The following is a 284436-nucleotide window of genomic DNA, read 5'->3' as shown; positions in this document are numbered from 1 at the left end:
AGAGTGCACCCCACACTCTGCTGTCTTCACGAGTGTCCCCACTTGTGAGCCCTGCGGGGACATGATGTGCAAACTCACCGCGTCAGGATTTCTGACATCACAGCAGGAGCTCAGAACAGCCACACACGAGCAGACACACGGTAACTACGAGGGTCCTGCCCGTCCCCCGGTCTCCAAGGCAGAGACTTTGGAGCTTGGCCAATGCTGCTTGTGAACTACGGCCGTCTTGAGTCTGTGACCACTCCCCATCCTGCTTTCCTCTGGCTGCAGGAAAGCAAAAGCAAAGAAAAATGGAGAGTGGAACCGAAATTAACGTTTTCTCTTTGTGTCAGAACGGCGGACTGCTTGATCTCTAGACAGCATGCTTGCGTGTCCGTTTAACCTTCGCCACAGCCTTTGTATGAAGTGGATTGGCAAATGAACTATTTTTTCATTTATCTGTTTGTTTCCATTGTAGCCTGGGCTGGCCTTGAGCTGGCTATACAGCTAAGATGACCGTCAGGTTCTGATCTCTCCTTTCCTCTATCTCCCAGGTGCTCACCGCCGTGCCCAGGTCACGGGGTCGGAACCCAGGGCTTCACGCTTGCTAGCCAGCACAGCACCTACCGACCGAGTTACAGCCCAAGGCTGACAGGTGAACTTTGGACAGAAGAGTCTGCTTAGCATGACCAGATGTAGGGTAGCGTTTGCATCCAGGAAGATTTTCTGGTCTTTCTGACCCTTCACCTTGAAGACCTAAGATTGTCCCAGATCCCGGCTGCTCTGCAAGGTTTTTATGGGTCAGGCAGCCGCGCCACTCCATCTGAAGTTATATTCAGATGATTATAATTAGTGTCCGCCCTCACAAGCAGAGGCTGCTGCTGCTGGGTGAGCCGTGAGGGTCGTAAAGATATTTCTTGTAACTTCAATCAAAGCCGATGGCTCTCTGCACAAACATTTGGATGAGGAGGCGTTCTGTGCTCTGGGCCTCCAGAGGCAGCCAGCTTTCGATTGCAAAGACATTCCCAGAGGGCAGAAAGTTGTGGCATCAGTTGTGCCCAGGACAGGGGGTGCTGGTGGAAGGTTCCAGTCAACACAGTGAGTGTGTGAAAGCCCCCCCCCTCTCTGCTTCCCTGTGGGGGACTTTTCCTCACCTTTAAAGCACCTTTGTCTCAGATGGAGTTACACATTGTGTCTGAGGAGTTACTTAAAGAACAGAGAGATTTAATAAAGCCACTGAGCAGTCAGGCACTGTGGTGCACACCTGTGAGCCCAGCACTCAGGAGGCTGAGGCAGGAGGGTTGCTGGGAGGGTCAGTCCACCTAGGCTACATAGTGAGACCCTGTCTTAATAAATAAAATGCAGGCACTATGTATGGTGGAACACTCCTATATTCCCAGCATTTGGGAAATGGAAGCAGGAAAATCAGGAATTCAAAGTCATCCTTGGCTACATAGTGAGTTTGAGGCCGGCTTGATCTACGTAAGGCCCTGTGTCAAATAAATAAGTTATAATATAATATAAGTCAACCAAGTAATCCATTGGCAACACAAACCCTGTCACTCTTGGCTTTATTCATTGTCACTAAGGTTCTCTGGCCTCCCACTGCTCCCATAACAGAACCACAGGAGTTTATGAAGCCAGCACTTCCCCCATAAACAACCAAGAGGAGATTCTCCTTCTTGGCTTCAGTGCCTTGCTACCTATGTCTAAAATCTCTAGCCCAAACTGGACGTGGTTGTATATGCCTTGGAGGCCAAGGCAAGGAGACCTCAAATTAAAGGCCAGTCTGGAATATTCAAAAAGACCCAATAAAAACCAAAGCCAAAACCTCTCGAGCCATATCACACTTGCAGAGATTTCAAAGCTCAGAGCAGGGCCCTTGCCAGCCTTTCTCCCTCTCATTCGTCTTTCAGTTTTAGGTCACGGTCATGACTCCTACCAGGACAGCTTCCCCTCAGCCGACCTTACCGAAAGTGCTGTTGTTATCTCTGGGAGCCACGAGGAGAAGTGTGGGGTTAAGCTGGGTCTCACAGGCCCATGGAGGTCATTGCCCTGGAAGCCAGCCTGTTTGTCCTGTGCTGAGGGTCATAACTGGTGTCCTGCTCTGACTTGGCCTTCTGATGTGTGATGGGTATCCCACTTGTGAACTTGCCCTGTGGGGACTTCAGAAAGTAGCAGAGGGGGTCCTTCACTGCTGAGGAGGATGCTGTGTAAACAAACATTTGTTTGTCATCCCAAGTCTTCTTGGAAATCGTTCTTCAAAGGCAGTAGATTAGCATGAGCCAAGGTTCTCAGAGAAAGCTCTGCCAGGCACAGCAGAGTCACAGGCAGGGATGATCCCCTAATTAGTTAGGCACTGTGAGATAATCTCACCAGGCTGGTGAGATGGCTCAGTGGATGAAGGCGCCTGCCACCAAGACTGACAACCCGAGTTTGATTCGCTCCCCAGGGGCTGCCCCCATATGAGTAACGTTGCATGAGCTTGTCCCCTCCATATAGACACCGACCATACAAATGTCTGCGGGAGATGTGTGGCTCCAGAGAAGCTGAATTTCAAACACGAACGTGTCACATAAATTTGAGGAAACAGGAGAAAGTTAAGGTGTCATGAGCTTGGTCTTTGTAGGTAAAATGGCTTTCCTGGCTTTGTATGCTCAGTGCTACAAAAGTGCCTCCTGAAAAGGCATCACCCCCATGGAGACATTTCCTCGGGGAAGTGAAGGAGGAGCTGTAGAATTTTCCTGAGACATTGCTCTGTCTGAAGGGGTTCTTGATTTTGGTAGACTCCAAACTGCCAGGCCAGTCCTTCGTCGTCTTCTCTCCTGTGGATGACAGAGGCACGAACACAAACACGCCTGTCTTTGTTTCATCACCATTGTCCGGGCTTTGTCATTTTGGGTTCTCCTTTTAGACATTCAGAAGCAGTCAGTTCTCTCCTCTGTTCTTTCCACCTCCTAGATGGTGGTCCCTGGGGAGCTGCAGGGTCGGGGCCCCTGTGCCCCTCTGCTCACATTGTCATCCGCGGATCAACCCATAGCCTTGGTTTATGTGTGCTCCTATTTAAAGACATATTTTGTATGTATGTATCCAGGGCTGGTCTTGAACTCATGATGTAGCCCAGAATGACTTTGAATTTCTGATCATCCTGTTTCTGCCTCCCAAATGCTGGCATCACAGGCCAGCAACACCACGCCCGGCTTTTAACATTGTTGATTCATTGGCCTTGAACTCAGCAGCCAGCAATGCTGAAGTTTATCTTTGCCTTTTCACCCTGAAGGACACTAGCCAGCAGCCCAAAGCTGCGCTTCCAGATGCAAGGCTGCAGAAAATAACAGATGTAGAATCTGAACAGTGTGGGGTGGGGTGGTTGATGAGGAATAACTAACAGGTCACCCTTGTCCTTGTGCCCGGCCATACTCTACCAGGGCACAAGGGCTCTCTTTTTCAGCCTTCTCTTCTAGATCCTTCCTGGGCCTGTCTTCCTGAGCTGGTATGTTCTTAGTGGAAGCCTCTCCCTCCCCACTGCTAGTATCTAGTCCTCTCCACGGCCAGTATTTGTGAGTCAAGAAGAGCTGGATACAGTAAATGCAGTCCTAATAAAGAAGTCCTAGGTTGGGCAGTGGTGGTGCACGCCTTTAGTCCCAGCACTCGGAAGCCAGAAGCAGGAGGATCTTTGTGAGTTCCAGGCCAGCCAGGTCTACAGAGTGAAGTCCAGGACAGGCTCCAAAACTATACAGAGAAATCCTGTCTCAGAAAACAAACAAACAACAACAAAAGTCCTAGCTGGTGTGGAGCTTGTAGTTTATAAGGAACCCTTCATTTTAAGAGAACTACCGCAGGACAGGGAGGGCCCTCAGTAATAAATTTACTCCTCACATCTTGTTGTAGGAGGGACTCACTAGTTTGAGAATTTGGAATTTTCTTCCTAGGCCTGTGGTTATAAACTGGGCCCTGGAGTTTGATGTCAGTGGCCTCAGAGCCCACTCTCCCTGGACATTTCAAGATAATACCTTGATGTCTAAGGAGAAGCTGAGACACCTCAATGTCCCAGGAGAGGTAACGAGTCTGGCCCAGGTACTCAGGTAGGTGAGGCTCTGGAGCTGAACTTCCAGCGTGTCCCTGGCCTCAGAGCACAGCGTCTAGAAACTGTGTGAATGGGAGAGTCATCCCATGACATTCTTCCTACGTGGCCAGGATTCTGTAGCATGGTTATCCAGTCTGAAAAGAGAGTTCTAACCAGACCCTGCCCAGAAAAAGCTGCTTCCCCTCTGGGCTTCCGTGGCTGTCTGCAAGCTCTGAAAATCTTCACATTAGCCTAAAGCCCGGCTAGAGAATAGAGCTCTGCTCATACGTATCTCCTTAAAAAAGTCACAGATATTCAAACATCAAAGAGAAAGGCTGACTGGAGCAGTTCCCCCACCCCACCCTGCTGCCTGCCTCATGGAAATGAACTGAACAGCAGGAAGCAGGAGTGAGAGGAAACCGGGTGAGGGTTGGCTGCACATTCTCCCTTCCCCCAAGCCCTGTGGGTCTGACAGCCGTGACTTCTGGGCTCCCTCTGCCTCCCTCCCCAGGGAGACACAGCCGAGCAAGGATGGAAACTGTCGTAGGAAGCCAGAAGAAGCTTGCCTCTTCTTATTTAATGTTCATTTTAGTCTGTTTTTGACACCTGTTTCCCCCAATTGCAGAAGGTGTTAAGCTCATCATGAAGATACCCGACCTCCTGAGAGGGTTAGTAACAATAGATAACGTAACTTTCTGTGTGTGTGTGTGTGTGTGTATGTGTGTGGTGTATCTGTTTCATATGCACCGGTACTCTCAGAGGCCCTGAGGGAGCACCAGAGTTCCTAGAGGGATGCTTGTGAGCTGCCCAACACAGATCTGGAAACAGGACTCACTTTGTATTATTCACTTTGTATATTCACTTTGTATGGGTGAGTATGTGTGAGCATACATGCCACAGCATGTGTGTGGAGGTCAGAGGACAATTTGTGGGAGTTGGTTCTCTTCTCCCATCATGTGGATGCAGGAAATTGGATTCAAGTCATCAGGCAAGTGCCTTAATTGGCTGAGCCATCTTGCTGGCCCTGGGTAGGGTTTTTGTTGTTGGTTTTAGTCTTTTTAAGGCATGGTTTTGCCATGTGATCCAGGGTGACCTCAAGCTCATGTATAGCCCAGGCTGGACTCACTTTCAGTCTCCCTGCTTCCCTGAGTGTTGCGGGGTCAGGCATGTGCTCCATGCTCAGCCAGGGTGAGTGTGTGCGGCCAGTTTCTCTTAACCAAATCTACTGTAGGTTATTTTGTTCCAGTTATCATAGTCAAAGCTGGAGTTGCGCCAAAAGAAGGCGCAGCGGGGTTCCTGCAGGAAAATGTGTGGAAGCTTCTGGAGAGGGGGCTGGGTGGAGAAATAGCGAGTGAGAGTTGTGGGCCTTCGTGAAGAGAGCAAGGGGAGTCCTGAAGCACGTCTTAGCCACAGCTGCACACACAGTCTTGGAGGGCTCTGGGGCAGCAGTGGCGGACCGCTGAGCCCCGGGTGATTCTGCCCACATGAGCCGCCTCCACCCAGAAGTCTCTGTTCTGAAGCTCCCTGTTCACTGGCAAATATTCCGTCTCTCAGCATCCTGGTCCAGGGGCTCCTGGTACCCTCACTAGGTCCCCCTCCTTTGGCAGGTGGCATTCCCCACAGACCTCTTCAGTGTCGTCATTCTCGTAATTCTGTCTCAAAGTCCCCTCCCTGAGAATGGAGATTTATTGTGTTGTATCTTATTTTGAGAAAGAGCAAAATATATAGTTCAGACTAGCTTTTAGCTTGCCCCGGCATCCCAAGTGCTGGGATTCTAGACAAGAGACACAGCAACTAGAGGTGACATTTCTTCTTTCTTTCTTTTCTTTTCTTTTCTTTTCTTTTTTTTTTTTTTTTCGAGACTCGATTTCTCTGTATAACATTTGGAGCCTGTCCTGGAACTCACTCTGTAGACCAAGCTGGCCTTGAACTCACAGAGATCCACCTGCCTCTGCCTCTCAAGTGTTGGGATTAAAGGTGTGTGCCACACCTAGAGGTGACATTTCTTTGTTGCATGGGAATCAAGATTCACTAGACCCAGTACATGATAAAGGAGGTTTATTTGCAGAGATTACACTTACACAAGAGGCAGGTGGCTGTCACAGGTTCCAGCTCCAAGGATCCTCCCAGACCAGCATTGAGAGCTCGTGCATCCCAAAGCCAGCCTAAATCCTCCCCTCCTGTACACAACTGTGACCACGCCCAAACAGGCAAGGTCAGTGCCACAGGTGCTGAGTTAGATCTCTCTCTACATTTCTTTCTTTCTTTTAAAAGATGTATTTATTTATTATCTATACAGTGTTCTGCCTGCAAGTTTGCCTGAAGGCCAGAAGAGGGCACCAGGTCTCATTACAGATGGTTGTGAGCCACATATGGTTGCTGGGAATTGAACTCAGGACCTCAGGAAGAGCAGCCAGTGCCCTTAACCTCAAAGCCATTTCTCTAGCCCCCGAGGTGACATTTCTTATCCATCTGTCATATATCTGTGTGTACTCGACGGTTTTGTGTGTCAACTTGACACCAGCTAGAGTCATTAGAGGAAGGAGTCTCAGCTGAGGAAATGCCTCCAGAGATCCAGCTCTAAGGCATTTTCTCATTTAGTGATCAACGGGGGAGGGCCCAGCCCATGATGGGTGGTGCTATCCCTGGGTTGCTGGTCCTGGGTTCTATAAGAAAGCAGGCTGAGCAAGCCATGGGAGGCCAGCAAGCTGCTTCCCTTCATGGCCTGTGCATCAGTTCCTGACTCTGGGATCCTGCCCTGTTTGAGTTCCTGTCCTGCCTTTCTTTGATGCGGAAGTGTAAGCCAAATTAACCCTTTCCTCTCCAGCTTGCCTTTGGGCCGTGTATTTTCCCACAGCAATAGAAACCCTAAGACACTGCGTATGTATCTACTGTCTATCTGTCATCTATTAAGTTTGTTAATTATTACTGTGATCAAATACCTGGCAGGAGACAGCGTAATGGGGATGGGGCTTATTTTGGCTTACAGTTTAGGAAAATACGGTCCATCATGATGAAACTGTGGCAGGACTATGAGGCTGCTGGTTGCGTTGCATCTTTATTTGGGAACCAGCAAGAGATGAGTGGTACTTAGCTTGGTTGTTTTTATCCAGCACTTAGCCCGTAGGACAGTGCTACCTACACACAGGATGGGCCTTCCTCCTTCAGCTAAACCTTTCTGGAAGTACCCTCAGAGACCCCCAGGTGATGGACACTCGCCCATCACTCAGATGTGTGTTTCCATGGTGATGCTAAGCCTCATGGTGTTGACAATGAAGAGAGATAGTTACCGCACTGTCTACCCATCTGTCTGTGGATCCAGACAGTAGGTGTGTGGACAGGACTGGGTCTTAGAAACAGGAGCAGTCGCAGCACGAGGCAAACAAGAAGGAAAGAGGGGAGACCACATGGTATTGGCTGTGTGACTTCTCCAGGGAAATCAAAATAACCCATGTCTATTCACCCAAGATAAAGAGGACACCCACAGACCAAGGCAAGATTGTGGTGGTATTTATTTATGACTTATTAAAGCTTGCCTGAAGGTTCAGAAAGCAAAGTCAGACACAAGCCATAGAAGCCAGGCACACACCTCTAATCCTAGGACTTGGGATTAAGAGGTAGACAGATCTCTGCTAGTTCAAGGCAACACTGACTACATGAAATAGATCCAGTGCTAAGAGAAACAGCTCACACAAAGATGATCTCAGCACTTGGTATCACATGCCTTTAATCTCAGCACTATCGAGGCGTAAAAGACAGGAACAGGGTCTTCAGTAGGCTCAGACTCCGGATTCTCCAGCCACTCTGGGGAGAGGCAGCAGTCTGAGGCTTGGTGGAGAGCTTGTGGACCAGCCCTATCAGCAGGAGCTAGAGGTGGCAGCCAGTGGCCAACTGCTTTTCTTTCCTGATCTTCAGCTTGAAGCTTGAACCCCAATATCAGCCTCTGGGTCTTTTATTTATCATGCTACACAGGATTCCATCCAAGGGTGACTTGGTGAACCAGTGAGCTCGTTCATGTTACTTCAGGAGCATGGGTAATTCTTGGGCAGCTGTACCACCATGAAGTCCTATACTCCACATGTGCAGCTCACATAAAACTGAACCTTGAAGAGGCAAACCAAAAACAATTGCCTGTCTTTTACATAACCACAGGGAGAATCTCATGAGGGCCTTCAAGCCTCTTCTCCCTCTGTGAAGGAAAGTTAAGAGGACCCATCTCTTGAAGGTCTCGTTTGCTTACAGCTGCTTCGATCCAAGAGGACAATAGTTGTGTCCAGCCTTGAAGAAATAGTTACACTAGAGGGACAATATTATAATAGTGTGAACTTTTAAAACTCCAGTCATAGCAGACAACACCAGTCAGAGGAACAGGTGAGTGACCTGCCAGCCAGCTGAACTGCCCCACTCCCTGGATCAGGTCCCAAAGACCCAACCCACTGCCCCCCCTGTCCCACCCCATCCCCTCCACTGCTGAGACCCCAACTCAGGTGGACTTCTGCTGCCCAGGAGGAGGTCACACCAGTCAGAAGAACAGATAGGTGACCTCAGGCAGAGACTCCTTGCTGGACCACAGACCACCCCTGCTTCCAGAACCAGAGACAGGCATCCCACCAGTGGATCCTCCACTCACTCAGAGCTCCCTATCCCCCACCCCTTCCTCATTACCCCACAACTTGAACAGAGACCTCCTGCTGTACCAAAGCCCAAGTTTACCATCAGAAGTCCAGCCCCCTATTTGGACAGAGACTTTCTACTTGAACAGAGGTCACACCAGTCACTAGGAATCCAGGCCACAAAGACCTGAAGACCAAAGAGGAAACAGAAACCAAGGAACAAAACACCCATACAACAAAGACAAACTCAGAAATCATCACCTAGACTTACAATCACCCCAAGCCCAGATTCGTGAACACCAGTGTAAGAACACAATCAACCACAGCCAGGGCAATATGGCACCATGGGAGCCCAGCAGTCCTACTACAGCAAGACTATTCCAGCACAGCTGAAGCACAAGAAAATGACTTAAAAACCAGCTTTATGAAAATGATAGAGGTCCTTAAAGAGGAAATGAAAGAAAAAATCCCTTATAGAAATGGAGGAATAGAGAAAGAAAATATTTGGAGTATATCAATAAATCCCTTAAAGAGTGACAAGAAAGAAAGCCAAGAAGGGAAAAAAAAACAGATAAAGGAAATGAACATTCATTTCTTAAAAATGGAAATAGACGCAATAAAGAAAACACAAGCCAAGGAATTCTGGAAGTGGAAAAATCTAGAAAAGTGGCAGGAACTACAGACACAACCGTCACTAACAGACTACAAGAGATGGAAGAGAAAAATCTCAGATGCTGATGATGCAAAAGAGGAAATAGATTCATGGGTCAAAGAAAACATTAAATCTAAAAAAATTCCTGATGCAAAGCATCCGGGAAATTTGGGACACCATGAGAAGACCAAACCTAAGAATAGTAGGAATAGAAAAGGGAGAAGAATCCCAGATCAAAGACCCAGAAAATATTTTCAACAAAATCATAGAAGAAAACCTTCCTACCCTAAAGAAGGATGTGCCTACAAAGATACAGGAAGCTTACAGAACACCAAATAGATTGGAACAGAAAAGAATGTTCCCTCAGACATAATAATCAAAGCACAAAACACACAGAACAACAACAACAAAAAACATTATTAAGAGCTGCAAGGGAAAAATCTCAAGTGTCATATAAAGGCAGACCTATCAGAGTCAACAGACACTCTAAAATTCAGAAAGGCCCAAAGAGACAGATGTGCTGCAGACTCTAAGAGACCGTGGATGCCCAGACTATTATATTCAGTGAAACTTTCAATGACCATAGATGGAGAAAACAATATATTTCAATCAAATTTAAACAATATATATCCACAAATCCAGCCCTATAGAAGGTACTAAAAGGAAAATCTCAACCCAAGGAGGTTACCTACACCCATGAAAACATAGTTAATAAATAATCTCACACCAGCAAAACCCAAAGAAGGGAAACACACACACACACACACACACACACACACACACACACACACACACACTACCACCACCAAAATAACAGGAATTAACAATCATTGGTTTTTGATATATCAATGGACTCAATTCCCCACTAAAAAGACAAGGGCTAACAGAATGGATGTGAAAACAGGATCCATCCTTCTGCTGCATACAAGAAACACATCTAAATATCAAAGGTAGACATTACCTCAGAGTAAAAGATTTTCCCAAGTGAATGGACCAAAGAAGCAAGCTAGTGTAACTATGCTAATATCTAACAAAATAGACTTCAAACCAAAATAAATTAAAAGAGATGAAGAAATCATCTCATGCTCATCAAAGGTAGAATCCACCAAAATGATGTTTCATTTTTTGACATTCATGCCCCAAATGCAAAGGCACCCACATTTGTAGAAGAAACATTACTAAAGCGTAAACTATACATCAAACCTCACACAGTAACGGGAGACTTCGTTACCCCACTTTCACCAGTGGACAGTTCATCCAGACAAAAACTAAATGGGTGGTGGGGGCGGGGAGTGCAGTAATTTAACTAGCTGTACATTCATCCAATTATTTTTTTAATCTCCAAGTTTGTGTTTCTCCAGGGTAACCCTGAGGTCATATTAAGACCTTGTCGCGTGGCCTTAGAGATGCTGATATGTGCTGTCACTAGAGTTCCCTGGTATATCAAAAAATAACTAACACAAAAGAAAATAAAAGGAGTCTCAGGGGGCTTGTCAGGGAAAACTGACCTCTGTGCCCAGGCATCTCTGCTGCCTTTTCCAGCAGCTTCCTCTTCTAGACCCCTGAGTCCTGTAGCTTGCCACGGTTAGACGTGCCTTGTACAGAAACCTCTCATCTACACCATGGTAACTTGGTTGTCTCCTGACGGGGGAGGTCCTTCTGTGTATGTGTTTGTCTTATTGGTTGATAAATAAAGCACTGTTGGCCAATAGGGAAGCAAGTTAGGCAGGACTAGGAGAGAAGGAGGATTCTGGGAAATGTAGCAAAGAGGAGAGTCACCATGTGATCCCAGGAAGAGAGGACGCATAAGGCTGGAGTCCTGGGTAAGATAAGTCCTTATAAAAACATATAGATTAGTAGTTATGGTTGATAATTAAGACTGAGCTAACAAATAAGAAATCCTAGTCATTAGCCAGCAGCATCGTAACTAATATAAGACTCTGTGTGTTATTTGGGGGCCCTAAAGCGGAGGTAGAACCCAGGCGGCTGGCGGAAAGAGTTATCGTTACAGTCTCCCTGTCCCCTGCCTTTCTGAAACCTGGACTGTTGTAGCTCTCCCGTTTCACTCTTGTTGCTTCACTGTTATAGGTCTTCAGTGTGTGTGTTCTTACTTTTCCTTCTCCTAGAGCATACTAGATACTTACTATCTTTGTATATAGTTTTGTATCAAGCCTGAATCTCGTTCTTTAGACTAAAAGGGAAATTGTAGTGAGAGATCCACTCACCCTCACCTGTGGCGCTGACCATGCCTGTTTGGGCATAGTCACAGGTGTGTAAGGGAGCGTGTGGTATTTGGTCTGAGGTCCGGGACAGGGTCTCTCTCTCTTGGCTCCGGCTGGGTCACAGAGAGCAGCCTGGATGTGGGTCCTTGGAGCTGCAGCTTGCAGGTCTCCTGTTTCTTATATAAGTGACTTCTCCCTGAATAAACTTAACCTACATTTAACCAAGTCCCGTGTATCTAATCTGTGCTTCTACAGACTGTAGAAAAAAGTCTTAAAAATTTCAACCACCCTAAATAGCCCCCCACTATGTGTGTGTGTGTTGGGGTGTGTGAATGTGTGTGTGGATCACTGAGAGGGGGCTACGGGAGAATGTTGGGGTGTCCTGCTTTACCACTTTCTGTCTTGTTCCTCTGAGACAGAGTTGTTCACTGAACCTAGAATGAGGCTGGTGAGCAGGAAGCCCCAGTGACCTTCCTAGCTCTGCCCCTCACAGTATTGGCTACTGGTATGCAAAACTATGGATAGGTTTTCACTCGGGTGCTGGGATTTGAACTCAGATCCTCATTCTTGCACAGCAAGCACTCTTACCAACCAAGCCATCCCCCACGGCCACTTTTTACAATTTTTATTTTTATTTCATTGCGCTGTTGTTTTGCCTGCATGTATGTCTGTGTGAGGGTATTGGGTCCCCTGGAACTAGATTTGCAGACAGCTGTGAGCTGCCATGTGGGTGCTGGGAATTGAACTTGGGTCCTCTGAAAGAGTAGTCAGTGCTCTTAACAGCTGAGCCACTGCCCTATCCCACAGTAGTCGCTTTTAATCTTGGAAGAACATAACCCTAACCCTAACCCTAACCCTAATTCTTAAGTAATTGTGTCCCCATGACTTTCATTCCTGTTTAAGTTAAAGGGATAACTGACTTACAAATGAGTAAAAGGCACCAAAATTGTACCAAAAAAAAAAAAAGCTAAAACTAAAACTAAAATCAACAACAATAAAACCCCCCCCAAAACCCTATCATCTCTTCATCAAACCCCGCCTAAGTTTCAGCTTCTGACCTTGGCGTATCCTCCGTATTCTTCATTTACTTGTCAGTTATTTGACTTGAGTCCCATTTACTGTGGGAAAATCTTCACAAGCATTAGCAAAGCCACCGATCCCACGCAGCTTACCGTCCCCCTACACTCCTGCAGTGTCTGGTAGGCCATCCATCTCATTAGGCAACACTAGCATGTTAGTCCTGTCTTTCTAAGTGGTGGGCAGAGCTGGTCTTGGCATCGAATTGTTACCTGCCTTACTTAGCACTCTGTCCTTAAATCCAAGAAGCTCATTAGTATCCGAAAACAGAGATGAGGAGACGATTGCCACTAACTAAGGGAATTCAACCGAGATTTCATTCCTAAATACGTGATGGGGTGGGCACTATTTGCCCTGATTTTTCTCCTATGTGCTAGAAATTTCTACAGCTCTGACGCTGACATAACTCTTCTTAGAGTTGATTGTATAAAGGAACTTCCACATCTTGGCTCTCTCCTAACATTCAGGATGGGACTTCTCCCCCATTTTCTGAACCCAGTCTCCTTAAGAACGGTAAGTGACCTTGTTTACTAATGGGATGAAAGCAGGGGCTTCCCAGATGTGTCGGGAGAATCCATTCTTCCTGGTGGTCAGGCTGTCACTTCTCAGTGCCGGCAGTGGTCCACGATCCATCCATGTACATCTTGTAGGATGCCAGAGCAGACTTTCTAATGTCGAGACCTCATTATTAAAGCACCAGGATCCCCTAAACCAGGGTCTGTCTAAAGGAGTCCTTGTGTGTGGAAAGGACATGGGAAATGAAGAGGGTAAATGCTCATGTTTTGAACCGAGGAAGGCTGCAAAGGCGTTGTTTGGTAGTGGTGAGCCCTGTCAGCTGGCCTTGATCAGTGCCATAGCTTAGCAGTGGATCACACGGGGAGCCAGCAGGACAGAAGACAGCTGCTGGGGCTCACGTGTTTTGGAGTCAACAAGAAATGCCAAGAAGTTTTGCTGAGTAACAGTGAGAAACTGGGTGTGGTGGCTCATGCCTACAATCTCAATGCTTGAGAGCTTGAGGCAGGAGGATTGCCATGAGTTCAAGGTCACTCTGAGCTATAAAGTTTTCTTGCCCAGAAAAACAGAACAAAAACAAGGAAATTATGTGTGCTGGGTGTTAGGTCCTTCCGTGGGTATTCGGCTTCCCGTAAAAGATGGCTGGAAGTGACAGAGGGAGTTGTAAACTTGGCACTGAAGTCCCGGGAAAGGGAAGTGTGTCGTTCAAGAATGTAGTTAGAGGAAGTGTGGGCTTCGGGGGACAGGAGGGGACAGAACCGTGGCTTGCAACCATGGCTTGCAAGGTCAACCGTTCTGTTGAGTGGAGAGAGCTGTAGCTCAGCTCTCCCGGTGGCAGGTTTGAGCGCCTGTGAGGAAGTCAGAGGCTCCATGGTAAAGGACAGTGGGAGCTGACACTGGGGTTGAAAGGGGAGGGGGGCGGGGGAGCTGAGGTTAGAGCACATCCCAGGTCTCTGTGTGTGAGGCCAGTTGATGGATGAGGAGAGGGCTCTAGCCCTAGAAGAGAAACCACGAGGCTAAGAGGCAAGCTGGTCAGAGACAGGCCTGGACACTGCTGTCTTCCTTCTCAGGAGAGGGAGTTAAGAGCTTCGCATGCTGGGTTCCAAGTAGAATGTCAGAGGGAACAGGCCCAACTGCAAACCTTCCTGCCCTGGATGTGGCCACACTGCTAGGCCCCTGTGCCTCAGGTGCTAGGGAACACAGGCTCTATCGAACAGCCCAGGGAAACAAGCGCTGCCTCCCGGGACTCTGAGGTACAAATGATGGCAAGATTAGGAAGGACAAGAGTATGGGTCACTCCATGCTCTGTTTCATAGCTGTGCTGCCTCATCAAAGCCCTGATTATTCAAATCATGCTTGGCAAATTTCTGAGATCCCAAATTATCCATCGAAAGGGCTCTGAAGAGGGTAATTAGGGTTGGGGGGGTGGCTATCGAATAATCCCTCACAAGTCAACTGTCTTCTAATGTTGTCGATCAGTTCCTTTCATTGAAACACTTTTTTTTTTTTCAAAGTGATAATTCTAAATTTTTGGTGGTAGATGGAGAAAGGAAGAAGGGCTGGAGGTCAACAGTAAAAACAAAGAATGGGGTACAGGGAAGAGAGGGAGCGCTTTTAATGAGAATGAGTGCTTCCAAACTTTCCCGTGCACAGGAACCACCTGGCCTTGTTGAAATGAAGACACTGATCCGGTGGAGCTGGGGAGGGCAGAGATTCTGTGTGTTCAGCAAGCACCGGGCTCATGAGCCTCTGTCACAGACCATGCTTAGAGTGGTGTGCTTCTTCCCGCTGGACGGAGACGTACAAGTTAGCTTTAGAAAGTGGGCTGCCTCGGAGGTCAGCAGGCCGTTTTCAAACCTAGGAAAGCAGAGTGGGCATCAGGTTCATGTTCACAGACATCTGTGAAGCTGTGAAACCAAAAGCTGAAGTCTCGCTTATATCATATCTTAGCAATGGAACTTTGGGCAAATCGTGGGCCATTGCTGACTCTGAATCCCTTGATTTAAAAAGTAGAAATGGTTAGGACCTGCCTTGTGTACTGCCCGCAGGGTAAAGATATAATGAAATCATGTAACAAATGTGCCCAGGTAACCAAAGCGCCTCCAGTGTGTAACCAATGCTATTATCGCTTCCACTGTGCTATGTGAAGTTGAGGAAACCTCCCCTTTCTGTGTGTGTGCACACCTGGGTGTGCAGATGTGTGTTTGCCACCCACTCTAGTTCTTTAAAATCAATCAATTAATATTTATGCACGTGACCATTTTCCCTGGTGTGCACGTAGAAGTCAAAGGACAAGTAGGAATCAGTTCTCTCCTTCAAGCGTTTGGGTTCTGGGGATGAACTCCGGTCATCAGGCTGGGCAGCAGGTGCCTTCACCCGCTGAGCCCTCTTGATGGCCGTGGTGGTTTGAAAGAAAATGGCCCACAAAGGGAGGGGCACTATTAGGAGGCATAGTTTTGTTGGAGTAGGTGTGGCTTTGGTGGAGGAAGTGTGTCACTGTGGAGGCGGGATTTGAGGTCTCATATATGCTCAAGCCACGCCCAGTAACACTTCCTGTTGCCTACAAGCCAAGATTTTGGACACTGGGCTACTTCACCAGCACCATGTCTGCCTGCAGGCCACCATGTTTCACACCGTGTGATAATGGACTAAACCTCTGAACTGTGAGCCACCCCAATTAAATGTTTTCCTTTTGTAAGAGTTGCGGTGGTCATGGTGTCTCTTCACAGCGATTGAAACCCTAACTGAGACAATGGTTCCCACTTTATTCTTTTTGAGACTGAGTTTCTCACTGATCTGGAGGTCTGGATTCAGTAGGCTGGGTTGAATGGCCAGCAAGACCCAGAGATCTGCCTGTCTCTGTGCTAACAGAACCATCTCCACATCACCTCCTTACAGCTTTTCACAGGTGTTTCTGTCACCCTCCTCTGCCTGTTTGTTTTGTGGATCATTGGTTGTTTTGAGACAAGGTCTCATGCTGTAGCCCCAGCTGGCCTGGAACTCACTATGTAGCCTGAGCTGGCCTCAAACTGATGGTCATCCCCCTGTCACAGCCTCCCAAGTGTTGGGAGTCTGGATACAAACCACGGGTACCTTCTTTCCACTTCTTCTCAGGCACCCTCCCCTTCCATGAGATTCTTTGCTCTCCAGTGAGCTCACCTGGCTGGAGGTAAGAGCTGGGCTCACACACACAGCTGCCAGCTTGGCAGTGTGGGAAACAGGCCACATTCTCCAAGGAAGAATTAGCTACAGGTGAGGAGACACTGCTGATCCCATTGACAGCCCTCCTGCTATTGTCCTTGCAGTGCTGAAGTAATGGCTGTCACACCTGAGATGTCCCTGCAGATGAGGACAGCTGTGAAGGGACAACAAGTGACTGGGAAGAACAATGACCTTCTCCAAAGTGTCAGTGTGGCTGAAGATGTGGAGTAAGTCAGGGACCTAGAGACTTCCTGGGGCCAGCAGGAGGCAGATAATGAGATATTTCAAGTTCAGGGTCATCTAATTTTAACTATCAACCGAAGTAGCCTTATGAGGCGTCCATGCTGCCTCTGGCCAGAATGAGGCCTCATCAGGCAGAACGGGCAAGCCTTGGATTTCCATTTGGGAAACTGGTTGTTTCATGTTCATTACTTCACGGCTCCCTTATCCATAGCTGCTAAAGATATAGCCGTTTGGAATGCATAGTTACAGCACCTTGGTTACATAATCGTGCATCCATCAGTGATGGAATTGGGTCCTTAAACAGGCCAAAGGGCACCTCCTGTTGCTGTTGGTTTAAGATAGTGTCTCACTGTGCAGCCCTGGCTGATCTGGAACTCCTTAAGTAGGCCAGGCTGGCCTTGGATTCAGAGAGGTCGGCTTGCTTCTGCCCCCCAAGTGCAGGGATTAAGGATAATTCGCATAAGTGTATAGATGCCATGTGTGTATGTGTGAGTATTTGTTACTCTTCTCTCACTGACAAAGCACAGTTTATAGAAGGAGGAGTTTGCTGGGCTCACGGTTCCAGAAGGTGAATCCATGGTGGTGCAGCTCAGGCAGCAGGTGATAGATGTGCCTTGAACCAAAAGCACAAAGCAGAGAGAGCAAACTGGAAATGGCCAGAGTATTGAACTCTCAAAGCTCACCTCCAGCCTCATACTCCTCCAACACTCCTAAATCTTCCAGACAGCACCATCAATTAGGACCATGTAGCCAAATGTCTGAGACTATGGGGACATCTCATTCAACCCACCAGAGCAGCCTAGGTGTGAAGTGTCCCCAGCCCATTTCTGGGCTCAGGGTCCACAGACATGGAATGACTTACTAAAGACATACATTGTAAGGTGGCTGTGATTCAGTTTTTAAAAATGAGTATATGTGTCACATATATGCAGTTGGTAAAATAATAACAGCTTAGTAGGAGATGGGCAGAGGGCTCTAAGACTGTTGTAACACAGGAGAGAAGAGGACTGGGCTGTGAACATACAGACACAGGAACTCCCTGTCCCTGTGCTCGCATGTACACACAGCACACAGACACGGGAATTGCCTGTCACTGTGCTGGCACACACACACACACACCAGATAAAAATTGTTATGCTTCCCCAACATAGTCACGTATGTGGAGCAGGCCTTATGTACTAGTATGACTTCAGAAAGATTATTACAAAGGGAATTCAAAGTTCAGACTTAAAGTATATAAATATGCCCATATTTATACAGACCTATAGAAGCTTGCATGCTTGGCATGCTTTCTGTGGAAGAATAAAGAGTAAAGAACAAAGGACAGTGTGGATGGACTAAATATTTAGAGCTGTCATGGTTTAAATGTGGCTTCTTGTGACGGTGCTGTCTTGGGGGACTGTGGGGCCTTTGTGAGGCCCAGCGGGAGGAAGTAGGCCACTGGAGAGTGAGCTTTGGAGATGGGAGCTGGGTCCTTTTCTCTCTGGGTGATCTGTGCTTCCTGGCTGCTGACTGGATGAGAGCAGGCATCTGATCTGTGCTTCCTGGCTGCTGACTGGATGAGAGCAGGCATCCTTAAGCTACCCCTCCCTATGCCTTCTTCACCACCGTGGGCGGTTCCCTCACTGCTCAGTTCCAGGAGCTGGCCATGGCTATGAGAAAGGTAACCCCTGTGTCTTAGTTTCTTTTCCGGTTGCTGCAGTTAAATAACAGCGACAATAAAAGCAATCCCTGACAGAAAGGGTTTTTTCTTGGCTCACAATTCAAGGCACAGTTGGTCTTGCCGGGTAAATCAAGGCACTGGAAGACTGAAGCAGCTGGTCCCATTGCACCCCTACCACAAGAGACAGAGAGCCGTGAATTCACACATCTGTTCAGTTCCTTTTCTCTGTTTATATAATTCCAGAATCCCAGCCAGGGGAGGGTGCCGCCCGCAATGGGAGGGTCTTTGCGTCCCAACCCATTGAGTCAAGATAGTGCTACTCAGTCGCGCCCACCTCCGTGTTTAGACTCTGATTTTTGATTCTGTCATGTTGACGGTACTGTCACATAGTACAAGAGGCCACCACAGACCTGGTCCTCTTTGACTAATCACTCTGTAGAACCTGAGTTTTTGAGGCTCTACTCTTTGCTGTTTGTTTATTGTTTATCTCTCCCACACTTTTATATGTGTAAATACGAATAGCAGCAATTTGGAATCTCATTGTTAAGAAATTTATGGATTCGGCCAGGTGTTGGTGGCGCACGCCTTTAAACCCAGCACTCAGGAGGCAGAGGCAGGCGGATCTCTGTGAGTTCGAGACCAGCCTGGTCTACAAGAGCGAGTTGCAGGGCAGCCTCCAAAACCACAGAGAAACCCTGTCTTGAAAAAAAATATGGATTCAGCCAACAAATATTTATGCAGTTCTTCTATTTCTCTTTTGCAAAAGTCAGTAGAGGGTAGCACGTGTCCCTGGGGCTGGGGGTTGTCTCTCAGGTCTCCGTTAACAGAGGACCAACCTAAACTCCTATGGTACAGTAACACCTGTGTTTGCTTTGTGTCCTTTGCATTTGCTAAGGGAAATTGTCAAAATGGAGCAAACCTCGGACAGACCAGATGAAAAAGATGAATTTCCTGAAAACCCGCAGACGGATTCCCTTCACAAGGTGGACTCTGAAGAATGGGTAAGCAAAGCTGGGCCTGATGAAGTGTGCTTGTAATCCCAGCCTGTGGAGGGGAAGATGGGAGAATCAGGAGGCGCTCAAAGTCAGCCTTGGGTGTAACGGACCCCAAACGCAAGCAGACAAAAAGCCAAAGGAGGTAGAGAGACGCAAATATCATAGCAGGCAGAGAAATAACCTCACCTGCGCCTCAAAGGAGGAAGAAAATGCCCAGGGCTTTCCCTTGTAGGTGGAGCACTGAGACTGAGAGGCGGGCCTGGCACTGTTTCCCACACTGCTGTCTACACCCGGGGGTCTTCCCAGCTTCCCGACACCCCGTCTGTGTGTGTTCTGTGCTGTCTTTGTCTGTGAGGATCAGTTACAACTGGCATAGGTTACCTTAGAGCAGATGTTACATGTAAAATCATCCCCTGCTTGTAGAAAGGCTTCCAACAGAATGTGTTCATCCAACCTCGATTTCATCTCCAGGGGGACCCCCCTCCTCTCCCTGGTGGTGCCAACCCCCTATCCCCCTGCCCCCCGCTTGCCCTGGCTGGCGCTGCAGTTTCTGTCACCATCTCCCTGCACTGTTCCCACTGCTATGCCTTCTCCTCTGTCTCACATTAGGGTCTTCTTGCTGGGTTTGGGAGCTGCCCAGATTATCTACGATGATCTGATTGCAAGCTCTTATAACTCAACGACAAAGTCTACACAGGCTTTTGTCCAAACAAAGCGGCATGAACCGTGCTGGGACATGGGCAGATGTTCTTGGTGCCAGCTGTCAGTCTCCTGTGTTACATGAACTTGGTCGAGCCACCTGCTCTCAGGCTGAGAGCATTTCCAACCTGCCCGAGTCCCCTCAAGTCTACTTGAGGATGCAGACTCCGCTTTCTGACGGGTTAGCGCTGAGGCGTGCTCCTGTGGCCTCGGCTGGGGTTTATGCAGGTGTCTTGGTAAGGAACGCCCTCCTGCCCACCCCATGCTTTTCAGTTTAAGATTTGTCTTATTGAGGCACAGGAGTTTTGCTTAAAATCTCCCCAAAGAACTATTTTACAGTAGAGTTAAAAAAAAAAAAACCTCACGGGTGTTCTGACATAAATTATTGTCATTTTTTGGTAATTTTTTGCATGTATATACAGTTGAAATGCCAGAGAATGACTTTAATATAAAAAAAAAAAGCAAAAAGAAAAAAGGAGAGACAGGAGAAACAAGAAGGAAGGAATTTTATTTACTAAATACAATAGAGTAAGGCTCTTTCTCTCAAACCCTAACCCTGAAATAAATAAGGAGAGAACACAGAAGCACAATGACCAGCCATGCTCCTCCAGCCACACCTTAAAACAGTCAACAGCCACGGCATTCACTTTATCTCTGCATGTATAAATAGCTGCAATTTGCTGAGCCATTTAAAAGTAGGACAAACACAACAGTTTGTCCCTGTTGCCTTCAGAAAGCCTCTCTAAAAATAAAGATTGTTTCCTACGTATCCAAAATACTGTCATCACATCTAGAGAAATTAGCAGTTTAGCACATAAAGGAGTCTAAGCTTCTCATCTCAGTATTCCAGTTTTCCTCAACTATGCCTCAAATGTTTTTAGAGCTAGTCATTTTTAAAGATTCATTTGTGTAATTTTTTTGTCTTGTTTTTCGAGACAGGGTTTCTCTATAGCTTTGGAGGCTGTCCTGGAACTCGCTCTGTAGACCAGGGTGGCCTTGAACTCACAGAGATCCACCTCCTCTGCCTCCTTCGTGCTGGGATTAAAGGCGTGCGCCACCGCCCGGCTCATTTGTGTATTTTGAGTGTGTAAGTTTTCCCTACATGTGTGTCTGTGTGCCATGTGCATCCCCAGTGCCCTCAGGGGCCAGAAAAGGGTGTCAGATTCCCCAGAACTAGAGTCACGGCGGGGGGGGGGGGGGGGGCGAGGGTGTTGTGAGCTGAGAACTGAACTTGTATCCTAGAGCTGTATTTTTTTTTTAAACTATCATTGGAACAAGATCTATGCCATGCGCTTAGTTTTCACAGCTCAGTATATTGTCTTACTATGAGACTTGTACTTTGCTTTTTTGTGAATTGAGGCCCCACCATTTGTTTTGTTGTGTTGTGGTCTTGTTATGTAGCCCAGGCTGGCCCAGAACTCATTGTGTGCCCTAGGCTGGTCCAGAACTCACTGTGTAAGCCAGACGGGCCTCATACTCATGGAAGTGTGTCCTACCCCACTGTGGGTCCTGGAGGTACAGATGTGCACCCTGGTCTGTCTGGTGTTGAGTTTTTGAAGAGACCAGAAGAGCCGAGTGTCCTTTGACTCAAGTTTTGGAGTTCATGGTTGGCTGCATTTCTCCTGTTCACCCAGTCCTTCCTGGGAGGCTAGTACTGGAAAGCCTGCCCCCAATCTGCTGCAAGCCAAACAGAGGCCTTGTTTCCTTCCCTCATCCACGCACTAGAAGGCCGGGCCTCAGACAGGCTGTGTCAGGTAGGGCTGGAGGAGCCAGGATCTCTCTCAATTACCCATTTGTTCCACCATCGTTTTATGCAGGACAGGTTGGAGCAGGACTCTAAGCACAGCCAGGACCCACCGATCAATCAGGATGAGCAAGAAGCAACTCTTGTTTGTGCAGACCCTCGAGTGTCACTGTCACAGTTTTCAGAGACGAGCACCCTTGCACCGTAAGCTCTGACATGACCCCATGGAGAGCACTGGGTAATATGGGGTAGACGAGCAAGCTTAGTAAGGAATTCAGAGAAATCCTGTTGAACCACACAGCATCCACGTGTGTGGGGACTGGCTGACCCTGCCCAGCAAGGCTGAAGAGTTAGGCAGCCCTGGCCTGAAGATGCTGACACAGCCATCAGGTCTTCTGAGTATCCTTGGATTTGGAGCTTAGAACTGACAGGCATCTCAAAAAGTCTCAGATAACTGCTTATATATGAAATTCACCCTGATCATTACTAAAAGCCTGCCATTAAGCCCTTGAGTGCTGCCTCCTGTTGTACGCCTCTCCTCCCCTGGCCGCTATCCTGACCCAATAGCTAACATTCATTACATAGAGGGAGATTTCAAATATATCTGTTTTTAGGGCTGGGGCAATAGATCAGTGATAGGGTACTTGCTTAGCATGTGTGAGGCCCTGGGGTCAACCCCTAGCGTTGAGAAAAATATAAATCACTCTTTTAAAAAATAGAAACGTTTCAGAAAAAGTATGTGTGTGAATGTTTTGCCTGTGTCATGTATGTATGTACACTGCACACGTGCCTGAGCCTGGGGAGCTCAGAAGAAGGTTCGGATCCTCCACACCTGGAGTTTCGGATGGTTTATGAACCACCATACGGTGCTTCGAGTCAAACCTAGCTTCTGTGCAAGAGCAAGGAGTGCTTGCAACCAATTGAGCCAATTCTCCAGCCCCACATAACACTTTCAAAGGCTGGGCATGGAGCTCCCAGGTAGAGTGCTTGCTTTGCGCAAGGCCCGGAGTTGGACTCTCAGAAACACGCATGCCTATTTTGCAACATTATTTGCTTTACCCAGGCTTTTAAAGACCTGGGTTTACACAGATACATAAAATAAATGGCCACCGTGGCCCATCTCCATGGCAGGAAACACATGTAGAGATCAACTTGTCTGTCCAAGGAAGAGCGTGCAGAGCTGTGTGAGATGTTTGCATTGATCGGGACCCTGTTTCCTCAGGCCCCCCGAGGGCTCGGCCCTCAAGCTGAGATACTGGGATGCAAAGATGGGTCTACAAATGAAGGAACTTGGAGCCGACCACGACAACTGGTTGGAGAGGATCAACAACATTATACAAAGGATAAACAACACAGAGAGTACAGTGAAGAGGTAAAGGCTGGATATTGGGACGGGAAGGAAAGTGGTGGGATGTCTCATGGCTTCGAGGCTCACAAAACCATCTCTCATTCATCAGTGTGGCCTCAAGACAAGAAGCGCAGCCCAGGGTTGCAAGTCCACATCCCAGGCTCACATCCCAGGCTCACATCCCAGGCTCACATCCCAGGTCTCTCAGTCTCTCAGTGGTTTCTCCCACACACTTTTTATTTAAAACTGAGTTATTTATCAAAGGGGTGCACACAGCATGCTCTCATTTTTACCTATGTGTGTACGTGCATGTGGGCACACACATGTATATATACGTATGTGTGTACATGCATGCAAGCACAGATGTCCAGGGGATCAGAGGTATCAGATCCCGGAGCTTGAGTTACAGGCGTCTGTGAGCCGCCATGTGGATGCTGAGAAACCAAGTTGTCCTTCTGCAGAAACAGCATGTCCTTAACTGCTGAGCCATCTTTCCCATGCCACCCCGAAGGGTCTCTTGTTGCCCAGGCTAACCTCAAATTCTCTGTGTATCTGAGCATAATTATGAACTCCTAATAACCCCTGCCTCTACTTACTTCCCCATTATGGAATGTGCTACCACAGCCTGTATTCTGCTGGGATTTGAACCCAGGTCTTGAAGAATGCTAGGCAAGCACCCCATTAACTGAGCTACACCTGCCTTAGAGAGCCTGAGTCCTGAAGGCCCACTTGTTGGGCGAATTAATCGACCTTTTTAAGGGCTTGCCTTTCCTCATGTATAAAAAGTTACTAATGGTGCCCTCATCACTGGCTCCATTGAGAGGGTTCAAGTGTGAGGCTGGTACACAGCCACTGGTTAACAAACAGAAGCTCTTATTGGGAATGAGTGTCTGAATGAAGCCTTGAATTTCCAGACCATGTTCCAACCTCTTTCCTAGAACAAGGGTACGGAGCTCCTAGCTGTTTCCTCTTTACTGTCGCAAAGCTGTCTGTCCATTCACACCCCATCCAGGTGGGCCTTACTGTCCTCCAAAGCGTTAAAAGGGAACCCAAGTCCCACACACTATGTATTTTCTCTTTTAAAGTATAATTATATTACACGACAATTATGTTTTTTATAATGTGAGGTCCTGTGAGTTTCACAAAAGCTTATAGTTATAATACTGACATGATGGGGGAAGTACTTCTGTGTATGTTTATCTTATTGATTGTTTAATAAAGTTCTGTTTGGCCAATGAAACAGCAGGTTAGACAGGACTAGGAGTCAAAGAGAAGTGGTGATCCAGGCAGGAAGTGACATAGCAAGGGGACTCATATTTCAAGAAGGAGAAACAGGAAGCATCCCCTTATCCCCCTCTGCACCTCCTCCAGCGGCGGGATGTGAGCCACCAGCAAGGAGGGACGCCAATAAGGCTTCCGATAAGATAAGTCTTATAAAATACATAGATTTATGATAATTAAGACTGAGCTAGCAGATGGGAATCCTAGTCATTGGCCAAGCAGCTTTGTACCTAATATGTCTCTGTATTATTTTGTCCATCCACGCGGCGGGCAGAACTTGGACAGCTGGCGGAGACCACCCATGTGGTGGTAGGGCTCGGGCGGCTTTGGCGGAAAGATTGATCGTAACAGAATGGTGTCAGAGATCGGGATGACCCCATGCCCCAAGGTTCCCAGAGAAAGAGGAAACCTGCGGCCACAGCCTGCCATGTCAGGCCGCATACCTTGACCCATCACAAAATCCATTATTCTCTTCTTTCCTTGCATTTGTTTTAAGACTGTGTCTTATATAGCCCAGGCTAGCCTGACACGCTTGATCCCCCTTGCCTCCATCTCTTGAGTAGGGTTTGGTGTGTACCACCAAGCCCAACTTGCTACTGAGTTGAAGATTCTTGATACAGTCTGGATAAAAACCCAGATTCCCAGTATTTGGATTTTTGAAACGTCACTGTCCGGGCTGTGGCCACAGCGCAGTGCCTCTCCTGCACGAGTCCCTAGGTCCAGTCCCTTGCACCTTCCCTTCCCACACTTTTAACAGCACCTCTCAAGGAGCTGAGGCGCGTCTCCTTACTGTGCCCTTCTATGTAGAGTAACAACAATGTTTCACTTTTGAAAGACGGGACACCTCTCCCATGTCGGATGACTGTTTTCTCAATCCATAGGACTTAGTCCATTTCTTCATCTGTTTGTAGCCTGTTGACTGAGGTGATATCCCTGGAAAACCAGTCTGAAAGTTTGGAGGACCCTGACGAGGAAGCAAACATTGAGGTAAGCCGGGTTCCGACTTCTGCCTCCACCTCCCTCCTCGGGTGCCAAACAGATCTTAGCCAGAGGGAGATGCACCTCCATCACAGGGGAGCTCTGGCCACTCTGCTAAGCCCCTTCCTCCAGGGGATACTGCTTCCCTTGTTAGACACTAGGAATCCTGGACTCTGCCTTGTATTCCTCCTCGTAGGCGGCTGGCTGTCTTGACACCCTCGTGAGGATACCTGCCTGTCTGACTCTCAGAATCCCAGCCCTGCTAGTTCAGAGGAAACATGTAGGAAATGGGAATCTATTAACCGTGTCCTGAGAAATTAAGGACTAAGCTGACTGTGCGGCCTCTGATGCCCTCTTGACATGTTCTTGTGTTATTTCCAAACCTCCAAAGTCTCTTATTTCTTTATCTCTACGTGTTCTTAGAGATTCTTTTCAGAGAAAAGGTTATTTTTTTAATTTTTTGATGTTTGTTTTTAATTTTTATTGTATTTGTGCATTGTATGTTTGTGTATGTGTGTGCATGATATGTGTACACATGCGTGTATATAATCATGCATGTGTGCATGTGTGAGTGTGGATGTGCATACGTGGAGGTCAATGACAACTTGCCAGGTTTTCTCTTTCTACCTTGTGGGGCCCAGGGCTGTAAGTAGGTTGGTGGCAAATGCTCTTAGCTCCTAAGCCATCTCGTTTGGTCTGATTTTAAGATGTTTTTGTTTTGCTTTGAGGCGAGGATCTTCTTTTAAACATGGGTTAGTCTGGCGCTCATTATGTAGACTATTGTGTAGGTGGAGTTTTCCTGTCCTGACTTCTGCCTCCAAAATAAACACACAGAGACTCAATATTAATTATAAGTGCTTGGCTGATAGCTCAGGCTTGTTGCTAGCTCACTCGTCCATTTTAAATTAACCCATTTCTATTCATCTACCATCCCCCACATGGCGTTACCTCTCTTGCAACTGGCACCTCCTGTCTGGCTCTTTCCTCTCCATGTCTGGCTGGCAACTTCTCGGACTGTGCCCTTCTTCTTCCCAGTCTCCTTAGTCTGGTTCTCTCGCCTAACCTAATCCTGTCCAGCTATTGGCCAGTCAGCTTCTTTATTGAACCAATCTCAGGGACATGCACAGTGTAAAGGCACACTCCACACTAACCTTGTTAGTTTGTGCTGACCTGGAGCTCTCAGCAAGACAGCTGCTCCCCAGTGCTGTGTTGACAGTGGTGAGTCACCACACCCAGGGAGATTTGTAATTTAAGGGGGTGGGGGACTTGAGATCATTGGAAAGGAGAAGGCGTGGCACACATGTATGAAACTGTGCTGGATCTACGCATTCTGTGTGCCCGCTGAGAGCGAAGCATACCAAATGCCACACATGAGCGTAAGTCCCAGAAGCCGGTCAAATGCCCACCGGTCGATAGACAGATAAGATAAGCCATATCTTGTGGGCACAAGGGAATGCCATCCTGAAATAAAAAGGAACAAACTCTTGACTCTCCCAACAGCATGAGTGAACTAAGACACAGCAGGCTCTTTGAAAGACACCAGCTCAGATTGTTACAGACTTTACGGTCCATTTATGTAACAAAAAGGCAAAACCATGGGGACAGGAGATAGACAGGCAGTTGCTGGAGCTGAAGGGGGAAGGGAGGGAGCAGTTAAGAAATGACCCTGTAAGTCTGCTGTCCCAGCACCTGGGAGACAGAAGCAGAGGATCGGGAGTTCAAGCTCACCCCCCTGATAGTTCAACTCCTTATTAAACCACGTCACTCAGGGGCTGGTAATGAACTAAAGCAGTACAATACAAGGGTGAATCTGTATCCCAAATGTGACCACGTGCTGCTGAAGGTTGCTGGCTGCTCAGGGTGGCCAGTGCTGCTGTTACTTATACTGGACCAGCCCAATGCCTAGCTCAGGGGTCACCTGTATAGGATGTGGCCAATCACACCTTTTAAAAAAAGTTTTGTGTGTATATGTCTGCCTGTCTGTCTGTGTGTTCCATGCATGCAGTGCTCACAGAGGCCCTCAGAGGGCAAGGGGTCTCCCGGAACAGCAGTCACAGGCAGTTGTGAGCCACCATGTAGGTGCCGGGAATCAAGAGCAGCCAGTGTTTTAACCACTGGGCCATCACTCTTCACCGCCACTTGTATCTTAGAGGCGTGATTCGACGCTGTCTTTTATAAACCAGCCTTTATGAGGGGAAACAGCTGTGAAATCTGGTTTTCTGACCATGTGTTTCTCCTGAAAACTTTCCTCCTTCAATTCCATATGTCATTCCTTCTAACTTGTGTTGTTCATCCTTGTGTTATAGGAGAAGATCACAGAAATCCGAAAGCAATTAAAAGAAATGAACATAAAATTGGCCCAGGTAATGAGACGCTTTTTTAGACCAGGAGGCACACAGAGGCAGGCAGATCTCTGTGAGCTCCAGGCCACCCACCCTGGTCTACAGAGTGAGTTTCAGGACAGCCAGGGCTATGTAAAGAGGCCTTGTCTCAAACAAACAAACAAAGAAGAACTGCGGTCCTTCAAAGATAAGCACCATGAGCACATGTGTGTTTATCTTCTTCTGACATCACATTTATTTACACACCGAGTACTGTTGCCACGAGATACATGCTTGTGTGTGTGTTTATATTCTGACATCACATTTATTTATACACCGAGTACTGTCATCACCAGATGCACACTTGTGTGTGTGTGTTTATATTCTGACATCACATTTATTTACACACCGAGTACTGTCGCCACCAGATAACATGCTTGTGTGTGTGTTTATATTCTGACATCACATTTATTTATACACCGAGTACTGTCATCACCAGATGCACACTTGTGTGTGTGTTTATATTCTGACATCACATTTATTTACACACCGAGTACTGTCGCCACCAGATACACACTTGTGTGTGAGTGTGTGTTTATCTTCTGACATCACACTTATTTACACACTGAGTACTGTCATCACCAGAAACACACTTGTGTGTGAGTGTATGTTTATATTCTGACATCACATTTATTTACACACCGAGTACTGTCATCACCAGATGCACACTTGTGTGTGTTTATATTCTGACATCACATTTATTTACACACCGAGTACTGTCATCACCAGATGCACACTTGTGTGTGTGTTTATATTCTGACATCACATTTATTTACACACCGAGTACTGTCATCACCAGATGCACACTTGTGTGTGTGTTTATCTTCTTCTGACATCACCTTTATTTGCACACTGATCACTGTCATCCTCAGATGACATCACACTTGTCTGCGGCTAGCTTTTCACAGGTCACTTTTCTTCAGGATTCTCTGTGCCAGTGAGATGTCATCTTCCTTCACTGCTGTACAACCTGAGTCTGATGTTTGAGTTTATGGGCTTTATTTTCTTGGACTGTTGGGATTTTGAACATGAGTGTAACCCAATAAATAAAAGGCCCAGAGGCTGATATTGGGGTTCAAGTAGCTGAAGATCAAAAAAGCAAAGCAGCCAAGCCACTAGCTCTCACCTCTAGCTCAGACTGAAAGGAGATCCTGGCTCCACCAAACCTCAGACTACAATCCCAGACCACTATGCTCTCCTCAGCGTGGCTGGAGAATCCTGATACTGACCACCGAAGACCCTGCTGGGATTAAAGGCATGAGCTCTGTTATTCTTTTAGACTGATTCAGTCTCGTGTAGCCCTGGGTGGCCTTGATCTCAGAGAGATCCATCTGCCTTTGTCTGAGTCCTGGGATTAAAGGTGTGTGCCACCACTGCCTGATCTCTGTAGCTTGAGGCTGACTTTGCTTTCTGAATCTTCAGGCAAGCTTCAATAAATCATAAATATCACCACACATGAGTGTTTACCATGAGAAACTGAGCCTCAAGAAACCAATCCTGGGGCTAGAACACTGGGGCTCAGTGACAGGCACAGATAGGGCCCAGCGTTCAATCATCTGCTCCTCGTAAACCAGGCCTGGTGGCACAAATGTGTGTGTAATCCCAGTGTTTGGAAGGCAAAGGCAAGAAGATTTGGATTCAAGTTCATGCTTGGCTGCACAGCAAATTGGAGGCCAGCCTGGAATATGTGAGACTCTGTCTGAAAAAATTAAGAAAGAACAGACGAAAAACCTCCACCTGCTCCTGTGAGCATTCCTTTAAGAATCAAGACAAGACTACGCATTCTCTTCCAGATGACCTGAGAGGGGGTCTCTCGGCAAGTCAACTCCTGCTGAACCAGAGCCTGGATATTCAAGCTGATCTTACATCTGTACTTTAGAAATGTTTACCTGTTTGAAAAAATACGTTCTTATTTTCTCAGAAGCCTGCTCTTTCACCAGCTTCTACCTTGGTGCAAGATTTTTGTTTTTAATATTAAGTATGGATGCTTTTGGCAGCATGTATGTCTGTGTACCGCACACATGCAGTGACCATGGAGGCCAGAAGAGGACGTTGGGTTTCCTGGAACTGGAGTTACAGACGGTTGTGAGCCGCCATGTGGGTGCTGAGAACTGAACACGGGTCCTCTGGAAGAGCAGCCAGTGCCCTTACTTGCTGAGCTGTCTCTCCAGCATTAGAAGATTTTTAAAAATTATTTATTCTTGTTTTATGTACATTGGTGCTTTGCCTACACGTATGTCTGTGTGAGGGTGTCAGATCTTAAGAGTTACAGATAGTTGTGAGCCGCCATGTGGGTGCTGGGAATTGAACCTAGGTCCTCTGGAAGAGCAGCCAGTGCTTTTAACCTCTAAGCCATCTCTCCAGCCCATAGAAGATTTTTAAGGGGCATCAAAGGTGTAACAAACAGAAAGAATGGCTTATTAGAGGCTGTTGTATAAACTTACACGTGTGTGTGTGTGTGTGTGTGTGTGTGTGTGTGTGTGTACGCTGTGCATGAGTGTGTGCATACATGTTTGCATGGACACAGGTGTGTGTGCTGGTGCCAGTGTGTTTATGCATGTACTTGAGGTCTGAAGTAGGTATCAGGCATTTTTCTCAATTGTTCTCCGCTTTATTTTGAGGCAGGGTCTCTCGCTGATCCAGAATGCTCTAGTTCTGGCCAGTCTAGCTAACCAGTCTGCTCTGAGATGCTCCTGTGTCTGCCTCTCAGGCCGCCCCCAGGCCTGTCCAGCTCCCACGAGGGTTCCTCACACTTGCAAGGCAGATGCTTCATCAACTGAGCCAACTTCTCACCCCAAAGTTATGTATTCATTTATTTTTGTTTTTGCTTTTTTTTTGAAACAGTCTCACTACCTAGCCATGGCTGGCCTTGAACTTACCGAGATTTGCCTGCCTCTGCCTCTGTGTGCTGGGATTAAAGGCGGGCGCCACCATGCTGGGGAATTTATACTTACAAAGGACTAAAAACAACCCACACTGACCTTGGCTATTCTTCTTACAATATACAGTTCACACCCTGGTCAGTGCGTGGGCTGTTTGCCTCATGTTTGTTCCACCACCATTTTCATTCATTGGCTTTTGTGGTGTTGAGCACGGAGCACAGGGCCCTGTCTGTGGTAGACAAGCACTCTGCCGCAGTGCTTGTTCCCTCAGACCCAGGGAACTATGTCACTGAGTAAACGTCGCTGTCTCAGAACAGCCACTCTGCACATGGTACAAAAGCGAGAGGTTTTAACATATAAACCAGAAAGACGCCCTTGTCAGTGTACTCAGACCCGTTGACATCTTTCTAGGTCGATGCCTGCAACGAAGCCCGTGAATTAAAGGAGAAACTCATTGAACGGATAGAGGTGAGATGCCCCAAGTCTACCTCTCCAAGCAGGTCAGTCGGGCTCCTGCTAAGCCTGGCGGCTATTTCCCAGGAAGCCAACCTACACCTCATTCTGGTCTCTGGCTGGTCACAGGTCTTCTTTTCCATCCCTCAGGCTTCTTTCTGCCTTGGGCCGAAAGAAGCCTGACGGTTTCTGGAGTCTCTCTCTACGCCTCTGCTTCTCCTCTCTTAGTCACCCGGAGCTTTCCTCCGTGTCCATGTGCTCTGCATTGCACAAGGCTCAGTGCAAATGACACCTCTTCCCCAGACCTCCCCTGTCTCTCTCATCCAGAGAATGAGTTCATCTTTGAGTTCCTTCCCCGACACCTTAGACGTGGGGGGAAGCATGACATGTGGCTGAAACAGTGGACAGATGGGCTACTACCGTCCTACTCAGAGGTGCTGGCTCCTCAGCGTCACTGGGTACTTGGTCCACACCCCACCAAGCTCGGCCCCACTCCTTAGCGTGCCTCTCGCTCTCATGCATGTGGACGGTTGGCTGTGTGTTACTTGTTGCACAGCCTTACACGAGCACCTGTAGTTGGCAGTGGATTCCTATCTATTCTGTGACCTGGAGGAGGGCCTGGTGGGCATCACTCTGTATGTGTGGCGTGGGTGGCCACACTGAGACAGATTCAGTACAGGGGTGTCGTTTCAATAGTTAAAGGTTTCTCCTGTCTTCCCCCACTCTGCATGGGTCCACTGACTCTGCCCTTGCCATTGGCCACCTGAGTTGTCACAGAGGGATAAACATCCTCCTTTGCCTACAATGCAACAATGAGAATTTTTTAAATTTTTTTAAATTTATTTTAAAGATTTGATTTATTTATTATGTATACAGTCTTCTGCCTGCATGCCAGCAGAGGGCACCAGATCTCATTCCAGGTGGTTGTGAGCCACCATGTGGTTGCTGGGAATCGAACTCAGAACCTCTAGAAGAGCAGTCAGTGCTCTTAACCGCTGAGCCATCTCTCCAGCCCTCTTTAAGAAAAGAGAGTTGATTGCTTTTAAATTTTCTTCCCAGAGCTTTTACAAGGAAATGAACGTACTGAACGCTAAGCTGGAGATATACAACACTCAAGAAAGAGAGACAGACTCCCACAGCTCTGAAGACTTGGACACTGAGCAAATAGAGTCACCGCTCCCTGAGGCTTCTCCAACCCCTCCAGGGTCACACTCTCCTCTCTACAGTGCAGTGTGGTGAGTAAGAACAAAGGGGCTGCGTGGGCCGGGCAAACTTATCCAACGCCATCAGGAATGGTGGCCTGACCTTTAACCCCAGCACTCCAGGGGCAGAGGCAGGTGGATCTCTGAGTTCTAGGCCAGACTGGTCTACAGAGTGAGACCATGTGCATGCATGAGGGCGTGTGTGAGGGCATGTGTATGTGCCTGCATACGTGTGTGTGTGTGTGTGTGTGTGTGTGTGTGTGTGTCCGCATGCATGCGTGTCTACTCAACATAAGAACTATTTTAAGACTCACTGCATATCTTTAAGTGTTGAGTAAAATGTTAGGGTTGCCTTTCAGTGAGCTCCTGTGCAGTTAGGGGGACACTCTGGAGCTGTGGGCTTAGGGTTTTATACCTCACTATCAATTATATTTTTATTGACTTACCACACAAAAGAAAAAAAAAAAACTACGATGGAATTGAAACTAGAAAAACCATTAACTATGTGTCCTCTTTCATGACTCATGTCTTTTACCTGCAGTTAGTCCTTTCCTTGTCACCCAATGTTACCCCCTTCCAGGGTCCTTTCTAAATGCTGTACGGTACCCACATTTGCAGATGTTTACATATAAATATGTATCCATTACAGACTGGGGTCTGCAGATGAGAGAAAAATATTCTTTTTCTTTCTTGCTTGCTTAACCCTGCTTAACAGTGTCTATTCCCAGTCCGTCTACTTTCCTGCGAAGTTCACAGTTGCACTTATCGTCACAGCTGAAAAGCGTTCTATGGTGTGCACACATCGAGTTTTCATTACCCCTCTGTCTGTTGATGGACATCTAGGTTGGTTCCATTTCCTTGATACTGTAAATAGTGTAGCAATAAGCACAGAAATTCGAGCCAGGCCTTGGTGGCTCACGCCTTTAATCCCAGCACTCGGGAGGCAGAGCCAGACGGATCTCTGTGAGTTTGAGGCCAGCCTGGTCTCCAGGGTGAGATCCAGGACAGGCTCCAAAACAATACAGAGAAACCCTGTCTCGAAAAAAAACAATAAATAAATATTACCGATATAGTTTGACTCGCTTGATGGAAAATTAACACATATTTAAAAATTATCAAAACCAGTGACTCTCTAGTATCAAACAAAGAAATGGGGCTCCAACTATGTCTAGAAAGGGTACAAGAACAAAAAGAGTGAAAGCGACCCAAGGAGCAGACTGAGGTCACAGGTCAGACAGGGTGGAGCTGTGGGGATGGAGGGTCCACGCCCTCCCTCCACGAGGCTCCTTTCCGGGTCTAAACACACGTGTCTTCTCTGCTGCAGGAAACACGCGCTGAAGCTCTTCTTCATGTTCTATGTGGTCACCATCACTGGTCTGTCGTGTTACATACTGTTCGTGGACGCCACGTTTCTCTTCGAACGGGTGCTGCCCAGCGTGCTGGGGCACCGCACCATGTGGGAGCTGCGGGAGATGGTGGCGCCTTTCCTGAACTTGGAAGCAGAGGACTTGTTGCCATCCTAAACCTCCAAAAGTTACCGATACCCGACTCTCTTCCTCGCCAGTAAATTTTACATGTTCCTATATTGCAACAGTTAGCTTGTTTTTCTTTTTTAAGATACCATTCAGCGTTTTTATAAAGGACATTGTTATTATATAAAATTTTTAGTTCACCACAGAAAAAAGTGAAAAGGATTTCACTAGTTAAACGCAGGACCTTGCTCTGTAGGGGAGGCTAGTCTCGAACTCACGATCCCATGCCACAGCCCTGCCCCCCACCCCAGTGCTGGGACCTGGGATGTGTGCGAGCTCTCACAATGACTGCTTTAATTCCTTCCAGGCCCAGCTTTTCTCCCTCCTCCCATCCTGAGCACCTTGGGATAATCATGTATTAGCTCCCGTTGCTCCTACTGTCCCTGTTTTGACTTCTGAGGTCTTAAAGAAGGAAGAATTCCTCTCTTCTGAGGAATGGGGCTCAAGGGCAGTAGCAGGCATTTCTTGATTTTTCTGTGTTCATTTTTCTGACAGTCTTTGAGAGAACCGTCTTTCCCTAGCAAAGACAGACTCAAGGGCCCCTTCTGACACACGTGTGCCTTCCCATGAGTAAGAGGCAGCACAAACCAGCACACACACTCATGAGCATAATCAAGAACGTAGACATACATGCTTGCACGCAGGCATGCTCAAACACACATACACATGTACACACATGTGGACACACACATGCACACACGAGGTGCCAGTGTGTTATGTCAGGTGTTCTCTGAGAATTTTAAGAGAATTTATGTAAAAAATGGAGTTGTTTGGAATTTTAGCAAGTCCGTTCTATTTTTCTGCTTAAACTAGCCAGGTCTTGTTCTGTTGCTTACAATCAAAAGAATTCTGAGTGCTGTGGGGAAGTTTGATGTTTTATCCCTAATCATAGGTAATGTGGAACTACATTGGTTTTTTTTTTTTTTTTTTTTCCAGACGAGGTTCCTCTCTGTCCTGGAACTCACTCTGTAGACCAGGCTGACCTCAAATTTACAGATGTCCTCCTGCCTCTCCCTCCTGAGTGCTGGAATTACAGGTGTGTGTCACCACCGCCCGACTATGTTTGTTTTAAATGTGAGAAGTAGTTCTAACTAAGCTTGCAAGACTGGTAGAATTGTAAGTGGAGTAGGTCGGCCGTGGAGGGTGAGACACTGGTCAGAGTGGCTGCGGCTGGTAGAGTGCTGCTGGCTTTTGTCTTTAGCACTGTGTGAAGCCAGGTGTGGTGCTGTGTCTGTAAGCCCAGCACTTAGGAGGTGGACAGGAGGACCAGAAGATCAAAATCATTCTCAACTTCATACAAAGTCAGAAGCCAGCCTGGGACCCTACCTCAAAAAGCAAATGACCCATTTGGTGGTCTGGGTGGACTAAAGAGGCAATGTTGAGAACGAAAAGGAAGTAGACACGGTGGGACAGACTCTACGGTGTTTGGTTGTGTAATAGACGGAGAGGAGTGGGCAGAGAGGGCTGTGGCAGGCGGTCCCAGCCCTTATGCCTGAATTGAACCATGGGTGTTTTTATGACAGAAGAGGAAATCACCCTAGAAAAAAAGGAACACAGCTGAAGTTTGGAAGTTGTTTCTCCATTTGTTTGTTTGTTTGAGGTTATTTGTTTGTTGTTGTATTTTGAAACAGGATCTCACTATGCAGCCCTGGCTAGCCTTGACATGTAGATCAGGCTGGCATCAAACTTGTGGTAATCTTCCTGCCTCTAATCTCCTGCCTAGGGATTACAGATGTGCACTGCCATGCTTGGTTTATGTCTTTGAGATGACTTGCATTCCCATCAGTAAATTTTTTATTTCACATTCCAGCAATCACTGGATCATAGAGATGTTCCAAACTGACCTACTGTTCTTTGCATTCATGGTGTCACCATTGAAACACAGTAGGTACACATGGATCCCTGCTGCAAAATCTAGTCTGTTTCTACTCACATAGATTGACAGTATTCACACAGCCTTGGAAAACTCCAAATGTTACCATGAACAGTGTGTGTGTGTGTGTGTGTGTGTGTGTGTGTGTGAGAGAGAGAGAGAGAGAGAGAGAGTGAGAGAGAGAGAGAGAGAGTATGTATTCAAGTGTATGTACATATGAGTGTATGTGTATGTATGTACACTTTGTGTGTGTGTGTGTGTGTGTGTATGCAAGTGTGTGTATATGTGAGTGTATGAGTGTGTTTGTATGCGAGAGTGTTTGTATGTGTGCAAGTATGTATGTTTGTGTACATGTGAGTGTGTGTAAGTGTGCATAAGGGTTAATGTGAGTGTGTTTGTGAGTGTGCACACCTGTGAGCATGCGCATCCCCAGAAAACATGTGAAAGTCAGAGGATGACTTTTTGGGAGTTGTTTCTCTTCCTCTTTGCTGATGCAGTATCTCTCATTGTTTCTGGGCTATGTTACTGAAAGCTAGCTGTAGCTGGCCAGCAAGCCTCTGGCCACTCCCCTGTCTCTGCGCCTATCTTGATGAAAGAGTGCTCCTCTCATTCAGTGTTTGTGGGTTCTGGAGATCAAACTCAGGTATCAGGCATGTAGTGTGGCAGCTGCTTTTACCCGCCCCCCAACTGTCTTAAAGTCCCAAATATCACTTTTATGCTGGTATCCTATAGCCATGAGACCTTATTGGTTGTTGGAAATGTACCCGGTTTGTGACTAGTGCTGGAAATATAGCTACCAACAGAATTCCAGATAGAAGCGTTTGATTACACACTTGTTTAGCTCTGCCACCAAAAGCCCTGATCCTGCCAAGTCTCTCTCTTAACAGATTCCCCAGACAACTCTTATGATCCAGGACTTAAATTGCTAGCATGCTGTTACAGACAAAAGCTAACTGGATTACAGATTAGTCAGGAAGCACACAAAGGAGGTGACTAACATTTTAGGGGTGGCGGGGAGGGTCTGGCGGGAATAAGAGGGAATTCCTAGGACACACACCAAGAGCCAAGACCTCTGTGAACACTGAACACTCACAGGCTTTTGTGATGTATTTTTTTTTAAAGTCATGGATAAAAACTTGTTGACAAATAAAGGGCCTGTCTGTAGACACAGACTGTAGACACAGAACTTGATGTACGTATTTTATAATTCTCAGGCTAGTTCTTACTACTAGATACGATACCAGATGCTTCACTTGTAAACCCTAAAGGAAGTTTTGAGGTTAAGCGTCTCGCAGTCTTGTGATAATCATACAGCATCACACAGCACCAATGACAAAGTACTGTTTTAGGAAGATTGTCTTAAAGAATAAGTTAGTATTTCAGTAACTTCTATGACCGGATTTTCTTGGGATTTTGACAAATCTGAAAATGTTTGTCCCCGGCAGACCATCCTTGAAATGCAAGTGGTATTCTTTATTTTCAGTTTGTCTGGACAGCTGGTCACGAGGACGTTCAGTTGTGTGGAGGGATGGGAACTGAAGTGTGTTAACATTAGGGTGACTGGGGGTGTGGGGCAGGGCAGCTGGCTGGTCTTGGCTGGTTGGGTCAGGTAGTGCCATGGTCTGCTGAGCCCAGCACTGTTCTACACTGTTAGCTAAGAATGTTGAGTCACTGTATGAATACGTGTTGGGTTTGGGACTGTGAGGAGAGATGAATGTTCACAGCCTTTGTGTGTGCCATGCTTTCTGAGCCATGAAAGTGTGCTGTGGAGATAAGAGATTTGAACTTGGATTCAAGTTAGGTTAGAGCCATGCTCTGCCTCCAGTTGTGTATGGGGTGGAGTCCTCTAATCTCTCCCTGTGGAAGGGGGTCCTAGCAGTACCTACCCTGGTTGCCAAGAGTGTTGGCCACAGAGTCAGGGTTGTCCCTCGCTTGCTCTTGGTCAAGGAGCCCTCTGAGATTGCTCTACAGGGTCAACCTGACCTAGAAGACTGGGCGCCCCTCTGGGTCTATCTGTGAGGGTGTTTCAGAGAGGAAGAATTGAGGAGGAAAAGACTCCCCACAAACCATCCAGTGGGCTGGAGCCTGGGCGGGGAGGCGAGCTGAGCACCCAAACCTGCATCCATTCTTTCTGTTACCTGACAGCAGAGGCAATGTGGCCAACTGCTTCCTGTCCCAGCTGCCATGCTGTCCCCACCTTGGTGGACTCTGTCCCCTCAACTATAAGCCAAAGCAAATCCTTCCTCCCTTTCTTCTCAGGTATCTGTTTACAGCAATGAGAAAAATAACCGATTTACAGTCCCCTTGTGTGGGAATTGCCTGTGTGACCTACACAAGGCTCGTTTCTGAAGGGTCACCCAGGCACTGGCACTGACTGTGGGTCACCTGATGCCTGCATTTTGATTGCCATCATGCTTTAAGGTCTCTATCTCCTCAATCCCGTTCCCAACATCCATTCTGTGTACCGCCCACATACCCACACAGAAGTCCCATTTCCCAGGCACTCTAAGAGCCCTGGAAACATAAATGAAGGCAAGCTATGTCAAAGGAGCTAGTCATTAGCATCCCTTTTCTTTCTTTCTTTTTAAAGATTTGTTTATTTATCATGTATACAGTGCACACCAGAAGAGGGCACCAGATCTCATTACAGATGGTTGTGAGCCACCAGGTGGTTGCTGGGAATTGAACTCAGGACCTCTGGAAGAACAGTCAGTGCTCCTAACCCCTGAGCTATCTCTCCAGCCCCTGAGATGTGTTATTTCTTAAAGCTGTTCATCTTAAGGGGTTGGGAGATAGCTTGGCAATTAAGAGCACTTGCATCAGGCAGCTCAGGTACACATCTGGACGCCACCTTCAGGGGAGTCTATCGCCCCCTGCTGGTCTCTGCGGGTACTGCACTCACATGCACCTACTTTATTCTTTTTCATTTTAAATCAATATCAAACAGAAAATTTGCAAAAAATAGAATGAAGAATTCCCATATACTCTCTATGCGTATTCACAATATAACCTTCTGAGACATTTTATCTATTAATTTGTGTTTCTCAATAGACTGTTTTGTATTCACGTGAAACCCTGCATGCGTACGTCACATCTGTCTTCCCATTACATTGGAGATATGTATACCCTAAGAACAAAGATATTTTATGTAGATCAGCAGCGTAATTATGAGATAGGGGATGCTCGGAATTGACACACTGCTCTACTGTCCATGTTGTTTTATTAGTTGTCTCAGAACTGTCCCGTGTAGAATTTTCTTCAGTTTGGGACCTAGTTCAGCATCGAATTTCCATGTGTTATAGTCTTGTCCACACAGACTTTTACAGAATGCCCCTCTGTTTGAGCTTGCTTGATGTTTCTGCACAAATGGGTTCCAATTGTATAGTTTTAGCTATACTGTTAACTAAATGATATTGAATCCTTTTCAGGGTTTAATCTCTTGAGGCAGGCAAAACCCACCTGCTCCTCATTGGCAATGTTCATGGATCAGTCAAAGGAGATGTAGTTCTGCCACTAAAGCCTGATTTTTTTAACCACAAAAGCATTTTAAAAAATGTGTATGAGTGTTTGCCTGCAAGGTATGTATGCACACCTCATGCATGCAGCACCCATAGTGGCCAGAAGAGGGCAACAGATTCACAGAACCAGAGTTACAGGTGTTTGTGAGCCCCCATGTGGGTTCTGGGAGCTTAACCCAGGTGTTCTGCAAGAGCAGTATGTACTCTGGAAAGCCAAACCAGCCTTCCACCTCCAGGAAAAAAAAAAAAAATTACAATAGTAAATTACAGAAGATCACATTGCAATGGTTAGTAAGTTTGAGTGGCAGAATGGAGCTAGGAAGCAATAGGGTGCTGAAAAGAGACGGAGGTCTGCAGAGCTGAAGTAATTTGTCCAAAATGTCACAGCTAGGTAGGCCAGGGTGTTCTGTATCTCCCTGCCACCCACTCACTCCCCTGTATGTGTGAGGGAAGCAGAGAAAATGCCTTCTCTGCTCACACTTAAAAAAAAAAAAAAAAAAAAAAGAAAAGAAAAGAATCCACGTGCCTCCCCTCCTTGCCTCTTGGTACGGAAACATTTCCAGATTGTCAGACTTCAAATCTCTCCGCATTAAAACACTGTCCCCATCCAGACTGAAAATGCATTTCCTGTCTCATTTCAAAGAGCTACCTTAATCCCTGGCTGTCTGAGCAAACTCGCTGCTCCCTGCTCCAAGCCTGGAGCCAGCTGAACTGTGAGATAAAGAGACTGGAACACAACTGGTGGGATTCAGTCCACAGAGGTGTCCCTGTGAGTGTCATCCCCACCCCACCCCCCAAACCCAGCTCAAATCAAGAGTCAACTATGCTATTTTGAAATCTTCCAAAGGCAGACGACCCAAGAACCTGTAATTGTAGAGGGTGTCCTCACTGTGTCTGTAGGTTGTGCCTCAGATGCCCAGAGCAGATTCAGCCCCGAGGTTCCCATCACTGTGTGGTTAGACTCGGGCTTCGCCTGCATCTTACATCAAGGCAACAAGAGCAGATCTCTTTGTGCCTTCATTTCTAATCTGGTAATAAAAGCTCCGTCCTCACACGGGATTCATCGGAAACAAACACAGGGACAATCTAGGGACTCCCTGCTTACTGGCTGCTATGAGCAGGCCTAGAAACCCTAACCGTAGTATCTGTATTTGGAGACGGTGAACTTTAAAGGGGTAAATTGTGTTAAAATGAGGGCCTCAAGTGTTCAGAAGGGAGAGAAACAGATTCTGACAGATTCTGTTGTGCAACGTCCACTCAGTGAAGTTTACTGGGGCCTGGCAAAGTAAGTGACTGGGTGACCTGGGGAAAGTTATGTAACCCTTCTAGGCAGGACCAGTGACATGACTTGCAGGCTCAGAACCAAGCTTGAAGCTTCTTAAAAAAAAAAAAAAAAAAAACTATTAGTAATTTCAAGATGAACAGGTATTGGTGGCTTACAACCATAATTCCAGAATTGCGGAACTCTAAGCCCAAGAATGGAGTAGGATCAGAGGCCAACTTGGGATGCATAGTAAGTTGCAGACCAGCACACAAATGTTAAGACAGTAGCGAAGCCTATTACCCTATGTGGAGTGCCCTCTACGCTGCTGGGTGGGAGTGTCCCTGGCTGGCTGCACACTTCACCTGCCCACAAAGCCAGTTCCAGGTTCCACTCCGAGGCCTCAGTTTCATCACTCTGAAAGAGGTGGTAATGATGCCACTTACTTTCATGGTTGATTAAATACGATTGTAGATAAGCTGTCAGAGAACATGAAAGGGTGGCTGAGCCGGTTGTCCAAAGTTTCTCATGAGTTGTCTTGCCTGGGTTGAGTCCCAGGTTCCCAGGGGAGCCATAAGCCAGCAGGATGTGGGAAGGTGGGTGAGATGGGGTTGGAGAGGAGGGAATGGCGGAGCTCAGGGATTCTGCCAGAGTGAACAAAGCTCGGGTTACCGACTTGCTCATTTCTAGTCTGGGGTGGGGGTCTCCGCTGCAGGGAAAGTGACGATTGCTTTCCTCCCCTTCTCTGGCCTTCGCCTCCTACACAGGAAGTGTGCCCCACTTAAAGTGGGCTTCGGCTCCCAGCGCTTTCTGACAAAGGTGTTATTATTTCCACACATATGACTCCTTTATTCTATAAATAAATAAAGCTTTAGAAGAGAACCAAACACAGGCATGGGGCTTAAAATAGGGCAGGACAAATAAAGCTGAGCTCAGAAAAGGAATATCCTAAGGATGTGAAGAAAGTTGGGGGTTTTTGTGTTTTGGACAAGGAAAATTAATTTTGTATTTATTGTTTTCTAAAATCATTTGGAAGCCAGTGGGTTGAATATTAGAACGAGATAGCCAACATAAATTCCTTTAGAGGACAGCATGACTCGGAAATTATTTTTAGTGTAAGACATAAAGGTCTAACTAAACCTTATCTGGCTTTTTAGTGGATTCCATGGTGGTTCTTTGCAACTTTACTTGCAATTCAGACTCTCTCGGGAAGGGCTAAGTTATGGTCCAAGTCTTTTCCTACCTCACAGGAGGACCGACTTACACCCTTTGATTGATAGGAAATCGCAGAACACTGCAAATAAGTTTATAAGAAAGCAGCATTTTCTTTCTCTCGATGGTCCCTCTCACAAATGTACTTTGTAAAAGCAAAACAAAGTTGTTGGAGAGAATGTCTTTAGTGAAATAAGATGGTAGTGAGATATGGCCTGACTTTGATCTCACTCTAATTAGAATTCTCTAATCTCAACACTTTCAAGACCCTCAGTGGCCTGGCTGCTGGTGTGGGAGGCTCTAGGAAGATAAATGACATTCAGGCTCCTTTTCTCTTGGTCCTTGTTCACTGGGCCTGTAATCACAGCTTCTTCACTCCAGCCGCTGAGGGAAAGAATGAGGTGGAGAGGGGCCATGCAATTAATATAATGACATTTAATTAATATGCAGTGATAATTACTTGTAGTTCCCACTCCGAACTCCTGAAGTGTCCAACAAAATAGACCTGCAAACAGAATAAGGCTGGCCCAGAACAACAGCATCACGAAACAAGATTAGAAACAAAAGGTTTAGGTCACCAGATTGTGTCCTAACGATTTCCCTGTCATTTCAGAATAGAGATACTCAGTCCAGTCTGTGGCTCTTGGGAAATAGGAAACACGCCCACTTGTGCCTCGTTAGAGCCACAGGTTAAAGCTCTCTCAAGGGTTTCAGATCATCCCAGCTGATAGAGGCAAGGGTGTGAGACAACCTGAGCGGTGAGAGCACAGTAGGAAGGTACCAAGCCTCCGGGCGGCGCAAGCTTCCCCAGACCCATGTCACAGCCTTCCTTTCTGCAGACGCCAGTGCCAAACTGGGCGGAATCGGGTTATTCCGTAGTTTTGTGACCTCAGGAAAGTACTTAGGCTGTCTGTGGCTAAGTACTTAGGAAATAAGACAGACGTTACAGAATTCATGATGATGCGTGAAAAAGATTTAAAACTGGTGTGCAGCATTATTCCTATTGTCATTATTCTGGCAATTGCACCTACAGCCGATCTTGTCACTGCCATGGCATCTCTTGCCTGGTGACTTCTGACCAACCTGTATTCTGCATGGGATCGTTGGACCCCCTGTCAGTCACTAACCACTTTATTCTGATCTTTTCCGCAACCACAGTCTTCTGCCTACTCGTGGGTCAGCCCATTGCTTGTTTTTGTGTCTTTCCCTTGGCTACCCTACTCCTCTAGCAGCCTGTGTTTGGATCTCACACCTGTTGTCTTTCGAGAAAACTTGATTGGGCCAGTTAGTGACAATACAGTATGGGCTTTTCTGAGACCCCATGCTTGTTCTCCTGATTTGTTGATAAATCAGCTGTCTGAGTCAAACGAGAATCACATGCAGTCTGGCAGGATGCCCCCCCCCCCCAGGTAAAGGCGCTTGCTGCCAAGTTTGGATGACCCAAGTTTCATCTTCCAGAACCCACATGGTGGAAGGAAAGAACTGACTCCCGTAGCTTGTGCTCTGACCCCAACACAAATAAATAAATGTAAAAAAATGAGTTTTAAAAGGGTGGAAAGGTGAGGGAAACAGGGTGGATGGCAGGTGTGGCCGTGCATACCTCCTATTCCAAAGGCAGAGGCAGACAGATCTCCAGTTCAAGGCCAGCCTAGTCTACACAGGTCAGCTAGGGCTGCACAGTCGTTTAAAGCACTTAAAAGAGAGACACACTTAAGTAATCGCTGTGACTCTCTCTTGGCTCCCTGAATCCCCTGGCTAGTTTAACAGACCACAACACTAATTACTTGACAGTGGACATGCCGTCCTTCCACAGAAAGGCTTTTCTGGAAGCGGTGTCTAGAGGAGACAGGGAAAGTGGCAGGAACCCCGAGTTACAGGATCTGAGAGATACAGCCTGAGATTTATTTATTGGGAACAGACTCAACTGGCCAGGAAGATTCCATTCACGAAAGCAAGTTTTCAAACCGGACATGCCCCTCTCATCTTACATCTGTCTTTCACAGAAACTCATTCCCCTCAGTCTTTTTAGAAGTTTCTGGATTGAAGTTAACAGGTCATTCAAAAAGGCAAATTCTGGCTTAGTAGACAAATTCTAGTCAAAATACTCAGAGAGACTAAATAAATAAGGGACAGTAAATTAATGATTGTCCAGGAGCAAAGGTGAGCATGGTGAGAATTACAAATGGCGCTGGGCCAGAAGTAAGGTGTCCCGGAGTGCCGGATGGGAGGCGTTTCCATTAGCAGTGAACCATGAAGTATGAAGCAGGGGTGTACTTCACTCACTCTGTGGTGAGCAGAAACTCAAAGGGCAGTCACCAGTCGTGAGCAGGCCCTGCCTCTCTGTCCTTGAGTGTGTTCTGCTGTTCCTGAGCTCTGTAGAGATCTCTGTGTTAAGCGGAAAGATGAGCGTGACCTGTGATTCCTGCAAAGGCCTGATGGCTTGGGAAAGGTTTGGCCTGCTGGGGATGGATGCCACGCAGGTGATCCACACAGACTGGAAAGTAGGGATGCACCTAGCTGGACTCTATCCTGGGGCTCTCCTCAGAATAACTCGATACCCCACCCCCAGGCAGGGTCTTGTGTTGCCCAAGTTGGCCTCAGGTTCCAGGACTTAAGCAATCCTCCCACCTTAGTCTCTGGAGTGGTTGAGACTAGAGATGCACACTACTATCTAATATTAAATTAAAAATAATTCAATTAAGTTTGTAATAAGATTATTTAAGGGAATTTCATTAGTCAAAGGCTGTGAAAGGAGATTATTCTTATTTTTAATTAAGAGTGTTTCCTTCAAAAAAACTGTTTCCTTCAACTTCTAAGGAATGAATAAAATGGTTACATTCAATGTACCTACGTTTTTCAATTTATCTGGTGGATGAATAACTAGAGGATAACCGTAGGCTGCTAGGGAATGTTAAAATAAGACTCACCCTTGGGACCAAGTATTTGAGTATTACTGACCTGATTCCATTGGAAAAAGAGGGACAGACTCACAGATGACGTTCATAGTGACAGCTAAATCGTGTCTCGATTGAGATGGTTTTTGTGTTACTGCCAAATGCCATGCTAATGGTCAGATTGAACCACGGCGCTTTCCTTTTGAAGGGACTCTAAAACCAAGCTTGCTTTACTTGGTTTTGACTCACGGTTCTCAAGTCTGTTTAGTGCACTGAGGGTTGGTCAGGTGACTAAAATCCTCTGGGGACAGTCTAGCCAGGTTGTAACTGAACTTCTGAAGACCTTGCCCACAGCAGGGCAGGAAGCGGAAGCATTTATTCAGTGAGTTTTCATTGAATGTCTACAGTTCTACGCGGCTGGAGAGATGGCTCAGTGGGGTTCTAGGTTGGTCTGGGTGTTGTAGTAACCTACACTTCAGAACCCTGCTAAGACTTTTCATTCCGTAAGTCCTAATCGCTCGGATGACCTGGGGCTCTGGGTAAGAAGAGCACTTGCTACTCCTGCAGAGGACCTGGGTTTGGTTCCTAGCACCCGAGTGGTGACTCAATCATCTGCTAATGATGGGTAACACGGGTTCAGGGGATCCGCTCCCCTCTTCTGAACTCCAAGGGCACTTTCAGCAGGCGTGTGCATACATGAAATAAATCTTTGAAACACAAGGCACTCATCTCAGGGACAGTTCAGGATTACTGAAGGATACGGGGCAGAGGCTTTTGGAGAGGCAAGTGTGAGAACCAGGTTCTGGCGCAGAGGGATGGAGAGATCCTCACGGTCGCTTTCCTGACCCGTGGGAAATGATGTAGAAGCGCTTCTTCCCACAGGAGGTTGCGTGATGAGACATTTAGGGTCCTACTTTACCCTTTCTTCTTCTCCCACTGAAGTCTCTTCTCTTCTCCGCCGCCCCCAACATAATGATAGTATCTGGCAAGATTCCTGAGGCTCAGCCTTGGAGTAACTAGGTAGAAAACAGTCACATGACCCGCAGAGCTAGTGTGGATCCACAGGCATCACACAGGGACGTTCCCACAGCCAGAGATGATCCGGCATAGAGGTTGTGCTGGGTCTTTGGCCGTCACCATCATCCTGTTTTCTTCTGTGACAGTGTCCTGACTGGTGTTCCCCCCACATACACAGAGGCCAGTGGCTTCAATGTTAATTAGCAGGCTGCTTTTTATTTTTTTTTATTTTATGTGTATGGGGGGGAGTTGCCTGCATGTACGTCTGTGTACCATGTGTGTGTAGTGGCTGCAGAGGGTGTTGGTTCCCTTGGACTGGAGTTACAGAAGGTAGTGAGCCCCCATGTGGTGCTGGGGATTGAACCCAGGTTCTCTGGAAGAGCAGCCAGTGCTCTTAACCACTGAGTTTCTCCAGCCCGAGGCTAGCTTATACAAATTCAGTATTACAGTAAAATCCAAGCATAGAACAAGGAAGAGCTGCGACTCTGGTAGAAAGGAGACAGAGGCTGAAATCCGCCCCCCACTGGCCCCTCCCCTCCCCTCTGTGTAACCCCTGGTTTGAGCGCTGCAATCCCCCCTCCCCTAGGCTCTGTGTAACCCCTGGTTTGAGCACTTCGGCTCCAGATTTGGTCTGTTTTCAGCTTTCCTTTTGAATCTTTTGTTTTCTGGTCTTTGGTGGCAGCTGTTATCATTCCAGCTGTAGAGGAATGGGAGGCAACTTCCTGTTATTCTATCCTGCCATCTCCACGGGGGTGGACATTCCCTCCCCCTCCTGTGCCTGGCTGTGGTTTAGGAAGAGCTGGAGTCTGAGGCAGGCCCATCCCATTCCCAGGGTTGGAGGAGTGGCCGGGAGCTTCTGGAAGGGCAGCTGGGGGCAAGGCAGACTACAGGCTCCGGCACCGACTGCTTGAAGCCAAGCGGAGGCCGGGGTGGCAGAGGGAGGTCAGACAGCAGCGAGTTTAGCACGTACAGGAGGGAGTTAGGGGTTGAGAGTGATAGCAGGTGGAGGAGGGGAGGAGGAGGGGAAGAGGGAGAGCGAGAAGGAGAGGAGGAAACCCACAAGGAGATGGTTGATCTTTTTGGCTAGAAATAATTTGGGGGTGGACTGCGTGTGAAGAGAAGAAGTGACATGATCCATTCTCCAGCACTGAGTAGTTGTCACATTTGCGGAACTCTTTCTCAGAATTTGGCATAAGGCACCCACAGAGGGACTGAGCACGAGGCTTGCTCTCTGGAGTTTTAAATTTGATGATAGGTGTGTGGTGCAGGCCTGCCATTCTGTCTCCCTGGAGACGGAGACGCTGGCTACAAGTCTGAGTCCAGCCTGGGCTACATAATGTAGCCTGGGCTACAAACATCCACTTCCTGGGTATGGAGACACACACCTTTAATCCCAGCATTCTGGAGGCAGAGACATATGGATCCCTGTAGATTCCTCACCGGCCAGTTCCAAAGCATCCAGGTTTATAGTGAGGCCCTGTCTCAAAAAACAACCCGCCCCCACCTCTAAGTATAAAATGTGAACAAAGGCAGGGAATATCTTTTTGTGTGTGTGTGCGTGTTTGTTTTTATTTTCGTTTTTCGAGGCAGGGTTTCTCTGTGGCTTTGGAGGCTGTCTAGCTCATGTAAACCAGGCTGGTCTTGATCTCCTCCTGTCTCTGCCTCCCGAGTGCTGGGATTAAAGGCGTGCGCCACCACCGCCCTGCGGCAGGGACTATTTTTAACTGGGTATGCACAACCTCATCTTACACACCTGTAAAATACCCCGTAGGTAACCTTTGTATAGGCATTGTCAGCCCCACTTTGGAGTGGAAGTAACTCGAGTTTCATAGGTATTTGAGTACCTTGTCCAGTGTTACACAGCAAGGAACTGGCAGAGACCTGGGGAGGATCCACTCCCAGACCTCCCCACCTCTGCCCTGTTTTTTCACTGTGGCATCCAGCTAAGTCTCGACAGAGGACAAAAGCCTTACCTGGACCTTCCTGGAAAAAGGGACAATCCAGTTACACCGGCCCATCCATCCCTGAGTTTCTATAATGGACGGTGGGTTCCCAGGACAGAGGGATGAAGGACATAGGTAAGGTTGGACGGGGTGGGGATGGGGGTTAAAACAGAAGCCAGATTAGGGGTAGTTGAGGAGGCAAGATTTCAGAAGCTCATTTGGTTTGGTGTAGGGAAGGTACAGCCAGGGATGCAAGCGAAGGCTTTGGTACAGAGTACCAAAAAAACCCCGAAAGCCCAACAAAAAGCTACAGAAATTAGTTAATTGTACTTCTAGATGACGATGGCTATAGTTTGACACCTATAGACATATTCTGTATAAAAGCCACTGTTCATCATTCCATTCGGTCCTGGGTCGGGAGGGGGGCAGGCGGGGGGGGGGGGGGATAAGGGAAGAGACATGGGACAGGGCCTGAAAGAAGGGTTCCTGAGAACCTTCCTGACTTCGCAGCCAGGAGGATTATTATACCGCTGCTATCCACCGGAGAGTAAATAGTAGTTAATTCTTAATTGTTAGCTCAGTCACTGCAGTTGGCTCAACAGTAATTATCATGTGGTTTGAACTCAGTTGTGAGGGCTGTCCCCTTTCAGCTGTGCACCAACAGCAACCTTATGGTACTTGAAAGTTTAGGGCAGGGGCTGCAGAGATGGCCCAACAGTTAAGCCCTTCTGATCTCTCTCTCTCTCTCTCCTTTTTTTTTTTTTTTCAGAAACAGTTCAGTTCCCAGCTCTTACTTCATAGCTGCCAGTCCATTAACTCCAACGCCAGTAACTGCCAGTGGAAGCCAGTGCTTCCATCCTCCGTGGGCACACACACGTACATACATATAATTAAAAAAAAAAATAGCCTGGTGGTGTGGTGGCCCCTGTCTTTAATCCCAGCCCAGCACTCAGGAAGGTAGAGGCAGACGGATCTCTGTCCTTGGTCTACAGAGGGAGTTTCAGGACAGAAACACAAGAGAAACTCTTCTTGAGGAAAACAACAAAAAGCAAAAACAAACAGCAAAAATAAATCTTTTAAAAAACGGGTTAGTGCTGGGGTTGGTAGTGTGTGCCTGCAAGCGCGGCTCCCAGGAAGGCCCGCGCGGGAGGCTGACGAGTTCAAGATCAGCCTAGGGATGTGGAGACCCCATCCTCCAAACAAAAAGCAAACAGTGGCATTTCCGCCCCCTCTGCAGAGTCCGTCTTACTTGCGAGGGCTCTCGTGGTGTGTGAGGTTTTATTACTTTACTTATATATTTGTTATTTTGCAAAAGCAGCCACGTGGTTGGGCGCCGCCAGGTGACCATGCAGAGGTGAGGGAGGCGGCGTCCGGGACCCTGTCCTGTCCTCCAGGTTCTGCAAACCCTCCGTTTCCCCTCCCGGGGCGGCGCTGCAGGGCGGGAGGCCAGCAAGGCCTCGGCTGTATCCGCGGGGCTCCCGTCCGCCCCGTCCGCGGCGGCTTTGCCGCAAAAGGGAGGGGGCCCTCGGGGTGAGCGTCGCTTCCCATCCGGGGGCAGCGGCGGCCCAGGCTCCCCGCCGCTCTTGATCGGCGCCCGGGGTACCGCAGTCCGGGCACCCGCGATCCTCACCGACGCCCACTCACGGCGCGGCTCCGCCAGGAATGTGGGAGCCCCGGCGGCGACGCCTGGGAGTGAGTGACGGCGCGCCGGGCCAATCAGCGCGCCGCAGGCGCGAGGCCCCGCCCCTTGCGCCCCCCGGGGCTGGTTCCCGCCGGGGCGGGACTGGCTCCAGCCGGGGGCGGGGCTACGGGGCGGGGCGGGGCGGAGCGACGGGCGGGCGAGCGAGCGGGCGAGCAGGCAGGCGGGCGGGCCTCGGAGGACCGGCGGAGGCGGCACCTGGGCGGCGGTGATGTCAGCCGGGCGCTGTGCTCTGGCCCGGGCTCCTGTCGCCGCCTAGGGCGCGGGGCGACCGCCGCGGGAGCAGCGATCTGGCAGCCGCGCCGGCGCCGGGAGGCGGGACGGCAACTTGTGGAGCTCGGCGGCCCTGCGCCTCAGGTAAGCCCGCGGGCGGCTCCCTCTGCGACCCGCGCTCGCCGCCCGGGGGACCCCCGCTCCCCGGGGTGACAGGGAGGGCTCGCCTGGGTCTGCGGCCCACGCACCCCGACTGCACACAACTCCAGTCAGGGCAGTGTGCTCCCAGCTCACACCCGGACTCCCCTCCACGCCACAGGCTCCAGTCAGGGCAGTGTGCTCCCAGCTCACACCCGGACTCCCCTCCACGCCACAGGCTCCAGTCAGGGCAGTGTGCTCCCAGCTCACACCCGGACTCCCCCCTCCACTCCACAGACTCCAGTCAGGGCAGTGTGCTCCCAGCTCACACCCGGGCTCCCCCTCCACTCCACAGACTCCAGTCAGGGCAGTGTGCTGGGACTCGAACACCCCAGACTATTAAATACCACAGAACTCCAGTCAGAGAAGTGTGCATAGTCTTACATCATGGGCTCCCTACCACACCACAGACTCACTCAGCCTGGGAAGTATGCGCCCCATCTCACAACTCAGATTCCCCTCCCCACCACACCACAGACTCTTGATTCCACAGAACTCCAATCAGGGAAGTGCGTGTGGGTCCTCACACCCCAGGATCTCCCCACACCAGACTCCAGTCAGGGAACTGGAGTGGGACCCTGAACCCTGGACTCCCTCTAATATTCCACAGATTCCAGTCAGAGAACTGCAGCGGAACCCGGGATTCCCTATATAATACCACAGAACTCCAGCCCCTGGGTCTCAGTTTCTCTGCCTTTGAGAGAGTGCCATCAGAGATGTGTGCTTGAGCACAGTCTCCTACTCTGTGACAGAACCATCAGGGAAGTGCATGTGTGGGTGGGGATAGGAGTGAAGAATATTTAAAAACACTACAGATATTTTTGTGAATCACCATCCCCAGAAAATAAATAGAAAATAGTTATATTTTCCCAGTTCCCTTACCCACTACAGCATGTCGTTTAAGTGAAAGAATTGAGAGCAATGCAAAGGGAAGTCAAAAAATCTGTTAACTAGAGAAAGCAATTGTCTTTGCTTTCCTGTTGGTAGGGTTCTGATTCTTATTTCTTGTTTCAAACCCCTTTTCTTGCTTGGAGATTTTCTGTGCACGGGTCACTGAGTGTGATTGACTTTCTGGGGGGTGGGATTAGTTCTGAAGACACTGATTCTAACCCTGGCTCTATCAGCGGTTCAGGGCTCTTTTAGAGCAAGAATAAGAAAGCGCATAGCTGAGACTTCTGAGTGGAGCCAGTTTCCCCTTTGGGGCAGCAAGCAGTTCCTCAGCAGTGAGGAGTCTCTGGTAGCCAGGTCTGGAGGAAGTAGGAGTGGACTTCATTGTTAGTCAAAAGCTGCATCCCAGACTCTGACCTAAAGGGCATTTCCAGGGGCTGGGGAAATAAAGTCATAACATTACATTTCGTTTAGAAAACCCAAGTTGGGAAGTGTGTGTGGGGAGAGAGGGTTTTAAAGATGGAATTTAAAAGATGTCTCTATAGCCAAACCGCCAAACCTGGACAGGACATTTGTGTTTCCTTTGCTGTGTTTTCCAAACAGCCTGGTTTGTATCCGTATTGCTGTCGGTTCTTCAGATGATGAGACAGCACAGGGTGTGAGAAGAGCAGCCTTTTGGCCAGGATCTCACCACTGCCCTCTGTCTTCTTTGAGACAGGCTCTCACCATGTAGCCCAGGCTGGCCTTGAACTTTTGATCTTCCTTTTTTTTTTTTTTTTAAGTTGTACTTTTTATGTGCATTGGTGTTGACACACATGTCTTTGTAAAGGAGTCAATCCCCTGGAACTTGAGTTACAGACAGGTGTGAGCTGCCTTGTGGGTGCTAGGAATTGAACTCAGGACCCCTGGAAGAGCTGCCAGTGTTCTTAACCGCTGAGCCATCTCCAAGCCTGAACTTTTGATCCTCTTGCCCCCATTGTCTTTACGTGTGTGTGTGTGTGTGTGTGTGTGTGTGTGTGTGTGTTGTGTGTGTGTGTGTGTGTGTGTGTGTGTGTGGTGTGTGTGTGTGTGTGTGTGTGTGTGGTGTGTGTGTGTGTGTGTGTGTGTGGTGTGTGTGGTGTGTGTGTGGTGTGTGTGTGTGTGGTGTGTGTGTGTGTGTGTGTGTGGTGTGGTGTGTGTGTGTGTGTGTGTGTGTGTGTGTGTGTGTGCGTGCGTTGCGTGCGTGCGTGCGTGCGTGCGTGCGCGTGCGTGCGTGCGTGCGTGCGTGTGTGTGTGTGTGTGTGTGTGTGTGTGTGTGTGGTGTGCGTGTGCGCACGCACGCTGTCATACCCAGCGAGAACAGGGCTTTTGGAAAGGGAGTAAGTAGTATATGCTTTACAGGAATAGAACCTTTTAATTTTGGTTTGTGTTTTTGAATTAAGCATAGGAATAGCTAATGGCTGAGCAATCATATTAGGCAAAATTTTGGTACTTATGTTCAGTGAATGTATATAAAACATACTGCATTTTCTAGTGGACTTTTATTAGAAAAGAAAAAAGTGGAGTTCCTTGTGGACACTAAGGTGAGCACTGTGTAGCCTTGGTTGATAACGGCATCCTGCAGCTGAAAGACGGAACCTCCAAAACCATGCAAATTAAGCAGTAAGTATCTTTAGCATGTATGTGTGTGTGTGTGTGTGTGTGTGTGTGTGTGTTAGTTATTGACAAGTTTTAAAACAACTTTTTTGAGTAATAACAGTTACAGTGCGTACTTACTTTGAAATACTATTTCCCTTTTTCAGTTCATGTTTATGAGGGCAGATGGGGTATAGTAAAACATGGTACTTTTGTCTTTTATTTCATGTATATGAGCTTATTACCTGCATGTGTATATGTGCACTCCACACTGTGCAGTGCCCAAGGAGCCCAGAAGAGGGTGTCAGAATCCCTGGAACTGGGATTACAGAGGATTATGAAACCCCATGTGGGTGCTGGGGACAGAACCTAGGTTCTGTGCAGGAGCCACCAGTGATCTTAACCCCTGTGCCAGCTTGGTACTTTTAAAGGAGAGTTCTTGGACCAGTGAGATTGCTCAGTAGGCAAAGGCACTTGCTGCCAGTCTCTGGAACTAAGAATGGTAGGAGAGAACTGGGTCCCTCAAGTTGTCTTCCAGACCCAGCTCCTTATAGCGTGTGTGTGTGGGGGCCACACACTAAATAAATAAATGTACGAAAAAAAGGAGATGTTGAGAGATATATAAGCTAATCGGGAAAGATGAGACTAGGTTTTGATTCAGTTCCTTTTTTTTTTTTTTGGTTTCTCAAGACAGGATTTCTCTGTGTAGCTTTGGAGCCTATCCTGGCACTCTCTCAGGAGACCAGGCTGGCCTTGAACTCACAGAGATCTGCCTGCCTCTGCCTCCTGAGTGCTGGGATTAAAGGCGTGCGCCACCAACGGCTGGACTTAAATGAGCTTTTGAGGTTTTCATCTCTAGTGCTCAATTTTCACACTTAACTGAAGGAAAACTTTATTTAACATTCTGTCTTTTTGAAGATGTTACATTTCTCTGTCCTGGTCTGAATTACCTTTACAAAACAGTGAGTAAATGAGTTAGTTAATGACTGCATATCCATTCATGCTTGGGTCTGTGTCTTGATTTCTTTTTCTTTTGTGTGCGTGTGTACATGTGTACGTGTGAATGTATGTGTGTGCATGTGTGTGCGTGTAAATGTGTATGTGTACATGTGGGAGTGTGCATGTATGTGTGAAAGGCCAGGGGTTGATGCCAGGTGTCTTTTTCAGTTTGGCTAGGCTCCCTGACTCAGCAGCTCCAGAGATTTTCCTACATCTCCAGCTCTGGGATTAAGTTAGGTTTGTGCTGCTATGGGTGATGGGGACCCAGGCTCAGGTCCTCATGCTTTTATGGCAAGCACTCTGTCAACAGAACCGTTTCCCCAGCCCTGTGCATTGAGTCTTTATCTTTACAAAAAGTCAAAACAGGAGCTAGAAACATCGTATAATCATTTTATTTTTAGAGTTTTTTTTTTTTTTTTCTAGAAAGTCCTATTGGTTCTGAAGTTGAGGCAGTCATGCATCACACGTCAGCAGCCATCGTAAGGTCTTTTAGAAAGTCCCAATTCTAAAAAATAAAAAAGAAGAGAAAAGAACATAAAGATCTCCATCCCCTCCTCGAATGGAAACAGTTTATTTTTATTTAACGTGAACAGATGTTTTGCCTGCACTTATGTCTCTGCACCACTTACCTAGTGCCCTTGGAGGCCTGAAGAAGGCTTTGGGGCACCTAGAACTGGAGTTACAGACATTTGTGAGCTGTCGCTTAGCTGCTGGAAACCAAACCGAGCTCTCTCTTTAGAAACCATTGTCAAACAGTTGAGTTTAAATGAGAGATGCAAAGTTTAGAAATAAAGCAAACAAAGTGTCTTCTGGCCAGCATTTTGGTGCAACTAAAAGTTCATAAAATTACAATTAAATCAATAATCAAGCTGTCCAAAAACGTCTGTGGGCTTGTATAGTTCCCTCATCTGTTACATTACTTATTACTCAGATTTATTGCAGTGCATGTCAGAACCTATTGCCTACTAAAACCCCTACAGCTTTTGTCACATATATCACAGAGATTAATGTTCATTAAATAGAGCTCATGGCTAAAAAAAAATATCCCTAAACTGAATTAACCCACCCTACAGAATTCAAAGACTTCGATTTTTTTTTACATTCTTTGATATGCAGTAATTATATTGTTGCTAGAAAGCAAAGTGGTGAGGGTTCCTTTTCTGCTTTGAAGGAGCTGAAATACCAAGCAGTTGGATTTTAGATTAAAAATTGGCCTCTGTGAGAAGATTTATGTTTACACACTTGTTAAACAGTTTCAGGATGAGAAGGGAGAGTCTGAATTAAATGTGGAGCAGTTTCTATTTCTGAAATGGAGGTCTGGACTCTGAGTGGGGGGTGGGTTTGTTGTCACAGTGTGTGACTGCACTGGGCTTATGTGTCTCGTTGGAACGTGGTGTGGCTCACATTTTGATCAGCCCACACACACGTCTTTGTTTTTGTTGGCAAGTTTAAGGGGTTGAGAATAGACAGACTATTTAGTGCTTTCTGTGCGGCAGGACACCTGAACATGGCCATGAATGCAGGGATTGTATGAACTTAAGGTGCACAGGGTACAGGTCATGGCAAAGGCTCATAGCTCAGGTATGAAGCATGTAGGGGGAAGATCAGACACTGTAATGTTTGGGGTTTACTGTAAATTTTATGGGACACCCCATTAGCTTGAGTGTGAATGGGTAGTTTTACCTGTTGTCTAATTAATCAAAGCACATGTCTTCAGGAAAGCAGGTATGCTGTTCATAGTGCATGTGTTTTTGATAACAGGGCAAACTTAATTAGATGAAAATGAGATTAAAGCTGGTGCTGCTTTCAGGGGGAAGGGCTCATGAGGTCTCACTCCTAGCTGAGGAGCTATTGTCTTCAAGAGAAGCAAGTCTTTGGGGTGTGGCCTCTGGTGGGTTGCTCCAATGGAAGGTCCTATACCCACGAATGGATGGGCCACACCCCCCCACACACACTCTCCCACATATCACGAAAGTGAGAGAGGTAGGTGTGTGTGTGTGTGTGTGTGTGTGTGTGTGTGTGTAGGGTATCCCAGGGGAGAGGAAAAGGGGAGTAGGGTGGTGGTGGATATGATCAAGGCATATTGTATACATGTATGAAATTGTCAGACCATAAAATAATATTAAAAAAAGATGTTGTTTTCAGTGGCCAGATTTTTATATATAGAGAAGGGATCAAATCCTTTAGGGAAAAAGGTAGTTCTTGGAAAGCCTATTATATTACTTTTGCTGTTACTCTTATTTACTTGGGATAAATGTTATCTTACTGCTACAGAGTTACATGGGTTTTTTTGGTAGGGAAATTTTATTAAATTTACTTTATTTAGAAGACCATGAAAACAGGAAGAACTTGATGGCTTGTTCTTGTTGTTTTTAATCACATAATGGCCTACTGTATAGGTGGAGTTGAACAAAGGACGTTCCTGCAGCCATTATCTTTTTCTAAGATGCTGACTTTCAGAACAATTGGAATTTGAACATGTTCTACTTTCTCTTATGAGTGATGGAAGAGCCTGTGAGCCTGTGGGGAGGGTAAGGAGAGGGGGAAACAGTGATGAATCAGGAAACTATCTGGCTGGACCTGTGAGTCCGCTGGGACGTATGTGTGAAGTTACTTTGGACTCACTGTTTCCTTCAAGTCAGCTGCTTGGATGTTTTTGTCAAACTTTCACATTCTCCCGTCCCCCACCTTCCTCAGAATGGAACTGCACAACCGGGAAAGCTTCTCAATACAGAATTGAGGTTCTGGATCATTTTCTCCGCTTAGGGACTTTGGTTCTTAAAATGACATGCCCTTTACATCACCATGTAGGGGTCAGTGACTTGAAGCCAGTTGTGGCTTTAACCCAGTTTAGATCAGAACAAAACAAAACAAAACAGGTTTTTCTTTTGACAATTAAATGACATCATTCTGTGTGAGGCTCACAGGCCCTCAACTAGAAGTCTTGCCTTGCTGTTTATGACTGGTTAATATTGGCAAGTCACTAAGCTCTCTCAACTTTAGTTTCCCTGTCTGTAAAGTGGTAGTGTTGATGTTTATGTTGTGAATTTTTGCACGGATTAGAAATCATTGGAACTAATGAGTCAAATGAATAAAAACGTCACTGAGGATAGAAAGCTTGAGAGTTTAGAAAGTGGAGATGGGAAGTTAACTGGAGGCCAGAAGTAGATGGGGTTTGTATTCTGATCCAATATCCTAGATTTCATCTGCCCATTTCTTCACAGCTCCTGGCATATATGGCATAGAGATGTTAGCTGTAGTGGAAGATGTTAGCTGTGATGGAAGGAACGTGTTGTAGGGACCCTGAAGAAGGGAGATGAGTAAGTAAGAAACTCACTAGTTTTTCTCCAAGTAACTTCTCAGCTAACCTGGGTTGGGTCGCTGGGTGTTGGGTCAGTGTCACAAAGGCCGTTTCGTGTGTCTGTTCTCATTCTAGTTCCACCTTCCTGAACCAGAACACCCAGGAGTCTGCTGTCCCACTCTGAGAAAGTAAAGGATGAGCTTAAGAAGGTTTTATTAGCTACGCCCAACAGGAATGAAGGGCGTGTGCTCTGTAGCCAGATGGTTGTAGATTCGAATCCCTTGCCCTTACTAGCTATGTGATTTTTGTTAATTAAATTGACTGTGACCTGGGAGTAGTTGGGTGGTTATGAGGATTAATTATGATAATGTCTGTGAAGGACTTTATTCTTGGCAAGCAACTTGCCCTGGATTGGTGACAGATATTGTTATTGTTTCATTGAATATCTGACAAGCTACTCCTACTTGGGGATTTTTTTGCTTTTTGTTTTTTGGAGGCTGTCCTGGAACTAGCTCTTTTAGACCAGGCTGGTCTCAAACTCACAGAGCTCCACTTGCCTCTGCCTCCCAAGTGCTGGGATTAAAGGAGTGCACCACCAACGCCCGGCTGGGGATCTTTTTTTTTTTTTTTTTTTTTTTTTTTAAGGTGTGGAAGAGGGTGATTATGGAGAAAGGTTTGGAAATAGTATGTTGGGTATCACTAGATGTATAAGTGAAAATGGGACTAGAGAGAATAAATGACCCTTAGCCAAGAGGAGCACATATGGAAAACTGGAATTTTAATGGGAAATATGAGTTAAGTTTGAGTTTTTTAGAATTGGAGATCACACTGTGATTCATGCACAATCATCATCAACCTTTGTGTTCTCACTGTATAAATTAATAAAATAATCATCTCACTAGGTTTTTAAGTGAATAAAAGTGTCAGTGAGAGCAGCTAATGCTTACCTAGCTCTTGATGTGCAGTAAACACTTGTCAGCATCTTACATGTTTTAACTCAATCCTTGCATTTTCTTTTTCTTTTTTTTTTTTTTGTGTGTGTGTTTTCTTCTTTTTCTCTCTGCATTTTCTTTAGAAGAAAGTATTGCTGTCATGTGTTCTTTACATCCAAGGACTCAAAGGCACTGAGAGAGAGGTTCAGCAACTTTTGTCAAAGGTCATGTAGAGTGTGTCAGCTTAGTTTGGGTGGGCATGGGAGTACCCTACTATAAATCAGATGGATCCTTAGTCACTAAGTTAAGGTAGGTAGAGTTCCAGGCCGTAGTCCTGCCTCTTGTTTGGCTTTCTAAGTGGTATGTATACTAAAGGCTTTTAAGCATTGTTAGGTGGTGGCTGGGGAGATGGCTCAGTGCTTAAGAGTGCTTGTTCTCAAGCCACAAAGACTGGAGTTTGCATCCCAGCATCCACGCAATAGGCCAGGCATCTCTGCAAATGTCTGTAATCCAGCTCTGAGAGAGGCTGAGAGAGGATTGTGGCTTTCTGGCTTCCAGTCCAGCTAGGAAATATGAGCCCCAGATTCAAGGTGAGACCCCCCCCCACCTCAAAGGGTGGTGGTGGCCAAGTGATAGATAGAGAGGGTATATTCGATATCCTCTTCTGGTCTCTGCATGTGTTCGCATCTGCATAAACACATGTCCATATATTCCCATAGACATACACTCAAATACATCTTAAAAAAAATTGTGAGTTGATAATTACCCACATGATTTTAAGCAAAAACTAGGAACTTGATTTTGAAGTGTGAGCAGACTTCCTGGGTTGATAGCTGTCTCCATAGGGCTGTCATGTAAAAGCTAAGAGTGGATGAACTGAATCCCAAAGAAAAGTATGTAAAATAAAGAGAAGCAAATACCCAACATCCAGGGAACATGTGACATTTAGGAGTGGTCAGGCAAAATAAAAGCTACCCAGGAAGGTAGAGCAGGAACCATTTAAAAAAAAAAATGGTGGCCAAAGGAAGGGTCGAACCCTGTGTTGTCATTGTTCATGCCATCTCAGGAAGCAAGGGTAGACTGGGGAGTCTGCCAGGGCATTTTGTAAGCTCACAGAGAGCAGTTTGAGCACTGAGGACTACATGGAAAGTAACAAGCTGCAGGTGGTCATTTTGTCTGTTCCCTCAAGGGACTGATGGGAGAGGCATGACCTAGTGCTGGGGTTGTGATCACGAGAGAATGCGAGAAGAGGGGAGAGAAGCAAAATGGGGTGGAAGGTGCTGGGCTAACTCTGAATTCTAGAAAACCCTTCTCAGGGAAGTGGGGAAATACCATGGGAAGGGTTAGGTGTTGAGTAAGTTCTCCGCAGGCCGAAGGACGTCTTCAATAGAGTAGGAAGCAGTGAAAGGAAATTCACAGACAAGCTGCTCTGGTCCCAGAGGAGCTGGCTCTAGGGATTTATTGGTCAAGAGGAAAAACTTGAAATAATGACAGAAGTCTCTCATCTAAAACAATGCAAAGTGGCATATTTACCAGGATGTGTCTTGGGGCAGTCAGCTAATTTATTGAAGTGGAAAGTAGTGGCAAAAAAAAAAAAAAAAAAAAAAAGGAAAGAAAAGAAAATCAGACAAAGGAAAACTTTGCTTGTTTGAAGAAGGAATTTTTTTAGACAACCAGACTTAATGGCTTAATGGCTCCTGGGCTAGCTTCTTGGGGAAGCTTGCGCATTCTAAGGGGTGAGAAACAGCTGGTTTTGGTGCCACACTCAGATACTGGCTAAAGCTACCAATGTACCAGGAAACGTTCTACAGGAAAGGGCTTGTGAGGCAGAAGCCATTGCATTAGATGCTACTTTGGATAAGGTTGCTGTTGGTCTTCATTTTAACTGGTTATTTCCAGTCAGAGCTTCTGCTGAAAAGATGTTGGGTTGTGGTATTTCAGATTTGTTGTGGTGATGACATCAGGAGCAGAAGAGCAAATCAATCCACTAATTAAGAGTGTGTGGTACGGTGATATCCCTTTATGATTGGTTTTTGCATTTTGCTGTTTTGGTTATCGGCAGTCAGCCACGGTCCAGCTACATTAAATTAAAGATTCCAGAAATAAACTTTTTTTTTATGTTTAAATCATGTGCCATTCTTAGTAGCATGATGAAATCTCACGCTGTCCTCCATTTGCCTGGGGTGGGAATCATCCCTTTGCCCCAGAGTATTCATGCTGCATATGCTACCTGCCTGTGGTTGCTCTGGCTTACATCAGAGTCCTCACACAGGTAAGCCTAAGGTAGAGACTGTACTGAGATCGGTATGACATGGCCTACACAGTCTTCAAGAAATTTTAGCCAGCATTTTGTCCAGTAATTTTTGCTTACTGAGATTAAGATTTAGAAAAAGCTCTGACTCCTGTGGGTTTTCACTTTGGTAAACCATGAGTGGAAGAGCCAGGTGAACTGGACTTGGAGATAAAGACATTGTTTATATTTATGGCAGGTTGACTTCTGTTCTGGTGAAATCATTACCTTCGGTCACACAGCTCTAAGCATTTGTTTGTCTGTTTTCAGTGAACTCTGGCCTAACAGTCAGAATGTACATCTTTAGCTCTGAGAGATTTGTTACAGAAGTTGAAGATGTGTTTTGTAGCAGCCCTTGTTTACTTCTTTAGGAAAAGAAATCTTGGGTTTTTCCTAGCTGTTGTCAGAACGGTGACACCATGTCCCCTCACCTGATCTTGATCTCTTTCCAAGCTCTCCTTTCCTGCTTCTGTGCAGAGGGACCCACCTCTGGCTAACTTGACAGGTATGAGCCCTCTTCCTTTTTGCTTTCCCAGATGAAATTGGTCTTCCCTTCAGAGCTCAGCCAAAGAACTCTACCAGGACTCTGGTTATCTGCTTTGTAGATTTTTAAATGCTTAGCTGCTGTGTCCCTACAAGTCCCTGCTTATCCCCTATAAGTTTAGGTTGTCCAGCCTAACTCATTTGATACTTTGAGTCTTCTAATGCTAGGCTTGATTATCAACAATCATTTGGTATACGGTTGTTTTTTAAATTGTACTTTACAATGAGAACTTCAGTTGTGTTATCTCAGTTAATTATGAGGGCCATCCATGTAAGCATTGCTTCTGTTTTACAGATGGGGCGGGAGGGAGTTTTCCCTTCAAACAGTTTGTATCTGGATGTGCCTTACTTTTTCAAATAGATTGTGTGCTGGTGATAGGTTTGCTTTTTCAAATAGATTGTGTGACGGTGATAGGTTTGCTAAGACACTAGTAGGAAGTAAATAAATATATGACAAGGATGACGTTTCTTGGACAAGTGTATGCTGAGGTCCATTGCTGGTTCCATGGGGGCGGGAGCAGAAAGATGGTTCAATAGGGAAGATGTGTAAGATAGGTGTCCTTTCTGGAGACACACGGAGCACAGAATTGTGGGTCTTGGGCTCTGGAGGCCCCCCATCGCTCTGTTTGCCCATTTGTCAATAGTGGTATATGTTTCTGTAGCAGCGGCTTGCAGTGGAGATGACTTTGACTCCAAGGAGACATATGATGATGTCAGGAGACGTTTTTTCCATGTCACAGCCTGGGGATGGGAGAGAGGGCCACCGAGTCTTGTGGTAGGGTCCAGAGATGTATGTGCCAAAGAATCCCACAGAGGAAAGCCCTCCTGACAGAGCCTTATCTGGCCCCAGATATCTGTTGTCGGGTCATGAAGACAAAATAAGATTGGGAGCACGAAGGGTTTGCTGCAGTTAGCGGTTGCTATGAGAAGACCATTTCAGAGACCTCAAGACTGACTGTTGAGAGGGCACACGCGGAGGAGTTAATTTTGTGATTGCTGCTGAGGCAAAGCTGTGTGCTCTGAGCTTCATGCTGTCTTCTTCAAAAGCTGACAGACTCACTGGAGATGGTTTGTTTACGTTACACTGTGTACCAACATGAGCTGGCTGTGTTATTCAGAGCTGTAAAAACAATTATTAGTTTTTAGGGTGTTCCTAATAAACTTCCTGCCCAACTAGTTTGTTTTATGGAGATAATTTTGGTGTGTTGGCACAAGTCGCCTGGTAGAAAAGGTTTCTTTCGGTTTACGAATTTCCAAAATAATGTTTTGATGTGTGGGACATGCAGCTTTTATTCTCACACCAGTTGAGTACAGAGTAGTTTGCTTCTTGATGGCGGCCTTAACTGCAGCTTGCTGGAGAAGTGTGAGAGCCTTCAGGTTTCCATCTATTGCTCATTATGTAGTTAGACTTGGTGTTGCTATTTACTTATCTTTGAATCACAGCAGTAATGGATGTACCCTATAGATTTGAGTAGTATAGAAAGCATATAGTGAAGACCCAATTTTCAGAATGTCATCCAGAGCTGGAGGGATGGCTCAGTGGTTAAGAACACTTGCTGTTCTTTCAGAGGACCTGAGTTTGGTTTCAAGTGCCCACACTGGGCAGTTCATAAATGCTTGTAACTCCAGTTCCAGGGGATCTGGTACCCTCTTCTGGCCTCTGGGTCCTGAACATATGTGGCACACATACTTATATTGGTCCCCCTCCCCCAGTATACATTCAAAATTAAAAAAAAATTCTGAACAAATCCAGGAAGGAAAATTAAAAACAAAACCCAAAGCCAGAGCCATCAGCAGTCCTGCCACATAGGGGTGTGTTTCCTTTCACTTTTTCCCATTCATGTGTTTTCTCTATAAATCAAATATTCTGAATATATAATTTTACTTCCCTTTTTAAAATTCAACATTGTGGGCAGTGGTGGCACACCTTTAATCCCAGCACTTGGGAGGCAAAGGCGGATGAATTTGTGACTTCCAGGCCAGCCTGGTGTATAAAGCAAATCCCAGGACAGCCAGGGGTGTTACATTAGAGAAACCCTGTCTCAAAAACCAAAAAACCAAAAGTCAAACAAAAAAAAAGCCCAAAACAAAACATTGTTTTAGTTGCCTGTCTTCCTTCTTTCCTTCCTTCCTTCCTAACTCCCTCCCTCCCTCCCTTCCTCCCTCCCTCTCTTCCTTTTTCAAGACAGGGTTTCTATGTTGCTTTGGAGGCTGTCCTGGAACTAGCTGTTATAGATCAGGCTGGTCTTGAACTCACAGAGATCCGCCTGCCTCTGCCTCCCGAGTGCTGGGATTAAAGGCGTGCGCCACCACCGCCCGGCCTGTTTGCATTTCTTGCAGTGTCTGTAAACACAGACCTCAGGACTGTATGGTGTTCTACTTATTGTGGAATATGGTGGCTGTTTTCAGCTCTAATGGACATGGGCTCTGCCAGCATTTTCTGTCCCGTCTTCACAGGGTGGAAGCTGCATTAGGGTTTGGACATGTGGAAGTCCTGAATACATTGCCATAACTAGTCAGAATTAACTAATTTTTGTTCCCACTAGCAGAGTGATATTCTCACTTTGGTAATATTTGGGCATTCTAAAGAGAGAAAAGGTAATTTTTGTTTTCTATGAGTTTGCTATTAATGATCAAATTGCTTATATGACTGTTGGCATCATGCTATTCACCTATTTTGTCTATTGGAAATCAGTATTTTTCTTATTTTTCATGAACTGTAGCTCTTCTTTTTTACTTATTTGCTTTCTGTCATTTGTTGCACATATTCTTACCAAAGTTTTCTTGTCTAATTTTTTAATTTTAATTTTTAAATGATTTTGGATTTTTATTTTATTCATGTATATATGGGTGTGGTTTTCATGCACATGCAAGCATGTAGGTGCCTGAGGAGACCAAAAGGGAATGTTGGGTTGGAGTTACAGGTAGTTGTGAGTCATTGGGAACTAAACCGTGGCCCGTTGCAAGAGCAGTATGTGCTCTTAACTTCTGAGCTGTCTCTCCAGACTCTTCATTTATTGATCATTCTCCACCTAAGATCTTCAGTTTGCCTCTGTCAGTGTTAAAGTGAACTCTTTGCAAGTCCCTATTTGGCATAATCAGTGTTTAAAATTGTATATCAAGGTAGATGACTACTGTTTTTTTTGAGGAGAATTGACCTCAGATGCCTGTGTGCCCATTGTGTTTTGGGTAAAAACCGTCATGTACATGGGGAATATAAAAGGGAAAGTTGGCAAGAGAAGACGAGGCTCTTACTAGGTCAAAGTTTGCTTGATTGGTTTTGCTTCTGATTTCCCTTGCCTCTGGGTGGAAGTGAGTTTACTGAAGGCAGGAAGGCTTTACTGATTCCCAGTTGGCTGATTAACTATGACCAGCAGCCCATATCCTCCCTTGGTACAGAGTTGGCCCACAATCAGTTTTTATGTTTTTTGTTTATGGGAAGATAGACAAGATACGGACAATGACAGGTCTCATCCTTCCTGGGCCCCTTCAGGCTCTGCTGTCTCCTCTTAACCAGGCCTTGGGCCTGCACCAGCTGTACCAACCCAAACACGGAGATGAAGGAACACTTATGGAACGATTGGCTGTTTTGGCAAGGCCTTTCACTGCGGCTTTTATAGTTGCTTCTCACTTCAACATTATGAGGTTAAATACCATTTCCATCTCCATTAATTTGGGAGGAAACCACCACTCAATGGAGGCGTCATTAACACAGAGCTTCTGACTCCAGGGCTGATCTTAGGAACAATCGCATCATTGTAATTTGGGCTCGTAAGTTCTTGGTGGAACTGGTAGGTAGAGTGTATCGTCAAATATTTTAGGTTTTGGAATGAGATGTATCTTGGATAGAATCCCACATACTCTTGTCTTAGTATTATGGCCCTGTTCCTTACTCTGAGCTCTGGCTTCTCATCAGTAGGATGAAATATCTTTACCTCATAGGACTGTTGGATTAAATTGAAATGCCTGGGATAATATCCAGCTCCTTTGCTGTAGGAGTTTAGTAATGATTTTGTCTTAGTTCAAAACCAAAAATGCAACTTTTTTTTGTTGTTGTTCAGAAGTTTTGGAATAGCTGGTAATCCTACTTTGAATCTTTTGACATTGAAAAAAAATGCAAATATTCCCTGTGTTATGATGTGAGAAAGTTTCCTTGTCCAGTACGTTTTCTTTTCTGTTGTGGATAAGCCACCTGCTTCTTGAAGGTCTTTCTGTTTAGGGAATTTCATGATGGATCACCAGCTTAGGTCTGTGCTTGTAGCCAAAGCAAAGCAGGTTTTGTCTGTTTGTTCATGTGAAGAACACAGCTCTTGTGAAGGGCAATAGCTCAATCATTCCTTTGCACATAACAAAGATGTTTGGCATTCTTTAAAGAGTTGTTACTTATCCATGTTTTATAAACAGAATAATGGGAAAAGACAAAGTTGCTAAATATTTCAGGAGAGAACAGTAAACAGTAAAGTTTTCATGCTGTTTAAAAGTCAGGTTTGATTGGTGCTTATGCCAAGCCCTTGTGACATGATGAGACCGTCACTAATAGAAAGTCATTTCTGCCTGACGAATTCAGCATCAGGTTATCTTGCCGTTTAGCCTCTACTGTGTGTTTGTTCAGGCTTTGCCATTCTAATAAATTAAGCCAAGTAGTTAAATGCTTCCAGAATTTTCATATAATATGGTCTTTATTCCTTAGAGTTAAAGGAAGATGCTCTTTGGGAGTCTTCCTTAAAATAATGTTTTTTTCTAACTTCATGTTTTATTTATTTTTGTTCCCTGAAGCCATGGTTGCATTTAATTTTTTAAAAGATTTATTGTTTTATGTGTATGAATGTTTTGCCTGCATGACTGTCTGTGTACGGAATCTTGGTGTTCAAAGAAGCCAGGAGAGGGCATTGGATCCCCTGGAGCTAGAGTTATAGACAATAGTGAGATGCCATGTGTGTGCTGGAATCACACCTGGGTCCTCTGAAGGAGCCACCTCTCCAGCCTCCTGGTTGCACTTGAACAGTAAATGAACTTAGTATTGTAATAGTAGATGGGTTGTACTCATGAGAAAGTGCTTCCTGGGCTTATAACCAACATCCGACGTTTTGTTCTGGGACTTGGATCTGTTCCTATGGTGTTCTGCCTCCATTCTTGTATCTTGGTAGGAATGGAGAGATGTGAATTTTTCCTTTATGTTATTTATATAAACTCATACAACATAATTTTAATATAATTCAGGGTGTGTATATTCCTCATGTAAGACATGGGTACAGTAAGCATCAGTGGTTATGTAAATTGATGTGATTTATCTGTTCCCTTACATGTCTAGTGTTCAGGGATCAATGTAAATGCATTGTTGGCCAAATCTTGTGACTGCTCCAGATTGAGTCTAGGACATTGGGAAACACTATGTTCAACTTTAATGGTCAATAGGAATTGTTTCTCTAACGTTCCAGGCTTGCTTATGATTTCTTGATTGGAAGTCAAAGTGGACATTTGGGGACAGAGGTGGAGGTTGGAGGTAACAGTGAGGAGAGTTGATATTGGTGAGGAGAGAATGGAAGAGTAAAACCAATACTGATTTGGCTACTAATTGATGGGTTCAAAGGACTGGAAAGACTGCTTCATGATCCTGAGATCCGAACCCAGCAGGCAACTCTGTGCTGGTCATTTGAAGTCGTGTTGACTCCAACCCTTTGAAACACCTTAGGGGTGGTACATGCAGGAACAAAGGGGGTTTTGTCAGGTGTCTTGTGTCTGGTTGGTTGGTTGGTTGGTTGATAGAGTAAATGGAGTGATTAACTTTCATTATTGTTTGCCTGAGCTGTGTGATATACCTATCCAAAGCTGAAAGACCCTCTTTCTACTCTGTTGACACCATGAAGAACCCCTGCTGACTTCTTCTGTCCCAACATCTTTCATCGAAGAAACAGAATGCCAAATTGGTATGAATAAAATCCTGTAAGTGCCTCAAATAACAGCACCTGATGACCAGGGACAGCCTTTTCTAAGAACAGTGACTATGATTAAGAAGTCCGAGCTGTTTAAAGCTCTTTTTCTACTGCCTTCCACATACATGCATTGAACAAGAAGTGGATTAGTGAGCGAAGTTCAGTCTGGTGAATTTGACCCTTTCAACCTCTGTCAGCCATACTTCTGAGGTTGTGGTTTGTATTAACAACAGAATGTCTAGATTATTTAGAGTCGGACAGAGAGACAGGGGGAGGGAGAGGGAGAGATTCTTTTGGTGATGTGTGGCTCCGCTCGAGAATTTTGTGCCACTAACAGTCCTTGTTCTCCTGAAATATTGGTCTGGAGCATGAAGGTGGGAGGTGGAGAAGTAGGAAGGAGCCAAGCTTTCAGGACCTTTGTACACATTTGGAGAAATACACAGACAAATTGGAACTTTTATAGTAATAACCCTGAATCTTCGTAGGGAGGAAAGGGAAGGGGGGATGATATAATGTCAACAATAAACAGCAAAATAATAATAATAATAATAATAATAATAATAATAATAATAGTAATAGTAATAATAATAACTAAAAAAAACGCAAAGCAAGAATCTGGCAGTCTGATGTTGATAAGTTGTGTGGTCTTGGGCAAGTCAAGCTGCCAGTTGTAGAGGGAGTATAATAATGCCAGGCCAGCTTTCATAGAGAAGGCTGTCAGGCTCAAGAGTGAGATCAGATGTGAGATGCTGAAAATCATTAGGCAGAAATGTCAGGTTGTAGGAAGTCTGTTTCTCCCGTTTAAACATCCTGACTCCAGTCCTGGTAATAAGAATAGGCACCAAGTTTTCTTTGATTGATTGGAGCTATGACAGGTCTCCTTTCGTCCATATCCTTAACTGGACTGGAGCCTGTATGGATTCCAGGCAGCTCCCCTGCAGGTTTCCTGAAAGAAGATGCAGTTTCCTGTACTAGACAGTATAGGCACTCGCTAGTCCTACTGCAGCCCCTCCTCCGTCTGCTCTCTTGGGGATACAGAAATTACTATGATGCCATCAGTGTCAGCCCCAAGCACCATGCTTGTTAGTAACGGCTATGATAATGCTTAAAGCTCAGTGTATGCTTCAGATAGGGGTGTTTCTTGACAGGTTGCTTAGCAGGTTTCGTCTACTGGGGTTTGAGGGTGAACCTGGTAGTGCCAGCTTTGGTGGCCCTTGTAGTAGTGGCAGCACATAGTGCCGTGTCCTGTTGCAGTGTGCAAGCTGGTACTTTTGTTAGATCCATGCTGTATTCCTGTGCATCATTTAACTCCCGTGGTTGTTTGATGAGCTTGGAGTAGTGTTCAGAAAGTGATCTGAGCTGATTGTAGTTTTTAATTGAATGGCCACCTGACAAGTGTTTTCAAGTTTAAGCCTTCATAAAGGGCTTCTAAGGGAGCCGGTGGTGCCCTCAGCACCATGTAAAATAGCTCTTTAAACCTAGATTGCCAGAGCACACCCTAGATTGGGTTCACTAGAGGCCCTAAAGTGGGTGTCCAGTGGAGCTACGCTGTGTCCATTAGAGTGTCCCAAGCAGTCAAACCCTGAATTGGAAGGGAAGCAAACACAAGTATAGTATGTGGCAAGACACTATCTGCAGGGCAGAAAATTTGGACTCCTCTAGCAGAATGGAGGGAGAGATCATCACCCCTTTGTTAATTATTAAACAGCAGGTCTATAGCTCCTTGGGAGGTCACATACTACTTGGTGATATTTTTGCTTGGTTGTGATATAGTCGGACCTGGCTTCTGTGCTTATGAAATGGCTGACACTAAATTGGATAATTTTCCCAAGCTGGAATTACTGCATCATCAGAATATTAATTCTGTTATTTATGCAAATGCAACAGTTTCTGAAACACTTAATTTATGTTGCACTTACAGAACTGGCTGGCCATCATCACAAAAGACAAACAGGAAAGGCCCGGAAAATCTCAACTCACAGCCTTCCAGGAGATGAGAGTGGAGGGCAAATGGAGGAGATTGTGTCTCCTATTGACATCCAGTCCCTGCTAGGATATTTTAGTCATGGTAGAGGGTTGGGATTCATGATTCTGTTTTGGTTGCTTTTCTTGTCACTGAGGCAAACACCTGGCAGAAGCAATTTAAGGAAAGATATTTGTTGTGGTTCATGGTTTCGGAGGGTTCAGTCCTTCATGGCAGGAAAGGCATGGCAGAGAGGCTCCATGGCTGTGGCAGTGTGGTCGTGATCTTCACTTGGTGGCCAGACCAGAAAGCAGAGAGCTAGACTGGAGTCAGGCAGATATCCTCCCAAGGCTTACTCCCAATGGCCCACATCTCCAAGGTCCTCCCAAAGGCTTATTCCCAGTGGTCCATATCTCCAGAGTTCTACAGGGTTCCCCACACAGTCAAACCAGTGTAGGACCAAGTCTTTAAAGCATGAGCCTGTTGGGGACATTCCAGATTCAAACCATAACAGAGTTCCCTTGCCAAAAGATAAAGCCAGTCTACTTCCTGGCATTTCCAAAAGCCGGTTGTGCTCAGCAGATTTCTGAAACTGTCTGTCATGGTTTGTGGTATGAGTGAACAAGGCCAGAGTCACACACAGAGTGTCATGTACAAGCTCCTTCCCGTGCCCAGAGTGAGTCATATCTGCAGAAGTGAGCACAGATATGCTTTTCTGTCTGTTGGTAACTCAAAGGATTGTAGGTTCTCTTCACCTAATGTATCAATAGGTCAGGTGTCCTGTACGGCCTAGAGATGGGGAAGTCTGATGATTTGGCCTTGGCACACAGCCAAAGTGGAGGTATGCTGTTGTGTTCTAGTGTGTGGATGTATGTGTCTGTGTGCTGGTATGTGTGTGCGTGTGCTGGCTTCCCAGGAAGCCTCCCTCAACTCCTGGATAGCTTTTGCAATCTTTGCTTTGATCTGTATTATCAGGCTGGAGCTCTCTGTACTGCCAGGTGAAGGAAGATGTTACCAGCCTGTTTCTACAATGTTTGTAGCGGAAAGATAAATAGTTCATCTTTCTCTCTTCAGAAAATGAGCAGAATCAAGTTGCCATAGTGACAGGTTTTGTATAAAAAACACCTGTCTTTGAACTTCTTTAAAGGATGTTGGCAATTTGATTGTTGGGATGTGAAGTGGCTGATCTGCCGGTTGGTTTACTTATTGGCCGGAAATAAGAGACAGTATAGAACTAGAAGCTCTGGCTTCCTTGGATGAGGAGTAAAATTTGTAGCGCTGACTGTATTGTGTTGGAAAGTCTGAAGTTGCCTCTCTGGAAGACTTGGATGGCCTTTTGAACATGTCTGCACACACACCTGAGTACTCGCCCGAGTTAGACGATTACCTCTGTACAGTTCAAGTGAGGGATCTCCAGCTGTGCCTTGTCATTGTGACTCATGTCTGCAAAGGGTGAAAGAAGAGCTTCCTGGCAGGAAGCGTGCTGCTGTGCAGAGAGAAATGACTATTGTTAGGAGAGAAACTTGGGAAGAACCAGAATTTTAAAAAGTCTTTCAAGAAGAGCTGGACCAGAAGTGATCTGCAGAGTGTTACATAGACATCTGGGAAACAATTTGGGACAAGAAATGGAAAAAGGTCAAATGAAAAGCCTTGTCGCTTAGGACTGGCTGCAGACTTAGGAAATCGGCAGAGCCAGCTGGGCTTAGAAACCACTGGAAACTCTCACTCACGCCACACCACCCTCTCACCCTACCTTGGCCTCATTCTCCTGCAGTAGGAAGGTATGACACATTCCCCAGGGAGGGTGCTCTTGGCTGTTTGCAGGGTGGGACCTTGAAGTGTGGGAGAGATTTGCTTCCTTTAAGCTGAGATATTGCATAATGTCTCCACAAGGTAGGACATAGTACTTAAGGGCAGGCTTGTAACCAGGCCACTTACACATTTGGGCCTCAGGAAAACAGGTTATTGCAAAAGAGTTAGCTGATCTTAATGAATAAACACTCAAGATTGTTATGATTACACACTAAGAATTGTAGATAAATTTGAAAAAAAAAAAACATAAAAAACAAAAAACACTTTCCCATCCTCCCAGGTCACAGTGTATAGACCTAGAGCCAGAGTTCACCCATTGCCAAGAATTGGGATCTTAGAGCTCCACATGTGGGCTGGTTAGTAACCTTAGGCTTTGGGTGGTGGTTAAGTCAGAGGCAGGTCCTCACAAAGGGTGTTAGGTGTGAGCATATCGCTCTATTTCAGGGTTTCTGTATTTAGCTCCTGATCTTTGCAAAGAAAATGAGTCCAACCAGGATTTCTATGTACTCAAACATGTTAGCCAAATATTTCTAGGGTTAATGAGTTGTTCAATAAAATATATGGAAATGCTTATCCAGCTTCTTAGCATCTCCTACATAGTAGATACTGGAAGTGTAATGCTAGTGTAATGTCAGTCATTTGTGTGGTTATTTGTGCTTTGTTACCCAAAGTGTTTTGCTAGGAGTTATGGTTATTTTTTCCCCATAACGCTTGAGAGATGTGGGCAATATTAATTTTATGATTAATTCTATAATTTTATAGAGATTAAGTAGCTTGCCTAAGGTGAACCCCGAATGGAAAGCACCACTGATGATAAGATACTTTCCAACTTATCAGAGAGTAAAATGTGAAAAGATATCTTTTTAATTAATGAAATTGTAAGTAGTAGAGCCTTGATTCTATTCTAGATGTTCTACACCTGTCTGATTTCAAATCTTGTGGGTTGTCCCTGACATTGCTATAACACACAAGTACTTACTACCTGTAGATTTTTAAGGCAAATTAAAACAAGGACAAATAATAGACGGTTGACATGTGTAAGTCTCAAAAGACTGGCAATAATAATAACAGTTGACATTTATTGGCTAAATAATAAAGCTTTTCTTTGCTAGATTCCTAGGAACATTTGTGATCTTTATAGCTTTCTGAATGGACCTGCTAGTCTATTTTCGCTCTAAACAATGGGGTTAGGCACTCTCTCCCATTTTTGAGAGATTTATTTTTAATTATGTATATGCACGTGTGTCTGTGTCTGTGTTTATATGCACATGAGTGCATATGCCTGGTGAGGCCAGAAAATCCCTCAGAGCTGGAGTTCCTGGTGGTTGTGAGCCACATGAAGTGGGTGCTGGGAAACAAACTTGGGTCCTCCAGAAAAGCAGCAAGCATTCTTAACTGCTGAGTCATGCCCCTCCATGGGTACTTATTCTCATTTTCATGAGAGAAACAGACACGCATGTACATTACTAATGTAATCTGGAGACAAAGTCACATAGCTAGTACTAAATATAAATGCTGCGCTATGATAATCAGGGTTATTTTTAATCACAATTGAACCTGGTTTGGGTTCAGAAGTGTATGTTCTGGTGAGGGATCCATCGTGAGAGTTCCCTATGGACGCATGATCTGGATTTATGTAGGGGTCAGGCAGGATGCCCTGTGGGTGGTGGTGGTGCCTTAACTGAGATGGGAATGTTTGTCTGTTCACCCTAGTAACCATGCTGCCAAAAATAGTCACACTCGTACTACATTACAGATCTCCTCTCTTAGTCCTAGGTCTCTTACACTGGCTTAGCATGAAGGAACTGCTTTTATTTATAATTTAGATCTTTCCACTTCCTAGAGCAATTAAGGAATTGCTGTATCTAGGAGATAGTTCAGGAGCCCCGCTAAAGGTTGACCAAGCAGAGACTTTTCACCACTCAATTTGAATACATCTGAACTTAACTGCATTGCTGTTTTGGTCTTGCCTGTGGTGGATTAAAAATATAGATGAAGACAGTTTGGGTGTGAAAAGGACAGTGGGAAGACGAGGCTGGTCCTTCCTCCTGGCTTCAACAGTGCTTCTTCTATTGTTGCTCACCTGGGCGGGCACAGTGCACTTGCACCCGGTGAATGTTACTGTGTGTCGGCCTCTGTTGGTTCTGCCGAGACCTTTTCTAGTTTATTGGCTGCCAGGTCTGTCCAGCAGCCTTGAATCTTACCATTGGCTGCTGGGCTGGATAGCCCATGTAATGTCATATACAGTGACTTCATGAGTGCCCTGTGCAGAGTCCTTTGTGGGTGGGATTACTGTGCTCCTTGACATGTGTCAGAAAAGTCACTAGAACCTGAGTTCTTCAGCAACCCCCATATTTTGTGGCGACCCTCCAGAACTGATGGAATTCCTATGAATTGGTGGCCTAGGAGTTGCAGAGAAAGTAATTGTGGTCTGCAAATTTTACCTCCAGTGACAGGAGAAGGCCACTAAGAAAGGGTGATGATTATATAAAGCCTTATTCTTAGGCTCTCAGGACACATGGTGACAAAGAGGCATCACTCACATAACCTGAACTTGACCCTCTCAGCAAGTCTTTGTACATTTTTAGTGACCCTGTTTGTGAAACAGGCAGATGGATGAAATGGAAACGGAGTAGCCTCCGGCCAGTGATGAAGTAAATTTTTTTTTTTGGTTTCTGAAAAAATTTCTGCTCCTCTAGGCCTCCCAGATTGAATGACTAAATGCTTTAAGAGTTAGGCCTTGTTTAAGACCCGTGTACAGAGGCAGTGGCTCAGTCATCCTGGCTGAGTATTTTGGGTAAAACTTGCTGTCTCACGGAACTGAGCAGGGCAGAAAAGCCATCTTGTAGAACTGCCAGTATTTCCAGTTTCATTTGGGACGAAGCACTGCTTCACAGTGTCCATCTGGTTTGCCCAATGTGCATAGATGTAAGGAGAATACCTCCCACTCCTGACACTGACTGGCAGTCCCGCTAAGACCTGTGAGTCCTGAAGATAATGCACAGCATAGTCCACAAGAGTGGAGTGGAGACAGACAGAGTGGCAGGAATGGCCACGCCTTAGCCAGTCATGTTTTCCTTACAACCGCTTTCCAGATTTCTTGTCCCAGTCACATTGTTCACTCCATTTAGAGCAAGTTGCTTTCTGAAGTTCTGAATTTTTTTTTTTTTTTTTTTTTTTTTGTAGAAAGATGTACATTCAGAGATAATTTGGAGCTAACTCAGCACTCATCACAAGATTTGTTAGTCAGCATTTTTATCAGTGACTGTCTGGAAGCTGTGGTTGAAACATATCTGGGAGAGACAACTGGTGGTAGTCAAAACCCAGAAAACAGCCTGGAAGCTGATAAAACTTTAACAGCTACATCATATAAATTTACACTTAAAAAAAAATCTAAAATGGGGATGACTTGGTTTGCTTAAAATTTGATGAGGTTTGTAGTTCAGCATAAGCTAAATGTTCAGTGTCTCTGCTCTCAGGAAGTTAACCCAGCCGGGGTCAGCAGATGAATGCATGTTGGTGTATGAGTTTGTAGTAACAGCCCTTTGCTGGCTGGAGACCCCACATCTGGAGTCTTTGCCCTCCTCTCTGTTTAAAGAGGGTTGTTGCCCAGTTGGTGTGTTTCCAGGGCTGGAGTGTGGCCATGGTGTTGACCAGAGGCTTGCAAGTTGTGCTCTTATGGTGTGTCTCGAAGAACTGGAGCTCTAGAGTCCATAGAGGTTAAGGGGGGTCAGGGCCATTGGTATCAGACACCTGTCTGTGTGCCGAGCAGAAGGTCCAGGTTTACCATCTTTGATCCTGAGAACAGTTCTTACAAGGTCACCCGGCTGGAGTGAGGCCTGAGTCCAGGGAGGCAGTCTGTGGCTTCTCCAAGTGTCTCAGAACATACATTGGCCAAGGCTGCTGTGTGGAGGTAGAAATGGGAGGGTCATGAGTTCAGGGCCAGTCTGTAGAGCAAGACCCCATCTAAACCAAACCAAATCAACCATCCAGCCATGCTGGAAAATGTTTGGATCTTGATCCTAGTCACTGACTCTGGTCTTCTTCGGCAGTGAGGTTCCATGGTTTTGTAACTATCCCTGCCCCACTGTCCTGTCCAGCATCATTTAAATCTGGAAGAGTAGTGGTCCAAAGGCCACATGTCATAGAAAAAAAAATAGAGCTGCTGTGTCTGAGGACTGCTGAAGAGGCTCTGGAAACTTATGAAGGTGGTTTGTCTTATTCCTGCCAGGACCTCGGAGCCTTCATTCCTTTGTTTGCTTTGGTTTTATGGGAGTGGATTAAATAGCAGTGATTATTATATGCAAAAAATATTGCTACAGCTTTTTTTTTCCTGATGTGAAAGCTGAGCCTTGCTTGGCAGATAGTGTGCTTTTTTTCAGGAGGAAAGCGTAAATCAGGATTGAAGGTGAAAGATATTTAGACTCAACGCTTTCCTCTTTCTCTGCAGAGGAACAATTGCTTGGCTCCACAACAGCTCAGAATTGACGATCCGGAATTAAACTTTCTGTTAGTGAGCTTGAATTTCCCTGGATTCAAAGTCTTTTATAAGTATTTTGGGGGAGTAAGAGCTTGCACTTCATCCTCATTTGTCTGGTCAGAAAATATGGCAGGCATATTTTTGTTTTAAAGCCACTCTTAACATAAAATTTTAGTTCATTTTTTATATTAGGTGTTATATTTTATGTTTATGTAAATGTATGTATGTAGGTGTATGCTTACATATTTTAACATAAAATTATGGACTTATAGTTGAAACTACTGTAGAAAAAGCAGTTACTTGTCAGGGTTAAACTTAGTGTTTGGAACTTAATTGTGAAGCTTAAGTTGGATTATGAATAATGAATACAGAATATTTTGGAATTAGCAACTTGCTTAGTGACTCAAGCTGCTTCCTAAAGACATCTGTTGCTATTGGATAGAGCATTTTCTTGGCATAATATGCTGGTTTTGAATAATCTTTTTGTGGTTGATAGGCTAATTTTAAGATCTTCTGGAGAAACAAAACCTTCAGTGTAGGCTTTTAATTTCTCACAACCCAACTTTAAATGAATTTCTGACACACATGTATTAGCCACTCAGAGTAACAAAGATCAGCAGCATCCATTTCCGTGTATTAATGAAACACATAAACACTTAACAAAACAAATTGTCTAACTTTGGATCTTTGAGTATTGTCTCTGTTCTCTGCCAATGATAATATTTGCTGTCATAGAATGGAAAGCTGGTTTTCCCGTGTCACCAGACAGCCACTGTAGTAGCCAGAAAGGGATGAAAGACCAAGTTACCATTGTGTAGATTTTGTTGTAGAGCCTTGATAGGAGGTTTGGTTATGGGAACTGGAAGTTCCAGATGGAGTTAAATTCTTATATTGTTTCTCATTCTACAGGGCATTGTCCTTTCTTAGTGAAGGCAGGAAGTCCAGTGTAGCTCTGAGTTCTAATTCTTGACTAGGAGAGAATATGTTGGAACGACCAACAGAATGGCCTAACAAACCATTTTACCTTTCTGCTTTAGTTTTCAGACAAGACTTCTTAGAATGGTTGGGAGCTAATACATTTGCTAGGGCATATGTATTTGGAGGGAGAGGGAAGGATTGGGAATCCTAAGAACTCAATGAAGACCTCTTTACCCAACCCAACTGGTGTCTTGTAATGGTGCCTACAGTATGCCTCAATGGCTTAGCTTTTATTTCTTTAGTTTCAGAATCTGAAATTGTATTGAGTCCTGTTATGTGGCACTCCCTCATGACCAGCTTCATATGTACTTTTTGGAAAAATGAATCATTGATTGATTATTTATTTTGGTTTTTTTTGAACAAGTGTTTTTTTTTCTTTTTTCTTTTTCTTTCTGTGTAGCCCTGGTTGTCCTGGCACTTGCTCTGTAGACCAGGCTGTCCTAGAACTCATAGAGCTCCACTTGCCTTTCCATCCTGAGTGCCGGGATTAAAGGCGTGCACCAGTATACCCAGTGTTAGATTTATAAATTAACAAATAATACACTTCTTTTCTCCCATCGACCTTTTTTTTTTGTTTCAAACTGAAAGTTTGGGAGTAACATCATACTAAAAATATTTACTTTTGTAAAAGGGAAGGGAGTGATCGGAAGAGTTAGAAGTAGGTTTAGCAGAGACACAGGACTGTAAATGTTCACCAGGCACATCTACCACTTTAAAACTCTGCCTTGTGTATCAGTGTCTGTGTCAGTGCTATTGTTACTTTCCAGCCAGATTGGACAGTGGTCCAGACTTGTAGGCATGGCACATTTCATCTGTTTTAAGTGCTAAACGATTCCCTGGAGATTCTATACGAGAAATGAGTGATTCAGATTCAGGAGGGACAAGTATAAGATGATCGTCAGAATGAGAACTGCCTCCTGTGATTCCATTCACCTAGGAGCATTCCCACTGTCTGAGAGTTGTAAATGGAGCCTCTGATTGGGTGTGTTTGAGTGTGAGCTGGCTGAATTTGGTTTGGCACTGGGTTGTCTGTAAATTCGTTGTTAGCTTGCCCATGTGGGCTGTTGCTCACACCTTTCACTTTTCGCAAGATCTGGGCTTTTTCTGAAAGTATTTGGTTCTTGGAATATGTAACTCATTTTTTAAATAAACAAGGCTACTTGCAGTCAGATCCTATAATAAAAATAGAAAGAGTGACTCTTTGTCTTCCCTTTTCCAAGGGGAGCCGCAGTACAGGAAAAGCAGAGTTGTGTGCGATGATTGTGTCGTAAGGTGCTTGTGCGTCACACGCACTATTCTAAGAGCTGTGTGCGATTGTGTCATAAGGTGCTTGTGCGTCACACGCACTATTCTAGGAGCTGTGTGCGATTGTGTCGTAAGGTGCTTGTGCGTCACACGCACTATTCTAGGAGCTGTGTGCGATTGTGTCGTAAGGTGCTTGTGCGTCACACGCACTATTCTAAGAGCTGTGTGTGATTGTGTCGTAAGGTGCTTGTGCGTCACACGCACTATTCTAAGAGCTATGTGCGATTGTGTCGTAAGGTGCTTGTGTGTCACACCCACTATTCTAGGAACTGTGTGCGATTGTGTCGTAAGGTGCTTGTGCGTCACACGCACTATTCTAAGAGCTGTGTGCGATTGTGTCGTAAGGTGCTTGTGCGTCACACGCACTGTTCTAGGAGCTGTGTGCGATTGTGTTGTAAGGTGCTTGTGCGTGTGTAATGTCACACACAATATTCTTTTTTTTTCTTTTTTAAGATTTTATTTATTTACTATGTATACAACATTCTGCTTCCATGTATATCTGCACACCAAAAGAAGGCACCAGGTCTCATAACGGATGGTTGTGAGCCACCATGAGGTTGCTGGGAATTGAACTCAGGACCCTTGGAAGAGCAGTTGGTGCTCTTAACTTCTGAGCCATCTCCAGCCCGTCACACACAATATTCTATACAGGTCAAGAAATACCTTACTCGCATGGAGGCATATGTTGGGGAGAATAATCTAAATAGATAATTCTCTCCCCATCACTGCCCCAGCACAAACATGCTGTTTATGTTGAGTGAGTTATATATTGTATACATTTTTCTTCTGCAGGGCAGAAGCATAAATGAGTGAGTGTACTGGACAGTCCATGGTCTCAGAGCATCTCCAAGGTGATAAGTTCAAATTTATTTAACCTGAATTTGGTATATAGCCTAAAAATGATCTAATGATGATTAGTTACTAATTTGTCTACTTGCCAACATGGAGATGTAACCCAGAGCTTCCAGCATTCCACTGCTGAGACACACCTCCAGTTCATTATGCCGTGTGTGTGTGTGTGTGTGTGTGTGTGTGTGTGTGTGTGTGTGCGTGTGTGCGTGCGTGAGTGAACACTTACATATGTGAGGCTGGAGGTTGATACTGGTGTCTTCCCCAGTCACTCTCCACCTTATCTTTTGATGTGGAGTATCTCACTGAACCTGGGGCTCCAGTTGGGTAGACTGGCTAGCCCAGGGTTCTTCCTTTCACCCCTTTCTGGGGCTGAGATTACAGGTGTATATTGCTGTCCTGGATTTTTCCCTAGGTGCAGGGGATCGGAACTCAGTCCTTAGGCTGACATAGTAAGCGCTTTCAGCTTTCACTTCAGCTGTGTTCATAATGGTTTTAAAGTGTTACCAAAACTATACAAAAATCTCAACAGCAGATTCTGATGACAACTATAATAGCTTAATTTTTTTAGCTAAGATTTCCATGTTTCCTGAGGCCTGAGGGGTGTGATGGCCTAAGAGAAAGAGAAGTTAACTGAGTAACACAGCACCAGAACCCTCTGCTATTTCACAATTGGATCATAGGGATACCTATGGTATTAGAAGACCTAATTATAGTTATGCCTCATGGCATAATTATAAGCTTCTCCTTCCAGACACGAAAATTAAATAGTGAAGTTTCTATGCACATACGTAGCACCAATGTGAACAAACCCTGCTATTTCCTAAACATGAGAAATAAGAGTAGGTGGGCTAAGTTGACATTCTTTAGCAAGGACACACAGACTAGGAGATGGTAAAATTGTTTATTACTCCCCCTCCAAACCCAAAACACTGTACTGTCATTTAAACCAGAACCCCAAGTGCCAATGACCAAGGCTTCCCTTAAAGATAAAACAGACAAAGTCCGTGCTGTGTTCTTACTGTGTGCACAGATGTGCTGATGGGAAACTTCACTCACTTGAATGTTTTACAAACTGGCATTGGGAACTTTGTCCTCCTGTGAAATATGTTACATTTCTATCAAAACCAAAATTTTTTTCTTTATTTCCAAATTGCTAATCTTTTAGAGTCAAATGATTGCCAGACATGGTAGCTTTGACCTGTGCTCAGGAGGTAGAGGCCAGAGGACCAGGAGTCTGGATCATCCTCACTTACATTGTGAATTTAAAGTCAGCCTCAGCTACCTGAGGCAAGGCCCTGCCTCAAAGAATCAAATTATAAGCAAACAAACAAATAAATAGATAAGAAAGAGAAAAAGGTGATTGGGTATTTGTGAGGGCCTGACTGGAGTCTTGAGGAGGATTTGCCTGAACCAGATGAGTCTCTCTGGAATGGAGAAATCAAGGAAGCCTGTCTGCTTTATTTTGAAGCTTTCGGGAACTCTGTCGATTTTTGTTTTTGTTCCTTTTGAGTCAAGGTCTTTGGATGATTTATTCATAGATGGCCTGCAACCCCTGGCAGCCTTCCTGCTTCAGACATTGACTCCTGAAGGGGCTTCTATTTTCTCTGAGGTAACTTGCTGAGCTCAGATAGAAGGAACACAGATGAGCTCAGAGGGGTGTGATTTGAATCTCACACATGTGGCCAGTGTCCAGCATTGGTCTTTGTGATGGATGCCACTTTGTGTGGTCTGCCTGGGAGCTCTCTGTCACAAAATGTCCAGTTAAAAGGTGGCTCTTAGCCTTCTATTCCAAGAAGAGTAAATTGAGGTGGTGAGGGGTTGGTAACTTAAAGGTGGGGCTGGGATCTAAATCTGGCCTGGACGATCCCACAGATTCTGCCCACGGGGCACAGGGTCCTTCTCTGTCCACTGTCCCTTTTTAAACAATACACAAGTAACCCTGGACCTGGCAAAGATGTCTCCAAGTCATCCTGCCACCTCCAAGAGAGAATTGTTGGAACATTTATGGGAAAACTTTCCTTTTCTGGTAACTTTCAGTTTCAGGGCCTGTGAATTAAAAGAAAAAAAAAAACTGAGTAAAAGACAGGTTAACAAGCAGAGGGAGTGTGTGTTTCTGCAAGTAGTTGGCGATGTGGTTAGTTTGTGTGCTGATCTAGTAGGGAATAGAGAGAGGAAGAAAAAGAGTCTGGGGAGAGAGTCCACGCTTCTCTAGGAATGGCAAAGGGGGTTCCTCGAGAAAACAGAGCTTGAGGTAATTTTTCCTAGCAGTGGAGTTGGACATTCTGCCTGCCTTGAAATTTTATTTATTTATTTTTATTTTTAAGTAGGTTTTATTTATTCTTTATTGACTTCACCCCATTGCCTGTTTCCACTCCTCCCCATCCTCCTCTCACCTTCATTCCGTATCTTTTTTTTTTTTTTTAAGCCTGTGGACCGGGGTTAGCGCTGTCTGATGGAACTGGCTGCTCTTGTTGTCTTGATCTTGTGCGGTGACCACAGCTGTGAGTTCATGAGTGCAGCAGCCTTGCATATCAGCACCCTTGCATGCCTTCCACCTTCCTGCTCTTCCACCCTTCCCCTCTCTGCTGTGGTGTCCCCTCAGCCTTGAGTGGCGACAGAGATGTCCCATTAGGGCTTAACGCTCCTGCCTCACGGCCTTCAAACTATCTGGGGTTTCCCTGATGTTTTGCATTACACTTATCTTTGGTCTGCTTTCTGGGAGTAAAAAAGTCGCTCAGGGAATTAAAAAATTACAAAGTACATATGTTTATTAATTCTTAGAGAATTTCACACATGTGTATAATGCAGTTTATCATATTAACTCCTTCCTCCTCCTCATAAGTACTCCGGATCACTCCCCAGCTTTGCCTCCTAACCTTGCCCCCCCCTTTAAAGTATTATGTTACTTTAAATCATGTGTATGTGTCTGTCTTTGTGCATGCATGCTACATGTGTGTGGGTACCTCTTAAGGCTAGAGGCATTGGGTCCCCCAGCCCGAGTTACGGGTGGTTGTGAGCCGCCTGATGGGGGTACTGGGAATCAAAGTCAGGTCCTCTGGAAGAGCAGTGTGCTCTCTCAGTTGCTAAGCCACCTCTCTGGTCTCCCCTGCCCCTCATGTTTTGATCTTTGAATTCAGTATGTGATGCCCATATACCCAGGAGTGAGGCCAACCACTGGAGTGTGAACAATACACCAGAGGCCACACTGTCAGAGAAACTGACTCTGCCTCTCCCCAGAAACCACCAATTGTCAGCAGCTTCTAGGTCAGGATCAGGATTCAGAAGCCTTTCCCATTTCCATGATGGGGTGGGGACTGACTTGATCTTGTGTGGCAGCCACAGTTGCTGTGAGTTGGTGAGAAGCAGCAGTTTTGTCGTGTCCAGAAGACGCTGTTTTTCTGTCTTCCCTGATCTCTGGCTCTCAAAATCTTCCTTCCTGGCGCCACTTGGGAGGTGGAGGCAGGCAAATCTCCAGGTTCCAGGCCAGCCTGGTCTACAAAGCCAGGGCTACATAGAGAAACTCTTATTTCAAAGACAAAACAAAACAAACAAAATAAATCTCTCTTCACCCTCTTTCAAAATGGTTCCTGAGTCTTAGGGGTAGGAGGTATGATATAGATGTCCCATTTGTGGTTGGTTGTTCCATAATGTGTTCTCTGTACTTGGATCTGTTGTGAATTTCTATGTTAAGCATCATTCACTGTACAAAGACACTTCCCTGATGAGGCCCGAGAGCAGTACTGATGTATGGATATAGAGATCCAGCTTTGGAAGTGGTTTAATATTACGTCTACTTAGCAAAATAATAATAGCATATTTACCTCTAGGGCCTAGAGAGATCCCCAACCATAGATTTTTAGCCAGCTTTACATTACTAGGGATGCATTTCCTCCTTAAATCCAACCAGAAAGCAAGCAGTTGGTTATCCCATAATATCCATCCTACTGTTACACTCATGGGCATATCTTGCCATGCTGGTCATTATTGTAGTTCACAAGGTTCGTAGCTGGGCCACACACACACACACACACACACACACACACACACACTGCAGCCTGCATAGCACTGTATGTAGCCATGAAAGCTAGCCAGCGGGGAGGAAGTGTCCTGGTTCATCATGAAGCAATGGCAGTACCCCATATTGGGGTGTCTGTGCCTAACTGGAGGGGACACTTCTCATACCTGGGGGCTTTTATTTGGATTCTGGTATAACATTACCTGCTGTGTATATAGATAGTTCCAATTAATCTCTTATGTGAGGTGTGTTGTGTGTGTGTGTAAAATAATAGGTTTCCATATGGCTTTCCTAACATCCTTAATGTTTGCTTCCCTCCCACCTGCCTCCTCCTCTGCCCTACCCTCCTGATCCCCCTCCACTACTCCCCCCTTCCTTTTGATATTGTCTGTGCTCTGCTCTCCCCCTCCCACTTTCAGACCGATATTTCTCCTTCACATCAGTGGTCCCTTTATAGTTCCCTAGATTCAACAGGTACTTCTTCAAACTAAACACACAAATCTGAAGAGACAACACTAAGTAAGAGCCATACTTGAATTAGAACATGTAACATGCCTTTCTGGGTCTGGGTTATTTCACTTTCCGGAAAGTGAAATTTAGTGTGTGTTTGTGCATGTGTGTGTATGTATACATGACACACCTGTGTATCACAGTACATGTGTGGAGGGCAAAGGATAGCATGAGGGATTTGGTTTTGTCTTTCCTCCATGTGGTTCTTGGGATTGCATGCAGGTCATGAGCTTGGTGTCAAGCACCTTTACCCACTGAACCTTCTCTAAAGGCCCTCATTTTTAAAAAAAGCTTCATTTGAAGATAACAGAACAGATTCTGAGTCCATTCTCATTATTAAAGCAAATAGCAGATCCTGGAAGCTAGGCCTCAAGGTCTGCCATCGTAGCACCCAGTGCTGTCACATTCATTCTTGTCGCAGCTCATGGCTGCCAGACTGCCTGCTGGTGTAACTGTGGAGACGTCTATGTTTAATTCATTGTTTTGGGGTATATGCTTTAAAGACATGAGTGGACCTACAGGATATGTAGATGTCAAAGGGTCAGATCCTAGGTGAGCCAGTTGTAAACACTGGTTCCTTCTAATTCTACATGCATGTGGCATGTCTGAGATGCTGAGAGATTGGCAAGTTTGGAACTTGGGTCTCCTTAGCTGGAGATGGTGTACATGGAATACTGCACATAAGAAGAATCAATACACGTTTTGTGAATATTTGAGAGTAAATCAATAGTATAGTTTAAAAACAGTCTTCTTGGGGCTGGAGAAATGGCTCAGGGGTTAAGAGCACTCGCTGCTCTTCCAGAGGATCCATGTTCAATTCCCAGCACCCACATGGCAGCTCACAAATGTCTGTGATCATGCTCCATGTGATTTGACAACCCCTACACAGACATATGTACAAGCAAAACATCAATGCACATAAAATAAAAAAGTAAAAATATAAGCAAAAATCAGTCTTCCTAAGTATTGGCCCTGGGGGTTGGTAGGTGTGGCAAGACCAGGAGCTTGATCCCTGGCATCAAAGCGGAACAGAACACACCCATTTGGTTCATTCCACAAGTACAATTGTGTGAATTTATTGCAGCACAATTTACCAAGTCTCATATTGTTTTCACCTTTTTAAAATAAGAAGAAAAAAAATCTAATGTACTTGGTTTCTAGAAATTGGAATACGAAGGCAATGAGAGTAAATGGAAGGTGAATTTGCATGGTCAACTTTTCCCTTTTGTTCATTCCTTCAAGGGCCTCCATTTCATCTTCCCCATAGCCTTTGACGTGTCCTTCCTTCATCCAGCAGCTTTGCACAGAAACCATTTCCAAGTTGCTGCCTGAACACCTCCTGAGGGACTCGCCCTGCTTTCGAGGTCCCCATTCCTTCCTTCTTATGGTGGCTCTCTTGGAGTCTCCTCTTCCTTCTCTCTGGCCACCAGCCCTGTCAACATCCTCGCTAGGTGTGGGTAATGTCCTCACCAAGGTCCTGATTAGGTCCTAGACCGTTTGGTCTTGTTTTAATGTCATGACTACCCTATGGCCTCTGCTTCTAGGGCAAGTGACAAATCATTGTTACCTCTTTGGCAGAGGGACAGACAGCAATCTTTTGATTTTTTTCATCTGTTGATTTCCTACCCACTTTCTTGAAGTTGCTCTGATTTCTTCCTCATAATTTTCAAGTCTCTTCTACAGTCCCCTTACTCTGTAGGGATGATGCCATCTCCTTTATTTATTGAAAAGATGCAGGTCAGGGGTCACAGATTCAGATGTCAGCAGGAGGTGTTGAGATGAGAAGCAGGGATTATAGTGTAAGTGTGGCCTGTCTAAGCCAGGGAGGGTAAGGTGACCTTTGCCCCATGGGAACTTGGGCCCAGTGTTGCTCCCTCTTCTGTTTGTTCCACAAACCCCAAATATCTGTTTTTCTGCTTGAAATCTGATCCTGTTGAAATCATAGTGTGTAGGCCACCAAACAGACAGGTGATAGTCACCTTAATGCCTGAACTTCATTGTTCTTTGCCACTTGAGTGTGCTTTTCTCATTTGTCTCCCAAAACATTCAAGGTGTTTTCTTTCCTGCTCCAGGGGTTTAATCCTTTGCCCGTGACTTTTTCTTTTCTCTGCAGAAGACCCCTTAAACTGTCCCCTTTATTCCTTAACTTTCTCGATGCTCACTCTTTGTACTTTTGCTATTGGTCCTGGTGACCCAACTCAGCTTGTTGGAATGGGAGTCATTCCATCACCCTTCCCAGCCCCAGCTGCTTAACTGTGCCCTCAGGACCACATCTTTTCTCTGTCAAGGCTAACTGAGTTCATAGGGTTTGCACTGGATGGGTGATTGATTAAGTCAGGGTGTCATGTAGCCAGATAGGCTTTGAATGCCTGTGTAGCCGAGGTCTCTTGACTTTAAAGTGTTATGATTACAGGCATTTACCACCATACCCACCTATTGCCTTTACTTCTTTTGTAGAAACCAGTATGTTTCATTGTGAGTTTCCATGGACACCTATAGCATTCTTTGCACTTATCCTGTCTGTCTCCCTCTCTTCACCCCATACCCTTCCTTTTTCTTACTCCCTTTACAGCCCAGGATCTCCTCACTCCCTTAATCCTTACTCTAAGGCAAGCTGTTATCTTCACACTCGTTCTTGAGGTTCTGAGGTTGTACTACTTGGATTTTCATCCTTGAACATAACTTTACCACCTGTTTTTATTTGTTCACATTGCTGTATCCCAAATACTTTACCTCAAAGATTTTTTTTTTTGTCACCATTCATTGTATTTTTGCTGTTGTCCCTGGCCCAGCTCCGCCTCTTGGAATGGGGCTCACGTTATCTCTCTCACCCATCTAACTCCTCAAATGCTCTTCCACTATTTCAGAGTGACATCTTTCCTTCTCAAACTTAGCTGCTATCCATATCTTCCTTTGAAGGCTTTCACGTAGGAATTGGCACATAGGTGGCTTCCCCTTGTCTTCCTCTACTTTTCCATGTGTCCATGTTACTTTGTGAAAAGCTCAGCTCTGACCAGGCTACCTCTTGGCTCAGAAAACCCTAGGAGCTGTGAGTTAGCAAAGCATACTGCCTTGCTTGCCACTGTTGTCAAGTATCTTTCTAGATTCTTCTCTCACTGTCCCTCCAGACACTCTAAGTTCCAGCTCCCTCCAACCATAGCTATTGCTGAACACTCTACTTTGACCCTGTACTTCTTGGCTGATTTTCCTTTTGTTTCTTGCAACCCTCTCTTAGCTACGGGAAATTCCACATTATTTGCATGTCCATCTTGCCCACCCTCCCTTCTGTAGTCCCATTTACCACCGTTAGTTGTGAGCCGCTGTCCCATTCTGGCTCTCTCAGCTTTTCATCTGTGCATCTCCTGTGACATCTGTCATCATATTGTGTTAGTTTATTTTGCAGAATATCTATAAACCTCTCTTCTAAGTCTCTTCCTTAGAAAGATTCTGTGCTTTTAAAATTTTATACCCAGTAGAAGGTAGAATGAAGTGGTAGGTACTGAATGCAAATTTTAACTGAAAATTCATGTTACTGATAATTAAAGCATAAGACCATTGCATTTTTTTCTTTCCTTCCAACTCAGCAGATTAGAATTCATGAAGCTTTTCCTTCTTCTGAATGTCATACTTGGCAAATGACATGCACTTGGTCAAAGAAAACACATCCTTGTCCCCAACATGAATGCTTCTTATTTACTAAATATCAGCTCCATAATTGTATCCCGGGGCAGCCGTCTGCAGACCGTGGAAGGTACATTATCCTATAGTGGAGCTGGCTTCCGTTCACAAGTGTCATGTCGGACAGAAATTAGATTCAATAACAGCACAAAAAATTAATGTCTTCAGCTTTTAATATTTTTGGCTTTGCTTTTTCTGTCAGTTGATAAAAGTTTTAGTTAGAATAACTAATGACTGTGTGATTTCTTGTTTTTAGAATTCTATTTCCACCTGTTTATCTTCCATTTTTATGCATGTGTGCATGTTTGCAGGCGTGTTATGTATACTTGCATATATGTATGGATACACATACATATGTGTGTGCATGTTTGCATGTGTGTGTGAGTGCACATTGTATCTCTCTCTCTGTGTGCGCACATTTGTGTGCATGCATTGGGGCTTGAAGTTGATTTCGGGGATCATTCTCCATTACTCTTCCACTTTATTCTCTGAGGCAGGACCTCTCAATCAAACCCAGAGGTTACCAATATGGCTAGTCATCCTAGACAGCTTGCTCTGGGCGTCCCCTGTCTTCTACTTTTCAGGGCTAGAATTACAAGCAGCCACCACTTTTGCCTGGCATTTTCTATGGGTCTTGAGGTCCAGACTCTGACCCTCATGACAAGTGTTGAGCCTTCTCCCGAGGCCATTTTCACATGATAATGTAATAATCTTTAAAAGTTCAGGTTATTCATGTACTTATAGTTGAAGTTGTTCACCACTGAGATGATTTATTTTGTTTTCTTCTTACTACTCATGTATGTGTGCATGATGTGTTGCAGTCACAATTTTGTGCAGTCGGTTTCTTATGGTCACCTGTGCTTCTCTGTTCCTGGTTTCTTTAAGTTACATGTCTGTTGTGTGGGGTCAGTTTGGTGGAATTACAACAGAAGTGTCTCATCTGCTTCCGAACCTGGGCACGATTAACCGGCTAAAGACCGGGGGTGGGGTGGTGGTGGTGGTGCCTGCTCTGTGGAAAGTAGAAGGTAAGGCCTAGTTGGAGGAAATAGATCACAAGGAGTGTGACCCTTGAACTGTGTCTTGCCCTGAGGGCTCCTTCCTGGTCACTTATGAAATGACCTGCACTCCTTCCCTGACATGATGGACTGACACCTGGAACTGAGACTCTTCCTTTGTTTGTGTGAAGAGAAGAGGTGCTTATCATCTAATCCACCTTCCATGTCCCAAACTGTTGATAATTCCCCTGGACCTGTCTTACCTAATGTCCTAAGAGGTAGACCACCCAGAACCCAGCACTTGGGAGGCTGAAGAGGAAAGATCAAGAGTTCAAGACCAGCTGCCAATACACAGTGAATCTGAGGCTGGCCTAGCCTACATGAGACCTTTTGTTACAAAAGAAAAACAAAACCAAAATTAATGGATAGGTTTGACTTATAAGTTCTTCCCATCTTTTCATATAAATAACACCATTGTGGAAAATATATGCACCTATCTTCATCATTTGCCCAGCTTTAAGCTTGATGTGGAAATGGAGTCAAGACTACTTTTGGTGGCCTTTGTCAGTTTTCAGTTTACCCTATGGTACAAGCTTTTAACAATTTGTCCTGTGCTAAAATAATGAGGGAGGGAGGGAGGGAAGAGAGGGAGAGAGAGAGAGAGAGAGAGAGAGAGAGAGAGAGAGAGAGAGAGAGAGAAAGAGAGAGAGACACTAAAATTTTCTGAAAGAGATGGAGAAGGTGAGAAAAGCTTTGGTGTTGGCCTTAATTGGTACAATTTTAAAAAGTGGGCTAGCCTTTTTTGATGGTAAAGGCTTTCAGGTTAGAGGTGGCTTGCCCCTCATCCCCTGTGTTTTGTTATTTCCTTAATTAGTGATTGGGGCACTTGGGTAGGAAATGTCTTAGCCTATATCCTCCTTAGAACTATGATGTGTCTCTCGAGGTTTGCAAAATTTGCATGCTATTGTGTGTTTCCATCTTTCATGGAAGCAGGATTTAAGGGAGGAGCCTGGACTGTTTGCTGGGTTGTGGAGTTCTCCTGATATGGTGAGTGTTACATAGCAGAGCTTGAACTGAGGTTACTGACTTTACTCCATTCAGCTATGTGAATTTCACAGTGCCTAGGGACCTGTGTGTTTCATGTTTTGTGAGTCATGCTTGCAGATGCATGCTAATTAGTGGTTTGATTAATGGTGGAAGAGCAGAATGTCAGGTGCAGGTGGCGGTGTCTTGGGATGACGGAGTGTCTCTTTGTTGTTTCAGTAGGAAGTACTGTAGAATACTTTTTCTGGGCATGTGGTGGCTGTCAGCCATATGTTCGTACTTCGCCACCTCACCTTCAGTGAGCTGACAGGGGGCCATGTCTCACCAACATTAATTGAAGTGGACAGTCACAAAACAGCCTCACGTTTCTCATAGCGGTGTTAATGCACTGTTAGGGAACTGTGCAGTTGTCCGTATGTTTCACATTGTCTCAGTGCTTTTCGATGTGAAGTCTGTTCCAGAGTCTATGTATTTGCCACAGAAATCGACACACTCAGAACCTAACCCATGTTAACACCCCCTCCCCGGTGTGTGTGTGTGTGTGTGTGTGTGTGTGTGTGTGTGTGCGTGCATGCGAGGTATGCCTCGTAGCATACTACCATGTACGTGCTTATCTATGTAGAACTTTATGGTAGATTTTAATCATTCCAGTTTGTTCAGACCGAACCCTCAGAGAGTAACAGTGCTTACATTCCCAAGTGGCTTAGGAGTTTTGAATTAGAATCAATCTCTCTCTCTCTCTCTCTCTCTGAGTGTGTGTGTGTGTGTGTGTGTGTGTGTGTGTGTGTGTGTGTGTGTGTGTGTGATTTCCAGTACTGGCAAAGAAAACAAGTCATTACTAAGCACCCCAAATATGTTTAATGAAGCAGTGTGATGATTTAAAAACATGTGGGCTCTTTTTGATGTACTCAGGACAAATGTAAACACTTGGGAATCTTTGGGAAACCTTAGGGACTATGGGGGCTGTTATTTCAGCATGGAGGGTGGGCTGACTGAGGATCTCAGGCATTGTTGTCAGGTTATTTTTTCTCCTGGATTTTTTTTATTTATTTGCTTGCTTATTTATTTGAGGCAGGGTTTCTCTGTGTATCCCTGGCTGCCCTGGAACTTGCTATGCAGACCAGATTGGCCTGGAACTCACAGTGATCTGCCTGTGTTCCCCTTCCTCGGGCTAGGATTAACAGTGTGAGCCTCCATACCCAGCTTTATCCCCCTGGTTTTGAAGCTCAGTGATTGTACTATGGTGACATATAGTACAATATACGCTGAGCCCTTTAAGCTGGAGGGAAGAATCCAGGCTCTTTATCTAGCTTCAGCCTCAAACATGTACTATAGCACCCAAATATCTGATTTCCTCCTCTCTTCAGTGTTGTGGTTTTTAAATGTATGTATTTTACCTATATAGCTGTTTTGCTCACATGTGTCTGTGCATCCCCTGTGTGCATTGTTCTTTGGGGCTGGAAGAGGGTGTCAGATCCCCTGGGACCAGACTTACAGAGAGTTACAAGCTTCATGTGGGCTCTGAGGATGGAACCCAGGTCCTCTGGAAGAGCAGCCAGAGCTCTTAACTGTTGGACCATCTCTCCAGTTCTAGTGTTTTTTTTTTTTTTTGTTTGTTTGTTTGTTTGTTTTTGTGTTTTGGAAGCCAAGGATCATACTTTCTTGTACTACTCAAGTTGATCTTCAGTTTCATTGCCAGCTTTGGTTATTGGTTTTCTGACTATCCCATGAGAAACAGTTTTTAAGTCTGTCTAAGAAATTACTAGAATGGGAGGAAGCAAAGCTATGTTGGAATTCAGAGATATTATATTGTTGCTTGGGAGGGGCCCACATGTTACTAGCCACACAGGCCCAGTCTGGGGCTGAAATTTGCTTCACAGTTCAACTTGGTATTGCATGTGGATAGACTATGGGAATATTTAGAGTGTGGAGTCAGTGTAGGAATTAAATCCCCCAGAGAATGGATGGAAGAGAGAGTTAATGCCGTTGCACCAAGAGCAGATGCAAGGTGCTTTGAGTTATACAAGACTCAAGAACCCACTCCCAGTAATGGTTTGAGTGGGTTAGACTCCAGCCTAGCATGCTTGATCTGAATTCCTACACAGACTGTTACAGCCACGGTTTTCCAGGGTTTTGGACTCAAGGCTGTCTTGCCCTGGAGTCTATAACAATGAACCTTTACCCCGTGTAAAGGGTAGAAACAGCCATTCAGCCCCTGTCCCCCCGCTTTTCGCTAAGGTTCAGTCCAGGTACCTCCCTCTCCGTAGCCTGTGAAACCTTGAACCTCTCATGCGTAGCTTTGATTTAGTCCCTGTTGCCCACTTCCTGTGCCAGGCTGTGAGGTCTTCAGGGAAAGAAACACTTGTCACCCTGCACAGGATTGAAGGCAGTCGTTGTGCACTTGGTGTGAGGTGAGAAAATGGTACCCAGTAGAGGCTGCAGAGTGACAGATGTGACAGGCTAAAGGGAAAGCAGGGCATCCGAGGTATTGTCAAAGACCAGAAACAAGAGGTGGGGCGCAAAAGCTGGAACGGGATTCAAACTCTACAACTTTGGCTTCATTCTGCTTCACTTAGAACCAGCTGGAAGCTAGCCTGTTCAGGAGACTGCCTGCATAGGGATGAGAGTTGGGGCTACTCTGCCTGCATAGTTGGGGGAAGTGGGGGGATGGGGGACTGAGGAGCTTCTCAAATTTCCTCCCGCTATTTGGAGCCTTATCAACCTCTTTTCAGTACAGAAGGGCACTAGGTCACATGGAGGTGACACATTTCCTCCAGAAATCCCAGAGAAGGCAGGAAGTGTGGAGATGATTCAGCAAGGGGACTTTTCCTGTGCACGGATGGGTGGCTTTGGCAGCATAGAGCCCTTCCTGCTAGGCCGGAGGAACGGTTTTGGTGGTGTCTGTCAGTGTGTGCTCCACCTCTCCCAGGTGGAGGCCTTGTGGAAATGATGAGACCAGTTAGGTACAAATCTGGAAAATATCTAGGCTCTCTGGAGAGAGAGCTTGCATTGCTACGACTGATGTTGGTCATTTAACTTGATTCTTGACTACTTACGCAGTAAAGAATATGGTCACTTTTATGTTCCTAATCCCCTAAGATTAGGTCCAACTATAGCATCAGAAAGGACTTAAGCCTGCAGGGAAGTCCCATTTATATTATTTTAGATACCTTGTCCAATTAAGAGGGACACTTAATTGTATTGATATAATACAGAACTAACAAGCCTTTTGAGATTTGATTGTATTTTATATGGCTTGTCTAACATTAGATTAATGTCATTATAGAAAAGAGATTAAAAGTATGAGCTGTGCAGCTCGGCTACCTGGGTTCTGATCATGAGTCATTCACAACTCAATCTTGGGCAGGTTACTTAATTCCCTTGCCTTAGTTCTTTGTCTAGTTTATTTCCCACAGGAAGTTTTTGTCTGAATTAAACTGACTAGTTTTTTGTTTATTTACTAAAGATAAAAGCTCTCAGTATCTGGTATCCATTTCCTCAGTAAACATTGTTAATTAATGTATCATAAATGATGTCAATAAAGCAGTCAAAGGTTAGTAAACAGGTTCAGTAGATACTGGTTAGTGTCACCGAACTAGGATCTGTGTTTCTTATTCGAGGAGGGCAAACTTTTTCTTAAAGGACCAGATACTACACGGCATATATTCTGTCGGTCTTATACTCTCTGTTGGTTTTATTCACTTCTGGCATTTCATCTTGCAGGTATGGACAGTATGTAGACACATGGGCATAATTGTATTCCAAGCAAAATTTTATTTACCAAAATAAGTGGCAAGCCATGTTTGGTTATGTGCAGACCCTTGCCCTGGCCACTTTAGCCATGTGTGAGTCCACCCACACCTGGAGCTTCACCTCCTAGCTGTCACCTAGCATGTGGCTGTCTCCACAACAGTCATGAGTGTGTTCTTTTGAGGGTGACACAGACATCACTTATTTACGGGCTTGGAGCTTTTTCTTAGGATTTGAACCTGAGGCTGTGGAAGGGATCGGGGCTTGTTTTATTCGAGAAGCACAAATGCAGACTGTTTTCTTCTGTCATCTCCATGTAGAAAGGGCTGGTGAGGCAAACAAGAAGCTGTTTGTGATTGTGCCTGTTGGTGCACTGAGGGTTTTTCTTTTAGGCATGTTGTTTATATGGGTTTGGATCTCTTACTTCTTATTTTTCAGTTTAATAACAAGCTCTTGTTTTTAAATTAAAGTTGCCAGTGAGCCTTTCTGTGAGTGGCTGACTGTTGCTGAGTTTGTATTTATAGTCTAGGTCTGTTTCTGAGGAAGTGACTAAAGTCCATCACATTCCATTAAGACTACCTAACAAAGACCATCTTTGACTCAGGGAAACAGAGCCTATGATGAAAACTCAAAAACCTAATGGTTAGTGTTTATCAATGTTTTTATGTATTCAGTCAGATTATCAATCGGAGCTTTGTGCTGAGGGCCACATTGGATACTCACTGCTCTGCATTAATGCAGAGGGAATTCCTCTGGAGCAGGTTCAGGCAGTGCTTAACAGTCTTGTGGCCCCGTTTACATTTTAGATGTTTCAAAGTGGGCGCTGAGAACATGAGTGTGAGAATCCCTTAAAGCCCATCTCTATCTCCATTCACGCCTAAAATGTCCTGGCCAGCGAAGTTCTGTTTCAGGGTTAAAAAGGGAAGTTAACATTGTTCTGCCCACTGTCATACATCTACTGGGTCCTGCCTCTATTCTCAGAAGCACCTACCAGCTGGGATTTCTAGAAGGTCACTCTGAAAGCGGTTTATTGGAGTTGCAGAGAAGTCGCCTTGGGGAAGACTGCTACTGTTGCAGAGGACTCCTTAGGTACCCAATTGGGCAGTACACACACATACACACACACACACACACACACACACACACACACAAACACACTCACATACACACACCACACACACACCATACACACATCACACACACACACACACCACACACACACTCATACACACACCATACACACATACTCGTACACACACACCACATAAACATTCACACTCACGTACACACACCATACACACATCACACACACACCACATAAACACACACACCATACACATATCACACACACACCACATAAACACACACACCATACACATATCACACACACCACACACACACACACACACACACACACACACACACACACGCCACACTCACACTTACACATCATACACACCACACACATTCACACACACACACACACACACACACACACACACACACACACACACACACACACTCACACACACATCACACACACACACACACACACACACTCACACACACACACACACACACACACCACACACTCACACACACACACACACACACACACACACACACACACACACACTAAAATAAAGTATACATATTTAGAGAGAGAATGGTTCTCAGCTGAACTCTGACTTTGGAGTGCAGCTTGATCTGAACGTCAGGCTTGTCTCCATGACTACCACCAGTTGCTGAAGTATGTCTTGTGTCTGTGAAGCCAACATTAGGAAAAGCACAATGGAGAGATGCTTCCCTGATGTGACTTCATGGGTGTGAGAATCCCTTAAAGCCGATCTTCACCTCCATTCACTCCTAAAATGTCCTGGCCAGTGAAGTTCTGTTTCAGGGTTAAATACCCGTTCTTTGGAGTGCTTATAAAGAGGGGGAGTCGAGGAAAAGATTAAGTAAATAAAGACATTCAGCTGGAGCTGATCTTGGCTTCCCTGCTGGATTTGGGCCCTGATGTTACTGTGTCAGCACCTGACTTGGTGGGGGTGTGTTGTCCCCATACACACTAATGGGAGTGTTTTTTCCCTTATGTATGAAGTATTTAAAAGAGGTAAGAGTATTGGAGTCTTAAGACTTATATGCTGTCACGTGTTGTCCACACTGCCCTTCTTGGAAAGGAAGCCTTCACTTGTGGCCATCTACTTGGTTCTTTTTACCTCAACACCTACATACTCTGGTTCCATTTCTATAGGACCCAGTCAGGTAGATTCATCAGTGTCGGGTAGAGAGTGTTTGGGGCAGTGACGTCTGTCTCCAGCCTGTATGAATTTCCCTCCTGGCCATTACTTCCCTAAGTCAGGGCTTCTTAAACTTCCCACCGGTTATCCATTTCCACCTGAGAAAGTTTTATGTGGCCTGGCACACGGGCACATAAAGTAGGTATACAAGTCAAGCATCTGTTGTTGAGGAATCAAAAACCTCATTTCAAAGAGGTTCTTTGTGTATGTTAACGATTAAAACTGGATGGCTGAATGTTTGACATTGCAGGGCATTGAACATCCTAACATTTCCAGTTGATTGGTATTTTATTTTCAGATAGGATCTCACACAGCCTAGGATGCTTGAAACTTATGAAGCAGGGCAGGCTGGTGTCGAACCTGTGACCCTCCTGCTTCTGACTCTCAGGACTACTTTGACTTTATCATCTTCAATGCTGTGAAGGCTACTTTGCATCAATGTACCAAATAAAACAAGGGAATGTGTTTAGGGCAATTTAAGGAAAACTTGAAAATCGTGTTCTATTCCTGTCAAAAAATTTTTAACAATTAAAAAAAAAATGAAAAGCAAGCAATTCAAACAAATTTAAAACAAAATTCCAGCACAATACAAGATACTAATTTGCTACTTCTGTGCTGAGGGATAGTGGCAAGAAGACATTAAAAGTCTTTGTTTTCATAATCGAGCCATTATGTTTCTACAAGAACAGAAAGCTTTGTATGTACGGTAAAAACCCCTCAGTTCATAACATACAATAGTCTCTTTAAACTTGACTCTTTTAAAGGAAACTTTCTAATGTGAAAGACTGTTGAACTACGTCAATACACACATAGAGGGAGATGTATAAGCGAATTCCACCAAGGTGCTTGTGTTGCAAACAGCTTTCTAGACCTAAAATTCATTCTTAATTTTTATTAAGTAAATAAGCATGTAATTAATAGTGGAAGTATAAAACCCTAAACTCTGTGGCTTTGGAATGGCCGCTCTAACTCTGTAGAAGTTTCACTGAGATGCATAGTTTGGTGGTGGGTATGTGCTTGAGTGATTTCCTTAAACCAGCTCTTTGTGTGTGTGTGTGTGTGTGTGTGTGTGTGTGTGTGTGTGTATGTGTGTTGTGTATGTGTGATTTAATTAGAAAAGATTGATTTTATTTAAAAAAGAAAGTTCACAATCTGAGTTGAGGTGTCTGAATCCATGCTTACAGGCACTCCATCGTGTGAGGGCACGCTTGGCACAGAGAATGAGCTGTGTTGTGTGTTCATTGTTAAGGCTGAAGTAAGGTCACACAGCCTGCATGAACTTCCAGAAACATTCAGATTTGTTACATTGTTGGCCTTTAATTTTTTTTTTTTTAATGTATACAGAATGGTGAGCTTGGGTCATACACAAATTCTGGGACCTTTGATATAAGGGACTTGAGCATCTTGAGATTCTGCTATCTAGCAGGAGGTCCTAGAACCAATAGCTGGTCAGATACAGACTAGCAAATGTACTGTAAAACTATGATTCATAGGCTAAATGCTCTCCAGGGTGTGTATAGGTACTTCTGTTCTTTCCCTGCTCGCCCACCCGAGTGCCAGAAAATATCTATTCTCAAGATCCTTGCCCGAGAGATCTTTGTTTCACGTGGGAACCCCACTGTTGAAGTTGATCTCTACACCTTAAAAGGTCTCTTCTGAGCGGCTGTGCCCAGCGGTGCCTCCACTGGCATCTACGAGGCCCTAGAACTCTGCGACAATGAGAAGACTTGCTACATGGGGAAGGTTGTCTCAAAGGCTGTTGAGTGAATCAATAAAACTATCAGACCTGCTCTGGTTAGCAAGAAACTGAACGTTGTGGAGCAAGAGAAGATCTCATGATTGAGATGGACGGCACTGAGAATAAATCTAAATTCGGTGCAAATGCATCCTGGGAGTTTCCCTGGCAGTCTGCAAAGCTGGTGCCGCAGAAAAGGGGGTACCCCTGTACTGTCACATTGCTGACTTGGCTGGCAACCCTGAAGTTATTCTGCCTGTCCCTGCTTTCAATGTGATCAATGGTGGTTCCCACGCTGGCAGCAAGCTGGCCATGCAGGATCCTTCCCTTGGGGGCATCCACCTTCCGGGAAGCCATGCGCATTGGGGCAGAGGTTTACCACAACCTAAAGAATGTCATCAAGGAGAAATACGGGAAGGATGCCACCAATGTGGGTGATGAGGGCGGGTTTATACCCAACATCCTGGAGAACAAAGCTCTGGAGCTGCTGAAGAATGCAATCGGGAAGGCCGGCTACACGGACCAGGTTGTCATCGGGATGGATGTGGCTGCCTCTGAGTTCTTCAGGTCTGGCAAGTATGACCTGGGCTTCAAGTCTCCTGATGACCCCAGCAGGTAATCACGCCTGACCAGCTGGCTGATCTGTATAAGTCCTTCATCCAGGAGTATCCAGTGGTGTTCATCGAGGACCCCTTTGACCAGGATGACTGGGAGGCCTGGAAGAATTTCACAGCTAGTGCAGACATCCAGGTGGTTGGGGATGATCTCACAGTAACCAACCCTAAGAGGATTGCCAAGGCTGTCAGTGAGAAGTCCTGCAACTGCCTCCTGCTCAAAGTCAACCAGATTGGCTCTGTGACCTAGTCTCTGCAGGCGTGTAAGCTGGCTCAGTCCAATGGCTGGAGTATCATGGTGTCCCATCGCTCCGGGGAGACGGAGGACACTTTCATTGCCGACCTGGTGGTAGGGCTCTGCACTGGGCAGATCAAGACTGGTGCCCCTTGCTGTTCTGAGCATCTGGCCAAGTACCATCAGATCCTTAGAATCGAGGAAGAGCTGGGCAGCAAGGCCAAGTTTGCTGGCAGATGCTTCAGGAACCCCCTGGCCAAGTAAAGTGGGTGGAGATCCTGGAAACACCTGCTGCTTAGACCCTGTCCCTGGTGTCATCAACGAGGCTCAAGGCAGCCCAGTGCTTGTCCCTCCCATGCCACCGCTTCCTTAGGCCACCTGGAGCCCTGCTGGAAACCCCAGCTTTGTAATCATGTGATTGGCTGAGTCATTGTTTGTACCTCACTTCCAAGCTAGTGTCTGGAGCCCAGTGTAATCTGTAGGGTGGCCACAGGCAAGACCCCCACCCCAGCTGTCCTACATACAAAATAAAAGCCTCAGTAAGAAGAAAAAAAAAAACTATGATTCATATATTTACCCTACAGCTGTTCATAGAGCACCCACAATGCACTGAGCACTTTGGCTGTGAAAATTAATGGTGATGGCTTTAGCAGAAACCCCGTCTTTAAGGGCTATTTGAGGCTGTGCATAGCTAGGGTGCAAAGAGTAGCCAAGAGCCACAAGGATAGAGGAGGAGTTTCTGGGTGTGCCAGGGGAGAAGGTGGAAGGCAGTTTTCTTCATGTAGTTTCCTTGTTTTTAATAACTACTGTGATATTAGTTTGCTGTGCTTTGTTTACACAACAATTTACCATCTAAGCCCTTTTTTTCCTGCTGTGCTATGATTTGAAATTTGTTTTAACATGATTTTTACTTCTTTTTGGTACAGAACATCTATGGATCAGCTTGCTAAGGACGTGCAAGATCGGAAGAGCTGAGAAAAATCAGCGTTGAACCCATTTTTTGGTGAGTGAGTTGGCTTACCCCATAGTCTGACTTCCTTATACCTGTAGTTAGCTGTCTACACATCACATCCAAGAGCTCACAGCACACCCCCTCCTTATAGACTTCTGAACTCTTAAGAGCAGCCTGACAAAAATGGGCATGTACAGGCTTCGACATGTCTCCACGGCTGTCAGCGAGCAGGAAAACACAGGCCTGGTAGCCATATCAAAGGCAACACCTTCTTCCTTCTCAGGGGCTTTGTTGCCCTTGGCTTGTCCATGGGAATGAGGCTTGTTGACTTGTTGACCCTTCGGTGACCCCTCAGGCTGAGGAAGTGTTTTCATGTGGCTCACTGGCCTCCTTTCTCTTAATCCCTCTTGCCAAGTGGTGATACGGTTGCTGAACTTGGGCTGGCTGGGAAGCATTTCACTGACTTGTCCAGACTTACTCTGTAAGCTCTTGTTCTGTGTATCTTTAGCTTACACCACACACTCCTCTGACCCCGCCACCTCATCGCCAGGTAGTTATTGAGCAGTCAGTAGTAGATACTTTAGTGAGGAGAAGAGGGGATGCTGAGTGAGGTTCAGAGTGTACTGTCAGCTATCCAGACGGTGAGTGTGGACAGAGCACTGTCTGGCTTTTGCGGCCATATCCTTAAGAGTGTTGGAATGGTATTCCTGTCATGGTGGCAGGACACTGTCGCCTTCTGGTTTGTGGCCTTAATAGAAATGTGATTCTGATCCTTCTAAACCCTGACAAGGGGGGAGGGAAGGAGGAGGAACATTATTCCATGCTAGAGTTAAGAGGCGACTGTCCCTGTACCTCAGTGACCTGGAAAAGCTGACCTCCCCAGAGTTCAAAGTTTCACACCCAGAGAACAAGCAACATCTTCACTAGGTAGCTTCCTGGAACCAGTGTTACAGGTGAACCCATCTCCGTTAACAGTCATTGGTGCTGCAGGTCCTGAGAATAACTGTGTCCTGACTGCTGGTGTCTTTGGGTAGTTTTACATGCCTTTAAATCCTGTGCCTAGAATCCTGCAGTATTTTTTTTTTTGTGTGTGTGTGGCTCGTTTGGCTCAGTGTGCATGTGAAATTTTCCTGTTGTTAAATGTGGTTTACCTTCTTCATTGCTCTGGTAGTATTTAATTGTGCAGTTGTGGGGCACTTAGGTAGTCTTCAGTTTGTTTTTAATGCTGTGTATACATAGGACTTTTTAAAAAAAAGTTTTATTTTGTGTATATGAGTGTTTTGCCTGCATGTATGTCTGTCTACAATTTGAGATCCTGGTGCCTGGGGAGGCCAGAAGAGAGCCTTGGATCCCTGGACCTGGATGTATAGATAGTTGTAAACCAACATGTGGGTTCTGGGAATCAAACCTGGGTCCTCTAGAAAAGCAGTCAGTGCTCTTAACTGCTGAACCATCTCCCCAGCCCCTTATTTTTCATTTTAATTTTGTATATATGCATATTCGAGAAGTATATGCATGTGTGTGCAGTGTTGGTAGGAAGAGGGTGTTGGATCCCCGGGGCTAGAATTACAAGCTTTTGTGAGCATCCCTATGTGGGTACTGGGTACCCAACTCAGGTTCTCTGCAAGAACAGTATGTACTCTTAACTGCTAAGCTGTCTAGTAAGGACGTGTGCTCTTTCCTCTGTGTGTGAAACTTCAAACCCTCAAGGCTATAGGGATCCATGGTCCATCATCTCTTAATTCACTTTAACACAGTCTTTCTAGGCCCAGTATTCGGATTTGACCTTTATTTCCATGCCCATCTTCTGATGTAGGTTGTGTTGTTCATTTGGGGACTACTTAGCAATTTAGGTGCTGCGGAGTAACGTGAAACCGGACTTCTTCAGAAGCAGGGTATTAGTGATGTGCCTGCTTCCCTGGGATGCTCTGATGTCATACTCAGTAGGGGCAGATGTTTTCATAGGTTCTCTGGGGCATAGGCAGGCAGAGGTCCTCTCTGGTATGCTTGAGCTGAGGTAAGGCTGGTCCCTCGGCACAGACTCACTTGTTTGCATGACGTAGAAGGGGATTGCAGAGGAGAAAAGAGATTCTAGAGAGATGTGCATCTGGGCTGCTCTAGAGACTGTCACAACACTTTGCATACAAGATTAAGGCACCTGGAAAAGTAACATCCCAGAGGGGGACTTGGTGTGTAAGACCCAGTGAGCTTAGGGAGGTGAGTTAAGAAAATGGATCTGACCTCGCTGGCTCAAGTTCAGAAGGGGCTTTGAAAGTGCATTCTAAACACAAGGTCTGCTCTTTTGTCTGTAGAAAGCTTGGAAACATGGTCCCTAAAGTATGAATCCTAAGCCAGGAAGTAACTGAATAAAATTACTGAACTAGGGAAATGTAGTTTTCGTAACTAGCGTGAGCCATCGAGCTTTGCTTTGAAGGGGTTCTATCGTCAGATCACTTCTTCCATGTCCCATTCCCCCTTGGTTGGCTTCCTCAACTGGAAAATGGGACTATTATCATGTCTTATCATGCCCCATAAATTTGCCGTTTCAGTTTAGTGCAGAAGTGTTACCAGTGCGCACAATGCCACCGTCGTCACTGTCTTTGGGGTGCTCTCACTCTTGTCACTAATGTCAGCTATCTGACTGTAGTAATTATGAGACTGAACATGTGGAGCTAATGGAAACCTTAAGCTGCAGAGGAGGGGTGTGGGAAAACACCTGTCCCTGTGTCCTTGGTGTCTTACTCCATAGAGTCCATCACTGAAGACACCAGTGGAGCTGAATTCAGAGGGGGATGGAAGGTCACCTTGCACATTGTCATTTAAGGCATCACACTCTTTAACTCTTGCTGGGCATTTTGCAGTGTCTTTATGGGTCAGGGTTTTGGTGATGGTCTCAGCGGGTGACTGACTGCAGACCATGGCCAGTCTGAGATGTCTTTCCAGCCATCCATAGTCAGGGGCTGCCTCCCCTGTCAGAGCTGTGGCCCATGTGCAGTATGGTTGTTCCTCAGAGAGTTCACGATCTAACAAACCAGCCTGGTGTGAGAAGGGAACTCGTCGAGGTGCTTGAGTCAGAAAGAGAGCAGTGATTGTGAGCCTCCGACTACGGCTCTCGACTCCCTACTGTGTGGCCTCCATTTCTTCCTATGTAGAAACCAGGAATTTGCTCTAAATTGAGACAGAAGCAGAGGTAGAGTATTTGACCCTACTAAACTTAATACTTTTTTTTTGTGTACATTAGTTTTTCTTTTATTCTTTTTTTTTGTTTTTGTTTTTGTTTTGATTTTAGAGACAGGGTTTTCTCTGTGTAACAGCTCTGGTTGTCCTGAAACTCGTTCTGTAGACCAGGTTGGCCTCAAACTCACAGAGATTCTCCTGCCTCTGCTTCCTGAGTGCTGGGATTAAAGGTGTGAGCCATCACCCGCACACTCCCCCCCCCCCCCCGGCTGCATTTGTTTTTCTTGATGTTAGCTTCTCTCTCATTCCTGTCCAGGATCGGAAGTTCTTGTGATAGTAAGGGAGAGGGTAATCTTGTGTTGCAACTTGTGTTTCCGAATAGAAAATAAGTGACCAGACTGTAAGTGATGCCTGGCTCTATGAGTGTATGTAAATCCATTGCACACTGATATTACTTTAGCCAGCTCCAACATGTGTGCTTTGTTCATTAAAAGGTGTGTATATTTTTTTGTCTGAACTAAATAATGGATTAAAAGTCATTGCATATCCATGTATGGTGTGGTTGGATTCTGGGAGCTACAGTTAGGTTTATGTACTTACATATTTATTTTTTAATGTCCAGAATGTGTTTATTGGGGTGGTTCCCACTCTTGATTCAGGAGGCTTTTAGTATTCTCCCTCCCAAGGAACATCTTTCTGTAGGCTGTCAGAAGACAGTGGAACAGTCAACATACAGGGCTACCATTTGTGCAAGGCTAATGCATGGTGATTTGATTGCATCCTGGGATTTCATATCCATGAGGTAGGAATCAGGGTTCTGCACAGGATCCTCTTGTGTTTCCTTTCCTCTATGTTGAGGGATGAAGGCTGTCCTTTGTGAGACCATGTTTTCTGAGGCTTGTCATGACTGGAAGGGAAGTAAGAGCATCATTTAAAATACTAGCATTGCCTGGTGTAGTGGTGCATGTTTTAATCCTAGCACTTGAGAGGCAAAGGCAGGTGGATCTCTTTGAGTTCCATAGCCTGGTCTACATAGCAAGTTCCAGAACAGTCAGGGCTGCATAGAGCCAGCCACTCTGTCTCAGACAACAAGATAAAATTAAATATTAGCATTAAGGGTGTGTGGCATGTCTATCATCCTAGCACTCGGGCGGTTGAGACAGAAGGATTCTGTTTTTGAAGCTGCATTGGACTACATAGCTGGGTTCCATCTCCTGAAAAAATTAAATTGAAATATTGGATTGCATGGACTTAGCAAAATAAAAATAAGTATTAGATTGTGCTTTTATTAATCATTATTATGGCTGTCCTGAGCCTGACAGCAGTGAAACCCAGTAACATTTGTCCATTTGGTCTGGCAGACATTCTTGCAGCCTGGATATTGATGCAGTATCATTTATTTGTCTAAGAGCATAATTAATACCTTGGTTTCTCCTCCATGACACTCTTACTTGCTTTCTTGAACAGTTCTGGCTTGTTTTACCTGGTTATGCCACATATGGGGATGGCTGGAACCTTGTGTAAGAATGAGGCAATGCCCTGTCTACCTGTGCCCTTGCCTTCTCTTCACTGGGTTAAGAACGGTCATAGGACTGCATGGTTTCCACCCACACAGGCCTGTTTGTGTTTCCATGTAGCATTTTGCAGTAAACAGGCAGTTTGTAGTCTCTGAAATAGTGTCACTCCCCCAAGGAAAGGACACTCCATGACTCTGTTCTTTGTACCGTTTTCTTCACACCCCTTGCAATCTTTATCACTTTGTTTCATGAAATTGAAGTTTCTATCTCATGACTGCTTTGTGTGGACCAAGAATATTAAATTTAAGTACATTTTACTAAAACAGCAACAACAAAAACTTAAAAAAAAACTCAACCAATAAACAAAAAACCCCAAACAGCAACAACAAAACAGCAACAAAAAGTAAAGATTGAGCATTCTCAGTCTGAAATCTCAAGTGTCCCATTACCTAAAACTTCTTGAGAGTGGCTAAATTTTGGATTTTAGAACGTCTAGGATTATAGATTTTTGGATTGGGGGTATCCATTGGTGAAGTCTACACAAAGAAAATCCTAGAACCAGAGGCAGTCAAGGGCCTGTTACGAGGAGATGTCACCTATGCTCCTGGGATGGCAGTGTCTTCTGGATGTTGGTCATAGTGCTCTGCCTGGTGTTTTCCTGATCAGAATGGAAAACATCTCATGGTGTAACTCAAGCTTTTCCATACCTAAGATCTCATCTACCAGGCACCTAGGCCCCTCTTTATAACCAAATGGAACTTTAGTTGGTCTTGTTTACCTCTTCAAGCAAACACTTGTGGTTGTGGCTGGAGTTTGAGATATTCAAGTGCTATTTGCTTATCTTGCCAAAGCTGTAGGAGTCTTTTCTAGATCTTCAGTTTCTTAGGACATTTTCAGCCAGTGATTAGGAAATTTCTATTTTGTCTGTATAAGACAAGTGTGCTAGAGGAATACTGCAGACAGAGAAAGAACTGGCTTGCATGTTTAACAAACAGAGAGTTGGGGAGAGAATTTTCCTCTCAGGTATTCATGCATTAATTTATTTAATTAGAAGACCATGCTTTCTATGTAATGGCTGCCAGTTATGAATTTCCCTTTCACTCTCCTTCCTTCCTTCCTTCCTTCTTTCCTTCCTTCCTTCCTTCGGGGCAAGTGGTCCCCACCCCAGGGTTTCAACGGGTCTAGGCGGTCCGTTGCTTCAGAAGTAGGAAACTGGAAGACAGATGTAAGTAGTTTGTAAATCTCCCCCACTTTCGCAGTTCAAGAGTCTGTGCATCGTGATCAATGGATCGAGGCTCTGTCCCCTGGGTGTGCATGACCTGGGTGTACACGGTTCTTTATACCTTGGTGCCTGTGAGCCTTTTCTGATAAAACCCCAGAGCTTCAGTTTGGAGGAGTTGTAGCAGTTCAGAGCTGCTGTCACAGCACCATGTGGCTCTCAGCAGCAAGTCGTAGGCGGTATCTCTGTAGAAATTATGGCAGTTTTGAGGAGGAGGGGTATAATTCCTGTCTAACTATAGTACATCGGTGTCCTCCCCATTTGCATTTGTACCAAAATGCAAATTGTCACAGAACTGTCAGATTTGCTTGTTTATGTGGTTTTTGCTTTACTCCCCCCTTCGTAGAGGTATTTCTGGCTCAGCCTTAGATAGTTAGGGCATTTGACACTGTGATATTTAGATTTTAGAGAAAAGGTTATCAGCTGTCTTTCTGGGCTATTCTGGGCATTTTGTACTATATTTACTTTGGACCTAACTTTCCCTTCCCTTGTTCTTTAATGAGATATTTCTTCTCTTTCCCTTGGCCTGTCTGCTTGCTTGGAAGCTTTTCAACAGTTCTGCACGTGGATGCCAGCTTTGTTCAACAAATAAGCATTCGACTTTGAGGAGGGCTAGGACATGGAGCAGAACCTTCTACTAATTAATGCCTCTGGTCCTGAGCATGAGATGCTTGAAGCAAGGAAGCCAGGTTCCTGTGCCTTGGCGTTTAAATTGCTTGCTATGAGAGGAGGTTATCTCTGACCCATGGATTTGTGACTTCTGAGGCATTCTCGAAGCCTTTAGTTAACTTGGTGGAATTTGAATTGCCTTATTCTTCTTAAGTTTTGGATGTATTATTTGCCTAGACAGGCGAGACTTTGAATTGTCCTAGGACAATCCATTGTGTGAGAACTGGCTGCCCAAGGCAGAGGTGCCAAGGGATTCAACAAAGACTCAGAAAGGACCAGGACTGTGCAGAAATGCAGTTACAGTGACTCATCTGTGGAAGTGTGCCTTGAGCCACAGGACAGGTAGATCCTCACACTCTGTGACAGAAGGGAACAATACAATGAGCCACGCAAAGGAAGCCATGGGCAACTCGGCTGCATCTGGACATTCTCAACATGAAAAAAGCCGCAGTAGAGGAGCCAGGCATGGCAGTACACATGAGTATGGGGCTAGACTGGCTTACGTAGTAAGACCCTGTCTCAAAACGATAACACTACCCTGTTACAGGGCTATGTGTGCAGCACAGATGTAGGATGTTTACCTGGCATGCATAAGGCCCTCAGTTTGGTCCCCAGCAGCAAAGAAAAGTATGTATGTATATGTATATGTACATGTATATGTATATGTATATATGTATACATACATATATATATATATATATATATATATGTAATGAAACTTAGTATAATAACGCCACCTAAGAAGTAGCATATTTGTCAATGACTGGCACAAAAACATCAGCTGAGGTCTTTTGCTTTTGGGGTTTTTGAGGCAGGGACTCACTGTGTAGGCCAGGCTGGCCTCAAACTCAATAATTTCCATCCTCAGCTTCCTGCTCTGCTGGGATTACAGATTTGTGCCATGTTGCCTGTTTGGCCAATTATCTTTTTAATTTTTTTAAAAAGATTTTTATTTCATGTGCATGTGTGTTTTGCCTGTGTGTATGTAAGTATGCAGACTATATATATATACTCAGTACTCATGGAGGTCAGATGAAGGTTTTGGATTCCCTGGAACTGGAGTTGCAGATGGTTGTGAGCCACCCTGTGGATGCTGGGAACTGAACCTGAGTCCCTTCTAGCTCCGTGGGCCATTATCTTAATGACTTTGTTTAATCTGTGGAGCTTGGGATATATGCCAGGGTCTCCCGGCAAGCACAGTGGCAGATACTGCTAGGGTGGTGCATTCGAGGTGAGCTGGGTCCTTGCTGTGTTCTGTATTGGTTTTTCCAGAGGCCTTGCACCCACATCGGGCCTCCCTGTGGTTGGGAAAAAGTTAACACCCCTGAGCACCAAGCAGGAAATGATAAGAGTGGCAAGCCTCCAACCATGGGCCTCCTCACAAAAAAAAAGCAGCACACCCCAACCCCATAGCACTCCTGGCCACATGGTCAGGAAAACAGCGAGCTCTCCTTTGTGAGGCCATGAGTGATTCCAAACAACCTGTCTGTCAAAGTGGTGCAGGCTCTGAGGGCTGGGTATTGTTTCTCAGTCTGTGGCCTGGCATCATCTTGGGAGATAGCACTGAAGAAAGAATAATGTATCTGTGGTGAGGTTCTGCTCTCCAGACCTGATGTCATTAGAGTCTTATCTGTTGTCACTCATGGAAGTTATGCTCTATAAAGTTGGCATGAACCTGAAATAACTGGGTTGTTTTTCTTAGAGGAAAGACAGAGTTAATTTCCTGCTGGCCTCTGGTCATGGCATTTTTGTCAGCCAGTTAGTACTTAACCTTGTTTTATGTGTTTCTGTTTAGACACCGTTCAGTAGTTGAATCATTAACAATGAGTGCATGGCCAACCGCATTCTGACCCATGCCTGCACAGAGCTTGGCTAAAGCATGCATTGTTTGTCCCTTCGGTTTCTCAATTTCTTGACTTAGGGATATCAGATAGCCTTTCAGCACCTTGAAACAGTAAAATCTTCATTGAAAAGCACACCAATGGGAAAAACTTAAGGATACACCCTGGGGAGGGCATTTCACAGCGTGAAAGCAAAGATGAACTGAAAGGCAGAGCCTCTGTTGCCTGGAATATACATGAAGGCAATCACTGATGCCCATACCTCCCACCTGCCCCTCCTGGACCATCCTGAAAGCAGCTAGAGTAGTAGTTTTGGGGTTGCCCAATGTTAGCATTGGGTAATTCATAAGCAACACATGTGAGTCAAGTGACCCCAGTTGTTGGGCATGAATCGCCCTCCCCCAGCAGTCCAGCTCTACAGGTCATGTGGCACAGATGCAGTCCCCCACAGAAGCTGGCTAAAGGCTGTCAAAGGAAGTGACATTCCATCCCAGATCTTATCTACCTCAATTGTTTCCTGCACATTAACCATTCCTTTCACTGAAGGGGTTATCATGGAGCCTCTGTGTGAGAAACTGGGTCAGGGGCTTTGGGGCATGCAGAGATAAGCAGAACATCAGGGCCTTTGTCTGCTGCAGAGAAAGAGTGGGCATGCGTTCCTGTTGGGATTTCTACACGTCAGAGTAAACTGTGCCTAAGAACAAACGCTCTAGAGACAACAGGAAGGTGGGATTGCGCCCCAAACCTGCTGTTCTGTAGCATAACTTGGATTTCACCTGAGCCTTGAAGGACACATTTGGAGAACAGAGAGGCAGAGTGGACTGAAGACCAGGCAAAGCTAAGGGTAGTTCCTGACAGAGGAAGTAGCAGGAGCCAAGGCCCTGAGGCGGGAGCTCAGACACAGTGCTGTGCAGGTCTGAGACCATATAGCAAAGTGTAAAATATGGTGCCATTTTATTTGGATTTCCTCTCAGGCCACCAGCAGCTGTGACAGGTTTTTTTTTTTTTTTTTTTTTTTTTTTTTTTTTTTTGAATAAGGGAGTTAGGTGACAGCAGTTAGCTGCTTCTGAACTCTATAAATATATTTATTGTTGTTTCTCAGACTAAGTACTCATTACAACCCAACCCGTTTTGTTTTGTTTTGTTTTTGAGGGGGGATCAGTGCTTTTAGTGTTACAGTTTATAAACAAAGAAACAAAGTACAGAGAGGTTAAGTAATTTCCTCAGAATTCATAGCAGAAGGACCTGGGGCCAAAGCCAGGAAGTCTTAGTAACCTGGGATTAGTTTCTGAGTGTTCTGAGCTGCTTGCACAGTGTTCCATGTGTGCTGGTGTGTACGTTTGTTTAAGAAAGGGCCTAAGCTTTAGCTGTATAGTCCCTGGTGTGCACCGTTCCCCATCTAAGGACTTGGCCTCTGCTTTTGATGTTGTACTGCCCAGAAGAAAAGGAAATGTCAGAACAATCTGCGGGAACTCTTAGACCTGAACACCAGGCTGTTCCTGCCTGGTGAGGGATAGATGTACCTACACTTTCCAAGGTAGACCAGATGGCAAGTTCTTGACATTTGAGGTCATTGAAAGTGTAGGGAACTTGTCTCTAATGAGCAAAAATTATTCTTCTAATCTCAACAAAACTAAGTAAACTGAGGTGTTGTTTTAGAAAAATACTTTGATGCTCTTCTGCTCTCTACTAGACCAGCTTGTGTGCCATGATTACAAATTAGATATTCATTCCCTAACTGCACAAGACTGGAAATTCCTTGGAGTCAAGGAATCCAAGACAGGCCCCAGGAAGAATTGATGGGGAAGTCCTTCTGTGTATATGTTTCTCTTATTGGTTAATGAATAAAACACTGATTGGCCAGGCAGGAAGTGATGTAGCTGGGCAGAATCAGAATATAAGCAGGGACAAGCAGGAGATCACTCTCCTTTCTTCTCTCTTCTCTTCTCTTCTCTTCTCTTCTCTTCTCTTCTCTTCTCTTCTCTTCTCTTCTCTTCTCTTCTCTTCTTTTCTCTTCTGCTCTGCAGAGAAGCTGTCATCATGTAGCAGGCAAAGGAGTTGCAGGTCTGGTAAGCCAAGACCATGTGGGAATACATGGATTAGTAGTTTTGGGTTAATAATTAAGTCAGAGCTAGCCAATAAGAAACCATAGCCAAAGGCCAACAACATTATAATTAATACAGCGTCTGTGTGTTTCTTTGGGGCAGAGAAGTGTGGCGGGACCAGCAGGGCCAGAAACATTCACATTACAATGAATGAGGAAGTCTAAAGAGCTGCCCCATTTATATAACCTCAGCAAGTTAATGTCTTGTTCTAGTACTTCAAATATTGGTTGTTTTAAATGTGTACATGGCGAAGATACTGTGGCATGAAAATGTTATGTTAGAAGTAGAGAAGTGGACTCCCTACTTCCTAAAGTTTATTTTTTTTGATGGTTTCATGATCTTTGTTTTCTTGTTTTCCTTATCCCCCCCTTTTCTTTTTAAAGAATCAAAGGTGTTCTCTTATGTAGCCTTAATGTTATTATACAATAAATATCCAGTCATGGCATCTGTAGATAACTACGATGATGGCTCTTTTTGGTTATCAACTTGACTACGTCAGGAATTAACTAAAACTCATGCAGCTCGTATACCTCTGAGGGAATTTTTATTCTAAATTAAATCATCTGGAGTGGGAAGACTGCTTTTAATCCAGATCTTTTGAAGTGGGACACGGAAGAAGGAAGCTTGCCTTCGTCTGTCTGCCATGCGGCTGTAGAGGGCACAGTGCTGAGCCATGCTAGCTGGCTGGAGACCTGAGCACAACAGCCCCAACACCGTAGTGGATCTATTTCAAACAAATACTTGCTTCACAAAAGATTAACACATATTGTTTCTGCCCAGTTTCAAACCGGGGACCTTTCATGTGTGAGGCAAACACGATAACCACTATACTACAGAAACAACACTCCTGCATGCCCTTCTTGTGCCACACTCATGTATAACTGAGAAACTTTCCATTCTAGGCTTAGGCATTTACTATGGGCAGGTTCAGAAATGATCACCTTTAGTAGGATTTTCCTTCCTCTTTTATATTTATACCTTATAAATAATAATGCATAAAACTGCCCGATTCTTCAATTCTTCAAACTTCAAGCGAGAGAGCAAAGCTAAGGACAGTCTGCAAAAGAGGATTTCCAGACTACTTGCTCTTTGCTTCTCTTGTTCTTGCTGGCAAGTCCATTCCTTCACTGGCATTAGAGGCTACTTCTTCAGGATTCCAGCGTATTCTGAAGACCAGCTGAGGTGTAGTCAGCCTTGTGGACTGAATAACTACTGGATTCTTAGACCTTCTGTTGGTAGACAGCCATTGTTGGACTATCTGGACCACAGCCTGTAAGCCATGTATGTATGTGTATATGTATGTATGTAAGTTACAAGTGGAAGTTCTGATGACACACTTTACTGATAAAAACTGTTTCTCACCTCATTTCCTATTTGGGAAAACTTAAGACCCCAAAGACTGAGCACATGACACTAACCATCGGGACATCTGGCCTGCTGTCTCTTCTGCGAGAGATGCGAGGCTTACAAGAAAGATAAAAGGAGTGTGTGTGTGTGTCGGGGGGGGGGTGGCTGCCCTTTTTATTTTAGAGGATTTTTTTAAAACTTAATAAATACTGAGGTAGACAAGGAGAATGCAAGTCGATCACCATGCTGATTCCCTTCTGAACAGAGAGTGGTGTGGTAATGAGATTAGTTTTCTTTCCAAAGCCACAAACTGGAGAGGTGCCGTCAGTGCCTCGGAAGTAGTTTCTTTATCAAGCATATTATACTGAAGTAAAATGGCATTAAATCCACGAGGTTCATTTGAAAGATGGGATAAGATGGAAATTGTTTAGCTAATCACCTAGTCTGATCATCTCCCAGGGTATTTATCCAAGGGCTTTTGCCCCTGCTCAATGAAGACTGGCTCCTCCAGCAGTGTTATCTGATGGGGGTTTTGTTTCTTCTGAAAGCTGACCATTGTTCTGTTTGCTGGGGACTTCGGAGGCAGCAGGAAAAGACTCATGGCAAGCTGAGTAACATAAAACCCTCCTGTCATCCTGGAATTAGGTGCAGGGCGTATTATGTAAATTCTTCACTTGCGGTTCATAATGAAACAGTGTGCTTTTGAACAAATTGATTTTTCCCTCCTAACTGCACCCTTCTTTAATATTGAGGTTAGAGCCATAGCATTCTCTAGGCATTTAGTTAGCATTGGCTTCACTTTTGTTCTCATGTCTTTTGAGAGAGTTTGAAATAGTGTCTCTCTATATAGCCCAGACTATCCTGGAATTGGATATGTAGACCAGGTTGGCCTCAAACTCACCAAGATCTGCCTGCCTCTGCCTCCCAAGTGCTAGGACTACAGGTATCTGCCAGCAATGCTGGGAGATATGGTTCTTGTCTCTATTAACCATGGATTTGCATTCTATTTTTAAAGTCTTGAGAAAAGGATTTCACCCTTGTTTATTGATAGATCACCCCACACACCTTAAGGAGTTCTTTCCACGTGTGATCTATAATATAGTCACATTAACATGGCATACTTGTTTTTGCAGAGAGATGATTAACCTTTAGGTTTGATTAATTTTTATGATTTACTCAAGATTATATTACAGTATTATGAATTCTAGAATATGATTGCAAAAGTTATACCCAGCTAATCCGAGCAACTGAGCCTTCGTTTCAAGGTTGAGATACACTCAGTGGTTTTAGTTTTCAGTCATAAGGTAATAAATCCCATAATTTATTAATTAACGAGATTAGTACATTCCTGAAAATTATAGTCATTCTACAGGAGGCTTGAGGGTTCAGCCAAACTCTCTTCTTCCAGTGGCCACTTGCTGTTCATGCTTACTCCTTTTGTGACTTGCAGTGGCCAGCCCTGACCATTCACCTTGCATATATGACACTGAGGACCTGCAACATGTTGGACTAAAATGGATAAGGAATGTTGGAATATTTCCTACTGCTAAATTTATTGTCTTGTTCCTGGTATATGACATGCCACATAATCCCAGTGGTTGGAAAGAGCATGCAGAAACCAGAAAACTTACTAATGGCTTGTTCTTATGTATATTCTGTATAGGTGAGGCATGGACCTGGTGAAAATGGGAGTCTCCACTCAACCATCCCCAGTTGCCCCCCTCCCCCCCAAAAAAATAACATAGATCTGTTTTATCTGCATCGTCTCCTAGCAAATTACTTTGACTCTGGCTGAAAATATACCTGTTGAATTCAGAAGGCTGAATTCATTCTTAGAAAACTTAGTAAATATTTTGCTTCCTAAATAATATCCCCCCCTACCCCCACCTTCTTTTTGCTGGATTTTGCTCCACTTTATGTGTGTTTTACTCATTCTTCATTAACTCAAACCCTCATTTCCAGAAGGCAGTGTATATCCCACTAGCCTCCCAACATGGCAGGATGGTTTGGTTTATGCTCCCAGCAGGCGTAGAACAGCTTTGGAGATGCCACCCATGGTCATGGTTCCCAAATCGAGACAGCAGTTCTGATGGTCCATGGCACCAGACCGCTTCATGCATGCTTGTTGTTCTCATGTGCTCCAGCATGCTGGTTGTATTAAATGGCTGGTTGAGAAGGAGCGTGAAGATTGGAAACATCCTCTGTGTGTCCCTCGGTTTTGATCTCCTCATTTGTGAGGTGGGGGAGAGAAGAATGCATACCTCTTAGGGACTGTCAAACAAGGGGCTTCAAAAAGTTTGAAAATCTGGGGATGTCAGGTGAACCCACTCGAGTCATTCTTGTGGTTGGACTCTGTTGCTTCTAAGAGACTGTATCTTCCTTGCCGCCCTCTGGTGCCAGCTGATGGTGGACTGGCTAGGGTGTCCTCTCCTCAGTCGGGAGAAGACTTGTGTCCTCAGCCAGTGGAAGACCCACCGAAAGTTCAGACAGGATGTTCCATATGAGTGAGGAGCATCCTCCTGCTGTGCGCGTGACACTGAGGAGGTCTCTGAGGAGCTCCCAGCTTCCTGGCTTATCTCCTGTTGAGAAAAGAAGGATGATTTAGATGCATGTAGCGTCAACAGCCGTGGGCTTGCTATCTACTCCTCCGTAGAACCCAAGCTCATTTGTACAGCAAAGCTTCTAGACCCATCGGTTTGAACACACACACACACACTCTCTCTCTCTCTCCCTCCCTCTCTCTCTCCCTCCCTCCCTCCCTCCCTCCCTCCCCCCTCCCTTCCTCCTTCCCTCCCCCCCCTCTCTCTCATATTTATGTGCTTGCTGGTTCTACCTTCATCCCTCCCTTCGGTATGTTTCCTGTAACTCCCCATTCCTGGCCACCAGCTTCCTCCCTGTCTAGTCTTGTGTGGCTCACATTACCTCAGAGCAGATACTGAGGCCTGGCTAGGGTGTTCTCTCTGTCTAACCCTCTCTTCCCCAGTCCTTCCCTTGCTCTCTTGGGAGGCATCTCTGTGCTCACCACAGCTTCATCTTTCTGTAGCCTTGGATTCCCCAGGACCTGACCGATATCTTCATTTTTTGGCGTTTTGTGGTTGGGCAAGTCTTGACAAATGTCACGTTTTTCATGCCTGACCCAAACTGTCTGTGGAGAGGGATAGCTGGTCCAGTAGACATCTTCATTCTGAGTAGATCCGGGGAGCACATGGTCATCATGTTGACTACCTTTTTCTTTTTCTAGAAATGTCTCGAGTTTCTGTACTAGATTATCCAGTTTGCAGAGAGTCAGCTTTGTTCTATCTTCTGGCCACTTATCCATCCACTGGCAGTGGCCGTTTAGATCCAGATTAGCTAGAGAGTCTGCATGGTTAGAGCCCTCATCAATATCCCAGGCCATCGTGATGCTTAGCTTGCAGAACTGCTCTGGGTCACCCTCCATCTGATCTCGTTTCCGGAAGAGTCTCCTAATATTCTCTGTTCCCCAGGTACCTTGGATAGGAGGGAGGAGGTGGATGGCAGAATCCATGGAGGCTGTCTCCTCATGTGAGGAGACCATTTCCTCATAAGAAAACGTGATCTCAGGAGGGTAGTGACCAATTGAAAGGCTGTGGTCGGATTTGCATTCGGAAACAGAATCCTCTGTGCTACTGTAGTCGCTGCTGGAGGGTGAAGTTGTCATGGTGCTCATGTCTTCCTTGACTCAGGGAACTTCAGAAGGAAAAAAGTAATACATGATATTGGCGAGGGAAGAGAGTCAGGTGAGCCATCCCTTTTTCTATTTGGAATGTCCCACTCCGCACAGTATAGTCCATCTGTTTGTACTTTCTGCCCTGAAAAACATGTCACAGTGTGACAACCCCCCCCCAGGGTATCTCCTCTTGGTACCTCTCATTTGCTTGACAGTATTTGAGAGAATTTGTGTCATAAAAAGAAAAGGGAAAATTGAAAATGACAGGAAAGTGTGGATGGAGTTCTGTATGCTTTTAGTCCACTATCCTGATGTCAAGGTAACCAATTTCTTAATAAATACATATATTTGTGCACATATGTACATATATGCACATATCCAAATACACACAGTTCTCACGTCAACAGAAATTTACTATTGAATTTATAATAATATACAGCTACTCTGTATTAACTATTTTCGTATTAGATGGCCTGTTAATATTAATATTTATTTTTATTAAATATCCTATTAATTTCTTATTAAATGACCTATCAGTAATCCTTAGCTTAGATGGTTAATGACCATTAGATTACTTAAGTCCATTAAGTGGTACATGGAGTTAGTGGACCAGAGATCTCAAATATATAGTCTTATAATAGTTAACACCAGATTGCTTTCCGGAACAGTGACCGCCATTCAAGTACCCATCCTCCCGACCACCTGATAGCAAGTTTATTCTGCGTCTTCCCCGACCCCCCACGTATACACACACACACACACACACACACACTCACACTCACTCACTCACTCACTCACTCACTCACTCACTCACTCACTCACACATGCACATGTCTCTGCCATTCCCCGAAGAGGCCACCCACATGAGACAGGCACTTCCAGCTCCTGAGACATAAGTGAGGGTGTCTGAAACCTGTCAGATCCCGCCTGTTAATGATACAAAACCAACTGCTTCTGAGAAGTCTGTGTTCCAAGACTGTTGGTCTCCATAGCAACATGGTCAGAAATGTGTAAAGGGGCAGGATCTAGTCCCCTCAATTCCAGAGTATTCTGCGCACTTACCCAGTAGGCTGAACTCGTTAGAGCCAGTCAGATCCATTAGATCTTTCCCTTCCCCGAGATTGCAGTTAAGGTTTTGCCACATGTCACACTGTGGTGGTGGCTTCTGTTTCTAGGCTCTGCTAAATTAGATTGTTGTGAGTGTTGATGGCTTGACACAAGACACAGGTCTGGCTGGAGGCAGGAAAAGCACGTTCCGCTGTCCAGCACATACAACTTTAGCAAGGCCCTCTGATTACCCCAACTTCACCAGTGATGGGGGACCACTTAGCCGTGTATTGGGTCTTGTGACAACCCAGTCCTGAGTTATCCTGGAAGGAACGCCAACTGTGCCATCACTGTTTTTCTAAAGAAGGAGCCAAGGTGCGAGTGGCTCTATGAATGTTCACCTTTCCAGGCCATATCCTCAAGAACCTGAATTCTGACCGGCCTGCTTCAAGCACTCTTAGTCTCCAGCCCTGCACATCATCCTGTCTCTGGGGAGGGCCTCCATGCATCTCCTGCTTATGTCCACAGGGGATTCAGTCCACAGGCAAAACCAGGTCCTGGTTCCTCAGGGAACAGCATGCCCTGGAGATGCATTCATGCTGCAAGTGCCCTACACCAGGACCACATGTGGTGCAGGGAAAGGCTTAAAGTGAGCATCTTACCTCTCCCTTGGTTTCACATGGCCTAGGTTCCTCTGCTTTGACTTTGGCACTCTGCAACACTAGGGCCTCCTCACGAGGCCTTCCTCTGTCTGACCTACCTGAAGAGGGGATGAGGCAAAGCTGTGCTACTCTGCCTATGGACAGTGGAGAGGAGAGTACATGACCCTGCAAGCAGGAGGGCTTCAGAGACAGACCCCAGAGAAATCTGCAGTTTTCATTTTTACCCTTCCTTGTGCTCTAAGTGTCACACGTCCCTCCCGCCCTCCCCTCTTCTTTCCTCCCCTGTGGAGCTCCAGTCTGCTACTTTCTCTCTACACATGTGCAGGCACACACACACACATTTTTCCTCATTTTAAATGTATAGTTCGGGATGTGAAAGTCCCTGAGACTTACCTTATCTCTAGCCTCCGAGTAAAAAAAGACAGTCACTGCTAATAGTTTAATATCTACTAATAGAATATACATATTAATGTATACATACATTTATTGAGAGTTTTGAAAAGCCATCATAAAACAGCAATGACTCTTACTCAGGGTGGCCTACTGTCTGTTCTACACCTCCTGTTAATCAGGGGCTTAGGGTTTTCAGCAGCGATCTCTATTGTGTTAGTTTTTTAATTGGGCTTGCTGGTCTAGCTTCTTTTGTACTACCGTTTTATTGTCTCTTGAGGCAAGACCACCCATAATAAAACTCAAGATTTTAACAGTGATAGTGTACCATGAACCTAAAGTAGTTTGGGCCCCAAGCCAACAACAATATTGATTGAGAACTGGAATACTTCCTAAGAGCCTTTGACTTGATGGGACATGAAACCTGAATTTGTGGAAAAGGAAGCTTCTGATTTGATGATTATAATTTTTGTGTCAGTTCTGGGTGTGTCTGGATATTTTTAGCATTGGATCTGGTGGGCTGAATAAAGCCCTGTGGGGCTTATCCAGTCCCTTGGAGACCTGACTAGGACAGAAGACTGAAAGGGAAAGTTTGTGCTGCCCGCTGTCCATGAGTGGAGCATCAGTTTCCCTGTCCCCTGTGCTTGGACAGGGGTGTAAACACCTCTACACTCCTGCTTCTCAGGTCTCCAGACTCAGACTACAGCTTACTGGTCACCATTTGGATCTTTAACTTACAGGTGGCAGATCTTGGAACTTCTCAGCAGTTCCTTGTAGCAAGTCTCTTTTTATGTCTTAAGCTCTCTTATTGTTTCTGTGTCTCTAAAGAAAGCAGGTTATGCACCCACTTAGTTTTCTGTTTTTGAAATCACTGAAGTATTTTAGCTGGCCATGTGGTACAGACCTGTAATGCAGCCCCCGGAGACCAAGGCGGGAAGACTGTTTTATAGCCCAGGCTGGCCTTGAACTTGTGATCCTCTGGCCTCTGCTTATGTGAGATTATGGCTCATTTATTTATAGATACTTTTAAACCTGACAGCTGAGTGCCTATCAAATTCCAGACCCTACGTCCTGCCATTTGTAGCAATAACAAATTTATTTACTTTGTTAATTTATTTGATGTATGTGTGCCTGTGTGTGTGTGTGTGTGTGTGTGTGTGTGTGTGTGTGTGTATGTATGTATGTATGTATGTATGTATGTATATGTACCATGTAGATGCCAGCCATTTTGGTCTTGTAACTAGCGAGTGTTATGATGACCGTGAGCCTCCTGACGTGGGTGCTGTGGACGTAACAGGAGTCCTCGGCAAAAGCAGTCAATGCAAGAGTCGTCTCTCCAACCCTATTTTCAACATGATTTCTTTCATCTGTAAAACACAGATAATGACATCTTCCTCAGCGAGCCTTTGAGGTGATTGGAGATCATATGTAGGATGTTCAATACAGTTTATTTTCACTCCAGGATTAAGCACACAAACCTCTCCTGTCTTGCATTGGCAGGACCACCCTCCTCTGGAATAAAAAAAAAGATTTATTTTATTCTGATATTTCAGACACAGAGTAATTTCCACCCCTGGTTATATATCAAAATTGTGTGCATATATTCACCATAATTCTGTTTATGTGACGGTCACCTCTGCAAAGGCAAGGTGGAATGAATGTTCAAGTTAGTGTCTGCTCCTGCCAGCAAGGCATCAGACAGCAAAAGCCTGAGACTACAGGGGTTGCAGTAGAGGAACTTCCAGAGTTAGTGTCCTTACCAGTCCATCCAGGAGACTTCATTTTTGAGTGCATCCTGCCATCGAGAAGAAAGAATCAGAAGGAATATTTTGGCCAGGAGGGTGAGGAGCACTCACTACCTTCTGTGGACAAGGGTGACAGCTGACAGTTCACCCCTTGACAACACTCTAATTTGGGTACAGTGTTTCTACCAACACCAGAAATGTTTGAAGGGAAAAGCTGGGAGGATGTAGGCTCCCCAGGAAACAAGCAACCAAAGAGACTAGTAGCAAAATGCTTAACAAGCAGAAGATCTTTGTTCTGTCTAGTCCTCAGGGCACTATGAGGGAAGGGTGGAGACGGGTGTGAAGAATGGAGGGGAGGGTGGAAATGCCCAAGGTTGGCTATTAAGAAGGAACCCAATTAGAGGCCGAGGCGCCGACACCCAGTTCCCAAGTTAACCTAATAGAAAGTGGGTCTCAGGGCTTGGGGTGTAGCTCAGTGGTAGAGCACTTGCCTAGCCTATTCGAGATACTCTGTTCAGTCCCCTGTACCACAGCAGGGAGGAGGTAGCCTACCTACAGTGTTTCTTGTATTTTGGGAACAGACATATGGTAAAAAGTATCTGAAGAGTAAGTGAAAAATGACTGTGAATAGGAGCAGGCAGCATGAATGCCTGTTACAAATAATAATCATTTTCAGTTTAGTTAGAAGGGATCTGGGATGTGAGCAGACAGGGCTGAGTGGGACAGGTTGCAGATGGCTGGCTCTGCCTGTCTCTGGCTGTTATCACTGAGTACCACAAAGGCCTCCCTCACAGGCCTGCTACAGCCAGAATTCCCTTCTTTTGCTCCTCTCCCACATGTGCTAGCCCAATGCTGTGCAGGCTCTACCCAGTCTCTTAGCACAGACAAAGCTCTCTCTGCACTTCCCGAGGCTAAGAGAAAATAAGCTCTGGGAGGTTCCCGCCTCTGGCTCACTCGGATCTCGCGCAGCATCTGTGAATAGCTGCTGTTGTGTGTGTGCACAATGGCCTCCATTCATTTGAGGACCACTGTGCACATCCTCAGAAGACAGTTTATTGCCCCAGGTGAGGCCGGTTAATGAAAATGATACTGATTAACAAATACTACAGTTGAGTCTTTTTAAAAATCTTACAAAATTGAAAATGAATGCTAAAACTTATGTTTTAAAAGCCTCCACAAAATGCTGAAGAAAATTAGAAGCTACAGGAGAAGTATTTTAAGGGAATATTTTAAATCCTCTTAAAAACAAATCTTTCAGGGATACAAGGTAATGGGTAGTTGCCTGGAACTGTGGCTGGGTATGGTATCCCCTGCAAACGGGCAAGGTTTTTTGAAAAAACCCATCTGTCAGTAAAAGATAATTGGAGGCACAAGTGTGACCATTAACTTTTAATTTTCTAATAGATGGACTAAAAAGAGGAAAGACTCAGGTAAAATTTTTTTTTGCTGAATTCTTATACAATATTGTAATTTCATATAAGATAAATATAAAAGTAGTAAGCTCTTTTGCATTTTCTCAACCAAATCTTTGATGTCTGTTATGTTTTTTACATTTAAATCATAACCTGGTTTGGGGCCTACACACAGTCTTCAGCTTCCCTGCTCATATACCTGGTGCCTCCATTGAGCAACAAGGCTACAGCTTTGGTAGCACTTACATGGCCACATACGCTGCCAGAGTTTACTGGACCGTACACCTTAAAATCGGCAACTTTTGCTGTGTATAGATTATATTCCAGTTAAAGATATTCTTGCAGGCTTGCACTAGCCAATGTATGTTCCTTCCATCCATTTGTGTTAAAGCTGCTTTCTTAAAATGAATCTTGGAAATGGGACTTGACAAGTCTGTGTCAAATTCAAAAGGGAGAAGTTAGCTGCAAGCTAATAGTTGTCATCAACTCGAGGAATGTGTGTGGACGAGTGAGACTGTGTGTGTGCACTCTCTCCCGTGTCTCTGTCACCCGAAGTTATGTGCGTCTTAGTTTATGGACGAGTGAGGCTGTGTGTGTGCACTCTCTCCCGTGTCTCTGTCACCTGCTGTTATGTGCATCTTAGTTTATGGACGAGTGAGGCTGTGTGTGTGCACTCTCTCCCGTGTCTCTGTCACCCGCAGTTATGTGCATCTTAGTTTAGAGAGGACTGGTGGGAATTTAACTAGACAGTGCAGTTTTTTAGAAAAAGGATTGGCATCTTTTTGGCAAGATAAAGACAGGCACAAGTTGCTTCAAGAAGACACAGTGATGATTTTTGTAAAGAGCTTGTCATCTTTTTGTTTTACAGCCATTTCTTTTTTTTTTTTTTCCAGCGGTGTTAAAAATCACTTGTCTCTAACTTTTTTTTTTTGCATCTATTATATGCATTTTTGGGTGATTACTTTGATTGGCTGCCCGAAGGTACATGGGGTGAAGACAGGTGGAGCTCACAGGCATGGAACAGTTGGTTAAGAACAAGATTAACCTTCATGGCTAAGGTGGGGATGGTTTTGGGGTGGGACTTGTTACAATATTTATAAGTAGCATTGTCTGCAATTTGATAGCTATCTGGATGTCTTCCCTTGTGTCTTGAAATTTTATGTTTCCATTTTTCTGAAGCTTGTAGAAACTGATAATTTACAAATGACTTAAGTCGAGGAAAGTAGGCCAGAAAATACCTTTGACATGGTCTTATAATAGCTGGGCTGAAAATAAAGTTCAGTAACCTTGAAATGTAATTCTGTAAGTTTGAACAAGGGAAAACTGTGTGATAAGAAAATCAGCCCACAGTTTTCACAGATGAATTTAGAGTGAGCACAGTACGTGGTGGGTGTTTCAAGACTCACAACCCACAGAATGCATTTAGGACATGGGCCACGTGCTAAATTACCTCTTTGGTTCAGTTTAGAGTCTATCTCGGGGTTCTCTTAAAGCCACGGGCAGTTGGCGATCAAGATGAATTTCATCTACAGCCATAGAAATTAAATTCCAATGTGTCTTAAACGTATGTATTCTCGTGCCCTATCCCTAGGAATTTCTGGTTAAACAGAGGAGGAACAGAACAGAGTAAGGGTCTTACTCTGTAGCCCAGGCTGGCCTGGAGTTCATGATCCTCCCTCTTGGCCTTCCAAGTGTACTATACTTAGCTTCCAAGTGATTTTCCTGGCCTAGAACAACCAGATGCTGTGGTGAATTCCAGTAAAAGTCAGTGTCTCTGTTGTGAATGTGTAATCAAGGCTGTGTGCTCAGAGTGGTACAGCATCGTAGGAACCAAAGGTGGGCAGTGCCACCAGCACTCGACTGGGTAAGATTTGAGTTCTGTGGACACAAACCTGAGATCTCACAGGAAGGGTGGTGTTGCTGCAGAAAGAGGTTTACACAGATACTGAGTTCAACTTTTAAGTATCAAGGAGCTCTTAGTGGAGAGTAAAATACAGCAAATAGATAGAAGCAGACTCCAAGGAGACTTTCCTGGTAATTGTCAGTGGTTTCTGAACTTGAGTGCATTTCCTTGTCATCCCAGGGACTTGTTACAGTACAGGTTTCCAGCTCCACCCTCAGAGTTTCTAGTTCAGTGGGTCTGGGTGGAGTCTGAGAATCTTTGGTCTTAATGGATTGGGTGTTTTATGAAAAATCCACAGATTATGAAGGGAACAAATTATAGTAGCAAAACAGGGAAGGGATGGTGATTAGTCTGTCACATGATCTTGAGCACCCACCCTTTTTTGTTTCTCGTGAGGCTTCTTTACTCTCAGAGCAACTGGTCCCACCAAAAATATGCCAGGGGTGGGACAGGAATGTGGCCACGGAGAATAGTTGGAAGGCTCCGGGTTTTAGAAGCCACTTGTAGGCTCAGTGCTTCTGAAACCCTGATCATGATTGCATTTTCCAGTTTTATTTTTGAAAACGTAAACCTAGCATGTTATATCTTAGCACCCCCATATGCTGAAGAGCATTTTAACACATCACTTTTCAGACGTCTCAACTGTAATACCGGATTCATTACCTTCACCATCTAACTTGCCCACTTACCGGTGTTCTTCATAAACAGCCATAGTGTCTGCCAGTTCCTTTCTTGACCCCAGCTGGGCATCATCTTGGTCACACTCCTCCCTCATGCTTCTGTTCCTGTACTGTCTCTCAGAGAAGCCCTGAGGGTTCTGCCTCTTAAGATGCCCTGAATGTTGCCTCCCCACTTCTCTGCGTTGCCTCAGCCTAGTTCTCAGATGGACTTTCCGAGTCTCCTCTGGGTTCCTTCAGGAAAACCAAGGAGAGATCTTACATATACAGTCATGTCAAGTCACCTCTGTGCTTAAGGCCCCTTACTGACTTCCGTCTGTCTTATAGGGTAGACTTAAAATTCCCAAGATGGCCCTGCTTGACATGGCCCTCAGCACTGCCTGTTTTGTTTGGAGCTATCCCCAGTCTATTTCTTTATACTCCAGCTGTGCAGATTATTTCATTTCCCGAACCAAATGTGTTTAAAACCTTCACAAAACCTGAGTGGTAATCTCAGGTCAGTAACACAGGGTACTCCCCCCCCCCCCAGTAATATCCATGGAGAGGACAGAGTGAATGTGACACTCTGAAGTGACATTTTTATTCAGATTAAAACTGGAAAATGATACTGAGAAAGTGTTGCCACTGATCCATAGAGAGCCCAGGCATAACCTGCTGAGTTTCAGCATCCATTGACCTGTTTCAGGGTATAGCTCAGCCAGGACAGTGGCCTGACAGTTTGCCTCTAATTAACATCAGTCAGTTTGATCTGAATCATGGTAGAAGAACAGAGAGTAATGCTTAGAAACCCCTGGGAGTCCAGCCATGTGGTGATGGTAACAGATGAGAAAGGCTTTTGCCACCAGTGGTAGAATGGTTCTCCCTGAGACCAGGGTGGCATCCTAACTGTCTTTCAAGCCAGTGCCGTTGTGTCTTTGCTGCTCGCTAACAGCTGTGGGTTGTAGTTGAAGATCTGGTGTGCTTTATAGTCTGGAAGGCCCCTAGCTCCTGGCATGGGCAGTCCTCATCCTGATGTGACTTTACTACATGGAGGGCCTCCAACACACCAGGAACAACATTCTTTGATCTGGCATGTTTGCTCTTGTGGAAATGTCTGGAAGTATTTGAGACCTGGCAACAGCAGAAGCGGGAGGAGTCCCAGTTCTTGCTAGTTGTGAGTCATCCCATGAACATGTAAAGTGGCTATTTTCTTCATCGGTTTTGATGTTGGTAGTCTATGTGTTGGTCTCTATGGGAGCCTTGGTCCAGTTAGCCTCACAGAGACAGCTGGCCTTGATTTGGAATCTTCCCTAAACCAGGAAGAAATGAGAAGTTGGTTTATTTCGCTCCCTTCCTGGACCCCTCAGGGTGTGATGGGTCCTTCTACAGTCAGCACCAGGCTTGGTCTGTGTGTGGTGAAAAGTCCAACACAGGGTTTAGCGTGGAGCTGCTCACAGTCTTGCTTGATGCTTGTGCTGTTGCTTGATATCTTGTTCCCCATCATCCACAGAAGCCTCATTTGGCTGTGTGCTTTTGACAGTTTCAGCTTCCCAGTGCTTTGGGTGGACTGTGTATCCCAGGAGCTCTCGCTGCCTTTTCTGGCACGTCGTTCAGCCGTTGGGATGCTGCCCAGTGACTCGTCAGAGCTGTGGGATGTCCTCCTTTTCTCAAACCCCACACTCTTCCTTGTCTCTGGCTGTTCAGGGTATCTGCCAAGTCCCGCCAGCTCTTGGCTTCTCCTGCACTCTATACTGCAGTGAAACTTTTAGCTGCACCTCATTCCTCATTACTAAGTGAGTAGAGTGCTGTGTCACTAGTACATACCTTCTCAGTCCTGGGCACCGAGATAACAGCCATGTTTTGTTTGCCTAGCCAGAGACTGGGCAAAATTAAAACTCTCCTCCCCTCTGTTATTGTCAGTCAGGTTTTGTCTTCCCCGACAGATATTCTAAAATACCATCATCTTCTAAGAAAACTGTCTGTAGCAGCAAGGAGGGAAGGGAGTAGAGTCCGTCTGTAAAAAAGGCTGCAGTGACTATGACTGTTAAGGTGAAGTAGAATATTGACACCTTTCTACCATACATACATGCGTTCCTCCAGACAGAGGCCTCTCCTCAGTGGCTTTGTTTGACACACTCATTTTCTACCCCCACAAAATACTTCCTAAACCAGGTGTTCTCCAAAGTCAGCGCCGGAGGGGGTAGGGGGGTGGGTGGAGTGGGGGAGGTGGGGTGTCTTTGGTTGACTTGGATTCCCACTCTGCTTCTCTCAGTCTCCCAGGAGAAGTTGTTTTTGGGGAACTCTCCTCTGGACTGGAGTCATCATGCTCGTACTTTCCCCTACTGGCTCTTACCACTTCCACCAAGGACAGGCTGCTTGGTTAAAATGGGCTTTTCTGCCACAGGCTAGCCAACCCCGAAGAGGCAGGCCATGTATTTTAACAGTGCTGATAGGCAGTAAGATTACCCATTACAGCTGGCCTTTAAATGCGGGTCCCCTCCCTGATGTTGTGCCTCTCAAGAGGTTATGGAGGCCTTAGCCTGTGCTTGTATCTGAGAAGACGCAGGCCTGGGACCTTGCTTTCTTGAGGAGATCAGGTATTGGGAAAGCTTTGCTGCTAGTTGTGGAAGTCTAATGCCCAGGACTAAGTTGCAATGAGTTGCACTGAACTTTGCTGATAGTCACCCTCAGGACATCCGAGAGCAGCACAGGGTTCCAAGAAGGGGCCAAGGCTCTCAGTCTCCTTGGGGTGACTGAGTGAGTGGTCCAGGTGTTTGACTTTTGAATAAACAGAGCTCGAAGGATCGTCTTGAATGCCAGTTTCTGAGTTTTCTAGAATGTTCTATCCAGGTCCAGATTTCCCATCAGAGCTTAGATGGGAGCACATCTTTAAAATCCTACCTGGAGGTTCAAGTGTCAGGCTGATGTATTCTTTGGCTGTTTGCATCAGTCCCTCAAGCTGGTTTTTCAGGATGTGTGGGCTGTTCTCTGGTGTGGTCCTGCCTGCCTCTGACTATTTCTTCATTTGGGATGTAGGGTAAACAAACTAACACCCAGCCTCCTCCCTGCAGGCTGGCACCTCCCTTGCCTCCCCCTACCTTTGTTCAGTTTTGTTCCTTGCACCCGGGCCTGAGGTCTTAGCCTTTGAGGTGGCTGCTATAGGTTCAGCCTTCCTTTCTGTCCCCTGGGAAGACTGTCTCAGCAGAGATTTGTACTGTTCAGCACTCATTTTCCCTCTTGCCACTGCCCTAGTCTAAGACTTTAACTCTATACATCAGGACCTACAACAGTTTCAGGAAACGTGATGAGCTGGGCAGGAATTCCAAGCTTGGCTGTCTCCCTGCAGACGGAGCCTGGGGTACTTTCTGGTTCTAAGCTACTCCTTCCTTATCACCAGACCCATTTGCTTGTCCAGATGGCACAGTTGTCACAGGTGGGCAAAAGCAAGACGTTTCTGTTCATTCTTAAGTAGATAATGATTTAAAACCAGTAGGAAAGTACAGCCTGAAATTACAAAAGTCTTTTCCCTGGGGGAAATTAAAATAACAACAACAACAACAAACTATGACAGGTTTCATTTTAAACAAACAGTGGCTATATGACCAGGTTCATAAATATTTTTACACTTAATGTGAAGTAGCAGCTTTGAAGATTTATATTCACCAATCCAAAATGATGGCGTATTTTGCTTGAGAAGAAAACTCAAAACATCCATGTACTGATTTGGGGGTGGAATTGATGGTATTGGTTAATGGAGAGACTTTAAAAGTTTTTTTTAAAGATTTATTTACTTATTTTTAAGTCATGAGGATATGTGTGTCTTTGTGTGGGCTTGGGCACATCTGAGTGCAGGTGCCTGTAGAGTCCAGAAGAGAACCTTGAACGCCCTGTGGCTGGGGCTATAGGGGATTATGAGTTGCTTGGTTTGGGTGCTGGGAGCTCCACTTGGGTCTTTTTCAAGAAAAAATACACTAACCACTTAGCAACCTGTCTAGTCCCCAGTTAAAGGACAGACTTTAAAAATAATCTTGTGTAAGTTGGCGATCCAATAAACCCATGCTGATTTGATTTATAAGTGCAAGGAATGGATTGTGACTAGGAGAACCAGTTAGAGAATGAAGTTCCTGGGAAGGAGGCGGGGGGGGGGGGGGGGGAGGCACACGATACCCTTCCCCGTTCAGGTCACTCTTCACCTCTTCCCATTCTTTTGACCTCTACAGCCTCAACAGTTTTATGTCTCTAAACATTCCGTTGTTCAACACTCATTTCCCCAAACCCGGAGAATTAAGAAAGTTATTGAAGAAAATTTCGGAATGACATGCCTAGGGAGGGTCTTGAAAGTGGAAAATGGCACTCTGATTCTGTGTTTTGTTGCCTTTGGAAGAGCAGAGGCAGGATAGCACTAAAAATAAGGCCACAATCAGGCATCCAGTGGGCGTGTCCACACGCAGCAGAGGGGTGGGGATATCTCCAGGACCAGTTGTGTTAGATGTCAGAAAAAGGAGCAAGTGGATATGTCTGTTTCCTCAAGGAAAGAGTTTGTAGTATTTAATACTACAGATCTGTTGCCTAAGTCTAGTCAACCTTTGTCATCTCTGTGTATTGATACTGACAGGCGATGGCTTTTTCAGTCCCAGCTATAAATGACCATCAGGAACACTATGAAGAAAGACTAAATATATTTGGCTTAATCTCATTGTGCAAATGAGGAAAACAAGGCCAGGAAAGTAAGCCTGTGCTCTGTCATGTCTCACAGTGCCCAGCTGCATTGTCTTCCACAAGGGGGAAGACAGTAAGAATCCACCTCCCAGGATTAGAGGCAGTCCACATTCTAGTGTCTGCTAATGACCGCCCCCTAGCTTCTGCTGAGACATAAGTGCTTTCCCCTTGCTGTGGCTATCGACGTGTCCCAGAGGCTGGACAGATGGCTCAGTGGTTATGAGTATTGGCTGCTCTTCCAGAGAGTCCTGGTTCAGTTTCAGCACTCACATGGAGGCTCACAAACATTGTTACTCTAGGTCCAGGGGATCTGATGTCCTCTTCTGGCCTCTGTGGGTACTGTGTACATATGGCTCACAGGTATATATACACATAAAGTAAAAACAAATATGTTTTAAAAATGTGTCCTAGAATAACTCAGGAGTCCATGGTCATTATTGGAGAAGTACAAGTTTTCATGAGAGAAACAGCTCAGGGTTTGGGACGATGTCTCTGCAAGTAAAAAGCATTTTTTTTGTTTTTTGTTTTTTGTTTTTTGTTTTTTGTTTTTTCGAGACAGGGTTTCTCTGTGGCTTTGGAGGCTGTCCTGGAACTCACTCTTGTAGACCAGGCTGGTCTCAAACTCACAGAGATCTCCCTGCCTCTGCCTCCTAAGTGCTGAGATTAAAGGTGTGCGCCACCAACGCCTGGCTGTAAAAAGCACTTTACTCTGCAGGCTTGATGACCTGAGTTTCATGCCCAGAACTCACAGTGGAGGGAGGGAACCAACTTCCAAGAGTTGTCTTCTGACTTCCCCACATATGCCATAGCATATAAGTTCCTGCATTCATGAGTGTGTGTGTGTGCACGTACATGTGTACACACACACACACACACACACACACACACACACACACACACACTAAAAAGAAACAGTTCTCAGAAGACATCTTAACTCTTCCGTGCTCCACTTTTCTTTCCTGTGAAAGGGATGTTAACACTTGAGGCTCCCTAACTCTCTTGGATACTCAGCACTTGACAAATGCCACTTTCTTTCCTTTCTCCTTTTTGTTCTTCCACCACCCTTCCCCTTTTCATACCCTCTCTGTCTTGTTTTTGTCATAATCTATGGTTAGGAATTGTCCTTTACACTAACATCTTGTAGATGAAAAGTACATGTCGTGAATGCCTGGCGGCCATTGGTCAATCCTGCCACATTTCCACACAGCCTGTAGCTAACTCAGGTTAGTAGAGACTGGATGGACCCGGGCAGTAAGCGCACCAGACAGTGACTTACCTCTTCTCCAGACAACTGTAAAATAGCTTGTGGAAATGTGGCAGGATTGACCAGTGGCCCCCAGGTATTCACAACATGTTGAGCAGATGCCCTGGTATGCATTTTTTGGGTATATGCCCAAGAGCACCCTGATAGTCATCATAGAACTTACGTCCAGAAACTGATGGGAGCAGATGCAGTGACCACAGCCAAGCACTGCACTGAGCTCCTGGAGTTCAGCTGAAGAGAGGAGGAGGGAGTGGGTGTCGAGTATTCTGGGGAAAACCACAGAGACTGCTGATTCAAGCTACTGGGAGCTCAGACTCTGGACTGACAGCTGGGGAACCTACAAGGGACCAAACTTGGCCCTCTGAATGTGGGTGACAGTTATGTGACTTGATCTGTTGGAGTGGGGGCTGGCGGTGGGACCAGGAACTATCCTGCATGCATGAACTGGCTTTTTGGAGCCCATTCCCCTTGCTCAGCCTTGACACAGGGGGAGGGGCTTGGCCCTGCCTCAACTTGATATGCCAAACTTTGTTGAATTCCCAAGGAAGGCCTTACCTCCTCTGAGGAGTAGATTGTGAGTGGGAAGGGGAGAGGTGGGGGTTGCGGGAGAAGGGGAGGGAGGGTAACTGGGGTTGGTATGCAAAATGAGAAATAATTTTTTTAAATTAAAAAAGATCGGAAAAAAAGATAAAAGATCAGGATGTGTTCAGAGGGCAGGTCGTATGGTCAAAGGCAGGGGTGGTGCCCCATACATACTGCATACATACTGGCTTAGAACTCCTGGAATAAGCAGTCTGACAAATTTTTGCTCCATTAGTGAGATGCGTACCTGAGTAGAGATGAGGAGAAATGGAGCATTCGTACCCCAGGTTCACGGCTTACCACATTTACTCCACATCTGTTTGTCAGTAACAGCAGCACCCCTTTATTCAAGAAGGAAAAGAACTTGAATTATTGTGTGTGTCTTTCCATTAATTCCATTCTGGCTGTCATCCCTCAGTATTAACAGCAGAGAGGCAATGGCCTCACTTGATTGCCCATTGGCCCGTTTCCCCCACTGCTTCCGTCATCATCGCGGTGCTTCCCAGCTTTGCCTGTCATTCTTGGAGGCATGCCCTTTCAGAAGAAGCGGTGCATACTAATGGCCCATTGTTAGTGTCCCTTCTACACTCACCTCACAGTTCTCCATCTGCAGGAGGCTGTTCTATTTTCGGAGCGTGCATGTGTGCGTGTGTGTCTGTGTTTGTGTTTATATGGGTGGCTGAAATGACAAGTAATTCATTACTGGGTGTGTAAATATTTGGGGAGCTCTTAGTATGCTTGTGTTTATGACAGAAAAACAACCTGTGTAAGACAGTATGTCGTGGCTCCAGGTGTTTGGAAATCTTAGAGCTTGAAGGTCTGGGTAAAAGTGAAATGCATTTGTTACAGAAATCTTCAGCATGCAAACATGTAGCTACAACAGTAGGATGTACTTATCACTTCTCAGTCAACTATAGTCATGCCTGGCCTGGCTTTGCTTCATGTATTTTACCCCCACCCCCCATCTTCGTTAATGTAGGAATTCTAGGTGTTATATCATTTCACTCATGAATATTGCTGCTCATTTCTGAGAAATTAGGACTCGGAAATGAACTGAAGTAGCACTATTGATAACTTTCTAATAATTCTTTAGTGCAATGCAGTCTTAAGACCTCTAAGGTCAGTGATATTATATTATGCTTGTTTTGCAGTTTGACCAGTTTTAAAGCCATGACATTAAATATCATCTGCCACGAAGACCCCAACCTGTCTGTTTTCTCCACCTCTGCTATTCCTCACAGCCTCTGCCCGGCACTCCCCCTCCACTCTGTCACCCTATTCAAGGACTTTTCACTTTATCTAGGCACATTAAAACATATTGGAGAAAAAGTGTCTGGGTTGATGGAGTATAGAGAGCATCTGTGGTGCCAGGTACGTTACAGAGAATCAAGGAATAGCTAGCTGCAAGCCTGATATGGTGGCATATGCCTGCAATCCCAGCACTTGGGAGGCTGAAGCAGGAGGATTGTGAGTTTAAGACCAGCCTGGGCTATGTTTTAGCACAGCCTAGGCTCCCTAACCAGATCCTGTCTCAGAAACAAAGTGGAGGGGAACGGTTATATGTTTTAGACATGAAGACTTAGTGAGGGTGGAAATTTTCAAGTTGAAACTTTAATTTCTTCTTTAGAACTGATACTTTTGGATTGGAAGTCAGTGGCAGAGGTGGGAAGGGGAATTCTGCTCTGTTTACCTTGGTAGCTGGTTCCCCACCACCTTGTCCCCACCTTGTCCCTCCTGTTAGTGCCACCTCTGAAACTTTGGACCTGCCCCTGGTCTTCGCTAGAGTAGAGAGAGGTTTTGCATTTGTAAGAAGCTTCCAGCTGCTGCTGTGGCCCTCAAACCACAGATCTGCTAATCCTTCCTACTTCTCCTTGGTCTTCTGTTTTGAAGACTGCTTATCTTTGCTGAGCTTGTATGGCTGTAGACTCCTCAGCTGAACTCAGCCTGCCATTGGCCCTCCTCTATTGGTAGCAGCATCCTGAGAGGAACATCTGGTAAGAAGTCTGTGGTAACTGATGTAAAAATATATTCTGTTTTCATAGTGATCGAATGCTGTGGTGTCCCACTAGCCGACCTGAACGTGCACGAGCATTCTCTCCTTCCTTTGGGGTGTTTGTTTTCTCTTTTAACCTTAATCTCTGTGAGTTGTGTCTGGGGCAAGAATTCCAAGTTTACTTTCAGATGCAGGCATTTTGGATAAAGCAAGCTGAGAATGCTAGGACAAAGGCTGTTCTTGCCAAAGCTCAACGCAGACTTGGTAATTCTCATACAGTCTTTCTTACTTTCTTTTCTTCTTTATTAGAGACTGGGACACTTGGCCTGACCTAAAACATCCTCCTCAGCAGCCCTGAAAAAAAAACAAAAACAAAACTGTGGCCTTCTGCCAACCCTTGAGCCACCACACCCATTGCTGGAACTTTCCCTGATATTTTATCCTGTTCAAATCTGCCCTAAATGTGTCCCTGACTAGGTCTCAAATTAGACTTCTAAAACATCTATTTCTACTGGATCTCTCTCTCTCTCTCTCTCTCTCTCTCTCTCTCTCTCTCTCTCTCTCTCTCTCTCTCGTGTGTGTGTGTGTGTGTGTGTGTGTGTGTGTGTGTGTGTGTGTGTGTGTGTTTTCCCACCTCCACAGTCGGACAGTTATTTGGAAAGTAATCCTAGGAAAGCTTGCTAGAGGCATAGGAGGTCAGAGGAATAGGGAGGCCTACAAGTTATGCTTTATCAAATCAGGGACCACTCTTGAGTGGCCCTGAAGCCCTAGGTGATTCTGATTCTGGTCACCAGGGTAGACGACATGAATAGCAGGTAGTAGAATAGTTAAAGTTGGTGACCACTCCCTGGGGGAGTTGTTAACCCTGGCACTTCCAGCAACACCCAGGTTTGATGGCAGGGGGAAGGCTCCCTGTAGTCTTGATTAATTATAATTTGGACTACATTATTGGAAATGGGGGTGCACACTACTAACATTGGCCTTTGAAACTGAACAGTACCTAACTGATGCATGGATTTGGAAGAAATTTCTGACTAAGCAAGCGCTGAATGAATTTTGTCTTTGAACATGAGCCATCAACCAATAGGTCTCTCTTAGTTAAAACAAATAACCTAGATGGCATTGATACTGGGATCCTTTTTGGAGGGTGGGGTGGGAAGAAAAGATCTATTTCAGCTCATACTTCCCAGTCACAGTTCACTGTTAAGGAAATTCGGGGTAGGACCGTGAAGCAGAAACCATGCTTGCGGCTCTCTCACTAGCCCATGGTCAACCCAGGGTTCATAGTAGCATTCTTAATACCTAAGGAATTACAGATCTGTTGCCTATTCAATGAATATGAGAGCTGTAAAAGTTTGTGTAAACAACTGGGATACGGATTAGAGGTTCCCCAATTCATCAGCTGTCCATTTGCTATAGGTAATTATGCACTTTCTTTAAGATGTCTGTCTTGCTCACAGACATCATTTAAAAGGACTCATGCTAGTCATGGTCGTCTGCGTCTACTTTCTTTCACTAGAATGTTGCACAGTGTCACTTGCTCTAGCACGTTTAAAGTGTAATTTCCATTGTGATAGAATAACTTTCCATTATACTAATTAGTTACTGGAGGGAGCTCGAGAGATCTTCCTCTAAGGATTTTTTTTTGGGGGGGGGGACATAAAATATTTGTCCAGACAAAAGAGCGTTCTAAAATATTTTTATTTAGCACTTCCATTTTTAAAAGTTCTTCAGCTGAGCCATGAAAATTAACATAGCTTTATCAACACATACTCTCTAAACTGGGCTGTGTCTTAAATAGCTCACCCATGGGCAAGGCATCGTTTAATGGATACCCTTTATAGCATCTAGTTGTTCCTTCCGAGTCTCCCAGCCATCCTTTAAAACCCATTTGAAGTTTACTGAGGCATATTTTTGTGGTTTTGCAGCTGTGCTTTTATGTTGGTTTCTTGCTTTAGGGGTATGATTCCTGTTTAGGGTGTGAGAGATCCTGGTCTCAAATCCCAAATGGGCCCTGCTCTATAGACCTGAGGTTTTGTCAACAGGAGAGTAGATGCCTCTGTGCCTTAGGGAGGTGAATGTAGCATGTGGACCTGAGAGGAAGGTATGTTCTGCCTGGGCACCTTGTTCTGTACCTTGAGTCAGTCCAAGGTAACTGAGGGAACTTCTGAAATCTCTGTGTTGGGGTCTGTCCACCCTTGTCTGACACCCCATCAGAAAGGAGGGATGTGAGTCCTGGGGTCAACAAAAATTGGTATAATATTTGCATTCAATCCCATCAGTAATCACACTAAATATAAATGAGCTAAATTTGTGTGGTTCTTCCTTAACTCTGCCAGTTTTGCTTTGTGTATTTTGAAGCTTTCATAGTAAGTTGTAAAAAATATCCCTACTCATGTGACTTCTTGGCAAATTAACCCTTACCACCGTGAACAATACCTGGCAGGTATATTGGCTTACATCTGTAGTCCCAGATACCCTGGAGGCAGAGTCAGGAGGACCAGCTTGAGGCCAACTTGCCCATTTCACCTTTCACCTGCCACTCACTCCCCCTCCTGCCTCTGCATGCCTTTCTTTGTGTCCCCCACTCTCCTCCAGCACTGAGCTACATTGCCAGACCCACCCTGTGTTCTTACTGCATTTGGGGGTGGTGGGTGGAATAGGGTATGCCCACAGGGAGCTTAGAAATCTTCCCTTTCCTCCAGCCCAGCCTGCTTTAGTCTCTCCTCATTTTCTTCAAAGCTGTTTTTATGTCATTCAGCATCCAGTTTGCTCAATGGAACCATCCCGTCAATGACCAGAACTGAAATTCCCAGCTGTTATTTTAGTGATGTAATAGTCATTTTCATATTCAGCACTTAAGTTGAAAAGTTCCCAGTAACCTTAGCCCCTTTTGCATAGTTAAATTGACTGCATTTATTTCTAATATATATAAAATGATACATATTTACAATATACGTATTTGTTAACACACATACAGTTAAGTAGGTCTGTTTAATTGGCTTTGTAAACTGTTTTGCTGAAGTTTTGGGGGTCCTTTGTATTTACTTGTCTGCTGTGCAGACCACACTGCTGTGAGACTACTGTTCACAATCACAGTCACACCATTCTGTGCATAGGCACCGGTTTACCTCCTCCTTTGAGGAATGCTGGCTGTTTCCATAGCTTTGTTCCTGTAAGGACTCCCTCTGTGAATTTGTGCATTGTTCTTGGTTACATGTTTTGAAGGACATACCACTGTTTTGAAAACTAGTGTAAACATTTAAAGTGATAGTGAAAAACTATTTCTCAGTGCGGGAAATCCATGTGAAGCCCTAACACCATTCTGCAAGAGAGCCTTTGAGTCCCCAGCACTTCATAGTCTTAAAACAGTTGTTTGCTAATTAACTGGGGGTAAAATTATAACACACTGCTTTAAATTATTCTTAGTGACATTAAGCACCTCTTCATGGTTCTATTGGTTAAAAAAAGTTCTTTCAAGAGTCTACACATGCTTTCACCCGTTCTGCTTTTTCATGGGCTTGTAGGAATTTGTGCTTGGGAAGCGTCCTCTGAGCTCTTGACACCTGCTGTAACCACTCTAGTTCCTTAGAGACACCTTTGGCTTTGCATCTGTCATCTGTCACTGTGCCCTCTCTCCTCCAAATTCTGTGCTCTCTTACCCGGCCACATTCCCTGACTCAGCACCCATCCTCCTCACCATGTTACACATGTTAGGCCCCATTGTCTTCTTAGGTTATGTGGTGGTGCCATGTGAAGCAGGTTTTGACTGAGCATGGATAAACTCAGGTGGATATTTATTTAATATTGCCACATTTTATTATCTCAAAGGGATTGGTTTAGTGAATGGAAACTATTTAAGCTGGCTCTTCACCATCTGACCACTGTGGTCCAGGTGGTCTCAGCCCTCCATGTCATAGCACTCGGGCAGGCTCCCCGCCAGGTTGCTGGCCAGATACTGTTCTTAGCTTTGTTCTTGTGCAACTGCCAGTCAAACTCGGGGCCTCCTGCTTGTTAGACAGCACTCTACCACTGAGTTGCACCCCCCAGGTCAAAAAGCTGTTACATTATATACATATATAATGTTCTCAAAGACTAATGTCTGTCTATACAAATATAATGCTCTTAAAGACAGTCGGTTTTCTGATTCAGTGAGCATCTTTTTCTTTTTCTTTTCTTTATATTTTGATTGATTTTGATGAGCATGTTTTTCTGATGTGGGCATTATTTTGTTGTACTGATATTCTCACATTTATAGCTGAGTCTTATGTGTGTTTCTGTATTGTATGTGCACATTTATGAGTGTGTGTGTGTGTGTGTGTGTGTGTGTGTGTGTGTGTGTGTGTGTGTGTAGATGGAGTAGGATAAAGGGGTTCAGAGTTTGGTGAGGTTTCAGTTTAAAAGATGGCCAGTTGTATGTGTGTGTATCTGCTTCTGTTTCTAAAGTGAAAAGGAATGCAGCCCACTTAGTTATGAAACTCAGGGCTTGCACACACCCCTCCTGCTTAATTCTTTTGCTCTTAGTTTTAATGTTTTGAGTTTTCTAGCCTGTGTCATTGTTAAACTTGTATACCATCTCTGTGGACTGTGCCCACCCAAGGCCATGCGTAAACTATCTATCTATCTATCTATCTATCTATCTATCTATCTATCTATCTATCTATCTATCTATTTATCTATCTATCTATCTATCTATCTTGGGGCAGGGTTCCCAGGCTAGCCTTGATCACAGAGATCGCCTGCCTTTGCCTCTGGTGTGCTGGGATTAAAGATATGTGCCACCACACCTGGCCATATGAATAAATTATTTAACCCCCTTGGTTTGTAATCTAGCATATTTATGCCTTGGTTTCTACTTGGCTAGCTATATGCATGTACTTGAGTGTTATTGTGCTAATTATTTTCACATTAAAAATGATAGTGAAGTTTTGTATCTTCTGAAGTGAGTAAAATTCTAGAGTTCTCAGATAAAATTATAAATCTGAATATGGTAATGTCAGAATTTTGAAGTATTTTGCCAAATAAATATTTGTTCCTATTGTAATTTAGTAATGAAACAAAAAGCAGTGTTTCAGAATTGTATGAAATTTTGTTAGAAAAAGGGGATAGCGCAGAACTGATTCCTGAAGCCAATAGCAGGCCTATAAATGTGTTTATGAAAACAGCGTGGAGTGTGAGGTCTGGGTGCTTGGAAACAGAGGGCAAAGGTTCCTCTTGAGTGGCATGCTGTCCTTTACTTCTTAGCTGTTTACTACACTACTGCATCTGGAGCACCACGTCAGCTGTATCGAGCCCTGCTAGGAGAATGTATGTGGGTGCTGGCACCAAAAATGCATTAAAGAATGAAAAAACAAAACAAAACAAAAACAAAAAACACCCCAAACCATGTATTGACTATTCTGTTGCTAGCCAGTGCTTTGACAAGTGCAATTTGATCTTTTAGCCAGTAAAACCATGTGCACACACCTTTAATCCCAGCACCCAGGAGGCAGGGGTGGGAGGATCTCTGTGAGTTAGAGGCCAGGCTAGTCTGTAGAGCCAGTTCCAGGCCAGGCAAGGCTACATAGCGAGACCCTGACTCAGTAAGAAAACTGACGGGTAAGACATGGTAGATCGTGATGCCACTTGAGAATAAGTTCCCTGTTGAGATAGGATCAACACCAATGCAGTGTACGGTGGATGCCACGCAGACCTCTGTTAAAAACCGCTGTGTTTGTTTAAAAACTGCTCTTTTGTTTCCACAAAAATATCAAAACACTGTAAGTCCTCATGTATAAAATGGAGAGGTTAACTCATTTTACTAAGTGGTTGTCATGATTAAAAGTTACGGTTAATGGAGCTGTAGCTCAATCGGAGAGTGTTTGCCTGGCACACACAGCCCTGAGTTTGAGCCCTAGTACTGTGAAACAGAAAACCAAAGGCTTTCTGGTGATTTATATACACAGTTGGGGGCTGTTACAACAACTCGGTATACTCAGTACATGGTATCTATTGGTGTATTATAAAGAGTGTGTGTGTGTGTGTGTGTGTGTGTGTGTGTGTGTGTGTGTGTGTGTGTACTCAGTACATGGTATCTATTGGCGTATTATAAAGAGTGTGTGTGTGTGTGGGTGTGTGTGTGAGTGTGTATACTCAGTACATGGTATCTATTGGCGTATTATAAAGTGTGTGTGTGTGTGTGTGTGTGTGTGTGTGTGTGTGTGTGTATACTCAGTACATGGTATCTATTGGCGTATTATAAAGAGTGAGTGTGTGTGTGTGTGTGTGTGTGTGTATGTGTGTACTCAGTACATGGTATCTATTGGCGTATTATAAAGTGTGTGTGTGTGTGTGTGTGTGTGTGTGTGTGTGTACTCAGTACATGGTATCTATTGGCGTATTATAAAGTGTGTGTGTGTGTGTGTGTGTGTGAGTGTGTATACTCAGTACATGGTATCTATTGGCGTATTATAAAGTGTGTGTGTGTGTGTGTGTGTGTGTGTGTGTGTGTGTGTGTGTGTGTGTATACTCAGTACATGGTATCTATTGGCGTATTATAAAGTGTGTGTGTATATGTGTGTGTGTGTGTGTGTGTGTGTGTGTGTATACTCAGTACATGGTATCTATTGGCGTATTATAAAGTGTGTGTGAGTGTGTGTGTGTGTGTGTGTGTGTGTGTGTGTGTGTATACTCAGTACATGGTATCTATTGGCGTATTATAAAGTGTGTGTGTGTGTGTGTGTGTGTGTGTGTGTGTGTGTGTGTGTGTATACTCAGTACATGGTATCTATTGGCGTATTATAAAGTGTGTGTGAGTGTGTGTGTGTGTGTGTGTGTGTGTGTGTGTGTGTATACTCAGTACATGGTATCTATTGGCGTATTATAAAGTGTGTGTGTGTGTGTGTGTGTGTGTGTGACAGTCACATCCCGCTGACTAGGATCAGGAGTATTTGGAAGACACATTCCTACCGATTATGTGCAGACGAGCTTTCTTTTTATTTGTCCCTCAAAGAATGCAGTGTGTCATCTAGTTACAAGGCACTTTTATTGGGTTAAATACTGCTAAGTAATCTATACTTCAAAGTGCTCTGTGCAAATATTGGGGATAGCAGGAGACAATTGTCTGTTAGTGAGCCCTTTCCTTATATAAACCTTTTAGTAAACTGATATATGAACTAAACAAATGGAAAATGAAGAGAACAGTGTTTAGATGAGGCTGATATAGAAAAAACGTTCACCTGCACCCTCCTGGCCCTCAGCAAGCTCCCATGATACCAAATACTTCACAGGGATTTAGAGCTCTGAAGAGTCCTGTGGACACCACCCTACCAAACTTTATGTTTTGCAGTTTGGGGGACTGAACCCAAAGCCTTGCACATTAGGCAAACACTTTGTCACCAAGCTTTGTCCCCACCTCTCTGCTGGACTTTGAACTAGATCTCAGTCTTCTCAATGGGTGCTGGTGTGCTCCCACCTCACAGAAGGTGGTTAAGGGATCCAGTCAGTTCAGCTCCACACTGCTTCTGACATTCTCTGATTGCTAATTGGAGTCATAGTCTGAAGTAGAATTAATGAACCCATGGGCCAGCATGCGTCACTTAAAGCCTGTAGTGATAACGCCATGGTCTTCTGTTCTTTCCCAGATTAAAGCTGGCATTTGCCCCTGACGAATAGGAAGATGATGAGTGATGCTAGTGACATGTTGGCAGCGGCCCTGGAGCAGATGGACGGGATCATAGCAGGTAACCCGCCCTTCCCCCACCATCTCCTGTTCCCACTCTGCTCTTCCTTTAATTTAGTGGCTCTCTCCAATGCGCTTAGGACCCCAGGTTTTTAACCTTTGTTCTGCTTCTCCAGTTCTACCAGTTATGCTGACATTTTGCAGCAAAATGTCAAAGACTTCACTTCCACCCCCAGGCTTCTCATCAAGCTACAGGGTCCAAGTCCCGGGTTGTCAGACATTGGTGGCCCATGGACCACACTGTAAGAGTGTGTTCTTTCCTGTTTTTGTGAATAACCTGTTCTAGAAGTCAGCATTCGGGCCACAGGTGGCTTGGCTCCTCACTAAGGCTCGGGTCCCTACCCCTGCCAACAAGATCTTTCCTGGGCACATCAGTGCCACACTGAGCTGCAGCACAAACTAAAACATCAATTAAGTGCATTATCTTTTCTTTGGAAGTGCCTTTAGTGGCCTTTATCTGGGTTTGTTTGTTTGTTTGTTTGTTTGTTTGTTTCTTTCTTTCTTTCTTTCTTCTTCCTCTTCCTCCACTTCCTCCTCCTCCTCCTTCTCCCTCTTCCTTCTTCCTCCTTCTTCCTTCTTCCTCCTTCTTCTTGCTGGAGAGATGGCTCAGTGGTAAAGGTGCTCACTGCTTTTGTACTGGATTTGGGTTTCATTCCCAGCACCCATATCAGTCAAGCCGCAAAAGCCTATAATTCTAGTTCTAGAGGAATCAGATGTCCTCCTCTTGCCTCTACAGCCACCTGTATGCACATGGCACTCATAAATTCACAGGGGAAAATGTGTGATCACACACACACAGACAGATAAATGTTTATAAAACTTTTGTAGAAAATAATAAAAGAAAAAGAAAAAGAGAGGTTATGCAGGACCCATACCAAACTAAGTCAGATGTTTTGTAAATAGGTAGGTCCTGGGCTTATTCCAGCGAACAGTTATGATTCCTCAGCTGAAACAGGAGGGAGAGGAGGAGAAATGACTATAAATGCTTAGGTTCTTTTTTTAATTATATATACGTGTGTGTGTGTGTGTGTGTGTGTGCGCGCATGAGCGTGCGTGCGCTCACTTTGCTCTGTAACAAGGTATATTAGTAGAAGATTACCATGGGAATAATATCAGGTGATCTTAATGCTTGTAAGTGCTGAGACAGAGCCCTGCAGTCTTCAGGACTGAGTGTGTTTGTGTGATATTCATGTTTGCACGTCTGGGGGTGTATGTGTGTGCGTGTGTGTAGGACTGAAGTCGATGAGGGGTGTCTTCCTTGACGTTCCCCAATTCTTTGAAGTAAAGGCTCTTGCTGAACTCAGAGCTCACCATTTCTGGCCACTCTTGCTTGTCCCAGTAATCTTGTCCCTGCCTCCCAGGTACTGGAATTACAGGGTCTGAGGCAGGGTCTTACTATGTAATCTGGCTGACCTGGAACTCGCTGTGTAGACCAGGGTGGCCTCAAACTCACAGAGCTTTGTCTGCCTCTGCCTCCCAAGTGCTGGTATTAAAGGTGTGCACACCACCACATTTGGCTTAGAACTCCAATTTTTAAAACGAATGTTAACTAACATGCTAAGGCTATAAACAGAATGGCAGAGGGAATTCTTATACACATATGCTCACATATACATAGGAACATACGCAACTCACCAAACATTACCACTGAAGTACATGACTCATTTTCAGGGAATTCACAGACTTCATGGTCTCTAAGATCCTTGTTTTCTGAGAGGCATGGCTCCACCTGGACCACTCATCCACCTTGTTCTGATCTCTTCCTGGGCCTACCATGCTTCTTTTCCTTCTGTCCCCCGAGCTGGCCTTTTCGTTAGGCATTGCACCAGTCATACTTACTGTCAATGACATTGTTTTTTATTTTTCAACTATGTGATATTTGGAGAGATTTACGTGACTGAGTTTTATTTTATTTTTTTATTTATTTTTGTCTTTTCCATATTCTTTGTGATCATTGCTGGTGACTACACTGATTTGTCTTTTTTCCAGGTGTGGTATTTTACCTAACATAAATCCTATTGCTCTCTCTGATTTGTTTCTTTTTGAAACCAGGTTCTAAAGCCTTGGAATATTCCAATGGGATTTTTGATTGCCAGTCTCCCACCTCTCCGTTCATGGGGAGCTTGCGAGCATTGCACCTTGTGGAAGACCTCCGTGGATTGTTGGAGATGATGGAAACGGATGAGAAAGAGGGGCTGAGATGCCAGATCCCAGACTCAACAGCAGAAACGCTTGTTGAATGGCTTCAGAGTCAGATGGTAGGCTTCCACGTGTTCCTTCTCTGCGCCGCCGTCAGTCTTCTCTTGTTTATTTCAAAGCTGAGAGCACAGACTGGCTGATCAAACAAGAGGGGGAAAAAAAAAACTTGCAAGGCAGAACATAAGACCCAAGTTCCTCTCTTCTCTAAAGACAGCTTAAAAATTTCCCCCGTTTCATTTATGGGCATGAATATTTTGTGTGCATATGTGTCTGTGTACCACATATATGCAGTTGCCTGTAAGCCCTGAAGAAGGTGTCAGGTAGGGGTGTGTGTGTGTGTGTGTGTGTGTGTGTGTGTGTGTGTGTGTGTGTGTGTTTTACAGTAGTTAGGTGGGCACTGGAAATTGAACCATCCTCTGAATCTAAGGACAGGTAGTGTACCTCTTAACCCCCATCTCTCCAGTCCCCAAGGATGATTTTTGAGGGACACTGTATTGTATGGATGCCAACGGGTTGCCCAGTTCTGGCTCTGAAAATGGACTGGCTTTTATGTCACTGTCATTGACCTGGTGTGTCTCAAAGCAACTGTTCCTGTGAGGAAAAGGACCTTGTGTGAAACAGGTGCTGTCTCAGTCACGGTAGGGTGGGGCTGCCTATGAAGAAATTAATGGCAGTTCCAAACAGGAAGTGCAGTGAGTGAGTGAGCCAGTGAGCTCTTCAGAAAGCAGTACAGGTTTGTAGCTGCACTTGAGGAAAAGTGCCATCTAGTGGACTGTGACAATCATGTCACTTCTACTTCTGTTCGCTCTAACACTGGCTCCTCCTAGACATCCTTCCCTACACAGTGGCAAATATCATGTCTGGTACATGTTGAACACACAAAGTCTAAAGAACAGCACAAAGCAGATGCAAACAAGAAGATAAGGAGGGAGACATGATGATTAAGACTCATGCATATGCTAAGACTTGGTTGTGTTTTTATAAGAACTAATGAAGACTGCATGAAAGGACTAAGGTCTGTTTGGAGGAGTGAGAGCTGCTCTGAGTCGTACCATGCCTAAAGCCAAGACATTTCACGTAGTCCTGGCCAGTCCAGACCTGAGCCTGGTGTTCTTGGTTCCACCCAGCTGGTACCAGTTCAAACTGCCTTTCAGGATTAGAGGAGTTAGAGATGTTTCCCTGTTAGCGGCTGGTGATGCCTGCATGAGATTTGACACTTGCCCCAGGAGAGACCTCCAGGTGCTGGTTTCTTTGGAAGTAGCTCAGTGCTCTGGAGCACACTGTTCCCTGGCACCTTGCTCAGCCTGTTCCTGCTTCCCGTGTCTTTATGTTCAGCACACAGTGAGAAAGGAATTTATTGCTGGCGAAGGGGTTTCCTCCCCACTCACACCCAGAGGCCGTCAGCAGCAGTGGTGGCTCAAGAGGACCTGTAGATAATTGCTTGTGTTCAAAGCATTTCCAGTAACATGTGCCTGTTGTTTTGTTGAGTGTCTGGGGCTGAGGAGGGAGAGGGTGTCCTCAGTGATACTGTTGACACCTGTGCTTGGTCTTAACGACACTCTGCCCAGAGTGCAGTGAAGGGGCCCCTGTCACCTTCCATCTGCACTGACACCCCTAGGTGACTGTGCTGATGTGGTTAATGTGATTGTGGACACCTCTCACGGGGTTTCCCAGGAGCCCCAGGATGGTTGCTTTAATGTCAGCTGGGGTGTCTCAGTATGCTGCTTTGTAACACAGGTGACAAAGTTCACTTAGAGGAAACAGGCTTCAGATGGACCTTGTTTTCCAAGGCCTGAGAAAACATCCCGAGGCTCACATGAAAGGAGGGGCCTTGCAGAGAGCACAGAGCAGCTCTGCAGGAGGCTGGAGGGAAGGCACTCAGTTGAACAGCTGCAAGTCTGCGACTGGAGACCAGGCAGCAAGGCTAGCCAGTGGCCCAGAGAGAGCATATCTACAGCGGAACTCCAAATTATACACATTTGCATTTTTACCCTTAAAAAATATGACTTGGGATTGAAATATTTTCATTTTTGAAATGTAGAAATTAGATAGGCCTGTATGATGATTATTTAACAGGTCAGGAAGCTGGCCAGTAACGCCCCATTAAATTTGCAGACATTAAATCAGTATTCCACCGAAAATGAAATTTTTGTAACTTGTACTATGAGACTGCCTCATAACCAAAACTGCAAAACCGTGAGACTCTCCTGTCATTTGACCAATCCATCTGGCTGTAGCAGCTCTAGACCCTGGTTCTTGGATTGAAAAAGCATTGTAGGAGTATCCCAGGGCAAGTTAGACCTAAGATAAACAGAAACTGTGTCTTTGGCTCAGATACAGTCTTCCATTTGCTGCCTTAAATCTAGGGCTTGGCCGGGCTGTGGTGGTGCACACCTTTGATCCCAGGACTAGGGAGGCAGAAGCAGGCGAATCTCTGAGTTTGAGCTCTGCCTGTGTAGCCAGGGCTACACAGAGAACTACTGTCTTAAAAAAAATATGTAAGGCTTGATAGACGCACAGTCGTCCATTAGTAATATCTGTTAACACACTGTAACAATTCACGTTTTAATGTGATTCCGTGCTGCCTCTGTAACTGAGCAAGTTTCCTGTTGGATAGATTTTTTTTTTCCCCAGCCACAGGAGACTGACTGGTGAATCATAAATGTCTTCATTCTCTAGGAGCATAGAGTTACAGAGATACCTTCATTCTCTAGGAGCATAGCGTTACAGAGATGCCTTCATTCTCTAGGAACATCATAGCGTTACAGAGATACCTTCATTCTCTAGGAGCATAGTGTTACAGAGATACCTTCATTCTCTAGGAGCATAGCGTTATAGAGATACCTTCATTCTCTAGGAGCATCATAGCGTTACAGAGATACCTTCATTCTCTAGGAGCATAGCGTTATAGAGATACCTTCATTCTCTAGGAGCATAGCGTTACAGAGATGCCTTCATTCTCTAGGCGCATAGCGTTACAGAGATACCGTTAAGACAGACTCATGCTACATGCTGTCCCATCCCGGTGATAGCTAGGAGCGCATGCTTTCTTTTATCCAGCTACCGTGGTTTTTGTGTTTGAGACTGGGTGTCCTAGGCAGGCCCCAAGTTCTCATTCCACCTCCTGAGAAAACTGGCATTACAGGCACATGTCCAGGTGCCAATTACATGAAATAATTAAGGAGGCTTCAGCAGTTAGTAAATTAAGTAAGCTGCATCCTTTGGGAAACCGGGGATGCTCCAGACCTGGCAGGAGTGATAATTACAAGTGCAAATGCCCACTGCGCTAATGAGAAGATTAGCATCTCTTAGAGGACATGGACTCTCAAGCCATGTCCATGGGAAAGTGTGAATAAAGACTAATTGCTTAATTGGCACCATTAACAAGTGACCATAAGGTACCATGGGAGCACTTTGCAGTCGCAGAAGCATCTGCTGTTCACCAGAAGTGAACTGCTGTGATGATCTGTAAGACTCCCTTGTGGCGGAGCCTTTCCCTCTGTGGAAAGGTATCCTACTAGGTTCTCGATCTGTAAGATCTACTGCTGTCTGCCAGCCTCAGGGAGGAGTGCCCAGTACGGGTTAGCACAGGCCCCTCACAATTCCCTTTGCTAATGAGGACGCTGAGAAGGAGCTGAGGAGAGCCAACTGTCTATGGGTTAAGCCCTTCACTGCCTTCCTCCCTCAGTTACCAGCCTCCTTTACTTGCTCCCGGGACCACTTCTCATGGGCAGTTGGGGAATTTGCCAGGATCCTGTGTGTCTCCGTTACTTTTCTTGCTGTAATAAAGTGCCTGACAATAGCAGCTTGAAGACAGAGGGTTTATTTTGGCTCAGGATTTAAGAAGGAACCCAGTGCACCATGGTGGTGGTGGTGGTGGTGGTGTGGAACACATGGAGACAGGAATGTGAGGCGCTGGTCACACCGGCAACAATTAGTAAGCAGAGGGCTGACAGGAAGTGGGGCTGGGCTACAGAACTCAAGACCCTCCCCTCAGTGTCCCTTTTCTTCCAGTGAGGTTCCATGCTTAAAAAATTACACAGCCTCCTGAATAGTGCCACCAGCCAGTGGGGAACCAAGTGTTTAAACCCCTGAGTCTGGAGGAGGGGACACTTTAAACTGTAGCACTGTGTCCTTCATTTATCTCAGGGGTTGTTTTATTTGTAATTTTAGAATCACCATTCTCAGTGTTTTTACTACACCATGGGGAAGTGCTAAGCATATCGACACGGGTGCAGACATCACCATCCTCTACCCGAACAAGCCTTTCCACCCTGAAAATTCCCAGGTCTGTGCTGCCAGGCACCATCCCTGCCTTCGACACTCCGTGTCTTCCTGCGTCTCTGAGTCTTACAGTTCTAGACACCCTAATAATAAAGAGTGAAAAGGGAAGAATGAGTCCCAGCTAAACAGTGCATGTGTGCACGCCCCCATTTAGACATATGACATACACACCAGGACTTGTGAAACACTCAGTGGAGAAGTCATGGCATGATAAGCGCCAGACCCTCTTCTGTTGGATTCTCAATGCTGGCTCTGGTGCACTGTGACAGGTAGGTGGTGGCTCCTTCATGCTCCTGACTCTGTTCCCTCCACATCCACTTCTGCTTTCCTCTTCCTGCTTCTCCCCCTTCTTCCCTTCTCTGTGTGCCTGAGAGAAAACATTTACCTTGGTTTGGGAGGTTTGTGATGGGGAGAAAGACTAGACAGGGTCCTCTGGAGCCACGGCTGCCGCTGGTGGCCTTTGGGTTGCAAGTGAGTAGGAAACCCTTTTGCCAGTAATAATTTCCTTTCTCAGTGTGTGTTGAATGTAAAGACACAGGAAGTAGGAACAGGCTGAGAAATGTTTCACGGAACAGTGAATTTCAGAGCACTGAAATACCCACAACCCACCCCCACCCCCACCCCCCAGCAAACCTGGACCTTTAAGTCTCTGAGGGAGACACTCCTAGGACAAATGTCAAGTTTTACAAACAGGCACTGTCTGTTTTCAGAGGCAAAGCTTCTCAAATTGCTCTTAGCGCACCACCACTGAAAGATGAATCATCTTGCCTGAACTCAAAAGTCCAAATACCCCGGCAAGGCTCAGGGGATGTTTGGAAGGAAAAAGTAAGAGCTGGAGAAAGGGTGGATTGCTGTGGGGGAGTCTTCAGGGCCCGCTTGGCCACGGCCCTCTTGAACTCAGCAGCTGTGATCACCTGCACAAGATTGGGCCTGTCAGCATATTCCCTCATGGAGAGGGGGGGCATGAATGTCTGCCTCTTCCATAGGAGCTCGAGGCAGCTAGTGGGTGCTTCAGGAGGGAGAGACATTCTCTTCAGTGTGTAGCCTCTGGTTAGTGGCCCAGGCTCCTAAAAGTAACTAGTAAAACTCACTTAAAAAGACAAAAGAAGAAATGAAAGTAAAATTGGGGGTCCTGAGTGGAAGGAGCTCAGTGAGTGGAGACCAGATAGTAAAGGTAAATATACAGCGTGCGCGTACACACACACACACAGAGAGAGAGAGAGAGAGAGAGAGAGAGAGAGAGAGAGAGAGAGGGGGGGAGAGAGGGGGAGAGAGAGAGAGAATATACTGCACACACAGAGAATATACAGCACACAGACACACACACAGAATATACTGCACACACACACATACACACAGAGAACCGATTATTATGTGCAATTAGCAGATGCTAATAAAGTACTTAAAATAAATGTAAATTGGTTGGTAACAAATGAGCATTATTGGCTCAGGACTGCACTGACTGGGCTCCAGAATTTGTGATGGCAGGTGTGTGCCACCGTTGCTGGCTAATCCGGGATTTAGACCACGCTCAGTAAAGACAACAGAGCAAGACGGAGGTGGGAGATATTGAAGATGACTGCAGATGAATAGAGCAGCAGATCGAAGGGGAAAACACAACCACAGAATAGGCAAAGTTCCCCTTCCAGTGAGCGGAGAACTGTGGAGACCGAACAGCATACAGACGTAGCTGTTCCTCTAACTTTTACGTGCATCTGAAATGACGGGCAGCAGAGGGCATGGCAAAGAAGTCACGTGACAGGATGCCAGCGGCTCCTACATGTAAGGCTTGCAGTGCCGGTGATGCTTGTCATGGGAATGAAAGGGGGTGGGTCATGCCCTCACCTTGTGTGTCCCTGCACTGTGCTCAGAAAAGTCACATCCACAGACCAGATGATTGGCTCCTGCAGGAGTCTGTAACTGTGAAAGAGGCAATACTTGTTAGGTGGTTTTCTCCTAATTGTGCCAGGAAGACCCGCCCAGCACCATTCGTTCCTTAAGTGAACAGTGTCTGTGTGACAGCGCAGCATACTGCACACCCTGTTGTTTACTGAATGTGGCTTAGATGGAGTGTTGTCAGTCAGACTTGTGACATGCTAAAGGATAAAGGGCTCTCTTGAATGCGCTTCAGAGGATTTAAATATAGTATCTCAGGGTGGTCTTCAGTGTTTTGGACATAGGAATCTGTAGGGAACTTGTAGTGAATACAGTTTTTGATGATGTGTGTAGATGGAAGTTTCTGCCCTGATCAACCCTGCAGAGGTTTGTAATCTGTGTATCTCCACATGGTCTTGGCTTACCGGTGATGCCTGGACCTCTTGCTTCCTCAGCAGCTACATGGTGTCTCCTCGACCCCTCCTACTACCCTTCTCTATCCCTGTTTGGATTTCCCACCTGGCTGTATCCTGCCTGTCCATTGGCTGAAACAGCTTTATCCATTAACCAATAAGAGAAACATATATTCACAGCACACAGAAGGACATCCCCCATCAGATGTACATCATATTTTGTAAGCCTTCTGGAAGAAGGAAAAGCAATACAGGAAGGTTTTGCACTAAGGGACCATTAGGAAGAATGCATGGCTGCTCTGGTTTGCTTTCTGATGCTATGTAAACAGCAACTTTGGAAGGAAAGAGATTATTTGGTTTGCGCTTGCAAATCACAATCCACCAAGGAAGTCAGGTCAGGAACCCTGGAGGGCAGTTGCTTAGTGGCTTACTCTCTGGCTTACATTCAGCTACCTTTTTACACTGTCCAAGTCTCCTCTTCCTAGGACTGGTAACACCCACAGTGGGCTGGGCCCTCCTACATCAAATAAAGAAAATGCTTCCACAGACAGGCCCACAGGCCAGGCTTATTAGACAACTCATTGATTGAGTTACCATCTTCCCAAATGTGTGAAGTTGACATCAAGGTCAGCCATTACAGTGACTGTTCACACAGAAATGGTGGTGTGGCCGTCAGTGGCAGAATGTGATAAAAAGCTGTTTTGTGAAGTTGAAGGCAGGGCCGTTAGAGGAGAAGAGAAGGGCACAGGGCCAGAAGAGACGGGCAGAGCTGGTTATGAAAGATGGGTTGACCTAGGCACGGGGATCAGGAGGTGAGCAGATGTGGGCACAAAGCCTTTGGGTCAGTGTTGGGGGGAAAACTGAAGAAATCTTACCACACTGGAGAAGCTGAGAAGAAGAGGTGACAATTGCCCGTCTAAGGGAAGCAGGAGACAGAGGTTCCTGAGGAAGATACCAGAGGATGAGCTTTGGGAAGGGACATCTCAGCTCCCGGGAGGCTGGCTGGAAGGAAAACCAGACAGATGGATGTTGAATCCTCCTCAAGGAGGAAGTAAACTAACACAGTGTGCCACCATGACGTGATGAGCACTGAATTTAAAAGAAATGTGACCAGAGCAAGGCTAGTTACTCGTCTCACACCCAACCCACGGGTGTCAGGGACACTTGTCACCGTTCCTTCATGCTGCTGTCATTTAGTTAAGTGCTCCTATCAGACGCAAGGAATTGCTCACAGTGCAGCCTCCTCGTGTGTGGGGGTGGTGGGAGTGGTCCTCTGAGCATGGTGCTTCTGCTATGCACCTTGTCCAGTGCTATAAGTAATTTATGAATGAACCCTTCATTTGAGGAAAACATTATAGACTAGACCCAAATGTAGGAGATAGGGAAGGCTTAAGAAAAGAATAAAAGCTGGGCCTTGGTGGCACACACCTTTAATTCCAGCACTCGGGAGGCAGAGATAGGAGGATCTCTGTGAGTTCGAGGTCATCTTGGTCTACAGAGAGAGCTCCAAGACAACCCCCAAAGCTACACAGAGAAAAACAAACCAAAAAAAAAAAAAAAGAAGAAGAAGAATATAAAAGGAAAAGAGAGACATCCAGGTAAAAGGGATTAAGTGCATGTGTGAGCACAGAGAACATGCTACTTGGAGGAAGGGCTTGAGCCAACTGGGAGGTGGATCATGAGGGAAGGACAGAGGTGAGAAGTACCTCCTAGGCTTAGCTCCAATATTCTTAAGCAGAAGTAACAGGAAGAAAGAGGACATGTGGGCAGAATAGCTTTATCTACTTAAATACATTGCCACTCTATGTAGCAGTTCCTGAGACTTTTGCTGCCGGTTCCTGTGGAGACTATCAACGCTTCAGAAATACCAGCTGGTTTTGAGTATTATAAGCACTTACAGATATCAGGACACTTCTGATTCATTTGCTCACTGTGAGTCAGTTCTCAGCATTTTACTGTGGAGAACTGGTTTTGAAATATCTCGTTTCTATATTAATATTTGGCCTGGAAGAAAATGCTGCCACTCTGGCTAGAGTTTCTTGCACTCAGAATAAAGGGACGGTGGGGTATATCTCGGCAGTGGAACGTGTGAGTGCTTCTGTGTGATGAACGTTCATGTGAGGTCCTGGGTTCAAACACCAATTAGAACCACAGTTTTGACTCAGTGGCACATGACTGTTGTCAGAGCTACTCAGGATGCTGAGGCAGGATGTTGGCCTGAGCCCAGATGTTTGAGGCTCTCCTGCTCAATGTAGGGAGCCTCGCCCCAATCTCTTAAAGAGAGACAAAAGAGAAAGTTCTACTTCTGAACATAGAACATTTTTTAAACTTAAAGAAATGTGTTTATAAAACATCACATGCAAAGGATTTTAAAAACAGATGCCTTGTAACGTTCGTAATCAAAGCAAGGGGTTGGAAGCGATCCATGGTCTGTCCTGCACTTTCTCAGACTGAGGACATGTGTCATGTGTTAGCTGTCCATGGTCTGCCCCTGCACTTTCACAGATTAAGAACATACATCATGTGTTCTGGCTGTTTTCCAGAAGACTGTCCTCAGGGAGTTAGGAACATCTCGTTTTCATGGCCCCCAGGGGCTGTAAGTCATTCTAACTACTCCATCAGACGCTTGTAAGTTAATTCTGTGCACTTGAGTTAACAGCGTGAACAGCATTGTAATGGTGCAGGTATGTGGTTGAACAGCTGATGTTAACATTACACCCGCTCTAAACATGCTTTGCACACTTGGCTAAATTAGCTTTTGAATTTTTTTGTGGCCTCTTGGGCAACATAATTCTGTCTACGTCTTCAGAAAGAATGCTCCAAATTTAAAGTTTCTTCTTTCTTCCCTCTCCTGTACTTTTTCCTTGCCTTTTCCTTCCTTCCTCCTCCCCTCTTCTTTCCTTTCTGTCCTCTTCCTTATCCCATTTTGTTTAGTTCTCAACTCATGACACTTGTCACTCCCAGAACTGAAATAGGAAACTGGAGAGGTAGAATAGATGCAGGTTGCCAGACGTTGGTGGCGCATGCCTTTAATCCCAGCACTCGGGAGGCAGGGGCAGGCGGATCTCTGTGAGTTCGAGACCAGCCTGGTCTACAAAAGCGAGTTCCAGGACAGCCTCCAAAGCTACAGAGAAACCCTGTCTTGAAAAACCAAAAAAAAAAAAAAAAAAAAAGAATAGATGTAGGTTGATTGTGGAGATGTAATAGATGTCACATCAAGTTTACCTAGGGAAGAGCAAGCAGTTTGTACCCCCCTCCCCCGGTTGTAACTCTGGAGGGATTGATTTTCAGTTGAATTCTGGATGCCCTACCTTCCTCTTTTGGATTCCTTTTAGCCTTTATCTCTGTTGTATTTAGAGGAGTACTCAGAGAATCCTCCCGAGTTAAAATATATAATGTGTCTATAGACTGTTTAAATGAAATTATAAGGAATGCATTACCAGCTGGGCAGAGTGGCTCATATCTGTGATCCCAGGATGCTAAAGTAGGAGGATGTTTCTAGATTACAGAGTGACATCCTGGAGAAGGGGACGATAGTGGAAGAAAGAGGGAGAGTAAAGGGGGAGTGTCTCATACACTCTGTCTTAGGGTTCTGTTGCTGTGGAGAGACACCACGGCCACGGCAACTCTTACAAAGAAAGTATTTAATTAGGGGACTTATGTTTCAGAGGTTCAGCCTATTATCATCATGGCAGGACATGGTGTTGTGCAGGAAGACATGGTAGACTGAAGTTTCTGTCCCACCCAGTCCTGCAGCTGTTCAGTCTTAAGTAAATACACAGAGGCTTCTATTAATTATAAACTGTTTGACCTATGGCTCAGGCTTCTTATTGGCTAGCTCTCTCTCTTAATTATGAACCCATTTCTGTTAATCTATGTATCTCCACTTGGTCTTGGCTTACCTGAGCCTCTTGCTTTCTCGGCAGCTACACTGTGTCTCTCAGGCCAACCTCTTCGTTCCTCTTCCCCGCATTCTCCTAGTTTGGTAGCCCTGTCTATACTTCCTGCCTGGCTATTGGCCAGTGAGCATTTATTCATCAACCAATAAGAGAAACATATATTCACAGAAAACAAAAGGATATCCCCCATCAGACATGGTGCTGGAGAAGGAGCTGAGAGTGGAGCAAGAGCTATATTTTGATCCCAAAGGCAACGGGGAGTGGTGTGAGACACTGGGTGTGGTTTGCGCATACATCAGACCTCAAAGCCCAATCCTACAGTGGCACACTTCATCTGACAAGCCCACATCTCCTAATAGTTTCACTCCCAATGAATTTATGGGGCCAGTAACATTCAAATTGCCATGCTACTAGTATTTTCAGAGTGACAGTTTTATGACTCTTCCTTTTTTGTGACTTGGATACAGAAAAAAAGGAAGAAAAAGTCAGGTGCAGTGGCACACACCTTGAATCCAAGCATTCAGGAAGCAGAGGCAGGTGACTCTCCATGAGTTTGAGGCCAGACTGATGCGCATAGTGAGTTCCAGGACAGCCAGGGCTGCTCAGGAAGACTGTATCTCAAAAATAAATACATAAAAATAAAGACTTTAGAAAAAAAATGTCTGTGCTTCCTTGGAAAGTTGTACTATGCATAATATACCACATGGGATTAGAAATAGCAGGCTGGAAGGAGAACGAGAAAGTGAGCATGGAAAAACACAGAGCCAGATGCCAGGAAGGTCAGCTGATGCTCAGGTTTTGCCTAGTAGCTCGTCATCATGTTGTATGGAAAAATGAGCCCTTAAGAGTGTAGCCAGGATAGAAAGTGATCGCAAAGCCTTCCTCTTCTGACTGGAGGGTTGAGCGAGCAGAAAGAGTCCTGACAGATATTGCCCCTGCAGTCTGCTCCATTGGCAGGCATTGGCAGTCCTGTGTAGGAGGACCTGGGGATGGAGTGGCTGGTATGGGAGCACATCACAGGTCATACTCACTGTTGTACATCCAAGATTAGAGGCAGGAGTCCTTCAGGGACAAGTGGAGTATTGTCTTCTACCAGCTACTCAGAACTTTGTGAGCCGTAGTAGGGCTGTGCCTGTGGCCACTGGAGCATTCCAGCAGCCACTGCTTTTTAGACTCTGTGCTGGTTAGCTTTTTGTGAACTTGACACAAGCTAGAGTCATTTGAAAGAGGAACCTCAACTGAGAAAAGGTCCCCATTATCGTATCAGCTCATAGACAGGCCTTTTAGAGCATATTCCTTCCTTGCCCTGACTTTCATTATGGTGAACTATAAGGTAAAATAAATCCTTTCTTCCCCAGGTGGTTTTTGGTCAGTGTTTTTTATCATAGCAGTACATTTAGAACTAAGACAGGGTACTTGGTTTCTGTTTGCTCAGAAATGGTGTGGGTCTATCAGTTGTGTCTAGATGCTCAATTGTATGTAAGTGCCCACTGTGCCTGTCGTACTTACTTTGAAGTCAATTAATTCTCATATTTTCTATCCATGGCAGTGACAGCTTTGCTGAATTTAATTCATGCCATTTGAATTATAAAGAATTAGAGTTGACCTTATCTCTGTTATTTTCCTGTTCAGACAAACGGACACCTGCCTGGGAATGGAGACGTGTATCAAGAAAGGCTAGCCCGTCTAGAGAACGACAAGGAATCCCTTGTTCTTCAGGCAAGTCCCTTTCTCAGGGCATGTAGTGTCCTTGCAACTTTGGATCTCCTGTATGTGGAACGTATTACACCTGTAGTAAACATGCCATCGTGCCATCGGATATGTGAACACCCGTGGTGAATTGCAATGTAACAATGTTTGTGTGCATTTACCTTGACTAAGGAACCTCATGATGCCTTCGAGCAGAAGGAAGATGAGTGGGTTGTATGTGAGCACCCTGCTGTTCCATGAAGGGGCTTGAACATGCAGACTTTGGTATCTGCAGGGATTCTGGAGCCAGCCCCACACAGATAAATACCAAGGGAAGACTGTACCTCCAAAGACTCCTGAAAATGAAAAACTCAGTTCACATTTGCATAGTAACTCAACCAGCTACTGACAGAAATAATACAGTGGGTGAGAAGGAAGTTGTGGTATCAGTGATTGTAATCCCAGCACTTAGGAGGCCGAGACAGAAGAATTGCTGTGAGTTTGAGGCCAGCTTGGGCTATAGTCTAAGAGCCTATCTCACAAAGAAGAAACAGTGTGCTAGGCCATCCATTCATACAGGGAGTGTGACAGGCTGGCTGTGGGGGCAAGGGTATGTCACCCAGTCCACAGGAGCAGGTCCTTGACTGGGCCCTTCCAGTCAGACTCATCAAGTCTGATTTTACAGACATTTGAAGTAGAAATTCAGATCTGCGAGTACCTGTAGTGTAAACATCTCAGCCTGAGTATATATTAACCTCCAAGCTTTGAAAATGACACAGGAACCAAACAAAGCAGCCCGAGTAGACCCTGCTGCTGGAAACTGCTGAGGGATGTTTGTTTGCTTCCTCGTGGTGTTTCTAAGTACAAAGAAAATGCCTTTATGTTTTGAACTAACCAGATCAAAGTATATTTACTCAGCTGGTGATCCCTGAGGAGAGAGGCCTGTAGATGTGCATGGGACCCTGAGGACCAAAGATGAACCCTGATGTTTCTTGGGACATTGAGTGTGGTGTGGTACACTCTGGCTTTTCTTTTCTTCCCTGTGGTTATGGGAACTGAACTTGGGTCCTGCACATGTTGAAAACAGTATACTGCTCTTTGTCACACCACTGGCTTTGAACAAATTTAGGACCATGTTGATCTTGAAAGAGCTTGCAGAATTTGAGTTCTTTATTCATTTTTGCTCCTGTTACTATTGACGTATGAGATCTGTGTGGTCCTTCATGTCTGTTCCAAATATGGACCTCATTTTCTCTGTTGCCCTCTAATACTGAGAAATCAAATTTTTTTCTATATACTCTTATAACTGAAGTGGTTTTAATATGTAAGCTATTGCATCTCTCTGATCATCGCCAAGTCTCTCCTAAATTGAAGAGGATTCCTTAAATGATAAGAGCAACGTAGGGTTGCAGGACGTTGCTGAGTGGCACAGTGCCTACCTAGCATGTGCAAGGACCTGCGTTTGATCCATGTGAAACAGAATATAAATCGCAAGGAGAAGGACCCTGTCATCTTGTGAAGTCTGGGATGTCTTAAACCGCCATGAATGATGGGTCCTATTGTTCCAGTTAGAGAAAGAAGCATGCTTTCGGACTCATTGCCTTCTTTTGCTTTAAACTAACAGGTGAGTGTGTTGACAGACCAAGTGGAGGCTCAGGGAGAGAAGATTCGAGATTTGGAGTTTTGTCTTGAAGAGCACAGAGAGAAACTGAACGCCACTGAGGAAATGCTGCAGCAGGTATGGGCCAACGCTGGTGGTGGATGGTCCTGCTAACCTGTTCTCTTTTGGGTGCAGCATTCCTGTCTGCTGTCTGCAGCTGTAAACCCCAGAATCCCGTAGGACCGGTGCATTTAAAGCCTAGAGCAGAAGAGTCTAAAAACGCAGAGACATACAAAGTCATACAATCAGAATAGAGTACACTGTTAGAGGAATTGTACATTGACCTTTGGCCTTCATATTATTTCCAGCTCCCAACCATCAGATGATAAACACCATATGCAACTTGTTTTTAGGAAAAAAAAAGACACTCCCCCACACACATGCATCGAGTGTGCGCACAGAGCTTGTAGATGAGAAGCCTTGTGATGCAGTGGACAGAGTACACACAGAGTACGTGGAAGCAAAACTGCTTATGCTGATTGTCTGTCTGCCACCGTTGCCTGCCTGCATGACTCAACAGGCTCGTGGCCTCTCTGTCCCTAGAAACCCTGATCAATGAGGCTGATAGACTTCTCTACCTTATAGGGTAGATTGCTGCAGGGATGGAACCACGTATGAGAATGTGTCCTGGTCCCTGGCACATAGCAAGCACATGTACAGCATTGTTGCCATTAGGCTTAAGAGTGTAGGGAAAAGATGCCTCCTCCCGACAACCTGCTGACGGGTTCAGTTCTGTTCAGAGCGTGTCACCAGAGTGCGTGGCCCTCAGCAGCATGGTGCGGGGCCGCTACTCTTCACCCACAGACCACGCTTAATTTAACCGCTGCTGCTTTGCAGTCATGACAGAAGTTTATATTAAAACAACTTGTGAATGTTGATCTGAAATCCTAACAGGAGCTCCTGAGTAGGACCTCCTTAGAAACACAGAAGCTGGAGCTCGTGGCTGAGGTCTCTAACCTGAAGTTAAAACTGACGGCTGTCGAGAAGGACAGACTGGATTATGAAGACAGGTTCAGAGACACAGAGGTGAGAAGTGCGCCTACTTCCTCCCCCTTCCCTCTCTCTCTCCCTCCCTGCTTAGCCCACAAACACACATACCCAGGACAAAGCTGAAAACCCTGGAGCTGTGAAGGGAAGGTAGCTAGTTACAGTATGCTCTCATCCTGCTTCCTGTTAAGAAATTTTAGGTTTTGGGGTACAGCTCAGTAATTAATCTCTTGATCAGGGCTCACTGGACCCTGGGTTTTGTCCTCAGCACCACTCCAGAGACAATAAACCAGGTGCATGGTGGCACATACCAGTAATCCCGTCACTTTGAGAGATGAAGGCAGAGGATCAGGGGTTCAGAGCCAGCCTCCATTACATAGAGTCTGGGAGTAGACTGGACACCAAGAAACTCTTGTCTCAAAAAAAAAATGAAAACAACGAATAAAAAAGAACTCAGGATAAACCTTAGCCACATTGTAATTTCTTCACTAAATGCTAGCTCCATTTTTTTTTTTTTTTTGGTTTAGATTTTGTTTGTTTGAAATATTCTGTAGAACTAGTTTTGACTACAAGATATTCATGGCACCCGCCTGACAAAACCGTGCTGGTTTTCTTAATTTGAAATAGTGTATTTAAGTACATGGTTTTACCAGTTGTCCTTATTTAGGCCCACTGGTTATTTACTGTGTCCTAAGGGGATTTGTGAATGTATAGAAACCTCAGGTTACACATTCACAGAAGTCTAGCATATGGAGGCCATTTTATTTGGCTCTTAACTTTTAGTGTGTTCCACATATAAGTCATTCCAGTTAACTAAATTCTCTATACTTTTATGAAATTTAGGGTGAATTCTACAATGGAAAGTACTTGTGGGAGAGGGGCACAGCAGCTCAGCAGTTAAGAGCACTTGTTGCTCTTGCAGAGGGCTGGAGTTTGGTTCCGAAAACCCAAAACAGGTGGCTCAAAAACATCACTTCTCTGTACACACACGCACACGCACACACACACGAAATAGAAGTTTAAAGTATTTGTGGCTAAAGAAACCTTTTTTTCTCTCATCTTATTGTTAATCTGGGTGTTCTAATTTGGTGTTTAATTGGGGAGAGGCAGAGCTCATCTGTCTACTTCAAATCTTCATTTAGGGGGAAACCCAGGGCTAGGAGGCAGCTAAGGGGCAGCAGGATCCTTTTCCAGCACGTGCTAGGCACCATGCTCAGTCCCCGACACCACAAACGAGCCAAAGTGAAATGAGTAGTGGAAAGAAATTCCTTCTTTTCTCAACATGTGCAGGACCTGAGTTCAGTTCCCAGAACCACAAGGAAAAAAAGAAAAAACCAGAGTGCACCACAGCAAACTCTGCATTTTCTGCTTTGTTTTTGGATTCAGGGTGCGTGGTGGTGTCCTGGGTCAGTGTCCTGATACTAGGAAGGGGAGGGAAGAAGGGTTGCTTCCTTTTCTCTTCCCTTCATGTCAAATATTTGCATATTGACTCCGTGTTATCAATACCATGTGATGCCACGCTTGAGATGATTTAGTAACTTATTCCACTGTGATTTACAAAATAAAGTTTCCCATCCAAGATCCAGTTACAACGGAAAGCCTTGGTTGTTTACTTCCTTCATGGTTTGGGTTCTAACCTTGAAACTCCCTTGTGAGTCCCTCTTAAGAGCACATTCCACCTTAATCAGGACTCAGCATCTTAAAGCAGGAGCGTGGCCCAGTCTCTTAAAAGTCTTGTTTTAGTGCTTTTTTGTTGTCCTTTTGTTTTCTTTTTCAAGACAAGGTTTCCCTGTGTGGCCCTGGCTGTCTTGGAACTCGCTCTGTAGCCCAGGGTGGCCTTGGATTGGGAGATCGGCCTGCCTCTACTCCCCGAGTGCTGGGGATTAAAGGCGAGTGTCTAATGCTTTCTGAAAGAATCTGTTAAGTTGTTTTCCTTTTCCTCATCCTGCCATCCTCTGGCTTCACACTTAAGTAGTCGCTGGGGCTGCAGATGGAGCTAAGAAGCTGCAGGGAAGGGAGCTGAGGAGGCTGTCTACACCACGGAGGCAAAGTTTGGGTGAAGTCTTCCCCTGTGCAGTGTGCTTTAGTTTAATCAGAGGAACTAAGCTGCAGCACCCACATCACTTTTGTCTGTCTGCCTTTTGTGTCACACCTTGTTTCTCACGTATTCTCATTCAAACACCAAGGGACACCATGAGCACACTGCTAGGAAACACAGTCCCTGATCATTTTCCGTGAAACAATCCACACTGCTGATAAAATGGGGTATGCATATTCACAAGGTAGATGACAGAATGTTTGACTATTGTGTTTTTATGTAAAAATTATCAAAAATAGTCTTCAAACGTTGAAACTGAATGGTATATGTACACGTTCTGGCTTAATGTTTCCTTAACAATAAAACATTTGCCTAGCTATTTCTGCAATCTCAAGTCTCAACACTATTTGAGAATTTCAGAGTGTTTGGCTATTTAGTGTCCAAGAAAATGTTGAAGTCAGGGATACTTATAGGCATTTCCAAGAAATAGCGTATTAAAATCTTTAAACCTTGGGGACTTAGAACTTGGCTTGTCCTGGAACTTGTTAATGGGAGATGGTTGGCTCATTCAACAGCGCCCCCTTCTGGTATGAACACAGGTGGCCACAATGCAGAGCTCTGACAGGAGGCTGAACTGATAAACTAATTGAAATAGTAAGGATACAGTGCCATATTTTCCAGCCAGACTTGTCATGGGCCTATCTGACTTCTCTCATATTAGACTTTTAGTGCATATTTAAAGTGTATTACCACCAAAAGCAATTGGATAGTTTTGTTTTAGGTTCACCTTTTTTTTTCCGGGGGCGGGGGTTGGTTTGAGACAGGGTTTCTCTGTGCAGCCCTGGCTGTCCCAGAACTCTGTAGACCAGGCTGACCTCAAACTCACAGAGATCTTCGGGGCCTCTGCCTCCCAAGTGCTGGGATTGAAGGCATGTGCCACCACTGTCTGGCTTGGATAGTTTTCTTTAAAAAACAAAACAAAACAAAACTGAAAATGATCTCAATATATAGTCCACTTTTCTGTAGTTGTTTCTTTGTCTTTGCAGTCACCACTAAAGGAAGTGGCAATGTTTACAGTAGCACATGCTGGGAGTTCAAAGCTTTCCACTAACAATAACAAAGTCTAAAAGACCAAGGGAAGGAAGGCCTCTCCTGACTTCTATGCAGAGAAGAGGAGCAAATGAAAAGCGTATTTTAAAAATGAAAACAGAAATGGTATTAAATTATATTGTTATGAAGTCATTTGGATATTTAAAAATTTTGCACACATAAAATTACATCATTGTATTGTATTAGATATATGAATACACACACACATACACACACACACAATACACACACACACAATACCTTCATGTCTACCTTCAGGTTGATATTCTTAGTTTAAAGAAATTTAGGCCTATATTTTTGTAGACTAGGCAAACAATTACAGAACTACTAAAGCATCACAGAAAAGGATATTAAGCTAGAGAAAATTCTAGTTTATGTGACAAAGGTGGGGTCCATAGATAGTTTGAATATAGGAATGGGTGCTAAGTGGCTTTGATCCCGAGGTTAAACTGCCTTTGTGAGCTAGTCCCATTTCTGTCATGTCCTAGTAAGCACTGACTGTCAGGTTGGCACAGCCTTGAATCACTAGTCGACAGTCCCAGGGAGTCATTGCCTTTGTTGGGTTGGTCTGCAGGCATGTGTGTGAGGAATTGTCTTGTTTATCTTAACTGATGCAGCGGGCCTAGTCCGCTGTGGGGAACCTCCAACCAGGTGAGCATGAGCCAGGTGAGTGAGCCAGCGACCAGCACTCATCTGGTTTCTGCCTGCAGGTCCCTGAGTTGTCTTCTCCCCCCAACTTCCCCAGTAAGGTAGGGAAGCAGAAAAGAGGGAAGGCTCTGGGTTCCCCCAGTCTCCTTCAGGGGCAGGTCCCTAATGGCCAAAGGTCACACTGTAGGCCTGACCTCTTACAGGTTCCACAGCCTTACAGCTCCCAAAATAAACATACTGAGGCTTATATTAATTACAAATGCTCAGCCAATAGCTTAGGCTTGTTACTAGCTAACTCTTACATTGAAATGAATCCGTATTTCTTATCTAGTCTCTGCCATGTGGTTTGGTACCATTTTTTTTCTGCACATCCTACTTCCTCAGTCAGCTGTCTAGTGTCTCCCTAGACTCTAACCTTCTTCATCCCAGCATCCTTAGTTTGGTTGTCCTGCTGATACTTCCTGCCTGGCTATGGGCCAGTCAGGTCTTTATTGACCAATGTGAGTAATACAGTGTCCAGCAGGATTATTCCACAGCATTCCAACAATAGCATTTTCCTAGTCAGAATCGTGGCTGCATTAGGTTTCATAAGCCCAGCACTTGGGGGCAGAGGTCCTGGAAACTTAAGTTACTGTGTTAATGCAAGTATGCTTTGGCTGTCAGGGGTAAATATCACCATATCTTCCTTTGTTAGGACTGGTTCTCACAGCTCATGTCTGAGGAGCTGTTGCTGGCTTAGGGCTTCCTGGCTACTCCTTTTGGAACTGTGCTATACCCTTTTCTAATTAATTAATATTTTTTGACAGGGGCTAATACAAGAGATCAGTGATTTGAGGTTAAAAGTCAGTGAAATGGACAGCGAAAGACTTCAGTATGAGAAAAAACTTAAGTCAACTAAAGTAAGTTTCTCTCTGAAAAAAATTTTTTTAAATGTGGTCTACCATTCTGTGATCAATCATATATAAAAGTGTTTCTAACTAGTACATGATAACGAACATACCTTATGAGTAAACGGTGTCTCCCTGAAGCTGGAGACGCCGAGCTTACGAGCTAGAGCTCTCAGTAGAACCCAGGGCTTGATTAATTTGGCAGGACACAGCCTGCTGTCTCTGAATTACCTAACTTTCTTATGAACTGATACTGTTTTCTCGGTTATTTTGCTTGTCTTTTTCTGCCTTGTTTTCTCTCATCCCTCTGTCTCTCTACCAGTCTTTAATGGCCAAACTTTCTAGCATGAAAATCAAGGTGGGTCAGATGCAGTATGAGAAGCAACGGATGGAACAAAAGTGGGAGTCCCTGAAGGTGTAGTAGACTTTGTCGGGAGCCCCCTGGCTGTTGCTCTCTGGCTCATGTCGTTTTGCTGTGATGGTGTTTTTAGTAGCATGTGCATTTAGTGTGTGTGTGTGTGTGTGTGTGTGTGTGTGGTGTGTGTGTGTTGTGTGTGTGTGTGTGTGTGTGTGTGTGTGCCACCTGTTCATAAAGAACACATACACCCTGATTAAAAGGACAATGCAATCTCTAATGTAAATAATGAATGGTTGAAATATAAAAGTATTGGCATATAAGCTTATTTCTTAGACTATGTGACCCCTAAGCATAATAAAATAATTGTTAAAAAGTTCACCTGTGGAAGAATTTCATCTCAATAACTGGAGCTGGCTGTCCTCTGTTAGGGTTTTCTGGAAGGTCAGTGTGTATGATGAGTTCATCATTATGGCGGGGAAGAGAAGTCACTGCTCAGAGCCCTGCAGGAGGAGGGATCAGCACAGCTTGCAGGGCTATGGAGGTTTCTGAACTGGACTCCATCCTTACCATAAGTCAGGAGTACAAGGCCAACTTGGCGTCCCGAGTGGATTTTTCATAGAACTGCACGTACAGATAGCTGAATGAAGGTTCTGAGAGTAAATGCCACACTGAGTAAAAGGCAGACGAGTTGTCATTGCACAACTAGTTTCTGCATCAGATACAGGCTGCAACATATAAATTTGCTACAGCGAGTACTTTGTAAAGCAAAACTGAAACTGAAAACATTTGCAAACACATCGGTAGCCTCAGAAGCTTTTGCAGGTACACCATCACCAGGAAGACTTAAGTCCTCTTTTTCTAGATTCCTCTTTCCCATTGCTGCAGGAATCTGTCTTACTCAGTGATGAGGGTGAATTATCTAGTCCACCACAATTTAGTCACGTCACCCCCAAATTGCCTCCCCTTGGCTACTGAAGCCCAGTGGTTATCCCAGAATCATGAGAGTCTCCTTGAAATGCTGAGGAAGCCAAGCAAGTGTTTTTGAATTTGTATTTTATTTTGCTTTTTATGACATGTATCTAATTTTGACTGGCATCTTTGATTAACTTGGTGAGACTTTCTGATTTAACGTAGGTGGAACTTTAGCGAATACCATGTCCTGGTTATTCTTCTGTTACTTCTTACATTTACTCACAAACTTGAAACAGCCACACTGTAATTATTACAAATTACTCATATTAGCAGTGCTCCCCATCGCCTTTGTCTAATTTGTGTTTGTGTGTAAGTTTTTGCAGATTTCTGTCTCATTCACATAGTCTGAGTTTTGACTTTCAGGGCTAATATGCTCTATAAATATTCCTCTTCTGCCGTAGTCTACTGTTGTAAAATGAATTTGTGATTTTGTAGGACGAACTGACGTCTTTAAAAGAGCAACTGGAGGAGAAGGAATGTGAAGTAAAAAGGCTGCAGGAAAGAGTGCTGTGCAGAACGAAAGGAGACGGGATGGAAATCCTTGATCGAGGTAAGACTGGCTGGCTGTCGCTTGATGCCTTGCTCTGTTAAAATCCCATGAAATACAGGAGAGGAACTGACACTGGACAACAGAAAAACAACTCCAGTGACATTAAAAACTTATATTTGGGTCTGGTGGAGTGACACACAGCTGCTGTCCCAACTCATGGATACGGAAGCAGAAGGGTCGTAGGTTAGACCCCAGCCTGGGTGACACAGGGAGACCCTGGTTCCATTTTTTCTTTTTTTAAATCTTGAAATATAATATGTATAATATCTGGAATACTAGGTCAGACTTTACCTTCCTTTGTGATGTGTACGCACACATGTATGTATGTATGTATGTATGTATGTATGTATGTATGTATGTATGTATGTATGTCTGTATGTGTGTGTGTATGTATAAATATGTCCAGTGGCAACCATGATGCTGAACACCAGAGCAATTTCTGGCTCATTTAGACAGCCAGATTCCAGTTGGTGGAGCTCTGTTATGCTGTGCCTTGTATGGAAACAAATAGCATTTTTTTTTGGGGGGGGGAGCTTTCGAGACAGGGTTTCTCTGTGGCTTTGGAGGCTGTCCTGGAACTAGCTCTTGTAGACCAGGCTGGTCTTGAACTCACAGAGATCCACCTGCCTCTGCCTCCCGAATGCTGGGATTAAAGGTGTATGCCTCCACTGCCCGGCTACAAATAGCATTTTATACCCATTGGAAACTCAGTTTGCCAAGCTTTAGAGAAGTGGGCTTTCCTTGCTGAGTTTTGACACAAGTAAAATAATGTTATAGGACATTCAGAAACAGACCACCATTTTTGGATCGAACCTGCTAATCACATGCTGTACCCCTGAACCACAATGGTGGTCCCACTTTTAGGGTTTAAGAATAGAATGGACCCTGTGAGTGCATGTAGGCTAGAGATGTATTTGGGGAGTGCTGCCCACTCTGAATCGGGGATTGGAACCAGTCTGAAATGCTCATCGTCACGCAGGGCCAGCTAAGCTCAGGATCTGAACATAAGGGCTTAGAAACCTCGTGGCAGTCTGACACTGATCCTGACTGTGTCATCAGTGGACTTGTCTCCTTGAGCAGTGATGTTGGACTTTAGTGTTGGGTGTGGCACAGAGTCAGGAGGACCAGGTGTCAAACTGACAGGTGGAAAAACTACCAGAGTGACACTGGCCTGTCCACATCCTGGCTGGTTTGGCCCGTGGGCCTAACTTTCACACGGAAACGGTGAGGTTCAGAAAGCTGAAGCTTGGAGGGAGCAATTCACCTGACTGCACAGTAGTTCTTCCTGCGGCTGCAGGCCCAAAGGCATGCGGTGTTGCTTCACATTCTGGGTTATTTTTGAGATTAGAGTTCCAGCGTTTAGGTAAAAGGAAACCAAATACTAGGACCTTTAAGATGGATTTTTATTGTTGTTGTAATGTGTGCTAACTTCCAACCCAATGGGTTTTCCGTGCAGATGAAAATGTTAAAAAGAAGCTCAAGGAGAAAAGTAAGGTTCTTGGTGTATTTTCCCATCAGCTTCTCATTCGCCATTGGTGCCACTCCGTCTTTGCATGTTTAAAACATTCCTGTCAGTAAACATGTGCAGCTGCTTCATCAATAAGCCCCCCATTTCTTCACGGTGTACAAAACAGAGGCTAGACAGACGGACTATAGAATGCAGAGGAAAAGATCATGTTGCAGGTTTTTTCCCCGCAGCCTGTTCACTTCCCAGAGTACAGCAGGGCACACAGAGAAGTGAGCTGAGAAAGCGTGCTCTCTGTGGTGTGGGAGGCACAGGTGCAGAGGACAAGACAGCACGCACATCTGTGGAGACTTGGCTCTCGTCTCCATGGCAGAGCATGTGCTGAGCTTCGCTCCATCTGCCACAGAACTCATTATGTGAGGGGGTCTACTCTGAAGCTTTACGGAGCCCAGGCTATTTAATGCCCCATAAACTTAAACCCTTACTTGACCGCAGAGCATGAGTTCATAGGTTAAGGGAATTTGCTTTAAAACAAACAACAAACTGACCTCAGCCATTCCTAATTGAAAATGCATCAGTACAATTTTTAAACTACTAGAATCCCCTCTCCCCCATAAGTTGGTAACTTTGTCTAAATATTCTGTTTCCATATTGTAATTGTAGGCTCACTTTGGGGTTAAATGTTCACTTTACTTAAAGTGCTTTAAGTTTTCAATTTTCAAGTAAGGCTTGTATTTGGTCATCAGACTTTAAGGAGAGTGGCATTGTGCACACTGTGGCTGTGGTGTCTTGGTTTCTGTTTTAGAACAGTGTTAGAAGTGAGGCTTGCAGATGAAGCAGGTTACTCTCTCTCCGTCCTGTGGAATGACAGCTGGCTCCTCAGCATGGCTGCTCACATGAACACACGCTCAGGCTCTCACCGTGGCATCCCCAGCTTGGCCATGACTGAGCACCGCCCCTCCGCCTTGGTCATTGGGAATACCATCCATTGCTCTCACTCACTGCCCATGACCTCCTGTTTTGAAAACTCAGTTACTGTCATCACTGCTGCACCCATATTTCACCGTTGGTGTCTAGAGGAAGATTTTTGTTCTTTCTCTAGGAAAGGGTATCTTGCTTTCCCCTGCCTACATTGCTGTCTTTCTGGAGTGACAACTGTGTGGGTGAGGCAGAAAGTGCTCACCTCTTACTGTCCCTAAGAGGGAATCATTGCCATGTTTACCTTGAAAGTTTCCAGGCAGAAGAACCGTGGCTTCTCTCACAGGGTAGCTGGTGTGCTTCTTAACAATGTGGCTTCATTTTCAGACATTGAAGTGCAGAAAATGAAAAAGGCTGTGGAATCCCTGATGGCAGCAAATGAAGAGAAGGTGGGTAGAAATGGAATGTAAGTTTTATCGCTGTTCTGTTTACGCTCTGTATCATCCTGACTGCTGTATGCAGTTCCTTGAGCCACTTCACCCGGACAGGACACACTCAAGACTCCACTGATGTTAAGGGGTCTTCCTAGTCTCTTCTTACTTGAGTGTGCACTGTGTCCATGATGTCACTTATGATTCTGTGCGTGCATCTGTGCGTGTGTGTGTGTGCACACGCGCGTGTATGTGCATGTGTGCCCCCCAAACATATGAAAGCTGAAAGTTAAGGTCAGGTTGACTTCAAATGTCTTTTTATTCTCTCTCCATCTCATTTTTAAGACGGTCAGTGACCTTTGAGCTTGCTGATTGAGCTAGATTGGCTGGTCAGCAGGCTCTGGGAGTCCAGTTCTATCTTTCTAACCCACTCCCCAAAAGTGCTGAGGGTACCTTTGCCATGCCCCATGTTTGCTGGGGATCTGAACTCTGGAATTGTTTCCACTGGGATCAAAGGCAAGTCATTAGGCTCAGTGTTGGGTCTCTCCCAACAGTGGGCTGTCTCACTGGCTCTTGATTTTGTTGTTGTGGAATGCTGTTATATCAGTTTTATTTTTAAAGATGGCAGGTTAAAGAATTTGTAAGATCAGGGGTGCTGTTCATATGTCTGTGATACACATAGGAAAAGTACAGCTATTGCCACTTTTACCAAAGTTTGGAAATATTTTCAGATAATGCAAACAGTTCACAGCACTTACCTTTCCTGCTTGAGAACTGTCATAGTGGTGATGGTGATGGTTTATGCCGTTTGCAGGATCAGAAGATAGAAGATCTCCGGCAGTGCCTGAACAGGTACAAGAAAATGCAGGACCCAGCAATTCTGGCCCAAGGTAATAGAGTAGAATACATTTCTTGAAACCTTCCTACTCCATTTACACTTAACCAGCCATGAGCTTACATGTTTGGACTCAATTTCTTATGTAGTTCATATGCGTCATCCCAGATTGGGTGGCTCATCTGTGTATTGACGTAGTGCTAGGCAGCCATGCTTGTGGGGAGCACTCCGGCAGACGAGTGTGCTGTAGATGCCTGTGTCAGTGAGAATGTCTCTGTCAGAGAGTTCTAGGTGCCAAGAGCCTTGGATGTTTTAGAAGGAGACCAGTGTGTCTGGAAAGTGCTGAGTTGTGGAGAGGGTGTGGCATGATGTCCTGAGAGGAATCTCAGTAGGGCTGGGTTGGACATCTGCTCTTAAACAAGTATAGAGAATCCAGTGAGGTTTTGTTTTGTTGGTCTGAGAGCTTGAGCCTAGGGCTTTGCACATGCTAGGCAAATGTTCTCCCACAGAGCTACACCCCAAGCCCGGGGCTGAATAACAAGTTTGCAACGTGACCTTTGCCAGAAAAGGGTGATAAGGAAGACCAACCAGTATCAGCAGCAGGGGAAGCCAGTCAAAAGATTCTTGCAGTCATTGTGACTGCTGAGAGAGACCCAGTGGATCTGAATCGACCAGACGCAGTAAGGTTGTGACATGCTGTAGTAGATGATGGTCATGAACAAGGGGAAATAAATCAACAAAGACATAGACATCTGTGGCTAAAGCCACTGTAAGTGATGACATCGTTTCCCAAGGCCAGGGAGTGTCAGTTCCTCTTTGAACACATGAAGGTCTGTTGCCTCACCTGCAGAGGACCGTTCTCAGCCATGGAAAGACTGAGGGTCATATGAAACAGACAGGAGGTTAGAGGACTTTTTTACTGTGAGCATGTAGGTCATTGTCACCCTAATGATGAGAAGCAATGAAAACATGGCTTTTGAGAGATACTTTAGTTGGGGTTCTTTTGCTCTGCCAAAACACCGTGACCGAAAGCATCTTGGGAAGGAAAGAAACAGCTTATACTTCCATATCATCGTCCGTCACTGAGGGAAGTTCAGGACGGGGACTCAGACAGGTCAGGAACCTGGAGGCAAGCGCTAAAGCAGAGGCCATATAGGGGAATTGCTTACTGGCTTGTTCCTCTTGCCTAGCTTAACCTGTTTATTTACGTACCCTCAGGACCACCAGGCCAGTGGTGGCATCACTCACAATGGGCTGGGCTCTTTCCCATCAATTACTAGTCACACAGGCTTGCCTGATAATCTGGTGGGGGCATTTTCTCAGTTGACATTCTCTCCTCCCAAATGACTGTAGCCAGTGTCAGACTGACAGAAAATAGCCAGCACAAGAGATGGTTGTGAAATGCTCAAGACTTTGAAATTTTATCTTTAATTTACTTACTGGTGCTTGGAACCTACCGTGAACATGCTAGGTAAGTGCTCTACCACTAAGCTGCACTCTCAGAAGTTTTGATTCTGAAGAATTCATGCATGAAAAGAAGAAAAAACAAAAAAACAAAAAACCCCACAAAAACCTTCTGCTTTGAACCAGGGGCTCCGAAACAGATAGACAAGTAAATAGAAGTGGATATCATCTTTTTTATTCATGAAGGACTACTGCCACTTCCCAGGAGGTACACCAAGGGTAACCTGTGAGGGCAGGTTTTCTCCTCCTACCATGTGGATTCTAGGCCCAGAACTCAGATCACCCGGCTTAGCAGCAAGCCCCGTTTCCCATTGAGCCGTATCACTAGCCCCTCTAGGAGATAGTTTCTCACTGGCACTGGAGTTCACAGCTGGCCAGATTGACTGGTCAGTGAGCCTTTAGCTCCCTACCTCTGAGTGTGTGGATCACCATGCCTGGCTTTTAAAGGTTTATTTTCTTTTCATTTAAGTATGTGTGTGTGTGTGGGGGGGGGTGCGTATGCCACATTTGTCTCTAAGGCTATAGACCACCATGCCTGACTTTTAAGGTTTATTTTTATTTATTTATGTGTGTGTGTGGGGCTGTATGTATGTCACATGTGTGCCAGTGCCCAAGAAAGCCAGAGCAGGGCTTCAGACCCTGGAACTGGAGTTAGGGGAGTTGTGAGTCGCCTCGTTCAGAGGCTGGAGACCAAATGCAGGTCTTCTTCATGACCCCCGTGTGCCCTTGACCTCTGGGCCACCTCTCCAGGTCAGGCCTGACTTTTATGTTGGCGCTGGAGATCTGAGCTTGGGTCCTTGTGCTCACACGGCAGGCACTTGATGAGCTGAATGAACTTCCCCAGCCCCATATAAAAGTCTGAGATCAGATACAGCAGGATGGGTTTTCACAAGTCACAAAAATCATGCCCTGCTATGGTGGAGGGTTCTATGAAAAGTGATTACTCCATAATATGTGTTTATTTAATTACTCTTCACAAAGCTCTTAGCAACATCTAAAGTCTAATAAAGTTAGGATGAAATTATAGTAAAACCTCAGTTTAAAAGCTATGGTTGGGCTGGAGAGATTGCACTGCAGTTAAGAGCATTTGCTGCCCTTGCAGAGGACTGGAGTTCGGCTCTCAGCACCCACTTTGGCAGCCCATGACCCAGTTCCAAGGCATCCAACACCCTCTTCTGGCCCCTGTGGATACATGCATCCACATGGCATATATACACATGGTCATAAATAAAAATAAAAGCCCCAGTCACTGAGCCACCACCAAGGACTCAACTGCCTCCCCCTCTAGCCCCCTTACTTCCCGACGCTCCATCCTGCCTGCCCGCCTTCTCCCGCAGCCACCTCCCGCAGGCCATTTCCACTGAGGAGAAAGAATCAGCGATGTCTGCTGTCCAGAACCTCCACTCTTTGGACCCCTTTGCTGATGCAACTAAGGGTGATGACCTGCTTCCTGCTGGCACTGATGATTATATCCATATAAGAATTCAACAGAAAAACGCCAGGAAGACCCTTACTACTGTCCAAGGGATTGCTGACGATTATGATAAAAAGAAGAAATTTGCCTGCAATGGTACTGTAATTGAGCATCCAGAATATGGAGAAGTAATTCAGCTACAGGGTGACCAGCGCAAGAACATCTGCCAGTTCCTGAGAGAGATTGGACTGGCTCAGGACGACCAGCTGAAGGTTCATGGGTCTTAAGGGCTTGTGACTCTCTGAAGCTTAAGTGAGGATTTCCTTGCAATGAGTACAATTTCCCTCCCGTCCTTTCTCACAAGTTTAAAAACCTCACAGCTTGTATAATGTAGCCATTTGGGGTCTGCTTTTAGCTTGGACTAGTGTAACTCCTTCATGCAATAAACTGAAAAGAGTCAAAATAAAGTTAATCTTAATAAAATTATGGTGTAGCTGGATATGCTGGCATATATAGGGATGTGTGTAGGTAAAGAGTAGATAGGTAGGTAAATAGATTGAGTGATTGATTGATAGATTTAACTTTTTTGAGATAGGATCTCATATAGCCCAGACTGGCCTTGAACTTGTTATGTAGCCAAGGATGATCTTGAATTTCTGCTTCCTGGGCTCTCATTTCCTGACTGCCACGATTAAAGGTACAAGTCACCAAGCCAGGCTAAACTAATATTTATAAAGCCTGGGAGTTTTAAAACAAAATTACAGTGGGATCTTGGAATAAATTTGGGTTTGTTTCTTTTTTGAAACATCTTTTGTGTCAATGCTGTATCAAACCTGACTCCTCCTGTTAATACCACTGATGGGTACTTAGTGTGGCCTGGGTACCAGGCCTTAGTTGCTTATAGTTTGAGATGCTGTATTCTGTGTTGCTGATTTTCGTATGAAGCCAGGAAACAATGACTCTGTTTATGTTTTGGACTGGCCCCATAGCTCAGCAGTACAGTGCATGTTTAAGAAAAAGAAAAGAAATGCCTAAGTATGATTCTGTGTGGTGATATATTATTTATGATTTATTAAAGCTTGCCTGAGGACTCAGAAAGCAAAGTCAGCCTCAGGCTATAGAGATCAATTGGCTGTGGTGGTACACACCTTTAATCCCAGGACTCGGGATTAAGAGGTAGCTGGATCTCTGTTAGTTCAAGGCCACACTGACTACACAAAATTGATCCAGTCCTAAAAGAAATAGAGCTCACACAAAGGTAATCTTAGCACCTGGGATCACACACCTTTAATCCCAGCACTAGGGAGGGGAGACAGGAGGATGTGGCCGGGTGGAAAAAGGAACTTAGAGCCTTTTACCCCTGAGGATTGGTGGAGACGGGATTGCCATTTCAGCTGGGAAGAGGTAAGATCTACTGGCTTGGCTGCTTTGCTTCTCTAATCTTCAGCTTGAACTTTGAACCCCAATATCTGTCTCTAGGGTCTTTTATAATTATTGATTCTTCCAAAAGTGAACTGCAGCATCATTTGCTCCGTCTTTTGCAGGCCAGGATGGTGAGTGTGAGGGTCTGTTCCACTCCAGCTCCATCTCCACCCTGTTGGATGCACAGGGCTTTAGTGACCTGGAGAGAAGTACTTCTTCTACACCAGGCATGGGGTCTCCCAGCAGAGACCCATTCAACACAAGCGCTCCAGAAGAGGTACCTCTGGGAATCTGAAACTTGGTCTGTGTTGAAGGGGCTGTGTCTTTGCTGTATGTTTGTTGCCAGTGCCGTGTGGTTCTTCTCCAGCCCCATCACCCATCGGTCTGTCCGTCTCTCTTCCTTCTTAAATGTGTGCTTCCTCCTCTTTGTAATGACGGCTTTGGGCAAAGTCACAATTTCTTGTAAAACTCAATAAAAACAAGGCAAGTGCCCTGGCGTGTTCCTGTAGATCCAGCTGTGTAAGAGGCTGAGGCTGATGGAAATTTGAGAGCAGCCTGAAAGAACTCTAGTCTCAAAAACAATTATGAGCACCTTTGAGATAGATGCCCTAAAAAATGAGATTAAAGTCCGTCCTCTTAAAGACTAAATACCGAGTAAGTCAGGTAAGGGTGAGTTAGGGCAAATAAACAAGTCTAGTTTTGTTGTGACTCAGAAAACGCAATCAGAGGTCAGCAAAGTCTTTAATTCATTTACATTCATCAAAGTGGTGAGAACATCTGTTCGTTTTGTACTACACACCAGCACCAAACTGCGGCTGGATTGTCATCTTCCTGAGGAGTCTGCAGAGTGGGCAGAGGTCGTCAGGAACAGGAGTAGCTCAGCCCAGGAGTAGCAGGAAGGCGTCTCACTGCATTGCCTTGCTATGGAGGCAGCCTATTAGAACTCCCTAAGACTGCTAGGCTGCCTCACAGTGCTGTGATGAGAGCATCCTGAGAAGAAAGGTGGATTTGCATCCCCTAGCTCAGAAGTCATTTCTGCTGCAACCACAGCTCAACCAGATTCATAGCGAAACACTCTCTCTCTCACGGTCCAAGTGACACTGTGGTGTAAGAGCACATGAAGTGAGGTGTGGTATAACTGTTTTGGAAAACAATCACCATTTCATTCCTGGGTAAACCAGTTTATACCTTCTCACATATGAAAGGAGGCCTTCCCTTCTCCAGGTATCTCCAAACGCCCTTCCTGGGAGCTGCCATCCATTCAGGCTGATTCGTAGGGAGGTCCCTCAGGGAGTTCCTAGAGTATCTCTCTGAACAACTTTCAGTGCTGGGATGTAGCGAAGCAAGACATCTGTCACCACACACCCAGCACTCGTGGTGAGACAGGAGTGGGTGACTACTGCAGACCCTGCTTAAAAGGAGGGAAGATGAACGCACACCTGCCCCTGGTCCATAACAGCTCCAAACCCGGCTAGACAGGTGGTGCCACTCTGCAGTGGAGGGCAGCTTCGGAGCTCATCCTTCTTCTGTCCAAGTCTGCTTTCTTTTCCCCTCTAGATGTTTTCAGATGACTATTGTCTCCGCTTTGTAAAGTGCCATGGAGGTTCACAGCCACCTCTCATTCCCTGCTGTGTTTGCCCACTTGAGCTACTCTGGTGCGTCCTCCAGCCCACTGCACTGGAGATGAGCTTGTCTGAGTGTTCCTTGTAGCACGATAAATAAAAGACCCAGAGACAGACACTGGGGTTCAGTCTTCAGCCTGAAGGTCAGAGAAGCAAAATAGCCAAGACACTAGCTTTCACCTCTGTCTCAGGCTGCAAGGGCTGATCCTGTCTCCAGGAGCAGTCACCAAGCCTCCTCTCAGTGTGGCTGGAGAATGAATGTCAGCTCTGAGACCCTGTTCTTGTTTAAATACCTCTCATGAGTCCTGGGATTAAAGGCATGAGCTCTGTTACTCTTTTAGACTGACTCAATCTCGTGTAGCCCTGGGTGGCCTTGGACTCAGAGAGATTTGTCTGCCTTTGTCTCCTGAGTCCTAGGATTAAAGGTGTGGCCACCACTGCCTGCCTTCTATGGCCAACGAGTGTGTCTGCTTTGCTATTTTCATCTCTGGTGGTTTTAATAAGTCATAAACAAAATATCACCACAATTCCTTGCTGCCTCTTAGGGCCCAGGCTCCCTGCAGGGCCGCTGGAGAGAGTCTCATAGCAGGCCATACCTGTCCCAGGATTCCTCGAGGTCACACCACACCTTAATTGTAGTATAATTGCTGTCTGGAGAGACCAGGAGCTGGGAACATCTCATTCAGCTCAAAGTCTTATGTGTCCCACAGTTCCTTCCTTTCGCCATCTCTCCTCTCCTGCTTTCCTTCTCTTATATCTGTTGTTGATAACCCATAATGGAAAAATAATGTTTAGTGATGAATCTCTTTTCTAGTCCTATTTTCCCTCTCCTTACAGTTCTGGGCATCGAACCTGAGTCCTTGTGCATGCTTCTGCAAGTGCTCTGCATTGAGCTACACCACTAGTCCTGAGAAAGTGAAAACCGGATTGAGTGAAAATTAATTCAAAGAGAAAAACACTAACATGGGCACTTAAGCGTTAGAGAGTACTGGGACAGTTCACTAATGAAGATTTTAGTTATGAGATAAGATACAGGGAGAAGCTTCATGCTCTTTAAATGTGTTTATATTGAAAGGGAAAACCCCTTTGTTTTATTTTGAGACAGAGGCTCAGTTTGTTGCCCAGGACAGCATAGAAACTAGTGATCTCCTGCCTCAGTCTTGGGGTGTGGGGATGGACTTTGATAGCCAATAAGTGTGTTGCATGTAGAGAGGGATTCCTTGTATATGTGTCATATACCATGTTGTTCTGCAGAGTGTTTGCTCCATGAGTCTCAGCTTAAAGGTTTGTTTCCATATATTTCATGTGCACAAGTGTTGTGTTTGAATATATGAATGTACACTGCGTGCCTGCAGTTTCCAGAGTGGTCAGTAGAGGGCACCAGATCCCCGGGAACTGGAGTTAGCAGACATTGTGACCCACCATGCTGGGAATTGAACCCAGGTTCCCTGAAGAGCGTGCAGGAACTATTGAGCCGTCTCTCCAGCCCTCATGAATTCCAGTTTAATGATGTTTGGTTTGTTGTCAGTGATTTCTCCAAACGGAACAAAAATGAGGTGATGAGAATTGATAAGAGTTCAACATTATTTTTAAAGAAAACCCAGGAGGGAAAATTAAAGTTGGAACTGAAACCTTAAAAGTTTGAAAAAGAAATCAAGGAAACAGGCCAGTGTGTTAGTGTATTTTTCCCATCATTAGGAGTCCAGGGAAATCATTGAACTTCAAGAAGCATGGATGAGTGCTAAAGAGATTACCCAACATTGATTGTAAAGACTGAAACCAAAACCAAACCAGGAAAATAAAACAAAATTAAAAAAAAAAAAACAGGGCAGAACTCTATTTTACAGTAATATGGTGTTTTATGAGCTTCCATGGTGCCATCAGGCAGTAACAGGCAAAACTGACACAGCTGAGTTCATTGCTTCTTCATGAAGCTGAGCTTTGTTGGCTAAACTCACCCAAGTCCATCTTACCGTCCCTGGGTTTTGAATTCTGGGAGCTCAGGCAGGTCTGACTGCCTGTTGGTGGAGTATATGGCTAAGGCGAAACCATTGCTGGGCAGTTGGTGTTGATATGTGTCCACTGTGTGTCTACCTGGCACACTGAGGAATGAGCAGCCAGGCCAGTGCAGGCGTGTAGGATGAACACCTGTAATTTCATAGGAGGTCGAGCTCATGGCCAACCTAGGCTATGTAGAAGATCCTGATCAAAAAGAGGGAATGGATGAGAGAGAGAGAGAGAGAGAGAGAGAGAGAGAGAGAGAGAGAGAGAGAGAGAGAGAGAGATTGGGAGGAAGGTACATGGGGTTGGTAGGAAAGGGAAGGAGAACAGTATGATTAAATTTTTAATTTTAATAATTAAAGAGGGAGGAAAGAAAATAAGAAGTGGGCTGGGCATTGGTGGCGCACACCTTTGAACCCAGCACTCGGGAGGCAGAGGCAGGTGGGTCTCTGTGAGTTCGAGGCCAGCCTGGTCTACAGAGCGAGTGCCAGGATAGGCAAATAATGGCTCGGTGTTGAAACACTGGGTGTGTGCTAGGCAGCAAATAGTTAAACGAGGAGACCACTGATTGGCTGACTTGGAGTTCACTGAATAATTTTTAAGTATTTCCTTTGTGAGCTTTTGATGCCAATCACACTCTGGTCTCCGGTTCTCATACATTAAGAAAGACTCCAGCCCTAGGACTCAGAGGTATTTGAGAAAATGGGGTCCACATTTTATTGTTTCTACAGTGTTGCTGTTACTACACCAAACATTTTAACTGGTAACCACAGAGTATGTTCTAGCTGATTTTAATGCATTTTTCTTCAGTTATGGCAGTTGAGCTGAGTTACCTTGTTCACACATAAAATAATATGAATCCACATGACATATGTTATGGGTTAGACTACTATAGATATGAAAATGAAAGTAGTGCTTTGTTTACCATCTGTTTATGCTGAAGAGTCAGTGCTTTGGCGCTGGCATTCCGTGGTCTTTTAATGTGATCAGAACTCAGCGCTTTTTGTGGTGTAAGGTGCTTTCTTATTCAGGATATTCGTTGTCTTAGAACCAAATTAAACTCCCTTTCTCCAAGGTGTTTCCTCCATTAACACTTCCTTTACTTAGATGCTTGTTTTCTTGAGATGGTTTTATAAATACAAGGCTAGAGTTCTAAGCACGGGTGTGTAAGATTTAGATAGACCAACCTTGTTAGGTTTTGTTACTCTGTGCTTGTGTTTCGCTCGTCTGGTTGATTTTCTTTTTACTTTTTGATGTTTTACAGTTGCAAGCTTCAGCCCCTTCACTGTTGCCACCGTCTATGGGTGTGGAAACCTCCGAAAAGTCCAAGCTGCCTACTAAGCCTGAGGCTTCATTTGAAGACACGTATGTTATATGTGGACTAGCATTGTGAGATCAGTGTTCAGAGAAATAGAGTAACCAAAAATAGGAACACATCACACTGATTTATGGATGCTGTTTTCATCGTCAGTTTTGTCAAATTAAACTAAAAATGCATTAGTCAGGAAGACAAGACAGGAGCCTGGAGGAAGGAGGGAATGGAGGTAGAGGGGCCTTTAAGGAAGTTGGGTTGAACTTTCTAGGTCATGGCTGGCTGTTGAAAGGAGAAGGCAGAGTAGTTACCCTTGGTGCCATGAGGCTGTTTAAAGGGTGACTATAAAGTCAACACAACAGGGACAGAGTGGTGTCTCCAGAAGCAAATAGATATTTTGCAGAAAAATTCTCAAACTAATTGCCTAAATTTGAATTAGGCCTAAGAAAACGTTTAAAAATTAGAAATAACTTTCTTTGCATTATTTTTTCTTAAACATTTCTGTTTACTTAGAATATGTGCAGACAGGCCCCAGTGATTTGAGCCTCTGATGGGCTCTTTGGGACTTCACCGTTATAAGCCCAGGGATGTCTGTGTGGTTTTTGGTTCATGACATTAACAAATGCCTTTTTAAAAAATGTCTTGCAGTGATGGAAAAGCAATCCTGGGTGCTGCCGCTGAAGCCCCACTATGTGATGGTCTTTCGTAAGTCGTGTGTTGTCAAGTGTGAAGCATGATCAAGGCTTGAGAGAGTGGGAGTCTGTTTTGCCCGGGTAACCATTACCAGGAGTGGTCCACGGTGGCTGTTCCCCTCATGAGTACAAGACTGCGTGTGCCACGGCAGGCCAGGCTGGAGCACCTATGTTTACAGAGAAACACCCCTTTCCTGGCATCTCATGCCTGGCGCTTGCAGATCGTTAGTCTTCCCTCATCAGTGTTCATTTGAAGTTCAGAACTTTTAATTCATTTTTGTGCTGATTTGTATTTTTTTTACTCCAAGAGAAAGGGCTCCCAGAGAGTGTGGCAGCTGGCAGAGCTGCTCACTTACAGTTTAATAAACTGGCCCGATGTGGGTGTTTACCCAAGTTAACGTCTGGATCAGATTAGGAAAGCCCCGAACAACCTGGAAAGCCTATTTTCAGAGCAGTACTTGGATGAGATGTTTCAATTTCTCTGTTATCTTTCACGCTTTTCTTTTGGCAGTCAGTACTACTGACAACTTACATAAAAGCAGAAATGCCTTTTAAAAGTTAGGTTGCATAGTTGTTGTAGTTTTTTGGAGTAAACACATTCCTTTTTTAGTCTCTTTCCCTGCTTTGCCTTCCTTCCTTTTTTACCTTGTGCTGTGGGGATCAAGCCTCTCACGTGCCAAGCACACCCTGGCACTGAGCACGCACACCCTCAGTCTCTCGGCATTGTTTTTCTTTTTCTTTTTTTTGAAACTGGCTCCATATTTGTGCATTTAGTTTTTGAGTAATATCATCTTCAGCTGTGTATAATTGAACATTATTTATGTAAAAGAAAAAGTCTTTGTGACTTGCAGGCACCTTCTGCCTTCCTAGGCTAGCAAATGAATTACTGTGGGCAATAATAGCAAGGGATCCTCTACTGCAGTGGTTCTCAGCCTGTGTGGCTGTGTGGAACGACGCTTTCACAAGGGTCACCTAAGATTATCGGAAGACACCTATATTGACACTACGATTTGTAACCGTAGCAAAATGACAGTTACCAAGTAGCAATGAAAATAATTTTATGGTTGGGCGTCATCACAACATGAGGAACTGGATTAAATGGTGGCAGAGTTAAGAAGGTTGAGAACCACTGCTGTAATGAATTTTTCTTTTCCTGCCCCCCTTTAATTTTGTCTTTCTCGTGTTTGGAGACAGGCTTTGTCTTGATAGCCCAGGCTGTTCTCACACATCCAGCAATCCTTCTGCCCTAGCCTCTTGAGTACTGGACTTACAGGTGTCCAGGACCCACAACACCTGGCTTATTATGCTTTGCCAGGCTCAGATAAGTTACGCCTTTCATTCTTCAAGTGGAAGATTTAGATCTAACAATGCACAAGCTTCTAAGAAATTCCTGGTGTAAGTGTATAAGTGCCACCAGTCCATGGAAAACACTGATATTGCCAGGGCAGTCTTAAGTGTTTTTCCAGCTACTGTGACATGTGTGGGACATTTTGTGTTATTGGCAGGATAGTTAACCACCCTGCTTTTAAAAGAACTAAATGCTGCAATTCACTTAAGTACATAAGTGCTTGCTTGGTCCCAGGTTTTCTTTTATTACCAAGATTCAACCCCCAGACAGTTTTTAGTTTCCTTCTGAGACGATCTGTGTAGACACAGGCACCAGAGTCAACTTACTGTTAATTCTAATTATCATTGTTTCTGTTGTCAGAACTTCAAGTCTGCAAAAATCCAGCAGCCTGGGTAACCTGAAGAGAGAGACATCAGATGGCTTAGTGAGTTTTCTGGGGGTGGTTGTGTTTTGTTTTGTTTTTTCCCCCTTTTTCCTTTTCCCTTGCTACCCTGAGAAGAAAATATTGAGGAAAGAATCTTTACTTACACACGGAAAAATTCATTTTAGGAAGAACTTGTGGTTTCTCTGATGGGAAATTACTACCTCGGTACAGTTAATAGATATTGAGAATGAATATCAAAGACTAAAAGTACATAAATGAAAGGTTGGGACAAATAAAACATTGTAGGAAATAAATACAACTAAGATTTTGTGGTTTAAAAATGATGTAAATGGCTTCCTATTTATAGAAGTGTATATGACAACTGAATGTCTAAAAGATTTTATAGTAGCCTTCCTTAAATGTCATTGTTTTTGAACAGGAAAAGGAGTCTATCCAGAAGCCTGCAGAGGTAATTTTTATATCTGAGTTGATGTATAAAAATCTTTTAAATTTTGTGACTTGTATATTGAGTAAATGGCCCCACTCCAGGAGACCAAGGCTGTCAGTCTCCAAAGCATTGTTTGAGGTACAGAAAGACACCTGGGAAGGTCATGTGTGTGTGCCTGTACTTGAGTGAAGTGTGCAGCATGAATATGTCCTCAGAGAAGGCTGCAGAGTGGTGGCTATAGCTGGGGAAAGAGGGTAGAAAAGGAGAAGCTGAGGGGCTTTGGCTTTGGGATGGTGGCGGTGTTTGGGGAGTAGATGGGGTAGTAATGATTCAGAGAAGTGCTAAATGCCATTGAGTTATTTACTTTAAAATGTTAATTTTTAGCCAGGTGGTGGTAGTGTGTGCCTTTAATCCCTTTAGGAATTTGAGGCCAGTCTGGTCTACAGAGTTAGTTCCAGTGTAGACAAAGAAACTATGTCTCCAAAAACAACAACAGCAACAAAAAAGTCAGTGGAGAGATGGCTCAGTGGTTAAGAGCAGTGGCTGCTTCTCAGAGGTCCTGAGTTCAATTCGTAGAGACCACAGAGTGGTTTGCAGCCCTCTGTAACTACAGGCCCATGGGATTCAGTGCTCTCTTGTGGTGTGCAGGTGTCCATACAGATAAAAGAGCCATATACTAAAATGCATGCATACATAAAATATAATGATAAATTTTTCGGCCAAGTCGCCTGAGCCCTGCCGCCACGTGGGCACCCCAAATAACACACAGTCTTACATTAATTACAGTGCTGCTGGCCAATGACTAGGATTTCTTATCTGCTATCTCTGTCTTAAGTATCAACCATAATTATTAATCTATATATTTTATAAAGCCTTATCTGATCGAGGACGCCAGTGGCATGCATCCTCTCTTGTCGGGCTCACATGGTGGCTCCCAGAGAAGAGAGGAGGAGGAAGATTGTGATTTCTTGCTTGTCCCTGCTTATAATCTGAGTCTTTCTGCTATGTCACTTCCTGCCTGGATCACAAGAATTCCCTTTACTGCATTTCCCAGACTCATCCTCGACTCCTAGTCCTGCCTAACTTGCTTCCCTATTGGTCAACAGTGCTTTATTTATCAACCAGTAAGACAAACATATACACAGAAGGACTTCCCTCATCATAAATATTTTTACGTTAATTTTTTCTAAGCAGAAGCAGGTGGATCTCTGTGAGTCTATAGAGTGAGACCCTGTCTGAAAAAAAAAGTTAATTATGAATTCTGAACCCATCACCCAGCTCGCAAACTCCAATGGTCCCAACACCCTTTTCTGATCTATACGCACGCAGGCACGCACGCACGCACGCAGGCACGCACGCACGCACGCATGGGCTTCCAACTTGGTGGTTGAAAGAGTCCACTTCCAGCGTTAGGAGGGTGGGACAATCATGTAAAATACAGAAAACTTTTCCAGAAGGTTCCATCTATTTAACAGAATTTTAGCTGCCCACTAGAGAGCTCTGCTGTTCACTTCACAACTGCTGCTCAGAGCCTGGACACACTAGGACAGCAGAGCAGAGTGTACCAGGCTTTCTTTTTGGGGCCACCAACCAGCTCAAGTCACAATACCGAGACTTATTATTAGCTTTGAATGCTCAGTCTTAGCTCAGATCCTTTCTGGATAGCTCTTTTAACTTAAACTAACCCGTTTCTCTTTATCTACCTTTTACCTTGGGCTGTTCACCTTTCGTACTTCTGGGTACCTATGTTCACTGCTTCTCCATGTCTGTCTGTCTTCTGCCCTGGACATCTCCCTCGTTCTATTCTTCTTCTTCTCTCATTCTTTTTTTTTTTTTTTTTTTTTTCTGAGCCTAGCTTTCTCTTCCCATTTATTCTCTTTGTCAGCCAGCCCAGCCTATACTTTCTCGTGCCTGGTTTTGGCCTTTCAGCTTTTTATTAGGCCAATCAGGTGCCTTAGGCGGGCAAAGTGAAACAAATGCAACACATCTTTTCATAATTAAACAAATGCAGCAGAAAAAATGCAACGCATCTTTGCTCAGTTAAAATAATATTTCACAGCAGCAGAAGCCTGTGAGGATCTTTGTGGAAGCTGGAAACTATGGGAAGGACCATCCTGAGGGCTCAGCTGAGGGCTACACTTGAAACTATAGACCAGTCTCAGCATGGTGGTTAGTTTGTCTCATCCAGTGCTGACTCAGTTGTAACATGCAAAGATTGAGATCCATAAGCAGCTGAGTTACATAAAAATTAGTTAGCTCCTGGTTTGTTTCCTTTTTCAAATATTTTTCATTTATATGCTTTTATATGTAATATATGTATATATTGTATATATATTTGGTTCTCTGGATTTTCCAAATGCCCTTTGTTTCCCAAACCATTGCTGAAGTAATCAGGGAACTGGAAATGATACAGATTATTACTTCAAAAGACTCCTCACGGCACTCAGAGCCCAGAGGCTGGCAGACCATGGTCTCAAGACCAGCTGCAAGTTTACCCAAGTTATATTGCAACTCATTATGCCTATTTATTTACATACTGCCTAAAGTGATTTCACACAACAGTGAAATTTTCACACAACGGTGGCTGTGTGGAGTAACTGTGATGGAGACTGTATGATTCACAAGTCAGAAATACACATTTCCTAGATGGATTTCAAAAACAATTCAGAGAACAGAAACGTGTCCATGAAATATCAGCATGTATCAAGCTATAAATGTGTCATTTAGTGGCATCCAGAGGTGGTAAAACTGTAAAGAAAATAGATGGAATAAGAACCACAGACTTCGACAGAATTTCTAAAAGATAGGGGCTGGGAGTATTGCTTGAAAATGGGATAATGAAGGAGCTTCAAGTGATACGTAAGACTTAAATTATTCTTGGGGGCTGGAGAGATGGCTCAGTGGTAAATTGTGCACTCTGTAAGCCTGAGGACCTGAGTTTAGATCCCCAGCAACTACATAAAAACTGGGCATGGAAACACATGCCTGTCATCCCAGTGCTGAGAGACTGTGGGGACAGGAGTTTCCCTGGGAGTTGTCACCTTGTCTCATCAGTCACTGAGCTCCAGGTTCAGTGAGACTCCATCTCAAAAAATGCAGTGAAGAGAAATAAAAGACACCCAACCTTCAGCCTCCATATACACATGTGAACTCATGTACCTGACATACATACACTGGGACATACAGAGCTTATGTGTAGAACAAGTGCAGACTGCTATTCTGTGGTCTCAGACTTTGACCAGGGCATAAGTATTGGGTAGACATAAAATGAATGTTTTGGGGGGAAAAAGAAGAATGAGGAGGTTAATTTTGGGCAGTTGAGATGGCTCCAGGAGTGAAGGCATTTTGCCATCAAGCCCCATGGCCTAGGTTAAATCCCCAGGGTATTCATGCAGGAAGGCAAGAACAATTCCCACAAGTTGTTGCTGACCTCCACACATGCATGTTGTAGCACATGCACTCCCACACATGTACATAGGCACACATACACATAAGAAATAAATATTTTTTTAGAAGGTCACTGTTGCAGGATCCTGACGGGCATCCCGTGACATTGGAGGAAAGTAGGTGTGGCACCAATACAGGCATTGGGAACAACAAGCTCAGTTTATCCCAGGGAGGGGAGAGTTTTATATACCCCTCAACCTGCCCCAGGGGAGGAGCTGGCATCTGCTGATGTGACTTGGTCACTGTCCAAAGTCCACGTCATCTCTCATCAGACTCGGCTGCTGTTGTCAAGGCCAACTGGCAGACCCAGGCTGGGGGTCAGGAAATACCAACTGCGAATGCTCTAGGCCAGCTGTCAGGCCCATTGAGGCTTAGTTTTCCCACAGTTCACCTCTATATGTTATTAGAAAACTGACCTGTGGATGTTAGTTGGGTGCTTTGATCATCTGTGTGACCAGTTGTTTGTCTCACACACAGCCCTTGTCCATAGGAGCAAGCATGGCATTCTAAGCAGGTCGTCAGCCTGTGTCCCAGGTCTTCCCCTGGGTTCCGATCATCAACCACATTAAGGCCTGCAGTAGGGTGCAAGGCCAGTTCCACCTGACTGTCAGCTCTGAGCGCCTGAGTCCTTCAGATACGGAACCAGCAGTCAGTGGAGACAGCTGTCACTCAGGTCCTTTTCAACCCTTGGTTCAATAAATGATCAAAGGACTTATCAGTGTTGACGTAGCTAATGACTGTGTTGTGCATATAGACTTTCGGTTAATGCAGTCGGTCATCTCTTTGACCCTCTCACCAACTGTGCAAAGAAAAGCAGAGAACAGGAGGTGTTAGAAAAGAAAGGCAAGCAGAAGTGTCTCTCGGTGATACTAGAGCAGGGAGACACCCTTTATGAGCTCAGTGACTGACTCAGAGTCCGAAAAAAAAAAAAAAAAAAAACACCAGTGCCTGAATGTACCTTCCTCTTCTCATTCTTTGAGTGTAAAATGACTGAGTAGGCTCTCCTCGTTGTGTGTTAAGGCACTGCCTGCTTCGTAGACTTGCCTCAGGCTTCTGTCGCTGTGTGGTGATTTAAGGATGCAAACTCATTTATAGCTGTGCACCATAATTGCTAGAAAAGTAAGAATTTGCCAGACGGATTTGGTGCACACCTTTAATCCCAGCACTCGGGAGGCAGAAGCAGGCGGATCTCTGTGAGTTCAAGACTAACCTGGTCTACAAGAGCTAGTTCCAGGATAGGCTCCAAAGCTACACAGAGAAAGTCCTGGGTATGGAATATCTTCACTCCATGTCTTGAAGGAATGAGACAGATAGAACTTAATTGTTTTTAAAGCTGGCTTAAATACTTAAAGTAGCAAATGTCTTGATTGTGGCTGGAGTTAGAGGTGTTCATTGTGTTGCTGTTTATTGCCCAGGCTTCTTTAATATGTCACTTGGCGTTGGGCTCAGTGTGTTACTTCAGTTGTCTGTCCAGTGATGTGGCATTGATTTGAGTCCAACCTCCTGTCCTAGGGATAATGCACCCTAACACCCCATTACCTCTTCATCACCCCTCAGGATAAAGCTCCAACCGACAGCTGCACATTTGGGACCCTGCCTCCCAAGGTTCCAGGACATGATGTCTCCATGGATGACAACCCCTTTGGCACTCGAAAAGCCAGGTCCTCCTTTGGCCGAGGCTTTTTTAAAATCAAAAGTAACAAGAGGACAGCAAGTGCACCAAACCTTGGTAGGTATGGCAAGGGTACCTAGGTCCTGACCTTTCAGACAGAGGGAAAGGCTTGGTTCCACCCATCCTTTGTTCATCTGTGGATACATCTCTCTTTCTCAGACATGAAGGTGATTGCCTTCAGGGGGGATGTTAGCAAAAATGCTTCAGTGGATTTGATTTCCAAGTGTGATGATAAGTCAACTCTTACCCACTCTCTGTGCAGTGAGATAGACGGCAAAATGAGATCGTCCTGACCCTGTGGTGGTCTGTGACTTTGTTAGACAGTCTCCCTCTGTGGTGGTGGGATGAATGAGTCCCCACGGACGACCCTGTGCAGTCTGTGTAGTCTTGGTGCGTGCATGCGTGCGTCCCTCCTATGGGCATTTGCCTTGGAGGGAGGAGTCTGATCTGTTTTCATTTTGTCATCCCTGTGTTCTCTCCATTGGGCTGCATGTGTTGTGTGCGTTGTTGGGATTCCTGAAGATCGTAAACGAAGTGCCAGTGCACCTACCTTAGGTATTGTACCCCTGCATGCCAGCCTTCACCAGTGCTGCACTCTGAGTCCTCTTATCCCCACCCTTGACCTCTGTGATCTCTATCAAGCAAGCTGGCTGCAATCAGAAAACGTAGTCTGTTCCAAAGTATTCCTCCATCTTTGGTGAAAACAGACTCCACAAAGCCTTTGCTTCTGAGTCTACACGCTGTTTTAACCAGTGCTGTCGACACATTGTAAGCAGCCCGGAGAGGCCCTAGAAATGCCCAGCAGTCTGCGTGGTGCAGGGCTGGATTGAGCTGGCATCATACACCCAGCTCTACTCACACATGACTGAACCACCACCCACCAACCCTCTTTCCTCCTCCATGTGCTCATTTTCCCAACCCCTGCCCCTCCCCCCAGAATGTCCGTTGCCAGGCAGGAGCTGACTTACTGCTCTTGGAGGGACATTCTGGACATTATATTACTTGGGCGTTAGGAATATTTAGTGATGACAGCGGTGACTTCACATGGTGTCTGGGGAGTCGACATCAGAGTGCTTTTAAGAGAAGTCCATTCTGTCTCCCTGTGGGGAATAGTATGAAGAAAGCCTTCAAATAAAATAAAATAAAGAAGTACGTTGTGTTCTGAATGAGCTGGGCTAGGAACATTTTCAGGGTACCCATACCCCGTGGCTGTGGTATGAGAGTGCATAGATCCCCCTGGGTTTCCCCAAGGCTGTCACCTTGTATAGATACCAGATTGTTGACACACAAAGGGGCATCATTGTCTTTGGAGCCCGAAGTGTTTACAATGAGCGCTGGCTGCACAGACTAAACTCTTCTTCCAGTTGGACAACTACTCTCAGCTACTCCCATGTCCTTCTAGGGCAGTAGTCAATGCTTGTAGGCCAGTGCTGCTTATTGTAACCTGTCATCACAGCTCTGCTTCATAGAAAACTCAACTTCTGCAATTCCTGAGACTCCTTTCCTGATCTTTTTTTTTTTTTGAACAAGTGTTATTTTCCTTTATAAAATGTAAAATTTCGCCCTTTGGAAAACCACAGCCCCATCTTTGCCTGTGGCTGTTCTTCCAGGAATGGACAGTTGAAGGACCATGCATTGTGTATGTACAGAGGCCTGCAGTGGCCACTGTGGATGCTATTCTTTCAAAGCCAGATTAAGAAAGACCGATTTTATATCTAAAGAAAAACTCACACATACCTACCTAGTCATTGCTCTCTCCCATCCCATATATAATAATAGGCTAGGATTTTCCCCCTCTTGAGGCAGGGTCCCAACTATAGTCTGGTCTGAACTTGAGCTTGACATTTTCTTGCCTTGGCCTCCTGAGTGCTGGGATTCAATGGGAGTGCACCACCATACTGGTGATTCATTTCCTGAGAAAGAATCACAAGTCCTGTGTAACTGATGAGATCTAAATGGCAAAGGAGAAGGGTGTTAAGAAGAAAATGACATAAACAGAAGACTTGCAGGGAAACTGATGGGTTTGATAAGTCCCATGTGTCCGTGGCACTTTAAGCTGGGACTCTGCATAGTCTTCAGGTGTGGTGCTGGATGAGGTTAGGCTCAGAGGTTTTGGTACCTCCTCCTATGAAAATAAAGCCATCCTTCAGCACTGAGCTTAGAACAGGTGAATTTGCCGAGAGCCTGAAGAGGGAGCTAAGCAGAGTCTTGGTGTAAAGTGTAGCAAGTATAGAAGTGGGGGCTACATCAAAGGAGAAACACCCAGGCCACACATCCAAGAGAGAGAGTCATTACCAGAGAGGGAGTGGTGACGTTAGAGGATACAGGAGGCTCGCTGTCCCAAGTACTAGATTGGGCATCATCTCATCATGAATCTTATCATTCAAAAATGTGACAATTCTGAGGCACTTTTTACTTTAAGGAGAGAGTCGCACATTGTAGCCCACGTTTGTCTCGCAATCAGTCCTCCTGTGTCAGCCTCCAGGGTAGGGGATTTACAATGTGTGCACTGCCACACACTTTTACTCTCAAAGGGGTGATTTTAAGCTAATTCACTTTATGCCGGAGAGTAAGCTGTAGAGAACATACACTTACATACATTTTTTATATGAAAGGGTGCTCTCTGTAATCACTGGTTTACAGACCTGGAGAAGAATCCTTAAGGGGCTAAAACCAGGAAGCTTAGTACTTAGTTGTGTTCACATGGTCTTTATTCTATCTTTGGGGCAGCTGAGACAGAAAAGGAGACAGCTGAGCACCTGGATTTGGCTGGTACATCTCGGCCAAAAGGTTCACAGGGGACCAGTCCTTTCCAGATGTCTCCACCATCTCCAGACTCCAAAAAGAAGTCCAGAGGCATCATGAGACTCTTTGGGAGGTACGTGGAGGGAAGGCAGGTGGGGCGCCTGACTCCTCTGTGGCTGAGTGCAGGAGATGATGGGAAGGTTGGCTGCAATGGGCATCAAATCCCAAGGCTTCTTGGAAGGACGACTGATTGGGATTCATTGATTCATTGGGCCTTGGTTAAATTCAAATTTAAATTCAAATACCTGGGCTAATGACATACAAAACAAACAACAAAAAAAACCATTGTGATTGACCTTCAAAGCAGAGGCCTCCTCTGGTCTAATGTAGCCATGTGCGTTGTGTCTCAAGACTCAGGAGAAGCCAGTCAACTACCTTCAACCCAGATGACATGTCCGAGCCTGAATTCAAAAGAGGAGGGACAAGGGCAACTGCAGGCCCCAGGCTGGGCTGGTCTCGAGATTTAGGGCAGTCCAACAGGTAAGAACAGCTGTGGTGTCACTGCTGCTGTGTCTGGGAGGGGTGGTACTGTTTGTCAGTAGTTGGTGACAGCTGTGCTAGTGAGTTCTGTGTGAGTTATGTTGAGTTGTCAGGAACATGTGTGCTGCAGTGGTCCCTGAGCTTAATTTTTAGTGTGGGGAGTCTCTGGAAGCACAGTCTTGTAAAAATGGAGCAGCCTAGGGTTAGGAGATGGGTCTAATGGCTGCGCTTGTGGCTTAGTAGCAGAGAGCTTGTCAGCATACATGGGGTCCTGGGTTCCAACTCCTGAACTGAGAGGAGGGACTAGGGGAGGTAAAAGTTGTGTTCTAGAGTCTAACCCTTGAACTTGCTCTCTGGCCTCATTGGCCACCAGCCAGGGGACCCTGAGCTGTGGCTTCCATGCTCTGCTTCATAGTAAGACTTAGCACTGACCCCAAGAGGTGAGGATTGAGTTGATATGGGTCAAGTATCTGTCAGATAACAACTGATCAATAGACGTTAGCCATTGATCCAGTCTTGGAAAGCACTTAAAGACACATTCTATTGGAATTGCTGAGCTTATCAAAACCATGCGTTGTTCACCAGTGAGTAAATGCCTCATTGTGTTAGCTGGAAAAAGCTGTATAGTGTTTCACTCATTAGGACTCCCAAGAGCTCTCCCTGTGCTCTGTTTAAGCCTGGAACCAGTTTGGAGCCAACCACACCAACCTGAGCATAAAAGGGTGGGGTTGGCAAACACTGAGGTGTTGATGCTGAGCCTTTAAAAGAGTAATCAACTGGAAACAGACACTCCCACACAGGTGGAGCACTGGACACAGGTTTCATCAAGAAGTTTCCTTTGGCCTTCAGATAACAGATGTTCTCACTTGCCATATGTCCTCCTCAAGCACAATAAAGAACTCCCTTGTGCTAAAAAAAAACATTTTGTCAGTGCATACTGGGGTGTGTGTGTGTCTGTGCACACACATACACACCCACCCACACCCACCCACACACCCACACACACTAAATATTTTTTTTTCAATTTAGCTATGTAACCCTCACATTTTTGCTTTCAAGCCACAAAACTGTGTAAGTAAAATTGCAAACATTGCTTGGAGAGTCCCTTCCTGTAACTTAGCAGGAGCATATTATCTTCTTGGTGATCTTGGCCAAAGAAAAACCTTAATTCTGCAAAAGTGAATGCATATTAGACTTGGATTTCTTTCAGCCAGGTAGAATGTTCTCATTTGGGAGTGTGCTTTGGGTAGCATGGCTCATCTTTGTGTTTTCTGAAGAGTGAGTTCCTGTAGCTCTCACTGATCATTTTGCAGTTTGAGTTGAAAACAGGGATTTTAGAACTTACCAACCTTGTACTGAAATGAGGTTTACTTGGTTAAATGTGTGTCACCAGGGAATTTCCATATGCACAGTTGTTCAGTATGTACTGTTAAACTTCAGAACTGGCTTAGGGTTGTTGCTTATTTTTCCACAGTGACCTGGATACGCCGTTTGCCAAATGGACCAAGGAGCAAGTGTGCAGTTGGCTAGCAGAACAAGGCTTGGGATCCTATCTGAGTTCTGGCAAGCACTGGATTATATCTGGCCAGACCCTCCTGCAGGCCTCTCAACAAGACCTAGAGAAGGTAGCTGCTTCTGTTTGGTTTCCATATACCAAGAAGAAGGGAATGTGTTGGGGATGTGACTCAGTGGTACAGCATTTGTCTGGTATGAGTGAGGCCCAAGGTTCAATCCCCAGCAACACCTACCCCTGCCTCATGCCAGAGTAGAAGCCTGAATTATTCTAACACAAAGCAGTGTGAATGGAACCTGTATTGCTACTCTTGAAAAGGTACGTAATTACATAGCTCTTACATAATGAATAGACCTCCTATAAGGAGTAGAGCCCATATATCTCAGTCATTTTGTAAACTTACATTGGTTTATCTTTTCAATGTGATACATGCAATTCACTTTTATTTCACAAAATAACACTATATTTTGTGTTGTCATGATTTGAATGTTTGTGCTCCAAACAGGAGTAAAATCCCCACTACACCTTCAACATTTCCTTCTTACAAATACATTGACTCCCTAGGCAATGTCTAACATTCTACTCAGCCCATCGGGTAGACCTGGGCCTTTTCTTCAACAATGGTGTATGGCCTGGGGGTCATACTGCAGTGTAACGTGGAATGGGTTGGTTAGCCTGAGGTAGCATTTTCACTTAAGACAGAGCTGGTCTTGAAGGGCAGCTTCTTCATCATGGAGGGTACGGCACTGTTTGCCTGGAGGTCTGGCCCGGATGGGTAGAATTCTGAGGTTCTGTCTACCGTTTCAGGAGCTGGGCATCAAGCATTCACTTCATCGCAAGAAGCTCCAGCTGGCCCTGCAGGCCCTGGGATCTGAAGAGGAGACCAACTATGGGAAGCTGGATTTCAACTGGGTCACCAGTAAGAGTCTCTTATGGGTGAAAAGGACCAGGGTTGTCACATTTTCTCCCTGATCACAGAAACAGGCATTTTGTAGTGTGGTGACGACACTGGCTCTTCTCCTTTAGGGTGGCTGGATGATATTGGCCTCCCCCAGTACAAGACGCAGTTTGATGAAGGCCGGGTGGACGGTCGAATGCTGCACTACATGACTGTGGTAAGTGGCTCTCTGCTTTGGGTGTTTCCTGAGAAGCTGATGTGGTAGGATTCGGCAGTTGGCACAGCTTTGGGATAACTTGGAACCCAATTTAAGCCAAGCAAAACTAAGTTTAGCCTAAGCTATCGACAAGATTGATGTAGTCAATGAGGTAAACTCTGGAGTGTACATTATGAGTGTTTGCATTCTGTGGTATGTGAATTGTATCTCATAGAGAGGACTGAAGCCCTGGTCATTTCTGCATTACCTTTGCTCTGGCATCCACAGCAAGGACTGGCCTCCTCCCTTGCCTTCCTTCTCAAAATTATTCCCCGAAATGCTTCACACTTCAGATCAATCCCATGAGGGCAGAGTGACTGGGGTGAAGGCGAGAGGGGAAGCTAGACTCGCACTGCTTCCTGGCCTGTTGGATGTTTTTAGTCTTCCTGCCAGTGAACAGAAAGACCATTCCCCACTTACAGCAGTGGGGAAGTAGATTCCAGAGCCTTCCGTGTTCTAAATTCCATACTATGATTAATGATTCAGTGAGATACTTTCATTTAAAAAACACTTTATAACTAGGCAGACCCATAGGTGTTACCTTTGTTAAATAACTGGAAATTAACCTGCTAATTCCATAAAGATTTCTCACTGAGAAAGGAATTTGGAGCTTGGCTCATAGGGTTTGCATTCTTTTATCATTGAACCAAAGTACTTACAAGCTGGGGGGGATCATCATGTGGCCTTGCATGAAGAACCCTAATGAGCTTGGCATGTTTTACAGTCACTGCCTTTTTCTAAGCATGCGCTCCTGGATGCTCGATTCTCAGTAACTCTCTTAAGTTAGCATCATTATCATCTCTGTCCTTAAGATGAGGAAGCAAGGAGTTGATAGGTTGGGCAATGTAACCAGGTTTCCATGGTTACTGAGTGGTAGGGTGTCAGAGAATTTGAAGCGAGGCTGGTTCCTGGTCCTTCTCTTAATAGCTTTACTCTTCCACCTGGGACAGATATAGTGACATTTGACCTGCCTCTGTCCCTGCCCATGGGATTCGATGGGTCAGATGTCCCAGGGGAATTTGAACAACCTCATACTTAGAAGTCACAAGAAGCACATGCAAGGCCTTCTTGCCTGAGAGACATTGAGTGACCCGGGGGGGGGGGGTGAGTCCCAGATCTAAAGTCCCTGTTGGAATGTGGTTCCCTGGATTGGCTTCAGGAACAGAAAAAGGATCTGAGTGGTAAATGGGCAAAAACCAGGTAGTCAAAAGCCGATTTGGGAGCCGATGAGATGGCTGAGCAGGTAAAAGTGCTCCCTGTTCAAACCCGGTGACCCGAGTCCTATTCCTGTGACCCATGTAAAGGTAGAAGGCGAGGACTGACTCTACAAAGCAGTCCTCTGATCTCCATGCGTGTGCTCGAGTCCCTCCATACACGCCACACACATGCACTAATGATAATAAATAAGCCTAAAATTAGCAAAAGCTGAGGAAAGCCTGCACTTTACTACCTGTGTCAGTTTCTTAGTTCCGATGTGTGCCGTAGTTTCAGAAGATGTAAATATTAGGGAATCTGTAAAATGTACATAGAACTCTACACCATCTAGAAACCCTTGTGTAAGTCTAAATTTATTTTAAAATTTTGAGGTGGGGGTGGGATTTCAATGTGTGCCTTTGGCTGGCCTCCAACTCACAGAGATCTGTCTGCCTCTGCCTTCCGAGTGCTGGGATTAAAGGTGTGCACCACAATGCCCAGACTTAAAAAGGGGTTTTAAATGAAAGCAACCCTTGCAAAACTCCTTCAAATATGTTTTCAGGAGTAATTAACATTTTGTTTATATTGGAAACATTATACGTTTAGATGTTTCTTAGTCTGATAGACTTTAGTTAAATGCAAGTAGCCTACACTGAAATGTTTGGAATGAGTATCTCAGTTTTGGATTAAAATACGTTAAATGCTTTTTCTAATTTATCCTAAGACACTAATTTTAATAAATTAACCGTATAAAAACTTAGGAAATTTTTTTTTTGCCCAGTAGCCTCAAGGATAAACACTAACTTTATTTTTACTCTTAAAAACATTTTTATAGTAAGTTAATTTCTTTGACTTTTTTTTTTTTTCACAAGAAATGTGTTATCGGTGAGGTATGCTGTGTGCCTACACAGACAGCCATCTGCTTATTCTCTGGGTGTGTTTAGCTTTATCTCGGCACTGCCCTGAAATCACTTACTGCTGAAATAATTTGTTGAGGTGTGTTAGGCATGTTTGAAATTGCTCTCATGGCCTCATACTGCCCAAAGAGTTTCCTTGAAGAAGTTGATTGGTGGTGTGTTGAACCTTAAAAGTCTTCATTTTTTTTCTCTTTTACTATTACTCAAACCCTTGCACTAAGGGACATAGTTTTTCCAACATCGGTCACTATGCTGCTAGGTGAAGCAAGTAACCCAGGCTGGGGCACTTTGCAGGCCAGGAAGCTTGATCCCATGTGAGCATTCTGATTCAACTGTCTGCTGAGAGAAATGGAGGGCAGTATGCCTACTGACCTGCAGGTGTTTCCAGTTCAAGTTCTGGGGCCTAAAGAGGAGAGAGGAATTCCTCAAGGCCTAGCACCACAGCACTGACTCTCAGCAGCTCTTGAGGCAGGAGGAGTTGAGGCTAGCCTGGCTGCAAAGAGACTGTCTCTCCCTGGCCCCCTAATAAGCGTCAGATTATCTTTTGTAGTGACCAGTGGCTGCTTTTCAGAGTCCTGGTGTGATTCTGTCCTATCAGGACATCTGTAAGAACCAGAAAGAGGTAGCAGATTTGGAGGAGCAATATGAATTTGAGGTTCTAGAGAGGGTTTGTTGATTACAGGAAAGGGCTCTGTTACTAAATGAGCCCTGAAACCACAGCAGAGCTGTGTGATCTCCAGGGAGCCTCCTGCCCCATGTTGTGGGCCAGCACAGTGAGCCCCTTATTTTTCCTCTACAGGACGACCTACTGTCTCTGAAGGTCGTGAGTGTGCTGCACCACCTCAGTATCAAAAGGGCCATCCAAGTCCTGAGGATCAATAACTTCGAGCCAAACTGCCTTCGGAGGCGGCCATCTGATGAGGTAGCTTTTCAGACAAGAAGTGAACTTGGCAGTCCGTGTGTGAAAACTCACAGCCTTTTCCTCCTGGAACCTGCAGAGAGAGAGAGAGAGAGAGAGAGAGAGAGAGAGAGAGAGAGAGAGAGAGAGAGAGAGAGAGAGAGAGAGAGAGAGAGAGAGAGAGAGAGCTGGGTCTCTTAGAGCCTCAGATCCCAACTCACTGGCTTCATGGGCTCTGTTTTCCTGTGTCAATGAAGCCAAAGGTTGTCTCTCTGTTTTCCCTGTGCACAGGTCTATACTTTTTACTGCCAACTCAATCTGCAGAGTAAAATGTCACCGTAAATATTTCCTGTTGCATAAAAATGCTTCAATCTGTTGTATAGGTTGTTTCAAAGAGCAGTCTTTGAATAGTACATGGGACACCAGACAGTCTGCTTTGTAGGCCAGACCTGTTAGACTGCATGTGTAAGTTTAGTAGCGCAGGTCCTGCCATCAACACCTGAAGGACAATGTGCGTTTGTTTCCGCAGAACGGCGTCACCGCGTCTGAGGTTCAGCAGTGGACCAATCACCGAGTGATGGAGTGGCTGCGCTCTGTGGACTTGGCAGAGTATGCCCCCAACCTCAGAGGCAGCGGTGTCCATGGAGGGCTCATGGTAACGCTCTCGCTCAGTTTCCTCTTGTCCCAGGGCGAGCGGTCTTGATCTTGAAATCCACATTGCTTCCAAACCTGTGCCTTGTGTTTCCACATCACAGGTGGAAAGTTCTGCACGGCAGGAATAGCTCTTGTGTGCTAGAAGAATTGCAATAAGTTACCATGAAGCTGTGTATTATACAGAGTATAAGTGAATCTGTGTGGCAGAGATTCTCTGCCCCCAAGAGAAGTCACCACTCCATGCTGATATTCCAAAATCTAAACACTGGTTCCAAGCATTGTAGGACAGGACACTCATCCTGCATCAGTTTTTTGTTTGTTTGTTTGTTTGTTTATATTTTTCCCCCAGTAATCCTAACTTGATCCCACACTGGATTTCTCTTGCAGAGCAACTTAGCGTCTTGCTCTAAATTAGGTTTAAGCCCATTTCTTTTCATCATCTTTCAGTGCTGACTAGCATCCAGCAGCCATCTCTCACTGGTATTGATCGTGGTTTTGAATGCCTGTACAGATACAGGCTGTATTTCTGAGCATCAGTGCTCTATGAGTGGTTGCTTTCAGAGCCAGCAGCATTCCAGACAGAAAGACGTACAGCCTCTGTATCCCCTGAAGCCTGGGTCACATGGCCAGTTCATCCTCTAACTCAGGCACAATGATGAGTCCAGGCTGGGGAGGCAGCACAGAGCACTAGCTGCTCTTGCAGAGGACCTGGGTTCAGTTCCCAGCACCCACTCGGTGGCCAATGACCATCTATAACCCCTGTTGCAGGGGATCTGACACCTAGTTCTGGCCTCTGTGGGCACTATACACATGTGGTATATATACATATATGTAGGAAATGCTTTTACACATAAAAAACATAAATAAATCTAAAAAAAAAAATATCAGAGTTCATACCCTTGGCTGTCCATAGGGCTGTTGGGCATTACCCAGATGAAAGATTTCTGCAAACTGTAAAATACTTCTGCTGCAACTATGTGTGTGACCTGTGGCACCCTTCACCTAAAACCCCAATTTTTCATACAGGTTCTTGAGCCCCGTTTTAATGTGGAAACTATGGCTCAGTTATTGAACATTCCACCCAATAAAACCTTGCTACGCAGACATTTGGCCACCCATTTCAACCTTCTGATTGGTGCTGAGGCCCAGCACCAGAAGCGAGATGCCATGGAGTTACCAGACTACGTACTGCTAACAGCTACTGCCAAAGTGAAGGTTGGTTCATTTAATCGTTGCTCAGTGTTTGCAAAGGCTCCATCATTCCATTTTCCGAGATTTACTCGGTTTCGTTAATGAGTTAAAAAGTCTATATGAACATATGTTTATGAATTTCAAGAGCACTTAAGGGACTGCATGATGGAAAGTCTCTGCTGAAGTCATTCATGTTATCAGAGTCAAAGCTGATGTGGCTTCTGTTGTCAACGCTGAGGACTATGACCTGGGCCAGGTTTACCATTGCAGTGGTTTTGCTTTCCTGTTGGTAAAGAGGTGTAAGAGGAGGACTTGGGGTGGGAATAACCGAGTGGTGAGGGTGAGCCTCTGCCTGGCAGCATGAGGCCCGGGCTTGATCTCCAGTGCTGCCGATAAGTACATGAGCCAAGCAAGATTTCCCCTTGCACATCTTCAGCTTGCCTTGTTTATAAGTCAGAAAACCCTCCTCACGGAGAGAATCAGAACCAGGGGTTGTTACACCCACCTGTAATCCCAGCATGCAAGAGGCTGAGCTACACATAAAGAAGACCCTGGGGTGGTTTTTATGTACCAAGGTTTGAGGGCTGTAAGAGATTTACTTTTTCTTTTGAGTTATTCCTACATCGACTGGTCTGTATGTGTTGTTTCCACATCCTTCATGTGAAGACAACTTAAGAGTTTCTGCAGAAACATAGGGCACGCTCTCTTGTTGCACCCTGTCTGCCTTTGAATTCCTTTCTCCCTGGGGGCTGTGTAGGGACTAAGATGAAGTTTCTCTCCAAGAGTGTGAATCCTTTTACCACTCACCGTCTCATCACAAAGCAGAAAAGGCAAACAAAATAGTCACAGCTTCACTATCTACCGTCCCTCCCTCCCTTTCCTTCCCTCTTCTCCATCCAATGTGGGATTGAGCCTAGGGTCTTGATCATATTAGACAAGTGTTCTACCATTGACCTACACACCCCCAGTCTGCCCCGCCTCCTTTAAATTTTGTTTTGTTTTGTTTTGTTTTGAGTCAGGCTCTGGCTAAGTTGCCCATGCAGGCCTTAAGCTTGTGATTCTTCTCCCTCCGGCTTTCAAGTAGATCAAGTAGATGCGGCAGCCAGCAGGCCTATGCCACTAGACCAGCTAGGGCTCTCTTTCACTGAGCTTAGGTCGAATAGCCTTGCAAAATTTGAGTTGTCCCGGAGAGGCAATGTATTGTGTTACGTCCTGTCTAAAGCAAACAATAGACTTTGACATGTCCAGCCTGTGGCGTAACAGTGAGAGTTACAAGACCATTTACGAATATGTCCAGGATACTTCTGGTTTTCTTTCGATAATTTGATCATCCAAGTTGCTTTCTTTGAGTGATGAAGTGACATGTTATTAGTACTTTGTCAGAGGAGTTTTAGCAAATTTCTGGATGTCTTTGTGTTTGCTTTTAAAGCCAAAGAAACTGACCTTTAGCAACTTTGGGAATCTGCGGAAGAAGAAGCATGAAGACGGAGAGGAATATGTTTGTCCAATGGACCTGGGGCAGGTGTCGGGGAGTAGCTCCCAGAAGGGGTTTAGACCTGGCTTGGACATGCGTCTGTATGAAGAGGATGACTTGGATCGGTTAGAGCAGGTAAGCCCCGTACTGTGTGCTCACAGGCACTCGGACACACCATGGAAGCTTTGCACACTGTCTGCAAATGCCTGAAAACGAGAATAGCAGAGTATTCTGAATGCCTGTGGACAGCCGCCCACTTCCCAGTACTGCCCTAAGCACCTGGCATGCTTTATTGTTGGTACTGATCTAGGACCTTGACGGTGTTTCAGTGGGGAGACCGAGGCACAGGGTCCCTGCTGTTCTGCTGCACTCTGTGACTGTGCTCTTTCGACTTTGCTTTCATTCGTCTGCCCCTTTGAAATCTCGCAAATGGGTTTGTCACATTATGGCCTGTTCTTGGCAGATGGAAGATTCTGAAGGGACAGTGAGACAGATAGGCGCGTTTTCCGAAGGCATCAACAATCTCACAGTAAGTGTGTTCAGGGAGTTGGAAAAGTTATTCTAAAAGTGTGCAAAGCCACAAATACCCACTTGCTTGTTGGCAGGACTAAGTGTGTAACTTGCTGCCCCTTGTCTTCCAGCACATGTTAAAGGAAGACGACATGTTTAAAGATTTTGCTGCCCGCTCCCCCAGTGCCAGCATCACAGATGAAGACTCCAATGTTTGACCAGAGCATCTGGGCAAGCACCAGGAGCACAGGTGTCATTTTCCAACTTTGTTTTTCAAGTAGTTCATGTGACAGGTGACAGGTTATGCATTGCTGGTTGTTCCAACGTCTGCTCCCTCGGAAGTGGAGCTGTGTGTAATGCAGGGGCGCCGTGCCCATTCTGAAGACGCTGAGAGAAACGAGACACCGGTGAACAGAAGTGTGCCCACTCTGCCTCTGTGGAATGTAATGTCTGTGGTATCTTCTGTTTAAAGTGCTGCGTTTCAGGTTGGGCGTTTCCCAGAGTGCTCCTTCATCCACATCCCAGCGTGGACGGTTTGGCCACACCCGTGTTTGCTGCAGCGTCTAAGCTGAACGTGCTGCTCTCCAGATCCCACTGCTCACCGCATCCGGGGCCGCAGAATGCCAGCCGCACCTCCACTTGCCTCTGACTGTCTTATTTTCATATATTTTTCTAAATATGTATATATATATACATATATATATATATATATATATATACAGTATAGAGAAAACAGAACTTTTATTTTGTGACACAAGGATCGAAAGATCAGATTAAAAACAAAGAAACCCCAGTGTTCTCAGGTTTTTGTAGACCAGCTGATTCCTGAGGAGACAGGGAATTCCTCCAGTGATGAATTTTAACAGTGTTAAATTCTCCATGCTGTGCACTACGTTGACGCCCACAAAATCGCAGAGCGGTGTAGAAGCTCCGGCTTTACTCGTGCCTCCGGCTTTGGATGCACTCAGTCCCCTCAGAAAAGGTTTTGTTAGGGTGACTTTGGAAAAACCAAACCAAAACAGGACCTTTTTACATGTTAAGTTTCTCATTTTCTTCTTTGCTAAATGCACCATTACATGGAACTAAGGAGTCCACCTAGCCATGTCCACTGTCCCTTACACTCATACTGTCAACTGAGGGGGCTTCGTGTTATTTCAGTCAGGGATCCAAATACTCTGAGGCTGCAGGCCGTTTTCTAATGGTCTTCCTGTCCAGTAGCATATTGCTCATGTTTTCTGTAACACAAGGCCCAAAAGCTCTTTGCAAAGAGGCTAGAAAGCCAAGCACAGCTGTTCCTGTGGCATGTGTATATGTGTGTTTTCAGTGGTGTTGGAGACAATCTGGTTTTCATTTGGGGTTACACGTAACAAGACCAACTGTGTACAGACAGGAGCTCACCCGCTGGGGTGCAGGTAGGCAGCTCAGTTTATGGTAATAGATTTGGTGATAACCGTTTCTAAATGTCAGCAGTATTCCTGTTATGTGCTCAGCAGGTTACAGAGCTGTTCGTTGTGACACTTGTAACACTACTCTTTATATCTAACTACAATTATCTGATGCTAATGGTGATGTCCTTTGGATGCTCCCGTTCATGGTTTGATTGCTATATTGGCTTCTTCCTCGATTGGGGTTTTAGTTTAAACGTTGATTAAATGTCACCATTTGAAAAGCTCAATTTGTTATTTGAGCCTGGTTGAAAAATACCAGCAAGACTGTTACTGATGCCAAATATTCTTTATAAGGACAATGTAACAACTGATGATATGTGATAAAGTTAAAAAAAAAACTTTTGATTATATATTTTATTTACAAAAGTATTTGTATGCACTGTTGGCATTACCGTATGAAAGCAAATAAAGTCAATTGATAACTGCCTTGTGTTTTTAATTGTCATTATTTTAACATTCCTTTGTTCAGAAGAACATCTTGGTTTCTGATAGAAAAATAAGCTTGTATGTAACTTGCATATGTTTGTGTGAGTTGGGTTCACAGCATGAATCACAGACAAATTGAGATCTTCACTACTTAAGAAGTAAATGAAAGGAAATATTAGCACCATACTTGGGAAACAAAGGGTCAAGACAGAAGTGATCTACCTTTAATCCCAGCACTGGGGAGGCAGAGGCAGGTGGATCTCTGTGAGTTCGAGGCCAGCCTGGTTTACAGAGTGAGTACCAGGATAGGCTCCAATAGAGATAGAAACCCTATCTCTAAAAAAGAAGAAGAGGAGGAGGAGGAGGAAGAGGAAGAAGGGGAGGAGGAGAAATGGGAGGGGGAGGGGGAGACTTGCAAACTTGGAGACATTGGTTGGAGAGAAAGGGTATTTATGACTCCAACCTGTGTGCTCACATGCTGGTTTTCATTTGACCCCTTTTTTTGTTTGTTTGTTTTCCTTGTTTTGTTTTGTTTGTTTTTGAAAAGGAACCACATCTAGGCAGAGTTTCCCAAAGATCAGAAGTCACCTGGTCATAACCTATAGCACCGGTGTTTTGTGTGAAATTGTCATCTGTCACTTGGCAGGCAGCAGTTATCTGTGTGAGCATACCACACCCAATGGAGTGGCTTCCTGTTTAGGAAGCCCTCCCTCACATGTTTGTCCAGCCTCAGGTCTATATGGCTAGCCACACCGAAGAAGCTGTGGCAGTCTTAACAGACTTGGCTTCCACGAAGGAAATCCTCTCCAAAAAAGAAGCAATTCCTGGTGACATTCACATGTCTGATAGCTAAGGGGAGCATCTACTGGGTGCAGCAGGAAAATGGGGCAAAAGGCCTCACAGCAGGTGTCTCCCAAGGACAACCAGGAGGTCCTTGCCATGTGTGAGGTGGTCAGCGCAGCTGTTGCCCACGCGGCACAGAAGCTAAAGGAGTACCTGGGGTTTGAGTACCCACTGAGCAGACTCTGCCTGGCAGCAAGTACACTGAGTGAGATCTTCCTTGTCCACTTCATCACTTTCTGCCAGGACAGGGGGGCTGATGAGTGGCTCACCACCACTAAGATGACCAAGCACCAGGCCTCGCTGTTTGGAGCAGACTGGATTTGGACCTTCTGGGGACCCGAAAAACAAATACGGCTTCAGGTGGCAGTGCAGACCCTGAGGATGGCTTCTCCTCCTCCCCTGAGGGACCCAAAGTCCTGTGAGTCAAGGGGAGAGGAGTCTTGCCCGAAAGGCAGATTTGGTAGGCTGGAAGAGTTCTGTAACTTGGTGGGAGAGGACTGTTTGGGCCTGATTATCGTCTTCAGCGTGCCCGGAAAGCCTAAAGCCATCAGAGGAGTTGTCCTGGAGAGCGTCAAAAGTGGGATGGTGAAGAGCCAACTGCCGGGGCGCAAGGCTGTGGAACAGTTTCTGCTGGAGACAGAAGACTATGTCTCCATCAAAGAGCTGCTGGGAAACTGTCTGCGTAGAAGAGATGGGCTGAGTGACATGGGCAAGGTTTATATTAGCATTCTTTAAACTGGGCGTGTTGCTGAGACTGGTCTGGCAGATAAAACAGAAAAAAAATTCAGCAGAGTGGGGTTAATCCCCAACATTGACTGAAAGTGATTGCCTGGGTCAAAACTTGTTAGTGTCACAATTATGGAAAGGGAGAAAAATAAACCACAAAACCTCTAGCTGTGTCTTAGGGAAAACTTAATTTAGTCTTCGTTTACTTAAAAATAAAAAATTAGGCGAGGTAATGATAAAGATATGCGTAAATTTTGATTTGCAAAACTAAAGTTGTCTTTGACTAGTCTTATGGTCACAAGCGTGCAACGTTACTGATATTGTCAGGGGAGCAACGGGTGTAAAGACATTTGGGCTGCCAGTCTCCCCACGGCCAGTCCTCTGAGCCTCTCCTCCACTCATGCTCCTTCCCAGCACGTCTGCACCTGAAGGACTTCCAAAGGATTTTTTAAAATATGTATTTATTTATTATGTGTGCTGTGTTCTGTCTGAATGTCTGCTTGCATACCAAATCTCATTACAGATGGCTGTGAGTCAGCATGTGGTTGCTGGGGATTGAACTCAGGACCTCTGGAAGAGCAGCCAGTGCTCTTAACCTCTGAGCCACCCCTGCCCCACTTTCAAAGGATTTAACTTAGGATTCAATTGAGTGTTAGCTTTACCCATGATTTACTAAGTCACCTGTGAAAGAATTCCTTGCTACAGTATCTGTATTTGCAGTAAGGAATGTTTTTTCAAACAGAAAAGTCATTTTTGCTTAAAAGTCTTCCTGGGCTTAACAATACGAAGAGTAATGTCCTTTATTTATTGATCTCATATTGGGCCCATGATTTGAATATATTACCATAATTTGCGCATAAGGCTCTAATAAGAAGTAAGTACTTGTTTCTATTTGTCAAATCAAGGATGTGTGTCATTCCCAAGTCGTGAGCTGTTAACAGAAAGTCAGTCTCCACTTAAGGCTCTGACTTTTCCAGCAATACATAAGGTAAATTTGACTCTTGAGTAGCTGCAAGTGTTGGGAACACAAAGGTGTTCCCCTGCAAGGAAGCTGGTGGTTGTCCTTCCTCAATCCTGCTCATGCTCTGCGGCTGCCCTGGTGTGCGGCCCTTGGGAAGCATGGGCTTAAGTGGTGTGGTGCTGCTGACAGCATCCCACCCAGTACTGGGGAGGCTGAGGTAAGATAGCTCTGAGGGTGAGGCCCAACCTGGGTTACGTGGTGAGTTCCAGTTCGGCAAGGGCTACGCAGAGAAACCTGTGTCCAAACAACGTGGACCAAATCTCTCCACACCCACCCTCCAAGAACACTTATTCATTTTTATGGGGCTTCCCATGGCCTTGGTCCTGTCTGTGTTTGGAAATCTGGGGCTCCTGCAAGGCTGGATGACATCGTGATCATGATGGCACCAGACGGCATGCTGGGCTGCCATCTGAAGTAAGAAACGCATTTGAGGTTATGATCTGTGTCGCTGGAACTCGTCTGTTCTGCGTTCGTTTAGGAAAGCTCATTGAAGGCCACGGAGTCTGTACCAGGACTACTAACTGGTCGAGGCTGTGTGGGAAGGGATGAGGTCAAACCTGAAGCCTGTGCTCACTCTCCCATTTCTACCTACTCCTTCGCTGAGCTGGTTTTTCTCAGGTTGTGCGCTTCTCTGTCAGTCTCCAGCCTTTTCCACCCTGTTCTGGGACTCAGGCATCCAGTTACAAGTATCAAGTGGGTTTCCAGCAGTGCCTGTCTGATTGCCCCTCCTGTGACTCCATCCTTCTCAACAGGCCATTGTCACTTCCAGGGTACTTTGGTAATCCCATTTGCTTTGTCCCACTCCTTCCTCCACCCCACTGTATAAATGTCTTTTCCCTTGTTAAACTAACAGGGTGTGCCAGTTTGACTTCTAGAATCCTAATGCCTCCTGTTCTTTTCCACTCAGAGGCTAAGGATGAAGGGAGTGGGAAGGGTGTGACCCATACCTACACTCTGGAGGCTGGGGCAGGAGAATTCCCACAAATTCATATCCAGCCCACACACACACTCTCAAAAACAAACAAAACAAGATGACAATACCTATTTTGTAATGCTGCTCTGAAATCCAGAGTCTTTGGTGTTTAGCACTAATCCAAGCCCACTGAGTCCCTCTCTGCCCAGCACACAGAGAACATAGATTCTGTTATTTCGATGTGGGCAAAGCCTAAACAGCCTGCTCTTGTTTTCTCTCCACTGAGCCTTGTGTAAACACCGTGCAAGTTTAAAAAACAGCGGCTCCTAAACCCCTCCTGTTCGGAACAGTCACTCAGACAAGTCCTGGGGAAAGGAAGGGAGGAGTTTTTGTGATCCCCGTGGCATCTCCTAACTTCAGGAAAGACATGAGTACACAGCCTCTTCAGCCTTTCTTTTCCGTTCTTGACGCGCATTCAGCCTGAGCCCCCTCCTTAAGGAAGTTAGAATGAGACAGAGCCAGAAGCCAATTCTATTCTGGAAATTGGCAGGGGATCCAGTGTTTAATACTGCAGCAAATGAGTATCAATACACATGATTACTTATCAATTAACTTTAAACAATGTAAGATGCGACTGAGGATAAAGGTCAGTGGTGGAGTGCTTGCCTAACATACGAAAGGCCTCCATCCCCCGCATGGAAGAAACAAACAAACCCAACATTAAGGAAGATGACTGCTAATAGAGACCCACATCTCCTCTCCCAGGCAGCATGGTATTTGTGATGGTGGTTAATCACAGATTGTTAACTTAGCTGGATGTAGAACTGCCAAGGAAATACACCTCTGGGTGTGACTGGGAGTTTGGAAGATCTGTGACAGTGTGAGCAGCACCATCCCACGGACTGGAGGCCTAAGACTGAGCACAAAGGAGGAAGAGCTCAGGCGCCAGCTTTCTGACTGGGGAGGCTGCTCACAACCAGCCTCAGGATCCTGTGGCTATGACAATGCACTGTGCCCTCCAGACTGTGAGCCCAAATATCCCTTCTTCCTTAAGTTGCTTCAGTCAAGCATCTTGTCACTGTCAAAGCTAATACAGTACTCAACGGTGTAGAATAGACAGCTGCTTTCGCCTTGTACCCAACGAGCATGCTCCTTAAAAAAAAGGGGGTTAGTATAAATGGATAGGTTTTTTCACAGATCATGGCTTACTGTCTATTGGACTGAAAGACCCCCAGAGGCTCAGGCCCCCAGGATCTCAGTCCAGGACTGAGACGACCCCAATCACCAGGCAGAGTCAAAAGCTTGATGCAAACTACACAAGGCTTTATTGTAGTTGTTTAATGAGCTAACCCCATGTTAGCTCGGGCCTTTCATCCACCCACCATGGCAGATGGCTAGGAAAGATGCCTCCAGCCATGGCATGTAGATCTTATAGGACAGTGTAAGGGGAGTGTCTAGGGGTACGCACAGGCTCAGGATTGGTGTGGCTCCAGGCTTGGAGGGTTTGCCCTGTGTTGATTGGTCAACTGGTTGTTATGGTCCATAGGCCCTCCCAGGGTGGTTGCTATGTTCTGCGTGTCATTGCTGTGCACTTATCTGTAAAGCACAGCGGTAAAGCATAGCACCACCAGCTAACTTCTGATTGGTTCCTTGCCACGAGGCAGGCATCTGACCTCCTAGTGACCAAGGCAAGGTCAGGCAAGCATGTGCTAGGCTGTAATGGCTGCCGAAATGGGAAGCTGGTCTCTTCAGGACAAAGGCCTGTTTTATGCCCTGTCAATCCAACCATGCGAAGAATGAAGTCCCCATTCTTGGGGGTTTTCTATCTCATGGTGGATGGCACAGTAAATATATGTATGTATTTTTTCCAGCGCATCTTTAGATATTGCTGAGGATTCTGTTAGGGAAAGGCATAAAGGCCAGTGAGATGGCTCAGTTGGTACTGGATTCTTTTTGAGGTATGATCTAAGTGCATAATGTGTAGCCTAGTCAAGCCTTGAGTTTGCAATCCTCCTGCCTCTGACATTCTGGGTGCCCCCCCCAAAAAAAACCAACAATAGAGGTTGGGCAGGCAAGGTGGATCCATGGTAAAGGCCCTTGCTTCTGAGCCTGACAACTTGAGTTTGATACCTAGGACTCAAAAGTGAAAAGGGAGAGCTGATTCTGACTCCGTGAATGATGTGCGTATGTGCACATATACAAGCTTTTTAATTGAAACAAACAAACTAAATACAGATAAGGCAAAAAGTAATGCTCCAGAGACACCTAGATTAATTAACCACCATAGAATGAGGAGGCTAAGATGTATTTTTAAAATCTCTTGAGGTAGTTTTAAACCAAGATTGAGACCCATGTTTTGTTTTGTTTTTTTCCTTTTGACACATGGGCTCACTTTGTGTCACTGGCTGACTTGGAACTCACTATGTAGACCAGGCTAGCCTCCCCAACAGAGGTCCACTTGCCTCTACTGGGTGCTGGGATTAACAGTGAGTCCTACCATGCCCAGTGGGGACCCATTTTTTAAAGGATATTTATTTGCCTGTTATTTTATATGTATTGGTGTTTTCCTCTGCATGTACGTCTGTGCATCCCATGCATGCCTGGTGCCTGTGGAAACTGGAATTGCAGATGGCTGTTAATCACCATATGGCTGCGGGGAATTAAAACCTCCACCATCCATGAAAGGAGAAAACCAAAGCACCAGTTCTCCTGCTAGTGTGGGCAAACCACACGCGCACACATACAGGCTCACACACCCAGGCTCTCTCTCACACACACACCCAGGCTCACACACACAGGCTCTCTCTCTCTCTCTCTCACACGCGCACACACACGCTCACACACACACACAGGCCCACACACTCACAGGCTCACACCACAGGCTCTCTCACACCCGCACACAGGCTCATGCACACACATGCTCACACACGCACACACAGGCACGCACACACATGCTACACACACACCCAGGCTCACACAGACACATGCTCACACTCACAGGTTCACACTCACACACAGGCTCTCTCTCTCTCTCTCACACACACACACACGCGCACACACAGGCACGCACACATGCTCACACACACGCACACACAGGCTCGCGCGCACACACATGCTCACATACAGGCTCACACAGGCACGCACACATGCTCACACACACGCACACACAGGCTCGCGCGCACACACGCACACACGCTCACACACACGCGCGCGCGCGCACACACATGCTCACATACAGGCTCACACAGGCACGCACACATGCTCACACACACGCACACACAGGCTCGCGCGCACACACGCACACACGCTCACACACACGCGCGCGCGCACACACATGCTCACATACAGGCTCACACAGGCACGCACACATGCTCACACACACGCACACACAGGCTCGAGCGCGCACACACGCACACACACAGACACACAGACACACAGACACACACACACACACACACACACACACACGGCTCACAACAGCCCCGATTCCACGCCCCCTGCCGGCCGCTGCGGGCAACACGGGCACGTGACGCTGAGACACGCCGGCCGACGCCAATACTCATAAAATACACAATAAAAGGGAAGGGGACGGCTCGGAGCATCGATTGCTTTGCAAACAACAACACAAACGGGACAGAGCGGCAGGCGGAGGCCGCGGGACTCCTGGGTCACGGTCCCCAGGCCTGCGCACCAGCCCGCAGGGAGCCGCCGCACCGCTTACGTTCGTTCCCACGCTTACGCACTTCCGGCCCCGCCCCATCCGGGCGGCGGGCTTCCGCTCCGGCTCGTCCTCCTCCAGCCATGGCGGTCGCGGCGCTGCAGCTGAGGCTGATCCTGTGCCCGGGGTCGCGCGGCCTGCGCAGCTTCGCCTCGGCCGCCAGGCCCGCGGCCTCGAGAGGCGGCCCGCGTGAGTGCGGGTGGCGCGCGCCGGCGGGTGGGCCCGGCTCCTGTCGCCCCGCAGCCGCCGAGCCCGGAGCGGGCGAGCCGCGTGCGGGCCGGCGCGGGCCGGGTGCGAGCCGCGGGTGGGGGGCGGTGGGGGCGGGGAGCACTGCGGTGTGAGGGCCTCTCCTGCAGGGCCCGCCTGCCCACGCCTCCGTCCTCCCGCCCTCGCCCTCGCCCTCCTGAGGGTCCTCTCTCCGCAGCATCGTCTTCCCCCTTCCTGGGTGGAAATCCGTCCACAGGTGGTTTTGGGAGAACTTCCTGGGGGCCCGTCCGTCTCCAGGTTTCCATGGGCAGAGGCTGGCGTAACTAGTGAGGCTCACGCCCTGCGTGTACACAGTGCACAGTTGCAATAAAATGTATTGCCACCAAGAATAAGAAGGCAGGGTGATTGATGTTCCCTTGAAGAAGGGACTTCTCAGGCAGGGTAAGATAGTGAGGAGAGGCCTCAGAGGAAAAGACATTCGAACAGCCCTGTGAAGGTTTGAGAGAAAGGCACCGATGAAGGACGAGGAGGAGGAGGAGGAGGAGGGCCACCCTGACCCGCTATGTGCGTAAAGGGGCCAGTGTGGTCCAAGATGCCAGAATTAGAGTAATGGTCTGAATTGTAAGGGTTTGGAGTCATGTGGCTTTGATTTGGGCTTAGGTTTTATTGGACGTTGAGGATCACCCTAGAACAGACCTAAGCTTGCTTTCTTTTCTGAAAGATCCCTGGCAAGCTGTGTGGTGAACTCAACTTCAGCAGGGGAAGACTGGAGGTCGGTTTGGAGGCTGTTGGTGTTGCAAGTGAGACGATGGTAACAGTGATTTGGTGTGCAGGGTGTAGTTTTTTGAAGGTAAAGGCAATGGCATCTATTGATGGATTCGATAGGAGCCTTGAGGGTAAATCTCACACCTGACAGGTCTCCCCCCAGCCATTGAGTGAGTGAGTGTCAGTACCATCTGCAGGGACTGGAGAGAAGGAGGAAAGCAAGGCCTTAGCCAAGCCTGCCTTGTCGTTGACACACGTTAAATAGCTTGCCCTCTGTTCTTTCTTCGGTGTCAGCCATACTGAGCTCCAGGTTACTGGTTTCCACATTGTGCGATCACTCTTGTTCTCTCTCTCTCTCTCTCTCTCTCTCTCTCTCTCTCTCTCTCTCTCTCTCTCTCTCTCTCTGTCCCTCCCCCACTCCTTCCCCAAACCCCCCACCCTCTTTCTGTCACTGGGAAGCTATTCTATAGCACAGGGTTCTGTGGATTGATGCAGATGTGGTCAGATGCTGAGCCTTATTCGTGCTTCTCAATAGCAAGCGTGAGGGACTCAGTGTGATGCAGGCACTCCTTATCTGTGTCACTGAAGAGTGGATTAGAGTGCCCCATCATAGCAGAGACCAAGGGTTACTGCTACAAAGTTCCTGCTGTCTTAAATGCTCTTCCACAGCTCTTTACCTTCTGACCAAGGGGTATTACTTCAGAATATCTTGGAGTACTCGTAGTTCCATTATTGAAAACGGAATTCCTCTGAGAAGTTGAAGCAAGCACACTCCAAATGCCCACAGTCCACTGCAGGACCATGGGCTTTGCCCAGTCAGAGCTCAGGTACCAAGTATCCAGAGTGAATCCCACACAATTGAACATTGAGTTGTTTATGTTTTGGGAATTTAGTTTTGCTTTGTTTGGGTTGTGACTGTGCCCTGGTTCTTCCGTCTTGAAGTAGGAAAGTACTTGCTTTTGATTTTACAGGAGTCCCCAGCTGAGAGACTGACTTCTAAAAGAGATTTTAAGTTTTAAAAGAAACTTTGACTTTCAAAGAGACTGAATTTTAAAGTGTTTAAATTTGTAAAGACTGTAAATGTTTTATATTGTGATTTTGATGTTAATGTGTCATCTTGGGGATGAACTAGAAAGGAAAGGTTATGGCTTAACAGTGATATGTTTGTTTGTCAAATTGACAAGGAGTGCATTGTCCTGGGTAGTTTTATATCAGCTTGTTACAAACCAGAGCCACCTGAAAGGGGAGAGCCTCAATTGAGAAAATGTCTCCATAAGATCCAGCTGTAGGGCACTGTCTTAATCAGTGATTGCTGGGGGAGGGCCACGCTCATGTGGGTGGCCCCATCCCTGGGCTGATGATCTTGGGTTCTATAAGAAAGCAGGCTGAGCAAGCCAGTTAGCAGCACCCTCCATGGCCTCTGCATTGGCTCCTGCCTCCAGGTCCCTGCCTTGTTTGAGTTTTTGTCCTGGCTTCTTTCAGTGATGGACGTTGATTTGGAAGTGTAAGCCAAATAAACTTCCTCCCTAAGTTGCTCTTTGGTCCTGATGTTTCATTGCCTCAATAGAAACCCTAGTTAGGATAAGTGTATAAACTGAAAAGGGATTCCCTAGGAGACTTAGCTCTCATGGTTACAGAGGTGAAGACTGCCCATGACAGACCATCTGCAGGCCAGCAGCACAGGCGTCAGCAGTGGGGGCCAGACCATCTGTAGGCTAGCAACAATATTGAGAGCAAAAGCTGTATTGTATTCATTACTGTGTTCCTAGTTTGTGATAAACAGTAGAACTTTTGAAAGAGTCAGTGTTGTGGGATGAATAAAAATATGTCAGAAGGCCGGGCGTTGGTGGCGCACGCCTTTAATCCCAGCACTCGGGAGGCAGAGGCAGGTGGATCTCTGTGAGTTCGAGGCCAGCCTGGTCTCCAGAGAGAGTGCCAGGATAGGCTCCAAAGCTACACAGAGAAACCCTGTCTCAAAAAAACAAAACAAAACAAAACAAACAAAAAATGTCAGATGAAGAAATGAGGGAGGTGTGGCCAAGCAGAGAACAGAGTTGAGAGAATGACTAAAAGGCCTGGTACTGAGAAAGCACATTGCAGCTTTTGTGGAGCTCTTGTAGGTAAGGCTGGAGACAGTGGACCAGAACACAAGAAATCTTGTATGCTATGCTACAGTGACCTTAATTTCTTGTCCTTTGAGTTTCTTGAATGTAAGTGGCCTCTACAAAGTACAGTAATAATACTTGTATTTGTCATAAGAAAGGCTAAAGGAAGCGATAATAAGTCATCTTAGCAGAGAATATGCGTGTAAAAGTACTTAGTAAGTGTAGCTATTTCTACAGCACAGCAAGCACTCCTTAAAGCATGCATAAAATAAGCTGTGTTAAAAGTACTTTTGGTATGCAAGGGATCCATCTACTTCTACAGTCCTGTGACTTAAATGTTATGCTCATGAGTTTGTTATCGGTAATTTTTGTCATTGGACATTTCAAATCAGTTACCTTTAAAGATTCAAAATACGAGGCTGGAGAGATGGCTCAGAGGTTAAGAGCACTGACTGCTCTTCCAGAGGTCCTGAGTTCAATTCCCAGCAACCTCATGGTGGCTCACAACCCTCCATTATGAAATCTGGTGCCCTCTTCTGGTGTGCAGTCATACATGGAAGCAGAATGTTGTATACATAATAAATAAAATCTTTTAAAAAAAAAAGATTCAAAATGCTTAACTCTAACTAGGTATTTTAATTTGAGAGTATCAACCTACTGTACTACAAACCTTAAAATTAGTGGAAGTATTTTGTTAGCTGAGTGTGGATGTTTCACACCTGTAATCTCAGCTCTGGGGAGACTGAGGCAGGAGGATTGCAGCCAGTTAAGGGCTGCAGTGTAAGACCCTCTCATATAAAAGGAAGGCAGATTTCTTTGTTGCTACTGGATTTCTTTGTTTTAAACTTGAAGAAAATAGTTTATTCCATTTTCACATTACTAAATGGCTTAAGCTGTGTTAGAACTGCAGGCCAGTGATTTTGAACAATGATACATTATAAATTTTTGTCTTCCTTGATGTAAAATAAATACATAAGTTTTTGTCTTTTAGGTTCGGCATCCAGAAGTGAACGGCCATTAAGAAGAAAGGTACACATGTATTTACTTGTCTTTATATGATTTCTGAAGTCCTAAAGTGAGGCAGAGAGGGTATGGCCGGAGGGGGCTTTGAAGGGTCTCTGGGTAGCTGCCATAGTCCTGATAGTAGTTAGTCTAAGATTTCGTAAGCTGTAAGAGGCAGGCTCACCCAGCATGCCCAGAAAACAGGTACAGAGCCAGAATACAGGCTGGCCATGGCTCCAGGGTTAGGGATGCATCTGCCTCAACAGATGTTCTCCTCTGGGCATCTTTAGGAGTTTGGGTCAGGTGATGAGCATGGGGTCAAAGGCCCAAGCATCAGTACTCATCTACAGCAGTAATTTTCAGAGGAACTTTACTCACTCTGGGGCATGTATCGCCCTGATGCTGATATTTAGAAGGGCATTACTAAATTTTGCCAGCCTAAGCCCAATTTTAGAAAAATACTTATTTTTTTATTTATGCACATGTATTTGTGTGTGTGAGTTTATGTGCACCATGTACATGTCTGGTGCTTGTATAGCCAGAAGAGGCTATCAACTCCCTGGAACTGAAATTTCAGGTGGTTGTGAGCCCCCGGTGTGGGTGCTGGGGACAGAACTTGAATCCTTTGCACAAATAGTAAAGGCTCTCAACCCATGAGCCACACCACTAATCCGAAACCCTACCTTTATATGGAGGCCATCCCCTTGTACGTAACACTTTCAAATGCATGCAGATGTGTTCATGTGATTGACTATGCTTTCTAGTCATTATCTCTGGCTTGCAGACATTGTGCATTTTTAAATCTGTTTAACCTTGATTAATCTATCTCAAAGTGCTTCCTCTTTATTTTTAAAAAAAATTGTCTGTGTGTGTGTGTGTGTGTGTGTGTGTGTGTGTGTGTGTGTGTTGTGGCACGTGTATGAAGACCAGAGAACAACTTTCAGGAGTCAGTTCTCTCTACCATGTGGGTCCCAGGGATTGAGCTCAGGACATCAGGCTTGGTGGCAAGCACCTTTACCTGCTGAGCTGTCTCACTGGCCCCTAGATATTGGCATTCTCTTACCTCCCCTACTCTCAAGTTCCTCCCTACTCCTTCCCGAACCCTCCACTGTTTTCCTCCTCCTTTTGAGGCAGGGTGTCCTGTAGCCCAGGATGGCCTTAAACTTGCTTTGTAAGAATATGACCTAGAACTTTTTTAAAAAGTTTAAATGTTTATTTTTACTTTGTGTGTATAAATGTATATAGCCTGTGTGTATGTGTACATGTGTGCCTGGTGTCCAAGAGGGCCATGAGAGGCTGTCAGACTGTCTGCAGCTGGAGTTACACACAGTCATGAGCCACCGTGCGGGTGCTGGGATCTGAACCTGGGTCTTCTGAAAAAGTAGACGGTGCTCTTACCTGCTGAACCATCTCTCCAGCCCCTGGCCTAGAGCTTCTGATCACTTCCCAGGTGCTGGTGTCATGGGTATGCACCACCATACCTAGTGCTGAGGTCCAGTTCAGAGCTTTGTGCGAGCTAAGCACCATTCTACCAACTGAGTCACGTCCCCAGCCCTGTCTCCAAGTTCTGAACATTTCCTCAAGTGTGGGTTTACATCATTGAGGTTTTTATAAACTTCATAAACATACTCCATAAACCTCATGAAGAAATTGTTAATTCTCGTGAAGGAAATGTGACATTAAAGGAAAGCTTGTCATGGTTTGAAGCAACTGAACAGAGATATTTATGCTGAGTTAGTGTTTTTTTACTTGAGCTACAAATTTGTTGGAAATCAGCCTGTTTTACTCGTCGTTGTGTGTAGTGTTCGGGCTGTGTGTCACAGATGGAGTGTGGTGGTCAGAGGACAACTCTGTCGAATTGCTTCTTTCCTTTCACCTTGTGGATTCTCGGGCAGGTTCAGCTTGCCAGGTGTGCACAGCAAGCCTTTTTCTCAGTTCCTCACAGTCCTGGAAATCAATTCTTGTGTAGGATAGTTGAGCTTTATGTATCTTAGTTACAGCTTTTGTCTTAAAATTGAAGAATGAGTTTACATTTAAAATGTAAGTATTTCCTGTTTCTTAGGCTCTGCCTCCTAGGACGGAGAAGATGGATGTTGACCAGGACTGGCCCAGTGTTTACCCTGTCGCAGCGCCGTTTAAACCCTCTGCTGTTCCTCTGCCCATTCGAATGGGGTATCCAGTAAAGAAGGGCGTGCCCATGGCAAAGGAGGGGAACCTAGAGCTTTTAAAGGTAAGTGGCTGGAGCGGGGCTCAGACAGCTCCTGGGTGGGTGTAGGCAGACTTTTCTGTCCTGCCAGCCCACTCCAAATAACCACACGGAGACTTATTATTAATTACAAATGCTCAGCCGATAACTTAGGCTCGTTACTAGCTAGCTCTTTCAGCTTAAATTAACCCACATTTCCTAACTGCGCTCTACCATGTGGGGTACCTTTTTTCAGTACACCCTGTTCATCTCTCCCCGCTCTGCGTCTGCTGGCGACCTCAGGCTCCTTCCCCATGCTCCCTCAGTCTGGCTCTCCCGTCCAGCCTCTTTCCAGTTGGCTCCTTATTAAACCAGTAAGAGCAACACATTTTCACGGTGTACAAAAGGGTTATTCCACAGCAGGTGGGTGCTCATCCCCCACCCACCCCCACCCTTGGTGTTAAGGGTCCAGGAGAGAGTAGCTTCCTGTGTTTCAGATCCTTTTTCGGGTAATAACGGATGCTGTTTGAGGTAAAGAAAACTCAAAGAGCCATAGGCATTTAATAAAGATTGATCAATCCTGTGCCTTCTCTGGTCTTTCCTATTGTGTCCTTCAAGTGGAACTAAGGAGAGCAAAATAAAGTGACACTGAGAATCAGAAAGTGCAGATTCCAACTGATAATTGATTTTCTATTTTTAAGGAGAATCATAGCCCAGAGTGGCCTCAAACGCACCATGTATCTTCTGCTCTCTTGTTTCCATGTCCCAAGTGCTAGAGATCTAAAACTGTTAAAGAGAGGAGGGGCAGAACAAGACAAGGGGTGCTGCACCCCACCCCACAGTGGGTAGTTGAGACTTGCCCCGGGGGCATTTCCAGGCAGACAGAATAAAGGCTGGAGAGACCTTTTGCATGCTTAGCACCATTATAGAACTTCAAGCAGACAGAGGAGTGTCCCATCCCTGTCGGTGCTGACACCTGTCCTGGGCTGGTGTCACTGAGCATGCTCACTGCCTGACCTGCATCAGCTGTTACCATTTTCCTTTTGTGATCCTGAGGTTTACATTTTATGTTTCAAAAGTAAGAGAACAGCAACAAAAAAAGGCCACCCATCCTGTAATCCAGTGTTTAGTTCTTTCACCTCTGGATTTTAAGTAAATATTTTCTGATCAACATTCAAGATTCTTGACATAGTTTTTAGAGCAACTTAATGTTTTTTAATTTTTCTTTCCAAATGAGTTTCTTTAAGATAGATTGTTTTTTACATGCTTTATAATGCTACATCATTATAGAAGTCATGCTGGTGGGGCTGGGGAGATGGCTCACCACTCAGAAGCATTGACTGCTCTTGAGAGGACTTGACCGCTCACAGCCATCTGGAACTCCTGTCTCAAGGGTCCAGCGCCTGACTCCGTCAGTTCCAGGCATGCACGGTGCACATGTGTACATGCAGGCAAAACACTCACAAAGAAAGAAATAAGACTGAAAAAATAACCCTTAGCCGGGTGTTGGTGGCGCACGTCTTTAATCCCAGCACTCTGGAGGCAGAGGCAGGTGGATCTCTGTGAGTTCGAGGCCAGCCTGGTCTCCAGAGCGACAAGCTACACAGAGAAACCCTGTCTCGAAAAACCTAAATAAATAAAATAACCCTTAGATTCACTTTAAAAAATTAGGCTGGTAAAAGTTACTTGTTTGAAAGGAATCAACTCTTCCACCTTTCCTAAATTTTGACTTTTTGCCTCACTGTGTCAGCATGAATGTGCATATCCTAACTTCATTAAACTGGTCAGTTAGGAGCTGAGTGTGATGGGGCATGCTGAGGATCAGGAGTCATAGCAGGTTCCAGGCTAGCCTGGGCTACAGGAGACTTTCTGAAAAAATTAATAAATAAATATAATCAACTATGTAGTCGAGATTTGGTAGCTTTGTTCATTCAGTTGATAAAGTGCTTATTGTGTGCAAAGCAAAAGTAATATACCAGGTTTCTTGGAGAATTGGGTGATTGACAGATTGCTTTCCTTACGTGCTTTCAAAATTATTATTGCTTTTTTGACTTTTGAGACTGTCTTGTTGTGTAGCCCAGGGTGACCTTGTCTTCACAGTCTTCCTGCCTCAGGCTCCCTGAGTACTGGAATTACAAGTGTGAGCTAACACACCCTGCATGCCTTTAGTTTTACAGTGGACTTGCACGTGGATACTGGAGACACATGGCATAAAGAATACTGGGAAAGTGGTGTTTACTTTTTAATATGATGCTGTCTTGTGAGACATGTAAAATGAAACATGTATGCCACCTGACTCTGATGTATCTGAACTGAATCAGGCAGAATCTACTTCCTGACTGACTGCTTGGAACTAATGCTGTACAAGAGCTGTCAGATTTTACTTTTATGCTGTACTGGGCCTGTGGTTTGGTTTATAAGAAGATCCTCTTCACGTGTCTGTGACATGGCTGGTGTGGTGATGCATACATAGCTGTAGTCCCAGCTACTTATGAGGCTGAAGCAGGACGGTCACTTGAACCTGAGTTTGAAAATATCTGGGAAATATATTGAGATTCCAGCTCACAAAGAATGGGGTGGGTGGGGGAGATGTGGCTGTAATTTATCCTATTAAAATGTCTATTTCAGATCCCGAATTTTCTGCATTTGACTCCTGTGGCGATCAAAAGGCACTGTGAAGCTCTAAAAGGTATGTTTCCTTCTGGGAACTGAGGACCGGTTTATAGCGAAAACTCTGGAGTCTATGGAGATAGATCCTCATGTTCTAAGTCACTGTTTCTTTCCTTTTTGTTTTGTTTTGTTGAGAGGCTCTTGTTCTTTGTTGGGTAGCCCAGATATTGCTATGTAGCCCAAGCTAGCCTGAAATTAATAGTACTCCTACCAAAGCCTTACGGGGTAGTACTCCAGGAAGGCACCATCCCCCTGCCTCTTGCATTAAACAAATAGTCATAAGTAGTTTAAGATGCTGTGTATAGGCAGTTGGTGTTTGTTGTTGTGATCACTGCTTGCACGTGCTTTACCGTATGCATATTTGTGATTCATGTGCATCCCTAGTGTCCAAGAAGCCCAGAACAGAGTGTCTAATCCCCTGGACCGAGTTGTACATGGTTGTCAGCCAGCACTGATTGAGTACTGGGAACCAAACCTAGGTCCTTCCTCTGGAAGAGCAGCCAGTACTTGTAACTGCAGAACCACCTCTTAGCCCTTCTTAAATAATTTTTGCTGAGCACTATAAACTCATCGAAAATAGAGGTTGAAACCAAGGTGTAGTTATGCACACTGTAGTTCTGGAGGTCAGTAGACCCAGCCAAGAGAATGGGCAAACAGAGTGTCAAAAGAAAAACAAAAAACAAAACAAACAAACAAAAAACTAACAGACAAGACAAAAAGAAACAAAAAACAAAGGGAAGCCATAATTTTTTCTCAAATTGCCAGATGGTAGACTCTGTTACCTTAGTTTCATTTACATTTAAAAATAAACACCATTGTGAATATTTAATAAATACTCAATAGCAAACGCAGATTGTAGATGGATTTTCCTTTGGGCCACCAGCACACAAATAATGACAAAGAGACTTATTAATTGTGAAAGCTCCACTTTAGCTTAAGCTTCTTCCTAACTGGTTCTTATAACTTAACCCATAGCTTTTAATCCACATTCTTTTATGTGGCTCGGTTACCTTTACTCTGTCTGTCCGTCCTGCTTCCTCCAAGTCTTGTTGTTACTCCTCCGCCTTTCTTCTTCCCAGCAGTCTCTGACCAGAAGTCCTGCCTATCTCTTCTGCCTGGCTGTTGGCCATTCAGCTTTTTGTTACAGCAATCACAGCAGATGGCCAGTGTCACTGTAAGAATGTGAGGCTCAGAGTTGCTTGTTTTTGATGGTGCCGTTGTGTTTGTAGTGTGTACTGCCTTTTTCACTGGAGTGGACTAATATGTTTGTAGAAGTTAAATGAGTGTAAGAAGCCACAGTGAACCTCTCCTAAAATACTGTCCTTCAGGTCAGCACATTTATTCAAAAACTGAGTTGATACATTGTGTCACATTCTTGGTCATCCTACATAAAATGGGTTCAAATGTGAAAGTATATAATTTAAAAAACACATTGTTTTTGAAATTTCCATACATATCCCACTAAGTCCATTTTGTTCTGCCCATATATACACTCATGGGTGTGGGGCCGTCCACTGTAGCATGTGTTGACCTAGTAGGAGTAAGAAAATCTGATCTCCCTCTCCAAGAGGATGTCAGCCACCTGGGGACTGGTGAAACCCCTCCCCACTCTGTGACTCGAGTGGTCTTGTGTGGGCAGCCACGGCTACTGAGAGTTCAGGAGCACAGCTACAGTTTTCCACTCCCCTCTTCTGTGATGGTCCCCAAGCCTTGGGGGGTGGTAATGGAGATGTCTCATTTGTTGTTGAGCATCCCAAACTCTTTAGCCAGTTGTAAATTTCAAATTCACCACTGTCCCCTGCTGTGATGTGGGCCTAGAGCTGCCCAAATCTGTGGGTATAGATATGTGTTTAGAGAGTTAGCATGGCCACACCCGGGGCCCGTGTGCCTCCTACTTGTGGGTTCTTGACCAGGTTTGCAGTATTGGGCATGTGTTTCCTCCTGATTGATTGCCTGCATACTATCTGTGTCACTGTTGCACACATGGGCACATCCTGCTATATCATTTGTTGTTGTAGCTTGTGGTTCATAGCTGTGGGAGACCCTTGATGATTCTTTTGCCCCCAGCAGCCTGCATAGCAACTTCAGAATTATGTCAACTAGCCAGTGGGGAGGAAGCCTCCTGATCAGTACCAGCTTGACTTCTTTGTGTCCTGTGACCACATTGTCTTCAGCAATAGAGTCTCACTGTCAAGTTCTGATGGATAACAAAGGACGGTGGCAACTGTTTGTGCTGCTTTCAAGGCCTCCAGGACACCCCTAACAACAGCTCTGCCCAGGCACCCCACACTGGACTCGATAGTCTACCTGCTTGATTCTTGCTTGTAGGTGGGTTCAGCCCTTACTGTTGAGTTAGAGAAAGAACTTGTGTAGCCTGGAGAGAACACTGCAGCTTTAGCAATAGATTCAAGTGAGCGAGACTCAGACTTAAGAGTGCAGGATGATGCTTAGTAGCAGAGCAGCCTTGGGGTCAGCAATGGGATACCACACAGCAAAATGTGTTTGTTTGAGTCAGGGTCTTGCTGTGTAACCCAGGTTAATCTGAAACTTGCTCTATAAAACAAACTGGCCTCCACCTTGTAGTGATCTTCCTGCCTCTGCCTCCAGATTTCTACCATTACAGATTTGGTCTGATTGATTGTTTTAAAATATTAACAACTTAAATGCGTGTATGTGTTTAATCAAATAGTAGGCGTCTCCTGCTTTTTCATCCCTGCCTCTCCTAGAAAAATCTTTTATTCATTACTTAGCTCTTGTAGCTGCTTCCAGAGGACAGAGTGTATTTGTACTTACAGTATGTGCTTTTGTGTGCTGTGCAAGTAAGTAACAGAAGTAGCTGCAGGAGCATGGCCCTGCTGTTGTTCCAGATCTGCTGACTTGGAGCAGCCTTGTTGCTCCCTGGGCATTGCTTATATGTTCTTCTCCTTCCCACATAGATCACTGTACTTTTCTTGTCACTATGACAGAGTATCCGACTGAAACAATTTACAGGAGGATTGGTTTGGGTTCACAGTTTGGGGAGTTCTAATCTGTCGAGGGGGAAGGTGTGGCTGTGGGCTCCTGGCTGACAAAGCTGGAGTGTACAGTGGCTTACTGTCTTAGCAGATCAGGAAATAGAGACATAACCCCACACCAATTTCCTCCAGCTGCGCCCAACCTCCTAGAGGTTCACCAGACTCCCAAAGCAGCACCACCAGCTCACCAGTTCCCCCACCCCCACCCCACGCCTCCATCCCAACCCCTTTCTGCTCCCCAGGGAGGGCAAGGCCTTCCATGGGGGATCTTCAAAGTCTGTCCTATCATTTAGAGCAGGGCTTAGACCCTCCCCAGTGTGTCTAGATTGAGAGAGCATCCCTCTGTGTGGAATGGGCTCCCAAAGTTCATTCATGTACTAGGGATAAATACTGATCCACTACCAGAGGCCCCATAGATTGCCCAGACCTCCAAACTGACATCCTCACTCAGGAAACTATGCTAGTTTCCCAGCTGTCAGTCTGGGGTCCATGACTCCCCCTTGTTCAGGTCAGCTGTTTCTGTGGGTTTCTCCAATCTGGTTCTGACCCTTTTGCTCATCATTCCTCCCTCTCTGCAACTGGAATCCAGAGTTCAGCTCAGTATTTAGCTGGGGGTCTCTGCTTCTGCTTCCATCAGCTACTGGACGAAGGCTCTGGGATGGCATATAAGGTAGTCATCAATCTCATTATTGGAGAAGGGCATTTAAGGTAGCCTCTCAGCCACTGCTTAGATTGTTAGTTGGGGTCAAACTTGTAGATCTCTGAACATTTCCCTAGTGACAGATCTCTCTTTAAACGTATAATGGCTCCCTATATTATGGTATCTCTTTTCTTGCTGTCCTCAATTCTTCCCCTGACTAAATCTCTCATGTCCTCCTCTCCCTTCCTCTTCTCCCCTTCTCTTTCTTCTAGCTCCCTCTCCCCTCCTCCCATGCTCCCAATTAGCTCAGGAGATCTTGTCCCTTTCCTCTTCTCTGGGGGACCTTGTATGTCTCTCTTAGGGTCCTCCTTTTTTCCTAGCTTCTCTGGCAGTGTGGATTGTGTGATAATCCGTTGCTCTATGTCTAAAATTCATATATGAGTGAGTACATACCATGTTTGTCTTTTTGTGCCTGGGTTACCTCACTCAGGATGGTTTCTTCTAGTTCCATCCATTTGCCTGCGAATTTCAAGATTCCATTGTCGTCCGTCCCCCCCCCCCCCCCCGCTGAGTAGTACTCCATTGTGTAATTTACCACATTTTCTCCATCCATTCTTCAGTTGAGGGGCATCTAAGTTGCTTCCAGGTTCTGGCTGTTACAAACAATGTTGCTGCGAACATGGTTGAACAGATGCTCTTGTTACATGAATGGGCTTCTTTTGGGTATATGCCTAGGAGTAGAATTGCTGGATCTTGTAGTAGACTGATTCCCATTTTTTTGAGGAGTCACCATACGGATTTCCACAGTGGCTGTACAAGTTGGCACTCCCACCAGCAGAGCAGGAGTGTTCCTCTTTCCCCACATCCTCTCCAGCATAAACTGTCATTGTTTTTGATTTTAGCCATTCTGACAGGAGTAAGATGGTATCTCAGAGTTTTCATGTAGTTGTGTGTGTGTGTGTGTGCGCGTGTGTGTGTGTGCGCGTGCGTGCGTGCGTGCGTGCGTGCGCGTGCGTGCGTGCGTGCGTGCGTGCGTGCGTGTGTGTGTGTATGTGCGCTCATGCTTATATATGGGATAAGCACCTTTGAGTTCTTTCCTTGTCCAAAGCTGTTGGGTATTCTGTAGTTGAAGAGTTAGTTTCTTTGGATGGCCTCCTAGTGTTCCCTGATTATCCTATCAGAAGCACTCTGTTGGTGTGAGAGTACTCGTTTCAACTTTTAGGAAAAGAACAAAATCTACAACATTTTCAAAGTGACAACTGTTCCAAATTGATGTCCTACTTGACACAGATTGAATTCTGTTTTTTTATCTTGTAAAAGCTAGTTAACAAATACATTCCTACATACATGAAAAATGGTATTTTTCACCTTTTTAATTTAAAAAAAGTAGTTTTAAAATTACATTCTTTAAAAATTCTGTGTGTGCGTGCGTGCGTGTGTGCGTGCACATGTGTGTGTGCGTGTTTGCATGTGTCAGGGCATGTGCTTGCCATGGTGTGCATATGGAGGTCAGGGAAACGCATGGGAATCAGTTTTCTCCTTCCACTTGTGGGTCCCTGGGATCAAGCTCAAGTAGTCAGCCAGGGGAGCAAGCATCCCACTCAATGAGTCTTGCCGATCCCATTTTTCTTTTTTAAACATTGTTTTTAAATGTGCTTGTATTCTAGCAACTGTTTTAATACAGGAGTTCTCTGGCTCCTGTACAGCTCATGCAGGAGGGCAGCCCTGTTTCCCACAGCGTAAAGAGCATTTTCATATTTCCTTAATCGTACTTCTGCCATCTCTGGCTTGTGATCGCATCTTCCAGAAGACCCAAGGTTTTCAGCATCGCTTCTCAGTTTCCTTTCAAAGGAAGTCACTTCAGACTCTATATCTAACTAGCAAGTGGAAAATGTGAAATGCAGGGAAGTCAGTAATTTACCAAGGCTTGAATAATCAGTGTCGACGTGAAATAAAAGCCAAGGCTCTTTGACATCGACCCACACTGTGGGACCTATTAGATGAGACGCTAATGGGGTCTATTATGTGCTTTCCACTCGGCTGTGTTTTTTGGACACATATCTTAGGTAATTTAATGTAAAAACTGTAATTATCATCTGGTGATTGAAATGACTTATTTGTAGTTTAAAAGAAAAATATACTCTGTGCAAGACTAAAAGTCGGCAAACTGGTCTCTTATGAATGTGTGGCGGCCTGCAGCATGGTACAGGCCACTGAGCCCACGGTGGATATGGTGGTCAGTCTTGCCCTGCTGGCTTCTCTTCTTCACATCAAAATAGTCTCCATTTCAGTGATGCCTTCCTCCCTCAAACACAGGCGCTAGGGGTTTGTTGTTGTTTTGTGGGAATTTTGTTTTGTTTTGTTTGAATCAGGGTCTTGCAGGGTAGCTCAGTCTGGCAGGCACTCCCCGTGTAGCCCAGGGTGGCCTTGAATTCATGACCTCCTGCTGCCTCAGCACAAGGCACTGAAGTGAGAGAATCTTTGTAACTCACAGTGACGTTTTACTGATGCTGACCAAGTATAAAGGAAGATAAAGTACCACTGTTGGGAAATTGTTAGCCTGGGGAAATGTCACAGGAGCAGGGCCCCAGTGTCCCCCAGGTTATCTGTCCACAGTGATGACCAGCTTCTCTCACAAGGCACTTTGTAGGAGGAAGCCTAGGCCTGTGAGGTCTACCATTTATAACCCAAGGAACCGATTACTCTCAGTTGTTCTTCGGGTGAGGCTCTTCACGGACTGAGAGGAGTCCCCAGTGTGAGAAGTCTTCATCCTCAGCTGAAAACCCTCTTCCACACAGACTTGAGGGAGTGGCCAATGTGAAATCAGATACTAACAACTGTGGGAAGCTGCCAGCTACTCCCCATGAACAAATTGGGAACGAGAGTGCCCTGTCCACATGTTCTTGGAAAATTACTGTGGTCTAGGTCTCAGACCCAGGCCTGCCTTCTGTCTGGAGGGGCTTGCCTGAACATGAGGACAAAATGTTTGTGTTTTCCATTTTACTTGCTGGCTCATCGGGGTCACGTGGGAGAGCAGGGGTTAGTGTTAGGGCCCTCTTGCGATGGTGTCGGTCAGTTTCTGGAAGAGTGTTGACAGGACTTAGCTCCTTCAGGGATCTCAGCTCCTTCTGTTGATCTTCTCTGGTGATGCTGATTTGGGAATGAATTAGCATTGCTCCTTGCTGTTCACAGGCAGTAGATAGACTCTGGGCCCCGAGCTGGCTGCCTTTTATTGGGAGAGAGGAGTCAAACAGCAGCTACTGGCAGAGTCTGACACATCCATCAGGCAGTGTACTCACTTTTGGTGCTGGGGGCTAGGCTAGGATGGACCACAGAAGAAGGGATGAGGAATAGTGTCATGCAGAGGAGAGCCTGTGCTTGCACTGGTGTGACTCCACAGAATGCAAGGACTGTTTGCTAGCCCTTGTTATACTAGGAATCACTTAGGTAACTTTGTATCTTCTCAGATTTCTGCACTGAGTGGCCGGCTGCACTAGACACTGATGAGAAATGTGAGGAGCATTTTCCAATTGAGGTTGATACAGCTGACTATGTGTCATCAGGACCATCGGTTCGAAACCCCAAAGCACGAGTGGTAACATTAAGGGTAAGAACATTTTAAACATGGCGGCTGCCCTTACATACATTGTAAGTGCATTTTGTATGTGATTGTGATTGTTAAACAAATGCCTGTTTTACTGCTCATGCCACGTTGTGTGTTCCGTGGGATGGTGTTGCGTGTGCTTTGTAATCTGATCATTGTATTTCATGGGCATAAACATCGATAACTATTACTAAACAGTCATTAGTTTTGTTCTGTGGAGGTGGTTCTCTCCTTCCACGCTTTCATGAAGTCTGGGGATTAAACTAAAGCAGTGCAGTGAAAGTGAAGGAAAACAAATTCTGTAATACAGTTGCTTTCTTATTTCTGAGACACAAAGTTTAGGGCAGATTTATCTTGCTAGCTGTTACATGGTGGGGAGAGCGTGGCAGCAGGAATGCCCCTGTCCAAGATGGCAGGAGTGTGGGGGCAGCTTGCTTATATCTCTGAATCTGCAAGCAGAGAGCTTGGCCTGGAAGTGGAGCCAGGCCGTAGCATGGGGGCCATTGTCCCAGCTCCCTGATTCCTCCAGCCAGACCCTATTTCCCAAAGGTTCCAAAATGTCAATACAGCATGGCCACCTGGGGAACAAAGTATTCAAACACATGAGCCCATGGCACAGTTGATTCAAACCTCAGCAGTAGTGTTTAGAAGGATCATATTTGTGTGTGTGTGTGTGGCATGTCAACATATACGTGTGCCGATTTTTCTGTGAATGTGTGTGTACACTTTATGTATGTATGTGTTTGTGGTGTGTGTTCATGTGTATGTGTGCATGTGTATATGCTTGTTTTTGTGTGTGTACATGCATGGTTGTTTTTCTCTATGTGCATGCGTGTGTGCGTGTGTGTGTGCGTGTGTGTGTGTGTGTGTGTGTGTGTGTGTGTGTGTGTGTGTGTGTGCTTATCTCTCTGTGTGGGTAGATATGCATGTATGTATGCTTGTTTGTGTGTTTGTGGGCTCATGTGTGTGTGAGTGCTGAGTGCATGCTTATGTTAGTATGTGTGGGAATCCTATGGATTAATCTCTACCTCATTAATTAAGGCAGTACCTCTCATTTCAATCCAAAGCTTGTCAGTGTAGCTAGTCTAGTCAGCCTGCTTGGGGATCCCCTGATAACGTCAGTGGCTGCTGGGGATCTCCATGTAAGACTTTACACTTGCACAGACACTTCTCTGGCCTCTAATCTACCAAATGAAATAGGCATTTATGTTCTGCTCAGTAATCATAGACGTTGTTTAGAATTAGAGACTCTTTGTTTGTAAAGGCTTTACTTTTAAAAGTGCTCTCCTCTGTTAATCTCATATGTTTCTGCAAAAATCCTGTGAATTAAGTTGTCCTGAGAAAACCGAGTCTTTCTGGGAGATAAAGTAACTGGCAGTTACAGAGCAAATGGCAAACGTGGACGCCTCAGTTCTTATGTGTGACACCACAGTTCTGTCACGTTTGTTCTGCATATATGGAGACATTTTATGTACTCACACACTCCTCAGTATTGTGCAGTTCTTGTGTTAATATGTAGGCGTTTGAGACTACCGCATCTCACTACAGCCTCCTGTGTTTGGAAATGGCAGCATTGTTGGGGATAATGTTAGTAGCACAAGACTGTGTGGAAACAGCAGCTTGTAAAACATGTTTGTGAAGAGAGTCTATGACTGGCACTCGGCCTTGAAGTCAAGAGTGTTGGTCCAGCTCAAAGATGAGTCTGCAGTGCCCTTACGGGCTAGCAGGTGGCGTGAGTGTGCCACACAGCCACTTCTGAAGAGCTTCTGAGTGTCTGGCTAAAATCTTTCTATATAAACTATTAATGTGAATATGAGTTTTGAAACAGTGATTGCAATAATAATCAACATCGCTGCCACTTTTTTGAACATCGGCATAAAAATTGGAATTTAAAATATTGTTTAATGTTACAATTTAAAAAGATGTTTAAAAAGAAAAATCACTATATTCTTATTAAGGTATACCTCATATACCCTGTTAGGGTATATCCTCATAGACACTAATATAAAAGACATTCCTTTTACTGTGTGTTGTCACTGTGCATAGATATATGTACATACATTGGATTGTTATGCAGGACTTCAGCTTGCTGTGTTCATGTATATATTTCATCAGTTATCAGTCAGTTATCACAGAATGAATTGCTTATTTATCAAGCTAATAGCCTGCTTATTGATGTGCACTCTCCCCAGAAGGCGTCGCTGGTTCTCACTGCCTGCAGAAGAATGTGATAGTGAGTTGTTTTCTGAGACAGGGTCAGTCTTACTGTGTAACCCAGATGTCTTGAGTTTGGGGTCCTCCTAACTGCTGGGATGGTGGGCTTGTACCATGACTCAGTTCCTTTCTGTTTAAACTTTATTTACTAATTTACCAAATGCTTTCCTACACCGTTGCCAAGGACAAAGCAGACATTGTTCTCACCCTCGGAGGTTTGTGATTGGATGAGAAATGGGGGGGGGTGTGAATAAGCGCTGTGCTCTGGGGTCCCAAGAGAGGCACGGGGTTATTAAACGAAGAGGAGTCTCAGAGTCCCTTTTCTTCCTCATGGGGTTTCAGTTTGTTCTTACTCCTGAAGCCTCCCAGAGAAAGGGAGAAACCATGCTTGCTATGACGTCGTATGGTTGCCGCCTGTCTCTGAAGACTGGTGTTTTGGGAGCTTGGTGCTCAATGGGGCAGTGATGAGCTGGGGCCTGTGGGAGTTCCCCTTGGGGAGGATTAAGTAGTTCTTGTGAGACCTGGATCAGTTCTTCAGGGAGCTAAGCCTGAGCTGCTCTCTTGGCTCCCTGTCCCCTATAGGGCCAGTGGCATGCATGCCCTTGCACCCCCAGAATTCTACATGAATCAACCTTGTTTTTTTTATAAAGCTACTCAACGTTAGATACTGTATTATAATAAAAAATGGGGTGATAATATTTTATTGAAGTATATTCTAGTGTCAGACTTACCTGTCTCTAGTTAATACTGTAATGCTTGACACAGTTCTCTGAGAACTAAAGAGTTCTCATTCAGTCCAGTATTTCCCAGTGTAGTCTCCAGGAAGACTAATTCCATGGAAAGTATAACTACATCTTAAAACTCCAAAATGCTCTAAGAAATACACTGTAAAAAGTCCAGTGTAGAGATGGGCTGGCTGGCACAGGCCTGTCTGTGATCTCAGCACTGAAGAGGCTGGCTGTGCATGAGAATCTTAAGTCAGAGGCCACCATTTACCTAGGTTCTATCTCAACAAACAGAAACAACCAGATTAAACTCTATGTATCCTAAGTATATCCAGTAGAAATAGCATTTGTCTGTTTGCATTGCTGGGGATTGTACCCAAGATCTTGTGCACGTGCTAGACAGACACTCCACCACTAAGCTGCAGAATCACCCTTTAAAGAATGGAGAAGGTTCTGAGCTGGGAACATATCTAAGTGGCCCAGTGCTTGCCTGATGTGTGCCAGACGTAGTTTAATCCCAGTTCAGGAAAAAGGGGGTGATGGGATGAGGGAGAGGACTTTTTTCTAGGAGACCCCCACAGCCTTTCTAAAAGTTGTATTCATTCCTGTGTGTGTGTGTGTGTGTCTGTGTGTGTGTGTGTGTGTGTGTGTCTGTGTGTGTGTCTGTGTTTATGCCCTCGTGTGGTGGTCAGTTTTCTCTTTCTACCGTGTGGGGTCTGATGATCCAGCTCTGGTCGCCAGGCCTGGTAGTCAGGGCTTTATGCCACTCAGCACTTTGCCAGCCTGCAAGACAAGTCCCTAACAGCCTGTGGGCCAATATTAGCTTCTGAAGAATGTTGATCGTTCCCTGGTGTGATGTTTAAGCCTCCAGGAGCTCTTACAGGTTAGGGTGCCATTTTCAACCAGTTGCAGTGATGCAGTAACCTGGGCTCAAGGTGGAGTGGCTGGGTGCTTGGGTCTGTGCTGTTGAGCAGACTCTTGTGACAGTGATGGAGTTTATTCTTTAATGCTTCTCGTAAACTTGTATCCATCCAGTGGGGACGTGAGATCAGGCTGTGCGCTTTGCTGACTGCTAACTTCACACACAGAAGTTGGGGTAGTTTTGTTTTCCTGAGTTCAGTGTTGATTTGAATAGCAGTGCTTGCTTTTCTTGATTAAGCAATTATATGATTTTTTGCATATTTTTTCTTGTATTTTTAAGGTTAAACTTTCAAGTTTGAATTTAGACAACCATGCAAAGAAGAAACTTATTAAACTTGTAGGAGATCGGTACTGCAAGACCACTGATGTGCTCACAATCACCACAGACAGGTGAGTGGAGCCTTGTGGACTAGTGTTGTAAAGTGTGTGCGTGTGTGTCCCTCTGTTTGTGTCTGTACCTCTGTGTTTGTGTGTGGGCTTGTTTGTGTGTGTCTGTGTGTGTGTATGTGTTTGTGTGTGTGTATGTATCTGTGTGTGTGTCTGTGTGTGTCTCTGTGTGTGTGTGTCTCTCTGTGTGTATGTATCTGTGTGTGTGTCTCTGTGTGTGTGTGTCTGTGTGTGTGTGTCTCTCTCTGTGTGTGTCTGTATGTGTGTATGTATGTATCTGTGTGTGTATGTATCTGTGTATGTATGTGTCTGTGTCTGTGTGTCTCTGTGTGTGTCTCTGTGTGTATGTGTCTGTATGTGTGTGTCTGTGTGTGTGTCTGTGTGTGTCTGTGTGTGTGTGTGTCTGTGTGGGTGTGTCTGTGTGTGTGTGTGTGTGTGTGTGTGTGTGTGCGCCTCTGCATTTGTGTATGCATGTGTATCATCTGATGATGCTGTTTTTTTCTGTTGATAATGGTGCCTGTCATTTATCTGGTTACATGGTGCCTGTCATTTATCTAGTTACATGGTTTATGCTAGCAACTATGTAGAGTTAAAAGACTTTAATAAGCCACATGATGCTTCTATTTTATATTTTAATGAGATTGGAGGCAGTTGTTACTTTTTTCTATCTTACTACCCTAAAAGCAATTCTCATGGTAAGTTTTACTTAGTATTGGAAGGTTAGTTCAGTTTTAAAATAGCAGCAGTAGACATATAGTACAGCTCACTTTTGAAAGAGTCAGCATTTGCTTTAAAAAAAAAAAAAGATTTATTTCTGTTTTATGAATATGAATGTTTTGCCTGCATGTGTGTGTATGTATACCATGTGCGTGCAGGGTCTAAGGAGGCCAGAGGGGCACATGAGGTCACCTGGAACTAAAATTACAAATGGCTTTGTGAACTGCCTGTGAGCACTGGGACCTTAACCCAGGGCCTCTGCACCAGCAGCCAGTGCTCTTACCGACTGAGCTGTTTCTCCAGCCTGGTCTGTCCGTCCTGCGTTTTCAGTGGATTCCTTAGTTAAGCTTGTGCTGTCCTCCTGGCTCTAAGCACTGAGATGGTAAAGAGAACTTGGCTTGGGCATGTCACCTTTAAAGTAGCCTAAAGCTAAGATGCTCCCTCTCCCCTCCTTTCCCCTCCCTCCCCATCCTCCCTCCCCCAACTATGCCATCATGACTGGCCTAGAACTCACTGTGTAGACCAGGATGGCCTCAAACTCACAGAGATGCACCTACTGCTGCCTTGCATGTGTGCTTCCAAGTCCAGCTATCCTGAATATTCTAAGCACAGAATTTTCCTAAGGCAGATAAAATTCAAAGTCTGCTACCTGTTGTCTTTAGAATGTCTTACAAATTACCTGTATGCTGAAACTTTGACCATTCTGTTCTCTTTAAAGATGCCCTCTCAAGAGGCAGAACTATGACTATGCGCTGTATCTCCTCACAGTCCTATACCATGAGTCTTGGGTAAGTAAGTGTGTGTGTGTGTGTGTGTGTGTGTGTGTGTGTGTGTGTGTGTGTGTGCACGCGCACGCGTGCGAGGCTAACTTTTCAGAGTGCTGTGTGTGGCAAGGGTGTGTGTGATGTACTGCAAGTGTGTGGAGATTGTAAGGTGGTTCATTTGGCCAGTCCCAGGACTGTTCCTGCCTCAGGCTCCTTAGTGCTGGCCTTACAGGCCTGTGCCGCTCTGCTCTGCTCTTAGAGATACAGGAGGTTGGAACTGAATGAGGGCTTTCTAATACATTCATTCAGAGATAATGGTGGCTTCTCAGTGGCCCGTGGTTCTGTGCCTTGATCCTTAGTGGGGACCCAGGACGGAAGCATCTCTCTGTGTGTTAGTGGCAGCCCTCAGGGATGATTGGTGAGTACAGGCAGCTCTATCCAGGCTGCTCATGACGTTTCGTTGTTCTAACAGTGCTCAGCTCAACACAAGTGAGTGGCGAGTGGAAGGACAACAAAGCTGTATTTCAAGATTAGTGACAAAACCTAGCCTCAGGCTCCTTTCTTCTGCAGGGTTCTCTGCCATGATTCAACTGTGCTTTATACCCTGGCTTTGGGAATGTGGCCATGGCAGCAGTTAATAATCTTTCCTGTCAATTGGTTGAGAACTGCCGTTGGCTTGGGATAATTTTAAGTTCTCTTTGAATCAAGAACATGTTTGAATTAGCTGCAGGTTCATAGCTGCTGTCGAAAGAGTTAATAACAAACAATAAAAACCAGCCAGTTTAGAGTCTCTTACTTGCCAGCTGCCTGTAAAGTGAATTCGCCCAGAGGAAATGACAGGCACCAATAAATTCAGTGAAAGTTGACTTACGGGATTCTTTCTGTGATTCTGTGACATAGAATCCAGTAAGGCTGTATTCTGGATTCATGCAAGAAGCCTTTCATCTTTCATACCAATTACTTTGATGCCAGAGTAAGTGGCCACATATAACTGTCTTAAACAGCTGTAATTAAAGAATTCCTATATTAAAATTGCTGAACAGGCAGCATCAGTGAAGACACTGTGAGGTACCAATGAGCTTAGAGCTTTGCAGGGCTCTAGGACAGGGTTTTGCTAAATTGAATTCTTTTTTTCCTTCACCAGCTTGGAATTCATACTTGAAACTTACATTGCCACACTGTGTTTGGTCCAGCGTTTGGAGCCGCTGCCCAGTCCACGCTCTTTTTCAATAGGCTAGCCTCTGAACACCTAGTGTGCAGACAAGTCCCTTGGCTTTTTAGTTTCTTTGGAGGTTACTTCTGGAAAAGTGTTCACCTAGTCTTTAGCATAAGAATGTTGTATAGCCATCAAAACAAGTTAACTATAGCAGTGTCAGTCATCGTCAGCTGGTTTAGACGTCACAAAGCATGGCTTCAGGACTGGAGGCCAGCATCTTTGAGTCCTGGCAGTAATGAGTGATGAATGTTGGCTAGACCCAGACGTGCTAAACTTGTGTTAGTGTTTCAGTCTGATGTGCTGTGAGTCAGCCTTCGGCATGTGGAGCCATGCAGACTTGGGTTCTAGCCTTGGTCATGTAACTTCCTGCATGGGTCATTGTTCTTAGCATTGAAGGCTGTGTGTAAGCCATCTAGGTGTTGACACTGTGTTTCCTTCTGAGCAGAGGGAAGTGTTTATAATATCTAGCAATTTATGAACTCTCAGTAACTACAGTAATCAGTTAAAAATACTAAGTGAAATTTCTTTTTAGAATTTCAAGTACATTTATTTTGAATTCCTGTGAACAGCCTTACATCTAACCTGGCAGAGTTCTGTATACTGAAGTCAGGGTAGAGCATGTAATTTATATCTGCTCACAGTCTTACTGGCTGAAGAACCTGCTGTTCCCCTGTGCAGTGTGGTGTTTGTGAGCTCTCCACAAGGGAAGGAAGACTGAAGGACTTGCCTAGAGGCAGACTGAGTGCCAGCGCAGGGTCAGGGTGAGGTTTGGAGGCTGGGAGCCGGCACCAGAGGCCCTTGGGTGCTGACATGAACTGCTGCCAAGGCTCCTTTTTAGCAGATTGAATGTGGGTCTTGTTTGGATTTCACCTTACTACAACTTTGTATTTTAATACTGGGCATTGAGTGTGGGGCTTCCTGAAAGCTAGGTGAGTAAGTGCTCTATGACTGTCTCTTTCTTTCCCTAGGCTGGCTCTTTCCCTAGGGGTCACAACTTTGGGTCTTCTTGCCAAAAACACCTGAGTTTAAAAACCCTGACATCTCTAAGTTGGTGTTTGTGTGAGGTGTTGGGAGCAAGCCAGAGCATTCCGCTCACTGAACTACAACCTCAACCTTAAGTTAGGTCGTTTTATTAAACTCATTGAGACAGGCCACTGTAAGGGACCTTACTGTGAACACTTCCCATAACGACGAAGAGTCTATGTTGGGATGGAGGCATACACACAAAGAAGGCTGCTGACGGGCTGTTGCTTGCCGCCCTTCTCTCTCAGGGTCAGGGCTGGGGTCTCCCTGCCTCAGCACAGCCCTTGGCTTGGCATGAGAAGCCAGTACGAAGTTGATCCTGTGGCAAAAGGCATGAGCTGGCTGTGGTGCTTTCATACCTTCTGACTACACGCCTGTTCCTCAGGGGAGCCTGCCGTTTCCCGGGCTCCCAAAAGCAGAGCCCTGGTGCTCGGCTGTGATTTCCTGTCCTAGGTGTTGGGCTCACCGTCAGCTTCTTCTCAATCAGTTCCACTGTTGGTTGGGACGGAAAGGGGATATGCGTACTCCCCAAGTCCTCTCCCTCTTACCTAACCCCCTCCCATCAACCCCACTGTTTCCAGGGAACCCCTTGGGCTGGCAAAAGGAGTCAGGAAGTGGCAGAGGAGCAGCTCCCTGTGTTGAAAGTGTTTCAAAGTAATTTTTTTTTTTTTTTCTGTTTTAGCACAGAGCCTTTAGTGTGGGCCACCCTTTTTACATAGCACTAATGCTGAGAGTCACGGTCATCAAGCTGTTTTATCGAAGCCTCTGTTTCTTATGCAGAAGTGCCCAAGGTCACTGGCATTATTAGCAGAGGAACATGGCCCTGAACTGCAGCTGAGTCTGTTCTGTCACAGCAGTGTGTTCTTTAGTCTTGTTCAGCTCTGACTTCCAGAACATTCAGGAATCAGCTGGAATAAGACCTGACTTGTGCTGCTGTTTGTCTGTCTTTGCAGAGTTGCTTGTGTAACCGCTGCCGGCCAGTGAGGTAGTGTCAGCCTCACCTGTAGAGTCCTGCAGTTTCTGTGGACTCCGGCTCTGCAGCACCTCTGATGAAGATCCCTGCCTGATAATTATCGCTAATTGCTAGTAAGGAGACGGATTAGAAAGTTAGCATCTCTGAAGACAGTGTTTGAGTCTGACTAGTGTCAGGGCTAAGAGCATAGTCACAGTGTGGGCAAGAGGTTAGAGATGTGTGTCACAAGGAATTTGGACATCAGGAGGGAGCAGCAGTGTTGCCTAAGGCAGGACCTTTCCTACACTGCTTGCTAAGCTGAGCCCTGCTTCTCCTTCCCTCCCGGGGCTGAAATAAAACCTCTGAGTTAATCCATTCTTCTCCTCCTTTATCCAGTACATCAGCAGATCTTCCCTGTTCTGATTGAAATGTCTGCTGCGCTGCCCCAGTAAAGACCTCCTTGTCCTTCACCTGAATCACTGTTGCGTCCTCCTGACTGGCCCATCATGGCTTCCCATTCTGTCATCGTCTCATGCGCTGGCAGAGTACCCTGGGCTTCCCACGCTTCATATCAAGTCTGGCTCTGTAGTGTACCCTTCACAGCGGCGTGCCTCCTGATTACTGGCCCCTTGGGAATTTAGGCTGTGTGCCCTAGTTAGCCAGGGTATGAAGCCACCACAGTGCCCATGCATCATGACTTTGCCTGTGTCCTCTGTTGGCCACATTCAGGTGTGTGAGACCTTTAATACAAGGGTGGCGCCACCCTGGATGCTTCCTGTCACTTTCCTCTCTTCCTCAGTGGACATTCTGTGTGGTGAGTGCCTGTGCACACGTCTGCCTCACTGTGGCCTGGTGTGGAATAACCCTTTACAACGTGTGAAGATACATCACTGGGATTGGTGTAATAAAAAGCTAAATGACCATTAGCTGGGCAGGAGGTATAGGAGGGACAGCCAGACACAGAAGAGGCTGGGAAGAAGAAAGGTGGGGTTGCCGGGATGTGCAGAGGGAGCAAGACATGCTGCAGGTCAGATAATTGCCTAGTGTTCAGTTCCCGCAACCCTTCAGTCCCAAATAAACACACAGAGGCTTATATAAATTATAAACTGTTTGGTCTACTGCTCAGGCTTCTTACTGGTTAGCACTCTCTTAATTACTAACCCAAATATTAATCTTTGTATCTCTACATGGCCTTATCTTACCAGAGAGTCCTACCTTCCTGGTAGCTACATGATGTTTCTCTGACTCCACCTCCTACCTTTATCTGTTTGGATTTCCCACCCGGCTAAATCCTGCCTGTCCATTGACTGAAACAGCTTTATCCATCAACCAATAAGAGAAACATACATTCACAGCACACAGAAGGATATCCCCCATCATCTCTTTTCTGTCTAAACTAAAAGGAAGGTTTTAACTTTAACATAGTAAAATTATATATAACAAAATAGTTACCAAGCAAGAACTATAGTTCACAATATTTAGTCCACTAACATTTGGCAAAATTTAAAGAAAATATTCTATCGTCTATCCTGTCTTTGTGAATCTACAGTTTTATATGTAACTTACCTTTTATCATAACTAAGGAAAACTATAACTATCTGTCTTCAACTCCATCAAAGACCCCAGAAGGATAATATATAAACTCTAGAATTGACACAAGACATCTAGCTGCCTGGACAGTCACCCAAAGTTCCTCTGTAACATTGGGGCATCCATCTTCAGCCTATAGGCCCAGAATGTCTGGCAGACTTTTTGATGAAGCAGGGCCATCTTGTTCCTTGGCAAGTTCAGTAGTCATTTTTCTTTGTAACATGTTTATTCAGTTTGGACAGCATGCTGTCAAGGAGTCTGGGCAAGAGCAGTTTCTTGTCCAAATGGCCATCCTGCCATGTTGAAGGCAAACTCCACAACGAGTTTCTTTGACGCCCATCTTCCTCCCTGACATAATCGGTGCTGCCAGGAGACGTGTCTCATTGTCATGAAAAACTCTATTTATTTGTTACGTATACAGTCTATACAGTGTTCTGCCTTCATGCCAGCAGAGGGCACCGGATCTCATTCAAAGTGATTGAGAGCCACCATGTGGTTGCTGGGAATTGAACTCAGGACCTTTGGAAGAGCAGTCAATGTTCTTAACCGCTGAGCTATCTCTCCAGCCCCGAAAAACTCTTAATAAACCATTTAAAATGCCATATTCTGTAGGTCTTTGAAAGGTTTTGAAGAATATCCATTTGAAATATGTCTCTGTATACTGAGAAAACATAACTAACATGACTAAGTTTTAACTATTATAGGTGACTATATATAATCTGTATTTAAGTATACATTACATTTTTAAAGAGCTGTATAAACACAATACCTAAATAAGAGTATAAATATTCATATAACAAAATTGACCTTAAATTTGTATCAATAAACCAAAATCCACACCAATCCAAAGTATTCATTCTTGTATTGTATCCACTCCCCCTTTTTTTTTAGAGAGATTGAGTATGACCATTTACCATTTAAAACCAATCCCACTTAAATAAAAACAAACATTTATAAACAGTATTTGGGAATTTGGGCATAGTTCTCTCCAAACTGCTTCCTGCCTTTTGGGGGCTGTCAGTCCCAAGGGGACCCTGAGAAAACCCAGACCCCTGGCCAAATCCTGGCTGTAGTGGTCTGTGAGGCTGCTGCATCCCAGCTGTCTTAGATGTTGCATCACCTGGGCCACTGCTTCAGGGGTCATGTTTGATCAAACCTTATCAGTCCGGAAGGAATCCACAGCTTTTCATCTTCCGTGGAAACAAAAGCAGAACCTCTTTTCCAAAGTAACCTGTCCTTAGATTTTGAAGTCAAGGCATTTTTTAAATATATAAGTTGGATTAATCCAGCAGCATTTATAATCCAATGTCTGTTAGCAGCTGTTGCTCCTTCCTCAGCAGTCAGTTTAAAGACAACACAGTAACATCCGACATCCAGACTGTCTGTGTATTTCCCATCTTTATGTGGCTTTATTACTCTGCCTTTTGTTGTTATTTTTTGTTTTTTGAAACAGCATTTCTCTGTATATCTAGTGTCATGAGACTCATTCTGTAGACCAGGCTGGCCTTGAAGTCAGAGACATCTGCCTGCCTCTGCTGCCTCCAGAGTGCTGGGCCATTCGATTTCTTTTTTAAGGACTTTCTCTATCCTTTTCCCCCCAGGCCTTCATATGTTTTTAAATGGGTTAATTTAAGTTGTAAGAGCTAGTTAGTAACAAGCCTAAGCTATGGCCAAGCTTTTATAATTACTATGTCTCTGTCATTGCTGGGGAACTGGCAGTCCTGACAGAAAGTCCACCTACAGTGGGCAAGGACAGTATTTCACTCCTCTGTTCCCCAGCATTCAGTACAATACTAGATGACACATGATGCTCCGTGAATTGCTTTTAAAACTAGTCCAGATTGACTTGAACTCCTTGACATGTGCAGTTAAAGTTTAGCCTTGGCAGCTGGAATAATTGGCAGGATTTTTTTTTTTTTTTTTGGTTTGTTTGTTTACTTCTTGTCTATTAAATTTTTTTTCAAATTTCCTGTTTTATAGCTATATAAATTACAGTGTTTATTTTATGTGTGTTTGGGAGGAGGGGCACACATGTCATAGTTCTCCATGGAAGTCAAAGGACAAACTGTGTGAGTCAGTTCTTTCCTTCCACATGGGTCCCAGGGATTGAACTCAGGTCATCAGGCTTGGCTTGGCAGCAAGTACCTTCACCTACTGAGCCATCTTGCCAGCATCGTTTTGTTGTTGTTGTTGTTGTTGTTTTCCTTTTCTTTTTTTAAATGGTTAAGCTGTTTTCCCTCATGGAGAACAGCAGCACCCTTGTAACCATGAATGGTGGAATGTTACTATGATTCATTCCTGGTCAAAGAGAGTTGTACGTGCACAGTGGTAGGAGGTGGCAGATGTGTGTGTGTAGGAAGCAGTTAGCTCTGTCACTGCAGAGTGTGCTGACCTTGCATTAACTGGATAGTATGTTCTGTGTATTAAATTTTGTGCTTACACAGGAGAAGGATATTAGGTTCAAACAGTCAAGTTGTCCCTTTGCTCTGAGATTCTTCTCACCAGGTCTCGGTGTTCCTTAGAACAAGCTGTTCCACCACAGGGCCTATTGTGGTTTGGGGCAAATGATTTAATTGCACTGGGCTTGAGTTTCCTGGTCTGTAAAACAGATGATAATAGCTGTTACTCACAGGGCTATGTGAGGGGTCAGTGAGTTAATAGTGTCAGAACCTAAAACAGTGTGTGTGTGGAGTGACTGTCCTAGCAGCCTTCTGCCTGGCCCCGGTCACTTGCTCCACGCTCAGCTGGAGCTGGGACTCTGCTCCCCGCAGCCGGCACTGCACACCATCAAGCCTCCAGAGAGCACAGTGCCTGGCACAGCAGTTGGCTCATAAAATTTATTGAATGGATGATGGGGCCAACTGGGAAGGTAAACAGGATCCCATGGAATGGAAAGTTGCTGCTTCCGAGGTTGTGGTCAGGCAAGTAGAGGAGGAAGAGTGTGTGTGTGTGTGTGTGTGTGTGTGTGTGTGAGTGTGTGTGTGTGAGTGTGTGTGTGAGTGTGTGAGTGAGTGTGTGTGAGTGAGTGTGTGTGAGTGTGTGTGTGTGTGTGAGTGTGTGTGTGTGTGTGTGTGTGTGAGTGTGTGTGTGTGTGTGTGTGTGTGTGTGTGTGTGTGTGTGTGTGTGAGATATGTGAGCATCCCAGAACTGAAGCCAATTCTTTATGTAGCTTCCCAAATTCTGGCCTGGCTTACAAGCCCTGGCTTGTACATTAGTGTCAGTCCCTCTCAATAAAGCGAACAGAATCAGAAAATGTTCCAAGGAAGAAAGTGGCCATGAGTTTTCAGACAGACCCTTTCCGTGCTCTTGCAGCCAGGAGTTCACATTCCTGTAGTCCTCGTGGATTCTGTAATCTGGGGTGTAGCTGCTGGGGCGGGGCTGTGAGCCTGGCGTGCTGTGACCTGCTACATCTTGTCTTATAGTAGAGTTGTAGCTAGGTGGGATGTCACACACTCGAATCACAGCATTGAGGCACCTGATACAAGTTTGCTTGTTCAAGGCCAGAAAAAGAAGTTAAGGAAGGGACAGTGAGATTTGTGCTTTTGTAAGATTTTCTATTTGTGCTTCTTGAATACAGACTATTCCAAAGTGATGAGCTTCGTGAAAAATATACTGCTTTGTATCCTTGACAACGTCTCGGGGGTGGTAGAGTAGCTTCTGTTGTTATTTTAGATGTGGTCTCACTATGTAGCCTTGGCTGGCCTATCTCACTTCCCTCCTGAGCATGGGGATCAAGGTATGCACAGCCACACCTGGCCTGCTATACCTTCTTGCCATTGATAAGCAGCCTCTCCGGTGCACTGCGGTGTGCCTGAGGTGACGCAGTGACACAGCACCAGCACTATTAATACAGGAACAGAAACAAAAATAACAGCAGAGCATCGTGGAGGCTATGAAGCTGTCATGACAAAGGCAAAAACTGTGTATCCATGTATGTCCCCTACTTCTGATTTCCTCTGTCAATCAAAACATCCAGATGTGTTCCTCACTTCCTGGTTTAACTGTCATGGTGCTTTATCTTCCTGTCATTCCCACGTTAGAAAGACAATACCTGTATCAATTCATTATTTTAAACTTTAGAATGTGAGGTGTCAGTGGGGTGGCTTCACATACCTGGGAGGCAGAAACAGGGAGATCAGAAGTTCAAGGCCGTCTGAAGCTACACAGGGAGTTTGAGGCCAGAGTGGGCAGCTCAGCTCGTACAGTTTAAATGTTGGTGTTCTATGACTCAGGCCAGCAGACCTGTCCACTCTCTGCTCCAGGACAGCGCGAGAGCAGAGGCCTACCTGAGGGACACCTCTGGTACCTTAGAATAGCCGCCTGCAAGAGAGCTTTCTGATAAGTGAAGTTTGTGTGCCAGAGTGTCCATGGAAGAGTGCAGCCCTTCCTGAGGCTGGCCATGGGCAACAGCGCCTCACAGGACTGTCAGTGCATACTGTAGACGGCACCTTGAACACACTGCCTTCTCTTCCCCAGAAAACAGCTAGCAGAGGAACTTTGTCTCTGATAACATTTCCCTTAGTTATGAAGTGTTGCAGGGTCCTGGTGGGTGTCCCTTGGGAGTGGGGGAAAGTAGGAGCAACATCAGTGACACAGGCATCGGGACAAATTGAAACGACAAGCTCAGTCTATTCCCGAAGGGGAAGCCTTGTACCCCTCAACCTGCCCCAGGGGAGGAGATCCACTGAGCTGGCATCTGCTGAGGTGACATGGTCGCTGTCCATAGGTCATCGTCATCTCTCATCAGACTCGGCTGGCAGACCCAGGCTGGGCATCAGGAAATACCAACTCTGTGTGCTCTTACTGTCGTCTAGGCCAGCAGTCAGGCCCATTGGGATTAGTTAGCCCACACTGAACTTTTCTTTTTCTTACAGAAAACTGAAGAATGGGAAAAAAATAAGACGGAGGAAGACATGGAAGAGTATGTATGGGAAAACAGCTCCTCAGAGAAAAACGTTCTCCAGACCCTGCTGCAGATGAGAGCTTCGGATGGCAGCAGTGTGGCACCGAGCAGGGAGGAGCTGCTGGGGACCAAGGAGGTTGAAGACTACCAGAAGTGCGTTGTTCAACTCAAGAATGAGGGCGAGAATGAGGAGAACCTCTCTCAATACAAAGAATCTGTGAAGAGACTGTTAAATCTGGCATGAAATTTAAACCAGGTGTCTGCTGTATCAATTCTATGATGTATTTAGTCACTGATTTGATATAAATGGAAAATATTTAAGAATATTGTCTTATGTCAGTTACCATTGCCCCTTTCTGACTCCTGTGTACTGCAGTGTGCTTTTGGGGCTCTCTGGCTTACTTTGGGGGCTGTGCCGCCTCCTGGCAGGCTGTGGTGGTTTCCCTGGTTCTGGAGTGTTTTCACACAGTGCCTCTAGTCCTCCTCTACATACATGAACTTAGTTGTTTTGTTAGCTGCCATGTCTCCACTTTTGGTGTTTGCTTTCGGTCAGTGACTTTGGTTACTGAGGGAGCCTGGCCCAGCATCTGACCAAGCCCTCAGTGCCCTCAGTAGCCAGCCTCACAGAGGGCTGCACTCTGCAGTGGACAGCAGCTAGGCAAACTTGCTGCTCGCCTGCTCCAGCTTTGTGCAAGGTTTGCTCCGCCTTGTAAATGTCACTTAACAGAAGGAAATTCTTTGGATAGACAGGTATGGTAGACTGTAGCTATAATCCTGGCATGTGCAGAGCCAAGGCCAGCATAGCCTACAGGAGATCCTGTCTCAAGGGGGAAAAAAACAAGAAAACAACAAAAAACTCTTTGAACATTGATTGGACTTTCTGTGCAGCTGTTACACAGTGACATTGGGAGAGGATAGCACAAATTCTAATTGTTCTTAATAATAAAACCTCAGAGTCAGATATTGGGATTAAAGCTGAAGGTCAGAGAAGCAAAGTGGCCAGCTACCAAAGAGTTCTCACCTCTACCAATGCTCAGACCAAAAGGACATCCTGTCCCGTGAGTGTGTCCGTCCGTGTCCCCCCCCCCCTTATATCCCTCTCTCCACCCAGCCGTATTACTTCCTGTCTCCACCTCCATAGTGCTGGCATTCAAGGCAGGGGATCCCAAGTGCTGAGATCACCTTTGTGTCAGTTCTGTTTCTCTTTTAAACAGATTCAATCTCTTATAGCCCAGGGTGGCCTTGAACTCGCCTCTGGCCTCTGGCCTCTGTCTCCCAAGTGCTGGGATCAAAGGTGTGTGTCACCACTGCCTGACCTCTTGGCTTACTAGTGTGACTGGCTTTGCATTCTGATCTTAAGGCAAGCTTTACTTGTTAGATCATAAAATGTCACCCCAGGAGAGAGGTGTGGCCTGACTGAAAATAGGGAATCTTTGAGGCTTGGCATGCAGAGCTTCCTGGACTCAGCCCCCCCCCCCCTTCTGGGCCATGTTAACCTGTATCTTTACCGGAAGGATAACTGGCAGAGCCCTGAATTCTAAAGTTTCCCAGCCTCGGGGTGGTTTTGTAAACACTGAAACCTGCATTTGGGTCAGAAGTGAGGACAGTCTTAACTGTTTGGCCAGTTCAGGATGACCTGAGGGAGGGTTCAGGCTGCCATCAGAGAGGAATGTCTGGAGTGTAGCTGTACTTTCAGCCTTCTGTGTTTGCCCCTTGCCTGTCTGGTCTTCATTGCCTCTCATCTGAAGGAGGGTTGAGCATATTTGTTTCCTTACAAAGGTAAAAACGGTCATTTCTATGAGATTCTTCAATGTCGTGTGAGAAACCCCAGGAGGGACATCTCTTTGTACCTCTCCTGTCCTGGAAAATCCCTAAGCAATGCATGTGAAGTAAAAGCACATTTGGAGCTGGGCATGCCGACACATGCCTTAGTGTCAGCACTTGATAGATTAGGAGGCCAAGGTCATACTCTGTTATATATCAAGACTTAAAACAGCAAAAATGGGGGCGGGGCAGTGGTGGTGCACGCCTTTAATGCCAGCAGGCAGGAGGATCTCTGAGTTGGAGCAGCCTGGTCTACAGAGTGAGTTCCAGGACAGCCAGGGCTACACAGAGAAACCCTGTCTCAATACAATAAAAGACTTTTCAAATAATCTGTAGACAGTTCCTTGAGTTACTTCTTTAAATTCAATTTTTGTGGGTAAGAATCCCAGCAGTGCTACCTCATACATGGTTGAATAAAGATTATGATAATTTAAATCTGGATATTCTTCCTGTTGGTATTGAGGCATCTGTACTGGCCTGCCCATTGAGTCCTGACAGGATTCACCCTTAGCTGAAGCCACTGAGAGCACCACCTGTGCACATTCACTGTGTTCCCTCTTAAAAGGTGGGCCTTGCCCATCTCCCATCTCTCTCTCTCTCTGTCTCTCTCCCTCTCTTTTTCTCTCTCTTTCCCGCTCTCTCTCCTGCCACTCTTGCCCCAGGGACCCGTCTATGCCCTTCTCTTTCCTCTTCAGTAAACCTCCCGTGTGAGCCTTGTTGCGTGGCTTGACTTCTCTTGAAAGAGTTTTTAAGTAAATTACACGTCCCACGATTAATGTGGAACGTCATAATGTATTAGCAAAGAAGTTGACAGAATTAACGAAGCCTAATATTTAGAATCATGAACAAGTCAAGGTAAATTAAGTTTTTAAGTCATTTTTTTGGCTTGATACTCCGCTGTGGATTTTTTTATATCTGTGAATGTGTGTGTGTGTGTGTGTGTGTGTGCACAGGCCTAGGTGTGTGTATGTGTGAATGCACGCATGTGTACATGTAAATGTGAGTGTTTGTGCATGTATGTTTGCTTGTTTGCTGGGGCTTGCTAGGGTGTGGGTGGAGGTCAGACAACAGCGTTTTGGGAGGTGGTTCTTCTACTGTGGGTGTCTGAAAGCCGGGGGTCAGGCAGACACTTTGACCTGCTGAACCATCTCTCTTGTCAATATGTATATATATATATATATATATATATATATATAGAAATTGTTACTTTCTACCCAGTGTCAACACTGGGGAAAGAGAAACATCTTTTAACTGTTTAGCCTCTGAAGTAACAGTGTTCTTTTAGTCACTTTTTTTCTTTAATTTTTTTGTTTCATTTTTAGTCATGGTGGCTATTCTGTTACATTTATTAGTGTGTATGTGTGTGTATGCACACACATGCGTGCGTGCCACAGTTCTCTCGTGGAGTTTGTTCTCCTTTCGCCCTGTGGTCCCAGGGACTGGAACATTAATCAGTTGACCCTAGAAAGCCGGAAGCGTTTGCTTACGGCTAAGTCCATGCGAGAGGTCATTTTTCCAAACCTGAGACCAGTTCTATCGCATTATGACAGCTACTGAGCATTGGCTTTGGAGCCAGGCAACCTGCCTGCCCTCTTTCCTCCCCTTTCCCCTCTCGCATCCATTTTCTTTTAAAGACAGGGTCTCATGTAGCCCAGGCTGGCCTTAAATCACTTCTGATCCTGCCTCCATCTTCAGAGTGCTGGGATCACATCCAGTGTGTGGCCCCCTCTCCTTCCTTCCCTCTCCCTCCCTTCGCCTTCCCTCCATTTCCAATTCAGGAAATGGAAATGACCAGGAAAGAGGACAATTTGACCAAGTCTTGGCCATTTGGTAGGACTTGGTTTTCTGAGATAGCTTTATTATTTTCTTTAGTGAAAATGCTGTATTCTTGCAGAAAGCTGACAACACACTCAAAGCCTGTAACCTGGTTCCTGCCGGCCTTTAGGACCTCCCTTTCCGTGTGTTATCCTGATCCCGCTGTCCCAGGCGATACCAGCCCTGCTGCTCTCCGAAGCATCTGGATGCCCCGATGACCACACAGCAGCAGAGGCAGACGATGGCAGCTCCCAGGGTCACAGAAGCCAGCCAGGACCCCGCAGTCACCAGAGCTCCATCCTGAGGTGCTTCCTTCTCAGACGTGTGATTGCCACCCTGGGACCCCTTCTCAGACGTGTGATTGCCACCCTGGGACGCCTTGGTTTTGTTCAGTAGTTGTTTGCTAATGTTGAGTCGGGACTGGCTGGGCACCTGAGAGACTTTTGTGTCTGTGGGTCCAAAGAAAGGAGAAATGGTCATGTTATCTGGACTACGGGTGAAGTCTGTGCTTGGTGACACCGTGTTGACCTTGGTAGCAGTGGACGCATTCACAGAAATAGATCGGATCTCCAAATCCGTGGGTGACTTCCTGGAATGACTGATACCTGCGTTTGTACCCAGATCTTGATGTGTGGTTGACACAGCAGTCTCTGTGGATGGCAGCGTGTGCTTTGTCCCATCTGTGTGCAGCCCCTCATTGCCTGCCTTCAGAGCTTTCAGAATCCGGAGTCTATCCCACCATTCAGATGAGGAGCGGGTGTTTAGATATGTGGGGGCTGAATGCTCAAAAACCAGCAAATCGGGATCTATGCCTGAAAGATAAATGAAATTGTTCCTTTATCTTTTTTTAAAAAACAGGATACTTTTTATTTATTTGAAAATTTCACAAACGTATTTATAGTGCATTAGGTGTGGTTTCAGTGAGGCAACCTGAGGCACAGCCTGGAAGCCGGGAGAATTTACCGTACTGGGTCCCTAGGCTGAGCCAGATCCCAGTTCTACCCGACAGACTCCTGAGGTTCAGAGCAGGGCCAAGTTTATCCACTGTCCCGGGACACTCTCTGCTATGGACAAATATGGCTGTACCAAGAAGAAAGCTTTGCCTACTAAGAAGGCTTTGTGCCAGGGTTCCCGCGCTGCCAGCAGCCGTGGGGAATACCATACACCACTTTAAAATAAGTGAAACAGCCAGGGAAGGGGCCCTTTGAAATTGGGAACAAAGCCAGCAGCCTCTCTGCTTGGGTTTTGTGTCTTCTCACTCCTTTTTTGTTAGGAATGCCCCAACACTTGTCTTCAGGGGGAAGGGAACAACAGTCTAAAGCTTTCCAGTGTCTCTGCCAGGGAGCGCTGTCTGTCTGTCTGTCTGAGCACCCCCCACCCCAACTTTGGCCACTGTGATGTTTCATCCCTCATCATTTTGTTAAAGTAAGCTTCGGAGACAGTGACTTCTGACTTCCTGGTCATCTGCGTCCCGTCAGTTTTCCTTAGCACTGTGGGACCCTCCTCTTGTCTTCCTGCCAGTCCACCCAGACTGCCTCCCTCCCTTTAGACTTTGGCTGACTTGTAGTCTCCGTGTCCCCATCTTCTTGGCTAGTTTCCATTGTCAGCTAGAGCCTCCTGGGAAGAGGGAACTTCTCAGTGCAGCTAATGCCACTGAGGAATTAACCTCTATCAAGTCCGCATGTGGGATATCTGCCGGATGCTATTTGACTAGTGGTTGATGGAGGAGGGGCTTAGCCACTGCGGGCCCAGGCTGTATAGAAAGCTAGCTGGGCTCAGGCCTAGGGACAAATGAGAAGAGGCTGTTAAATGTCCCTGTCTCAAGTTCTGCCCTGACTTCCCCTGATGGTGGTGAGTTGTGAAATGGGAGTCACAAAATTGTCACATGGTGGTGGTGGCTCACACTCTTAATCCCAGTACTCAGGAGGCCATGCCAGTCATGATGCACACTTACTTCTGGAACCAGAAGCCATAATAAACTCTTTCCGGAAGTCCCTTTTGGCCATGTCGCAGAGGCAGGAGGACCTCTGTGAGTTTGAGGACAGCTTGGTCTACAAAGTGAGATCCAGGACAACCAGGGCTACACAGAGAAACCCTGTCTTGCAGGAAACAGAGAGCTCAGCTCTTCAAATGCAAGCATGAAACAGCGCAAACGAAGTTAGGCAGGTCGGGAGGTGGTGGTGCACGCCTTTAATCCCAGCACTTGGGAGGCAGAGGCAGGTGGATCTCTGTGAGTTCGAGACCAGCCTGGTCTACAAGAGCTAGTTCCAGGACAGCCTCCAAAGCCACAGAGAAACCCTGTCTCAAAAACCAAAAACCAAACCAAACCAAACCAAACCAAAACAAAAAAACAAAACTGGAAGTCAGGCAAGGCTGTCTCATCGCAGTCAGTCATTAATAGGCTTCCTCTAGCAAGGCTGTCCTGTCCTGGAGCACCACTGACGGACGGGGAACTCAAACACCAAGCCTCTGAAGGACACTTATACCATCCAAACACTACACGCCGATTTTGGTGTGGTGTTGAACACTGCAACGGAAAGCAAACTAGACCACCACCATCCTTAGTCTCCAGTCCCTCTTCCCTTCCCCGACCCTCACACACACACACACACAGGATTCCATAGCTGTCCACACCGGCTGACGGCACCGAGTATGTGTTGCCCTGTCTTCCTTTTTCACGCATTGAGCTTGTTTTCCCAGTGTTCTGTCAGACACCTCACCTGGGCACACCTGGCAGCGTCGTCGCTGAGCCTTCCCCCAGCCCCACCACTCATCATCCTGGGCTAAGCTCAGTAGAGCTGATTCTGCCCTTAAAAGGTAACTAAGGGTAGGGAGTGTGGCTAAGTGAGGAGCCCCCGGGGTCCATCCCACCACACACACTCCCAGTGGATCTTTCCAAGGTCCAGGTAACTCCCATCTTCGTGACGCTTCCCTCACTAGGTGTCTCGCCTACATCCTGAGTGATAGCCACCCAGACCGAGGTGATCATGTGTAACTCTTTAATTGCAGTGTTTTCTCATTCGATGCCTTTGTTGACTCCTTATTTCTTTTTGCTGTTGAGTTGGGGCCTCATTATCTAGCCCAGGCTAGCCTTGAACTAGTGATGCTTCTATCTTTGTAGTTAGAGTGCTGGGACCAACAGTGCAACACTGTGCCCCCTCCGTCTGCCTCCGATAAAGTTAATCTGAAGACACGACTCTGCTCTCTTGGAGGCATATTTCCACCGCGGCTCCCAGTGTCCCCATCTCTGTGGCCAGGTCAGGATTTCTACTGTCCTGGTCCTGTTGATGGCTCAGAGTTCCTTGCCTGCCTCTGCCTGGTCTCTCACTTTCTATAGCTTCCTCTTATGGACCTTATGTGGAAGCAGTTCTATGTGCGTGTGTGCATGCATGCATGCGTGTCTCTGTGTGAGTGTGTGTGAACACACTGGCGTGCGGAGGAGCACACGTGGAGATGAGAAGAGGCCTCCGGTGTTGGTCAGAGACATCTACCTCTTTCATGAGACAGGTCTCTCTCAAGGCGGTGACCATCTAGGGACCTGTAAGATGCTGTTGTCCACCAGGGGAGCTCCCTGGTCCTTGATTTCCACACTGCAGGACCCCTATTCCAGTGTCCCCAGCCTCAGGCAACCTGTGAGCACTTAGCTTCTGAGCAGCACTCCCAGCCATTTCAGTAGAAATGCCTACGTAGCTCTTGCTGAGTTCCCAATCCAATTACACAGCTTGTGCTCGTGTCCACTTGTGCATGGCCTGCCTTCCGGAAGGGATTGCTGCCAAATGTGCCCAACAAGGAAATCTTTCACTTTTTCTGTTCTGGATGGCCAAAGCATCTCCAGACAGGGGGCGCTGGAAACCAACAGCCTGGTGTTGCCAGGCTGAAGTGCTGCGAGCACTGTCTTGCAAAGGCTTTCTAGATGGCATCCTTACCTGCTGTTATGTTATACAGAATGGCACTGGTCCCAGGCTCCAGGATGCAGCTCTCCAGGGTTGGGCAGTGGACATGGAGGCAGTTGACATTGTCGTGGATAGGATCATGGAAGAAGACAGCCACGTTACAGGAAACTGAAAAGGCCAAGGACATCTGCATAGGATCCTGGCCCCGTCAGTTGTGTGTATGAGAGAGAGTCATTCTTGCTGTATAGCCCACGTGGGCCTCCAACCTGTCGTCTGCCTGCCTTAGCCTTCTAGTGCTGGGATCACAGGGACATACTGCTATGCCTGGCTTTGCTGCCTGTCAGATGGGCTCTGAGTAACTTCTGTTCTTTCTGGAATGCTGAATTAACCGGATCTTGTGCTGTGCTTAAAAACTATGAAAACTGGGCCAGGCAGAGGCAGAGAGATCTCTGTGAGTTTGAGTTCAGCCTGGTCTACAAAGAGAGTTCCAGGACAGCCAGGGCTGTTATACAGAGAAACCCTGTCTTGAAAAACAAGGAAAATTGAAACTATATAATACACCTACTATTTGTTTGTTTGGTTTTCCCAGACAGGGTTTCTCTGTGTAGCCCTAGCTGTCCAGAAACTTGCTTTGTAAACCAGACTGGCCACAAACTCAGAGATCTGCCTGCCTCTGCCTCCTGAATGATGGGATTAAAGGTGTGTGCCACCGCTGCCCAGCTTTGTGGGTTTTTTTGTTGTTTTGTTTTTTGGTAGTTTTTGTTTTGTTTGGGATTTTTTTTTTTTTTTTGAGACAGGATCTCAATAAGTAGCTCCAGATGGCTTGCAACTTGTTATGTAGACCAGTGTGACGAGTGCTGGCACTGTAAATGTGAGCCACCATAACCAGCCTTAGATTGATTAGCTGATTATTTATTTATTTATAGACAGGGACTCACTGTGTAGCACTGGCTGGCTTGGAACTCAGAGATCTATCTGCCTGCCTCTACCTAGCCGGGATGAAAGACACACACCACCATACCCCACAGAATCATCATGTTTTAGTCTCAGTATTATTTATGCATGTAAAACCTCGGTTGTCTACACAAAGCTTTGGAAAGTACCTGTCTGGTTTCCAGTGAAACTGTGCTCTCTGAATGCTAAGGTCCTGGGGCCACAAGAAGGGAACATAACAGGAGAGCTGTCACCACTGACAAGGACAAGCATGGTGGAGAAGCTGGCTCATTGGAGAGCCAGACAATCACATGACACTTGAGGGTGTGGACCTAGGTACACACCTTATCCCAGGAGCTAATCAGTCTTAAAGAGAAGGATGCTGGCGTCTGGGACCATTGACAGGGCCTGTCTGCATATCACATATTCATGTTGGCCTCTCTTTTCTAAATCTGCTCCTTAAAATGTGCTGTGATGCTTCTGGAAACCTAGAGTCAGTTACTGGGTGCAAAACTTTTGAGTGCAAACTCCTGACATGCGGTGAGCATATGGGGAGCCCTGACCTGCCTCTCAGGAGGGTTAGCTGTGAGGGACCCACAGCTCTGCTCTTACTTCTGTAACATCCTTGGGTCTCTACATTTCTTAACTTTTCCAGAGGAGAAATAATAGGGCAAAATTAATTACTAGTGCTTTATTAATGTATCAGTTTGCAAAAACAGTCCCCGAGGATGGTTCGGGGAAGTTACAAGAGAAAGATACTAAAAAAAGTTCCTATTTAATATTTAGATTTGTGATGAAGTCATTGATGTGGTGGAGAACAATATTGTTTTGTTTGAGGAAAGATCTCACTGTATAGCCTAAGCTGGCCTTTAACTCAGACTTATTATGTATCCCAAGGAGACCACAATTTCAGGCAATCTCCCTGCCTGTTGCAACCTCCCAAGTGCTGGGATTACAGGCATCAGCCACCATATCTGGCTTATAGAGAGTGATTTTTTCTTAGAGATATTTCTTTTTATGAAAGATTAGTTTTGACTATTTTTAATTATGGGTATTTGTGTGTCTGTGAGAGGGGTGGTATGTGACATCAGTGTAAGTCCCTGTGGAGAGCAGAGACACCGGATCCCTGGAAATGGAGCTACAGATGGTTGTGAGCCACCTAATGTGAGTACTGGGAACTGAACTCAGGTCCTCTGCAAGAGTAATAGGTGCTCTCAACCACTGAGACCTCTCTCCAGCCACTCAGAATGGTTTCTGTGGGCCCAGGAATGTGCTGCCCACCTACTATCTCAGCCGAGGAGGAAGATCAGGACCCTGAGTTTAGGGTGGTTTGGGCTACTTCAAGAAAGGGAGGGGAGAGGGAGGGAGAGAGGGAGAGAGAGGGAGGGAGGCAGGGAGGGCGAACAGGAAGAAGACCGTGGATTTCACATGCATCTGTTCTCCTGCTAGAGACAGGAAGGTGGGAAGCCTGGGCCCGGCCTTCCTGCCCTGACTCACAGGCTGTGTCCTGATGACAGCCCTGGAATGTTTTTCTCTATGTAATCTTGTGTGTGTGATATGTGTGTGAGTATGATTATATGTGTGTGAGTGTACATGTGTATGAGTGTGTGTGTGAGTGCGCATGTGTGTGATATGTGTGTGAGTGTGCATGTGTGTGATGTGTGTGATATGTGTGAGTGTGCATGTGTATGAGTGTGTGAGTGTGCATGTGTGTGAGTGTGCATGTGTATGAGTGTGTGTGTGAGTGTGCATGTGTGTGATATGTGTGTGAGTGTGCATGTGTGTGATGTGTGTGATATGTGTGAGTGTGCATGTGTATGAGTGTGTGAGTGTGCATGTGTGTGATGTGTGTGAGTGTGCATGTGTATGAGTGTGTGTGTGAGTGTGCATGTGTGATATGTGTGTGAGTGTGCATGTGTATGAGTGTGTGTGAGTGCATGTGTGTGGTGTGTATGTGTGAGTGTGCATGTGTGTGATATGTGTGTGAGTGTGCATGTGTGTGATATGTGTGTGAGTGTACATGTGTATGAGTGTGTGTGAGTGTGCATGTGTGTGGTGTGTATGTGTGAGTGTACATGTGTATGAGTGTGTGTGAGTGTGCATGTGTGTGTATGTGTGTGAGTGTGCATGTGTGTGATGTGTGTGAGTGTGCATGTGTGTGATATGTGTGTGAGTGTGCATGTGTATGAGTGTGTGTGTGTGCATGTGTGTGATGTGTGTGAGTGTGCATGTGTGTGGTGTGTATGTGTGTAAGTGTGCATGTGTGTGATATGTGTGTGAGTGTACATGTGTATGAGTGTGTGTGAGTGTGCATGTGTGTGGTGTGTATGTGTGAGTGTACATGTGTATGAGTGTGTGTGAGTGTACATGTGTGTGAGTTAGCATAGGTCAAAGGACAACCTTGGGCGTCAGGCTAAGCTGGTCTTAGAGCTATCAAGGACCCTCCATCTCTGCCTCCCAAGTCCCTTTGGGACCACTGGGGATTACAGATGTCACTCTCCTGTCCCCAGCTTTAAGTGGGTTCTGGGGATTCAAACTTATGACCTCACACTTGTCTGGCAACCAACTTAACTAGGAGGCCATCTCCCCAGCACCTGTTTTGTTTTTATTTCAACCAGATCTCATGTATCCCAGGCTGGTCTCAAACTTGCTACATAGCTGAGAATAGGCTTGAACTTGTGATCTCCCTGCTTTCCACCCCTCAGGGTTGAGATTACAGGTGTGGGGCACCTCTCTGGGTTTATGTACTGGAGAGGGAACCCAAGGCCTCCAACATGCTAGGCAGGCACCCTACAAACTGAATCACAACCCCAGCCTGATGGGGATGTCTTCTGTATATATGTTTCTCTTGTTGGTTAGTGAATAAAACCCTGATTGGCCAGTAGCCAGGCAGGAAATAGAGGTGGGGCTACCAGGTGAGGAGAATGGGGGTGTGGAGAGCGCAGCATGGAAGAGGCACCATGCTGCCGAAGGAGTAACATGCCGGATTGTGGGTAAGCCACAGCCTCGTGGCAACACATAGATTAATAGAAATGGGTTAATAATTAAGACAAAGCTAGCCAACAAGAAGCCTAAGCCATGGGCCAAACAGTCTGAATATTAATATAGTGTCCGTGTGTTTATTTGGGGCTAAATAGCTGTGGGGCCAGATGGGACAGAAACCTCCATCTTCACCAGCCTTGACCCTGCTTTGAAAAGTTTCCTCTTTATCAAATTGGCTGTTCTTTGTGCCTCATTAGTGTTGAAGGCCGTGGCCTGTGACAAGTCTCTCAAACTGATCACTGAAAACCTGGCTACTCTCCTGAAACACTCCACAGTGGAGTCACCATGGGTATTGCTTCAACAATATTTTGCTCTTGTTTCTTTCCAGGTAACTTTAAAATTAGGGAAAACACTGGGGGGGGGGGGAAGAAAGTGTCTTTAGATAATTGTGACCTTGAAGGCTTTGGTATGGGTAGATGGGTGATATTTACTTCTAAATCCCATTTATTATAGAGAAAAGAAATCTACTAAGGAAATGTGAAGATAGCGTGATCCACACTCTAATTTCCTGCCCCTCGCCCTGTGTTTCATATGGATCCAAGAGACATATCGTGTAAAATAGGCATGACACTAAAACCACCAGTTATTTTAAGAGATTATTAAACTAGGTGTGGTGGTGTGTGCCTGTAATTCCAGCACTTGGTTTTCAGAGATGGAGGGCCATGAATCACAGCTGTACAAGATCAAACCAGCCAGCGTTCCAGCCTGGAGCTGGGAGCCGTGAGCCCCCACCCGACTGGAGAGCTGCTGACAGTTGGTGGCTTCACGGGAGGGAAAGTCAGTCATACATAAACTGGACTCAGTGGATTATTTTTTAACGAGAATTTGAAGAGTGGTGGTGGTAGGGGGTGGATCTGGGAAAGTTAGAGCGGGGAGTAGGATGAATATGAATTTCAAGATACAGAAATTCCCAAAGAATTAACAAAAATATTTTTTAAAGAAACTAACAATAATAGTTTAAAAGTAAATTGTTGTAAACCCTTTTTGTTTGTTTTGTTTTGTTTTTGAGACACAGACTGAGACTGCCCAGCTAGGCTCAGCTCACAGTGTTGCCTTGAACTCTTCTTGGTCTCCCTGCTTCCAGCTCCTAAATGGAGATTACAGACTTAGGCCAGCCACAGCGCCCAGCTTATTGGAAACATCGGACTATGAATAAAAAGCAAGTTATCTAACCCTGAAAGAAATCTATATCCATCTAGCACTACAGCAGGATGCCCTGCGTTCTACAGAGTCAGGAAGATCTCGTTCAAAACCACCTGCGCTGATGCTTCCCCCATCCCGGGGTCCTCCCCGGTGCTCCCCCTCTGCCTGGGTCTTGTGCTCTTACCCCCCCCCCCCCCCGCCTTTTCTCTGCCTGCCCCTCGTGCTCTGTCACCACCCAGCCCTGTGCTCACCATCCTTCCTGAGGCAGCAGCTCCGGCTGCACTTGTGGCCCGTGTTCTCTGAGTAGTACTTGAGGAACTGGGCCCCCAGCTTCTGGGACTCCTCTAGATTCAGGAGCATCCCTGGGAAGCGGCGGATCCAGCAGTCTCTGTAGAACACGGAGGGCGAGCAGAGCCCGTGCACAGTGCAAGCCAGCCCCAGCCCCAGCCCCAGCAGCAGCAGCAGCCCCACCGCCTGCATCTCTCGGTGCTGAAGGGAGGCAGAAGCTGGAGCTGACCATGGGTCGCGTCCAGGGCGTCCTTCCACAGAGGCGGCTCGGCAACTTCTTTGTCTCCGCAGCTGGGCCCCGGGAGAGCGCCGGCCCTGCGGTCTCTTGTCTGAACCGTCTCCAGCAGGTTTCGGTGTTCTGACCCTTCCAACCCTTCCTCTACTGAAGATGGGATGCTCCCCTTGGGTTTCCTCCTTTCCCTGGGAGTGAAGAGTCACCGACACCTTTTCCTACGCAGATATGAAGGCCAGGAGAAACCCTACCCCAGAGTCCTGCTGAGAAAAACAATTGCCTAGTCTCTTGACATCAGATTAAGGGATGCTCTGTTTCCAGAAACAACACCTTGTTTTGTTGTGAGGTGGTCAGTCTAGGGTGAAGAGCTGGTGACTTCATTTTTTTAAGTTCCGTTGTTCGGGCTCTTGAGAAAACCAGTTCATGTACATAATTTGACTTTTAAGAGCTTGAAAGAAAAAAAAAACAGAAAAAATATATTTAAAATGTTTAATTTTTCAATAACTGCAAACCGATTGTATATTTGCTCTGGTTACTTCTTAGGACCAGTAGTTTTTATGTAAGCCAGTCATGAGCTTTCTTCCTAAAAGAAACTAAGGAGTCACACCCCTACCCTGCACTCCAAACTCTCATAATGTAGGTGAAATAGAACAGCCATTAAAGGGCCTATGTGGTTCCTCAGGCCTGGTGACCCCAGTTCCATCTCCCTGTAAAAGCAGAATAGAGCAGACTCCACAGAGTTGTTCTTTAACAGGAACACACATGTGCCTGTCTCCCCACTGCATATCACACGGGTGCACTCACGCCCACATATACCCCCCCAACACACACACATTCTCACACAACGTGGTGCCCATGTCAGAGATAGCTTTCCAGAGCTCTCCTACTAGCTCGTATGTGGTCCTGGTGATCAAGCTCGGGCCATCAGACTTCCTCAGCAAGCACTTTGACACTCAGTCACCTCACTAGCCAGAGTTTACAGTTATTTGTTATAGGGTGCTTTCCTTTTTCCTTGCCTGGTATGCAGCCCAGGGCCTTGTGTGTGCTGGGTAATAGTCTGTCTACCTTTGAGCTGCGTGTCGGCCCTTGGATGATCTTGAGAGAGTTCAAATGTGCATCTTGACAAAAGTCTCACACCCTCCCCCATCTCCGACAGACTAACCCAGTAGATCGGCTGTGGGGACAAGAATTTTTAGTTTTACAAATGTCCCAGGTGACATCCTTAGACTTTTGGGGACACTGGTCTTGAGAGACTTCTTGAACTTTTCGAACTCCCATGCTTTTGAAACAGGGTCTCATTGTGCAAACCTGGCTAGCCTGGAACTCACTCTGTAGACCAGGCTGACCTTGAGCTCACAGAGATCCACCTATCTCTGCCTCCCGAGTGCTGGGATCAAAGGCATGCACTACCACCTGGCAGAAATGTTTTTCTTAGCTCCAGGTATATAGTATATAAAATAGAGACACAAATCAAACCTTACTGAGAGTAAACCATAAAGAATTTTATTTTAATTATTTGATATGCATATAGTTTTACCATTTATCAAAAGTAAACTTGTATGCTAATGATATGGATCTGTTTGTTTATTTTGCACAAAATATTTTTAGAATATTTTACTCCTTGACCATTTCAGACATGTATATAATGTGTCTTAAGCATACTCTTCCCCCAATTAATTCCTCCCCCAAACACCTCCCAACACACTTCCCCCTCCATCTTTCAGGTCTCCCCCATTTTTTGGTAACCAACTAAGTGCTGCCTGCTGGAATGTGGACTGCTCTTGTTGGCTTGATTTTGTGCAGGTAAGCGTAGCTTCTGTGAGCTCATGAGGGCAGTAGCCACACCACACTCAGAAGACAGCCTTCCGTAGTACCCCTCCCCACCTTCCGGCTCTTATATTCCTTCCTTGTTATTCCCCAGGGCATTGTGGGAAGGGGTTGGTATAGATGTCCAGTTTAAGGCCGAACCTTCAGTCACTTTTTTTTTTTTTTTTGGTTTTTCGAGACAGGGTTTCTCTGTGGCTTTGGAGGCTGTCCTGGAACTAGCTCTTGTAGACCAGGCTGGTCTTGAACTCACAGAGATCCACCTGCCTCTGCCTCCCGAGTGCTGGGATTAAAGGTGTGTGCCACCAACGCCAGGCCATCTTCAGTCACTTCTTTGAAGCCCTTTGACTGTCTGTCTCCGCCCTGCTGCCCTCTGCAGTGAGAGACTTGTCTGCCTGATCTGTGGACATGAACACGGTATTTAGAAGGTAATTTGACAACATATCCATTTAGCAGAGCAGCAGTAGTGGGCTCCCCTAGGGCTGTGACCTGCTGAACTCTAGGCCTTTGAGCAGAAGCTGTTGCTGTTTAGTGATCAATGACAGCTCCATCTGGTCAATTTGAGAACATTAATCGTTACATTCACAAAGCCTCGAAATTGTAGTGTAGCTACTTTGTAATGAAGGAGCTTGTATGTGTTTGTCTTCATGCTCAGCTTTCTAGAACACTCACTGTGTGGTTTACTAAAATGACTGGATTTTTTTTTTAAACACCCCCCCCCCCAGTTTCTAACAATGTCATTGTGTTGTCCAGGGCCAACAACCTACCTTGCGGGATCGGTGCCCGGTGTTGTCAGGGAACACTCCAGATTCCAGTCCCAGCTGACTTGCCGTGGTAAAGTGACCATGGCTGAATTGCCTTTCTAATGAGAATCAGCCTCTAAGGGTGGCTTTTTTGGTTTGTCTTTAAAAGGCAAGAGAATACCAGGTGAAGGCGTATCTGTGATCTGGAAACAAAAGCTCCCATTGGTAAAGGTTCTAAAGAGCTGGAGACTAAGAGCCTGTCCTTCTGGTGACCCGTTGATCCCTGCCTCGTGGCTAAAGGAGGTACAGACAGATCAGGTCCAGCCTCTTTGACGTCATGCCTCCCAGCAGCCCCCAGCCTAACATCTAATCCTAGACATGGCACTCTGCCTTGCCATAGAGACTGCTAAATCCTTGGCCCCGCACCTGCACCTTCCTCACACCCCAAACACTGAGAGTGACAGACAGATAACCCATGGAAGCCATCCAGGAATGATTCAAGGCCTGTCAATCATACAGTGCAATGTCTCCAGTTTCTCAGAGAATCCAAGAAAGTAACAAAGTATAACAAGTCCGGGGTCTGTGTGTGTGTGTGTGTGTGTGTGTGTGTGTGTGTGTGTGTGTGTGAGTGGCCCTTTGCCCCAGCAAGGCTGGACTCTACTAGAATGTTTTCTGTACTTTCTTGTGCCTTATCCTTGTTTGTATTCTGCAGAACACAAAGGCTGAAAGCCCCCTCTCTGTGGAGCAGCCCACGGACTGACACAGTTATGCTGGGGAATTCAATGCGGGCCACCTTGCCTGCAAACACTACCACTTCACCACAGCGAGCCCTTAGGAATCAGTCTTCTAACCAAGTGAGCCTCCAGGGGAGACGGGCAAGGTGTTGAGTGACAGGTGCTGCCCAGGTCAGACTTCTACCTGGAGGTGACAGGCCTAATGCACCTCAGTGCCCTCTCCATCCACCCGCCCCTGCCCCTTCGGGTGCTCTCTTGGCCTCTGGTTCTCTCCAGAGACCCTACTTGCTGCTTCTGGTGCTGAGCTCTGAACTCTCCTTGGAGGCCCGACTATGCCATTGCCCGTCTGTCTGTGTCTGTCTGTCTTGTCCATGGAGTTAACAACACCTCTAAAACTCCTTAGCTCCAGTAATCCCTCAGTGTATTATTCTTGGACCACCAGGCCAGGCCGGTCACAGTGCAAACCTAGCAGTGCTGACTGACTGGTCCTAGAAAACTGAGCAGGGACAGCTGCCTGAGCTGCTGCAGGAAACGCTACAATGATTTGTGCATAGGGAGAGGGCATGGCGAACCGGCGCGTTTGTTTCTTTGTTTCCTGATCAATTACAAAAAGACCGTGCTGGAGGGACACGCAGTGGTTAAGTGTGCACACTGCTGCTGCGGAGGTCGGGAGTTCGGTTCCTGTTCCTGCGTAGGGCGGCTCACAACCGCCAGTGCCTCGGGCTGCAGGGTCGTGTGACGCCTTTGGCCTCCTGACACCCGCGCTGACGCGCACGCACCCACACGGACACGTCGATAAAAGACACAGAGAGGCCATTTACTCGGAGGGCGCATGACGTGCCGGCGGCGCTGAGCCGGGGGCCCGCGGCGGCGGAAGGAAGCGCGGGCGCAGGCCCGGCTCGGCGGAGGGTGTGAGCCCGGGGGAGGAGCCTGCGCGGCCGGGCGGCGGGCGGCGGGCGCAGCGGCCCAGCGGCCCAGCCATGTCCGCCGAGGAGGTGGTGCAGATCAGCCTGGAAGGCCGCTGCTACCCGGTGAGCAAGAGCAAGCTGATCGAGCAGAGCGACTACTTCCGCGCGCTCTACCGCTCCGGCATGCGCGAGGCCGTGCGGCCCGAGGCTGGCCCGGAGGTGCAGCAGCTGCGCGGCCTGAGCGCGCCGGGCCTGCGGCTGGTGCTCGACTTCATCAACGCGGGCGGCGCGCGCGAGGGCTGGGGCCTGGGCGAGGACGAGGTGCTGGCCGAGCTGGTGGAGGCCGCGTCCTTCCTGCAGGTCACGGCGCTGCTGCGCCTGCTGCTGTCGCATGTGCGTCTGGGCAACTGCTTGGAGCTGTACCGCCTGGCTCAGGTGTACGGGCTGCCCGACCTGCAGGATGCCTGCCTGCGCTTTATGGCGCTGCGCTTCCACCAGGTGCTGTGCCAGCCGCAGTTCCCGCTCCTGCTGTCGCCGCCGCAGGCCCCGGGGGACTGCAGCCTGAAGCAGAGGCTGAGGGAGGCCCGCATGCGCGGGACCCCGGTTCTGGTGGCCCTGGGGGATTTCCTCGGGGGACCCCTGGCCCCGCACCCGTATCAGGGGGAACCCCCGTCCATGCTTAGGTACGAGGAGACCACGGAACGCTGGTTCCCGCTGGCCAACAACCTGCCCCCCGACCTGGTGAACGTCAGAGGCTACGGCTCAGCCGTCTTGGACAATTACCTCTTCATCGTGGGCGGGTACAGGATCACCAGCCAGGAGATCTCGGCCGCACACTCCTACAACCCCACCACCAACGAGTGGCTGCAGGTGGCCTCCATGAACCAGAAACGGTAAGTGTCTGTCGGCAGGGCCTGAGCCCTCCATTCATTGTCCTGGCAGAGTTCCCGGGGAGCCCGGGGCCTGCCAGCAGGAAGTCGGCCCGCCCAGTGACCTTCTTCCAGGTGCGGGCCTCAGGTTTCTCTGTCTCGGTGTGTTTGAAGTGGATATTACAGAAGATGACTGCTGTTTTTTCCTTCTCTTTCCTTCCCTGGTCTGATCCGAATTATAATGCCTCTTTGGCAGCAGTATCTAACACTCTGGCTTCAGGAACTTTGGTTGTCGCTGCCAGTGACTTTGCATCCTTCTGCACCTGGGTAGGAATCCGCCGTCCCTAGGATGATGATATTAATACGCGCCACAAAGGGATTCACTTCTTTTTTTCCCCTTCCTTCTCCCTTCTTTTTGTTTATTTCCTCCCTAGACAGCAATCATCTTTGACCCAAAACTTGAGCCCAGAGCAGGATCAACTACAGAATCGGCATGCCCTTGCCCCTCGAGTCTCTTGTCTGCCTGAGCATCCTGCAGCTATTAGCATGAAGCATACATGTACCCCCCTGCTTATGTTCCTTGGTTTTCCTTTATCTTGGTGTGTTCTTTCCTCAGGCTGGTCTTGAACTCCTGAGCTCGCTAGGCTCAAGTGATCCTCCTGCCTTCTAGCCTTTGGAGTGCTGGGATTAAAGGTGTGCACTAACGAGTCTGGCTTTCTACAATAAATAATCTCTATGTTCCTTACAGCTTCAAATGTAATGTATCTACCTTGTCAGTGTTGTCAATATACACACTTCCCCTGCTTACTGTTTGAATCTATGAACCTGTGGACTCAAAGGGCCAGGTGCATTCATTCCTTTCTCCCTCACTCATTCCCTTCCTGTGGAGCCCTCTTACCTTGACCATGGGTGGCTCAGAGAAGAAATGGAGGAGCTTGGAGGTCAGGGTGGGAGGAGAAGTAAGGAAAGGAGCCTGGAGAAAAAGAAAATGAAAGCAAGATAAAAAAAAAAAAAAAAAAAGCAGACACAGGAAGAGAAAGGGAGTCCAGACAGTCGTCCCAGGTTGTCTCAGTCTTACAGGCCTGTTGCCCCAGCTGCTTAGACTGCTGAAGCGAGCAGGTTCCAAGGTAAGGGCCTTTCTAGGTTGCAGGTGAGTTCCAGGCCAGCCTGGATAACAAGCAAAACATAGGAGAGTGGGAAAACCATATCTCAGTGTGAGAGCGCTTGCCTAGAACTCATGAGGCCTCCATTCAATCACCAGTGCCCCAGAAATGGTGGGGAGGGTAGCTACGACAGGACAGGCCCTCTCTACCAGGCCACCTGCTGCCACCCAGATCCCACTGTGGTCTTTGCCTTGAAATGACTGGAAACTAGAAGGAAGAAATCTGAACTGGAACTGCCCGGTCCAACGCAGGACAAGAGACACTTAGGTTAGGGGTTATTTGCAGGAACATACCTTGTCCTGATGGCTCAGAGGCTGAGAGCACTTGGTGCTCTTTCATAAGACGTGGTGTTCAGTTTCCCAGCTCCCACACTGGGTGCTATAACCTGTAGCTGCATCTCCAGGGCATCTGTAGCTAACAGGCACCCACATACATGCATACATACACATATAGGCACCAAATAAAGATAAAAAGTAAATCCTAGAAAGCCCTGGAAAGCTGAATTATAAGAAGCAGAGATGAATGTGCCACCCACTCTCCCTTCCAGAGGTATTACTAGGGGTTGGTGGGCTTCCATCCGACCTACTGTAACATGGTATTTATATCATCATTACAGGTGCCTGTCTATAATTGAAGGACTTGGAAGGCTGAGGCAGGAAGAGCTGTTCTCTAGCCTGAGCTACAGAGACACTTTCTGAAAACAGAAACAAAATGATTAAGTTTAGTATAGAAAGTGTTATTTTAAAGTAATTTTTTAAGAGCTTTAATTAAATCAACAAAGGTGTGCTCTGAGAGTAGGTGGAAGGTTCTAGGTTCTGTCTAACCTTTCCCTGTGTATCTCCATCCACTTGGACTCTGTATGGTGACCTTAGCTCCACAGGCCTGACACCTCACTGGTCTAGCCTGATATCCTCTGTCCGTTTGCCTCAAACCTGTTCTTTCTGTGCTCTTTAAACACGGCCAAGTTGTCTTCCAGCTCCTGCCTCACAGGGAGGCTGTACAGGGAGCGCGTCTTCCTTCCATGCTGTGCCAGGCACCTGAAGCAGCTCAGCGAGGGAGGGTTCATTTTGGCTTATGGTTGGAGGGTGGAGAAGGCCTGGTGACAAGAGCCTGAGGAAGCAGTCGGAGGCAGCAGTGGTGGATGGATGCCAGTGGTAGCTTGTTTTCTCCTTTTTATGGTCTGGATCACAGATGGTGGAAGAGTCTTCCCTTCTCAGTTATTCTAATCTAGAACGTCCTTCACAGACCACCCAGCCCTTGTCTCTGTAGTTCTGGATCCCGACAATTGACAATATTGACCATAGCCACATAGCCCTTGACGATTTCATTGTGGTGACTGGCTGAGACAACAAGGGAAAGCAGGTGCGTGGGGAGGGGGTGTTATTTGGGGCCAAGAATGAGGGCCAAGAACCCATAGCAGAACAGAGGGTCTCAGCTCATTGCAGAGAAGAAAATACCCCTCAGAGACACCCCCTTCCCATCAACCCAGTAACCTGCTTCTTCCAAGGAGGCCCTACCGGCTGGCTGGTTTCTATCATATTCCAGTCACAATGTCACTTGATTCCATCCATGGGCCAATGCACTGATGAGGTCAGACCCCTCCCCTGACTCAGCCCTCCCTAAATCTACCTGTGAGCAATGCAAGGGGACCAACCTGTCAACACATGAGCCTTTTGGGGTACTGGGTACCCAAACCACAGCAGTATCTACACATGCATGCCATTGTTAGGTATTATAAACACATGGATGCTTCTGCTTATACATATAGGCCAGCTGATATCATTCGGGAGCTGTGTGTATATTCCCAAGTGAGTAGGATGTACATCTGTATATTTTTACTCTAAAATTATTAGGATGTTTAATGTTTCTTCTAATTGTTATTGTATATGAATTTTTAAAATAATTATCTGAATTATTCTATTAATAAAAACTCAGGAGACAGATATGGGGTTAAAACCTGATTGATCAGAGAAGTGATCTCCTCTCTCTCTCCTTCCTTGATCCAAACTGGACGAGAATCTTTCTAACCCCTCCCTACTACTTCCTGTGTCTCTCTATATGTCCTGGGTCCTCCAAAACCTCTATGGCTGATTCTGGTCAAATAGTATAGCTAGTCATGCCCTCTGTTTCAAGGTAAATTTTATTGTCAGTCTCAGGAGTGTCAGAGTGCAATAAAATATCCCACAGCAATTTTTTTTTGTGTGTTTACAGAGGCCTATCTATTGATATAATTTTTGGTTTGGCTTTCTTTGTTCCTCTGTGTAGCTTTGTAGACTGGGCTGGCCTTAAACTCACAGAGATCCACCTGCCTCTGCCTCTGCCTCCCGAGAGCTGGGATTAAAGATGTGTACCACCACCGCCTGGCTATTTTATTAATTTTTTTGAGATAGGGTACTTATGTATCCAAGTGGGCCTTGAACTCTCTGTGTATCTGAGGAAAGTCTTGCATTTCTTCACCTCACGGGTGCTGGGATTAGAGGTACACCAGCACATTGGGTTGTTGTTTTCATATGATTCAAATCTGGAGTCCTAGTGTGGCAGGGTAAGTGATGTCAGAGAGTAGAAGAGTGAGTAGGAGTTCTGGGGACCTGGAGTCAGTGTGTCACCCATAACCTCCTCACCCAGGACCTCACTGGTAATTCCCTAGTAGAAGTGAGGGGCCAGGGTGGCCAGGCATGAGGTTACCCCATTTTTAACTGTTGGCAGTTTATTTTGTCTTGAAAATAAGTAAATCACCAATAATAGAAACCTGGCCCAGCAAACAGAATGCAGCGTAGCGCTGGCCTTGCAAGTGTGCAAACCCTGACTCATAGACTCTGGGTTTGAGTGGCTTCTTGTGAGAAGCAGTTTTATCTTTTCAGCTGGATTTGCTGTGTGTGATACTTTTAGACCCTATGCATGGGAGTTGTCTCTAGATGAGAGGGCAGTCACACTCAGCGGTGTCATTTTCTGTCGCACTGTTTTGCTTTTCTGTGTTTCGATGTGACTCTTTGAGATTTCTTTTCAAGGTCTAGTGTAAAGCTATAAGCTTGGAAATGACTGTGTTGGCCAATGAGATGGATCTCAGTTAGCTAAAGGCACCAGGTGGGGAGCCTGGTGAGTGGAGATTGAGTCCCAGGACTGCATGGTAGAAGTAGAGGACTGATTCTTTGGCCTTCCCATCTGTGCCGTGGCCTGTGTACATGTACACACACACACACACACACACACACACACACACACACGTAATTTGTAAAAAAGAAAATAACTGTACAAGTCCCATAATTTTTTTGAAGGCCTTTTTCAAATGTACAACACGACACCAGTTCATTGCCTGAACACAGACTTGACTCTTCACATGTAAAAGCTTGTGAAGGTTACTACAAAATTACCTTCCCTCCCCAACTTAATTAGGGACAGCTTGCAGGAGCGGGCCACTGACTGCAGTCGTTCTTTGGAAATGTCTTTAAATTTCTAAGATTGTTTCTAGGGTCTTCCTCAGCCCTGGCTTCTTTCTGTTGTGAAGGTGGAGCTGGGAGGCTCCAGTTTGTGTGTGAGCGCATCAAGGCCAGAGAGGCCTCGCCAATAGCTGTTGATGGCAGAGCAGCGGCACTGGGGATCCCTGAGAGTATTTGTGCTCGACCGTGGAGCCCACACAGCTGGACCTGACCAGAGAAGGAGGGAAAATGGCAGGCCTGTTAACCTCCGCAGCCGAGTTCTGGCCAACGGTTGAAATTGCTTTCTGCTTTTTGCTTTCTGAGTTTCCCACAGGTGGTTGAGGCTACAATGAACACTTCTGTTTCCCATCTTCATCTCCATCCCAGTCCCCAGCAGAGGTCACTACAGAGAGAGGGAAGGAGTGACAGACAGAGGGATTGGATGGGCCCTGCACACTGTCCAGGCCGAGGAGGGATGTAGCCACAGTAACAGAGTTGTCTGTAGCAAGCCATGGTGGTGTTTTTGTTTCCCAAACTCTCTTTCTGGGTCAAGCGTAGTGCTCACTTTGTCATCAGCCACAGCATCTCTGTGAGGTTGGTTTTATTATTGACCCTGATTCCCCAGTGAGTGTAGTTCCTTTTCACACAATCACAGGTCTAGACTCCGCCTGGGTTATCACCATCCTCATTATGGTTTTTGTGGCTGTTAGTCGGTGGCTGGGCATTTAGCAAAGTTCTCATCACTCAGGTTTAAGTGTAATGTTTGAGTTTGGGTCTTGCTGTATAGCTCAGCTTGGCCTCTCACTATGTAGCCCAGGCTGGCTTTGAACTTGTAAGATAAATGGAATCACAGACCTCCCCCTCCCCGCCACCACCTCTGCTTTGGGAATTGAACCCAGGACCTCACGTATGCTAAGCCATGTTCTATCATCATCAGGCTGTGGCTTCAGCCCTAAAGGGCTTTTTATTTCTTCTCAGTGAAATGGAAATTAAATTTCAGCCATGTCTAACTTTTCTCACTTGCTGCTTATTTATTGCAAGTGAATCGTATACAGCTACAAAATGAAGGCTTATTTGGTATGACAGTTATCTTTCTTCCTGATCATAGTGTGTCGGGATCAATGTGAAGGAAGAAAAGACAATTGTGAAGTAATGGATGGCTCAGATGCACAGTCACGCTCCTGAGGTGACGAGTGAAAGCTGCTTTCAGGAGCTGGAAATGAGGTGTCAGGGGTTTGTAGAAGGGAACACAAACTGCAGAGTTCTGAAGGGCATCTGTGCTGTAAGAAACCAGCCCTCCTGGAGCTAAGAAGCTGGGGCTCAGGGCTGGAGAGAGGGCTCAGTGGGTACAGAGGTCGCTGCTGAGCCTGACACCTGAGTCCACCCCTGGGATGCCTGTGGTTGAAGGAGAGAACCAGCTCCTGCAGGTTTTCCTCTGACCTCCATATGTACACTGTAGCATGCACACCCCTACACACCTGAAGGTGCACATGCACACACACATACACACACACACACACACACACACACACACACACACGCACATTCACACACACTCACACACACATTCACACACTCTCACATACACTCACACACACACACTCACACCCACACATTCACACATACACACTCACACGCACATTCACACCCACACTCACACACACACTCACACGCACATTCACACACACACATTCACACACTCACACACACACACATTCACTCACACACATTCACACACACACACTCACACACACATTCACACACACACACACACACTTATTCACACAGAAAGACACAATAAAGAAATGTAATCAAGTTTAAAAACAAAGAGGAGCTGGAGAGATGGTTTGGTGGTTAAGGCCACATAGTGCAGTTCCAGAGGACCTGAGCTCAGTTCCCAGCGCCCACTTCAGGTGGCTCACAGTCACTGTGGACACCTGCATTCGCCTGCACTCATACACACCCCCTCATATGTATGCAATCAAAAATAAGAAAATATTAAAAAACCAAAACCCGAGGCTTAAGACAGGAGGAAATGAGGAAAATCACCCTCCCTAGCCCCACAAAGCAGACTCTGCTTCAGAGAAGGGGAAACTGAGGCACAGCTCTACTGCACTTCGGTCAGTGTCCCAGGTTGCACAGCTGCTCAGCAGTGGGGTTTAGATTCCCTTGCAAGGCTGGAGTTGGAGCCCTCAGTGATGTGCCTCTAAATTTAGCATTTGGTTTGTTTTCAGGCGGCCAGCCCATCTGCAAGCAAACCCAACACTAATAAACGCTTCTCTTGACAAGAGCCGCTCGTATGGGGTTTTGGAGTGATGAAAGTTGTTTACTTAGCTGCCCGTCCGATTGGTCTCAGAAAAAAAAAAGCCCCTCTTACCTGTTTGCTGAAGACAGATGAATCGCATGCCCTGTTTTGATGTTACAGAATTTACTATCTGTGTACCTGTGGCAAGTGAAACCAGCCTGAGCCGGTCAGGATTTAGTGCTTGTTTACAAATGTTATTTCCTCTGGCTCACCAGATCTGCACCCAGAGTGGGCACCATGGTTGGATGTTAAGGACCATTGGCAGTGGGGAAAGCAAGCGGCATGAATCGGGGACCCCCCAGTTGCTGCCACCAGGGCGAAGTCCGTCTGCATGGCTGGCTGAGTTTAACGGTTCTGAGGCTCAGGGTGCAGAATCCTGGGCTCACCTTCTCGTTTGGAAGACAAAATGCAAACAGTGCCTGGGCACGCAGGCACCTGTAGAGAGAGCACTGTGCTTTCTTATGAGCTTGCTGGTGTGTGATCTACCTTGCTATGCTCTGGCCTCCCTCGTCCCATGCACACAGCCTCTGCTGTTGCTTTGACTTTGTGGCTACTGTCCCATCTTTCCTGGGATGTAGTTCTTTCTGGAGCAATTCTTGTTGGCGTTAGACACGAGGGCCGCATCTAGCTGCTGCCTGATGGCTTTCCTCTCTCGGCCTCCCCGCTCCACTGTGGTGACAGCCTCATGCCCGTGCCACTGTGAACTGTTCTCCACACTGTCCCTGCCATGATAGGCTGAGACCCTCTGAAACGGTGAGCCAAAATTTCTTCTGTGAGTTGTTTCTGTAGGATACGGGGATCACAGTGACGTGAGGCTGTTACGATAAATCTTTCCGCCAAAAGCCGCCGAGCCCCACCGCCACATGTGAGCTTTACGCCAGCCGCCTGCCCGAGTTATGCCCAAATGAATACACAGAAACGTATTAGGTTCACAGCTGCTTGGCCAATGACTAGGATTCCTCATCTGTTAGCTCAGCCTTAATTATCATAAATCTATGTATTTTATAAGTCTTATCGGGCGCCTTATTGGCGTCCCTCCTTGCTGGTGGCCCACATGGCGCCGCTGGAGCAGGAACGGAGGGGAAAAGAGGGATGCTTCCTGTTTCTCCTTCTTTAAATATGAGTCTCCTTGCTATGTCACTTCCTGTCTGGATCACCACTTCTCTACCACATTTCCCAGAATCCTCTTTGACTCCTAGTCCCATCTAACTTGCTGTCTCATGGGCCAAACAGTATTTTATTTAACAATCAATAAGATAAACATACACAGAAGTGCTTCCCCCATCACGGAGGCAGTGACTATGGCTCAGGTTCGTCTGTGAAATGGCATGGACTGCACAGCACTCAGACATCCTTCCATCCTTGAATTTATCTCCAGACTTCATGCAGTGTCTAATCAATGAATGTGCTCTGGAGGTAGCTGTTTTGCCACTGTGTAATCTAAGGGCAGATGTCTGTACGTGTCCAATGCAGATGCAATATGTAATTCACACATTTGGGTCTAGCTGCTGGCTGGGTCCAGACGTGGCATCTTCAGGTAAGGAAAACTGAGTTTAGTGTGCAGCGGGTGCCCTGGTTCCCGGCAGCAGACCCACAAACAAGATTGGTCCTTGTAGCCGCTTCTTGGAGCTGCTTTTGTCTGTGGATCAGCCATTTCAGCTGAACACAGAGCTGTCAGAACGGCTCCACCTTCTGCTGGAGAGCCTCCTCTCCCCACACCTCAACCAGAACTGACCTTGTGGGTTTGCGTCTTTCTTTCAGCTCTAACTTCAAACTCGTGGCTGTCAACTCAAAGCTCTATGCCATCGGCGGGCAGGCTGTGTCTAATGTGGAGTGCTACAACCCTGAGCAGGATGCGTGGAATTTTGTGGCTCCCCTGCCAAATCCTCTAGCTGAGTTCTCTGCCTGCGAGTGCAAGGGGAAGATTTACGTCATTGGCGGCTATACCACCCGAGGTGAGTGAGAGTTGGCTGCTTGGCATAAGCTGCATCGGCCTGGGCAGGGCAAGACTGGCCAGAGGAAGCTGTGTGTCTTGAGTGTGCAGGATACTCAACCATTCCTGATGACAGTGAGGACCTTTGATGACCTCATGTGAGCATGGACATCGTTCACACTAAGAGGGGAAATATAAAGGATTATGAATGTTCTTTGTGCTTCTAGAAACCCAGCCTGTGGTCAGCACCTGGAACTTGGCCATGCTAGAGGTTTGGGTCACAGCTTTGCTTGGGAGAGAAGCATAAACTAAGTATCCTTCTCCCTCTCCCAGAGTTGGGCCCACCCACCAGTGCCACACCAGAGCTGAGTCAAGCCTTTGCCCTGTTCCTATGTCCATGAGGTGGAAGGATGTGAACACAGAGAACTCTCTAGACTGGTCATGTCTGTGCAGTGTTCTATGTCCTTGTGTGCTTTTCTCTCTGTCATTTCATAGGAGTGGTGTGGAAATAAGACTGTCCCCAGGTTTAGTGCTGCTGTGTATAGTCGGAAGATCACGCAGCCAGGGTCATGGCTGTGTGAGAGGGATGATGCTGCATTCAGGGAAGAGCTTGAGTCCCTCTTCCTCTTTGCATCCCTAGAGGCAGCTGAGTGGTCTTTCGGCCAAGGGGATTTACTTCTGTGTTGGCTGCATCTGATCCGCAGAGCCCACAGCCGCCGAAGGAGAGGAGTCCCTGGACTCGTGGAGTTGCTGTGTGTTTGATGCACAGTGGCAAGGGCACAGTCCTTGGGGCAGGTGGCTTCCTAGCCCTGGCTGATCACGGCATGACGGCGATTCTGGGGCGGCAAGTGACTACATGGAACTTTGTAAATGACAGACACCAGTATAGTATTCAAATGGGTGGCCCAGGACTGGGTGTGACAGTGGGCTCCTGTAATCCTAGCCCTGGGGAGGTGGAGGCAGGGGGATCAAGACTTGAAGGTGGGTGTGGGAGACAGTACACCCCATCTCTAGAGGAAGAGAGAGAGAGGAAGATCTCAGTAGGGGATCTCCAAAGACTGTAGTCTCCCTCACCTCGTCAGGGCCCTGTCTGGTGGCTTCACCTTGTACCTCTGCCTGTCTTTGTGTGGCCTCCCCTCTGAGTGTCTCTGTCTCTAATCAGGATGCTAGCAGTTGGGTTTGTAATCCAGAACCATCTCTGTTTAATATGTTAACTTATGTGGCTACAGATCTGTTTTCAAATAAGGGCTCGCTGAGGTTGAGGAGGTAGACCTGACTCTGTGTGTGTGTGTGTGTGTGTGTGTGTGTGTGTGTGTGTGTGTGTCTGTGTGTCTGTGTGTCTGTGTGTCTGTGTGTCTGCGTCTGTCTCTCTCTGCCCCCTGCAGGTGGCGTGTGTATTTGTGCATGAGCTATTTTCTTCCTCAAATGCTTTCACTTCCCAGTGACCGCCACGAAGACAAGAGGTTTGTCAGCGTGTTCTTTGTGGAGAATCAGGAAGAATATTTACCTTTTCTAGAAGGCTTTCGCGCTCTTTCTCCACACTGGGGTTTAGGCTACAGCCATCAAGCAATTTCACATGTTTAGACAGCCCTAATCTCCACCATGCCTAAATGCTACATCTCTGTCTCTGTTTTTCTAGTGAAGTAACTAGCTAGGTTGTTCACCTTTCTTTTAGGTGATGTGGTTTGTGTTTGAGGCAAGGTCTTAGCCCGGAGCTCTCGATGGTGTAGGTCTCTGTAGCTCAGTCCTCCTGCCTGAGCCTCGGGTGCTGGGTTCCACGCACGAGCCTCTAACTCCCCCAGATGGAGTGAAACAGAATGCATGGGGCTGACATGACACCTGTGTGCCTCAGCTTCTCTATGCAGGAGCTGCAAGATTCTACTCGTGGCACTGTTCTTCTGGTAGATTTCCTGGCTTTCCCATGACCTTGGCTGAGCCAACAGGCTGTAGATTTGACCTGGAAAACCCTTCTTGTGTGTTTTGAGCTTCACAAGCCACCACTAGTATGCCTTCCTCACTTGGGCCACCCAGGATGATGTCCGTCCTGAATTCCCTGTGCCAGAGACCATGCTGGGCGGTCAGTCGGTGAGGTGGGGCCGGATGGGTGTTTGTGTTCTGAGCTGAAAGGGTTGGGCACTGCTGTCCTTTCTAGTCCTTCTCTGTCCGGCTTTTCCAGCTCTTCCTGATTGTTCCTTTTTCAAACATGTCTTCCTAATGGTTATGACAGACAAAAAGACCCCAAAACAACCAAGAAGAAATAAAAACTAGGACTCGAGTTAGAATCTCACCCTGTTGACTTCTTAAAAGAGACTTGAAATTCACTAAATAATGATTCATGACTTTTTGGTTTGTTTGTTTGTTTGAGGTGAGGTCTCTTTGCTATGTGACCCTGGTGGCCCTGGAACTGGCTATGTAGCCCAGGCTGGCCATGAACTCATGAAGACCCACCTGCCTCTGCTGGGATTAAGGGTGTGCACCACTGTACCTGGCTGGTTCATGACTTTGTTTGTTTGTTTGTTTGTTTTGTTTTTTGAGACAAGGTTTCTCTGTGTAGCTTTGGAGCCTGTCCTGGCACTCACTCTGGAGACCATGCTGGCCTCGAACTCACAGAGATCCGCCTACCTCTGCCTCCCGAGTGCTGGGATTAAAGGTGTGCGCCACCAACGCCTGGCCGTTCATGACTTTTATGGTAGATTTTGATTATTTTGTTTTTTTGCCAGTAGAGAAATGGAGGTGCTAGATGTGGAGCCCTGTCACCTTATCACTTGGGAGGCTGAGGCAGGAGGATTGCTACAACTTTTGAGGCCGTCCTTGGGCTACATAGTGAGTTCCAGGTCAGCTGAATACAGGCTAGAGAATGTGACGTCTTCTCAAAAAAAAAAAAAAAAACCAAACAAACAAACAACAAAACCAAAAGAAATTCGGTAGGAAATACTAGGGATCCTAAGGGGCAGAGAAATCCATTTTAATTGTAAAGACCGAGAGATTATCCCACCAAGCAGAATGCTTTGCAATGGCCTGAGCAGAGCTTGCAGATGACCCAGGAAGACCTGCAGGGTATTGGGATGAGGAGAAACTTCCAGGTGTCCCTGGTTCATTAACCAAACATCCTTGTCTGTCTCCTAGCGTGACCTTTATTACCGAGTCTGTAAGCAGATACATGCAGACCGGTGTGAGGACCAGACAGGCTGTTTCCTAGCAGGTGGGAAGCTAGTGGGCACAGGGACCCAATACACTAAGGACCTGAGTTCTCCATGCCCTGCTAGCTTGGAACCAGATTTGGCTCTGGAGCTTGTCCATCTGTTCATACCCACCATCTTCTCTCTCTCTGAGACAGGTCTTACTGTGTACCCAAGGCTGGCCTCAAATCTGCAATCCTCCTGCCTCAGTCTCTGAATGCTATGATTACAGATAAGCTCCATCACGCTGGGCCTGACTCTGGAGCTCTTGTAGCTGTAGGTGAGGGGCGTGTGTGGGCGTGTGTGGGCCTGTGTGGGTGGTGGACTCCATTGCTTTAGGCAGGTCTGTTGCTATGGGAGGGTCTGTTGCTATGGGTGTGTCTGTTGTGGGCAGGTCCATTGATGGATGCTTGTGATCGGCTGGCTCCCACCCAACCTGATCTGTGTTTCTCCACTGATAGTTTTTGTTGTTTAATGATACCAAACGTTAACTTTCGTGTTCTGGATTGCTAATAATTTCCTTTTCTTGTTGCAGCTAAGACCATTCATGCTTTCCTAGAGAAGAAAATATTCTAAAAGTCGGTTTAAAAAGAGGAAAATAAGCCCTGTGTTTTGAAACCCACTGGGTTATTTCCTGTTTTTCTTATTTTGCAGTGTTGGGAGCCTCATGCACACTAGCAAGCGCGCTGTGTTCTTAGCCTTCCTTTCAGATTGACTTCCAGGTGGAATCTCATTAAGTTGCCAAGGCTAGCCTTGAACTCACTCTGTAGCACAGGCTAGCCCTGAGCTTGAAATCCTCTTGCCTCAGCCTCCAGGGTAGCTGATATGACAGGCAACTTTGTTTTTCCAAGAGAGAGAGACTATGCTTTTCCTCAAAGAAATTAGCTATTAGTTAAGAACAAAGACAGAGAAGGCTTGACCACGAGCCGGCAAGAGGTGGGGCCGTTGGCATGCCTGTCTCTTGTGCTACAGCTGGGGAGCAGATCTGTGAGTCTGTGCTCACAGGAGCTGAGGTTTCTGAGTCTCTTGACAGGGAAACCTGCTTTTTAGGCTTTGGGGTTTTGGTGTGGCTTTTAGGTTTGTCAAGGACAGACCTCGCTGGGGCTGGGCCCGCCTTGTGTAGTCAGGCATCCTGTAGCCATCTGTGAGGGTCTGAGGCTGTTTGGCTCAGCCACTGGTTGCCATGCCGGGCAGGCTGTGCAGGCTGGATGGTGGAGAGCAGGGCCCCAGGAGTCATTCTAAGGGATGTGCAGCCCTTTCTCCTGAGGTAGGCAGCACTGTATCGTGCTGTGGATCCTGTTTGTTCAGGCCTGGCCAGGTAGCACACCAGTGTGTGTGTGTGTGGGGGGGCGCTCATCTGGATGTCCAGGTGAGCATACCGTCATTTTGCCAAGGAGTGAGTTTTTCTAATATGGGTTTTCTATTTTGTGTAAGGCGGCGTAGGACACTGGAGTTGTAATGGCCTGAGCTACTCATAAAAGCATAGACTTCCCTACAATGGTATGAGCATGCCTCGAGCAGACCGTAGCCAGGGCTTGCTGAGGTTACCTGAGGCCTACAGCTTCTTGCTGTAGCCATCCATCTAAAACAGTATCTACAAGTTGTCTCTAAGTCAAAGCTGCCCTTTCTAGGATACCTCCAGACTCACGGTTCGCCTGTGTAGGTTTTCCTAGTGCTGGGATTATGGGCATGAACCACCATGCCTAGCTTCTGGCTCCATGGTTCTGAGGGCCTCCAAGAGGGCAGTGCCTGAGAGTAAGGCCGTAGAGGGGAATCCAGGTGACCCCTTCCCAGTCCTTTTAGAAAACAATTTCTCTGTCCCCTGCCCTTCTGACTGAGCTTCAACTGCCCGTGGCTACGTGGTACGTGGGGGGGAAGATGCCTCCCCCCGCCTGGGTGGTGAACGTCTCTGCTGCCCGTCATCCGCCTCTTTCTGTGTTTCAGATCGCAACATGAACATCCTGCAGTACTGCCCTTCCTCTGACCTCTGGACGCTGTTTGAGACCTGCAGCGTCCATATCCGCAAACAGCAGATGCTGTCCATCGAGGAGACCATCTACATCGTTGGGGGGTGTCTCCATGAGCTGGGGGCCAACCGCAGGAGCAGCCAGGGTGAGGACATGCTCACCGTGCAGGCCTACAACACCGTCACTCGGCAGTGGTACTACCTGAAGGAGAACACGTCCAAGTCGGGCCTGAACCTGACGTGTGCACTTCACAACGACGGCATCTATATCATGAGCAGAGATGTCACTCTGTCCACCAGCTTGGAGCACCGCGTGTTCCTCAAGTACAACATCTTCGCTGACAGCTGGGAAGCCTTCCGGCGGTTCCCAGCCTTTGGACATAACCTACTGGTTTCTTCTCTCTATCTACCCAACAAAGCAGAGACCTGAATGATTCAACACTGTTTAAAAGACAGGTCTGGTTCAAGGGGGGAAAAAGGCAACCCTTTGAAATCCTGAATCCTGAAGAGACAAAGTAGACTAACGTAGGTCACATATGTAGGAGGCTCGGCTGTAAGTAAGCTTTCTTGAACTAATTACTTGAAAACTTGGGGGAAAGAAACCACATTATTCCTTCCATTGTTTTTTTCATATCACGGGAACAAATGGCCTAAGTATTCATCCAAACCTAGCAGTCTTGGGCCGACAACTAAAACTCAGCATTAAAAAGCAGACTTTTGGGGGTCTGCTCCTTAAGGGCCCAAGGTCAGCTGACATGATAGTAGTAATGGCTTTGTTCTGTGTTTTCTTCACTGGGGGTGGAATCTAGGGCCTCATGATAGTCCCGTAAAGATGACTTTAAAATACTATTTCTTTAGGTCCCCTGGGATGTCATTAGTAGTAGATTTTCCTTTTCCTTTTTAGTGTTTTTCTGACAAGCGTTAGGAGTTACCTCCTCACCCCTCCAGCCTCCTTCGTCCCCTTTGGCACCCAGTTTTTCTGGCTAGCTATTTCATCGTTGTATATATGTTTTCAGGAACCCTAACAGGTGTCTCCAGCCTCTTGACATTTAGAAATCACATTAATATTTATAAAGTTTGTGCACAGTTGAGCTATCTTAAAAAAAAAAAAAATATCTCCTCGTGTTTTAAGTGAAGTCCTGATGTTGTGTCGGCTACAGTCATAGCTGTCCCCAGGGCCCACACGCTATGGCCGCCATGCTTGCTAAGGTAGAGCTAGACACAGAATCCACACAAGCAGGGGCGCCATCCAAAAACTTGGATAAGTGCAGTCTCAGCTTCTTCTCCAGTCTTTCTGTAGTTGAGGAGGCTGTTCGAGTAGACTCGTCAACCTGTTATGTTGTGTGTAGCAAAGGCAAGTCTACCCAGGTCACAGACCCTACCTTGTGAGGTCTTTGCTTTTTAGAAGATTGCTGTTAGCATTTTTTATAAATTGAGTCTTAAATGAGGGAGTGTACTGAGTAAGGACAGCACGCCTTTATGAGTTATTTTTATTGAATGTGTTGACTTAGATCTTGTTTCAAGATTTAAAATTAAAAAACAACAACAACAAAAAACCCCAACTTATTTCACATTTAGATGAGCATCCCTCCTAACTTGGTCTCAGATATGCAGTCGTGTTCTGCCTTTTAAAGGCAAAGGTGGCTGTAGCTCATTTGTGCTGGGAAGTGTGTGTGGGTGGGTGCTTGACAGATGTGGAATGACCTCTGCTGGCGTGTCTGAACTGAGGTGAGGTGCTGGCCTCAGGGACCAGCTCCAGAGTTCACAGTGAACAAAGGAACCTGCCAATCATGGCTCCGTGTTTCTTAAAAATCTCAAGGGCCCACTTAGCATGCATGAGAGGCCCGGGTTTAATCTCCAGCACTTACAGCAACAGCAACAAGGCCCTCACTTACAGGAATTTTGATTGAAGAGCTTGTGCCATAACCAGCTGCTATCTTGTATTGGAGTTGGCTAACCGAGCCAGACTCCATCTGTCCCAGCAGTGGGCGGTGGACAACGCCCTTTCAGTGACAGCCGCCTTGTACAGTTAAGAAAGCTCCACAGAAAAATAGAACCTGCAGGGGGATTCATCCCTCACACAGCTGCTCTCCCAGTGGCTGGTCACTGGCAGGGGTGGGGTGGGTGGGTGGGTGGTGGGGTGGTGGGGTGGGGTGGGGTGGAGAAGTTGACCCCCCCATAGGACTTCAGTGTCATGAGGGAATCACTTCGGGGTTTCTTTACAGCTATGCCTCTAATATAGCCAGAGCGCCTAGTTACAAAAATCTTATTTGCACAGCTACTTAAAAGTTCTGTGTTCAAGGTCAGGCTGGTCTACAGAGTGAGTTCCAGGACAGCTAAGGCTACACAAAGAAACCCTGTCTCAAAAAACAATCTGTTAATGTTTATTTGGGTCATGGTGACAGATCTCAGGGTCTTGTCACCAAATCTACCAGTAGCTGTCCAATCAGTAACCTGCATATAATGCTGTTGGAAGCTTGCAGGTCATTGCCTTACAGCCCAGGGTATCCCCAAACTCAAAACTCCCAGCAAAGCCTCCCAAGTACTGGGATTGTAGGCCTCTTGCAAACATGCCTTCCTTTCTTTATTACGTTTAAAATTGTTTTTGCTGGGTTCTTTTCAAAAAACAAAAACCCTGAACTGAAATCTTCACCAAAAAAATGGTACTTATATAATAGGTTTTTAATTTATATTTCACTGTAGAATTGAATTTTGGGGAGTCTATGATTTCATTACTGCACTTTAAAATCTAATTTATGTTTGCCACTATGGCTCTACACTTTATCACTTTATACAGCCTAATCCCCACATTCAGAGGAGATGGGTGTTGAATTAGTGTTGGACAAAGATGGGAGATTAAAAGTGCATTATTGTGTCTGCCAGTTAACCAGTTATCTTCCCGAGGGCCATCTTTGGATGTATCTCCTAATGCCAGCAACTGCATTCTTGGACCAATGGGGTTGTTCCACTGTCATCCACAAAGCTCTTAGCAACCAGGCTTCACATGTTGCCCTCGTACAGTCTGTGGGTGTGAGGATTTAGGTGTACAGACTCCCAACAGAACTTTGTTATTCTTGCTGCCAGCTGTGCTTGGGGAAGGAGGCATGTCGCAAGACTGGATGGATGATTCTATGGCATCTGTCTGCCTGTGCCCTTCACCTGACTGGGCATTTTGACAGCACTCCCAGTTTAGCGGTTCCTTCTGCTGGTACCAGTTGGAGACTTCAGCCAGATGACAGTGTCTCTGAAACCCTTCCCTCCTTCAGGCAGCTCCCGGTGTGGTACTCCTTTTTATTTTCTTCCCATTCTATTGCCTTACCCACCCCCAGATGCTTCTGAAGGGTTCTGACTCCTACTGTGTGGCAGGAAGTGTCTGGGAGGGTGCCCAATGGGAGCTGTATTTCACAGGCTGGTGTCGATGGAAGCATAGTGTGGGCTGGTGGAAGGTGTTTGCTTCCCTGACCTCAGTGCTCCTACTTCAAGAGGTTTCTCACTTTGGTACCCTGGAAAGGTTCTGAGATGACTGTATGAGAATCCCCTAACTTCTGCAGTCTATGTTAAAGGTAACATCAAAGACTCATCATAGAAGGCTGGGAGTGTCCACAAGAAACAAAGGCTTAAGATTAAGCATGAAACCAAAGAGACTTCTACCCTGCTGTTTTCTATTTTGTTTGTTTCTAAAGCCAAGAACCTGAGCAATTCCAAATGCCTTAGGTTTTCATTCAAGCTGAGGAGGGAAAGGGTACCGCAGCTCTTATACGGAGGTAAATGTGTCCTTGTACTGATGTTATTTATAGAGCCTTAGGGGTATGGTCTTCAGATTTCCAGGTAAAATTCAAGCCTGTTTGGCCAAAGAGGTAAATTGGAGGGGCTCTGATGTCTTTGTCAAATGGTGTTTAGTGAGTATGGTTTAGCACTGCTGACCCAAGTATCTCCTGAAGGCTACCAATTGTTCTTAAACCAGGAGTGGGGAATATGAGGTGTGTGCCCCTCCCTCTGCCACAGTTGGTTCTCAGAAGTCAATGAGTGCTACCTGACATTCCTGCCAGCCTACCAGAGTGAATGAATACCAGTCCCCCCCTTGCTTCAGAGAGAGTGGGCATGAGGGAACCATGATCTCTGTGTCAGCTCTATTCCCTGGTGACCAGAAACACTTGAGTGTCAGTGTTGAGCCCAGGGACACGGACCAAGCCACAGTCCCTGTGACAATGCACTCTCATTTCAACCAGGATGCTGTCAAAGATGGCTGCTTTAGTCAGGCACACAGGGCTCAGTCTGGTGGCCTCTTGCATCTTGGCCCAATCTTCCTGCTGCCTTGTGATTGAGTAATAATCCCGGGAGCTGGTTTGCCTGTAAATCTGAAATCACATCCCATGTTTGTTTGTTTTTAACTATATGCTTTTTTTAAAAAAGTTAATTACTTTTTAATAATCCTTGCACTTCACAGTTTGTGAAAACACAGAAATGATGTGGAATCGGTTTTTGTTAGAATTCACTCAGCACTGTAGCCCCACAGATGAAGGAGAAGGGAAGCAACCCAGTAAGCTCAGCGCTGGTGCGTTTAGGCCCATGCCTTTAAAACATTCCCGTGTAAGAACTCAGCAACTTTGTCCACTGACTGCTTGAGTTTGCCTTGCTGGTGATCAACCAGTGGTTTCCCACGCTGTGCTCCGTGTGTATGTTTGCTTTTCAATTTCTTTTGTGAGTTTGGGAACACAACAGGAAATATATAGCAACTGCCATGTTGACAGGGCCATGTTCATCCATTCCTACAGGGAGCCTGTGAAATGTCACCGAGGGTCCATTCTGAAGAGCCCCGGGGTGCTTTGTGTTTCCGTAGGGCCTGTTGGTGCTTCATATAGTTTGTCACTGGCAAAGCAAAGCAAAATGTAATTTGTAGTCTGTGTCACTTCAGAGTGGGCATGTCCCTGTCCCTCTGTTGTTTTCTTATCTAGTTGTCGTTTTTATGGTAAAGAATAATCTTCAAGTTATGTTCTGTTATGACCGACACTTCCTTTGTTTGAAAGGTTGTACTGAGTCCGTAGTTTGGAGTGTGGAATAAACACACACGCATGTCAACATTGTCACACAACCGCAGCAGTGATTATGTGTCTGACACTTGTGAAACACAGACTGTATTCATTTTGTTTCTTTGGACCATGGAAGGAAATGTATTCAAATAAAATAGTTCTCGACCAGTTGTTGATGTGTGCTAGATTCTCTTGTCAGCTGTGTGTATGTATCCCCCGTGCCGTGCCAGAGCGGGGAGGAGAGAGGGTTAGCAGGGAGGCTTGCTAACCCTGGATGGCATGCTAGGTTAGGGGAGTGAGCCCTGCAGGACGGAGAACCACACTGGGGAGTACCGGAGCCAGAGGGGTGAGGGTTGTGCAGCCAGGCCTGGCTTATTGGTAACTGTTTTTAGAAAAGATTTGTTTTATTTTTAATTATGTGTGTATATGGGGAAGGGTGAAATGTGAGTGCCTGTGCCCATGGAAGTCAGAAGAGGGCGCCAGATCCCCTGGAGCTGGAGTTACAGGTGTTTGTGACTCCCAGAGGTGGGGGCTGGGAGCAGGAGTTGGGTCTTCTGCAAGAGGAGAGTTTGCTGATAACCACTGAGCCATCTCCCCACCTCTTTATAGTAATCTCCGGTGGCTCTGTTAAGACACACGCTTCCAGCCAAGCTACACACATGCTGGCCAGGAACAGCCGGCACCTCCCTTTGTATGTGGTAGCCTGTGTTGGTTGTGGCCCTCTGGCCTGCCAGATCCATTCTGAGCACTACACATGGACTTCTACCCAGTTCTTGCTGTGGTCCCATAAGCGAGCAGATATTCTTGTTCCTGTTTCACAAATAAGTAAACCAAGGCCCAGAGAAAGGGGGTAGCTCAATCCCCACTGCGTACCTGGGAATCCACAGAATGAGAAGGGCCCCCAGGCCAGGCTTGATGGAGAAGTCAATGCTCCAAGCCCTACCTGCAGCCAGCAGCCAGGAAACGGCTGGACCCAGTGACTTTCAAAACTATGGGAGCCAAATTCCTGACTTTACCTGAACCAGAAGGTACAAGAACAGTCATGGAATCACAGTAGGTCTACTCCTTCTGAGGAAGCAAAGGAAAGAGTGAGATTTCCTTCTTTGAGACCCTGGAGCCACATGGCAGGGAGATTGTTTCCATGACAGCAACATGCTCTAGGATGTGAGCTGCCAAGAACCGGACTGAAGTTTCCCTGAAGCTGATGGGAAATCTAGAACCATCAAGTTCTGTGTGTATGGGGTGGGGGATGGGGTAGGGTGAGGGGTGGAGGATGATCAGAAAGTCTTTGCTAAGAGAAATCATAAGAGTGACTCTAAGTTCAGCACACTGGGCCTGTGCCCACAGAGCGGCAGAGGTCAGGCCTACAGCATGTCACAGGGCTTTCAGGGAGGTCACTGCCAAAGCAATGCTAGTGACAGGCTGGGATTCCTCAGCCTCAGCAGAAGTGTCCAGGCTTTTCCTGTGGTCCCACTGGCAATGGCCACAGGAACAGGGCTGCCATGTGGGCAAATATCCCTCAGACACAGCCACAGGACATATTGATACAAAGCAGAACCATGGGTTCCCAGTGTGGCTGACTGCTTTCCACGAGGGAAATACATATGCATATAATATATGTTATATATGTTATATATAATATATATAATATATATATTATAACATAGATGAGAACAAATATCTATTCATCCCAGATAGGGCTCCAAAGACACACCAAGAAACAACTCTACCTTGAGTTGGTAAACCAGTGAGTTTATTGAAGTTGATTGCAGGATTGTGGGTGTCTCAAAGACAGCTGCACCAAGCAGATCCCCACCTAGCCTGAGGGATGACTCACAAAAGCTGCACAACTTGTAGGCAGCTCCACCGAAGTCTCCTCTCCCCTGTAATCGTTTACTGCCTTTGTCACAAGCGGGGGCGCCTCCCGAGGTTAATTCCTGGTTGAGAGTTCCTGGTGCAGAAGCAGGTTCTCAACTAGAAAGGTGTTTTGTGTCCGACATCTTTCTCCTCCACCATTGTGTTGTGGGTGTGTAGGATATGGTTAATGATTCATTCACCGACTGCCAGAGCCTAGCAGCCATCTATGAGGAGCTGGTACCCTTAGCATCCCTGGGCCTGGGTGTTGTGAGCCATACACAGCATTTTGACACAGTAGCTAGTGCAGATGCTCCCTCACCCCACGCCCGGGAAGAAGGATGGGCAAGCCAAGTGCTGTTGTTAAATATGCACGTTAAGAAGGGTAAGTTTTGTTCATGTTCTCCTGCACGTGGAGCAACCAGAGGCTGCTCGGAAATGGACTGCAGAGTGGCGTCTAGTAACAAACCCCACTGTCTTCTAGACCTGGTCCCAGCCTCATAGAACAGAATGAAATCAACGCAAAATCAAGGAGTTGTGTGTTTCCACTTTCCTGGAGAGAAGGGAGAATGTCAGGGTACAGAGAGGCATCAGGATGGCTCAGCACACTGGCCAAGCTGACTTTCTGGTCAGGATTCCAGGGACTCATCTTCTATCTGCCTACCTATCGTCTGTCTGTCTGTCTGTCTGTCTGTCTGTCTGTCTGTCTGTATCTATCTATCTATCTATCTATCTATCTATCTATCTATCCATCTATGTATCTATTATCTCTATCCATATCTATTTATCATCTATGTATCTATCTATTATCTCTATCTATCAATCTATCATCTATCTATCTGGAACAGAAGGCTGTAGGGGTCAGTCTATGTTTAGACAGCATTGCACTGCTATTATGGATATCTTAGTGTTCTATTGCTATGCATAGACATCATGACCACAGTAACTCCTATAAAGGGAACCATTTAATTGAGGCTAGCTTACAAGTTAGGAGAATCAGTGCATTATTGTCTTGGTGGAAAGCAGGGTAGTGCAGCTACAGACATGATGCTGTAGGAGCCAAGAGCTCTACTTCTGGATCAGCAGGCAGCAGGCGCAAGTCAGCTAAAACATGGCTTACACTGCTCATCCAGGGGGCTATGAGTCAGCACAAAATGGTGACACTGAATATCTGGAGACCCTAAAAGCAAACAGTGATGGAATCTGTTCTATAGCTGTTTTTGGCAGAAAGCCACTTGTGTGGTTCTGTATAAATGTAGCCTTGAGGTCAGAGGCTCAAACCTCTGCATTGTACCGCCAGACAGCTGTGTGTGTGCTTGTGCTTGTCTGCGTATGCCTGTGTGCCTGTGTGCCTGCCTGTCTGTGTGTGCCTGCCTGTGTGTGTGTGCCTGTGTATGCTTGTCTGTATGTGCCTATGTGCCTGTCTGTGTGTGCCTGTGTGCATGAGCCTGTGTGTGCCTGCCTGTGTGTGTGTGCTTGTCTGTGTGTATGTACCTGTCTGTGTGAGCCTGTGTGTGCCTGCCTGTGTGTGCGCCTGTGCCTGTGTGTGCCAGTGTGCCTGCCTGTGTGCTTGTGTGTGTGTGCAAGACTGTGCCTCCTTATGTGTGGCCTTTGTATGCTTGTGTGTGTGTGTGTGTGTGTGTGTGTGTGTGTGTGTGGTTTGCTGATCTTGTTTTACTGACTTCAGTAACATTGTTTGACAGTCAAGGGGATACTGTCTTAGTTAAGTGCTATGGTTTGGAAGGGAAATGTCCCCTAGGGTCACATGTGTTTGCATGTTTAATTCCCAAATTGATGGTGCCGTTTCAGGAGGCTCTAGGACCTTTGAGAGGGGGTGGGGTCTGTGGGGTGGGCCTTGATAGATTCCATAAAGTGAAAGCATGTTCGAGAAAGGAAAATCAACCTTGCTAACAGTAACCTCACAGCTGAGGTTGGAGAATGGGGAGGAAGGAAACCAGTCTGGAGATTCAGATAGCCGACAGCTGGAAGAGCACGTGGAAGGCAGGGCCTTGGTGAACGGGGAACCGAGTGGAGAAAAGTGTGGCTCTGCTTAGGAAGTGGACAAGAGACAGGGAAGAGCGTGCAGGTCCTTCAGGTCACACTGAGACAGGGCTAGCCTTTTCAGATCCTTCTTGGGGTTTGAGGAAAATGCCTTCTGTTCCCAGATATTATGGCGACATGTTCCTCACATGAGGACGGGAGATTAACTTTATCACCAGCAGCCCTGCTTCCTACTCACCATGCAAAGGAGAACATGAATCTTCTAAAGTGTACCTGGACATTTAACTCCTGGCCTCTTCTACAGAGATGAATTGGCACTCCCATGTCACAGTGTAAGTTCTGGACTTGTGTACCATCACTCATCATCCTGGGGGCTTCTCACGTGGGTGAGTGTGAGCAGGGGCATGTTTCTCATGTTGGTAAGTGTGAGAAGGGGAGTGCTTTTCACGTGGGTGAGTCTGAGAAGACAAGTGTTTCTCATGTGGTTGAGTGTGTATGTGTGTGTGAGAGTGTGTGTATGAGTGTGTGACTGTGTGTATGTGTGTGTGTGAGTGTGTGTGTGTGTGTGTGTGTGTGTGTGTGTGTGTGTGTGATATTCCCCCACTCACTTTCACTGGGTCCGAGCCCAAAGTCTTTTGGTTGGAAATGTGGTGGTGGCGACTGAAGAGGCTGACTTGGGAGCCTGGCTTGGTCCCATCAGCAGACTCGGAGAACCCTTGAGTGTATGAAGGTCGATTAAGATGGAAGAGTGCTACGCACAATCTTCAGATGCCAAGGAGCCTCGAGTGCATGTAGCAGCTACTGGACAGGTGTTTGTGATGTTTGGCCTCAGTCCGAAAGGCGACTTTTAAGTTCTGAAACTGCAGAATTTTTCTAGTTGCCGTCGAGTTGGCGTGGGCTGTTCTGGACTGTGAAAGGACAGAGAATTCAGTAAGAAAGGATAATGGGAACGCTGAAGCTATTCTCAGCCCCTCCATGGGAGGTTAAGACAGTTTGTCTAGAACACCTCATCCCGTCTGCTTTAAAATGTAAAGATATTAGAAGCCAATGTCGGGAATTAGAAGCTGATTTTATATCCTTACACACTTTTTTAAAATGCTATTTATTTATTTTATTTTTAAAGATTTTATTTATTTATTGTGTACACAACATTCTGCTTCCATGTATACCTGCACACCAGAAGAGGGCACCAGATCCCATTACAGATGGTTGTGAGCCATCATGTGGTTGCTGGGAATTGAACTCAGGACCTCTGGAAGAGCAGTCAGTGCTCTTAACCTCTGAGCCATCTCTCCAGCCCTCCTTACACACTTTTAAAAGGATGCAAAAAGGCTGGGTGGTGGTGGTGCACGCCTTTAATCCCAGCACTCGGGAGGCAGAGGCAGGCAGATCTCTGTGAGTTCGAGACCAGCCTGGTCTACAAGAGCAAGTTCCAGGACAAACTCCAAAGCAAAGAAACCCTGTCTCGAACACCCCCCCCCAAAAAAAAGGATGCTGAAGGTGAGAAGCTGCAGTATATGGGTGAGTGTGAGTATGAGTGTGTGTGTGTGTGTGTGTGTGTGTGTGTGTGTGTGTGTGTGTGTGTGTAGGTCAGAAGACAGAGACAACTGATGTGAGTCCATTCTCTCTCCTTCAGCCATGTGGGTCCTGGGGATTGAAGTCAGGCCCTCAATCTTGGCAGCCACCAAACCATCTCTCCAGTCTCAAAAAGAAGGTTTCCCAAATTGAGTCCTCCAGGTCTCTCCCAGACTGTAAACTTTTAAAAGAGCAGGGGCTGGGAGATGGCTCAGCGGTGCTTATTGCTCAAACATAAAGACCCCTCCATTCAGTCCACAGAGCCCACATAGAACCCTGGCATATTTTAATCCCAGCCCCAAGAAGGCAGAGCCAGGAGGATCCCCAGGGCTCACTGGCCAGTCAGCTTAGCCTAACTGGCAAGTCCCAGACTGTTGAGAGAGTCTGTGTCGAAATGACATGGCGGCTAGCTTGTGAGGAACTGTACCTGAGGCTGACGTCTGGCCACCACATACACGCTCCCACACACACACACGAATGCGACACACCTACATGCACATACGTAACAATTGTTTTTAAAGTACTTTTCTAACCTATGGCCCTCCACGTGTTAGGCCACACTGCATTTGACCCATTCGTTCCTCTCCCTCGGATGGGCAGACGCCCACACACCACGCTTGGTGCTCTCTGATCTTAGCTCCTTAGGTCATTTTTCCAGCAAATCTTGTGCACTGACTGGGGCCAGAGGGTCTCTTTGCAGCAGCACCACCCCTGACGGGTGTTTCAGAAACTGCCAGGATGTTTGACACTTTTGATATTGCTCAATGAACAGAACAATCCTGCACTCTGTTGTCCAGAATCCTCTGGAAACTTTGTGTGCTCCAAAGTCTCTGGCGTCCTCTTCAGGCCTCCACACACACTGGCACTTACATGCACACATAATAGAAATAAATCTTAAAAACTTCAAGTTCAAGCTGAGTGGTAGTGGCGCATGCGTTTTTGTTTTGTTTTGTTTTGTTTTTTTGTTTTGTTTTGTTTTGTTTTAAATTTATTTATTAGTTCTAGTTAGGGAACAAGCTTGTTTCACATGTAAGTCCCTTCTCCCTCTCCCTCCCCTCACCCCTATCCCTCCTCCCGAACCCCCAACCTACCCCCCACCCCATCCACCCACCACTCCCCAGGTAGGGTAGGACCCTCACGGGGGCTCTGCAAAGTCCACCAAATCTTCCTGTGCTGGTCCTGGGACCTTCCCCATGTGTCTAGGGCCAGAGTGCATCCCTTTACGTGGGATGGACTCTCAAAGTCCCTTCTTACAGCAGGGAAAAATACTAATCCACCACCAGAGGCTCCCTGGAGTGCAGAGGCCTCCTTATTGACATCCATGTTCAGGGGGCTGTATCAGTCTTGTACTGGCCTCCCTGACAGCATCTGGGGTCGATGTGCTCTCCCTTGTTCAGGCCAACTGTTCCTGTGGGTTTCTCCAACCTGGTACAGACCCCTTCGCTCTTTATTCCTCCCTCTCTTCAACTAAATTCCCGATTTCAGCTCAGTGTATATCTGTGTATGTCTGTCTCTGCTTCCATCAGTGGAGCATGCTTTTAATCCCAGCACTCAGGAGGCAGAGGCAGGTGGATCTCTGTGAGTTCAAGGCCAGCCTGGTCTACAGAGTGAGTTCCAGGTTAGTTAGGGCTACGCAGAGAAACCCTGTCTCAAAACAAGAAAACAAAAACAAAACAACTAAAACTTCTAAGTTCATTCATATATTATATGTATGGGTGACACACAAGACCTTACCTAACACACACACACACTCACACACACACACACACACACACACACACACACACACACACACGTATGTTACAGGGTGTGTCCTATGGCCAGGCTTGCTTCAAACTTGTAAACCTCTTGCCTCATCCTCCCTAGTGTTGGAGTATAGGCTTGTATTACCAGGTCCATTACCTGTCTTTTTAACGAGTAGGCATCATCAGGCAGTGGTGGCACACACCTTTAGCCCCAGAACTTGGGAGACAGAAGCTGGTGATCTCTGTGAATTCTAGACCAGCCTGGTCTACATAGCTAGCTCCAGGACAGCCAAGGCTACCAAGTGAGACCCTGTCTCAGAAAACCCCAAACCACCACCACCACAAGTCCAATAGTCATCAAACATTACTATTATTTTTGCAGAGTATAACTTCACATGGACTATACCCAGGAATATATCAGAAGTTACATTCAAATTTTTGTCAAGGCCGGTCACTGGGTATAGTCACAGAGGCAGAACAAATGGGTGTCACCTATTCCTGGGACACTGCTAACTGTATAGTCCCAGGCCAGCGAGGAGGGCCGTGAAGGTCAGGCTTTTGTTATCTGTGGAAGGAGAGGTGTGATTCTGATCTCTTACATCTGGGGCCTGATCCCTTCCTCACAAATACAAGAAAAAAAAAAAAAACAAGAATATAGGAGGGAGATGTTAATATGTCTTTTGATACGTTTCCCTTTGAGACAGGGTTTCTCTGTGTAGCCCTGACTATCCTGGAACTCTCTCTATAGACCAGGCTGGCCTTGAACGCATAGAGATCCCCTAGAGGCCTCTGCCTCCCGAGTGCTGGGACTAAAGGCGTGCGCCTCCACTGCCCGGCCAAGTTTTCTTCTTAAACATCAGAAAAAGTGGACTGGAGGTTGGACTCTGCAGCGAGCGTCCAGCAGACAGTGCTCTAGGGAGGAGGACACCTAACCATCTGTTTGCTCAATAGGAGTTAGCTTTTACAAAGTGCCTCAATTGAGTGAGACTTTGTGTTACAAACTTTCGCTTCACTGCACTGGCTTGGTATTCTCTCACTCTGCTTAGATATCAAAGCCTGTTTCTGTGCTCACAGCTTCCCCCTAAAGTTGTAACTTTGTAACCTTCGAAGAGGATCAGCTCCGGGTGGGGAAAGCCTTTATTGAAAAGGCACTGTCCGCGATCTGGGCCACCTAGCGGTAGAAATCCGAACTGCAAACATCGCGCCTGCGTTGGTATGCTTGTGCTAAACCACGGTTGAGGAGCTGGCCAGCAAATTCCATCCTCTGCAGCCACAGCGGCCATGTGTGGTCTACTGTGGCCCCGCCATTCCTCTGGGGGGTTTGGGAGACCCAGAGAAGCTGGGCTACTTAGGACTGCCTTTGTGGCTGGAGTGAACGCGCCTGGTTCCTTTCAGAGCTATTGTGTGTCAGGAAAATAGAGCGCAAGCTCTTTACAGCTACATTCAGGATGTTTTCACGTTTGTGAATAGGACGTATATGATTTCTTTTGGGGGGAGGGAGCTTTCTGATAAAATACTCCAAAGAAGCAATTTGAGGATGCTGTGGCTCCCTGTCTGAGGATGCAGACCGTCATGGCTGCAGGAGCGTGACGGAGCTCTGTCTCTGTTTATTTATTCCAGGACCCCACCCTGGGGGATGGTGTCACCATGTTGCAGGAAGGAGGGTCTTTCTCTGGAATGCCCTCCCAGACACACCCAGAGGTATGCAGCATTCATGCCCTAGTGGTCTTTTAATTTAGTTGAGCTGACATAAAAATTAGCCATGATAGAACAAAACACTGGGAAGTTCTGTTACCACCAATAAGCTCATTCGGATGAGCAGCGACCATATAAAATCGTGCAAGGAAGCTCAACTGAACGTTTCAGGTGGTGTAAATTCCCGTTTACAGCATCTGCCCAAGAGGTGGTATGATTGCTCTGGACATTCACAAACTTGGCTGTGGATGTTCCAGGCTGGGTTTCACTAGTCTTAAAATCCAGAGGGCATTACAAGGTTAAATAGCAATGTGGATCAGTCAGTATGGTGGGTTGGAGTATGGTTTTGGAGCGGAGGTGAGGTGGCGTTGTTTCCTTGGTTCCTCTGTTTGGAGGCACTTGATACCTCTGGAGCTTGTGTCCCCAACACCACCTGGGTGTATGAGCTCAGCCTTGAGTCAGAGCGCAGGACCGCTCTGTCTGATTCACCTTCCTGGGCTCCTTAGTCATCTACATGCGGCCAGACAAGGCTGCCCAGCTGGGGACTGCTCACGCTTTGCTTTGAGTCAAGTTGCACTATTTACTGATAGTCTCCCTAGATTTGTGGTATTTGTGTATGGGCCTGTGGTGTGGCTAAGGTAACATGTTCTTCTGAGGCTGAGCAAAGTTTTGAATAGCCACAGAGGTTCAGAAATTGACTTTCAGCTTGGCGGGCCAGAGGATGGTAACTTTTGGGGGGCTCTGCCAAGGTGCTCCCTAACTTCTGCCCTTGCCACTGGTGCAAGAGAGGTTGTGGTCAGGGCTTCTCACCTGCGGCCATCAAGAGCAACTTTAGCAGGTCCTCAAACACTTCCTAAACATTAGGCAGGGTGACAGCCACAGCCATGGCTGTCAGTGAGACTATGTTGGTAATGATTTTCAATTATGCAAATTTGATGGGTCGTTTGAACAAGAATGAAAGCTCACAAGTTAGAAATATTGACTCATTTTTCTCAAAATGAGAGATTTTGAATTTATAGTTACTACTCGTGCATATCAGCAGGCCTCAGTGTGACATTTCCGAGTAAGCACGTGAGCTTTGGCCATGTACTCCCTCTTCCCCCCCTCCTGTCACTTACTCTTCTTTTGTAACCACTTGCTACTATCAAGGTTTTCATTTGTTTTTAAATTCTTGCTTGCACACATGGAAGTGATGCTTGTCTTTCCCAAGCAGGGCAGTTGATTCTTATGTCACCTGCTGGTACTCACCTGGGATAACACTCAGGCTCCCAGGAGTGTGTGTGTGTGTGTATGTGTGTGTAAAATGGCAGAGCCTATGCTTATAACCTGTGTACATCTTTCTGAAAAAAATATATATTTGAAACAAGCTTCTTTTACTTGTCAATCTCAGGTCCCTCTCCCTTCCTTCCTCCCCTGCCCCCCCCCATTCTCTATCCCAACCCCAATCTGCTCCCAAGGGAGAGTGAGGCCTTCCATGGGGACCTTCAATGTCTGTCATATCATTTGGAGCAGAGCCTAGACCCTCTCCGGTGTGTCTAGGCTGAGAGAGTATCACCCTATGTGGAATGGGCTCCCAAAGTCCATTTGTGTACTAGGGGTAAATACTGATCCACTACCAGTAGCCCTATAGATTGCCCAGACCTCCAAACTGACTTCCTGGTTCAGAGGGTCTGGAACAGTCCTATGCTGGTTTCCCAGCTATCAGTCTGGGGTCCAGGAGCTCTCCCTTATTTAGGTCAGCTGTTTCTGTGGGTTTTTCCAGCCTGGTCTTGACCCCTTTGTCTTTCTGAATTCTTTAAACCTTCTCTGGGTGCTAGTGATGCCCCAAAGAAGGATGGAAATATATATATATTATATATATATATATATATATATATATATATATCATTACGATACCGTTTAGGAGTAGGGCGGGATAAGGACAAGGATGAGTGTTTAGTAGCGATGGATTGTTTTCACTCCATCTGTAGTGGTGGGTATAGGTGGAACCTACAGATGCACAGGACTGAGTGCACTGTGTTTGAAACCTCAGTTCATACAATTCGGCACCCTCCCACCCCTTCATGCTCAGCAGTGTTCTAGAATGGATGGTACAATACATGGACATTCTATTCTCTTGATGTCCATACCTCCAGGAGACAGCCACAATGCACACAGTGGCCAGTGGCTATAGAGTCTTCTTCTGACAACAGGATCAGAGCAGAGCAACAAGAAGACTGTGTTCTCGCAGAGAACAATCAACCATATAACTGTGGCACACATCTGTGTGTGCACATGAGCCTCCTTCCCAATGTAACTGTGGTTGGAACTGGAACACAGCTTGCCTGGCATGCTTGAGGACCTGGGTTCCGTCTCCGAATAAACCAGGCTTGGCAGAGCAGGCTTGCAATCCTAGCACTTGGGAGGTAAAGGCAAGAAGATGAGAAACTTAAGGTCATCCTTGGCCATGCATAGTGAGTTGGAGATCAGCCTGGGCTACATGAGATCCCATCTCAAAAACAAACATCTTAGGGGCAGTGAGATGGCTTTATGGGAGTGTTTGCCACCAAGCCTGATGAGGGATCCACATGGTGGAGAGAGAAGCAACTCCCCAAATTGTCTTCTGACCAACATGCACACATGCTCACTCTCTCTCTCTCTCTCTCTCTCTCTCTCTCTCTCTCTCTCTCTCTCACACACACACACACACACACACACACACACACACATGCTTACATACACATGCTCATACACACACATGCTCATACACACACACATGCTCATACACACACACATGCTCACAGACACACATGCTCACACACACACACTAAAAAAAATGCCAAAAAATAGAATTGCCTTTCTGCTACATCCTGTCAGACACATTAAAATAATACATGCACACACGTTTAAAATCCCCTGTTGCCACCCTACACTATGCTTCAAAGTGGCCACCCATGGTGGAGTTGCTTTTCATTGCTCTGCAGCCCATTCTCTCACCTGAGAGATGGGATGACCCCTCACACGCCTTCAAGGGAAGGTCCTGAGGTACAATGAATGCTAAAATGTGGTTATTATTATCATGACTGCTGCTGGGATCTCTGAGCACACACTGATTTTTTTTGTTCAGCCACCATACAGGATGATTTCTTAAACTCATTTGTAATAAACAAAGTCCCCCAGTCAATATGGAAATGTGAGCTTTCTGAGGGGCCTCTATCCCAATGTTGTTCTTAAGCAAATATGCCCGGGCTCAGTAAGTCCAGACATGGAACCATCACCCTGGCTACTAGGGACTGGTCCTTCCAGGTGGGGCTTGGGGCAGTCTGGGTATGTGGGAGGCCGTGGGCAGAACATTGACATTGCTGTTTGTGGTGTACCTGTTCAGTCGTAAACAGAGGTCCTTAGTTTCCATCTGGCTCTTCTCACTGGCTCTACACTCAGAAGTAAG

General features: G+C 45.9%; 8 protein-coding genes and 1 pseudogene across 20 annotated transcripts; 7 read left to right on the top strand and 2 right to left on the bottom strand.

The window, feature by feature from the left end:
• Nucleotides 1-4514: 4514 nt before the first annotated feature.
• On the top strand, nucleotides 4515-33800 carry Smco2 (single-pass membrane protein with coiled-coil domains 2). 2 transcript variants are annotated; one of them, XM_027430090.2, is made up of 10 exons: nucleotides 4515-4713; nucleotides 16428-16550; nucleotides 19125-19230; nucleotides 21741-21871; nucleotides 22890-23039; nucleotides 25208-25283; nucleotides 27581-27637; nucleotides 30949-31005; nucleotides 32050-32225; nucleotides 33517-33799. In XM_027430090.2, the coding sequence occupies exons 1-10, from the start codon at nucleotides 4688-4690 to the stop codon at nucleotides 33713-33715; spliced, it is 1101 nt and encodes a 366-aa protein (XP_027285891.1). In that variant the 5' UTR covers nucleotides 4515-4687; the 3' UTR covers nucleotides 33716-33799. The 2 variants fall into 2 exon arrangements, with proteins under 2 accessions (XP_027285891.1, XP_027285894.1); XM_027430093.2 differs by lacking the exon at nucleotides 16428-16550 and having other exon boundaries at nucleotides 33517-33800.
• Nucleotides 33801-49303: 15503 nt separating this feature from the next.
• On the top strand, nucleotides 49304-196074 carry Ppfibp1 (PPFIA binding protein 1). 10 transcript variants are annotated; one of them, XM_027430081.2, is made up of 31 exons: nucleotides 49304-49498; nucleotides 56278-56373; nucleotides 97245-97321; nucleotides 136889-136987; nucleotides 139039-139244; nucleotides 151289-151375; nucleotides 152970-153083; nucleotides 153900-154031; nucleotides 158595-158687; nucleotides 160441-160555; nucleotides 162012-162044; nucleotides 163326-163387; nucleotides 164184-164259; nucleotides 168627-168781; nucleotides 173392-173492; nucleotides 174088-174144; nucleotides 175840-175903; nucleotides 176283-176312; nucleotides 181296-181467; nucleotides 181933-181965; nucleotides 184141-184288; nucleotides 184567-184695; nucleotides 186170-186320; nucleotides 187016-187127; nucleotides 187235-187323; nucleotides 190273-190395; nucleotides 190901-191026; nucleotides 192052-192240; nucleotides 193646-193825; nucleotides 194154-194219; nucleotides 194332-196074. In XM_027430081.2, exons 4-31 carry the CDS (start codon nucleotides 136924-136926, stop codon nucleotides 194416-194418), a joined length of 2994 nt encoding a protein of 997 aa, XP_027285882.1. In that variant the 5' UTR covers nucleotides 49304-49498; nucleotides 56278-56373; nucleotides 97245-97321; nucleotides 136889-136923; the 3' UTR covers nucleotides 194419-196074. The 10 variants fall into 10 exon arrangements, with proteins under 10 accessions (XP_027285882.1, XP_027285880.1, XP_027285885.1 ...); XM_027430079.2 differs by lacking the exon at nucleotides 56278-56373; XM_035448676.1 differs by lacking the exons at nucleotides 49304-49498; nucleotides 56278-56373 and adding an exon at nucleotides 68760-68856.
• LOC118239254 lies at nucleotides 93043-97209 on the top strand (annotated as a pseudogene).
• On the bottom strand, nucleotides 111529-112908 carry CUNH12orf71 (chromosome unknown C12orf71 homolog). Its single transcript, XM_027430089.2, has 2 exons — nucleotides 112228-112908; nucleotides 111529-111784 (listed from the first exon to the last, which is right to left on the bottom strand). The coding sequence occupies exons 1-2, from the start codon at nucleotides 112891-112893 to the stop codon at nucleotides 111539-111541; spliced, it is 912 nt and encodes a 303-aa protein (XP_027285890.1). The 5' UTR covers nucleotides 112894-112908; the 3' UTR covers nucleotides 111529-111538.
• Nucleotides 163326-168166, top strand: LOC118239255 (eukaryotic translation initiation factor 1-like). Its single transcript, XM_035448677.1, has 3 exons — nucleotides 163326-163387; nucleotides 164184-164259; nucleotides 167006-168166. Exon 3 carries the CDS (start codon nucleotides 167049-167051, stop codon nucleotides 167367-167369), a length of 321 nt encoding a protein of 106 aa, XP_035304568.1. The 5' UTR covers nucleotides 163326-163387; nucleotides 164184-164259; nucleotides 167006-167048; the 3' UTR covers nucleotides 167370-168166.
• Nucleotides 196075-196515: 441 nt separating the features above from the next.
• Nucleotides 196516-200589, top strand: Rep15 (RAB15 effector protein). Its single transcript, XM_035448673.1, has one exon. It carries the CDS (start codon nucleotides 196957-196959, stop codon nucleotides 197650-197652), a length of 696 nt encoding a protein of 231 aa, XP_035304564.1. The 5' UTR covers nucleotides 196516-196956; the 3' UTR covers nucleotides 197653-200589.
• Nucleotides 200590-203333: 2744 nt separating this feature from the next.
• Mrps35 (mitochondrial ribosomal protein S35) lies at nucleotides 203334-237052 on the top strand. Of its 2 annotated transcripts, none has more exons than XM_027430076.2 (8): nucleotides 203334-203484; nucleotides 207364-207401; nucleotides 209437-209604; nucleotides 212188-212248; nucleotides 219351-219490; nucleotides 223628-223737; nucleotides 225170-225239; nucleotides 234871-237052. In XM_027430076.2, exons 1-8 carry the CDS (start codon nucleotides 203379-203381, stop codon nucleotides 235141-235143), a joined length of 966 nt encoding a protein of 321 aa, XP_027285877.1. In that variant the 5' UTR covers nucleotides 203334-203378; the 3' UTR covers nucleotides 235144-237052. The 2 variants fall into 2 exon arrangements, with proteins under 2 accessions (XP_027285877.1, XP_027285878.1); XM_027430077.2 differs by lacking the exon at nucleotides 203334-203484 and adding an exon at nucleotides 206231-206387.
• Nucleotides 237053-238527: 1475 nt separating this feature from the next.
• On the bottom strand, nucleotides 238528-254126 carry Mansc4 (MANSC domain containing 4). 2 transcript variants are annotated; one of them, XM_027430074.2, is made up of 4 exons: nucleotides 254046-254126; nucleotides 247801-248517; nucleotides 242465-242599; nucleotides 238528-239350 (listed from the first exon to the last, which is right to left on the bottom strand). In XM_027430074.2, exons 2-4 carry the CDS (start codon nucleotides 248027-248029, stop codon nucleotides 238665-238667), a joined length of 1050 nt encoding a protein of 349 aa, XP_027285875.1. In that variant the 5' UTR covers nucleotides 248030-248517; nucleotides 254046-254126; the 3' UTR covers nucleotides 238528-238664. The 2 variants fall into 2 exon arrangements, 1 of the variants encoding a protein (XP_027285875.1); XR_003487813.2 differs by lacking the exons at nucleotides 238528-239350; nucleotides 242465-242599; nucleotides 247801-248517 and adding exons at nucleotides 249551-250293; nucleotides 250661-250839 and having other exon boundaries at nucleotides 254046-254121.
• Nucleotides 252107-272310, top strand: Klhl42 (kelch like family member 42). Its single transcript, XM_027430073.2, has 3 exons — nucleotides 252107-253171; nucleotides 261793-261986; nucleotides 267088-272310. Exons 1-3 carry the CDS (start codon nucleotides 252351-252353, stop codon nucleotides 267537-267539), a joined length of 1467 nt encoding a protein of 488 aa, XP_027285874.1. The 5' UTR covers nucleotides 252107-252350; the 3' UTR covers nucleotides 267540-272310.
• Nucleotides 272311-284436: the final 12126 nt, after the last annotated feature.

Source organism: Cricetulus griseus, chromosome 8 (genome assembly GCF_003668045.3).
Source record: "Cricetulus griseus strain 17A/GY chromosome 8, alternate assembly CriGri-PICRH-1.0, whole genome shotgun sequence".
Classification (NCBI taxonomy): Eukaryota; Metazoa; Chordata; class Mammalia; order Rodentia; family Cricetidae; genus Cricetulus; species Cricetulus griseus.
Note: the sequence above shows the minus strand (reverse complement) of the source record. Positions and strands in the feature narration are given on the sequence as shown.

What these genes read in the sequence shown, in the direction of transcription:
- Smco2 (XM_027430090.2), top strand. Translation starts at nt 4,688, where the DNA reads ATGAAGATACCCGACCTCCTGAGAGG. An exon ending in TGAACATAAAATTGGCCCAG is followed by an intron (nt 27,638 to 30,948) that starts GTAATGAGACGC and finishes ACATCTTTCTAG; the next exon opens with GTCGATGCCTGCAACGAAGC. An exon ending in AACTCATTGAACGGATAGAG is followed by an intron (nt 31,006 to 32,049) that starts GTGAGATGCCCC and finishes TTTTCTTCCCAG; the next exon opens with AGCTTTTACAAGGAAATGAA.
- CUNH12orf71 (XM_027430089.2), bottom strand. Translation starts at nt 112,893, where the DNA reads ATGAGCACCATGACAACTTCACCCTCCAGCAGCGACTACAGTAGCACA. An exon ending in TACAGAAAGATGAAGCTGTG is followed by an intron (nt 111,785 to 112,227) that starts GTGAGCACAGAG and finishes TTTTCTCAACAG; the next exon opens with GAGATAAGCCAGGAAGCTGG.
- Ppfibp1 (XM_027430079.2), top strand. Translation starts at nt 136,924, where the DNA reads ATGATGAGTGATGCTAGTGACATGTTGGCAGCGGCCCTGGAGCAGATG. An exon ending in CTCAACAAGACCTAGAGAAG is followed by an intron (nt 186,321 to 187,015) that starts GTAGCTGCTTCT and finishes CTACCGTTTCAG; the next exon opens with GAGCTGGGCATCAAGCATTC. An exon ending in CAGCTACTGCCAAAGTGAAG is followed by an intron (nt 192,241 to 193,645) that starts GTTGGTTCATTT and finishes TTGCTTTTAAAG; the next exon opens with CCAAAGAAACTGACCTTTAG.
- LOC118239255 (XM_035448677.1), top strand. Translation starts at nt 167,049, where the DNA reads ATGTCTGCTGTCCAGAACCTCCACTCTTTGGACCCCTTTGCTGATGCA.
- Rep15 (XM_035448673.1), top strand. Translation starts at nt 196,957, where the DNA reads ATGGGGCAAAAGGCCTCACAGCAGGTGTCTCCCAAGGACAACCAGGAG.
- Mrps35 (XM_027430076.2), top strand. Translation starts at nt 203,379, where the DNA reads ATGGCGGTCGCGGCGCTGCAGCTGAGGCTGATCCTGTGCCCGGGGTCG. An exon ending in AACGGCCATTAAGAAGAAAG is followed by an intron (nt 207,402 to 209,436) that starts GTACACATGTAT and finishes CCTGTTTCTTAG; the next exon opens with GCTCTGCCTCCTAGGACGGA. An exon ending in GGAACCTAGAGCTTTTAAAG is followed by an intron (nt 209,605 to 212,187) that starts GTAAGTGGCTGG and finishes TGTCTATTTCAG; the next exon opens with ATCCCGAATTTTCTGCATTT.
- Mansc4 (XM_027430074.2), bottom strand. Translation starts at nt 248,029, where the DNA reads ATGCAGGCGGTGGGGCTGCTGCTGCTGCTGGGGCTGGGGCTGGGGCTG. An exon ending in CTGCTGCCTCAGGAAGGATG is followed by an intron (nt 242,600 to 247,800) that starts GTGAGCACAGGG and finishes TGGCCTTTTCAG; the next exon opens with TTTCCTGTAACGTGGCTGTC. An exon ending in TCTGTATAACATAACAGCAG is followed by an intron (nt 239,351 to 242,464) that starts GTAAGGATGCCA and finishes TTTATCTTTCAG; the next exon opens with GCATAGATCCCGATTTGCTG.
- Klhl42 (XM_027430073.2), top strand. Translation starts at nt 252,351, where the DNA reads ATGTCCGCCGAGGAGGTGGTGCAGATCAGCCTGGAAGGCCGCTGCTAC. An exon ending in GCCTCCATGAACCAGAAACG is followed by an intron (nt 253,172 to 261,792) that starts GTAAGTGTCTGT and finishes TCTTTCTTTCAG; the next exon opens with CTCTAACTTCAAACTCGTGG. An exon ending in TGGCGGCTATACCACCCGAG is followed by an intron (nt 261,987 to 267,087) that starts GTGAGTGAGAGT and finishes TCTGTGTTTCAG; the next exon opens with ATCGCAACATGAACATCCTG.